Below are 210,105 nucleotides of genomic sequence, written 5' to 3' on the forward strand. Positions count from 1 at the left end.
TTGTTTTCCATAGGTTTACATGGCACTGTAAACTCATGGAAAACAGCTGCGGATCCGCAGCAAAATCCACAACGTGTGCACATACCCTTAGGCTGGTTTCCCACTTGCATTTGGCTGGGCTGCACACATCCTCTATTATGCTCTGCCTACTTCCGCATGCATCCTGCATACCTATCTTTAACAGGGACATGCGTTGTATGTGGATGTGTCTGCATGTAGAGTTTTGACATGCCCACCGGCTGCACGGGAAAGCAACTTCGTGTTCCCATGTGGTCGGCAGGCACATCAAAATGCTGCATGCTGACGCATCTGCATGTAACACATGTCCCTGCATACCAATGTTTAAACATGGGCATGCAGGATGTACACAGGGCAGCCAGCCGTAACTGGGGGAGAGGAGAATTACACAAATGTATGAATACCCTGATATGGAGTAACTAGGGGATGGGCTGTACATGTGGCTTTTAGAAGGATCTGTAAAACTGCTGGGATATTAGTGTTTTGGTTACAGCACGTGCATTGAGAGCTAAGCTGTATAACAACAGATTCTGGAATAACCTTACATACGATTACTCGTGAACCATTGCTTTCTACTGGCTAATCGTAATGTAAGGATAAGACATTCTGGCAGATCAAAGTAAGTAGACCAGTCAGTTCAAGATCTAGATAAAAATGTATATTGTTTGTGTTGAGATCTGATGCAATAATATCCTGCTCATGCCTTCATATATGCTTAAAGTAAATCTGTTATCAGATCTCATAACCCACCTACACACTCTGATCTAGGCTTTAGACTATGTGGCTGGTGTACATACTTTGAAGATCTACCAGAATTTCAAATCCTTAAAGGGAACCTGTCAGCAGATTTTGTCGCTATAAGATGGGGACATCGCCTTTCAGGGCTTATCTACAGCATTCTATTATGCTGTAGATAATCCCCCCCAGTCTAACCTGCAAGTGAAGAAATATAAGTTATATTATATTCACCCGGGGGTGGTCCTGTCTGGTCCAATGGGGGTTGCAGGTCTGGGTCTGGCACTTTCCATCGTCTTGCCATGCCACCCTCGTGCTTTTTCATCGCTCCCTGGCATCAGCACTCCTGCGGAGCAGTACTTCTCTGCCCTATTGAGGGCAGAGGAAAGTACTACAGTGTGTAGGGGCCAGGAAAGGTCAGAGGACCTGCGCATTGCAGTACTCTACTCTGCCCTCAACAGGGCAGATAAGTATGCCTGCGCCGGAGCACGATGCTGGGGAGTGATGAAGCAACAGGACAGCGATCATAAAAAGATGGAATGCCCCGGACCTGTGGCACCCATCGAACTGGACAACCCACCCCAGGTGAGTATATCTTATTTTTTTATCTTGCAGGTTGGACCAGGGGTGTATGTACAGTATTAAACAATGCTGTAGCTAAGCCCTGAAAGGCAGTGGCTGTATCTTATTTTGGCCAAAACTGCTGCCAGGCTCGCTTTAAATATTAGACAAAGATAACACAAGATGCAGGTTTTAAATGAAGGGCTTTATTACAAGTAAAAATAAATCCAAATCTACAGTGCTTGTATGTGGAAGTGAATGCCCCTTCCACCTTAAAACATAAATTAACTGTGGTTTCACATTTTTGGGAAGTGGAGTTCAAATTCCCTAGCCACTCCCAGGCCTGACTACTGCCAAACCTATTCTCAATCAAGAAATCATTTAAATAGGACCTGCCTGACAAAGTGAAGTAGACCAAAAAAATCCTCAAGCTAGAGATCATGCTGTTATCCAAAGAAATTCTGGAACAAATGACAAAACAAAGTAATTGAGATGCAATTCTGGAAAAGGATATAACATTTCTAAAACTTTGGGACTCCAGCGAACCACAGTGAGAGCAATTAGCCACAACTGGTGAAAACATAAACAGGGGAAAACACTTTCACATCACTATAGATGTGTGCGCCAGACTGTTCTGGCTAATATCTGGGCATTTCATTTCCAGCACAATGCAGCTTCCATGACAATGCAAGATCTGTGACTGATGATGGGGAAAAATGGATGCAAAAAATGGGTCTAGTAAGCACCTGTGACCAGAACAATGTATGAAATGGCTTGAAGCTGAGTTGTAGTCTGAAATGTGTAGGAATTCATCAATTATACTTAGGATATCGGATGTCAACTAATAACTGCTGGGATAAAATCCTCGTTCAATGTAAACCAATAGTTGGAGGACTTTCTTGGATGTACTTGTTAACCTGCTGGGCAATAGTGGATCCCTCGTCTGTCCCAAGACCTGGAACGTTCTTGCTTTGGGTGAGCTGGATTCGCTTTCTTGTCCATCTTGGCTTGACCTGAATCAGAGTGTTGGTAGAGCAAAAAGGAGTGGAATGAACATTACCATAGGGAATACTTCAACTGGTTACTTTATTTTCCCTTACAAGGCTGCTTGAACCTGTTGACATACATTGTGTGCAGTAAAGTGAGATCCCATGTTAACTGGTTGTGGTAATTCGCATAACAATAGGTACCGTAAGGTGGAAAATTCACACAAGCTGCAGCAACACTGGTAAAAAAAAAAAAAAAAAAAAATGTCTGTTCTCCAGCTCTGGACATATTTCTATCATGTAAAAACAGCAATTTTTGTTCCTAATGGTCTAGTTAAGAAATCCAATTTAGACACTATATTAGGGAATTCTGAGTTAATAGTTCAGAAATGTAATTCAAAGAACATTCACTGGAGAAGGACATCAGGGTGAGAAAAATAGAAGGAACAAGGCAAAGTGTAAGACCAACAACATAGTATCCAGATAATGGCGAAGACCCTGGTGGACCGATCCAGGGATTGCACAAGATTGATTTCCCTACATTGATCGATCAAGTCGCCTTGGCTCAAGCTGAAGGTCACCAAGTTCAGAAACCTCATCTCTAAGCCTGAGGTACACGACAATGTGATACACAGTGCAACAGTGGATGTAATGAATTTCTAGGTTGTCGCCACCTGTAACACCAAGTCATGTATGTTTCTAAACATGTTTGATTTTTTTTGTTGCTGGGCGAAAGACACGCTTGCCGTAGATTAATATCAAAGTCTTGTGCGACTTGATGGTGAATTGACTGTTTTAGGCTACGTTCAGATTAGCGTTGCGCGACGCTGCGTTTTGCGACGCGTGCGTCGTTTTTTGACGAAAATTGGACGAAAGAAAAATGCAACTTGTTGCATTTTCTTGCGTCCGACGCTAGCGTCAAAAACGACGCACGTGTCGGAAAACGCAACAAGAAAAACGCATGCGTCCCCCATGTTAAACATAGGGGCGCATGACGCGTGCGTTGCCCGACGCAGCGTCGGGAAACGCTAATCTGAACGTAGCCTTATTTAGAACAAAATCGCAGCTCTAAAATAGTCTCAACAGCGAGTTGCAGAAATGGTTTTGGGTAGCGTGACACGTCGCCGTGTAGAGAAGTTACGAAATGCAATACATGCTCCAGAGGACTTGTCCTGTCCCATGCGGATAACTACAGATAAGAGAATAAACTTGCAAGATTCTGGTCCAGCACCTGCCACATTCACAACATCGCACAAGACTGCTCAAACAAGAAGAGCTAGTGATGCCGGAAAGCAAAGTTTTATACAAACTTTTGAACACTTGTATCTCAGCTGTTTCCAAGAACAATATTTGTTTAACCCATTAATCAAAATGTTTGTCCTCAATGTTTTTTTTCTTCAGCTTCAATGAGAAAACAACTTTTGTTTTTCTGTGAACGCATAGGTCGGAGTGTGCGGAGGATTGTTTTCTTTCAGGACAAAGTTCTCTTAGAAATGACACTATTTAAGGAGAACATATACAGATGCTTCTCACAAAATTAGAATGTCATCAAAAAGTTAACTCAGTTCTTCTATACAAAAAGTGAAACTCATATAGAGTCATTACAAACAGCGATCTATTTCAAGTATTTATTTCTGTTAACACCTTAATGACCGCAATACGTAATTTTACTGACCTGAGATATAAAGGAGTAAAGCATCCCCATACAAGTGACAATCCAGCAGCTGTCGGCTGTACTCTATAGCGGATGACTTGTTGCTTCAGCCATGATCAGTGTTGTCACCGTCCATATCTGTAGAACCCCTTAGATGCTATCAATAATGACTACATCATATAAATGGTTACCAGTGTGGGGGGCTCCCTTTTTAACCCTATCGGCACCCTGAGATCATGATTGTGTGGTCCTGATGTTTGCCATGGCCACTCACAGCCAAATAACGGCCTTAGGCTATGTGCACACGTTCAGGATTTCTTGCAGAAAATTCTTAAGAAAAACCTAAAATTTTCTGCAAGAAATCTGCATGCGTTTTTACCGCGTTTTTGGTGCGTTTTTTTCCAGACATTTCCCAATGCATTTTATAGTGGGAAATCCGCAAAAAAACCCGCAAAATTAATGAACATGCTGCATTTTTTACCGTGATGCGTTTTTTTTTTTGCGGAAAAAAACGCATCAAATTGCGGAATTCATTCTAAAATTATGGGATGCATAATGTATGCTGTTTTTTTTGCGGTTTTATAGCATTTTTATTGCGAAAAATTATCAACGTGTGCACACAGCCTAAGGCTATGTTCACACTTTGCAGATTCCACTGCGGATTTTTCCGCAGCAGAATTCCAAAATCCGCAGTGAAAACCCATCGCGGTTTTTACTGCGGATTTATCGCGGTTTTTACTGCGTTTTCTTCTGCGGATTTTCATCTGCAGTTTTCTATTGGAGCAGGTGAAAATCCGCAGAAAAGAAGTGACATGCTGCGGAATGTAATCCGCAGCGTTTCCGCGCGGATTTTTCCACAGCATGTGCACAGCGTTTTTTGTTTCCCATAGGTTTACATTGTAATGTAAACTCATGGGAAACTGCTGCGGATCCGCAGCGGTCAAATCCGCTGCGGATCCGCAGCAAAATCCGCAAAGTGTGAATATTTCTTTAGAGTCTGCCGGCTATAGCGGCCTGTTCAAAAATTAGTGACATTTAGGTGATAAAAATACACTTTTTCCTTCCTGTCATGTCACTTTGCATTAATTCCTGAAAATCACCTAAAGGGTTAATAAGCTAGGAGAAATCAATTTTCAATATGTCGAGGGGTGTTTTTTAAAATGGTATCACTTTTGGGGGGTTTCCAATATGTAGGACCTCAAAAGTCACTTGAAACCTGGATAGGTCGATAAAAAAATAAAATTTTGAAAATTTCCTTGAAAAAATTAGAAATTTCTGCTACTTTTTACAACGCCTAAAATGCTAACAAAATTAAAGAGCAATTTACAAATTGTGCTGAATTTAAGCAGACATGTGGGAAAATGTATTACATTTTGTGGGGTATGACGGATTTAAAGGGATAATCAAAGTTTGACAATAGCTATTTTTTTTTTCAAATTTCTGATTTTTTTATTTTTATAAATAATCAGATAACATATCGACCTAAATTTGCCATTATCATAAATTATAATGTGCAATGAAAAAAGTCTCAAAATCACTGGGACTTGTTGAAGCGTTCCAGAGTTATTACCACATAAAGTGGCACTGGTCAGATTTAAAAAAATTTGGCTGTGTCACTAAGGATTAATTTTGATGATTATCTCTTGGAGTCAATGAAAACCCAAGAGTCATTATCTCAGTAAATTAGAATAATTAACAAAAAAAAAAACACCTGCAAAGGCTTCCTAAGCGTTTATAAAGGTCCCTTAGTCTGTTTCAGTAGCTCCACAATCATGGGGAAGACTGCTGACTTGACAGATGTCCAGAAGGCAGTCATTGTCACACTCCACAAGGAGGGTAAGCTCAAAAGGTCATTGCTAAAGTAGCTGGCTGTTCACAGAGTGCTGTATCCAAGCATATTAATGGAAAGTTGAGTGGAAGGAAAAAGTGTGGTAGAAAAAGGTGCACAAGCAACCGGGATAACCACAGCCTAGAAAGGATTGTTAAGGCCATTTAAGAACTTGGGGAAGATTCACAAGGAGTTGACAGCTGCTGGAGTCATTACTTCAAGAGCCACCACACACAGACGTGTCCAGGACATGGGCTACAAGTGTCGCATTACATGTGTCAAGCCGCTCATGACCAATAGACAGCGCCAGAAGCGTCTTACCTGGGCCAAAGCGATAAAGAACTGGACTGTTGTCAGTGGTACAAGGTGTTGTTTTCAGATGAAAGTAAATTTTTGCATTTCATTTGGAAATCAAGGTCCCAGAGTCTGGAGGAAGAGTGGAGAGGCCACAATCCAAGCTGAATGATGTCTAGTGTGAAGTTTCCACAATCAGTGATGGTTTAGAGAGCCATGTCATCTGTTGGTGTAGGTCCACTGTGTTTTATCAAGACCAAAGTCAGCGCAGCAGTTTACCAGGAAATTTTGGACCTCTTCAAAAAGCTTGTCGGCAGAGGGAAGCATGGAGATGGAAATGTCATTCTCCAGCAGAACTTGGCACCTGTCCACACTACCAAAAGTACCAATACCTGGTTTACAAACAACAGCATCACTGTGCTTCATTGGCCAGCAAACTCACCTGACCTTAACTCTATAGATAATCTATGGGGTATTGTCAAGAGTAAGATGAGAGACACCAGACCCAACAATGTAGACAAGCTGAAGGCTGCTATCAAAGAAACCTGGGCTTCCATAACACCTTAGCAGTGCCACAGGCTGAATGCCTCCATCATTACTGCCCTCACTGGCATATGGGGCACGATGATTTTTACATAATTTTTCAAGCTGGTGTTATAAAGTATTCTAATTTACTGACATAATGACTTTTGGGTTTTCATTGGCCGTAAGCTTACTCTTTGCCACGTTTTTTTTTTTTTTTGCCTTCCTCTGGATCAACACGTTAGGTTTGGCTATGGGTTGAACTAGATAAACTTAAAATCTTCCTTCAAACTTAATAACTATGTTAATAATTATGTATTAACAGAAATAAACACTTGAAATAGATCACTGTTTGTAATGACTCTATATAGGAGTTTCACTTTTTGTATTGAAGAACTGAAATAAATTAACTTTTTGATGATATTCTAATTTTGTGAGAAGCACCTGTATATTATTTTATTGGGTTACTGTACTCTTAATGGCATCCCTTTTTTTACTTGACCTTTGGAGGAGAAGCTTGAGGTTTTGTTGTGGGAAAAAGAAACATCTCCATTGGTAAAATTTTGAGGTACAATAATTTGTTTTTATTCCTTTTCGGGAGGGGCAGGAGGGAAAAATATGTATGGTGTTCATCAAGTTAAATGGATAATTTATAGATCAGGCTGATAAGGATGTGGTTATGCCAATTATGTTTTTTTTTTCACGTAAACAAAAAAAACGTGTCAATTTTTTTTTTAAATATAATTATCCTTTTTTAAAAAAAAAAGTTATTACAATATTCACACTTGTCATTGGAGCTATTTTAGACTCATACTTTTTGATGATGAGGAGAGTTTACTGAAAACACTCCCATAAAAAAACAAACATTAAAGTGACAATATCTCTATCTATACCAAGCTGATAACACAAGATTCAGCATCCACAAGCTGATCCTGCTCACCCTCTTCACAATGAACTTTGCACACACTCATTAGATGCTTCAATACAAAAGATTGAAGTTTGTCAGAGTCTGTTTATTGTGGCTAATGAACATGTGTTGTTTCCTGAATCAGCAGGAGGTTAAAGACATTGCACCACAAATAAAAGTATATTTTAATCAACAGATCTTGGAATAAAAAAAAAACTCCATAATTGGATGGGTTTTAAAAAAAATGTTCCTGTGCAGAGATAATCTTATAAATGTGCCTCTGCTGTGTACTGTGTAATGGCCGTGTCTGACCGTACAGGGATATGGTCTGATCATACCACAGCTCCTGGGCAGGGGGAAGCAAAAAGAATATACAGACATTACAGCACAGGATCACAGCCGATTCTTTCTTTGACGTAACATTTTGTTTAAAAACAGGTAGAGAAATGTTTAACTCACAAAAAGAATAAGCGGTGACCCCCCTGCTGTTCTGTCTGTATAATCTGTTGCTTCCTCCCCTCCATCCAGGAGCTGTGGTATGATCAGACCATGCTCCTGCACGGTCAGACACAGCCATTACACAGTACACAGCAGGAGCACATTTATAAGATTATCTCAGCACAGGAACATTTTTTTTAAACACATCCAATTGTGAAAGTTATTATTATTCCAAGATCTGTTGATTAAAATATAATTTTTGTACGTGCTACAACCCCTTTAAGAGTCTAAAAAGGCTCCTGTGGAGAGTGTGCAATTGCAAGATTTCTATTTTTCTCTATTTTTAACATAGAGGGAAACAAATCAATGAGATTATATTAATACACCCACACACACATGCTTTTTGTATCACAGGCCATAAAGTGTTATCCGCCATGCTCGTGCTTCGACGTGCTTGAATAATATGTTCCCTGCGGCTGCATGTCTCACGGATGCTTGACAGGAGCAACACATGCTGGAATTGGCTGTTTGTTAGACAATCCCTCCATATGTTTCGACTGTCGAACAGCTGCAGGGACTCGAACATAGTTTTCGAGCACGCCAAAGTCACCCGGTTAGCACCTAAGCATGGTGGATAACACCTTATCCCAGCACATTCGCACTTCACTATACAATATCTAACAATTTTGTATTGCAGGTAAAAGCAACTGTTTATTTACCCAAAACAATCTCACAAAATTTGGCATGAAAATAGTTTATTAAAAACAAATCTGCAAAGTTTTCAAGGGCTTAAAGATGCTACCAAAATGTTCTCATTCATCCTCCTTACGGTTCCCAAGTGACCTCCTACCAAACTTCTCTCTTCTGCATCAGGAAGAAATTTCCGGATGAACATTTCTATCTGGATAGAAAAATGGTCTTTCTGGATTAAAGCGTTGTCATTTTCTAATTAAACCCTTCCTATCAGGGTCAAACCAGTGTCTTTGGCTTGAATTCTTTTATTTCAAAACTAAATGTGGGACCCTCAAGTAGCCAAAGAGGAAAAAACAAACAAAAATCTTTGAATTGATAGGTTGAAAGCAAGACCAGACTTCAGTTACAGAGTTGGCAAAGGTGGTCTTTTTGTCCTATAGGATAACGCTAGCTCTTTCTCTCTATCCAAATCTAAGAATCACACAAAATTTGTTACGAAAATATAGTTTATTAAAAACACACCCTAATGTTTTCAAGGGCTAATAGGTGCTTCTCCCAATAAAACAAAAAAAAAATCTGTAAACTTTTTAAAGATAATATTTAAAAAGTTTCAGCAAAACTTAGGAGGCTTGATTTTTTTTTGAATAACATATGTTGGAGTTTTTCGTAACCATTTAAGTAGAAGGAAAGCCAATTAGTTTATAGTTCTTGAGAAACTATTACAGGATAGGATACAGCGGAAGCGAATATTTTACAGCATATTGTACAACTGAAGCTCTACACAACAAAATGTAATCCCCACCCCTAGTTAAGTCCTAGCATGCAGCTTATGTCGATCCAGATTCCTTTTTTGCTGGATCAGAGGATGGCGGAGTAGCAGAGGGCTTCTCCTCAGTAGGTTTCTGCTCTTTAGGCTCATCTTTCTTTTTCTCTGGATTTTCAAGTTTAACCTTTACAGGCTCATGGTTTTCACTTATACTTTGCTTTCGACCGTCAGGGAAATCAAGTAATACTCTTCTGGGTTCACCCCGTTCACGGCCTGCTGACCACCTAGGTCTCTCCTCACTTTCCCTATGTCTATCACGGTCAGGACTACCTCTGCCCCAGTTTCTTCTACCACGTCCTGGTCGCTCATGATCCCGATCATCAAATCGGTTACCAAAATGTTCTCGTTCATCCTCATTACGGTTCCCAAAAGGCCTTCTACCAAACCTCTCTCTCTCTCTGTCAGGATGAAAACCTGGACGGTCATTTCTATCTGGATGGAAACCTTGTCTCTCTGGATTAAAGCCTTGTCGTTCGGGATGAAAACCTGGCCTGTCGGGGTGGAAACCCTGCCTATCGGGGTTAAATCCTGGTCTGTCTGGCTGAAAGTCTGGCTGAAAGTCTGACTGAAAGTCTGGCTGAAAGTCTGGCTCTTCTTCCATTTCAGGATTGAAAGCTTGATCCTCCTCCATCTCTGGATTAAACTCAGGGCCCTCCTCCATCTCAGGATCAAATCCATCCTCAGCCTCCGGCTGATACCTAATTCTTTCATTTCTATCAGGATTAAATCCATGCCTCTCACCTCTTTCAGGATTAAAACCATGTCTGTCAGGATTAAATCCACGCCTATCATTTCTAAATGGCCTGCCTTCATCTGGCCCCCCACGTCCTCCCTGCCTTCCAAAGTGTCCTGGAGGTGGAAAAGGACCTCTCATCCCATGTGGTGGCATTCCAAAACCACCTTGCCCATGAGGAGGACCTCTTTGAGCCATGTGAGGCATCATTGGTCTATGTGGCATTCCAGGAAATCTTTGCATGTGATGCGTTGGTACTCCAGGTGGCCTTTGTAGTGGTATAAGCCCTGGTCTAGCTCCCAGAAGACCTGTAGATGGACTGTGTAATACAGGTCCTGGTGAAGTTCCTGTCGAAGGCCCCTGGGGTGGACCACTTTGAGGAGCCTGAGACTGAATAGGGGGACCTTGGGATGATCCTTGTGATGAACCTGAAGTACTTTGTGGAGGTCCCTGCGGTGAATCTTGGGATGGGTTTGGAGGCCCTTGAGGTGGGCCAGGAGGCCCTTGATGTGATCCAGGAGGCCCTTGAAGTGATCCAGGAGGCCCTTGATGTGATCCAGGAGGCCCTTGATGTGATCCAGGAGGCCCTTGATGTGGTCCAGGAGGCCCTTGATGTGGTCCAGGAGGCCCTTGATGTGGTCCAGGAGGCCCTTGATGTGGTCCTGGTCCAGGAGGCCCTTGATGCGATCCAGGAGGCCCTTGATGTGGTCCAGGAGGCCCTTGGGGTGGGCCAGGAGGACCCTGATTTATGCCTGGTGTAGTACCTGTCTGGGGTCCCTGTGGAGGTCCACCCTGCGAAGCACCTGAAATAAAAAAAAATGACCATTATTAGAAAAGTCTATGCATAAATGACAATGCAAAATGAAGATTCATACAAAAAGGTGTTTTCTAGCAAAGTACATATTTTGACAATAGTATAATGCATTCCTTGGCAGATAGAACTATAGATAAATATTGGCTGATAAGCAAAAGAGTAAGATAAATGAACAATAGAAAGCTGACAAAACCCACTGCAAATCCCAGACAAATGCTCAAAAAATGTTATAAAAAATGTCATCTGAACTTTATCTTAACCCAATAATTCAATCAATAACTCAATTATGAGACTCTGCAAATACCAGAACGTGATGCTGCGCCATATTGTTCAACGTTTACAAGTAAGACCATCTTAACTTAAGTATGGCACATTGTCAAGATATCTTTGTAACATTAGAAGAAGTCTGGTTGGTCAGACTGTCACATTGCCTAGGTTGGTATCACCGCCACCAACCCAACCACAAAATTGTATAATGGAGACTTTCCTGTCTTAGCTACATGACAAATTGGGTTACTTTGCACATACATTATATTATTGGTCTGCTACGGATTCCGATTTACCACTTTTATTTAAGTAGAAAGCACAATTGGACAAGCATCAGAGCTGAAATCCTCCCATTATTCCATACTGGCTCAATATCGGCAGATCTTGGTAGTAAAAGTGTAGGGTTTCCATTAGGAATAGTCAAGTGACTTCATTAAGGGGAGGACGCTTTTACTGCATTATGGGAATAGTTAGGAGTGAATGCAGCTCTGGCGTAAAATTATAAACTTCTGCTGTAATTACAACGTTACATTTCTATAAATTATATAGATGAAGATTGGGTCTCTAACAATTGCACATGATAAGTGAAGGAGCTCGACCGTGACAAAAAAACCCCTTCACATAGTGACCCTCGTATTACTATCAAATTATTGGCCAAGGATCAAAAAATACTTAAATTGGCATTACACAAGAAGACAAAACCGATTAATTGATACAGGAGAAAAAGGAGCATCTGTTTAGTAGATGTTCTCCATAAAGTGACGCATATAATTATAGTAAAAAACAAAACACAAAAACTGATCAAATTACATAAAATCAGAAGGGAACCAAAAGGGCTGTCAATTGTGTGCTCACAAAATAAAAAAAAGTAAGATGTATAAAATCAGGAATATAACTACAATTTACATGATAAATAGCCAAAAACAGTAAGGCTGTCTCATCCATGTTGTAGACCATTCAACCGATCACATAACCCGAAGAACGTTTCGCATTACATGGCTTCCTCAGGGAAGCCTTGTTTAAACTAAAGGCTTAGAATTAAGTTGGCGCATTGGCCAAAAATCTAATATATATACGGAGGCCATCAGAAAGTCCCGCTGATAAGAAAATGCAGAATTGTCTACGTTAGATATGCCCAATCCTTTGTCCATGCACTAAATAAGCGGCTTCGATTTCATGTGTTCTTGGGCTAATGAGAATAGATACTGGACAAGCGAACGAGTAACTTACATCTTTCTGGCTATTATAAGGCTTTGCTATCATATTTATACACCTACAATCCAAATAACCCCTGAAATGATAGTAATAAAGTCCATAAATGTGTAAAGAGAACTAGTAACCCCATTTCAAAGATGATCTCGAAACACATCTCATTGGTTGAGGAGGGCATCTTCCCTTAAAATCTATTTACACTGCTATACTTTTGTGAACGAGTGCCCCTAGGATCATTTGTTTCATAAACGTGCAATCGAAACAGACTCCCGAACACCTGACGAATGAGCGAAACACTAATTCCTTGGGTGAAATGATCTTTTATGAGGTCTTTTTTTGCAGAAACGCATTTTTTTTGCAGAACGTTCAGCCTGTGTAAACAGGATATTAAACACCAGCAATTGTGTAAACGCACATTTGGCTGAACAGATTTGTGTTCCATATAAAAAGGGATTGAGGAGTATCAGAAAGTCTACCAAGAAAGAGTCTTCCTATCGTTTTTTTTAAATGGTTTCCTCCCTTTCCGATTAAATCAAAGGTGTCCGCAATGCAGGGGTCCTGTGCGTTTGAATCTGCTCATGATTTACGCAGTACGATTCATCTGACAGGCTTTCTATGGAAGCAATAAAATCAAACTACGGTAAATAAAAAAAAATGTTCTAAAGTTACGCTATAAAAATGGAAGCTCTTCTTATTAATTTGTGTATGAATAGATTTTCACTTCTGAACAATCCGCTCCACAGTATAACTCCATGAACTTTATCATGAACAGTGAGCACATATTCGTTTTCTGGAGCAACTAACAAGCCTGAAATCTCAAGATTCTGCTGGGTTCAGTCCCAGCATCTTTAAGGGATTTAATCCATTACTAGACTTGAATTAAAAATAAAGTAAGTTGCAGTTTTCCGACGGAGGCCATTACAGTGATATCCTCATAAATTATGAGTAAACAGACCATTGTCATTTATCCCAACTTTTGTTACAAGTTACAGAACTTTATTCTACAGGTTAGCACAATTCAGGCAATTTCAAATGTATGGGGTTTTTCAATGTTACTACTTTTGCACAAAAAAAAAGTACAATATTTGTGTTCGTGTAGTCATTGTGGGAGCGGTAAGGTTTTTTTTTTTTTTTTTTAAAGAATGCATTAGTATTTCATTGGTATCACTATGGGGTACATAGCACTCCCTGACCAATTTTTTATTCCATTTTTGGGTGACGTAAGAGCACAAAAGTATTTTTTTAATAAGGTTGCCGTTACTGTGGATGGTAAATAATGTGATCATTTTATAGCTCGAATTGTTAGTCATGGTGATACCAATAAGTACTTTTTGATTATACTTTCTTTTTTTTCCTAATTTTTTGGCTATATTAATGTAAAAAAAAAAGAAAAAAGTAAGGGCTCTTGGACGAAGAGGGGTAAAAAAATAAATCTTATGCCTCTTGGAAGAAAGGGTGGTGGGGGAATTAAAAGAAAGTTATGCCTCTTGGAAGAAGGTTGGGTAAAAAAAAAAAAAATGTTATGGCTCTTAGAAAAAGGGGGTAAAAAAAAAGTTATGGCTCTTGGAGTAAGAAGAGGGGCAAAAAAAAAAAGTTATGGATGTTGGAAGAAGGGTAGGGGTGTCAAAAAACAAACAAAAACTGATTGAAATGAAAAATTGCCCATTCATAAAGGTGTTAAAAGTCGATGGAATGTTTCCTTCTGTTCCTGTCCCCTTTAGTGTGTACGTTAGATGTAAATCCAAGGTTTCTACAAATAGATGTAGCATAATTAATTCTTGAATCTGTTAAGGGCCAGTATTTGTACTGGGAACAAATAGTTTATTCATCTGCCCAGGGTTGTCTGATCCATGTGACACAGCGTGATTACCCAACAGTTTTCATTTCACACAGTCACAGGAAATTAACGCTGGATCATCTGCTTGGAAGTCCTAATGTTATACAAGGGGAAACAACAAATGTGAATGTTCCGCCGGCTCCACACATCCACAATTTCTGGCCCTGCTGCAAGCGATCAGCCTCACACATAAGTGATCGGAGCCGGCATTAGGTGACCCTATACATGTACCGCGAAGCCATAGGACATGGGCTGGCCGGTGGCTCCCCTGACCCGGACGTGACAGCTTCATGTATTTCTATGTAGCTGCCAAGCTCGGGTCCGGAGACCTACCGGCCTCTCTGTGCACTGCGGTCCGATTTCTATGTCCGTCTGACTGCGCCCTTATACACATACTCGTTATAAATGTGACATTTTTTGTCTACAAATAAGTAATTGAATCTACTGTGGTGCAATTGGCAAAAAAAATTAAATCAATAACTCCCAGCTCTTGTTTGGGTCATCCCATAATCTCCGTTAACCTTGGTGTCTCCACTGATACAAAAGAATAGTGGTTTCAAAGTCCCCTGGGGAAATGTAATAATAATAAATTAATAATAATAGGGCAGCACTGTGGCTCAGTGGGTAGCACTACAGCGCTGGAGTCCTGGGTTCAAATCCCACCAAGGACAACATCTGCCAGGAGTTTGTTTTCCCCGGGTTTGCGGGGGTTTCCTCTGGGTTCTCCCACACTCCAAAGACATACTGATAGGGAATTTAGATTGTGAGCTTCATCGGGGACAGCGATGATAATGTTTGTAAATATGTTAGCGCTATGTAAAATAAAGATGATTATTAATACTGCAGGCAACTTTTATAGAAAAAAAAAGTGTCAGCTTTATAGGGTAACTGGTCAGAATAAAGCATTTCAATATCTATATATATGAGGCATCGTGATTACTCGCTAATCCCACCCCCTGCATAGTATCTCCGCCCCCACCACATACAATCCCGCCCCCCACCACATTACCACACACAATCCCACCCGCCCACCACATCACCACACATAATCTCGCCCCCCACACATTACCACACGAGGCTCCGTCCCCGCACATTACCACACGAGGCTCCGTCCCCACACATTACCACACACAATCCCACCCGCCCACCACATCACCACACATAATCTCGCCCCCCTCACATTACCACACGAGGCTCCGTCCTCACACGTTACCACACGAGGCTCCGTCCCCGCACATTACCACACGAGGCTCCGTCCCCACACATTACCACACAAGGCTCCGTCCTAACACATTACCACATGTTAATTTACCACCTGCGTAAGCGCTATTGAATGTTGTCATTATTTACTTTAGTTTAATCACCAGCAGCGTTAATTAGATAGCAATGAGCGTGCCAAGCGTTAGCTGGCTGTAAACACCTAGTTTTAGAATATTTTTCATTGATTTTATGTCACTTTTTTGCAAAAATATAATTTTTATTTATATAAATAAGTATTTTCTTACAATTTTCTTTTAAAATATATTCAATATTGCGACAACTGGTCTAACTTTAAATTAACTCCTTCACGACCTTGGGGTTTTCGCATTGGTTTTTTTTTTTTTTGCTCCATGTCTTCCCAGAGCCATAACTTTTTTATTTTTTTGGTCAATATGGCCATGTGATGGCTTATTTTTTGTGGGACGAGTTGTACTGGAAAACAGGAAAAAAAAATTCCAAGTGCGGTGTAATTGTAAACAAAGTGCAATCCCACAATTGTTTTGTTTTTTTTGTTACCACGTTCACTAAATGCTAAAACTGACCTGCCATTATGATTCTCCAGGTCAATACAAGTTTGTGGATATCAAATCTGTATAGGTTTTTTTTTAATTTTAGTATTGGAAAAAAAAATCCAAAGTTGGCAAAAAGCAAATGGCGCCATTTTCCAAGATCTCGGGTTCGGTGAGGGCTTATTTTCCGCACGTCGAGCTGACGTTTTTAATGATACCATTTTGGGGTAGATACAATCTTTTGATCTCCTGTTATTGCAATGTCGGAGACCAAAAACAAACCCTTAACTCTGGTGTTATGTAGTTTACAGATTGGATTATTTTTATATTATGATAGATGGGGCGATTCTGAACACAGCAATACCAAATGTGTATTTTTTTATTTTAAATGGGGTACGGGAGGTGATTTGAACTTAATTTAATTTTTTTTACATGCTTCTATAGTCTCCATGGGAGACTAGAATCTGTGATCATCCGATCGTTGCAGCCCTACCATGTGTAGCTAAAATGATTATCTGCTATGAGCACCAACCATAATAATCTTTATTTTTATATAGCGCTAACATATTCCGCAGCGCTTTACAGTTTTGCACACATCATCATCACTGTCCCCAATGGGGCTCACAATCTAGATTCCCTATCAGTATGTCTTTGGAATGTGGGAGGAAACCAGAGTGCCCGGAGGAAACCCACGCAAACACGGAGAGAACATACAAACTCTTTGCAGATGTTGTCCTGGGTGGGATTCGAACCCAGGACCCCAGCGCTGCAAGGCTGCAGTGCTATCCACTGAGCCACCGTGCTGCCCTACCATAGGGCGGCGCTCATAGCAGATCGGCCCGGATAACCACAGGGGTCTTCTGCAGACCCTGGCTGGTCTTGCCAACCCACAGGCGCCTTAAGGTCATGTGACAGGGGCTCTGATGAGCAGGATTAGTGACACGCTTGTGGCCATGTTAAATGCCGCTGTCGGAGATTGCCCACAGCATTTAACAGCTGAGGATGCCTCACTATTCCACCTGCGGCTGTTGGGGGGCACATGTCAGCTGATGTAATCAGCTGACATGTGACTGAAAACATGCAGGCTCAGCGCGAGAGCCTGTATTGAGTGTAGGGACACGACCTATGACATATATATATATATATATATATACATATATATATAGGGTATCAATCAGCAAGTTTTTGCCATGCAGTCTGAGAGCAGCATGATTTAGGGGCAGAGACCCCGATTCCTGCGATGTGTCACTTAGTTTACTGGATGCAGCAGTTTTGATAGAATCCTTTTTTTTTCAGCTGCCGATCTAGCGGTGCTCAAATGCCTAGCTCTGTATAACCCCACCCACACCACTGATTGACAGAAAGCAGCCAATCAGTGGAGGGTTGGACCAGGAGGCATGAGACACCTAGTCCTGTAGTGATAATCTCCTGTTGATAAAACACGGATTTTATTGAAACAGCAAAACACAGACTAGTACGTGACATCAAAGGATTAAGGGTTTCAGCCCATACATCATGCTGCTCTCTAAATATATGGTAAAAAACTCACAGATCCCTGGATCGTGCTGCTGTCAGATTGCATAGCAAACAAACCTGCTGACAGATTCCCTTTAAGAACTGGTTGGGACAATAGAGCTGCCAAGAATAAAAATTTCCAGTAACATGAAAAACAAAAAACAAGAACCATGGAAGTAGATTTATTTTTATTCCTTTTCTGTCTCTAGCTACTGAATTTCTCCAGTCCTGTTTTTAGGCATGGATCTCATAGGCCTACATCAATGACATATTCGTACTAATTCGTGTAATCTTGTTACATGTAAGTTTCTTAACACATTGTATATGAAAAGTAAAAAAACAAAATAAATCCGTAAATATACCAAGATTGTGTCTCCTGTTACTACTGGTCATTAAATTACACTTGAAAGTCACAAAAGAACCAAATTAGAACCCAAGTGGAATTCGCTTAGTTCTCTACAGTCTTTTCTTGCGCGATCACAATCTTTCAAGGAAACCGCTTTCACCTGCAAAAGCACGTGGCCATGTCGATCGGTGTCACGGTCTTGCAGGTGAAACGTCCATTTCTCTACAAAATTGCGCGATTGCACAATAACAGTGAAATGACAGCAATACGGGGCGGTTGCAGTTTTCCTCTACAATGTGTGATCAAAAAAGAAGAAAAGACATTATAGTTGCACTGATCGTGGATACAAGTCCTTTGGACATGTAATAATCGTTTATTTTTTTCGTGCTTTGCTTTCATCGCCTTGAGAATATCACGAGTGGATGTGGATGATCAGACCAGGTTAGCAGAAAAATGGCGATCAGTGACAAACAATCCAATTATCACTTGTTGTTTGCGCAGTGCACAGCGACCATTGATGTCCGCTCCGTCTATTATTTGGGCGACTATTACAATCAACTCACCTGAATACGACCTTCAAGAGATCAACATATGGGACAGAGATTTGAGGCATTGCACAGTAATAAAAGAAAATGTCCAGCTTCACCAAATACGTAAAAAAGAGTTTTCTTTATTCACAAGCTTTAAACATAGAGGATACAGACTGTTAAAGTTTGTGAATAAAGAAAAAATTTTTTACGGATTCGGTGAAGCTGGACATTTTCTTCTTTTTTTGGACTTCTCACTCTTGGACACAGCGGGTCCGTGCTCCCAAAGTTTGGTTTATGCATCACGGGTGAGCTGGTTTATATTCCTTCTTTCTAGGTGTATTGCACAGTAATACAGAAATTGTAGTTGGTTTTAGGCTAGTGTCATCAGCTATGGAAAATCTTGCAAATTGCCAGAACTCACAAACCGACTGACTGTCAAGTCCTCTCCTACACATTGCATAGGGTTAGTTGAATATGTAGATATAAAAGGTCGATCTAGTGTTGTGCAATCTATTTTTCCATTTGTCTTTTTTCTTGTTTAGTTCATAACAGTAAAGTTTTGGTTTTGACTTTTTTTTTTATCCAACATCTTTGGGAATTAAAACCATTCACACGTTACCAATAGCTCAAGAGACTCTGCTAAGACCGGGCCTGCACTTCTTACCACTGTCATGTCCGAATGTAGACCTCCAAAAGGGATGAATATCACTCAGAAAGGTTCTAACAGGTATGGGGGGGTATTTAGGAAGCGGGTGGAAGCTCTCCAGCTCCATGTTAAGGTAATGGCACACAAAAATGGGAGGTTGGTGCAATCCTTAGGCCGGGATCACACACAGCGAGATACGGCCAAGTCTCGCTGGTTAAAAACAAGCTCTGGCATCGGCACTCCAGAGCAGAGCGTTCGGCCGCATAGCAATATATGGAGCCGCACGCTCCGCTCCGGAGTGCCGGTGCCAGAGCTTGCTTTTAACCAGCGAGAATCGGCCGTATATCACTGTAGTGTGACTCCGGCCTCACACGTAGATGGAAACTGACAACACTTCTGAAGATTCTATTCGGAATAGGACATCAATATCATAATGACCGGGAAACATCAGTGCCAGACCATTACAGTCCAGCATTACATTACAGACCAATTTTTGGAAAGCGTACGTAAGCCTTTTTTAACTTGTCATTTGAGTCCTTTAGAAATATGCACGGCAAAACTCAGCATGATGCATCTCTTCCTAGTCGGAGCAGGAACCATGCCTTCCTTCATGGACCATGAATGGAATCAACCAATAGATTCTGATTTGTTACACATGATCTACGAGACCAGCGGTAGATAAAAGAACATTTGTTTTCGTGCCATACAGCGGACTCAAAATTGTACCCTTCCCATAATAGAGGGCATCTCAAATGTGACCACTTGATAGAATGTTGAAAGAAGTTTAAATAACCATCAACTGAACAGATTAGCTTCTAACACAGGGGTGTCAAACTGCATTCCTCGAGGGCCTCAGACCATGCGTGTTTTCAAGATTTCCTTTGCATTACACAAGGTGCTGGAATCATTCTGTGCAGGTGATTAAATTATCACCCGTGCAATGCAAGGAAATCCTGAAAACATGACCTGTTTGCGGCCCTCGAGGAATGCAGTTTTACACCCCTGTTTTAACACCTCTCCTTAGCTGAACGTCTTAGAGGTAACGTTTCTCATGAAAGGGAAGCTGTAAGAAAATGACCTATTGTTTAAACCAGGCACTGGGGCTTCTTTAGACTCTAAATTCCTAATGTTGCAGGAAACAACACCTGAACATTAGCGCCACTAGTCAGACCCTGACCCTACCTTTTGCATTGAAGCGTCTAATCCAGTGTTCCCCAAATTCGGTCCTCAAGAGCCACCAACGGGTCATGTTTTCAGGATTTCTTTAGCATTGCCCAGGTGAGAATTCCATCATCTAGACAGGCAACAATTCCATCACCTGGGCCATACTAAGGAAATCCTGAAAACATGACCTGTTGGTGGCTCTTGAGGACTGGAGTTGGGGAACACTGGTCTAATCGATGATCTGGACTGCCCTAAATGAGCAAGTTTTCAATATCAATTGCCTGATAATTTTATTTTCTACTAAATTAACATTTAAGTCCGTTTTGAAGCTATCGACATTTCCCACTTTCTCCCTACAGACTGAGAGCGCCCCCTTTCTTTTGGGGAGGAGTGGGGCATTTACATGAAAACAGTTTTTACCAAGTTTTTCGTGAAGGTCATTTATGTACTTGTACAAGTTAATCATGTTACAAGTTATTCATCTCTTCTTGAGACTAAATTAATTTTTTTTAACCTTTCCTCCTCATGAAGATACTCCATGCCCCTCAGTGTTGTAGCTCTTTGCACATTTTCTTAACCCCTTCAAGACATGCTCCGAATATATATGGCGCATGTTGTGTGTCCCCCCCTTTGATGTGGGCTCCGCCGCTGAGCCCGGATCTTTTTTGGCACATGTCAGCTGATTTGATGAGATGGCATGTGCCCCTAACAGCTGCGGGTGGAATAGACATCCACTCGAGGTGGTCAACATGTAGACTGTGAGCCCTCGAGGGCGGGGTCCTCTCTCCTTCTGTACTTGTGTGTGCCTTGTTTTTGCTAATGTTTATTGTGCTGGTCTGTATTTGCCCCTTTTCCCATGTAAAGTGCCATAGGAAAAATTACACTATAAAAATGACTAATTATAATAACATTTTAAATGCCGCTGTCAATCTCTGACAGCAGCATTTAACATGCATGAGCTGGAAGCGCGTCAAACCCGCCATTCGGTGCCCATGTCACATGACTGCTGAAGCCCTGCTCTGTGTAGCACAAGTCATCAAGGAGATCGTAGCTTCAAGTCTTCTATGGAAACTACTGAAGCAAGTAAAAAAGTTATTTAAAAAAATATTTTAAAAAAATAGAAAAGTTCAAATCACCCCCTTTTGCCCCATTCAAAATAAAATAAATATAAAAATATATGTATTTGGTATTCTCGCACTCCGAATCGCCCGATCAAAATATTAAAAAAATTAATCCGATCGATAAAGTGCGTAACAAGAAAAAAAAAGTCAGAATTATGTTATTTTGGTTGTCACAACATTGCAATAACAGGCGGTCAAAACATCGTATCTATCCAAAAATGGTACAGCTAAAAACGTCAGCTCAGGGCACGAAAAATAAGCTCTCAAACAGGCCCAAGATTCAGAAAAGTAGAGACGCTATGGGTCTCGGATAATGTCTGTTTTAAAAAAATATATATATATTTATATTTTTTTCAGCCCTTAAAAAAAGAACATATACATAGTTGGTATCGGTGAACTCATAATGGCAGATTAATTTTAGCATTTGGTCAACATGGTTTAAAAAAAAAAAAATCAATTGCACTTTTATTTTTTCAATTTAACCACAACTGGAATTTTTTTTTGCCATTTTCCAGTACATGTTAAAATTAATAGTGGTGTTCAAAAGTACAACTCGTCCCGCAAAGAAAATTCCTTACATGACCATACTGATAGAAAAATAAAAAAGTTATGGCTCTGTGAAAAAGGGTAGCAAAAAAACAAACGCCTTAAATGGAAACTGGCCCAGGGGTGAAGGGGTTAAATTCCACGGTCTCCGCTCTATGAACTGGTACCCAGAACTGAACTACATATTCCAGGTGAGGTGGCACGAAACCTTTGTAAAGTGTCAGTATTACGTTCCTGTCCAATAAGTCCATGCCGAAAATGGTGTTCCCATCTCCAAGATCCTATCCGAGTGTGTAGTAGGTGTAATAATAATTGCAAATCCCGCCAATTAGAAATGGAGTATAGTTCTTCTGATCCGCTTTGTTGCTTACCCCATGTGTAGGGCATTGCAGTAGCTTAGGTATCCAGTGGCACCTACACCTTTCAGACATATACGTTCTATATGCCACAATACCACTATGGCTATATTGATCTTACGTTTGACGCCACACTTGAAACCATCAAAAGCCGCAAAAATCTCCGACTGAGCATTTAATTATAATGAGGCAGAGTCACTTGCTACTCAGTCTTTATATGTGGAGACACTAAACCATGGTTTACTACTCTGTTCATGTGCACCTTATAAAAGTCATGAGTAAGACTGCCTAGTGCAGTCAAAACGCGTCAACTGGGTCATGTCGACCATGAACATTTCTCTTTTGTATGCACTATATTTTCTTTTGAAAAAGAAAAGAAAAATCCAGTCCTGTTGAGCCGGACTCCAATTTTTTCTATTTTTCTTGATGTGAGGCCGGCGTCTGAGCCCCAGGTGGATGAGCATAGAGCAACTGGGTGACCTGGAATTAAGTTTTTATATTTATAAAAAAAAAAAAGCCATATGTATAAATCTAGTGTCATTTACACAACTCAACCTATAAAATATCAATTTGTGAAAACACTAAAACCCTTTAAATAAATTAATTTTGTGTTCTGCTGCATGACGTTGACAGCTTTTTGAATGGAAGAGGCATTGTGCTGTATGAGGTTTCCCCCCCCTTTCAATTTTTTTTTTACTAAAAAATTGTCCTGGGACTAGTAATCACTAGTGATGAGCGAACGGGCTCAGATAAGGTGTTATCCGCCATGCTCGGGTGCCAACAAGAGTGACTTCAGCATGCTGGAAAAATTTGTTTGGGTCCCCGTGGCTGCACGTCTCCCGGCTGTTCGACAGGTACAACAGATTCAGGCCATTTCCGGTTTCTTAGACAATCTCTGCATGTGTTGCCCCTATCTAACAACTGCGAGACATGCAGCCGCGGGGACTCGAACATATTATTCGAGCACGCCGAAGACACTCGATTAGCACCCGAGGATGGCGGATAACACCTTATCCCAGTACGCTCGCTCATCACTGGTAATCACTATAAAATCAGCTGGTACTCATCTCAGGTTCTGCAGCTCCGGTCATTGTGTACAGGCACCAGCGACGAGGTAACTGCGATCAGAAACTCATGCCATCTACTGCTGGGCTAAGTGACATCATACACAATCACCAGAGCAGCCAATCTGGGGGAGGGCGACTACCAGCTGATTTTTAATATGGCCAGGACAAACTAGTAAAAATAAATGAAATTGAAAAGACCTCTTTAGTAAGTAGTTGCACTCGCAATATAACAATTCTCATGCATCGTTGTCATAACTGTGCCCTGTACTATGCCTGGGGTTCTGCCAAGGGACCTAAAGCCAAAACTGGGTGATAGCCTAATTCTTGTCAAAGGCGCGTGTACCTACACAGCCTACATTTTTCAGTACTGACTAGACAGTATCAGACAGTGCATGTAGGCATATTCATCTGGTAACACTTCACACTAATTGGAAGAACACCGGAGCTACCGCCTCACCAACACCGGAGCTACCGCCTCACCAACACCTGAGCTCCTGCAACCCTCAACCTACTGTCTCCTTCTCCATAATCCTGTAGAATGTAAGCCCGCAATGGCAGGGTCCTCGCCCCTCTGTATCAGTCTGTCATTGTTAGTTTGTTTACTGTATGTGATATTTGTAACTTGTATGTAACCCCTTCTCATGTACAGCACCATGGAATCAATGGTGCTATATAAATAAATAATAATAATAAAATGGCATAACATTTAAAAAAAAATCTCCAGAATTCATATATTATAACGAACACTCAGACATTTCAGAAGATCCCCTTAAGTTCAGAGTGATTGGTTATTCATAGAATGAGATCTCCAAGTATGTAATATGGTAGCTGTCACTTAATTAAAACAGTAGCCCGTCCTAGTTATGATTCAGGATGGAATGAAGCCTTAAGAAACACTGCTCCAGAAACACGTCTCAACTGCCAGAGGAACTGTATGGTAGGCTTACATACTGGTGAGCTGACTGAGAAGGGTTGAGACAGGAGACGAAATGAATCTTTTCCTCAACTGACAGAGCACCGAGGACTGAGGCAGGAGTAAAAAAAAAAAAAAAAAAAGCTCTTTGAGCTCAGCCACCTGAGATTTATTTCTTCTACGGTATCGATAAGTGTGCTTAAGATACAGCTCCTGTCAGCTGAGACAAGACTTGGGAGCGATTTTATTTCGGACTGCAGTCAGTCCTCACGTGACTAGGACGGAGGCAATTTTATCAAATTTTTGGAAGTCACCTGTAAGATATACCTCAATAGTTCCTACTACTAGAAGCGCTTACCTGCTTTTCACTTTCTTCTGGCTTTCTTTATAGTTTTGCTCAGTTACAGCTATAATGGGCGTAAGACACGGCTAGAGTTTTCTGTACTGGGAGTCACAAACCTATATGATTTCAGATGCCAGAAAATTGCGTATCATTGTGAATTTCTATGAGTTATTGCCAAATTATGTTTACATTGATTTGATTGCAGTCCTAATGCAACTGACCATGGGAATAATTTCCCTTTCCTTTCTACATTTGTTTATTGTCCACTTTTGAAGGCTTTGTGCGCTTTAGGAATCCAAGGTTTATGTCACAGCAAATAGTTTACGAATAAAGAAAGGGTACGAATAAAAATGTTACCAAATTAAAAAGTTGTCTCATTTCAAACCGGATCTTGACCACATTATATCTTTAGAAAAAAAAATGTGTTGCTAGATTACAGTTTTGTGACATTTCTCCTACAACGATTTGATTGTAGGAAATTTGATTACTCATTTTGGATGCCAACTACATGAAAGTAATTATCTAGTAACAGCATGTCAATTTCATACATTATCAACGTGTGATCTCTAGGGGCTTCACATTTGTTCTCCTCACTGGCTTTTAACAAAACGAACAGAACCAGTTTACCATTAAACTGTTTTTTTCCATTGCCTTTACGCTTTAAAAGTTAAACCAATATCAATTATTTGACCTTATTTCAGGGATATATCCAGCCAAATGTAAAGGCTTCAAGCACCGCTGAATCCAAATGTGATGGTAACTGTATGCCTTTTATTTTAATGTCAGTCGTATGCAATGCAGAATTTTCCTAGCCATTAATTTACAAGTCAGGTGTATTTTTTTTGGGTAAAGCTCTTGATGGCGGTGTTGTTTAGTCCTTAAAGTGACAATCCATTTTAGCGCTACAATATGACTACACATTTATGTACAAATCACTCTACTTGGTGCCCTTTGTTCTTTTCTCTATGGAAGCTGGAGGTCCAGCCCTTTGTCAACCATGATGTCCACTTTAGTGGCATAGGGAGCAGCTGCAAGTCACAACCACATCTCCACAGCATAGGAAGGGCAAGGTTCAGACATGCCACTGCTCTGTCAACGGCACAGTGGGAGGCAAGAAAGCAGCAGAAATGGTAGCTAAGAAATATTTAGTAACTTTTTAGTGCCAGGGACGAGACCTAGGGCTTGGTTTCTACACCTGGTCACCCGTATCTGGTCACAACTGAGTGAATGAGCCTTAGTGAGGCTACACCATTGATAAATAAATGAATCACTGTTCTTATACTGCCTGATAAGAAAATCAGTTATAAGGCAGGTCAAGCATACTCTAAAGGCCCCGTCACACATAGCAGCGATCTCGCTGAGTCACAAGTTTTGTGACGCAACAGCGATCTCAGTAGCGATCTCGCTATGTGTGACACGTACCAGCGATCAGGCCCCTGCTGTGAGATCGCTGGTCGTGTCGGAATGGCCTGGGCCATTTTTTGATCGTTGAGGTCCCGCTGACATCGCTGAATCGGCGTGTGCCGGTCAGCCGGAAAGCAGAGCGGTGACGTCACCGCTCTGCTTTCCGGCCGCTGTGCTCACAGCCAGACCAGAGAAGCAGAGCACCGAGGACAGACAGCGATAGGTAAGTATGTAGCGTTTGTTTTTTTTTTTACTTTAACGATGGTAACCAGGGTAAACATCGGGTTACTAAGCGCGGCCCTGCGCTTAGTTACCCGATGTTTACCCTGGTTACCGGGGACCTCGGGATCGTTGGTCGCTGGAGAGCTGTCTGTGTGACAGCTCTCCAGCGACCAAACAGCGACGCTGCAGCGATCCGGATCGTTGTCGGTATCGCTGCAGCGTCGCTATGTGTGACGGGGCCTTTAGGGTATGTGCACACGTAGAAAGCTCCTCTGCGGATTTTTCCACAACGGATTTGATAAATCCGCGTTTTCTATTGCGGATTCCGCTGTAGTTTTCTATTGAAGCAGGTGTAAAAACGCTGCGGATTCCGCACAAAGAATTGACATGCTGCGGAAAATAAAACGTTGTGTTTCCGCGCCTTTTTTCCACAGCATGTGCACAGCGATTTTGGTTTCCCAAAGGTTTATATTGTACTGTAAACTCATGGGAAACTGCTGCGGACCTGCAGCTGCGGAAACGCTGCAGATCCGCAGCAAAATCCGCAACGTGTGCACATACCCTTAGTCCATGAATGCCTGCACCCAAATATTTTCAGTTAGTGTGTCACAAGACCATGACCTTGTACAAAAACACATTTCCATCTATAGTGAGGACGAATTTGAGGCTTCATTTGAATGTACATGGAATATTTAGGTTTTATAGCGTGATAGATTTCAAAGTCATAGCTCACTTCATATCTTCTTGCTTCTTCAAACTCAGCAAGTTGTTTTATCCACGTTTTCATTCCTTCTGCTCAGTCATCGGCCATTGTTACCATGTGGGCTGGTAACCATCATGTTCAACACAACCTACTGTTGACAGCTGACTATGCTCACAAATTCAGAGTAATGTACAGCCAATTTGCAGTGTGTGTATATAGACACACACACCTTTGATGGATTAACAGATTGCCCCTCTACAATATGTCTTAAATCATAAGTGCCGGAACCAATTATCAGCACATCACTTTTTGGGTTTTTCTATTGATATTTATGGGAGTTCTTATTCGGTCTGACAAAAAAAAAAAAAAAAAACTTCACCACACTGGCACCCAAAATTCAGCAATTTTAAAAGCCCCCACCCTAATTACTATAGCTAAACCCTACTCTTGCATCAAAACATAACCTGTATTTTCTGCTCACAAGAATGCAAAAATTATAAAAAATAATAAATATATATATATATATATATACACACACACACACACACACACACATATACACACACACACATATATATATATATATATATATATATATATATATATATATATAAAAATTTGTAAAAAGAAAAATCCCCCCATCCCCCAAATCTTAATATATGACCACTGCCTTATTGTTTATGAGCTAAGAGTTTGCACACTCCCATCTTTGTAATCCACCTTCCTGGAGCAGAACAATATTGTATCATACAATTATTAGGTTCTGTAGAAGGACGTAGATCTGGGGATTTATTATGATGGAATATAGGCTGAACTGGATGGACAAATGGCTTTTTTGGGCCTTACTATGTTACGCCATCTTCCTTCACTCCTAAACAATAATAAGTTTTCTGAACCATCAAAGTTTCAATTTGGCCACCAATGGGATGTTTTAGGTCGTAAATAGCTACATTTTTAAAAAGCAAATTATTCCTCACAAGCTTCTATCTAGTAAATTAAACTGAGATTCTATATTGGAGAACAAATCTTTCCAACTCTTAGTAATCGTAACACTTTTATTATGCAGTGATCTCCTAAGGCTATTGATCTTTAAAAAAGTGGAAAAAAAAAGGTAATTGCTTTTACTAGATAGCATCGCATCAATAACCTCCATGTTAAAAGGTTATTCTCAGAATCACATTATTTTTGATAAAGTGCAATAAATGCATACTTAGTTATTACATAGACTAAGCCCAACATAGCATTTATTTCCTGTACCTTTGTGTTTTTTTCATCTCTATAGGGTCTTCTGTGAAGTTTCAAATAGATGATTGGCCGTTTCTGCTCTTACACAGCTGACTTCATTTTCCAGCAGCACCTTGCTTCTTTTCAGTGCTGCAGAGCCCCACTCCTTAGTGTTCCTGACTTACCCCACTAAGATAATCTTAATGAATTTTTATTTCTACATCTGCTCCTGTACATTATATCATTTAATGAACTTGGCTGATGCTTTGTTTTAGTCAACAGTTCCACTCTTACGTGTTTTTGTATTTACCCAATCAATTGGGTGTGTTTGGTTTTTAGATGGTTTCTCTAAGTCAGGTCTGTAACTCTATTCAGATGTTTAAGGTCAGTTCTATGCATGTCCAAAAACGTTTTTTTTTCCCTTAATTAAAATTTTTAATGCACCTGGAACCTTTTATGATGTGCTAATTGTTGATGTTTTAGCTCCAAACGCTAGAGGCCTTAGTTTGCTTTAGGCCAGTCTCACACGTCCAGATAATTCCGGTACCGGAGTTATCCGTGTCTGTGTGCTCACGTAGGCCATCCGTATGGGATCGGTGTGATGTCCGTGAGTACGTTTTTAGGGTCTGTGTGCTGTAAGTGTGTGTCCGTGTCCTGCATCAATTTTTACAATTTTAACCCTATGACACGAAAAACGCACACGGACAGCATCCGTGTGCTGTACGTGTTTACACGGACCCATTGACTTTAATGGGTCCGTGTAATCCGTGCGCTCCCACGAACACTGCCATGTCTGCGTGTTTTGCAACGGACACACGGTCTGTGAAAACATGCTGACATGTGCAGAGACACATTTACTTTAATGGGTCTACATGAGTCAGTGTCTCCGGTACGTGAGGAAACTGTCACTACACGTACCGGAGCCACTGACGTGTGAAACCGGCCTTATACTGATGCAGATGGCTGAAGATAAAGGTCAAGAAGAGACCTGTGCAGGAACATAGAGTGTTATTCTACTAGTAGAAGCTCAATGTCTGTGCTGGAGGAAGAGCAACATGGTGTTGGCAGGAAACCAGCCGAGACTGCACATGATTGACCAGGAACAGATTATTGCAGGACGGTTTCAATACCCAACTGGAGGTTATATAGGGCCTAGAGGGTTACCTTTAAAAAAAAGGTGTGATTTGTGCAAAATGGGTCAGATTTAAAAATGAGCTATAATGGCAAAAATTAATACATTGTAATACCACATTTTTATATAGGGTTATTCACAAAATAAAGAAAGTGATACATGAACGGATTCACTATTGCCAACATATCACGTCATTATTTGAAGCCATGCAGAATTTACATATACATTGCAAAAAAATAAATAAAAAATTTCTGACCATATGCAATGTATAAAGTATGAAAACCATAAAAAAATGATCATTTACAGAATATGAATTCACTGCACATACAGTGGTTATAGAAAGTATTCAGACCCCATTACATTTTTCACTCTTTGCTTCACTGCAGCCATTTGGTAAATTCAAAAAAGTTAAAAAAAATTTTCACATTGATGTACACTCTGCACCACATCATGACTGAAAAATTAAAAAAAATAAATGTAGAAATTGTTGCAAATTTATTAAAAAAGAAAAACTGAAATATCACATGGTCATAAGTCTTCAGACTCTTTGCTCACATTCTGTCCATTTCCTTGTGATCCTCCTTGAGATGGTTCTACTCCTTCATTGGAGTCCAGCTGTGTTTAATTAAACTGATAGGACTTGATTTGGAAAGGCGCACACCTGTCTATATAAGACCTCACAGCTCACAGTGCATGTCAGACCAAATGAGAATCATGAGGTCAAAGGAACTGGCCAAGGAGCTCAGAGACAGAATTGTGACAAGGCACAGATCTGGCCATGGTTACAAAATTTCTGCAGTACTCAAGGTTCCTAAGAGCTCAGTGACCTCCATAATCCTTAAATGGAAGACGTTTGGGACCACCAGAAGTCTTCCTAGACCTGGCCGTCCAGCCAAACTGAGTAATCATGGGAGAAGAGACTTGGTGAGAGAGGTAAAGAAGAACCCTAAGATCACTGTGACTGAGCTCCAGAGATGCAGTAGGGCGATGGGAGAAAGTTCCACAAGGTCAACTATCACTGCAGCCCTCCACCAGTCAGGCCTTTACGGCAAAGTGGCCCGACGGAAGCCTCTCCTCAGTGCAAGACATATGAAAGCCCGCATAGAGTTTGCTAAAAAAAAAAAACACATGAAGGACTCCAAGACTGAGAATTAAGATTCTCTGGTTTGATGAGACGAAGATAGACCTTTTTGGTGATCATTCTAAGCGGTTTGTGTGGAGAAAACCAGGCACTGCTCATCACCTGCCCAATACAATCCCAACAGGGAAACATGGTGGTGGCAGCATCATGCTATGGGGTGTTTTTCAGCTGCAGGGACAGGACGACTGATTGTCATTGAAGGAAACATGAATGCGGCCAAATACAGAGATATCCTGGATGAAGACCTCTTCCAGAGTGCTCTGGACCTCAGACTTGGCCAAAGGTTCACGTCCAACAAGACAATGACACTAAGCACACAGCTAAAATAAAGGAGTGACTTCAGAACAACTCTGCGATCATTCTTGACCGGCCCAGCCAGAGCCCTGACCTAAACCCAATTGAGCATCTCTGGAGAGACCTGAAAATGGCGTCCACCAACGTTCACCATCCAACCTGATGGAGCTGGAGAGGATCTGCAAGGAAAAATGGCAGAGGATCCCAAAATCCAGGGGTGAAAAACTTGTTGCATCATTCCCAAGAAGACTCATGGCTGTACTAGCTCAGAAGGTGCTTCTACTCAACACTGAGCACAGGGTCTGAATACTTAGGACCATGTGATATTTCAGGTTTTTTTTTCATAAATTTGTTTAAAAAAAAATTACATTTGTTTTTTTTTTCAGTCAAGATGCGGTGCAGAGTCTACATTAATGTGAAAAATTAACATTGTTTCATTGCAGCCATTTGGTAAATTTAAAAAAAAAAAAGTAAAAAATTTAAAGGGGTATGAATACTTTCCGTACCCACTGTATGCAGACATTTGGCAGTGTAATATACAGTACCATCTACATGCAAATAATTTCTGCATGTAAGTTGACCTACCATGCAGATTTTTACTTTTTTTTGTGCATGACGATTCTAAAAAGTTTGTTTCATACCTGTTAATTTTCTTGCTGTATCTATGACTAGTTATCAGATCCACAATTGCACAGCAACACTATTTAGTTTTTGGTGACACACTTTCTAGCCATGTAAATTGGGATGAATCTGTATCACAAATAGGAGCCAGAACTTCCTTTTGGATGTCCCACAGCAGAAAGTGGAGATAGCTATTGACTCGGCAGACAGCGATTTATCCCACCTCCCTATAACGTGCATATTTGGCAGAGAATGCAATTGTTTGTAATGTGGTGAGTTGGCTAAGCCTTGCCTAACAGACAATCCATGCATGTGTTGCCCCTGTCGAACAGCCGCGAGACATGCACCTATGGGGACTCAAACATTTTTCGAGAACGCCGAAGGCACTCTTCGCTCCCGTGAATGGAGGATAACACCTTTTCCAAGAACGGTCGCTCATAAATAATAAGCTTCTGTGAAACAGCCCTGGCGGTAGATCATCCTCTGTGACCAAGGGATCCAAAATGTAAGAAAGCCAACCTGTTTCATCCCACCTGACATCGGGGCAAATTCTGGACACCTCCAAGCAAAAAAAAAAAAGCTTGTCGACTTGTCTCAAACTCCGGTTGGTCACACATCAACTTAAAAGAAAATTAACAAAAACCTAATCCAACGATATCAGAAGAGTAAAATAAAAATGTAATTTGAACCCCATATTTTACAATTTTTTCACTGGACACGCAGCCTAATACTAGTTTTGTATAGAGGACTTTACACAGTAGATGCCATTGTAATTTTGTGATTGAGACTGGTGCAAAGAAGTGTTATGACAGCGGGTGATGTCACAGCTCACCTCTTCCCCTTACTGTATATAGAGCTGTTCAGTAATTTTACAGGAAGTAACAAAGGATGCACCATTTAGAATAGGTTATGGCAAAGCACACCTCCTCTCCATCATGACCTTTGTCCAGATTAGTGTATGCCTGTAGAAAAGTTCTCCTATAGAAAGTCATTGTCTTTTAATGCCTATGTCCATGTGGATGCTGTACATTTATAAGTGATCACCTAATGTTAGTCCATGTCAAAACTATTTTTTTTGTGTTTTAAGATAATATGGAATATTGAAAAAAAAAACAAATTTATGGACTTTTTTCCCTTGGGCAGCATTTCCTCAGTGTTTGCAGGACAAATCAGGAGTGGAACCTGCAAAGAAAAGTTCTAATTGGAATATTCACATCTGTTCTGCGCTCTGGAGTCATTTCTGATTTTATCAATATTATCAATGCGTGAACAAGAAAATAGGCAGAGGGTCAAATTACAGATACAGTACAATCCCCCACTAACGTGATGTTGTGCTAAGGAATTAGTAGCAGAAGAAATCGGAGAAAGACCAAAAACAAGATGGCGTTGGATCAGAATCTGTTGCATTGCTGGCAAGGTTAAATATTCCTAAAAGAGCAGTTTGGTCGACAGATGGGGCACTGGGATGAGAAGCCGTTTTAGTCCAAGAACCCCTGAAAACAAACTTCAGTGTAACAACCAGTGACCCTTAGAAATCCTAATGTTTATGACCAGTGACAATTTGATCATGCAAAAATTAAAATTACCCATTGATACCGAGCATGTGTCTGTTCCACTTCATCTTCCGCACATTTTCACTTTTCTGTTCTCCCATTTTACTTGACAGATTGTACAATTTGTGATACTTGCTTAGTACATGAATGCAGCTTCAGTACCGTAGAGAGAAGCTGTGCAAAAGGATATGTAGGGTTGTTGGAAGAGATTCCATGTAACTTGTCATTTATTATTATTAACAAGAAAACCATTCTTATTCTCCATACTAGAAGGCATAGATTAAAAATTTACGGTTTCAAGCCTACAAGTCGAGGATAAATTCTGAGGTTTCCTTCTTGTTTGTGTGACGCTGTCACTAAGACATTGTGGGGAATCAGTCAGAGAAATTTTAGTAGTCAGTTTTGATTGTGTTGCAGTTTATCAAAGTGCTGCAATATATTTGACAAATTGTATGCAAGCGTAATATTTCCGTCTGGAGCAATTTTTTCCTCTTTTTAAGCTACCTTCTACGTGGGAATCTGGCTTAGAGATTATTTTCATAGTTAATTTCACCATCTTTTCCCATCTCATACTTTAAAAGCAGCGAAAAATGTGCAAAACCACAAATATTCTTAATATTCTGTGCAATATAATTTCACTTTTTGATGACCGTTCGCATATGAATCTAGAGATGTGGTCCTTTTTATTAAGTGCTTATTTTATGTTCTTTAGGTTTTCTGTGAGGAAAGGCCCCTCAATAAAGACTACAAAAAACAGCTATGGAACAGCATGACAGATTTAAAAGGAGGGGATTCACATTTGAGTTATTAAAACATTTATGTTATTAAAGAAAATGTATTACCAAAGCCTAATTTAGGTTTTGGATAAGTATTATTAGTATCATCAAAAGTATTACGGTATTTATTTAAAAAAAAGGAAAAATACATAGCTCCGCCCTGATGTAATGGCTTTCATAACGGCATGGGCTATGCAAATACAAATTGCTTACAGTGGTTTGCGCAACTATTCACCCCCTTGACATTTTACCCATTTTGCTATATTACAATCTGTGTATAAATATTGTTGTAATCCGATTTGTGTGACGTATCAGCACTAAATAGTGTATGTTGATGAAGTGCCGTGAGAAAAATATAGGCCTAAATTAAATCCATGAGATCAAACAACTAAAAATTGTCATGTGCATATGTATTCACCCCGTTTGCTATGTAGCCCCTAAAGTTTCTGGTGCAAGCAATTACCTTGATAAGTTACATACTTAGTGACCGGACGTCCCCTGTGTGCAATCGAAGTGTCAAGTCTGTCAGTACATACACTTTACCTTTTCTAAAAGGCCACAGAGGTTGCAACACCATTAACAAGAGGCACCACTAACCAAACAACACCATGAAGACCAAGGAGATCTCCAAACAACACCATGAAGACCAAGGAGATCGCCAAACAAGTGAGTGACAAGCTTGTTGTTACAATAAAATATTCCAATCTCTGATGCTCCCCCAGAGCTCCACCAAATACATTATCGAATGGAAAGAACATGGCACAACAAACTTGCTAAGAGAGGGCCGCCCACCAAAACTATCTGCCTAGGCAAGGAGGGAATCAGTCAGAGAGGCAGCACAGAGACCAAAGGTAACCGTGAAGGAGCTGCAGAGCTCCCAAGCATTGACTGTCCATACGACCACAATAAGTCGTACACTTCATAGGCCTTTATGGAAGAGTGGGCAGAAAAAAAAAAAACCTTTACCTACACACAAAAATTGTAAGGCTCATTATGAGTTTGCCAAAGACATGTGGGAGTCTCCCCAAATGTATGAAGGTGGTGTGGTCAGAGGAGACCAAAACTGAACGCTATGCCAAACCAGCACAGCTCATCACCCCAAGAACATCATCCACACAATGAAACTGTGGTGGCAGCATCATGCTGTGGGGATGCTTTTCGGCGGTACTGACAAGGAAAATGGTCGTAGTCGAGAGGAAGTTTGCACAGAGGTTCACCTTCCAATAAGACACTTACCCAAAGCGTACTGCTAAAGCAACACAAGTAGTTTAAGGGAAAATGCGCAGATGTTTTGGAGTGGCCTAGTAAAATCTCAGACCGTTATGCAATTGAGTTGCTGTGGCTTCGTGTGTTGTGGCTGTCGAACAGCCGTGAGACATGCAGCCACAGCGACTCAAACATAGTACACCAAAGATACTCAACACACGAGCGTGCTCTGATAACGCCTTATTCCAGCAGGCTCACTAGAAACCATCCAACGTGAAGGAGCTGGAGCAGTTTTGCCTTGAGGAATGGGCAAAAATCTCAGTGGCAAAATGTGGAAAGCTCAGAGACTTATCCAAAGCAACTTGCAGCTGTAATTGCCACAAAAGTAGGCTCTACACAGTACTGACTTTAGGGAGTGAATAGTTGTGCACACTGAAGTGGTCAGTTATTTTGTCCTATTTGTTGTTTGCTTCACAATAAAAAAAAACCAAAATGTTCCATTGTAGGCATGTTATTTACCAAAAAAAAAAAAAAAACAATGTGAAATTCCAGGTTGTGATCTAGCAAAGCACAAAAAATGCCAAGGGGGTTGAATTCTTCACAAACCACTGTATATTCACACACACAGGTCTCAGAATTCCCTTTAAACTGGTCATTTACTTTGTCAATAGATTCGAGTATCGGTGTAATTGTGTCCTCAATGATAAGCATCTGCAAACCTGTGTAGCATTATTCAGGTATCCGTGCTACCATTGTAAAATCTGTGCGTATGTATGCTCTTCCCATTGGCAGCTATTCCCTGGTGATGGGACACCCTTTTATAATGGTTGTGTACAGACCTCCATGTAAAAATTCTAAGGGTACAAAAAACAAACAAAACAAAACCAACCAAGATTTCCTTTGCCTCCTGCAATTGGAGATTCAGATTCCATTGATCACTGTGGTACATTATTTTTCCTACTTACCAGGGGTGGCAAGCAGAGGACATCCCTTGATAACCTTCTTATTGGTTGAATCCAGCAGTGAATTTCAATGAAGCATTTCTGGAGTCTATCCATGTAAACTTCACAATCCACTGACCATTTTCTCCCCGATTGATTACCTTTTCTTTTGCTACACTTTGTGCCCCCCTTGGTGGGTATATTTAATGTTTAAAATGATGAGACCTGCAGCAAGTCTTTACCAGACACATTTGTAGCCAAAATATACTTTTAGATTTGACTGATAAGAACACCAGTTATTGAAAAGATATTTACAACAAATGTACAACAAATATATGTAATTAACTGGCCCCAGAGGAAGCAATAATATTCTTGGAGGTAGAAGGGAGTCACTATAAAACCAGACAGGTTTAACATTAAAGTGGATTTGTCAGCAGTCTTTTTGCTATGTAATCTGAGGGCTGAATAATATAGGGGCAGAGACCCCAATTACAGGGATGTGCCACTAATAGTGATGAGCGAATATACTCGTTACTCAAGATTTCCTGAGCACGCTCGGGTGTCCTCATTTTTCAGTATGAGCTAAAAAATAGCGTTAAATAGGGCCTGAGCTGTGCTTTACAATAGTGTCTTTATTGGCCCTCGATTCCCCACCTTTGCTGCCAAAATACCTTAGTAAAGTCGCCGTTTTCGCTTGTCAATCACGCTGGTCCGGTCAAATGGGCGTTGTGAAATCGCTGCTTCTCTCCCAGCTCCTCGGCGGGTCTGACGTAACTCGATCTGTGAATAGCACAGATCGCGCTTTTTTTTGCAGTTGCGCAGTGCATTTGGCTCTTGCGCATGCGAAGTATGTATTGGCCAACTGTTGGCAAAGCATACAATACATCATTGCGCATGTGCGGTTTTCCACAGTAACCTCTGTGCCCTGGAAGTCATCATATGCAAATTGTGTTCTGGACTTCCGGGGCACACAGGTTACAGCGCAGTGATGTGCTGTATGCTATGCCCACAGTTGGGCAAAGCATAATGTACAGGCGCAAGATTAGACTTTACTGCGCAGGCGCGAAACCAAACACCAACGCCGGGAAGAAATTTCTTAGGGAAAAGCAAGAGGTGGGGGAGAAATAGTGATTTCACAACGCCCATTTGACCGGGCCAGCATGATTGACAGGCGAAAACGGCGACTTTACAAAAGTATTTTGGCAGCAAAGGTGGAGAATCAGGGGACAATAAAGACACTATTGTAAAGCACAGCTCAGGCCCTATTTAACGCTATTTTTAGCCCATATTGAAAAAACAGGGTGACAGGTTCCCTTTAAGGCTGCTAGTCCAACCACTCCCCCCAGCAATGATTAGCAGCTTTGTCACTATATAAAGTACCCAGAAAGCTGCCAATCAGTTGGGTGGGTGGGGTTATACACAGCAAGCTGCCAATCAGGGGTGTGGGTGGGGTTACACAAAACTCAGCATTCAGAGCTCTGCTAAATCAGCAACAGAGAAATCTGATTCTATCACAACTGGTCCACCCAAACTGGTGGAGAAAAGTTGAACTTGATGAACCTAACCTTTTTTCAACCTATGTAACTATGTAAACTAAGTGACGCATCGCTGGAATCAGGATCGCTGTTTCTACCTCTTACAGCTAAGATTCCCTTTAGCTGTTCCATTTCATGTTTCATTGCAGTATACTCTATAACATTAGCTTTCCAATGACACCATAAATGTATTTAAAAAAAAAAAAAAAAAGTTGTGCCATCAAAGTATGCTTCGAATTGGTAATTTTTGTCCACTATGGTTACCAGTTAGTGTTCATGTGTTTTACTTCTTTAGTAGTGATGAGTGAGTATACTCGTTGCTCAGGTGATCTCCGAGTATTTGTTAGTGCTCAGTGATTTAGTTTTCATCTCCTCAGCTGAATGATTCACAGCTATTAGCCAGGCTGAGTACATGTGGGGGTTGCCTGGTTGCTTGGGAATCCCCACATGTAATCAAGCTGTCTAGTAGCTGTAAATCATTCAGCTGCGGCGATGAAAACTAAATCTCCGAGCAGTCATAAATACTCGGAGATCACCCGAGCGTGCTCTGGAAAACCCAAGCAACGAGTGCACTCGGTCATCACTATTTCTTAGCCAACAACCTAGCTTATGCCTGCCCAAAAAGTGGCCTTAACTGTATTAGTGAAAGGATCCATTCATAAAGTGTTTAACGAACTAAGATATTCTGCTAGATGGAGAGGCCTTCTGTCTGGACACCCAATGCACAAACCAGCACAAGATGCAAAGTCTTCGGTGATTACAGGTATAATAAATATATATATTTTTTTTTAAGCAGCCATGATGTGAATTTACTTCCAGGAGGGATAATATAAAGAATATACCAGGAAGGAACATTGTGTGTTTTCTGGGAGTCTGATATTGATGACGTTATATCCTATATTAAGTACCGCAAGTCAATATTAGACTGTGGTTGTACCACTCCTGGCACCACCACTCCCTTCCAAACTATCAGTTGTCTGAAAAGACCATGGGTGCTGCAGAGCTAATAAAGCAGGATGGGAGAAAGCCAAGTTGTACAGGTCACTTTTAATGCCCCAATAAATCCTGTTAAGTAGTAGTAATAGTAATAATAATAATACATATTCTCAAGCATGTATATTTTTTAAATGCTTGCATTGGTTGTTTTGATCCCTGCGAAACGGCCCAACACAATTTACACATTACAGTAATCATAACTTTAAAAATAAATGGAAAAAGTTGCATTCAGATATGGTAGATTAACAAATGGGGCACAGCTTGACATATTGCAAGTAATTCTTCCGAAATGTAATCTAAATGCATGGCCAAAGTGTCTTCTACCAAACACTGTGTACACCAGTCTAACAAGACGACATGACATTCAATGCTGTAATGTTTAACAGTTTTAGAAAACATCCTAAGGCAAGAACCAATCCCTAACGCTGTAAATTATACAATAGGTCATTGTAAAATTAAAGTAAATGCAGCTCCCAAGACCTTTACTGAGCATGTAATCTAATGTGTACCTGCCGTTCCTAGGACAATCTGACAGATGCAGCATATCCTTATACTGCATGTACTTGTTCTATTTTCCACATTTCTATCCTCCCAGTGGTAATTTGATGTTCTCCCTATCCTCCTGCTGCCAGCTTTATGCAGACCTGACTTGTCTTTGGTACCCATAATGAACTGAGTGAGCACAGCCATGTCTAACCTGATAACCACAACAAACCAGTGGCAAAGCTGGGTTACAGTGGCCGTTTCAAATGGAGCCGTAACCCAGGATTTCCCCAACAATTGGTTTCACTCATTGTAATCCAGGTTTCATTAGAAATGTAGTATAGTTCTTCATACTCACTATGGTCACTTATCTCATGTGTGGGGCATTGCAGTAGTTTAGATATCCATAGTTACGACCACTAGTGACAGCTAGTTAATTCTTCTTAGTGGTCGTAACCATGGATACCTAAACTACTGCAATGCCCTGCACATGAGGAAAACAACATAGCGAATCACAAGGATGATACAACATTTCTAATTGGAGGAATTTGCTATTACACCTAGTACATACTGGCATATGATCTTGGAGATGGGAATACGTCTAAATTACGAAGAAGAAAAAAACCCAGCCAATTGCATTTTTGTGGTCTGTAAATATTTTTTTTTTTTTTTACTATGGGCCTAAGAACTAACAGGCAGGTAGTTGCCGACTACTTGCCTGTCCTACCCAGCAGCAGATCTGAGCAGTCACCTACTGCTCCAGCCGACAATACAGCCCGGAAAAGAAAGATGCTCTATTCATGGGGCATGACTGCCGACATTATTTTGATTGACGGCTCCCTGCAGCATGACCGACAACAGAGGACGTGTCGTCAGCGGGTCTGAACAAGCAGGGAGTTACCAACCACCTGTATGTTAGTTCTTTGACCCATGGTAAAAACAACAGTCCCTGACAAGTCCTTTAAATGAATGACTGATAAAAACAAACAGTAAGAAAGTTGCTGGACAGGTATCATGACACTGTACAGTTAGGACAACCTGTGACAGAGCCGAAGAGGCATTAGGCTCGTGAAGTTAGGACGAAAACTTCATGCAATGGTCGGTGTTCAACTGTAGACAGATGAGTCTTTACAACAGGCAGTCAATTGAATGTAAATAAAAAATAAAACCATCTTTTTTGGCAATGAAAGTATGCTACTACTTTTGATAGTGGCTACAATGGCAATCTAATATGCAAAAGTTGAAAGATGTTGACCATTTTATAAAGGGGTTGCAACTTTGAAGAAAAAAAAAAAAGGGTGCAAAATAAAAGTGTAAATGGGTATTCCCATCTCCATGATCTTATCCCAATATGTAGTTGGTGTAGTAATAACAATATTAGCAAGTACCTCCAATTAGAAATGTAGTATATTTCTTTAGATAAGCCGTGCCGCTTACCCCATGTGCAGGGCATTGCAGTAGCTTAGATATCCATGGTTACAACCAGTGACAGTGGTCATAATCATGGACAGTTAAGCTACTGCAATGCCCTGCACATGGGGTAAGAGAGACATAGCTTATCAGAAGAACTACACTACATTTCTAATTGGAGGTATTTGCTAATAGCATTACAGTTTCTGCATTATTAGGACAGCATGTTGGAGATTGAAGTATATTAAAGGGGTATTTCAATTAACAGAAATGCCCTGATCACCAGATATCTGATCCAGTCAGGACAGGTCCAATTCTGCCTGAGTCATTACAAAAATACAGTCAGCCGACCCCGTTACACATTGCCAACACTATCCTGTGTTTGCACCAAGTCAGGTGTGGATCTGCCAGGACCAGTGTGACTATCAGGACACTTTCCTAATTGTATTATCTAGATTCTTTATATACATTTAAATATTACAAAAAATAAACGAAACACCACCTTTCATATCAGATCAGTTGGGGTCCACCTTCCAGAACGCTGATACTATGGACATGTCATCAATATTAAAGATTGGTAGGGGGTCAGGCACCCATGATATATATTGATGACCTATCCTAAAGACAGGACATAAATATTAAAGAAGTGGACAACCCCTCTAAGGGGTGACTGCAAAACACCTATTCTAATGACAAACCATCAATGTTGCGGTCCTGAAAAACCCCTTTCTGAATGGAACTCTTAACATTCAAAGAACTAATTAAGTTATTGTGTCCGAAATGAAGTCTTCTATGTGGTGCTGAAGGATTTGGGGCAGTGTAATCCACCCACATGATTGTGACACGCTCCCAATAGAATGGTGGGAATATGACGGACTTTCCTTTTAGAGGTTCCATGGTTTTAACATCCAGTGTTCACAGTTTAAACCCAATAATATCATATTTCATGTTTTACTTTTAAGTGACAATTTCTGCGGGTGGTACACTGGTGGACATGAACGATAGTCATTCAGCTTTCCACGTGGCCTGAACGGCATGTAAAGGCCGCAGCTTTGCAGATTAACCTTTTTTAATGTCAAAACATTCCACGAATCAGAAATTTTTAGTTTACAATATACTGACATTGTACTTACCAACCTTAACATGTTCTACCAACAGAAAATAGTGAGAATTATTAGAGGGAGAAGGTGTCCTGTGTTTCCCATCTATAAAGAATGCTGGATGGTGTAAAAACCTGAACTCCTTGAGATTTAAACACTTCTTTTGCATAGCAACTCGTTGCCTAGGTGACCGACCACCGCTGTAGTCTAGCAGTGCCAACCATGCACACAGTGCATATAAGCGCTTCTCTACTGAGCTTGTAAACACTACGTAGTATTTGTCTGGATTGCTGGAGCTTGCTGTTCTCTATCCCGGCCATCTTCAGTGCAGTACTAATATATTAGGTGGCTGCAGTGGTCGGTATCAAAGGCAACGAGCTGTAAACAAGAGATTAATATCGAGAACGCTGCAAATTATCTATAAAAAGAGGACAATAACCCTTTAATCTTTTTATGCCAAGGGCCCTGTGGATATTTATACCATCTTTCGGGGCCGTACAAATTGCGCGATAACTGCGCCCACAAGGTACATCCTGACGCTGGCATTGGTGTCAGGACATAATCCCATTGGGTGCGTCTCAGCGTTCAGTAGTGAACAGTGCGGGCTTGACAGAGCAAGAAGAGCGGTCCGTGGTTCCCTATCCCGGCATTAATATAACGCAGTGTTTCAAAAACTCCAGTCCTCACGGTTAGAGTTGAGCAAATTTTTCAAAATTCGGTTTCGATTACTTTTGGCGGTGAATATTTTTAATTGGAGCCAATGGGAATTGAAATAGACTAATGTTCGGAATCGATCAAACAAATTCTGCACGATTAAGGTACCGATATGGAAAATTCATATTCGGCGACCGATTCCAAACATATTTGCTCTATTCTGATCACAGCCCCTAACAGGTCATGTTTTCAGAATTTACTCTGCACAGATGATAGAACTATCATCAAGACACTAGCAATTCTCACCTGAAAACGCAAATTGTTCGTGGCCGTGAGAACTGGAGTTTAGGAAATACTGATCATTTGGAAATTGGTGCCACACAAATGCAAAAATAAGTGTATACTGACTGACACTGTCCTCACTTCTATGAAAGTGGTCTCATGTGTAAGAAAATTACATTCTGTTCTAAACCGGTCATACCTGAGAATCATTACACAACACACAAACTTAGAACCAACTTTTATTTAAAAAAATTTAATACATTACATGGTATAAAATTACATCCTCAACAGTGATAAAATCCTATTGTCCCAAGGTATGGAAAATATAAAGAAACTGCATAGGTGAAATATTTAAACGTGGAAAGGAAAAAAGCACGGACACCGGAGCCAATGCTGTACGGAGGGAAGAAGTACCTGTATTTGTGTTTTTACTAAAATCACGTTTTATTCTACATTAAATCCTGATTCTCAAGTGTGTAATGCACTAGAAATAGACAGAAAATGCAACAACTTGCTGTACAGCATCCATCATTTTAGTTAACCCTGCTGTTGTCTTCGGTCAAAAACGACCGACCTTGAACTTCAATATTCTTTAAAATATTCAAGATGCGGCTCTGAAACCCGTGGCCGACTGACCCATCCTCATTTAAGTCAATCAACCACAAGTTTCAGAACCGCATCTTGAACACCCCAAAAAAATACCAAAGTTAAAAATCGGTCTCCCCAGACCGAAGACAACAGCAGGGTTAATGAAATACAGCAATTAGCAGTGTTCCTAGAATAAAATACCCTTCTGTTTTGCTTCCATGCTTTCCTCGATACAGCCGAGGGTCTCCTACGCCCTCTGGCAGCTGACAAAATAGTCCTTTCTTGGCTCTAGTGCAGGAGTCTTCTCAGCTTTACTACCATGTTATGCAGAAAGCTCTGCTCCTTTCCTGATAAGCAGGAAGCCATTTCTATTGGCTACTCTTCAGTAAACCGTATCACTGAGCATGTGTGACCACTAGCACTCAGGTCATTAGGCGCATGCATACGCTGAGCGCCAGTGGGCGCCATGTACCGGTAAGTAATGTCGGAACTCTTCACTGACCTTCCCTCCCTCTCTTCAGCTACGTTTAAATGGCAACGTTATCCTGACCTGTATAATCGTGAGACATCCCTGTGCACGCTTCTCTGCGATATAATGACATTTCCAATGGAATATGCAATGTGTACCCTGCTTGTAAAGATTATTCCTTCAGTGTTGTATGATGCCATACACTAAAATGGTTTGCTATTATTGGTAGATAATGGACTGGGGTCTTAAACATGCAATGAGCTCTGCAAGGATAATCTTACCTTTCCTCTCAGGAGCGTACAGCCTATGTTCTCACGAACGTACAATACTGTCTGAACAGTTGACACCCGCGGAGACCAAGGTCTCAAGAGTTCATATATTGACGATTGTGCTGACACTCAAGTAACCCCGGGCCAGCGTGACTCCGTGGGAGCAGAACCACAGCCATGGGGCGCCGTGTGCATCCTCTTCCTTCACATACGGACGCTGGAGGCGCTAGAAGGATGTTGTCCATTGCACATTTTGAGGCATGTCACAAATACTGGTTGTGTGTGTGGTGCCTATCATTGCTCTCCATACAATGAACAATTTGTTTTAAATAACCGGTTTTATAAGTCTGCCCCCTTTTATTGTAAATATCAAAAATAAAATAGGAGGTATGGATGAGAAAAAAAAAAAAAAAAAAAAATAACAAAAAAAATTGAAAAATTTGAATAGACCGATAAATGTTAAATCTACGGTTGTAATCAGTGAGCTCAACAACTATGTCCAGGTATAGGAAATGGTTATGAAATATTCCCCACCCCTACATATATCCCCTCTGCCTGCAGTGTAAAGTGTACAAACAACGTGCAAATTACCATTGTGCCAAGGCATGGTCCTTCAGGACACAGCATCCCCTTGCAGCTTTACAAATGCCCTGGATAGAAAAACTGTCTGTGGAGGAGGTTAGATGTAAACTACGCGGGCAAAGTCAACGCCTACCTCTCGAGTAGAAGCAATATCATAAGGAACATGGTTCATTTATTTTATATGTAGACAAGCCTCCTGTTTATTTCTTTATTAGGTAATGGAAGCAGCACGTTTCTGGTATAAATCAATTAGAGTTTTCCTTTAGGCACAAGCGTTATCTTGCAAGATGGCAGAAGGCAAGTCATCATTGACATAATCCTTTATTTGGATTATTTCAACCCGCTAGAAACGTGTGAACTCCGTTCTGATCCACAATAATTAAAATTATCAGCACTGCCTGAAAACGTGATAAATCGTCAAAATATCAAAATTGTCAGCAGGATTTCACATCCCAATTCATATACGCATGGAGCTCTTATAAAGACAATTCCAGCAATATCTTTACGTGCCAAGTTCGCACCTCTGTTACTGAGAAATCAACATTTGCATTGACATGCAAATGAGGTTGGGGCGCTACTTGTAGATCTGAAGCCTCTGTCACTCCAGCCCTATTCCCTGCCCAGTGCCAACGCCTCCTGCTTGACTGAAGGCTTTCACCTGAAGTCACAGCATAGAGGCAGTGGTGCTGGGTGAGGAATGGAGCTGGAGTGACACAGGCTTCAGATATGCAAATGAGGCTGAAGAACTACTTGTAGATCTGAAGTCTGTCACTCCAGCTCTATTCCTTGCCCAGTGCCACCGCCTCCTTCTTGACAGATACCCTGTATGCTGTGTGACTTCAGGTGAAAGTCATCAGTCAAGCAGGAGTCAGTGGTGGTGGGCAGGGAATAGAGCTGGCGTGACAGAGGCTTCATATCTACACAGTTCCTAAGCCTAATTTGCATATCAATGTAAACAATGATTTCTCAGTAAGGGTACCGTCACACAGTGGCATTTTGATCGCTACGACGGCACAATTTGTGACGTTCCAGCGATATGTCCGTGACGTTCCAGCGATCTCGCTGTGTCTGACACGCTCCTGCAATCAGGGACCCCGCTGAGAATCGTACGTCGTAGCAGATCGTTTGAAACTTTCTTTCGTCGTCTAGTGTCCCGCTGTGGCGGCATGATCGCATGGTGTAACAAAGGTGTGCACGATATTGTATACGATGCGCGCATAGTAACCAACGGCTTCTACATCGCACATACGTCATGAAATTATCGCTCCAGCGTCGTACATTGCAAAGTGTGACAGCAGTCTACGACGCTGGAGCGATATTGTTACGATGCTGGAGCGTCACGGATCGTGCCGTCGTAGCGATCAAAATGCCACTGTGTGATGGTACCCTAACTGAGGATTGGACTAGCCATGTAAGGCTTTTATGGGGCAGCAATAATTCCACGGCACGCCGTGAGGGCCGTATTTATGGCCGTGTAAAAAGACCGAGCCTGCTCAATGTTTTTCACGGCTTACGGACACGGCCCCATTGTAAATCAATTGGGGCCACAAAAACAACGGAAGGTTGTTTTTGCGGTGCGCCGTCACTTCCAGTTTTGCAGACCACCGTATTTTTTTTCACAATACTTTTGCTATAGTATTGGGAACCTGGAAAAACGTCGATCCACAAGTTTTTTGCGGTCCGTTATTGCGGCATACCTTGAAAATTGCGGCAATACTGCCCCCCCAAAAAAGGGCCGCAAAAACACGGTATGAGTAAAAGAAGCCTAAAGGTAGTGCTTGACTTGTCTTTGAAAGAGCTACATGTGCAGGGAAATAGTTTGCGGGTGTGAAATCATGCTGACCGATCCCAATAAAATGCAGTCAATATGTATTCTGAATATGGTGCAGCAGATGACGGCTGCTATAAAAATCAATGCTTTTGGGTTACAATGAATCTTTCCTAAATGGGTTTGTGGCTTACTCTGTGTCAAAGTGAAAGACAGATTAGAAAAAGTTAAATGAGGGAAGTGTCGTATATGCAATACATCTGTGTAAAACCTGAATATTAAACCTTTGATAACACTTGATGATTCAATGGCTTTTAAAGAGCATTTTCCTTTAACAGTCTACATGTGTATGGAAAGACTTTATTTCCACCGTATCAAGTAGGTATAGATTTTCAAAAATGAGTTTAAATACAAAAAAAGCCTACGAAAACAAAAGTTCAGAAATATGTCTTGATTTAACAAACCATATCACCATGTAAATGTGTATTTAAAATTAGAAGTAAAAAAAAAAAAAAAAAAAAAAAAAAAAAAAACCAGGTTAAAAATTAAAAGCTGACAAAGAAATATGCCTACATATGGGTAACAGGACTGGACCCTTAATTAAAATCCTTAATCAACACATACAATTCGCTATAGAGGGTGTAAAGGTACCCTGGTCACTGCTCATAGGTAAAGAAAGTGCGGAGACTAGGTCTTTTGAAGACAACTAAAACTAGATGTAAAGGCAATGTGGCGTGTCCTATAACTATTAGTGAAGTTGGTTGTCAAAGTGATCACAAACTGTAGATGGTGCTTTTCCAAGCACTATGTTGAAGAGTAGGTTTTGCAGATTCCATAAAATGTTTTCCAATAAGTCATCTTCATACAGAGGTCCTGAAGAACAAGAAAAATACCCTCCATGTGCTTCCACTACTACTGCTAATACAGCCTGGAGAGCGTCTCCTTCCCCCTCTGGCAGCTAAAATTACCCATTTCCTAGTACTCCAAGAGTCTCCTCAGCTCTCCTTTCATGCCATTGTACAGACTCCACTCCTTTGACCGCTTATAGACTGCTCTGTAGTAAACAAATGATCACTATGCAGAAACCTGGCAGTGGGGTTAGTGGCCGACCACTGTGACCACTAGTACTCTGCTCATTAGGTGGATGTGCACTTTGCTATGAACTCTGGTCTCCAAGTGGCATTACACTATGTGAATAATAGTCAGAACTCTTGATGAGATCATTTACAGCATGTAAACATGACAGTTCAAGCTCTAAAATCATTATTAAAGCCGCAAAATACAATCCCAAGTAATGGTAAAAATAAATAAATAAGGCTCTTAAGAACTGAATGACAAAGCAGCAGAAAACCCCAATAAACATGTAAATATTAGAGAAAGTGGGTGTCATCGCAATGACTAGAATCTGTGAATGATGCTTTTGTGCCAAGATTTTGGGCGCGAATCATAGTTCATACTAAGCAGACATCTATCCTGCTAACTTTCAGCTTTCAGCAGCTTAACATTTGATTGCTAAACTTTCCGAAAATTTCCCATTGACTGTTACCTTGCAATATCTGTTCTTCACTGAAGTCTATAACCTTTAGAATGGCTCATTCTTTAAAGGATTAGCCCTCTGCTCCCTTCGGCGTGGAGAGGCGAGTGGGACAATGACCGCATTAGTACATGATGGGTGCGCGACACTTTGCATTCAGGCGGGCACCGGCGGACTTGCCGTCACCTGTCCCGCTCACCTCTTGACGCAGGAGTGAGTGGAGCAGGACTAACCCCTGTAACCAATTTATGATGAGCCTTGAAGTACCTGACCGCCTGAGGAAGCGGGAGGAAACAATTCGGGTGTAAGGACAAGGGACCCAACTTCAATCAGTGACCCGGGCAACTTGTTTTCAGCCATGATACTATCCATTATTGCAGTTATCATCGAGTAACTTCTCTATGCTATTTACTATTATCCTACACAATGGTGTTAAATTTAATATACTGTATTTATCATGTTTTGCTTATACAGCGCTATCATATTCCACAGCACTTTACATATATCACATACATGTATGATAACCTCTCTACATCTATGTATTTATGTGCCATCACTACCATATTTTATACACACTCCTTTGATCCAGTCTACTGACATGTCCGTCTGTTGTGAGACACTTATGCTTTTATATTTTGCATGTTATTTTAAACTAACCTTTATTAAGGATTTGTAGTTCACTTTATTTGCCTTTTGGTTCATACTGATATATGCAATAATCAAGGCACTAGATAAATAGTAATTTTGAAGTTTTTTTGCACCACTTTGCGTTAGATTCGCTAAAAGGGGCAAAGCCGGAGGTGCAGTTTAACCCCCCCGTCAAATTAATAAAAAATACTGGCGTTTTGCATTTCAAAAGCGCAAAAAAAAAAAAAAAAAAAATGGAGTAGCATTTCCTCTGCACAGAGGCGCACGACAGAAGGTTGGCAGAATTAAGTGTCATAATACATCTCTTAATGAAATTGTGTGCTGCAGCAAGACTGGCATAGAGTGAGGGTGAACATCGGCAGTTTTGATGAATCGACTCCATAGCGTATTCCTAAACCTTTCACCCAGGAACTAGAGTTGTATTTTTCCAGAAAGAACCTAACAGCTAAACTCTGTCCAAACCACATTTGTACAGCACTGATATTTTATCAAACTATTGTGCACGAGTTAAATCAATTTTTTTTATCAGAGAAATGCTCAAACCGTAAACTATATTTTCCCTTCATAAACTACACGAACAACCAATGTGTCCTTGTAAAGAACAAAGGACGTAGTTATCGCGATATGAAAGGACACTTAAAAGCCTCTAAAACCATTCTCACACCAAGACCCCGAACTGAACAATATAAAACAAACCTCAAATTAAAAGGACAGGAAAATACTTCTAAAAATGTATTAAAGAAAGCCTTACCGTGATGTGGGTTCATTGGCCCAGGAGCATTATTTGGCCCTCCTTGAGGAGCAGGCCCAAATCCATTTCCATTATCATCAGACTCAATATTTTCTCGTCCAGTTCCGAGAGACATAGGATGTCCTTGCGATATGTCTGAATCATTTGATGAAGGACCTGCAGCAGCTAAGAAACCAAGTGTTATTCACAAAGCTCCCAGTACGAGACCCTCGTTCACAGAAAGTTAGGCAAAACCACTAAAAATAATGCAATATACCCCGCGTCTGTTCTAGTTTACGAGATTGCAGTCTACATAGTTATTAAAACAAATGAAACTAAGTGCATGTGTGTAATACAAGATGTAAAATGATAAATTTACACAAATTATTCTACGTGGATTCTGCTAACATTGGGGTCCAGCTTTCTAGCGCTCGTCTTCCCTAATTAATAAAATAACATTGCCCAGCTCCTGTACAGATTCATTAGAATTACCCATCTATGAGCCGCCATTTAACTAATTGTAGAACAAATATAAACCACAAAGTTCCAGAAAGAAAGTCACTTACAGGTTGGCGGCATGCCTAATCCAGATAAAGGTGGAGGAAGAGATACTGGAGCCATGGGAGGAGGCATCCCCATAGGAGGTAGAAAGCCTGGAGGGCAGATACAGTGTTAGAAACATCACAGAAAAAGACACTTTGGTTTTATTTATTTTGTTAAAAATTAAAGTTTATATGAACAAAATCAAAACTAATGGTCATCTGTTTAATGGATTTGCCTTTAACGGGGTTGTCAGGGACTTTTATATTCATGGCCTGTCCTTTGGATAGGTCATCGATATCAAATCGGTGGGGATGCGACATCCAGCACCTCAGCTGGTTAGCTGTTCGTGGCAGCGACTGGATAAGCTCAGCTTTGTCAACTGAACCTTCAGCCGGCGTCGGCACCAGCTGATCGGCGGGGTGCCGCTCCACAGATATTGATGACCTATTCTTAATATAAAAGGATAGGAAACCCCCTTCAATGCGAACGCCAGGTACTCCATGCCCCCCAAAGCCACCAGCAGTTGTCTTCATAGGTAAACACTCTGCCTAAGGCCATGTGCACAAGTTCAGTATTTTTTGCGTTTTTTCGCGATAAAAACGCGAAAAAAACGGTTATATATGCCTCCTATTTACAGTGTATTCCGCATTTCTTGTGCAAATTTCCGCGAAAAAAAAATCGCATTGCGTAAAAAAAAAAGCAACATGTTCATTAAATTTGTGGAATTGCGGGGATTACGCACACCTAGGAATGCATTGATCTGCTTACTTTCCGCATAGGGCTGTGAACACCATGCGGGAAGTAAGTAGATTATGTGCGGTTGGTACCCAGGGTGGAGGAGAGGAGACTCTCCTCCACGGACTGGGCACCATATAATTAGTAAAAAAAAAAAAAAAAAAAAGAATGAAAATAAAAAATAGTGATACACTCACCTTCGATGGCCCCGGAGTCTTCCCGCCTCTTAGCGGTGCACGCTGCCGCTTCCATTCCTATAGATGGTGTGTGTGAAGGACCTGCGATGACGTCGCCGTCTTGTGATTGGTCGCGTGACCGCGACATCATCGAAGGTCCTGCACACACACATCATCTATAGGAACGGACGCCGCTGAGGAGATCGGCTGTTTGCAGGTGAGTCGAACCATTTTTTTTATTATACATTCTATCTTTTACTATTGATGCTGCATAGGCAGCATCTATAGTAAAAAGTTGGTCACACTTGTCAAACACTATGTTTGACAAGTGTGACCAACCTGTCAGTCCGTTTTCCAAGCGATGCTACAGATCGCTTGGAAAACTTTAGCATTCTGCAAGCTAATTTCGCTTGCAAAATGCTAAAAAAAAAAAAAAAAAAAAAAAACCGGGGAAAAAAAAAACGCAAAAAAAATATATGCGGATTTCTTGCAGAAAATTTCCGGTTTTCTTCAGGAAATTTCTGCAAGAAATCCTGACATGTGCACATACCCTAAAAGTCCCTTTATTACATTACACACAGATCTTTAGAGTTAGTGTTTATGATATGTAAATGAAGCCTTTGACCAGTCAATGGGGCATTCGTGTCCCCAGACTAGTTGGCCCACTAAGCATGTTATCACGCGCCCCTGTGAACGTGATAACATGACTTACAAGCGACGGTGTACTCACCAGCGCTATACATCCCTCGCGCATGAGTGTGGCTTCTTTCCCTCACTGAAGTGATCCCCTGAAAACGTTTATACTCGGCTTCAGAGGATCAATACCGTGAGGGACAGAAGTCACGCTCATGCGCCAGGGATGAATTGCGCTGACACCCACAGGGGGGTAATAACATACGAGTGGGTCAACTAGTCTGGGGACACCCACGCCCCATGGACTGGTCAAAGACCTCATTTATAAGTCATAAACAGACTTTAGAAATAATTTTTCTAAACAACTGTTTGTGTGAGATATAATGCAGGGATGGTTAGGCAGGGTACTTCCATATGCAGATACAACTGCTGGTGGTTTTGGGGTCACTAGGGACCTGACAGATTCTCGAATTGCAAGTGCATACCCAGGAAAATTGAAAAACGTCTATGGGGTGGGAGAATAAAAAAAAATAAAAAAAAGTTTGTTTCGAAATGGAATAAAAAAAAAAAAACACCGTAAAAAACAGAATGAAATAAACTATTGTTTATGCTTTTAAACATCTGTATAAAAAGGAGAAACTGGCGTCAGTTTCATGTTTATTTGCAACAATTTTCTCTTTCTACTGGATCCATTAGAAATGGAAATGTGACTATAGTCCTTTCCTGGTATAGAAATTATTATGAATGGTTTTATCTTTGCTCACTAGGAGAGACATCCCTGTTCTGATTACTTAAGTGCACTTTTATTGATTTTTTTTTAAGCTCCACATCTTTCAGTCATATGCAGCAAACAGAGGAAACGCAACACATCTTCACAACCATTTAACCATGCAGTAGACTGGAAATGTCCTACTTTGACACCTACTGAGAAGTTGTCTTTCATCAGCCCTAGTTCATAAAATGTTAAAGAATTTTAATTATATGCTTAAATCAGGGATGTCACCCATTCATTGTCTACGCATACATCTTTGCCTTTAGTTGTCTCTCAATAGTCCTGTAATGGATGTGAGGAATAGGAAAGGGGATAGCTTGCTGGACACTAGACTGTAGGCTTCTTGTGATCAGCGCTTTACAACCTTGAGAAGAAGGCTCTACAACCCCATTCTGAATGGAGCGGAGGAACCCATAAGCAGCCTCCATCCCATTCATCGCTTATGGGTCCGCAGAAAATAACAGCATTATTCTTGCCAATCCCTAAACAATAAATGGAGTGCACACACTGGGGGTGCAAGCGGACGGACTTCAGAAAATCAGCAAGATAAATCTTATCAATAAGTTGTTTTTTTGATAGGGAATAACCATTTAAAAAGGGGTTCTCCGAGAAATGTAATAAAAATAAATTACACATTTAAACATTTTTTTTAAATACCTTTATATTTTGAAAAAGGTATACTTTATCTAGTGCAGTGTGAGGATTTTTAAAAAAAAAAATGGTGACTGCCAGATAGGGTACTCAGGACGCATGCAGTCGTAGGCGGAGCTGAATGAAGAGGCACGGCAGTGGGCGGGGCTTCACGGAGGAAGTCCACAGCCATGCCAAACGCTAGTGTGAAACTAGCCTGACAGATTCACTTAAAGTGCTTTTGGCTCATGAGATAATCTGGGCACAAGTTAATATGAAGGAGAAAGGGGCAAGATGTGACATCACCTATTGTGAATGGTGGATCCTGTGTTATCTACTGTATATAGAGGTGTTATCAGTCATTGTACAGGAGGAGGAGGTGAGCTGTGACATCACCTATTGTGAATGGTGGATCCTGTGTTATCTACTGTATATAGAGGTGTTATCAGTCATTGTACAGGAGGAGGAGGTGAGCTGTGATATCACCTATGGTGAATCCTGTGTTATCTACTGTATATAGAGGTGTTATCAGTCATTGTACAGCAGGAGGTGAGCTGTGACATCATCTATTGTGAATGGAGGATCCTGTGTTATCTACTGTATATAGAGGTGTTATCAGTCATTGTTTGGAGTGCCACCCACCGTTGTTGAACAAAAGATCATTTGGCTGTAGCCCTCTCCACCATACACAAATGATCCTGCGTGATTAATGAGTGATACGCTGCCACCCTCCTGTCAGCAGCTTACTCACAGGGAGGACAAAAACGATCAGCCATTGAAATTCGAAAAGCCAAAGCCTTCTTCTGTCAGGAGTTTACAGCTTTATTAGCAGAATCGTTCAACTTGTCTAATGTGAATAGAAGCCTTCATCCTGTATGTGATTGCTATGAAACTGCTGAAAAGGTTATTTGTACAGAATGGGAAACAAGTCTAATATTAGACGTCACATGCAGTTTGAAAATTTATATTTTGGTTTTCTATTTTTCTAAACCTAGGAGTCAGCTGTGTGACTGGCTGCACTTCACGGGAGACCGCTAGTTTAAAAAACAAACAAAAAAAACACAACTTCAATTCTACAATATTGGATAGCATAAGCAATCAAGTTATTGCAGGTTAAAGTACTCTAACAGGTCTATAAAAAAAATTGGCACAATTTTCTTCATCACGATACCTCCCCCCAAAATGGAACTCTAATATGAACCCCCCTTAAAGTCATACTCAATATAACCTACAGCTTGCCCCACAAAACCAAACTTTGTTACAACTCAGCTGACTGCAAGATAGTTATGGGCTCTTGGAATATAGCGCCTAAAGTTGAATGTGTGTGTAAAATTAAGATATGTTTACATACATAGAGTTGTGTGTGGAAAAAGTGGTTGCCCCTTCCCGATTCCCTATTCTTTTGCAGGTTTGTCACACTTGCAGCAACACAGCCCCAGACCATCACACTACCACCACCATATGTTACTGTTAGTATGATGTTCCCTTTCTGAAATACTGTTAATTTTACGCCAGATGTAATAGGACCATACACCTTCCAAAAAGTCCAACTTTTGTCTCGTCAGTCCAGAGTATTCTCCCAAAAGTCTTCTGGCAAAACTGAGAAACCTTTAAAAGTTCTTATTGCTCACTAGTGGTTTTTGTATTGGAACTCTGCCATGCAGGCCATTTTTGCCCAGTCTCTTTCGTACAGTGGAGTCTTGAATAGAGACCTTAATGGAGGCAAGTGATGCCTGCAGGTTTTTGTTTTGCTGTTGTGGGGTCTTGTGACCTCTTGGACAAATCACTATGCTGTTTTGGCAATTTTGATCGGCCGGCCACTATTGGGAAGGTTTACCACTTTTCTATCTTTTTGCCATTTGTGGCTAATGGCTCTCACTGGTTCACTGGAGTCCCAAAGCTTTAGAAATGGCTTTATAACTTTTCCAGACTGATTGATCTAAAGTTTCTCATTTGTTCCAGAACTTCTTTGGATCATGGCATGCCATCTAGCTTTTCAAGAACTTTTGATCTACATTATTTTGTCAGGCGGGTCCTATTAAAGTGATTTCTTGATTGAGAACATGTGTGGCAGTAATCAGGCCTGGGTATGGCTAGGGAATGTGAACTCAGCTTCCCAAAGATGTGATAAACCACAGTTAACTTATGTTTTAATGGGAACAATCACTTTCTCACAGGGCCCTTTAGGTTTGAATTTCTTTTTCCTTTAAGACCTTCAGGACAGCACTGGTGAAGAGGGAATGATTCCCCTGAAACGCGTTGGTTGTTCTAGCTGATCCATCGGCACTCGTCCTTTCTAGCTCGTGACGTCACACTCCGCTCCTTCCCTTCCTCTTGCGAAGCGCTGCTTCCGGCCGGAGCACGTGAGGTACAACTCAGTTGACTGAAAGATAGTTATGGGCTCTCTGAATATAGCGCCTACTATAATGCCACGCGGCATTCACAGGTGATATGCAGCTGAACTCATCCGTGCGAGCGGCATCTCAGCCTGGCTACCAACTATACCCAGTAGCCTCATGGACTTCATCACACTGTACCACCACTGCTTCTACAAGTAGGATGCCTTCATTTTAGCTTATAGTCTAGCCACATGTATTAAATACAAATCCTAATTAGCCAATTAAACCAAGTGTGGCAACTATCAATATTAACAGTCATAACTACACCAGATCCACTACACCAACCATGGAGACAATTTGATATCTTCCACACCTGATTGAATCCACACACAAGCCAGCATAGTCCCTTGAAGCAAGTAATTTTTAAGGTTAATATAACTAAGCCATTATTTATTTATATACATACACATTACATAATAACAGTTATTAAGGTTGAAGGAAGACCAAGTCCATCTAGTTCAACTCATATCCTAACCTAACGATCCAGAGGAAGGCAAAAAAAAAAACCCATGTGGCAAAGAGTAAGCTCCACATTGGGGAAAAAAATTCCTTCCCGACTCCACATACGGCAATCAGACTAGTTCCCTGGATCAACGCCCTATCAAGGAATCTAGTATATATACCCTGTAACATTATACTTTTCCAGAAAGGCATCCAATCCCCTCTTACATTTTAGTAATGAATCACTCATTACAACATCATACGGCAGAGAGTTCCATAGTCTCACTGCTCTTACAGTAAAGAATCCGCGTCTGTTATTATGCTTAAACCTTCTTTCCTCCAGACGTAGAGGATGCCGCCTTGTCCCCGTCTCAGGTCTATGAGTAAAAAGATCATCAGAAAGGTCTTTGTACGGTCACCTCATATATTTATATATTAAAGTAAGATCACCCCTTAGCCTTCTTTTTTCCAAACTAAATAGCCCCAAGTGTAATAACCTATCTTGGTATTGCAGACCCCCCAGCCCTCTAACTAGAAGCCCAAGCTTCTAGTTTACATAAATCCTTCTGTAATATAAAATAGTCCTCCTCTGTACTGATTACCCTACAGAGTTTAGTGTCATCTGCAAATATTGAAATTCTACTCTGTGTGCCACCTACAAGATCATTAATAAATATGTTAAAAATATAATATAATATAATATATTGCAGTGCATCCAGTACTGGTTGTAAAACATTGGATCATCTACGTTACAGAGGAAGATTGGGGCCTGGAAGAAGCCATTTCTGTCGGTCTCAGGTAGAGTAAATTTGATCAAAATGATACTTATTATGCCTCAGCTCCTATACATATTGCATAATGCTCCAGTGTGGCTGCCTCAGAGTAAATGTTATAGGATCAATACTCTATTTCGGGACTTAATTTGGAAGGGGGTGACAGGCACGCATCAAATTGAAATATCTGCAAAGGGCAAAGGATGAGGGTGGTCTGGCGAGCCCCAATCCATGGATTTACTATATAGCATCCCAATGCCAGCATATGGTAGGTTGGGAAAAATCGGACAGAGTTCTTCAGCGGGGATAATCATTGAACACGCGGTAGGGAAGGGCCCATTGTTAGCCAGTCTGGAAGCAGGCAGATTCAGAATTAACCCCCCAAAATTCCCAACAATAGCTATGACGGGGATAAGGTCTGGCAGAAAATTAAGCATTGGAGGGGAGTAACGGAATTTACGAGATATACGCTGATTTGGTTTGAGCATAGGTTGGCAGAGCTCATGAGATTGCGGGGTTCGGTCAGTGGAGGCGCATTGGCATTTGGTTCTTGTCTCAGTTGCTTGATGGGGATGTTATTAAAACTTTGAAGACACTTAGGACTGAGTTTCCTCTGTCCCAGAAGATGTTCTTTCAATATTTGCAGTTGAGACAAGCCCTATATTGTCAAAAGGAGGGGTTGCGCGTGGTTCTGCAGTCCGATAGCTTGTTGAATCTTATTGGGCCTCGGGAGAGTACGAGGGGGTCCGGCACCATGATGTACAGGGGTCTGATGGATACCTTTTTATTGAAACATCCGTTAAGGCTAAATGAAAAAGGGGTGGCGGATGTGGATCCCTTATCGGAGTCCCAGTGGGAGTCTATACTTCAATACATCCCCAGGGCATCCTTGAGTGAGGCTAAGAGGGTGTCGGAGTTATACCTGGTGTATAGGGTGTACAGGACCACGGCATGGATGAGGAAAGCATGACTGAGGGGTGACTCGGAATGCCCAAGGTGCGGTGAGGAAGGTGCAGGTTTGCTACATATGATGTGGTCCTGCGCTCGCCTCCAACCCTTTTGGGTGAAGGTGCTTAATTTGGTTCAGGAGGTGACAGGAGTAAATGTGGTGCGTAACCCGCTGGCTAGCCTTCTGGGCTGTATGGATGATATGGATGATATGGATGATGAATGTGAAAGGTTGACTATTGCAAGATTGTTGTATGCTGCAAGGAAGCTTATTGTGATGCATTGGTTGGATGAAAAACCGCCAGGGAAAAAGGAATTTATTAACAAAATAAATTTTATTGTCCTTATGGAAAGGAATATCTACATCAAGAAAGGTCAGAATACAAAATTTGAAAATGTGTGGGGTGGATGGATGGATTACTGAGGCGTGGAGTCTGCTGAGATATTGCAGAGTAAAATGGGGGTCGTTTAGTTGCTTGTGGAGAGACTTATACATGTACTGTTGTGCTTTTGTAAAGCTTGGCATCATTTTCCAAGAGGTGATGTTGTCAGATGGTTTTATTGGATAATGGACAGGGGATTGGGGGAAGGGAGGGGATGGTTATGGGGTAAGGGTCCTGTTTTCGTAAAATGAAAACGTATTAATAGGTTTTGTATTCATTGTACCTGCCTAGAAAATGTGTCAGACTGTTACTATGTGTCATATGCTTTAATAAAAACTATTTGATTGAAAAAAACATTGGATCATCTGGACTACCCATGGTGGACCACTAACATTCTACCGTCTGCAGTACCCTTCTACGGTGGACCCACAGTCTGGTCTATTATCCTTACTGGTAAAGTAAGTGCATCAATATGTAGAACACTCAAATACAGATAAAATTTGAACCTAACTGGTTTAATATATTACAGGTACTAGCATTAAGTCGGGGCAGTAAAAATATACTACTCAGAGTCACCACCTACCCACATAGTCGATCATCCCATACGCAGTGGAGACACGCATCACCATATCTGCATAAGTACAGCATCAATCCATTTAAACCCTTACATGTCTATTCTTTCCTTAACTGTATTAGCCCGGTGATTACTTTTTCATTTTTTCAGTTAACTTATGTTTTAAGGGGGACAATCACTTTCACACAGGGCCCTTTAGGTTTGAATTTCTTTTTCCCTTAATAAAGACCTTCATTTAAAAACTGCATTATGTACACACACACACACGTTAAATTGATATTTTTTCTGTATTCAAAATAACTTTTTTTTTAACCCAGGTTTTCGGTACCATCATTGGTGTCATTCAAACTAGAACTTGCATAAGTCTGATATGATTAAGGATCTTGGAGAAATAAGGAAAAAAAAAAAAACTGAAATAGCAAACATTTAAAATCTTCAAGGGGTCACAGCTTCATCAAATGACAGTACAGTATTTGCATGATATCAAAAGTGGGATCAGATTTTGATTATCCGTGATGGGTTATAACCTTCTTTCGCCATAGAGAATACAGCAAGATCCACTAAAAGTCCCCCCGCCCCACAAAAAAAACCCCACATACTGTATATACATATAACATAGCTACAAACAAATCCTTATTCAGAGCAACTAATGTAGTGATGTATACTTAGCCAGGACTTCTTTACACAAGATATGTGAATCAATGCAGAAACAACATTAATCTTAACGACCAAAACAAGAATTACACTTTACAGAATATATCAATGCAAGTAAAAAATGGAAATACATTGACAAAATTCAGACTGTAATTAATAGGACCTGTGCTGCCAAGAACAATTACGATCTGGCGAGACTTGATGATTCCAAACATGAGCACACTCCGGTCCTGTCCGTTTACTCCCTTTGCTTACAGACATTTGATTCTTGAAAATAGAAGAGGTGCGCTGTAATGTCATTCCATAAAATGCTTGGGATCTACCCCAGACATTGGAGGGAATAATGTCTACCCCAGACATTGGAGGGAATAATGTCCTGATACGTGGCATAGATCCAGACCGCTGTATGTGAAGTGCTGCTCACATCTTCATCACTGGCCCTCGCTGAAGCTCCGAGCGCCTGTAGCGACATTACAGTGCATCTCCCCTCCTCGGCTTGTAATGTCCGTAAGAGAAGGGAGTGAGGAGATCACCATGTGATCAAGTTAGCTACACCAGCTCACAACGAAAAAGCCATTCTGACCTTCTCTGGAGGAGTGTGTTCACTTTTTTCCATAATGTTTTGGAGAACAAACAAAAAACCCACACGCTAATCAGCTTTTCTGTCCCCTTTGTACAGAGTTTAAAAACAAAAATCCTGAATGTTCTCATTAAATTTAAATCTGTCACCGTTTTGGGCCAGTATACCAGTTGAATACAGTTGAAATTATTCATACTTTTATGCCTCTTGGATGATGCTTTGTTCAGTAAAAATCTTCTTTTACACATTCGATTTTCCAGGCTATGGGGCGCTCTTCATTATACAAGATTTCTCCTCCCCTTCTCTTCAGTTTCCCTTTGATGCCATGTGCGTGGCCGGAAATTCTGTGCCTGCGCATTCTGGCTGCCGTTTCTCCTCTGTTCCCCCCTTCAATTTTGATGTGTGCATGCGCCGGAGACTCAGTAACTTCCGGTCCCAGTGATCTCCGGCGTACAGTGAAGGTGAATTTCCCACAATGCAGAGGAGTGACGGCAGGCAGAATGCGCAGCATTTACGGCTGCGCACATGACATGAAAGGGACACTGAAGAGAAAGGGAGGAGAAAACCTTGTATAATGAAAGATGATTTTTTACTGAACAAGGCATCATCCAGGAGGCACAAAGGTTTGATCAATTTCAGCTGTATACAACCTGTATGCCCATATCAACTCAAAAAGCTCTTCCATTCAAAGCATGGTCACATCCACCAGAGTAGTAATCTTACCGCTGTTATGGGGCTGCCCTGGAGCAGGGTATGGAGTAATTAATGCAGATTATTGTAGGACTCAGCAGATCTATTCTGTCATGAGCTTGGGATGTGATATCTTTTGCATTTCTATGATCTGAACTTTTCCATACTGCATCACCATTTACTAAGGTTTTCCTGAAGACACAGCTCCCATAGTGCTACAGGTGACAACTAAAAAAAAAATGTCACCAAAAGGTGCCCACAACTAAAGCTCATACAGTAGTGGTGTCTGTCAATGAGATGCGAACTCGGCTTCAGGAAAATGGCCGCCGCGATCTCCATCTGCGCACGTGCGGCATCCAGCAGCCATTTTCCTGAAGCCCCGGGAAGCAGAACACTCCATCTGCGCACGCGCGGCCTCAGGAAGATGGCCGCGCCCACCGATAAACCGCTGAATAGCACAGATCGCGCTGTTTTTCTACAGCTGTGCAGTGCATTCGGCACTTGCGCATGCGAGAAGCACTACGCCACCAACGGGAAGATAAGCAAGATGTGGGGGAGAAACAGTGCTGTGACCACGCCCTTTTGACCAGACCAGCCTGATTGACAGGCGAAACCGTCGACTTTTGTAAGGTATTTCGGCAACATAGGTGGGGAAATCAGGGGACAAAAAATACCCTATTGTAAAGCACAGCTCAGGCCCTATTTAACGGTATTTTTATCTCATACTGAAAAAACGGGGTGACAGGTTCCCTTTAATGAATGAGGTCTGTGGTTTACAGTGATTTTTCACAAGTTACACAATGACTTGGGGGCTGAATCATTATTACATTTTGGCCTCTGTCTTGTCCATTTTCAGAAAACTTTTTCTGATATGCAGTAACCCTCGTTCCACCAAAAAGATGCACGACCAGCTCTCCTCTCACCTACTGGATCCTCGGACCCATCCCTTGTGGAGCGAGCCCTCGCAGGCAGGTTCCCCTCTCCTCCTGTACCAGTCCGTGACACGTTTTGTTCAAGATTGCTCTACTATTGATTTTTTTTTTTTTTTATGTATGCCATGGAATAAATGGCACTATAATAAAATATTCATAAATAAAATACTACAAATAAAATAGAACAGTAAAATAAATAAATACAAACAATCTAATACTACAAATAAAATAATAAGTACAGTTTACTATATTGAGGAAAAAACAAAAAACAAACCATGGACCTATGACACATTATCGGACATGTATGTTCAGGTCTTGATATATTGTCTGCATGATGTCAGGACTCGGTACTATATGTTAGTCAGTACTGATGACATTACATGCACATACTAACTCATTATTTGCTGCTTATATATTGCACTATACTCTGCACTTTCAGTCCAGTTGGACTATACTTGTTCGCTGTTTTATTAGCTTCTTTTGATTAAAAGTTAAGTTTTATTTTACCACAAACTGATACCTGACTATTCACAAAGAATTATCCAAACACACAGAAGTTCTTACCTGGTGGCAACTGCATTGGATTAAATCCTGGCCTCATAAATGGAGGTGGAGGAACACCAGGAGCAAAACCTGGGGGTGGTATGTTTATAGGGAAACCTGGCAAAGGCATTCCTTGAGGTATAGGCATTCCTTGTAATGGTGGCAATGATGGAAGAATAGACAACCCTTGCGGGGGTGGAGGCAACCCTTGAGGAGGTGGTAAACCTTGGATAGAAGGTAAAGTAGTACTAGGCTGCAGAGTCGGAATGGATGGCATTATGGGCATTGTGGAAAGAGGTGGGACAGATGGCACTGGCTGAGGACCGGGCTGTTTATGCAAGAGAAGAAGAAAAATGCATTAAGTACAAAAAAAACAACAACAAAAAAACAACACACAAACACTGGTATATACAAAACCTTACTGTGACACAAGGTCGTACAACTATAATGGTCACGACGTGGAGAGTGAACACTAATTCCTAAGCCATTTTTCTAGAACATGAAGTCAAACTCCTGAGCAGAAGCTACACAACATGGCTGCAAACTCTCTACAAACTAGAAGCTGGCAATAACACTCACCACGACTGGCATTGGATGATGAATCGGGAGAGGCAGCATAGATAAAGGTTGTACCGGTGGAGGTATAGATGAAATATTTTCAGCCTGTCCACTTTCCGTGGCCCCATTGTGAGGCACATCTGTACGCTCTGTTTTTTTAGTAAAAGGTTTCCATTCTTTAAAAAAAAAAGACAAATTAGTTTAAAAGTCAATGAGTTACCAACCAGAAACATTCAGTGATAAGTGTCACGTACCTGCAGAGAGCGTGTCGCTGTCCAACATGCCTCCTTCGCACAGAGACTCCAGGTCGTCAGGTTTCACTTTACTCCATGGTATGTAAGTGACCCCTATTTCAACATCCCAGTATTGCTTAAACTCCGCTTTAATGCCTTTGTTCAAAGCCCATGCAATCTAAAATACAAAGTCGGCAGCGATACTTTCTTCTGTCCATACATTCTTAATCAAATTTGTGGCAAAAAGGCATGAAACACTTCCACATCCCTGAAAATATTTGTATTGTAATTCCTTTGCACGACACACTCAAACACTAAATTTTGCAACATTAATAAATTAAGTGCAATTAATCAGTTATAAGTGATTATTGTGCTTTATTATTTCTGAGCCTATTAAAATTATTATTACCTTCATAAAACTGACATGTAAGAAGTTTTGATTGGTGGGCGAACCATGTGCCCATACGGATCAATAAATAAAAGTTCAAATTTGTCCTCCTGACCTGTCCCTCCCAGGCTTGTGTATGTATTTAAAGTGGTTTTCCCCACAAGCAAAAAGTAAATTTTAGTATAAAAGAATACACAAGCACTAACTCACAAAAAACAACAAATAACCCTCAGCTGCAGGAATCTGGACAGGTAGGTGCCACCCCTGTCAGATAAATAACCAATAATAGTAATACAGCTGAAACCGCGCTCAAGGGGGACCCGCTCAAGCATTCGTACAAATACAGGAAACATAGGAAAAACCTGTTGTGAACACAAACACACCAGACAAATCCCTGTGCTGCACACTGGTCCAGGGAAATAGATAGTGGTGTGCTGACATAATAAAACCGCAATGGGTTAATGATGATGGCTTAATAGTCACCCTGAGTCACTCCCCCCGTGAGCGCAGCCAATCGCTATGACGTACTATCCCGTCGAGGGTCAGATAGGCCCAGGTCACCTCGACGGGATAGTACGTCTAAGGTCAGAGAGGGGTTAAGATTCTCAATAGGAACATTTTTTTTTTTTTTCAAATACATCCAATTGTGGGACTACTGTACTTATTCAAGGGTAGGTCTATTGATTAAAATGTACTTTGCATGGGGCAACTCAGGTAATATGTAACTAGTCTGTACACAAATCCAAGGATGACAAAAGGAATTGGAATTTAAGTGCAAATTTTGCAATTTTTAAACTTTCAGTTTTCAATGCCCTTAACCCAGTTGCATATATGCATCATTTTCAAAACTACTTTCTCCATCACCACATTGGGGGACACAGGAACATGGGTGTATGCTGCTGCCACTAGGAGGCCGACACTAAGTTAATACAAAACGTTAGCTCCTCCTCTACAGAATACACCCTCATGCTGGCTTCCAGAGATCCAGTTCATGCTTAGTGTCCGTAGGAGGCACACTGGTCTGCTTTTCAGACCAAAAACTCTTATTTTAACTTAATTCTTAAGATTTTTCACCTGGACGAAGGGGCAGCCGATCTATTCAAGGCTTCTATCTCCCCGAATCAACAGGTGAGCACGTGGAGTGTCGCCTCCACGTACCCTCTCCTGCGACGTGGGATGTCATGCCTGGGCTGATTTTTAAGGGCGACGGGTCTCTTAAAGGGCACCGATCTCCCAGCACCATCAACAAACGAGCACATGGAGTGTCGCCTCCATGTACTCTCTTCTGCAGCCAGGCCTAATACCAGACAACTAGCCCTGTCCACCAGGATTGAACCCCTTGGATACACCCTCTGTTTTGTCGTCCCTGAAGCCCCCACTGAACTAACACTGTAGCGCAGTGTTCCCCAACTCCGGTCCTCAAGAGCCACCAAAAGGTCATGCTTTCAGTATTTCCTTAGTATTGCATGCAAAACCCTTCAATCCCTGCCAGGCGGATCTTCTATTAAAAATCCCACACACCGCCAGATAGAAAATTTGTCTCAATCTGTCTTCAAGGTCTTAGGTGCGGCTCTATGTCCTTCCTTCGCTGCAGCATGGGTAGATAAAGCAATGGTTTCCTGGTCGGAGACCTTGGCTAATTTATCTTCCTCCGGAGGCAGCGCAGCTGGCTAGCCAAATTTCTCAGGCAGGAGATTACCTGGTACACGCTTCTTTGGATGCGGCCAACTGTAAGGCTCAATCGGCGGCAAACGCCATCTCGATTAGAAGATCTTTATGGTTCAGAGAATGGAAGGCGGATTCTGCGTCAAAAAGTCTCTGACATCTCTTCCTTACCAGAATGGGCTTTGTTTGGAGAGAAGCTGGATCAGCTTATCTCGGATGCTACGGGAGGAAAGAGTAAATTTCTTGCCCAGCAGAGGCTTAGGTGTCCTTTTTGGCGCCAACAACAAATCCGTTTCCGTTCCTTTCGCGCCAGTCCAGGTTGGTCCACTACCTCTTCAGGATCAGGACGCTCTCCTCGCACGAACAGAGGACCCCAGGCATCCTTTAGGTCCAATCAGCAATGGAAGGGCTGGCCCAAAAAGTCTGGATCTAAGGGATCTAGGTCCCACAGATTTTCCGCCCAATGACTCATGGGGTTATCCGGTCGACACCAGCAGGGTAGGCGGTTGTGTCACCACCTCGTAGTCCGGGGCGCCTTCTTTCTCTTCCCCGCCTGCTTTTACCTCTTCTGGTCCTGTCCTTAGCCAGCAGGGTCACGCTCCGGTCGTCCACCGGCGCTCCGGGGTCCGTCCCTGCAGACATGCTGCCCGGGTCCTTGCTCCCATGTCTGCTGCACTTCCTCCTTTCTCTCCCTCTCCTAGGGAGTGCATAGGGGGCGGGCAGGTGAGCTCTCTGGCTTCTTAAAGGGTCAGCCCCTCCCTACTCACTGCCCCTCCTCCCGGCCTATCACCTGGAGGCTGGAGGTATATAAGGATCTCAGTCACTCCTGGACGCCACCTGGGCAACTTCTATTATCCTGAAGTCTCTGCTCCAGGTCTGGTCTAGCTAGGTTTACCAGTCCAATTTGCCTGTCTTCCTCGGTTTACCTTTTTCCCTAGCATCCTGAGTCCTGTATCCAGTGCGGTTCCCTGCAGTCTTCAGCCTGCTTCCAAGTTACACATTCTTCCCCGTTTTTGTCCGTTCATTTCTTCTCAACCTCCTAGGTCGGTTTAACAGGTTTCTGTCTCATCGGACCCTCTTTTGGAGGTCAAGGGGAAATCCCTGTATAGGGGTCACTCCAAGCCTTGGACTCCTAAGAGGCACCCTGGTGTTTTGGTCCTGTGGCCTTCCTTTGGGGTGTCTCTCCTAGTATATTTGTATTTCTTACAATAAAGCTTTTTAACCTGCTTCCCTGGTCTGGCTCTCCCTTCCTGGTATCAGCAATTGCAGTATTTGCGGTCCAGTGGGTCTACCCGATTGATCCTTCGGTAGGGCGTGACAGGTTGCCTACTTTTGTTTCACCAGGTCTGGCTCTTAGTCATTAACGACGAATGGGTCAGAGACTTGGTGTCTTCCAGATACAAAAATCGATTTTTCTTCCTGTCACCTGGCGTGTTTCTTTCCTTCCCGACTTCCAGCATCAAGTGCAAGGGCAAAGGCTCTTTCCCGAGCCATAGACTTGTTGCGCAGCGGTGGCATCTCTCCCAGTTCCAGAAAACCTATTCGTTGTCCCAAAAAAGGACGGAAAAGTGAGACTCATATTAGACCTCAAACTTCTAAAGTTTGTCAAGGTAAGTCCTTTCTGCATGGAGTTTCCGCATTCTGTCATCACCTCAATGGAAAAAGGGGAGTTTCTAGCATCCATCGATATTCGAAATGCTTATCTGCACATCCCAATTCCCCCCCCTAACAGTTCCTGCATTTCGCTATTCGCGATTAGTATTTTCAATTCACGGCCTTACACTTCGGCTTTCCTACCGCTCCCAGGGTTTTCACAAAAGTCATGGTGGAGGTCATGTCCATCCTACACTCTCAGGGCGTGGTCGTCCTACCTTATCTGAACGACGACCTGGTCAAGGGTCAGTCTTTCCACGACTGCGTGGAGTCCGTTCGTATCACTTGCGATTCCCTCTCTCTCGTCTGGGTTGGCTGATAAACTTAGCCAAGTCTTCCTCTGTTCCAGCTCAGCAGATTTCCTTTTTAGGCATGATCCTTGACACCTTGTGAGGGTTGATGATTCTCCCTCAAAGCAAGGTCTTAGACCTTCAGCAAGGAGCCCGCGCACTCTCAGTGATCCCCTCATTCCATCCGCTTTGCGATGAGGGTACTGGGGAAAATGGTGGCAGAAATGGAAGTGGTTCCTTGTACCCTGGCGAATATCGGATCGTCCAGATCTGCTCTCCCAGGGGCCGATTTACCAATGGAACTCAGCGGCCCTGTGTTTAACGGCTTGGCCGTTGAATCCTGGATTCTGACCCAGGCTGGTTTTTCACACCAGGTCGCATCCACAATGACCAGTACTCATAAGCCTGCGTCAGTATGCATTTATCACCGTACCTGGAACACTTTTTGCTTGGTGCAAAGCTCGTGGGCGTCTTCCCCTCATCTTCTCTATTCCCACTATTATATAGAGATCCTGCAGACGGGTCTGTACTCAGCCCTGGCACTCCGCTCGCTCAAAGGCAAGATATCCGCTTTATTGGTCTTATCCCAACGTAGGATTGCGACATAACCTCAGGTGAAGACGTTCATACAGGGGGTTACACATGTGCTTCCCAATAAAGCATGCCTTTAGACCCTTGGGACCTTAACTTGGTCATGTGAGTCTTACAAGAAGCTCCTTTTGAACTGCTTCAGGACATTTCGCTCACCTTGCTGTCCTGGAAAGTTGTTTTTCTTGTTGCAATTGCATCAATCAGGCGGGTTTCGGAGCTGGCTGCTCTGTCCTGTCGGGCGCCTTTCCTTATTTTCCCATCAGGACAAGGTTGTCCTCAGGCCGTCCCCATCTTTTTTACCCAAGGTTGCCTCATCCTTTCTCCTTAATAAGGACATTGTTCTTCCTTCATTTTGTCCCGACTTTAGTCCAGAGTGGAAAGGGCTCTTCATACTCTGGATGTAGTCAGCGCTCTGAGAAGGTATGTCTCGAGGACGGCATCCCTCCAATGGTCGAATTCCTTGTTCATGTTTCCTGAGAGTCACAGGAAGGGTCTAGCCTCTTTGAAGGCCATTATAGCTAGGTGGATTCATTGCGACATCCAGGAGTCCTACCGCATCAGAGGTAAGTCTATCCCAGCGGGGATCAGAGCACACTCCACTCGGTCAGTGGGTGCTTCCTGGGCCATTCGGTATCAGGCATTGGCAGAGCGGGTCTGTAAAGCCGCAACTTGGTCCAGCCTACATACTTAAACTTCGAGTGATGCAGGGATGGGCAGGAAAATTCTGCAGGCTGCGGTGGCGCACATCTAGACAGCTGTTACGTGGAGCCTGAGGTTTTTGGTTGCTTTTTCCCACCCAGGGACTGCTTTGGGAGGTCCCATGGTACTGTGTCCCCCATTGAGGTGAAGGAGAAACAGGGATTTTTGTGTACTCCCCATAAAATCCTTTTCTCCGAGACACTCATTGGGGACACAGCACCAACCCTGTTAGCCCAATGACTTGTGCTTGTTCTTTAGTTTGACATGTTCTACTCTTATGTGTTGTTCATGTTCTCCTACTACTTCTGCACCGAACTGGTTCTCTGGGAGCCAGCACGAGGGTGTATACTGTAGGGGAGGAGCTACCTTTCTTTGTATTAACTTAGTGTCAGCCTCGTAGTGCTAGCAGCATAACACCCTTGGTACTGTGTCCCCCAATGAGTGGCTCGGAGAAAAGTATTTTACTGTGAGTATACAAAATTCCCTGTTTTTTGTTACAAAGTTAAAAGTTGATCAGCAATTAATCTTTTGCAGTAAAATTTACAAAACCAATTTTTTTAACCCCTTAGTGACAGACAATTTTGTACTTAATGACCAAGCCAATTTTTACAATCCTGACTACTGTCACTTTATGAAGTTATAGCTCTAGAACGCTTCAACCTATCCCACTGATTCTGAGACTGTTTCTTCATAAAATATTGTACTTCATGTTAGCGGTAAAATTTCTTCAATATAACTTGTGTTTATTTATTAAAGAAACAGAAATTTGGCAAAAATTGTCAATTTTGTAATTTTCAAACTTTTAATGTTTCTACTCAAATCAGAGAGTCATGTCACACAAAATAGTTAATAAGTTAATAAATAACATTTCCCACATGTCAACTTATGTAAAGTTGACATGTGGGAAATGTTATTTATTAACAGCACAATTCTGGAAACTTTTTTTTTTTGTTGGGACGTTATAAAGGTTAAAAGTTGACCAGCGATCTCATTTTTCCAACAAAATTTACAAAACCATTTTTTTAGGGACCACCTCACATTTGAAGTGACTGAGGGGCCTATATGACAGAAAATATTCAAAAGTGACACCATTCTAAAAACTGCACCCCTCAAGGTGCTTCACAGGAATTAAAAGAATGTAGAAGGAAGACATTAAAAGGTAATTATTCCCCACAAAACATTTAACCCCAATTTTTGTATTTTCACAAGGTTAAAAGGAAAAAATGGGCCCCAAAACTTGTGCAATTTCTTTTGAGTTTCCAAATACCCCATATGTGGTGGAAAACTACTGCCTGGGCGCAAGCAGGGCTTGGAAGAGAAGGAGCACCATTTCACTTTTGGAGAGCAAAATTGCCTGGAATGGAGAACAGATGCCATGTTGCGTTTGGAAAGCACCTCATGTGCCTAAACAGTGCAACCTCCCACTACAAGTGACCCCATTTTGGAAACTAGACCCTCAAGAAACTTATCTAGACTTATGGTGAGCACCTTGACCCCACACAGGTGCTTTACAGAATTTTATAAAGTTGACCCCTGAAAATGGAAAAAAAAAAAAAAAAAAGGTTTGGCTTAAATGTTTCATTTTCACAAGGTTAACAGGAGAAAATAGACTGAAAAATGCCTTTAGCAATTTGTCCTGAGTACACAGACACCCCATATGTGGTGGAAAACTACTGTCTGGGCACATGGGAGGACTCGGAAGGGAAGGAGCGCCATTTGACTTTCGGAATGCAAAATTGGCTGGAATTGAGAACCAATACATCGGCCCCTGATGTGCCTGAACCGTGTAAACCCCACCACAAGTGACCTCATTTTGGAAACTAGACCATCAAGGAACTTATCTAGATGTGTGGTGAGCATTTTGAACCCCCAGGGACTTCACAGAATTTTATAATGTTGAGTCGTGAAAATTAGCACACGTTTCACACACACAAAAAAAATTAATTTAGCCCATATATTTTATTTTCACAATCTGCGCGTGCACCACCTACGGTGGCCATTTTTCAAAAAACCCGGGGCCCGCCGCAGCCTCGCACAGCTGCACACCCCTTCTTCCCAGCCCAGGGCCCACAGCATTGCCCCACTCCTGCCACCGCCAGCTTTCTGCAGCAGTGACCCTGCTCCACTGCAGCTCCAGTAAGCTACATTCGGATGATAAAATGAATTTTTATTTTCCCCTCAATTTGGGGGAAAAAAGTGTGTCTTATAATCCGAAAAATACATTTAAATAGATGTGCATAAAAAATATTAGTCTTCATTGTACTGGAAAGAGCTGCATACCTTTATAGCCTTCTGGTTAACCTTGTAATTTCCTCTGCCCAGTTTTTGTAAAGCACGATATGCATCCAACCTTTGCATCATAACTATGTAAGCACAGCCGCGTGGGGGGATCATCTGCAAAAAACAAAACAAAAAAAAAAAACAAACTCCCTTTAATTGTGGTATATTCTTCAAAAACACAAAACTGAAATCTCACTTTTGGTATTTGGGGTAAAGCAAGTTACCTTTATGGAAAATTAAATAGTATATACACACTTACATTAATCGAATCAATAGGGCCAAACTCTTCAAGGAGGCTGCCAACGTCTTGCTGGGTTGTCCTTTTGTCCAGTTGTCCAACCCATAGTGTAGTACTACAAACTGAAGAAAACAGAACATGAGAGAAGAGAAAGCACTGCAAACGGAAGCCACCATGCTTAAAGCGATACACGCAAGTGGCTGTAAATAATCAGTAATGAGAGTATGGGGAGACCATAGGCCACTCACCACTGACAGCTTGAGATTTAATAGGCGGAAGACCTTTCACTCTACGCTCTCGTTCCTTTTCACGGTCACGCTTTTCTTGAGAGCGAGATTTTGGGGAGTGACGTCGTCTGTCACGAGATCTAGAACGTGATCGTCTGTGTCTAGAACGACGAGAACGGGAACCAGACCGGGATCGCCGCCTCTTAGGTGATCTGGAGGTAAAATATATAAGTCCTGTTCACTTCGAAGATGGTTGGTTTCATATCATACAGCATGGAATAATTTCTTCAAACATTAACGCTTCACTATTGATGCTAGATATACATTATGCTTTTGAAAAAAAAAAACATTTTCAAAGAGCAATTAAACCATAAATTAAATCTATTTTCAGTGTTTAGAGTATCCCTTGCTTTAGTGCTGTTCATGCTCTTTTACAGACAATATCAATTTAAAACACCTTTATGCGATCATTCAGATGTGCTTCACCACTGCTATGTATAACAAAAGTAATGATCGCCGGCCATGAGCCGGCATTCACAGAAGTATCGTAATGACCGACTTCTAGCAGGAGTGGGTTAAACCCCGCTGTCAAGAGATTGACAGCGGGGTTTAACATGCTAAGGGATGGCATGGGAAAACAATCGGAGCATTGTGCGACTGCATCCAAAAATTGGATCACATGCACCCATACAAGTCTGTGGGTACATGTGAAACATCGTACTGCACTCAGATATCACCTCCGAGTGCAGTGTGAGTCCTGCAGATACCGGGAATGGAGGAGATGGAGAAATTTGTCAGTCTTTTCTGCACCCGTCCTTCGATTCTCTGATGTGAGAGGATCGGAGCACAGACACTCTGCTCATAGCAGAGCAAGAGCAGAGTGTCATTAGCGTCCTATCCTCTTGCATCAGATGTGATACACCAATGTGACTCCGGCCTAACAGCCGCAGGTGGAGATGTTCAACACACGTGACAACTGATTAAAATCAGTCATTAATGCTGAGAATTGCAAGCAGATACTTATTCATCATGCAATACCATCAGAGAGGCATCAGATTGGGATCATTGTCCTGATGCTGAATACATTTAAAGCCAAACATACAGCCAATGTTATTAAGAGTAATTAACACTCTTGCACAGCACTGCATGTAAAAGGGAGATAAGAGTTGGAAGGGCCCTCCAGGGTCATCCTATCCAACATCCCCCCTATGCTGGATACGCTAAACCATCTCAGACAGATGTCTGTCCAGCCTCTGCTTGAAGACTTCCATTGAAGGAGAACTCACCACCTCTCGTGGCAGCCTGTTCCACTCATTCATCACCCTCACTGTCAAAAGTGATCGGTCTAATGTTTGTAATTGCAATACAATACTAAGTAGAATATAAAAAATAAGTAAAAGATGTTAAAAGGGTATTCCCATCTTGCAGATATGCCATACTTAGTAGACCCCCATCATTTTACAAGTTGGGAATTGACTAATAAAAAAGGGAGAAAGCTGGATTTGTCCATCCAATAGACAGAAGAGCTTTGCACCACTGCCAAATACAATTGGGACCGATTTGAGGCATTACATTCCAGAACTGAAGCTAACCATGCAGTAATGCAGCCTCAAATTTGCAGCAATCCTTCACTGAGAGACGCAAGCACCAACCTAAATTTACTACATGTGCTTAAAAAAATAAATCAAATAAATAAAAAGGTTATAGCTCCCATTCCAGCACTCAGTGCAGCGGTGTACCTGGATGAAGACTTCTGACGATCTGTCATATGACGTTTGGATTCTTGGGCACTCGGCTCTTCTACTTCCATAGGAATATTCTAAGAGAAAAAAAAAAAACATTTTTAGACTTGCCTTGACAGGATAACAAAAAAAAGGTGGCTTAACATTGCTTGTGACTACAAGTTAACAACACATGCTATGAAGGTCATGTAATGCAGAAGCCTACAGATAAAAACCAAGTGAAATATGTAGTTTTTAGTGACGAACGAATATACTCGTTACTCGAGATTTCCCGAGCACGCTTGGGAGTCCTCAGAGTTTTTAGTACTCGGAGTTTTAGTTTTCATCGCCTCAGCTGAATGATTTACAGCTATTTGCAAGGCCAAGTACATGTGCGGGTTGCCTGGTTGCTAAGGAATCCCCACGTGTAATCAAGCTGTCTAGTAGATGTAAATCATTCAGCTGCGGCGAAAAAAACCTAAATCTCCGAGCACTCAAAAATACTCAGAGGACACCCGAACGTGCTCGGGAAATCTCGAGTAACGAGTATATTTGCTCATCATTGGTAGTTTTGTTAAAAGTGCTCCTGACAGCTGATTTATGCTGCCTGAACTATGGGAGGCATGAACCAAACACGTGTAATTTCAGGCAGGTAAATTTCATTCTAAATTGTTGCAGTGTTTCAAAGTAAAACATGCATTTAAAAAGGGGATCATGTTGTATAGGTAACTAGTCAAAAAAAATAGTCCACAGCGGCATCTCCCCGCCCACTACCCTGGAGTGACAGGTCTCCCCCTATACACACACGTAGGCTTATAGTAAGCCATATCTGCCTGAAATAAGAACCAGTGGTTTTCCTGGCTTTTGGATAAAGTCTGCAGTCATCCAATGTAGCTGCAAACTTGCAGTTCCTCACATCGCGATGTCAGGATTCTCTGGTGCCAGGAGCAGCAGGGCCAGTGACAAGTATAAGATTTGCATACATGTGGCCACGTGTTCACTAGACCTGAGTGAGGCCGGAGACTTTTAGTCTTAATATGAAAGGAAGTATGGAAGTTGCCTACTTACGATCACATGAAATGCCCATTCCGTGGTGAATCCTGACCGTGCACAATGTGCGCTCTGTTGAGTCACAATTCTGCAGTCACTGAGTGACTGCAGGTATGGACCTAAGGATTGGATAACCCCTTTAATCTCTAAAATATGAGCATGTGGCATGAAGATGGCCACCAATACAGTTGTGATAAACCGTGCTAAATTACAGTGCAGCGGAGTGAACAAGTTCAATGCTCTTGATGGTAAACACAAACCATTATGTGTGAACTTCAAATCCACAGGGAAAGACCAACTTAAAAGGGGTTGTCTATTACTGGACAACTCCTTCATGAATGCTTAAAGGGAACCGGTCATGTGAAAAACCTGCAGATGTGGGGTTAGTCTGCAGGTTAACAGTGTTCTAAAGCTGTGCAGCCACCACACTGAAAGCCAGCTGTCAGTCAGCGCTGGGGCGTGGTTATGGCCGCTGCTCATTATGCATGGAGTGAGGACTGAAGCCGCCCCGCCATGACTGAAGGTTTTCTGGTGGGTCACCATATGAGCTAGAACGATCGGCAGTCGCCAATTGCCTACAGTGGTCTCACAGCAAATGTCAAATATCAGGAGTAAAAACATCAGCATCGCAGGAGTGGCACGGCGCGCTGGTCGGCATGTATATATCTGTTTTATTCTAGGCACTTTGGCATTTACGTAGTGAACAACTCCTATTAGTTACAATGACAATACTGGAAAAAAAAGTGATTAGATTTACCGGCAGAGAATCAGTCAAGTTCTGCACATCATTCTGAGCTGAAAAAGTTGGCATAAATTGTTGAGGAGACTGCTGGGAAACTGCAGGTGGAACCATGGCAGGGTAATTCTGAGCTGGCATCATTCCAAAGCCAAGCATTTGCCCAGCTGGTGGAACTGGAGTCTAAATAAAATGAAAAAAAAAAATATAAAATAAGCCAAGGTAAGCTGCAAGAAAATAAAATTCAAACTTAAAAAGGACAGTTAAGTTGAATGCCATATTTTGCACTGCACATATTGATTCGGCTTCACATCAATATCCTTATGTTACAAGCGGATTTGCTGCAGACTTCACCCCACGTATTGAAGGGTGAAATCCACACAATATCTGCAACTTAAAGATGTGTTCTAAAATTGGTATAGTTAGACAGGATGAAAATAAGTTTGCAATCGATTTCCTTTTTCTAACGGAGGTCAATCTCCTGCAATTAGAGATTTTCTCTTTTATAGTGCACAGATGGTTTCCATGGAGACCAGCCTCTAGTGTGCAATAGTTACATTCCAGGGAAGGGGTCAACTCTTAACATCCCAGCCAGCAGCTATCTGTTCACCTCCCTCCTCTCCTTCTGAAAATATGCAGTTATAGTTCACCAGCCTGGTAGCTTCCAGAGCAAGTCTCCTAATCACAACTCTCTGCTCTGGCTGTTGAGATGTGTGCGTGTTCAAATGTTCAGTTATCTGTGTAAATTCAGGGATAAGGCTACGTGCACACGTTGCGGAAAGTATTGCGGATTTTTCCAGACTGATTTTGGTAAACCCACACTGCGGATTTACTGTGGAATTAGCGCGGATTTACACCTGCACATTCCTATTATGGAGCAGGTGTAAACCGCTGCGGAAACGGCACAAAATTGACAAGCTTCGGAATAAACAACGCAGCGTTTCCACGCGTTTTTTTCCGCAGCATGTGCACTGCGGATTTTGGTTTCTATAGGTTTACATGCTACTGTAAACGCATGGAAAACAGCTGCGAATCTGCAGCGGCCAATCCGCTGCAAATCCGCAGCGTGTGCACATACCTTAACAGTTTAGACTCTAAGCACACCATTGATGTCTGAAAGTGTTATGCAGAACTTGTGCTGGGCTTTATAGTTCTCTTAATACATTTTTATTCAAAGCTGTCATTCAGAGGAGAGCCCAGGCTACTAGAAACCAGGAAGCAAGAAAACAAAGGTAATTGCATTGCCCGTTAACTGCTGAGGAGACAACTTGAGAATATCCCTTTCATTTCGGAAACAGGAATTCACGCGTTTTGGTAAAACCATTAACAATTCTGTTACTGTACTATGATGCATATTCTTCAGCCAGAAAACCTAGATAAAAAATCTGCAGTGTAAAGGTCACATGCAAACAACACTGCTGAGTTATGGAGCATACCTGACTAAGTAGAGTTTCCTGTGTCATTCCCAACATCAGTGATTGAAATTGATCGATGTTTGACATTTGCTCTTGAATTTGTGCAAATGACACAGGGGGCTGCATGGCTTCTCCAGGAAACTGACTGAAATGCAATGACAGTATAAAAGATACACCAGCAACTACAAATAACTTATGAATAAAAGCTTTACTATCTGCATTTACAAAAGTTGTATGTATCAGTGCTGCGCGAGAACGGGAACATAGCACAAAAGCTCCTAGATGAAATCCTGTTACCAGAACATTCAGGAGTTTCTGCACAATGGAGACACTGCAGCCTCACATGCAACTCAAGATTAGATTGTGAGCCCCAATAGGAACAGGGCCAATGTCTGTAAAGCGCTGTGGAATTACCGTATTTTTCGGAGTACAAGATGCATTTTTTTCCCCAAAAAAAATTTGGTGGGAAAACAGGGGTGCCACTTATAGACAAAATGTACTTACCATTAGTGTGGCAGCAGCAGGAGTCGGGTGACTCTGCGGTGGTCTGAAGCTGCAGGGCGATGATCTCCCTCCCATCCCAGGCTGGTGCGGCAGGTTCGGTGGTGTGGGGGCTTTGACGACATTTTGTGACAGCCCAAAGACCTTGCACTTCTATTGCTGCGATGCTATGGCGTCCCAGAAAATGGCTGCCGAAAACGGCGCATGCGCAAATTGAGATCTCAATCTGCGCATGCACTGCCTCCGGCGGCCATTTTCCCGAAGGCCACAGCTTTGCAGCAATGGATATGTGGGGGCTCCAGGCTTTCATAAAATGTCGGCGGAGTCCTGTACCACCGCCGCCGCACCAGTCTGGGATGGGAGTCATATCATCGCTGGACCACTAAACACCCTTTGTGACCTCACTCCACCAGCGCTGCCAATCTCCACCCCGGTAAGCGAATTCGGAATGCAAGACCAAAAAATACGGTAATGGCGCTATATAAGTGACTAAAATAGTCACACAGAAAACATCTCACAAATCCTTTGAAAAGCCATTTACACTGGTAAGTAAGAATTTGGGCACCCCTGGTCAATATGACTTATTGTGAACAGTTAAGCAAGTTGATCAAAATCTCTCAAAGTTAAAGAGGACACATTTCCTTTGTATTGTAGGCAAAAAAAATATATTGTAATTTTTACATTTTAAAATTTACAAAAAGGAAAATGGGCCTGTGCAAAAGTTTAGGCACTCTGCATGGTTAGTACCTAGTATCACCTTTTTTGAAAGAATCACAGCTTGTAAAAGCTTTTTGTAGCCAGCAAAGAGTCTTCCAATTCTCGTTTGAGGGATTTTCATCCATTGTTCTAGTTTCAGAGGGCTAGGCAGCTGCTTAGAATACCGTATTTTTCGGACTATAAGACGCACCGGACCATAAGACGCACCCCAAATTTGGGGTGAAAATTGCAGAGAAAAAGATTTTTTATAAGATGGGGGTCCGTCTTATTGTCCGAATTTACAGTATCTTACCTGAAAGCTGGCGCGGTGGCAGAGCAGGGTCACAGGAGGCATGGTGTCGGCAGAGGTGGGGTGATGCGGTACGGCGTGCACCTGAGCAGGGTCCCTTCCTGCTTAGGTGGGCGACGCCACGGCCATTTTCCTGAAGTCCCGGGAAGCAGAGCACTCCATCTGCGCACGCGCGGCCTCAGGAAGATGGCCACCGATAAGCCGGTGAACCCGGCTCTGCTGCTCACATTGGATACCGGGCTGCTGCGTTACCTCACCTGTGGAAGGGACACTGCTCACGCCATACCGCTCATCATCCCCGCACCTCTGCCGCCGCCACCACACCACTGCCGGTAAGCCTGCATTACGTCTAAGACGCAACCCCCATTTTCCTCACATTTTTTGGGGGGAAAAAGTGCGTGTTATAGTCCGAAAAATACGGTAAACCATGGCTGCTGTTTTTTTTGGCACAACGTTAGAGGAGGCTGGGTCTTTATAAAGCTGGGAAAGTTGCATCACCTGGCCTCTCCTAATGATGCTAGTGAACAAACCATAACCCTAACAGGCTAAGTAAGGTCTGAAACCTTGGTCAAAGTTATCTGAGCACACAAACTTCCAAGGGTGAACAAACTTTTGCATCGGCCTATTTACCCTTTTGTAATTTTTAAAATGTAAAAAAGTTACAATATCTTTTTTGCCTAAAATACAAAGGAAAGATGTCATCTTCAACTTTAGCTCTTTCTGGGATAATTTTATTTTCAACCTGATTAACTATTCGCAGTAACAGTAATTTTGACCAGGGGTGCCCAAACATTTACATGATACTGTACAAGCTTGTCTCCTAACGAAGGGTCAGATCTCTACTTACAAAGGTGGCTGAGGTGGTGAAGCAGAGGGGCTGGCTGCCTCTTTCTTGGTCTCATCGACTGCTTCAGGCTCATCATCGTAATCAAATCTTTCGAGTAACTACAAAGAAAAACTTTGTTAACACATTGATTTATAAGTGCGGATGCCGGTTCTGATGTACAGATACTCCCGAGAAATGTTACCTTGTCGAAAGCAGTTTTCCGCTCGGTCTGATGGGACGATGGATGCATTTGAGAAGCCATTGCGTGTACTTGAGCATAAACATTTTCATCAACAACTGGAGACTGTGGTCTTGGAGGCTGCTGGAAAGTCTGCAGAATCTGCTGAAGCTTTAGTAAGACATGCACATAAGTATAAAAAAAAAAAAAAAAAAAATGCAGAAAATGGCAAACATCTCAAAAATGGCAAAACCAACTATCCAAAGTTGATGGGATTGTGCCTGGGAGAAGCCACTGAACAATGTGCGGAGGTGGAACAGCACAGCTCCTTTATAGTTTACATTCAGCAGTAGTTGGCAGATAGATGATTGGTGGGATGTAAAGTGATGGCCCCCAAATCTTAGCTCCGCTGCTCGATTAATCCACATATCCTCTCACTATTCCTAAACTCTGGAAATCTCTTTATTGGCTTTCAATTCCCTAACGAATCCAGTTCAAACTACCAACACAGACCTACTAGTCCATCCATATCCTGTCTGCTCCATGTATTTCTGAACTAATCTCTCGATATCTTCCCACAAGTACTCTCCAGTTCTCAAGATCTGCTTCTCTCATTCGCACTTCTCCCGAGCATCCCCAATCCTCTGGAGTTCTGCGCCGCAACACGACCAATTGTCTCCCACATTTGGAAATTTCAGACAGAACTTGGAAGCCAATCTCTTCAAGGGGATTTGGAGGTTTCGCACCCGGGTACATTTTTTTCACCTGTGGGAAGTTATACCATCCAGCTGCCATACCATCACCCCAGAGGACCCCTTTAAGCAAGCAGCGTCGTTGCCTACTGACCGAATACCACAGGTGGCGTCAAACAAACTTTATTCTTAAACTCCCTTTAAAAACCTTTCCCCTTACTTGGGTGCCCAGGGCCACGGACCGGGTCGCAGCCACCGTGATGTTCCCTTCAAGTACCGCACCCGGTACAGAGTACCCCACTGCCCTGGCGGGTGGCACAACTTGGCGTCAAAACAGGATGTACCCGGGGGCGAAACATCCTATAACCCTCTTCAAGAAAGCTACCAGCCTGCAATGAACCCGTTGCCAACTCAACACCACTGGCGCTAGTGCAACCACACCCAACCCCCCCCCCCTCCCTCCAAACCTACTGTCTCCTTCCCCCATTACCGTGTAGATTACAAGACCATGAGGACAGGATTATCTGCCCCTCTGTCATTGTTAGTCTGCTTATTGTAATTTGCATGAAATCCCTTTTCACATGTACAGCACTGTGAAATCAATGCTCTAAAAATGATCTGATCTTGATGACCTATCCTTGGATATAGTCCTGTACTTCTTTTGTAGACCCTAGTTCATAGTAAAAGGGTATCAATATAATTTAGAACTAAAATTTCCAAGACGTCCCTCCTGACAGCACCATGGAGGTTGTCATTCCATCCTTATAGGGACAGGAAACACACGAGAGGTTAATAGACCCCTCCCCACCCACCAGTGTTTTTCCTGTACCTGTAAAGACAGACGAGAGAAGACCTGGAAGGTCGGGGTTGGAGCTCCGGCACCTCCTGGATTACCTTGCGGGCTTAGGGGGATCGGGGGTCCATCCTTTCCTTTACCCTGTCAAGAGGTCCGGGGCCGACACCCACCTCCCAAAGGGGTGTTCCTGAGTCACATGCCCAGTTGAGTAGGGGTTCCAGGCTTGGTGCTGCTTCCCTACCAGCAAGGGCTCTCGCCATCCATCACCAGCAGCAGCATATGTCACTTCTGGGCGTGGCAAGAACTTCCGGGTGGAGGTCAGAGAAGACAAGGTAGGACAAAGGCTGCATTGATCTAGATGGGGCTGTGACAGAGAACCTCTGGATCAGCATGGAGGACTCAAAGGAATGTCGTTCCCTCTGAATCATCAATGATTGTGAGTAGCCTTAAAGGCAGGGGTACTATAACAGGATAATACCATGGGTTAGTAAGCTGTCCTGTATTTGCATTAGGAAAATACGTTATCAGCCACGATGACACCTGCACCCAAAAGGACCAGCAAATCCTCTGGAAAATCCAGGAGATGTGCCATCTGTAATAAGTTACTAGAGGCATGGGCTAAGCAGCTATGTGAAGCATGCACCCCTTAAGTCATCAAGGACGAGCAGTCTTTCTTTCTGACGAAAATGCGCACCATGGTTAGAGAGGCGGTCCAGGCTTCCATCTCGGGCCTCTTACCAGTCCAATCACCTCAGGGTCAAAGTCCCAAGAGACCAAGATGGGAAATGGAACAGTCCTCAGATGATGAGGCCCAGTCCATAAGCTCAGACCTTGAAGAAGGGGAGATTACCTCAGAACCTTCAGGTTGGGCAAGAGGTACTTCTCTTCAGATGACACAGATGAGCTACTGCAGACAGTTAGGAACACGATGCAGATAGAGGAATCCCAAAGACCTTAGTCAGTACAAGACAATGTTTAGAGGGCCTGAGATCACAGATAAACTGGGTTTTTCTAGTAAATGACCACATACGGACAATGATTATGGAAGAGTGGGACGACACCAAAAAGCTTTTTTTTCCCAATCCCTCGAGATTTCAGGCTCCATCTACCATTTGAGCTGTAAGATATAAAGACCGGGGACGAGATCGCAAAAATTGACGTTCCGGTGGCTAGAATGTCAAAAAAAGACTTCAATCCCCTTTGAAAATTATTCTAGCCAGACGGACTCCTTAAGAGGGCTTGGGAAGCATCAGCGGCAATCTTGAAAACTAATATTGATGACACATCAATTGTCAGATCCATGCACTTCTGGATCGACCAACTGGTGGATCAGTTAAGAGTGAAAACTTCTAGGAATACCATGTTAGAAGGTCTCCCCCTGTTAAAACTCACCACAGGGTGCTTGGCAGTATTTACAAAACTGGATGCCGAGATCGTGGCCTACCTGAAGCAGAGGGATGTGGTCATTGTCCCATACTGGGACAATTTTCTGCTGATATCCGGTCCAGAGGCAGAGCAGCTGTTAGTGATTTCTACTTTAGAAGGCTTACGTTGAATCCTAAACCAAGAAAAGTCAGATCTACTACCTGGAACCAGGAAGAAGATTCTGGGGGTTATTCTGGATTTCAGAGTCTTGCTTTTACCAGTGAAGAGCAAGATCCGGCTACTCCTTCAAAATTAGGTTTCCATAAGGACGGCAATGAGATTCTTTGGAACGCCAACAGCCTGCATATCGTGCTTTCGGTGGGGTGAGTTCCACACAAGGGGACTACAGAGAGACCTTTTCAACCTGGGACAGCAGACAGATGTCCTTGGACAAAGAGAAACATCTATTATCGGCATTGAAATGGGTCACTGAAATGGTGGACCTTTTCAAGGAACATCACGCAGGGAGTTCCTTAGATATTGTCCCCTTGCGTAACCATCGTCACGGATGCAAGCAAGGAAGGATGGGAAGCTCATCTAGAAGGAAAATATTTTCAAGGAATTTAGTCTCCAGACATCAAGATCCAGTCTTCAAAGTTCAGAGAATTACGGGCAGTTTGGGAAATCCTGAAGCGGAATCCGACCCGGTTCCAGGAACAAAATTGCAGATTACCTGAGCAGATGGAAAATCCAGTCCACCGAATGGGAACTAAGCGGAAAAATATTTCGTTATCTGTGTAGTCAGTGGGGAACCCCCCCAACTCGACCTCTTTGCAACCAGGAAGGACGCCAAAGTCCGAAGGTTCTACTCCCTCAATCCGGCAAACAACCCAGAAGGGATCGATGCCTTAAACCAGGTATAATAATTTTATTATTATTAATTTTATTTCTATAGTGCTGACATATTCCGCAGCACTTTACATTTTAGAGATGATTTCTACATACAGTAGGCATAACAATAAACACATAGATCAAAACAGATACCAAGAAGAATGAGGGCCCTGCTCGCAAGCTTACAATCTATGAGGAAAATGGGAAACACGAAAAGTGGATGGTAATTGCTTTAGTTGTTCGGACCAGCCATAAAGTAATAATCGGGTGTTCATGTAAAGCTGCATGAACCGGTTATCAGCCTAAGTATGCAACAATACAGACACAGAGGGCTATAAACTGCATAAACCATGTGAGAACATGATGCGAGGAACCTGGTAATGGTAAAAATTTTGAATGGGCAACACAGGGATAATTAGGTAAATGCATTGAGACGGTAGGCCAGTCTGAACAAATGGGTTTTTAGGGCACGCTTAAAACGGTGTGGATTGGGGATTAATCATATTAACCTGGGTAGTGCATTCCAAAGAATTGCCACGTGAAAAGTCTTGGAGACGGGAGTGGGAGGTTCTGATTGCTGATTGGGGAAAAGAGTTCCTATACGCCTCTACCACCATTGCCATGATCCCAAGAGTCCTCAGGAAGATCCAGGAGGAAGGAGCTTTGGTGATGTTAGTTCCATTTTGGCCAAGGAAAGCTGGTTTCCATTGCTGAGGAAGATGTCCTGGGGGCGGGGAGATCCACTCCTGTTACCAGAGGGAAGAACTGCTTTCCCAGGGACCAAGAAAGGAAGATCTTAATAGCCAAGTGTCTCTCCGACCAGGTGATCACTACGATCCAGGCCAGCCGTAAACCCGTCACTTGCGCAATTTACATTAAGATCTGGAAGAGGTTTTGTCTGGAATGTGGTAGCTCTTTCAGAGACTCTTCCCGGCCAAACATTCCAAAGACCCTGGATTTTCTCCAGGCAGGACTTCGAGCCAGAACGCTGAAGGTGCAGATAGGAGCCCCGAGTATCTTCTTCGATTACCCCCTGGCATCTCACCCATGGGTAGCGTGTTTTTCTAGAGCCATCCAGAGATTAAGGTCCACGATAAGGAAAATTGGTCCCTCCGTGGATTTACATCCAGTCCTCAACGCCATATGTAGGCCCCCTTATGAGCCGGTAAAAAAATTATTAACATAGCGAAGCTCACGGTCAGGACAGTCTTTAGTGGCCATCACTTCAGCTAAAAGACTGGGAGAGATTCAGGATATTTCAGTGCAGAACTCATATTCAGATCTTTGACGATCGTATAGTTCCAAGACTCAACCCAGTTTTTTTTTTTGCCAAACGTGGTTTCTTCTCAGAACTTATCGTATTTTTCGGATTATAAGACGCACTTTTATGATAGCCAAAGTTAGGGGGAAATGGGGGTGCGTTTTATAACCCGAACACTTGTTACCGAGAGGTCAGTGCTGCGGGCCCAGAGTTGGGCGTGTTGCGGTGGTGGTGGGGCGGTCCTGCTGCGAGTGTTGGCCCTGCGGTGGTGGTATGTATAGCAGCCGCCATTCTTCTTCTGGGGTCTGGCTTCTCAATCGGCGCAGATGGAGGAAAGCAGAGATCTCCATCCATCCTTACCTCTACGCGATGTCTGTAGGAAAATGGCGGCGGATGCTCTCAGCCCGGCCTCGATTAGGTCACCGTGGGTCAATGAAGCTGCATTTGCTGCAGCTCATTCACCAGTGGTTCTCAGACTGGACGGTCGCATATTGGTACCATTGAGGTTGAAATCTGATTCTCACCCAGACATGGATTACGGCGTGGGACAGCACGACAGACAGGTATGGTATATTATTGTTTTTTAATTTTAGTTTCATTACAGGAGATCGAACTCTTCGGTTGAATAGGTGTTTGATATATAAATAAAAAAGTAAAAAACTGTTTTATTTTATCTATCTATATAACCATCTAATGGGTACTTCCGTCTTTCTGTCAAACGGAAATACCGCGTCGCTGATTGGTCGCGGACGTCAGGCGACGGGCAATCAGCGACGGGCACAGTCCGGCCGCGAACTCGCCCCTTTCCACTCTCCGTCAGTGCCCCCCCCCCAGTCAGCGCTCACACAGGGTTAATGGCTGCGTTACGCCGCGGTGTAACGCAGTCCATTAACGCTGCCATTAACCCTGTGTGACCAACTATTTACTATTGATGCTGCCTATGCAGCATCAAGAGTAAAAAGATCTAATGTTAAAAATAATAAAACAAAAAAAATCATATTATCACCTCCCGGCGTCATCATCTCGCGAGACCGCAATGCATTCTTGGGACCGGAGCGTCGCAAGGAGCAACACTAAATGCCTGGGCTGGATCCGGGAGCCGCCGGAAGGTGAGTATATAACTTTATTTTCTTTTTTTAAACAGAGATACAGTGCCCACATTGCTATATACTACGTGGCCTGTGCTGTATTTCTCTGCTGTATTTGTGCATCATGAATCGTGGTATGTGTTAAAGAGGGGGGCCCACTGACACTCTTTCGCCTGGGGCCCTCAAAAACCTGGAGCAGGCCCTGTGGCTTCACTGATTGGTCGCGCCCGGCCGGCTCCTGTGTATAAATTGCATTATTCTCAAAACTTCATAAACTACATACATATTCTAGAATACCCTATGCGTTAGAATCGGGCCACCATCTAGTTTCTAATAAAAGACTTCATTCTGGCTGTTTCTTTGGATTAGTAGTGGATAACTGTCTTACAGACGCTTCTCCATTACTAAGCTGTGGACTTGACGTCACCTGACAATACAAAGGCGACATCAACCCCAACCGGGCATCTAATAGATGTGCCTTTTCTGGGCAGCTGCAGGCTGCTATTTTTAGGCTGAGGGGACAACTATATCAATGGCCCCTAACAGCCTGAGAATACCAGACCCCAGCTGTGAGTTTTAGCAAGGCTGGTTGCCAAAATGAGGGGGGACCCCACACAGTCCAGCCACGAATTGGCGCAGGATTTGAAACATGCTTCTCTGATTGGTCCCGGCCGGGTGCGACCAATCAGCGATATTGGAGCGGGATTTAAACCCCACTTTGCAGATTGGTTGCAGGTGGCCGGCCGCGACCAATCAGCAACAGGCACGGTCCGGCTGCGAATTGTCGCGGGATTTGAACCACACTTCGCTGATTGGTCGCTATTTTACTGGAAAATCCTGCGTATTCACTGCATTAATTCTTAAATCTTCATAAATAAACTACATAGATTCTAGAATACCCGATGCGTTAGAATCGGGCCACCATCTAGTTCTTGATAACCAACCTTGCTGAAGCTGAGGGTTGCAGCCCCCAGCTGTGAGTTTTGCCTGGCTGGTTCTAGAAAATACAGGGGAACCCACGGCAGGTTTTTCATTAATTTACTTAGTTATATTGCAGGTGGCAGGTGAGGAAAACCCCCCCATCATCCACTCCTGCTATCACTTCTCAGCGGCAGCAGGTATAGGTTGATTGGAATAGTAGTCCAAAAAGCCCCCACCTGCTGTCATTCTTCTGACTTGAATATAACTTATCGTTCTCCCCTGCTCGCGCCGATAGACGGGAGCCATCTTCAGCACCCAGCATCAGGGAAAAGCACTTACTGTAGCGTTTCTTCCCCGGCGCCGATGCGTGTCACACGGATGACATCCATGAGTGCGCGCCGTGTGCATGCGTGCAAGACGTTTTGCCGCCCATGCTGACGGTAAAAAACGGACATGTCTATGTGTGGGACACACGGTCTGTGAAAACACACTGACATGTGCACAGACCCATTCATTTGACTGGGTATATGTGTGTCAGTGTCTCCGATACGTGAAAACTGTCACCATACATACCAGAGTACCGGATGTGTGTAAGAGGCCTAAAGCTGAGGAGGGAGAGAAGAGCGATTCTCCTCCTCCTCTGCTGCCTCCCCCAATCACATATCTGTCCCGGCACACTATTTAATGTTGCAACTACGGTACTCACAAGTCCGAGATCCTTTTAGGAAAGGTGAGCAAATAACCCCCCATCATCCTTCAGAATATACTGTATCAATGGGTATACTCTGAAGAATGATGGGGTTCTAGACATATATAGTGTAAATATACACTGTAAGGCTATGTGCACACGTTCAGGATTTCTTGCAGAAAATTCCTGAGAAAAACCTGAAATTTTCTGCAAGAAATCTGCATGTGTTTTTTGCGCGTTTTTGCTTCAGACATTTCCCAATGCATTTTATAGTGGGAAGTCCACCAAAAAAACCCACAAAATTAATGAACATGCTGCGTTTACCGCGATGCGTTTTTTTCGCAGAAATAAAACACATCATGTGCATAAAACATGCGGAATTCATTCTAAATTATGGGATGCTTATTGTATGCTTTTTTTGCGGTTCTATAGCGTTTTATCGTGAAAAAAATGCGAAAAATCAGCAATGTGTGCACACAGCCTAATGCAGTTTCCAGTGTTTATTGCAAATGTGACTACCACCTGCCTCATCTTTCAGAATACATCCATGTATACAGTAAGTGGGTGTATTCCTGAGGATGAGGGGGTGGTAGTCACAATATACGGTACTGCAATCCACAGATCCCCATAATATAGCGTCATCCACAGATAATATTTTTGTATTTTATTAAAGGTTTCTGCACTAATATATATATATATATATATATATATATATATATATATATATATGTATATGTATATGTATATGTATATGTATATGTATATGTATATGTATATATATGTATATATATATATATATATATATATATATATATATATATATATATATATATATATATATATATATATATATATATATATTTATATTTATAAAGCGAAAAATACTTCCCCTCCTTCTGCCAGGCCCCTAAAAACCTTAAAGAGAAATTCTTCCACTCTCTGGATGTTAGGCGGGCAGTCATTAACTATCACCTTAAAGAGAAATTCTTCCACTCTCTGGATGTTAGGCGGGCAGTCATTAACTATCTGGAAGCCACTTGTGAGTGGAGACAGAACACTAATCTGTTTGTATAGTATGCGGGGAAAAAGCATCAAAATCTTCTTTAGCTAGATTGATATCAACCATCATCTCACTAGCATACAAGGCCGAGAAACTGCCCGTTTCCGAGGGCCTCAGGGCCCATTTCACCAGAGTGGTAGCAACATCATGGGCCGAAAGGGCAGGGGACCAGGTAGATCAGAATTGTAGAGCAGCTACATGGTCTAGCTTAAAGGGACTCTGTCACCTGAATTTGGAGGGAACAATCTTCAGCCATGGAGGCGGGGTTTTCGGGTGTTTGATTCACCCTTTCCTTACTCGCTGGCTGCATGCTGGCTGCAATATTGGATTGAAGTTCATTCTCTGTCCTCCGTAGTACATGCAATCTTGTCTTGCTCAGGCGTGTACTATGGAGGACAGAGAATGAACTTCAATCCAATATTGCAGCCAGCATGCAGCCGGGGGGTAAGGAAAGGGTGAATCAAACACCCGAAAACCCCGCCCCTATGGCTGAAGATTGTTCCCTCCAAATTCAGGTGACAGAGTCCCTTTAAGCACATTTTGTAGGCATTACAAACTAGATACGTTGGTGGGTAGCCAGATGGCCTTCAGTCAGAAGGTTCTGCAGGCAGTAGTCCCACCCTAGAGATAGAGTACTTTGGTATTTTCCATGGTGCTGTCAGGAGGGACGTCCTGGAAAATGAGGATTAGACCTACAGTTTCCAGGAGTCCATCCTGACAGCACTGGTAATTCCCTCCCTTAAGTTTTGTATTGGTGATGATTAACTTGTACAGAATTTCAATAAATAAGAATTGCATCCATCCTGGTGTGGTACTTGGAAAATCACTGGTGGGTTTGGGTGGGGAGAGGTCTTTTACCCTCTTGTACGTTTTCTGCCCCTATAAGGATGGAAGGACAATCTCCATGGTGCTGTTAGGATGGACTCCTGGAAACATTATTACCGGTAGGGCTAATTCCCAGATTTTTGTTGTTTTTTTTACTAAAATGTCTACAATTTTCCGCAGGTTCTACACTAACTTTTTTTCTGTAAGAGCAACTATAGTCTATGCACCAACATCTTCAGTAAATATAGGACAGCAGAAGCGCATTTACTTGCTGAATTTACTCTATTTCTGCTCAGAAGTCAGATAATACTCACATGTAAATGCAAACTGCCTTCCATTATGGATGCGCTCAAGAGCACACATTTTGCTGCACTAAATTCATAGCGTTTAGGCTACGTTCACACTAGCGTTCTGCTAGTGTGCGTCGCCTTAGCGTCGGGCGACGCAGCGGCGACGCACGCCTCATGCGCCCCTATGTTTAACATGGGGGACGCATGCGTTTTTGTGTGTTGCGTTTTGCAACACTTGCGTCTTTTTTGCCGCTAGCGTCGGACCAAGAAAACGCAACAAGTTGCATTTTTTCTTGCGTCCGATTTTCGGCAAAAAACGACGCACGCGTCGCAAAACGCAGCGTTTTTGCGTGCGTTTTGCCGCGTTTTTGTGTGCGTCGTGCGTTGCGTCGCCGACGCAGCGGCGCGCAACGCTAGTCTGAACGTAGCCTAACATGTACCTGAAATAATTACTTTTGATACGGGGATTGAGGGGCCAAACCATGAAAGTCTCAAACCTACTGAAATGTGTCTGAATAGACATGAGTACATTTACGGACATTGTCAGATCCATTCCCATCTAGAGCAAAGGCACAAATCATATAATGAGAGGAGCATCATAGGTTTTATACTAGCTATTACAAGCTAGATGAGGACAGGGATGAGGAGCCCCTTCATACCAGGGACAGGGACGAAGGGGCCCGTTCATACCAGGATGGGGAAGATTAAGTACAGAATTGACCACTTTTTTTGCTTCAGTTCTTTTTATTATAATTTCCTCCTTTTAATCCTAGGTGCGTCTTATGGTCTGGAACGTCTTATAGTCCGAAAAATATGGTATATCTGTTCTACATTATTAATCCTATACAACCCTTTAGTGGTTTCTTTTGTGTAATTATCCTGATTTTATTTAATGATCTAATTAAGATCAGATCAATCTGCATATATTTGTTATACTAGTAAGAACAGGAAAACGAAGGCAAGGAAAAGTAACATGCAAGTATAATGGATAGGAATGACGTACCTGCTGCCCTTGACTGCTTTGAAACAACTGAGCTACAGCAGCAAAAGCATCCGAGTCAGGTAACTGAGGTACAGCCACAGCAGGGACAGCGCTTAAGGCCTCATCGAGAGCATCTGTATGTAAAGTTGGAGGAGGAGGGGAAGCTCCTAGAGAAAAAAAAAAAAAAGATTAAAACAATCAGATCGCATGATGAACAAGCGTATTCACATGGAAAAATTATTTTTTGAGCAGCGCACAGTCTTGTGTGAACAAGTCTCGTGCTGCTGAGAACTATAACAGCCTATGTGCATGAGTGATTTATTAAATAGTTATTGTGGCCCATCTGTGAAAATGACCATTAACTGGAGGTCATTTAGTGCCACTGGTCAATCCGTTAAAAATGGACCCTCAGACTGCCAATTGTTTGTGCTGCAAGTGAAAAAGAGCAACAGGGCTGCCTGGCTTGGACAAGTGACGCTTACTGTTCCAATGGCTTGGTTACCTGGCACAAAGTACTATTCCTTCAAATCGGGATCAATAAAGTGTATCATATCATTTGTCACTCAATATAATACACAAAGGACCTACCTTCTTCATTAGCAGAACTATCAGCCAACAGATCAGCAGGTGCCGCCTCTGCGGCCATATCCAGCAATGGTTGAATTATCTCTATTTTAAATACTCCATTTTTTTGCCACAAGTTTAACACACGGACAATTTTACTCTAGAAAAGTGGAAGAGAGAGTTAGCTGCACACACTTCAATAAATGCCTACTTTTGACAAGACACTTAAAATAACCCATAGAAAAGGCAAATTACAAAGTTACAAGATAATTTACCAGAGTCAATTATCAAGAGGACACTAGAGGTTTTCACTTAAAAAAAAAAAAGCAACAATGAAAGAAAGGAAATCATCAAGAGGCCATTTATACAGTGACACGAGTCTACAGGAGCAGTAATATTAACCCAGCTCGGCCCATTTCATAGAGGTTACGATGTTCATGCACTACCTTGTCTTCTGTTGGACAGAGATACAAACACTGGAACGTTGCCGTTAGGTTCTTGGTGAATCTTGGACCAAATACATCTTTGTCAATTCCAAACTGATGGCGAGATTGCCGAACAATTGAGTCAATGACATATAACCCTGGTACTTTATATTCTGGTTTACACTAAAAAAAGAAAAAAAAAATCATACTAGGTGGAAGAGCAAAGTCAGAACGAGCAAGGTAATAATATTCAAGTTCATCAAGAGAATGCATTTTGGCACATATAAAAACGGCATTGGTAAGCCTTTTCTGGTTAACTTGCAAATTGGTCAGATTGTAGCGATAAAGACCACTTGTTCATAAGACCTGATCATTAGAAATGGCAATTTTAGTCTGCAAATTGAACAAATCTCTACATCTATTGCTTTTCGGCTAGTTTTTTTTTGGTGTGTGTGATGTGTCCAATACACGTGAATGAAACAAGGCTTACATGGGTATTTTCCATCTGATGTCTTCAGGGTATGTCCATAAAACAGGTTAAGGCTGTGTGCCCACGTTGCTTTTTTTTATGCGTTTCTGCCACATTTTTTTGCCACAGCGGAAACGCATAAACTCCCATGCAATCCTATGGGATTCCGCAGTTGCTGTGCCCATGCTGTGGATTTTCCCGCTGCGGAATAGCATAGCAGTGAAATCCGCAGCATGTTCATTATTTATATGGAATTGCGGTGATTCCGCAGCCATAGGATTGCATTGAAACGCTCACTTTACGCATGTGGCTATTCCCACCATGCGTAAAGTGAGCGCTTCATGTGCGGATGGTACCTGGGTCTGGAGAAGAGGAAACTCTCCTCCAGGCCCTGGATACAATATCCCTGTAAAAAAAAAAAAAATAAATAAAAATATGGATATACTTACCTTCCAATGGCCCCGAGTCCTCCCGGCTCTCAGCGGTGCACGCGGCGGCTTCCGTTCCCAGGGATGCATTGCGTGATTCACCTGAGATGACGTTGCGGTCAGGCGACCGTGACGTCACAAAAGTCCTTCGCGCAAGGCATCCCTGGGAACGTACCGGGAGCATCGCTGAGGAGGTCGGGGGCCGTCGGAATGTGAGAATAACCATATTTTTTTTTATTATTATTTTTAACATTCTATCTTTTACTATTTATGCTGCATAAGCAGCATCAATAGTAAAAAGTTGGTCACACTTGTCAAGCACTATACTTGTGAATCACTTTTCCAAGCGATGCTTCAAATCGCTTGGAAAAGCGCAAGCTAAAAACGCTTGCAAAACGCTTGTGTTTTGTGGGAAAACAAAATGCGAATTCCGCATGCGTTTTACCCGCTGCAGGGAGTTGTGGAAATGCTGCAGACATTTCCGCAGCATTTCTGCAACGTGGGCACACAGCCTAAAAGGACAGAGATGGGGCTTTAATTTTTTTTAACACCTAAGGATTAGAATAACCAGGGGTCTGGGTCTCCTGATCAGCACTCCATGGGGTGCAGCTCATTGTATTTTATGGGAGATAAGGAAATTCCAGATTATTTCACAATTTCAGTAAACTGCAGGTGAAAGCACCAGAGACATGGACTGCGACCTCTCCAGTCCATCTGGAGTGCCACACTGACGTTTTAAGTTCCCCTGTTCTACATTGTGCAAGCAAGGGTGTCTTAAAAAGAACGTTACTTATCAGATATCCTGTGGCTATGCCAAGTGGCACAGGTGGGAATACAGATAGAAGGAGCACTAGAAAATCCTAGTCATGCAGCTCCACCTGAGGTCTTTACTAGACTAAAACTAAAGGGCCTGTGCACATGTTGCAGATTTGTCTTTTTCTGCGCAGACCTGTCACAAAACCCGAATGGCTTCCTGATGCCAGAAAAGTGAATATTCTTGTGCAGCATTTTTCAGCCATTTGACCGACACACTGACAAATCAAAGAACTGCTCACCAATTTTTGACCATGACATTTGGACAATTTTCATCCAATAATGTAACTATACAGTTCGTTAGTGAAGATACCCCTTCTTTTCTGTTTGGTTTTCTTGTTTTTTGAGTTATATAATCTACATATACATTTTTCAGAATAAAGACTTGATGGAAACTGCATACAATCAGTAAAAAGCAATTGAGGATTTTCACCTTTTTGATGAACTTTTCTACAATCTGGACCACGTGTTTATAAAGCTGTTGAGAAAGTATAAAATAAAAACAAGTTCATGAGAATTGCATTTTAGAGCATGCATTGCTATAGTACAGAGCACAACTGAAAGAAATTTTTTATTTCCACTGCACTTTACAATTCAGATGGGAGACATACAAATAGTTCAATGTACAGTGAAGGAAGTAAGTATTTGATCCCTTGCTGATTTTGTAACTTTGCCCACTGACAAAAACATGAACAGTCTAATTTTAAGGGTAGGTTAATTTTAACATTGAGAGATAGAATATCAAAAATAAAATCCAGAAAATCATAATGTATAAATTATATAAATGTATTTGCATTTTGCAGTAAGAAATAAATATTTGATCCCATACTAACCATTAAGAGTTCTGGCTTCTACAGACCAGTTAGATCAGGGGTGGGGAACGTCCGGCCCCACAGGCCGTATATGGCCCGCAATATCATCTGGTGCGGCCCGCAGCTATTTTGCCCGTTTTGGGCCGCGGGCCCTTTAATTCTTCAGGGGTGCGCACGGTATTGTGTCCGACATGTATTGAATAAGGGGTAGTAAAAAAAGGGCGGCCTCCAGCACCTCACCCTGGACTACAAGTCCCTTCATGCCCCGCTTCTCACAGACACCGCGCATGTGCAGAGCCTTCCCGATTCAAAGTTTGGAGCTTTTCAGCTGGCAGCCCTTGGCCCATCATGTAGGTGCAGAAAATGCAAAATCCCCCTCCCCTGATGCATATGAGGGTGCTTGAGTGCAGGCAGCTGGGGGCCAGTGCATTAGTAAGTTTGAGCATTTCCTGTTTGCTGGCTGCCCTTCTGCAGAGTTCCTGCAAGGCAGGGCTTCCATGCAACACTGGAGATCACCACACCTAGTGCAAGCGGACATGGCTGCACTGGCATGTACTCTGCAAAAACTGCACATCCACCTGCAAGCAGGCAGCAAGCAACTGGTTAAACATTGCATGCACACTTAATTTTTAATACTTTTTTCCTTGCTTTTTTTTTTTTTCCATGGTTGCAGCTTATGCATTTACTACTTAGCATTTTCCTTATTTTTTTACATGCTCATTTATTCATTTATAATTTTATTTTGCACAGTTACCAATTATTTCTTGTGCACTTATATTTGCAGGCATTTACTATTTTTTTTATGGTATATATGTTTTATAATTTTGCAGCTGAATTTTTTTCTTTTTGCAAGTTATTTTGTATTTGCATTAACTTTTTTTTTTTTGCGCACACACAATGTGCAATTTTTATTTATTTATTAAAATTTTCCACGGCTGCCAAATATGCCCCGTCGCTTTTCCTGGGTGCACTGTGAGGAGACATGCATTGAAATATGCATAATTTTTATACAGCCCCCGAACACTAATATAAAATTCCAAATGGCCCTTGGCAGAAAAAAAAAAAAGTTTCCCCACCCCTGAGTTAGATGCTCCTAATCAACTTTTTACCTGCATTAACCCCTTTCTGACCTCGGACGGGATAGTACGTCCGAGGTCAGATCCCCTGCTTTGATGCAGGGCTCCGCGGTGAGCCCGCATCAAAGCCGGGACATGTCAGCTGTTTTGAACAGTTGACATGTGCCCGTAATAGGCGCGGGCAGAATCGCGATCTGCCTGCGCCTATTAACTAGTTAAATGCCGCTGTCAAACGCAGACAGCGGCATTTAACTACCGCATCCGGACGGGCGGCCGGAAATGACGTCATCGCCGACTCCCGTCACATGATCGGAGGTCGGCGATTCTTCAGAATGGTAACCATAGAGGTCCTTGAGACCTCTATGGTTACTGATCGCCGGTAGCTGTGAGCGCCACCCTGTGGTCGGCGCTCACAGCACACCTGATTTTCTGCTACATAGCAGCGAACAGCAGATCACTGCTATGTAGCAGAGCCGATCGTGCTGTGCCTGCTTCTAGCCTCCCATGGAGGCTATTGAAGCATGGCAAAAGTAAAAAAAAAAAAAAATATAAAAGTTTAAATCACCCCCCTTTCGCACCAATCAAAATAAATCAATAAAAAAAAAAATCAAATCTACACATTTGGTATCGCCGCGCTCAGAATCGCCCGATCAATTAAAAAAAAAGCATTAGCCTGATCGCTAAACGGCGTAGCGAGAAAAAAATTTGAAACGCCAGAATTACGTTTTTTAGGTCGCCGCGACATTGCATTAAAATGCAATAACGGGCGATCAAAAGAACGTATCTGCACCAAAATGCTATCATTAAAAAATAAGCCCTCAACCGACCCCAGATCACGAAAAATGGAGACGCTACGAGTATCGGAAAATGGCGCAATTTATTTATTTATTTATTTTTTTTTTTAGCAAAGTTTGGAATTTTTTTTTCACCACTTAGATAAAAAATAACCCAGTCATGTTAGGTGTCTATGAACTCGTACTGACCTGGAGAATCATAATGGCAGGTCAGTTATAGCATTTAGTGAGCCTAGCAAAAAAGCCAAACAAAAAACAAGTGTGGGATTGCACTTTTTTTTGCAATTTCACCGCACTTGGAATTTTTTTCCCGTTTTCTAGTACACAGCATGCTAAAACCAATGATGTCGTTCAAAAGTACAAATCGTCCCGCAAAAAAATAAGCCCTCACATGGCCAAATTGACAGAAAAATAAAAAAGTTATGGCTCTGGGAAGGAGGGGAGTGAAAAACGAACACGGAAAAAGGAAAAATCCCAAGGTCATGAAGGGGTTAAAGACAGCTGTCTTAGGCTATGTGCACACGATGCAGATTTTGCTGTGGATCCACAGTGCACATGCTGCGGGGGAAAACAACGCGCGGAAATGCTGCGGTTTACATTCCGCAGCATGTCAATTCTTTGTGCGGATTCCGCTGCGGTTTACACCTGCCACATAATAGGAATCCGCAGGTGGAATTGGAACAAAAACCGCGGTAATTCCACAGGTAATCTGCAGTGTGGTTTACCTGCGGATTTACAAAAACAGGTGCGGAAAAGTCAGCAGACATCCCACCTATGTGTGCACATACCCTTATAAAAGACTCCTGTCCACAGACTCAATTAATCAGTCAGACTAACCTCTACAACATGGGCAAGACCAAGGAGCTTTATAAGGATATCAGGGACAAGATCATAGACCTGCACAAAGCTGGAATGGGCTACAAAACCATAAGTAAGACGCTGGGTGAGGAGACAACTGTTGGTGCAATAGTAAGAAAATGTAAGAAATACAATAATAATAATCTTTATTTTTATATAGCGCTAACATATTCCGCAGCGCTTTACAGTTTTTGCACACATTATCATCACTGTCCCCAATGGGACTCACAATATAGAATCCCTATCAGTATGTCTTTGGAATGTGGGAGGAAACCGGAGTGCCCGGAGGAAACCCACGCAACGTGTACGTCAGGTTGGTGTGTGTGTGTGTGTGTGTGTGTGTACGTCAGGTTGAGGTGTGTGTGTGTACGTCAGGTTGAGGTGTGTGTGTGTGTACGTCAGGTTGAGGTGTGTGCGTGTGTACGTCAGGTTGAGGTGTGTGTGTGTGTACACGTCAGGTTGTGGTGTGTGTACACGTCAAGTTGAGGTGTGTGTGTGTGTGCGTGCACGTCAGGTTGAGGTGTGTGTGTGTCTCAGTTGAGGTGTGTGTACGTCAGGTTGAGGTGTGTGTGTGTGTGTGTGTGTGTGTGTGCACGTCAGGTTGATTGTGTGTGTGTACACGTCAGGTTGAATGTGGTTTTGAGCACCTTGAGGGGTGCAGTTTTTGGAATGGTGTCACTTTTGGGTGTTTTCTGTCAAGTAGGCCCCTCAAAGGGACTTCAAATGTGATGTGGTCACTAAAAATATGGTTTTGTAAATTTTGCTGGAAAAATGAGAAAATTGCTGATAAACTTTGAACCCTTATAACTTCCTAACAAAAAATGGTTTGGCTCAAATTTGTGCTGATGTAAAACTAGACCACTGGGGGGCGTGTCCTAGCTGGCCATGTGAGTGGAAGCAGGGAAGAGTGCTCCCGCTGCCAGAAGGACAAAAATCCTGTTTTAACCCCGATTTTCGGGTAAACTCACCTAAATCCGGCTGGCTGAAGGTCCGGAGAGTGCAGCGGTGCAGAGCAGCGGGTCCGGAGTCGGCAGCGATGACCAGGAGGCGGCAGAAAGACGCTGGCACCAGCGATGCAGGAGCCGGCCAAGATGGCTCCAATGCTAGGGAGGATGCCGAGAAGGAGAACGCCGCATGTCAGCGGCGCATGGAGGTGGCCGCAAAGCTGCAGCAGTATGCTAGAGTGGAGGCTGCTGAGAAGGCAGAACCAGGATCTGGAGCTGGAGCTGACCAGGAGGAGGAGGAAGCAAGCACAGCCGAGCAGCATGAGGTACAGAGGGGGAAGGAGAGAGGCAGCATGGCTGGGGCTAGTGGGGGACCTGAAGCCATATCACAGGGAGAGGAGCCGACTCTTAGAGATGTTATCACACTGATCTCTTCATGCCAGCAATCCCTGAACTCCTTGGCCCAGCAGATGCAGGAAGTTAAAGGGGACACGGCACAGATTAATGCGGCTCTGCAGAAAATGGACAAACGTATAGGAGTGGTGGAGGAGAGGGTGAGCACGGCAGAAGATCACATAGTTAAGCTACAAAAAGCTGAAAAGAAGTTTGCCCAAGCAATAGCCGAGCTCGCTGCCAAAAATGAGGATCTGGAAAATAGGTCCAGAAGGAATAACATACGTACAGTGGGGCTGCCTGAAAAGACTGAGGGGAGAAATCCCACTGAGTTTGTGGAGAACTGGCTGCTGGAGAAGATTGGGAACACAGTGTTGACAAAAGTTTTTGCTGTTGAACGTGCTCATAGGGTCCCGCCGCAGCCCCCTGCCCCAGGAGCAAATCCCCGTACCATGCTTGCTAAAATACTCAATTACAGGGACAGAGACATTATCCTCAGAAAGGCTAGAGAGATGGAGGCTGGAGGTCAGAAAATCGCCATTTATCCGGATTATTCCGCTGCAGTTCAGAAGCAGCGGATGAAGTTTACTGGAGTCAAGCGGCGACTGAGGGAGCTGGGAGTGCAGTATTCAGTGATGTTTCCCGCCAAGCTGAGACTGGTGGCTTTTAATAAGACACATTTCTTCCTGACACCGGAGGACGCTGCCCAGTGGCTTGACACCAATGAGAAAAAGTTGAAAGGAGTGGGAGACTGATATGCCGGCGAGATTTGGCTGGAAATTGGTTTCTCTGTCATTGGCGGAGAGTTTTGCGCTGGTTAGCGTCGGTTTTAAAAAAGTTGAGCAACTGCTGAGGGTTCTGCTAGGCCATGTTGAGGACTGGCCGGAGGGGACAGTACTGTCTACCAAATGTGGGGGAGGAGGGCTATGACGGATATTGTAAATTGGTTTGCTATTTTTCTTACATGTCATAGAAGTGCAATGTTAAGTTATAATAAAGTTAAAGTTAGGGGGAAATTATGTTTAGTGTGGCAGCGGGACGCGAATGGAGAGGGTTAAGTAAGGGAGAGTGTTCGCAGTGGGCAGTGGAGCCCCACTCTTGCTGAGAGGAAAAATGTGTTACACTGGGGGGGTTAGGGTGGTAAGTTGGGAGGAGGTAGGGGGGCGGCAGGGGGTAGGGGGGATGGGAGGGGTGGGGCAGCTCATACTTGGGAAATTGGATAAAATGAGAAATGATGAGCCACAGGGGGGGAGAATGTATTAAAATATTGAGTTGGAATGTGAGAGGTCTGGCGGATAAAACACGGCGAGCGGCAAGTCTACAGTATGCTCAAGAGCAGAAGGTTTCAATGATATGTCTGCTGGAGACATTTAGTGCGGGAGAGGGTGAATGTATTGAATAGGCGCTGGATACAGAAAGCATATCATTCTACTTTCTCGACGTATTCTAGGGGTGTGTGTGTTGATTCCTGCTGGGGTGCAATATGAGGAGGTAGCGGTAAAGGAAGATTTGGATGGTCAGTATGTGGTGGTGAAGTGTAAAATGAATGGAGTATTGATGTGTATAGTGGCAATGTATATTCCGCCCCCATACTCAAGCAAGAAGATAAGAGAGGTGCTGGAGAGGGTAGAGCGCTGGGGACCGTTACCATTACTAATTATCGGCGACCTTAATAATATATGTGATGACTTTTGGGACAAGAACAAAAACCCCCAGAATAGGACGGCGGGACATACCACTACGTTTGGGACTTATGTCGGGGAAGTGGGCATGATTGATTTATGGAGAGTTAGGCATATCGGGGAAAGGGCGTATTCATGCTACTCGCCAGCTCATGGTACGCTGTCTAGGATTGATCTGGCACTAGGTAACCGATTATTAGACACGATGGTGGGGGATGTGAGATATTTACCTAGGGCTCTCTCAGACCATAGTCCAGTTGAAGTGGAATTTAGACCAGTGGGGACACGGAACGGGAGCAGAAGGGAGTGGAAAATTCGCCCTAATTGGTTACACAGTATAGATTTAGAGAAGATTAAGAAGGAACTAGGGGAATTTTTTGAGATAAATGAGGGAAGTGTAGATGTGCTTACTGTGTGGGAAGCCATGAAAGCGTACTTGAGAGGGCTGTTTAGGGATATTAGCAGGTGTAAGCAGAAATCGAGAGAGGCAGAGAGGTTGGCGATTGATGGGCTGAGGGTGGCTGAGGATGAGATGGTAACGGGTACTCTGGAGGCTGGGAGGAGGTTGAAAGCAGCTCAAAACCAGCTAGAGGCGGTCTTGCTGAGTAAGGCTGAAAGGAAGAGGGAATTCATGAATCTGGCCTATTATCAGGAGGGTGAATCAGTGGGTCATTTACTGTCGCTGGTGGCATCTGCCCAGAGAAATACATCCTTTGTTCATTCTCTGGTGACTGGGAGTGGTGTTGCTGTTTCGGAGACTTCAGAGATTTTGGAGACTTTTGCAGATTTTTACGCAGACTTATACTCCTCTCGGGTAGATGGGTCAATGGAGGACACGGTGGCGTTCCTTGAGGAGTTGGAGCTCCCGAGGCTGAGTGACAGGGATAGGGAGGATCTGGAGGCTCCCATTACGGAAGAGGATCTGGGACGGGCATTACAGTCGATGGCTAATGGGAAGGTGCCTGGCGTAGACGGATTTCCTGCTGAAATTTATAAAAACTTGGGGGAAGTGTTGATCCCTAAATTGAAGGTGGTCTTGGAGGAGGCTAGGATTGGCGGAAGGCTGCCGGCATCTATGCGGGAGGCCACAATAGTGGTGATTCCAAAGGAGGGGAAAGACCTGACACAGCCGGATTCATATCGACCAATTTCTTTACTTACTATTGACGTTAAACTCCTGGCTAAGGTGTTGGCGATGAGGTTGACAAGTGTTATTTCTGGCCTGGTACACGCAGATCAATCTGGCTTTATGCCTGATAGGTCAACTGCGATCAACTTGCGAAGATTGTATGTGAACTTGCAACTCAGAGCTGATAACTGTGGCCAGAGAGTTATTGCATCTTTAGACGCCCACAAGGCGTTCGATAGTGTGGAGTGGGGGTATCTCTGGCAAGTGTTGCAAAGAATGGGGTTTGGACCGCAGTTCATATCCTGGATTCAATTAATGTACTCGATGCCGATGGCCAGGGTTAGGGTAAATGGGGAGTTGTCACGGACCATACAATTGGCTAGAGGGACGAGACAAGGGTGTCCGCTTTCCCCCCTTTTGTTTGCTCTAGCAGTGGAGCCGCTGGCTGCTAAGCTTCGACGGTCTGATGAGATGACGGGATTTAAATATGGGGTGATTGAAGAAAGGGTGGCGTTGTATGCGGACGACATTTTGTTGTTTCTGGCAGATCCAGTTGTATCCTTGGAAGGAGCCATTGGGATTATTGAACGATTTGGATCAGTGTCGGGGCTTAGGATAAACTGGAGTAAGTCTATCTTGTTTAAGGTGGACGATGTGGATGGGGAGTCATTGGAGAATGGGCGACTGGAGGTGACGAGTAAATTTAAGTACCTGGGAATATGGGTATCTATGCCGGTCACTGACTATATACATGAGAATCTGACTCCAATCTTGGGTGCACTCAAGGCAAAAGCGGATGCATGGCTCAAGCTACATTTGTCTGTGGTAGGTAGGGTGAATCTTATCAAAATGATTCTGATGCCAAAAATACTGTATATTCTTCACAATGCACCGGTTTGGATACCACGTGGGAAATTTAGACAGATCAACTCTCTGTTTAGGAACTTGATTTGGGGGAGGCAACATCCGCGTATTAAACTAGAGACACTTCAGCGACCCAAGGATGATGGGGGTCTGGCATTGCCTAACCCTGAATTGTACTTCCTCGCAGCCCAGAGTCAGCATCTAAGGGGCTGGGCGCATGAAGGGTCATCTGGAGCGGTACAGCGGTTGATGGAAGTGGTGACAAAAAGAAGGCCAGTGGTGCAATGTTTGGAGGATGGATCCTTGGAGAGTTTGGGGAAGCTATACCCGACTTTGCTGTTGATACGCAAGCTGTGGAGTAGATTGAGGCATGTACGTGGGATCACGGACTTGACTAGATACTCGCCGCTATGGCATAATAACAATCTGAAAGAATTTGAGGCATTAGGGGTATTGATAGAATGGCTGGGCAAAGGGATTCAGTATGTGTATCAAATAATTGAGCAAGGTGAACTGAAATCATTCTCCCAATTGCAGGCGGAATTTGGCCTTGGAAATGCAGGGGAGTATCAGTATCTGCGGATGAGGCATGCTTTTGGAGCTCAGAGTAGGAACGGAGGTATTAGGATTCAAAGGGATATAGTACTGGAGTATGTGTGTAATGACGGGACGACTGGAGGAGTCATATCCACTCTGTACTGGGATCTGTTGCACACTTTCCTATTGGGGTTTCCAATAATGGCGAGAGCTAAATGGGAAAGAGATCTGGGCCCAATGGATAATGAGACTTGGGAGTCTGTGTTGGAATGGATCCCAAGACTGTCGCTGAGTGAACCGTATAGACTGTCACAGCTCTATGTGATACACAGAGTTTATAGGTCTCCGATGGTGCTATATAAGGCAGGATTGCGTAATGACTCTGAATGTCCGAGGTGTAGGTCTACGGATGCAGACATTTTCCATATGATGTGGACATGTCCGAGGTTGGTTGCCTTTTGGGTGGTAGTTTTAAGTCGTATGGAAGGTGCGTATGGATGCACGGTGCCAAGGGATCCAGTTGTATGCTTGTTGGGATGCGTGGATGAGATTGGGGTGGATAAACATCTAAAGATAGCTATAGCTAGATTGTTGTACATGGCTAGGAAGGTGATAGCTAGAAACTGGATTAGGGAAGAGCCGCCGTCAAGAGGAGAATTCCTCCAGTACGTAAAACAGGGCCTGACACTAGAAAAAGGGATTTATAAGAAGAAAGGGAAAACTGAAACGTTCAATAAAATGTGGTCTCCATGGATTGCTATGGGATAGTAATGTGAAGTGTGGCTTATACGATTGGTTGAGGGATTAGACACTCAATTGTTTTAATGATGGTAATAATTAACAAGACGAGCTGCTTTGTGGGGTGGGGGAGGGGGGCTTTGGGATCGAAGGGGGCTGTTTGAAGGGAGAGGGGGTAAAAATACTCTGTATTGAAAATGCAAATGAAACATGTTAATTGTACTGTTATTCTTAATAAAAATTTATTTGAACAAAAAAAAAAGTAGACATGTGGCAAATGTTATTTATTAACTATTTTGTGTAACATAACTCTGGTTTAACAGAATAAAAATTCTAAATTTGAAAATGGCACAATTTTCAAAATTTTCCGATTTTTTCACAAATAAACGCAAAAATTTACCTAAATTTACCACTAACATGAAGCCCAATGTGTCATGAAAAAAACAATCTCAGAAGGATATGTTGAAGCGTTCCTAAGTTATTACCGCATAAAGGGACACTGGTCAGAATAGCAAAAAATGGCCAAGTCATTAAGGTCAAAATAGGTTGGGTCATGAAGGGGTTAAACAAAACCTCGATCTGCACATGCCCCACCCAAAGACGTAAGCAGATGAAAACTTTACATACAATTTGTCTATACTTGGCGGCCAAGATTCATCCAATGTGTATGGCAGGCCACCTGAAGGTACTGGCACAACTAGTCACTTGATTTCCAAGAACTTGGGTCTAACAACCACGTCAGTAAACTGGGGTTGTCAGATACGAGTCCTGTAGATCTATTTGATTGTATCTCCAGACCTTCTGACTAGTGGGCCCAGTGCGATGTCTTTGACGCGTGATACACAAAGCCATCATGCCAGGCCTAAACAAAAACGCTAACTAATCAAGATCCAAATTTAATTTGTACTACTCTGGAAAAGGACATCAGATCGCACATTTTATTAACCTTTCTATGACCTGCACAGCTTATATAGACAGCTAAGGAGGGTTAATCCCTCTGACAGATTACCTAAAATATTACTGTGACTGCCGCTTGCTGCCATCCATCTCATTTCTAGAGCTGCCTTGTCAATCTAATTGTATCTGTATTTACACTTTAATATTATCAAAATAAAAAAATGTATACAAAATATGGGGCGTCAATCACCTAGCCTGGGTTGAGACAGATTTTTTTTGATTAATAAATCAGAAGAGGGCTGGTGATCCAAGCAGTTAATAAAAAGGGTTACAAGGCTCCTGTCTGGTGGCCACAGACTACTAAAGTGCCACTGGAAAAGAGGCCGAGAAAAGGTTTCACTCATATTTATGATATGAGCAAATTAACCATCTTTGAAAATAATTTCTGCCACACCAATGTCATTAAGATTAATGGATGACGAAGTAATACAAAGGCAAAAAAAGCTACATATTCTTTAACCCCTTTACCCCCAAGGGTGGTTTGCTTGTTGATGACCTGCCAATTTTTACAATTCTGACCACTGTCCCTTTATGGAGGAAATAACTCTGGAACGCTTCCATGGAACCCAGTGATTCTGACATCTCGGCAAAATTTATTTGATATGACTTGCGTTTGTGAAAAAAAACGGAAATTTTACAAACATTTTGAAAATGTTCGCAATTTTCCATCTTTGAAATTTCATGCCCTTAACCCTCGTCAGGCTGCATAATTTTACAACCTTAACAGGATGCATAGGTACAATTGTACCTTCACATATACCTCCACTGTGGGAAGACTTTACTTGGTTTCAGAAACTAAAGTTCATTCAGCTACAAATGTTATGCTGATATCTATTGTTCAGTGTTGTTACTGGTCACTTATGTTGCTGTCAATTAAGTTAATTCAAACTGGGAGTGGCTTCTACTTGTCTTCCTGCCTCCCTCCTCTCATTAGCCATTTTGCTGTTCATCTCATTGCTGTGAGCACACATTTCTAGGCTTGTGAAGTCTTCAATTTCTTGGAAACGAAGGTAGGAAAGTCTCACAGCATCTAACAGCCAGTTATACCTTTATTCTCATTATGTGGGGACAGAACAGTCAAATTGTCTTTCAGCCTGGACTTGGCTTACATATATTTTGTATGAAACTTATCACTATAGGTATAATTTTTATACGAAAAATGGATAATAATTAGTATCTACATATTGTTTTACGATGTTTTATTTATATTCAGCACAAAATACGAAGCCAAAATTCATCTAGCAAGTCATCATGAGTGATAGTAATGCTGGATCTAGTTTCCGCCATAATCCAAGAAAACGTGTTTGCAGGTTAGTATAATTTTGTGAAAAGCCAATAATGTAGTATTTCGGAAAATATTTATTTTACATTTTTTCATATTTACAGATTTACGTCTGACGAAATAATGCGAATGCTAGAAGAATCTGATTCTGAGCATGAGGATGAACCATATGTTCCATCTGATGATGAAAACTATGTACCACAAGTGGATGTTACTGAAGAAGATTCAGACATTGAACAAGAAATGGTCATAGAGCATGAAAATGAATACGAATCAGACGAAAGTGTTGAGGATGATTCTGTGCCTCAAAGTGCAGGCGACATTTGGACTGCTAAGGATGAAACTCAATGGTGCAGTAATCCACTGCCAAATGCACAAACAAAATCTCGTAATGTCCTACGACAAAGAGGTGGCCCTGCAGCAATCAGCAACCTATATACAGCAAAAGAGCTATTCAAGTCCATCATGACTCCCGAGATGTGTGACATCATATTACGGGAAACGAATCGAAAGGCCAAGAGAGTTTGTGATGCTTACAACAACAAACTGGTACAACGTTTTCCTGATTCTTCCAAACGGCCACCACAAAAAACATTCAAGCAATTTACTGAAACTGAACTTCATGCATTTTTGGGCATACTGATTGCTGCTGGTGTGCACAGTGCCAACAAAGAGAATCTGGAGGAAATGTGGAATGTTGCTGCTCTGCCTCTTATACGTGCAGCCATGTCTCGTGACCGCTTCAAGATGATACTCAGATTTATCAGGTTTGACAACGAAAATACACGTGCAGAACGTGTGCAAACAGATAAAGCTGCACCAATACGGGACATCTGGACAATGCTGAACAGTAATCTGGAGAGAGCCTACAAGCCATATCATTGTATCACCGTCGACGAGCAATTATTTCCATTTAGAGGTCATACTAAATTTACCCAGTATATACCTTCAAAACCAGCTAAACATGGCATAAAGATTTTCTGGGCTTGTGACTCATCAAATGCCTACCCTTTACAAGGTCAGCTCTACACTGGGAAACCAACTGATGGTCCTCGACAAGTAAACATTGGAGAACGAACAGTATTGGACCTAGTGAGCTCGTATAAAGGCTCTGGAAGAAATGTCACCACCGATAACTTCTTTACAACCATGGAACTAGCTAAGGTATTGAACTCCTGGAACATGACACTAGTTGGTACAGTGAGAAAAAACAAAAGGTTCCTACCTAACAACATGCAGCCTGCCAAAGAAAGGCCTGTATACTCGACAAATTTTGCCTACAATCATGATGCAACAGTCTGTTCATATGTACCAAAGAAGAACAAATCAGTCGTGCTTCTATCATCTATGCACATGACGGGAGAAGTTGAAGAGACACTAGCAGCCAAGCCAGAGATAATAAAATACTACAACATAACAAAAGGTGGCGTTGATGTTATGGATAAAATGTTGGGAGAGTACACTGTGAAACGACGAACATCACGTTGGACTTTGGCATTTTTCTACAATATGATTGATGTCAGTGGGTTAGCATCCTACATCATCTACAGAGAACACAATCCAAGCTTCAGGGCAAAGGATCAACGAAGAAAGTTCCTGAAAGATCTCGCAAATCAGCTGTGTATGATTGCAATTGAAGATCGTAGTACAAACAAAATGATAATGAGAAACCATTTTCTTCGAGGTGCAGTAGAAATGGTGCTTGGACGATGCATTGTGGTAGCATCGCAGCCAGCAGCTGGCCCCAAAATACCTCATGGTAGTCGTGGACCCTCCCCTGTTGTTGGTAGTTGCTATGTCTGCAGAGACCTGAGGCGAAAACAACGCAAGACTAGAAAGTCTTGTGTGGTTTGTGTGAAACCCATTTGCGATGAACACTCTGTAGCAAAGCCAACATGCATTACTTGCAAAGAAAATCAATAAAAAAAAGTTTCTTACATTTTCTTTTATAATGTAAATGAACAGTTTTTTACTTGTTTATAATAGTTAAATAGCATTATCATTAAAAAAAAATTTATGCTTTTTCCCTTGCATTATCTTCATTCAAAATATATGAGGTACATTTGTACCTATGCAGCTTGTTATGGATGCAAAAAGATCTCGACCCCTTATCTCGGAAGCGGGTGGAGATATTTTATTGAAATTTGGCCAATATATTCTGGACCAAAAATGTAGAGATGTCACGAAATTTCAGCCCTCTACGTCTTTTCAAAAAAAAGTTATTGCAATTTTAAAACGGAATAGTTACAATTGTACCTATTCAGCCGGATAAGGGTTAAAATCACACAGATATGTAACATAGTAACACAGTTAGCAAGGCCGAAAAAAGACATTTGTCCATCCAGTTCAGCTTATATTCTGTCAGAATAAATTCCCAGATCTACGTCCTTCTAAAGATCCTAATCACTGCAAGATACAATATTGTTATGCTCCAGGTAGACATCCAGGCCTCTCTTGAACCCCTCGACTGAGTTCGCCATCACCACCTCCTCAGACAAGGAATGCAGTAAAGAATCCTCTTCTATGTTGGTGGAAAAACCTTCTCTCCTCCAGACGCAAAGAATGCCCCCTTGTGACCGTCACCTTCCTTGGTATAAACAGATCCTCAGCGAGATATTTGTATTGTCCCCTTATATACTTATACATGGTTATTAGATCGCCCCTCAGTCGTCTTTTTTCTAGCCTAAACCCTAATTTTGCTAATCTCTCTGGGTATTGTAGTTCCCCCATCCCCTTTATTAATTTTGTTGCCCTCCTTTGTCCTCGCTCTAGTTCCATAATATCCTTCCTGAGCACCGATGCCCAAAACTGTACACAGTACTTCATGTGTGGTCTAACCAGGGATTTGTACAGAGGCAGTATAATGCTCTCGTCATGTGTATCCAGACCTCTTAATGCACTCCATGATCCTGTTTGCCTTGGTAGCTGCTGCCTGGCGCTGGCTGCTCCAGGTAAGTTTATCATTAACTAGGATCCCCAAGTTCTTCTCCATGTCAGATTTACCCAGTGGTTTCCCATTCAGTGTGTAATGGTATATTATATATATATTGATTCCTTCTTCCCATGTGTATAACCTTACATTTATCATTGTTAAACCGCATCTGCCACCTCTCGGCCCAAGTTTCCAACTTAGGCTGGTTTCACACTTTGGTTTTTATCTGCAGTGTTTGTACCGCAAAAAAATGCATGCGTTTTTTTGCCTATGTTTAACATTAAAAACGCATGCGTTTTTTTTATACGCGTTTGGTCGCGTTTTTGAACGCATGCGTTTTTATTTGCTGCATGCGTTCTTTTGCAGAAATGCAACATGTAGCAATTTTCAGAGGCTTTTTTTGACGCAAAAAAACGCATGCGTTCGTATGCCTTTTTTTTGCGGCAAAAAATGCATTGGAGTCAATGGAAACGCATGCGTTTGGTTGCGTTAAAAACGCATGCGTTTTTATAGAAAAAAAAAACAAAACACACTGATATGCCACCCCCCACCATAAAAGGTCATAAAGGGATCCTAACCCTAACGGGATCCTAACCCTACCCCTAGGGATCCTAACCCTACCACTAACTTTAAGGGTTAGGATGCCTTTAGGGTTAGGGGTAGGGTTAGGATCCTTAGGGTTAGGATCCCTTTAGGGTTAGGGTCCCTACCCCTAACCCTAGCTATTTCTGTTTATAGTGGGATTTTTACTTGATTTTGATGATTGGCAGCTGTCACACACTTCTCATCATGCATTTAAAAAACGCAAACGCATGAAAAAAACGCATGTAAACGCGTCAAAACGCCACGTTTTTTTCACCACATCCAAAAACGCATGCGTCTAAAAAACGCGTTTTTCCACCATGCGTTTTTTTTTGTTTTTTTTTTTTAAACGCATGCGTTTTAAAACGCAAGTGTGAAACCAGCCTTATCCAGATCCATCTGTAGCAGAATACTACCTTCTTTTGTATTGACTGTCACACAAAATACTTAAGTACCATTTCCCACATGTCTACATCAGCACAATTTTGGAACCAAATTGTTTTTTGTTAGGGAGTTGTAAGGTTTAAAAATTGACCAGAGATTTCTCATTTTCACAAAATTTTTTTTTTTTTTTAGAGACCACATCACATTTGAAGTCACTTTGAGGGGTCTACATGATAGGAAATACCCAAAGTGACATCATTCTAAAAACTGCCCCCCTCAAGGTGCTCAAAACCAGAAGTTTATTCACCCTTCTGGTGCTTCACAGGAATTTTTGAAATAAAAAAAAACTAAACTTTTTTCACAAAAAAATTACTTCAGATCCAATATTTTTTATTTTCCCAAGGGTAACAGAAGAAATTGGACCCCAAAACTTATTGTGCAATTTGCCCTGAGTACGCTGATACCCCATATGTGGGGGTAAACCACTGTTCGGGCGCACAGCAGAGCTCGGAAGGGAAGGAGCGCCATTTGACTTTTTCAACACACAATTGGCTGGAATTGAGATCGGACGCCATGTCGCGTTTGGAGAGCCCCTGATGTGCCTAAACAGTGGAAACAAGTGACCCCATTTTGGAAAGTAGACCCCCCCAAGGAACTTATCTAGGTATGTGGTGAGCACTTTAAACCCCCAACCCAAGGACTTCACAGAAGTTTGTCGTAGAGCCATAAAAATTTTTTAAAAAAAATAATTTTTTCCACAAATATTTATCTTTTCACCCCCAATTTTAAATTTTCCCATGGGTAGCAGAAGAAATTGGACCCCAAGAGTTATAGTGCAATTTGTCCTGAGTACGAAGATACCCCATATGTGGGGGTAAACCACTGTTTGGGCACATGGCAGAACACGGAAGGGAAGGAGCACTTGATTTTACTGTTCTGGTTTGCAGGTGCCATGACCTACTGGGAGAGCTCATGAGGTGCCAAAACAGTAGAACCCCCCCCATAAGTGACCCCATTTTATGAATCACACCTCTCAATTAATTCATCTAGGGGTGCAGTAATCATATTGACACCATAAGGGTGTCACAGAATTTTATACCATTGGGCAGCCATGCGGAGAGACTCGGGAGGAACGGAGCACTATTTGCTTATTCAATTGAATGGGTCTCTGCACGTCCATGTGTCCATGGGCAAAACACGTTAACATGTCTGTTTTTTAATATTGGCACGGGCCACAAAACATCCAGCACACGTGCATATGCGTAACACATGGATGTCATCCATGTGACACGCATCAGTGCTGGGGAAGAAGCGTCACAGTAAGCGCTGTTCCCCGGCGCCGAGTGCTGAACACGGCTCTGATCATTCTTCCCTGCTCTGCCGGTGATCGGCACAAGCATGGGAAAAAGATTCTCCGCTGCTTGTGCCGATCACTGGCAGAGCAAGGGAAAATTATGAGAGCCATGTTCAACACCAGGCATCGGGGAACAGCCCTTACTGTAACACTTCTTCCCCGGCGCTGATGCGTGTCACATGTTATGTGTATGCATGTGTGCTGGATGTTTTGTGGCCTGTGCTGATCGACAGATATGGATATATACACACACACACTCCTGCATATTCATATACTCACTTTCCTTGACTATGGACATTAGACTACTAAAATATTATACAGGAGCATATTTTACAAACATCTGTACATCTAGTTTGTGTGAGAATGCCCTCATCCCTATATATACACACTTATGGGTTTGGAACTTTCCCGGCACACATACTTATGTTATAATAGGTTAACATTTTTCTAATAAATGTGGTATTAATTGGTGTATGATACATTTTTTGTAGGATCTACATTCTCCAATATGTCAACTACTATTAATAGACAACATAGTATAACCTTACCTTAATGGCTTTAATTGCAGCTTTTGTTATTAGAATCATTTTTGCTCGAGAAATTGGAGGTTTCATATCCATGAGAGCGAAGAGCTAGCAAGAAGAAATATTTATGTTAATCACAAAATGAAAATTGTTTTCACACTATTATAAAATCAGTCCTCTGACATGTTTTTTTTTTTTTTTAATCTTTACCTGCAATTTTGCGAGAAAGCTGTGTTTAAACTACCTTTTTACCCTGAAAACTACAGTTCCCATGATTCCTCTCTTCCAGCTCTCCATCTCCTGTGATAGCCGCCCTCCTGCCCACTACCCTGCCCCCACGTCACATTCCTTCCCTGCATGAAGCTGCACAAATCCTTGCAGCGTATGACGGCAACTGTGGAGCTCTACGGTTTCTACACCAAGCACTTAAAAAGGACTCAACTCCAAAAATCAGCAGTCTCCTGGTACGTGCACTCGAGCATTTAGAAATGGATTCAGCTTTTAATTCCGTATTAAAAAAAACACCATGTTGAATAAGTTTGACTGATTTTAATGGGAAAAGCACCTTTAGTGCACACACAGCTGTTTATTTCAAGTTATTTAATACATTCCACAGTAAAAGTAATAGGAAACTTATTAAAAAAGTATTTGACGCATTTGTTAATGCGGATTCCCAGTAAAATTCATTTTGAAACCCTCATAAAAAACTGAATAGGCTGTAAAGAAGAAGAGGTCATGGACAAAATATCATTATTTTTTTTTGCTTACAACCTATTTCACAACTCCCATAAACTACAGTGGAGCGAGCCACAGACAAGGAAGCCACCAGACTAATTCACATATTCCTGAGTGCCGAGAGTTACGTGACCCCATTCTCCTGTATGAGGCATCCAGAGACGTCTACACAGGGCACCATTAGTATTTGTTAGGCCCTGCTCTACTCTTATGTGTGTAGCTGCTTATAGTCACAGTCAGACTAGCATTTTTCTGTCCGTATGGTTGGAAGCCGCACAGAAGGGCATTGTGGGCCGCAGGTTGTGCACCTCTAAACTAAGCATTAGCCTATGGATTTTCAGACCTAGACAACCCTTGTACAAACGGAATATTAACACCAAGCTGTCATTGTAGTCATACAGTTACAGGAGCAAAAGGAACGACAGCGTGAGATAGATCTAAGAAAACATCCTCTGAATTATTTCATTGAGAATTTAGAAATGAACTAAGGTACTTCAGGAGAGCAGAAAGTCTTAAACCACATTATAAGAACAATGTTTGATTATTAGATATGTCACTGAACATGTGAACAGTGTCCCATTTTAATGAACAAATGGTCACCTATGTGCCCTAGAAAAGCAGTGACAATACCCAAGTAGAGGATCTAAAAGGGGAAAGTTTCTCTTGGTAAAGAGCACCAAGCAGAATGTACAGAAGGGAATAAGCCACTGCCAGACACCTCAAAGAAAGCAAGGAGCTTGGGTAATGTAATTTAATAGTTTCAATCCTAGTCTCCCCTGACCTTTGTTGATGGAGTGATTGTAGGGCTCTATTCCCACTGGACGGTTAGCGGCTTATCAATAACATCTTGTAACAAAGTTATGTTGATGTTCTTAGAAAGTGCTGAATGCAAGTGAGGTAGATATGTAAGGGTACATTCCCACGATCAGTTTTTGTTCAGGCTTTCAAGAAGTTGAACATCCGCATGAATCCCACACCTCAACTCAGGCTTTTGTCCCTATTTGGTGTATTCGATTAAATGTGCAGAGAGAATCTGTGAAATATTACTGCCATGATCATATATTCTCTCTCTATATAGCCAGGATTCCCGAACACCACCAGAACCCTCTGGCTGCCCCCATTTCCTCGTTAGATATAAGCATGGCCCATTAACAAGCTTATATCGGGTCAGAAACAAACCCCATGTAGCATAGAAGTACTAGCCAGACTCACGGATGTGGGAAATCTGGTTTCAAGATAAAAGAGCAGCGCAAAATTACTTGACATTTTAATTGCCAAAAGGCACACTAGATACTGCATATACAGAATAATATACAGATATCGCAGCCAGAAGTAGAGGCGTACAGGTTGGGAATAGCAATTAGCTGTATGTGTCACGTTCCATTTCTTACAACTTGTGGACGATGGGAAGCTCTCGTAGTTTCTGGTCTGTCTCCGCACGTGAAGTGGCTTCCATGGCAGAACACAGAAAGGCTAAAGGTGTGTAGCTAGCTTTTAACCCCTAGCTCACCCCTCGCATATTTCCTATCTCCTCTCTTGACCTCCTAGCTGAAATGATTCCTAATATCTCGGTTGGGTCATAAGTTCCTAGCGGGAGGTTCAAACGGGATGACTGACATCTCAATGGGTTCGTTGTGGCTGGACCGATAGCCGACCCAAGTTTGGACTCTAAGAGGTTCTGGTGGGCCAGTCTCGATAGCTTGGTATCCGGGACAGCTAGAGAAATATATATGGGACGCAGGGGTGCCTGCGGAGGGCTCTGGTGGTATATTGGGCTTACCCCTAAAGGTACCTTCACACTAAGCGACGCTGCAGCGATACCGACAACGATGTTGATCGCTGCAGCGTCGCTGATTGGTCGCTGGAGAGCTGTCACACAGACCGCTCTCCAGCGACCAACGATGCCGGTAACCAGGGTAAACATCGGGTTACTAAGCGCAGGGCCGCGCTTAGTAACCCGATGTTTACCCTGGTTACCATCGTAAAAGTAAAAAAACAAACACTACATACTTACCTTCCGCTGTCTGTCCCCGGCGCTCTGCTTCTCTGTACTGGCTGTGAGCACAGCGGCCGGAAAGCAGAGCGGTGACGTCACCGCTGTGCTTTCCGGCTGGCCGACGCTGACACAGGATGCAGGAGGAGTGCAGAGAAGCACAGCAAGGGACAGACAGCAGAAGGTAAGTATGTAGTGTTTGTTTTTTTTACTTTTACGATGGTAACCAGGGTAAACATTGGGTTACTAAGCGCAGCCTTGCGCTTAGTAACCCGATGTTTACCCTGGTTACCAGTGAAGACATCGCTGAATCGGCATCACACACGCCGATTCAGCAATGTCTGCAGGGAGTCCAGCGACGAAATAAAGTTCTGGACTTTCTGCAGCGACCAACGACATCACAGCAGGATCCTGATCGCTGCTGCGTGTCAAACACAACAATATCGCTAGCCAGGACGCTGCAACGTCACGGATCGCTAGCGATATCGTTGTGAAGTTGTTTAGTGTGAAGGCACCTTAAGATGCACAGTACTCTCATAATTCATCTCTAGGTGTCGGTGCCTTAGGCTGGGTTCCCATTGCGTTATGGGACCACGTTAAACGGACAGCGTTGCACGGCGAAATTAACGCCGTGCAACGCGGCCGTTAACGCGCCCATTCACGCTAATGGGAACGCGCTACACTAGCGCGTTCCATGTTCGGCACGCGCTAGCGACGCGCCGGAGATTCCTGGCGCGCCGCGGACGCTGCTTGCAGCGTCCGAGGCGCGCCCGCGGTCCGTTCCCCGCTCTCGCAGATCGGGGATCTGCGAGAGGGGGGACGTTACCGCGACCCCGAACGCGGCCCCATAAAAAACATTGCGTTAGCGCAATCCGCTAGCGCTAAACGGATTGCACTAACGCAATGTGACCCTAGCCTTAGTGTCTACACTTTCCCTTGATGTGGGTTGCACAAAAGACAGCAGGGGGTCCCAGCGCTGCTCCTCTCTTTGTCTTCATTAACATGTGACCTCTATTCTCTGGCCATTTGGCAAATGTCCTTTTCTTTTGGAAATTTGCGTGTATACCAAGGGTTGGGGGCGACTTCAGGAGTGGAGGAAGATCTCTGGACAATATATTGGGCCTGAATTATTAAATCCAAAATGGAGTCTCCCTCGTCCCTCAATATTTTTTTATTACTTGTTTTTTGCATCAATACATTTCCAGATTTTATCCATTTTTTAATTGGAATTTGTCGATAAGTGAAGTTTTATTGTTTTCACTTACATCATTGTAAGCGGGTTACTTTCTCTTGTTGGATTACACACAGATGAGGCCTTAGGCAATCCGCATAATCTGGTGAGAAATCACACTGCAACCCCGTGACAGAAGACCGAGCCTGCCTCACCCCTCCCCAATTACACACTTTGATGTCATCAACAACCTGCAATATTTTTGGAGAAGGAAAGAAAAGATTGCTGAAAACTACAGGGACATGTACCTAATGGAACATATGTGGGTTAGCTCAAACGACAATGGCTTAAAGGGCCACTGTCACCCCCTCCAGCCGTTATAAACTAAAACCACGTTGTGCAGCAGTAATGCTGCATTCTAATAAGGTGGCTCTTTTAGTTTTGTGTTCATGTATTACTAAAATAAAGCGCTTTGAAACTTTTCAAAAATACCTATCTTTGTCCATGGAGGCAGGTCTGAAGCCTCCTCTGAAGCGCCCAACTGCCATCACTCATCTCTTCTGGGGCGATGGTCGCCGCCCCCTGCGCGCTGTTTTCTTCTGAAATCCGGCGCCTGCGCTGTGCGTGCCTGCCTGGGGCAGGCGCAGTGAGAATTGGCCGTCATAGCTCTCAGATGCCGGGTTCCTGCCTGCGCGGGCAGTGTGGCCACCCTGTTATGCATTATGCACAGTGCGGGGCTGGGATTCCTGGGCAGATTCCTGCACAGACCGACGCTGGAAGGTGGGGAACCTGGGGGAGCGTCTGACAAGCGCAGTGCACATGCCCAGGAATCCCAGCCCCGCACTGTGCATACTGCATAACACAGTGCGGGGCGGGGATTCAGTAACAGGGTGGCCGCACTGCCCGCACAGGCAGGAACCCGGCATCTGAGAGCTATGACGGCCAATTCTCACTGCGCCTGCCCCAGGCAGGCACGCACAGCGCAGGCGCCGGATTTCAGAAGAAAACAGCGCGCAGGGGGCGGCGACCATCGCCCCAGAAGAGATGAGTGATGGCAGTTGGGCGCTTCACAGAGGAGGCTTCAGACCCGCCTCCATGGACAAAGACAGGTATTTTTGAAAAGTTTCAAAACGCTTTATTTTAGTAATACATGAACACAAAACTAAAAGAGCCACCTTGTTAGAATGCAGCATTACTGCTGCACAAGGTGGCTCTTTTAGTTTATAACGGCTGGAGGGGGGTGACAGTGGCCCTTTAAACAGGTTGTCCACTACATTTTATAATGCCCCAACGATATAAACCTTTTTGTAAATACATACTGCTACCATATTTGCCTGAGTGGTGCATTCACTGACCGCTCAGTCCGAATCACGCAGCCCCAGCTGCAGCGAATCCCTTGCATCACCCAGGTGTGACCCAGTCACAGATTTCTATAAACCTTAATATAATTTGCTGTAATTGCAAGACGCTGTGTTTTTTTTTTATTGCAATACAATAATACTCAGCGTTAAAAACTCACGGTGGGCATATAACCTTAAGCATCATTCAGTAATGTCAGTTCTTCACAGCTAGAACTCATACCTATTATACTCTATAAGTATCTCATTTCTTTGGAATTTCCCAGACCAATGAGCACAACATCACAGACTTCTCCAACTTTGGAGTCTCAGATCAAGCTCACCAATGTAAGTCTGATTTCGCAGAAAAATTGGATATAACATGGATGAGAAAAAAAAAAATTCTATAAATCAAAGTTTTTTGGTTTTTGTAGAAGGGACCATGTCATAGTATGGGAAATGGTGTACAGTGATATATAGTTCCGTGACAAAAGATTTAGTATAACCTGCTTTAATCATTCAAACCTCTGCTCTTTCTGGCGCGGTAGGCGGTCCCATCAGAGACAGCCTTTATGTGCATATAGAGAAAGCTGTTGGTCACTGATCGGACCGCCTACTGGAACAAAAATCCCAGAAAGAGCAGAGAATTTATTAAAGCAACCCTCCAGAGGTTTATTTTTATTTTATTTTTTTTAAACAAAACACACAGTGTTGCTTTTAAGTTAAGGTCATACTTGCCAGCAGTAGTCTTCACCTTTAATTTGGACCCATGGCACCATCTTGTGACCGTATCTTCTGACTAATTGGAAGTCAGACGTAATGGTTAAAGACTCTCTGAGTCCATGAGAGTCAGAACGGGGGTCTCAGACCTGCATTGAAAAGTGACCTTAGACTCGCTTCATAAAACACTGGAGCAAATCAGATTGTTGCAGACCAACGGAAGCAGCAGTGAACGCAGTATGTCTGTTTACCTTGCTCTTAAGGTACGTTCACACTGAGCAACTTTACGAGAACGACAACGATCCGTGACGTTGCAGCGTCCTGGACAGCGATCTCGTTGTGTTTGACACGCAGCAGCGATCTGGATCCCACTGTGACATCGCTGGTCGGAGCTAGAAGTCCAGAACTTTATTTGGTCGTCAGGTCGGCGTGTATCGTCATGTTTGACAGCAAAGGCAACGACGCCAGCAATGGTTTTACATGGAGCTAACAACCAGCGAGAACGATAAGCACGTCACTGGATCGCTCCTGCATCGTTCTGGTGTTGCAGTGTTTGACGTCTCTAAGCGACCTAAACTGCGACGCTGCAGCGATCGGCTTGTTGTCTATATCACTGCAGCGTCGCTGAGTGTAACGGTACCTTTAGAATTTCGGCTTCAGTAGCCATGCTGCAAGGTTCAACCTGTGTAGGTTTGGATGAAGCAAGGGACCCTGATGAAGAAGGTTGTTCTTCTGAGGCATTTGAATTGGACCTTCCTGGACCATCTCCAACAGTGCACTGTACCAACTCCTTCCCGGCCACATGGGAGCAATCAAAATTGTAGTGACCCGTTCGGCTCGGATCTTCTGGAGCATTTTTGACAGAATCGGGATAGGAGGAAAAGCATAAGCGAGGTTGAAAGCCCAGGGTTTGTGAGAAAGCGTCCATACCCAGTGCCCTGTCTGACATGTCTAGGGAAAAATATGTTTGTAGTTTGGTATTTTGGCTGCTGGCAAATAAGTCTACATCCGGGATCCCCCATCCGGAAACTAAGGAGAGGAAGACTTCCTGATCCAAACACCATTCTCCCGGATGTATATCCCTTCTGCTGAGAAAGTCTACCTGGGTAATGGCAGACCCCTTTAGATGGGACTGCTGTGATGGATAAGAGGTGTCGCTCTGCCCAGGAAAAAATTCTTGCAGCCAGAAATTTTAATTTCTCGAACCTCGTGCCCCCTTAACTACGGAGGTACGCTACCGTAGTCATGTTGTCGGAATAGATTCCGACATGGTGACCATGGATTAGTCGATGCAGCCTTTCTGGCCTCCTCCACCGCTTTCAGTTCTCTGAAGTTTGAGGAGCAGGCTTTGGTGCTTGGAGACCATATGCCGTGGAAGTGAGATTTCTCTACTACGGCTCCCCATCCCCTCTGACTGGCATCCGATGATGGGTCACAACTGACCCCCCATTGAAGGTTTCGGTGACAGAGCCACCATGTGAGAGACGTCCTGACATGGTTGGGGAGGAGAACTTTCTTTGATAGGGAGCTCTGCCGCCTGTCCCAAGACGACAATACATGTGTCTGGAGAACTCTGTGTGGGCCTGGGCCCATGATACCATCTGGATACAAGATGTTAGGGACCCCAGAATGGACATGGACTGTCTCAGGGTGGGAGCCCTCAGGTTTCTGTATTTTGTTATCTTCTGCCCAAATAACAGCGGGATCTGGTGCAGAAAGGATTCTCTTACCTCCAAATTTAGAAGTACCCCTAGGAATTTCTTTTCTGTGGAAGGAAGCAGATCCGATTTTTCTCGGTTTGGGATCCATCCCAGGGATTCGAGGATTTCTAGGGTCCTTGCCATGTCCGTGTTTAGATGGGAGGCAGATGGAGCGACTGAGTAGGTCGTCTAGATATGGTATAATGCAAAGCCCCTGAAGTCATATGAAGATCACTACCTCCGCCATGATCTTTGTAAACACCCGAGGTGCCGATGAGATACCGAGCGGGAGGGCATTGAACTGATAATGTGTGATCATCTGGTCCTGGGAAATTGCGAACCTTAGGAATTTTCTGAATTTCTGATGGATGGAGACATGATAATATGCATGCCTCAAATCCACTATAGCCATCACCCAGATCTGACCTATCAGGGGAATTGCAGATCATATTGATTCCATTTTGAATCTTCTGTATGTAATTACCCGATTCAAGGGTTTCAGATTGATAATTATCCTGTGCTTCCCTGAAGGTTTTTGGATTAGAAATATGCGAGAATAGTGATCCCTGCCTATCTCTTGTTGAAGGGGTATCGTTTCTCTTTATGGAGAGTGACATATCTCTGGCTTGTCAAGGTAAGGAGGCTTATTCGCCGGGCAATGCTCCTCTGGGAAATACAATATGCAAATTGCCTCTTCTGACGAGGGCCAACAGCCCGAAACACCGTGTCTGCGAATTGAGATACTGATTTGGCTTTTATCCTAAGTCATATTGCACGACTCGTTAAAGGGTTGATTGTGACTTGTAGGATCGCTACTTCCAACAGGTGGCGCTAGAGTTTAAGTCCTCTTTTTCTCAGAAGAGGCAATTTGCATATTATCTCTTGTTGAGGAACTGGAGAAATTACTCCAGTCTGGAGTCATTCCTGAAGGCCCGAGGAAAATGCATCCAGGGGATGGAGACTTTGTAAGGGAGAAACCCTTAGGCGACAAGGGGGAGGGCTCTCGAACTCCAATTTTAGCCAGTCTTGAATGGTATTGAGTACCCACGGGTTGAAGAGATGGAACGCCACTGGCCGATAAAGTTCAAGAGGGACCCCCGGTTTATCCAGGGCTTGCTGGGTTTGGGGAACGAGGATATTTCTTCCCTTTCCCCTTTAGGATAGCTCCAGAGGCCCGATTTGCCCTTGCCTTTGAAATCTCTTTGAAAGGTCTGATCTTTAGAGGGACGAAAAAAATCTCTTTTTTGGATTCCTCTGTTCAGGAAGTGCCTTTTATCAGTGGCTTTGTCTAAAATATCATCAAGGGCTTGACCAAACAGGTATCGACCCTGAAACGGAATGGCACAAAGTTTTGCCTTGGATGTGATGTCGCCACTCCATGACTTCAGCCAAAGGGCTCTCCTGGCAGAATTGGAAAGGACCGCGGATTTGGCTGCCACTAACCGATTCCGCCGAGGCGTCAGCAAGAAACCCCGTTGCTTTCTGGAGAAGGGAATCAAGAATCACTTCTCTTGATGTTCCCTGTGAAAGGTGATCCTTTAGAGTGCAGAGCCAACGAAACCGAGATCTAGCCACACAGGTAGATGCTATGTTTGATTTAAGGAGATTTGTGGATGTGTCCCAAGATCTCCTAAGAAGACTTTCCATTTTCCGATCCATGGGGTCCCTGAGCTGGGACGAGTCTTCAAATGGAAGTGCTGTCTTTTTTGCTACTCTGGACACCTGGACATCTACCTTCGGTGTATCCCACACAGAGATGTCTCCATCTAGAGGGAAGCTGTTTTTTTTTTAACTCAGATGGGACACTAAGCCCTTTCTCAGGAGATCCCATTTGTGTAGAATGAGGCTCTGCACATTTTCATGGACCGGGAATCCCTTTAGTTTCTTAGGTTTTAAGCCCCCAAACATTTCATCTTGCACAGACTGCTTCACCTCCTCTTCCGATATTGTATGTGACGGAAGGTTAAAAAGGGACTGTCTGCAAGGATAACTGTTCAACCAAATACAGGCGATCAGTGCTTCATGGCGGGGCCCATCATTTATATTCAACTTCCAACCTGATTGTTTTCCCATTTATCTCCACCCTTCTCTGGTTCTGTGAAGTCAGTTGTCAAAGAAGAGGAGAGGTTGAGATTGAGGGAAAACAAAGTACATGGAAAGGTGTATTTAAAGGGGATGTCCACTAGTAGGACAACCCCATCTTACACTAAATGGTCGGCCCCCTCAAAAAATAATAAAGCCTATACTAACCTCCAATTCCGGCTCCGTGCCAGTGGTATCAGCACTCGCTCTCCCCTGAGCTATGATGCGATGGAATGACACGCGATACCCAGCGCTGGAGTCACTTTCTCCGCCTTCAGACAAACTGAACTGAAGAGGAAGAATGGGATCAGCTACCGTTGATCCTGGACTTTCTCTTCATGTTGAGTTTGTCTGAAGGTAAAGATAGTGACGCCAGTGCTAATTGGGTGCCGGCTTGGCGTGTCACAGCCCTAGGGACAGCGAGTGCTGACACTATGGGAACGGTGCCAGCAGGGGAGGAGAGTATAGGCTTTATTATTTTAATCAGGGAAAAAAAAATAGTTTAAGAAGGGATTGTCCTAGTAGTGGACAACCCCTTTAAATGAACGGCCCAACCGTGAAGCACCGAGAGGCGGGACTTAATCTGAACAGTCCCTTTAAGGCCATGTTCACACAGTGCGTTTTTTACCGCGGAACCGCGGCGGTTTTGCCGCTGCGGTTCCGCGGCTGTTTTCCATGCAGGGTACAGTACACTGTACCCTATGGAAAACAGGACACACTGTGCACATGGTCCGGAAATTGTAAAAAAAAAGACGCGCTGAATAGCTCCCGGAAAAAAGAAGGAGCATGTCAATTCTTTTTCCGGAGCCGCAGCGGTTCTGCACCCATAGACCTCCATTGTGAGGTCCAAACCGCAGTAAAACCCGCAGATCAAAAATATATCTGCGGGTTTTACTGCGGTTTGATGTGCAGAACCGCTGCAGCAGGAAGTGCGGGGAGCGGGCGGAAGTGCGTGGGCGGAGTGTGGCTGCCCCCCCCGTGCTCCGATCCCGCCCCCCCGTGCTCCGATGCCCCCCCCCCCAGTGCTCCGATGCCCCCCCCCAGTGCTCTGATGCCCCCCCCGTGCCCTAATCTCCCCCCCTTATACTCACCCGGCGTCCCGGTGTCCGTCCGGCCGTCTTCTCCCTGGGCGCCGCCATCTTGCAAAATGGCGGGCGCATGCGCAGTGCGCCCGCCGAATCTGCCGGCCGGCAGATATGGCGGGCGCATGCGCAGTGCGCCCGCCGAATCTGCCGGCCGGCAGATTCGTTCCAAAGTGCATTTTGATCACTGAGATATAACCTATCTCAGTGATCAAAATAAAAAAATAGTAAATGACACCCCCCCCCCTTTGTCACCCCCATAGGTAGGGACAATAAAAAAAATAAAGAATTTTTTTTTTTTTTTCTTTCACTAAGGTTAGAATAGGGGTAGGGGTAGGGTTAGGGATAGGGTTAGGGTTAGGGTTAGGGGTAGGGTTAGGGGTAGGGTTAGGGGTAGGGTTAGGGGTAGGGTTAGGGGTAGGGTTAGGGTTAGGGGTAGGGTTAGGGGTAGGGTTAGGGTTAGGGGTAGGGTTAGGGGTAGGGTTAGGGGTAGGGTTAGGGTTAGGGGTAGGGTTAGGGGTAGGGTTAGGGTTAGGGGTAGGGTTAGGGTTAGGGGTAGGGTTAGGGTATTTTCAGCCATTTTAACCCTAAAAAAATTCCTAGAAAACACACAGACTCTGGCTAGAAAACTGCATCAAAAAAACGCATCAAAAAACGCATCAAAAAACGCATCAAAAACGGACCAAAAAAGGACCAAAAAAAGGACCTGCGTTTTCTGCCAAGAGCTGCAGTTTTTTAAAAAACAGTCAGGAAAAAAAAAGGATGGAAATCCTGAACGTGTGAACATACCCTAAAGGTGTGGATTTTTTTCTTACTTAAATGCATGCAGTTGGGGCTCAGAATCCATTTTGCAATTGGGTTTTATTATAATTTTTGCACCAGTTGCCCCCTATAGCCTTTGTATTAGGGCTCATTCTCACGAGCGTATAACTGACAATTGCTATCTGATGCTTTATCAGATAGCATACGCAAATCAATTTTATACTATATGGCAGTGCAGATCTGCTCTTTTTTTTGCCGATTTGGCATGAGGGAGAAGAAAACCCCAAAATGCAGCAGGCTGCATCCAAAGATCGGATTATGTGCACCCATTTAAGTCTATGGGTGCTTGTAACACATCAGACTGCACTCGATCATCCGAGCGTAGTCAGATGGAGAAAAATGGAGAATTTAGGTTTTGCATTTTTTCCGCTCCAGGAGAGAATTCTCTCGTGTGAGAGAACTGGGTCACAGTAAACTGACACTCTGCCTAAACTCTGATTAAGGTACCGTCACACTAGACGATATCGCTAGCGATCCGTGACGTTGCAGCGTCCTCGCTAGCGATATCGTCCAGTGTGACAGGCAGCAGCGATCAGGCCCCTGCTGTGCTGTCGCTGGTCGGGGAAGAAAGTCCAGAACTTTATTTGGTCGCTGGACTCCCCGCAGACATCGCTGAATCGGCGTGTGTGACACCGATTCAGCGATGTCTTCACTGGTAACCAGGGTAAACATCGGGTAACTAAGCGCAGGGCCGCGCTTAGTAACCCGATGTTTACCCTGGTTACCATCCTAAAAGTAAAAAAAACAAACACTACATACTTACCTACAGCCGTCTGTCCTCCAGCGCTGTGCTCTGATCTCCTCCTGAACTGGCTGTGAGCGTCGGTCAGCCGGAAAGCAGAGCGGTGACGTCACCGCTCTGCTTTCCGGCCGCTGTGCTCACACAGACAGTACAGGAGGAGTGCAGAGCACAGCGCTGGAGGACAGACGGCTGTAGGTAAGTATGTAGTGTTTGTTTTTTTTTACTTTTAGGATGGTAACCAGGGTAAACATCGGGTTACTAAGTGCGGCCCTGTTACCCGATGTTTACCCTGGTTACCGGCATCGTTGGTCGCTGGAGAGCGGTCTGTGTGACAGCTCTCCAGCGACCAAACAGCGACGCTGCAGCGATCCGGATCGTTGTCGGTATCGCTGCAGCATCGCTTAGTGTGACGGTACCTTTAGGCCGAGTCTGAGCTGAGTATTATTACCATAATCGATCAGATTAACTAGGAAGAGCCCTCACACTATTGCTGGATGCAGAATGAGGTGATGGGGTCGGCCACAATCACGTGTTGAGGACATGACTTTGTGGTACTTACTATTATATTATACAGCTGGTGGAGGTACATTTATCTCCTCGAACAGAAAAGCATCATGTGAGCTTTCCAACTGGGGAAAACTGATGGGACAGGTTTGGTCACGGACAGGAGAGCTACTGTATCAATTGCAGGAGGAGAATCCGTCATACCTAATAGGTGCCACAAAATCATGTCAACACATCTGTTAAAATAAAGATTATGTGACCAACACTTAAATTTTGCAACCAGCAACACAGTTTAATAGAGGCTATAGAAAGCAAACTGTGCATAATTTTTAATGAAATCCATTTGCAAAAATGATTTTTAGCCCAAACTGTATACACAAATATCCCCAAGGTGAAAAAACACTATGGTGCGGTGGACTCTATGCTTTATCTAGTGCAGAACAATGTTAGGCCTTATGTGGCCAGTGTGCAGACAGCTCTTGATTGATATTAACAACTGTCCCTCAACTTCCCCAAACTCGAATAAAAGAGAGAACCTCATGAACATTATGTACAAATGCATGAGCCTGTGCAGGGGCCACTGATGCCCTTATCCAGGGCTAAGAGGAGAGTCATATTAATGGAAATTCAGGCCAATAGATTCAATTTTTGTTTCTTTGATAGCCAAAAGTGATTTGGAATCCAATCCTCAAATGACAGGCAATTTTGGATTAATTTTCGATATACCATTTTGTTTTGAACTAATTACACTATTGTTATCAGTAAAGATCTTCAACCTGAATGACAGGGGTATGAGAACAAGTTGTCCAAGTAGTGGACAATTTCTCTAAATATAGCTGTCAGAGGTTGTCAGCAGCACTTACCGTAAATATTCTGATGGCTACAGTTATTGGGCAGGCGGTGGCCTCTTGCTTTTATAGTGCAAGCTCAGCTCTCAGACCAGCTTCATACACCTGCACTTAATGTGTAACGTACACGTTTGGAAGAGGCTAAAAAATTTAAACCATAAAAAAAAGCGAACAAAAAAAAAAAAAAAAAAAAACCTTGATTCGAAGACTAGGTCATCCACAGGATAGATCATGGATGTCTTAATAGATGCTGGTCCAACCTGAGACCAACACACTTCTCTAAAGGCCCCGTCACACATAGCGAGATCGCTGCAGAGTCACAAGTTTTGTGACGCAACAGCGATCTCAGTAGCGATCTCGCTATGTGTGACACGTACCAGCGATCAGGCCCCTGCTGTGAGATCGCTGGTAGTGCCGGAATGGCCTGGGCCATTTTTTGATCGTTGAGGTCCCGCTGACATCGCTGAATCGGCGTGTGTGACGCCGATTCAGCGATGTCTTCGCTGGTAACCAGGGTAAACATCGGGTAACTAAGCGCAGGGCCGCGCTTATTAACCCGATGTTTACCATCGTTAAAGTAAAAAAACAAACGCTACATACTTACCTACCGCTGTCTGTCCTCGGCGCTCTGCTTCTCTGGTCTGGCTGTGAGCGCCGGTCAGCCGGAAAGCAGAGCGGTGACGTCACCGCTCTGCTTTCCGGCCGCTGTGCTCACAGCCAGACCAGAGAAGCAGAGCGCCGAGGACAGACAGCGGTAGGTAAGTATGTAGCGTTTGTTTTTTTTACTTTAACGTTGGTAACCAGGGTAAACATCGGGTTACTAAGCGCGGCCCTGCGCTTAGTTACCCGATGTTTACCCTGGTTACCGGGGACCTCGGGATCGTTGGTCGCTGGAGAGCTGTCTGTGTGTCAGCTCTCCAGCGACCAAACAGCGACGCTGCAGCGATCCGGATCGTTGTCGGTATCGCTGCAGCGTCGCTAAAGTGTGACGGTACCTTAAGGGTTCATTCAGATGAGCATATCAGACGGACTTGCATCATCTAAGTAAATATCGGACAGCACACTGACCAACGTAATTCAATGAGGCTGTTCAGGTGACAATTTTTTCACAAGTACCAACAGTCCGCGTGTGAAGAAAAAACTAAATGGATCTCATATGGATCATAGTGCATTGCACCTGATTTTTATGAATATCGGATATATAGTCGAGTATAAGACGAGATTTTCAGCCCATTTTGGGGGGCTGAAAGTGCTCCTCTCGGCTTATACTCGAGTCATTGTCCCAGGGGGTCGGAGGGGGAGTGGCAGCTGTCAAATCATACTTACCTGCTCCCGACGCGTATCTGCACGTTCCTGCTTCTCCGGCGCCGGCAGCTTCTTCCTGTGTTCAGCGGTCACGTGGTACCGTTCATTAAAGTAATGAATAAGGACGCATATTCATTACTTTAATGAGCGGTACGATGTGACTGCTGAACACAGAAGGAGCTGCCGGCACCGAAGATTACCTGTCAGTGAGAAGCTGCCAGGGACTGCGCCGGGAGCAGGTGAGTATAATGGGGACTGTAGGTTGAGTATTGCGCGATAATCACCTGTCTGCGTTCCACCGCTGGGCACCGCTGTGTCTTCTGCGTCCTCTGCCCGTGACGTTCAGGTCAGAGGGCGCAATGACACGATTAGTGTGTGTGTTGCCCTCTAACTGAACAGTCACAACGGAGGATGCGGAGACAGCTGCGCCCAGCGGTGGAACGCGGACAGGTGAATATTGCAAGTGTCGGGGGCCTGCTCAGGACAAGAGGCGAGTATGTGATTTTATTTTTTTTATCGCAGCAGCTGGCTATGGGGCAAATGTTTCTATGGAGCATCTTATGGGGCCACAATCTATGCAGCATTATATGGGGCCATAATCAACCTATGCAGCATTATAAGGGGCATATTTTCTATGAAGCATCTTATGGGGCCATCAAACTTTATGGAGCATTTTATGGGGCTCCTGATTCAATATTGATATTCAAAAACACTTAACCTACTGATGTCTCTAATTTTACTTTTATTGGTATCCATTTTTATTTTTGAAATTTACCGGTAGCTGCTGCATTTTCCACCCTTGGCCTATACTCGAGTCATTAAGTTTTCCCATTTTTATGTGGCAAAATTAGGGGTCTCGGCTTATACTCGAGTATATACGGTACATTACCATTATTAACCTAAACTGTATTCAATTGAGCACATTTTCAAATGTTAATATATACAAGATGCAAAATACGGACACAACTGACAACATGGAGCCACTGTGCTGCCTAAAGGTACCGTCACACTAAGCAACGCTGCAGCGATACCGACAACGATGTCGATCGCTGCAGCGTCGCTGTTTGGTCGCTGGAGAGCTGTCACACAGACAGCTCTCCAGCGACCAACGATCCCGAAGTCCCCGGGTAACCAGGGTAAACATCGGGTTACTAAGCGCAGGGCCGCGCTTAGTAATCCGATGTTTACCCTGGTTACCGTTGTAAATGTAAAAAAACAAACACTACATACTTACATTCCTGGTGTCTGGTCAGGTCCCTCGCCTTCAGCTTCCCGCACTGACTGAGCGCCGGCCGTAAAGTACAGCGGTGACGTCACCGCTGTGCTTTACGGCTGGCCGGCGCTCACCAGTCAGTGCGGGAAGCTGACGGCGAGGGACCTGACCAGACACCGGGAATGTAAGTATGTAGTGTTTGTTTTTTTACATTTACAACGGTAACCAGGGTAAACATCGGGTTACTAAGCGCGGCCCTGCGCTTAGTAACCCAATATTTACCCTGGTTACCAGTGAAGACATCGCTGAATCGGCGTCACACGCCGATTCAGCGATGTCAGCGGGAGATCCAGCGACAAAATAAAGTGCTGGACTTTCCCTAGCGACCAACGATCTCCCAGCAGGGGCCTGATCGTTGGTCGCTGTCACACATAATGATTTTGTTAACGATATCGTTGCTATGTCACAAAAAGCAACGATATCGTTAACGATATCGTTATGTGTGACGGTACCTTTATACTTCTTCCTAATTACAGTAAATACCAATTTAAATTGCAAAATTGTTGGCTTCAGAGTAAATCACATTTCATATGGTGTTAATTAGAAGTGATTAGAAAAAGGATACCACATACAGCGGCTTATGAAAATATTCACCCTCTTGGCTTTTTACCTATTTTATTACATTATAACCTGTGTATAAATATTTTGTAATCAGATTTGTGTGTGATGCTCAGCAATAAATAGTCTAACTTGGTAAAGTGAGAAAAATATAGGCATAAATTAAATTTATGGGATCAACTAAAATTTGTCATGTGCATATGTATTCACCCCTTTTGCGATGCAGCCTCTAAAAATTTATGGTGCAAGCAATTACCTTCACAAGTCACATGCTTAGTGAAAGAAAGTCCACCTGTGTGCAATGTAAGTGTCACATGTCTGTCCGTACATACACTTTACCTTTTCTGAAAGGACACAGAGGCTGCAACGCCATCAAAACGGCTGTTCACCAGGACAATCCCTTTGTAAACCCAGAAAAAATAATGAAGCCTATACACGCCTCCCATGGCGGCATTCTCTCTCCCCGGGGCTGTGATGCGGTGTTGCGACACACGACGCTGAATCAGCACTAGCGTCACTGTTTCCAGTCAAACTGAACAAGAGGAGATCCAGGCTACAACTGATACCAGGCTTCCTCTTCAAGTTCAGTTGGTCTAAAGACCAACCAGGGTTGAGTTACCGTATTTTTCAGACTAAGACGCACCCCAAATTTTGGGGTGGAAAATAGCAGAAAAGATTTTTATAAGATCGGGGTCTGTCTTACTGTCAGAATTTAAGGCATCTTACCTGAGGGCCAGCGGTGGTGGAGTGGGGTCACAGGAGGCATGGTCCCTTCCTCAGGAAGCCGGCGGCAGCAGAAGTGGGGCAATGCTACAGTCCCGGTGTGAGGCAGAGCATGGAGCAGGGTCCCTTCCTCAGGATGCCGACAACAGAAATGTGACGACGCAGCCCGGTGTCCACCGCGAGCACAGCCGAATGCATCACCGGTTTCTTGGCGTCCATCTTCCAGAGGCCGTGTGCGTGCAGCTTGAGAGCTTGGCAGCCCTCGGTTTCAGGAAAATGGCCACCGAGATCTCAATTTACACACGCGCCACCTCCGGTGGCCCAAGGCTTCGGGGAGATGCACCGCCGATATTGGAGCCTCAGCATCGCCACACCACTGCAGCAACCCCCAGTAAGACTGCGTTCTAACTATAAGACGCACCCCCCATTTTCCTCACAAATTTATTTGGGGAAAAGTGCGTCTTATAGTCCAGAAAAATACGGTATAAATTCTTTTTCCAGATCAATGATGATCCCCGGAGCACCATCAAATCCATCATCAAATGAAAGAGCATGGTACCATAAGCCTGCCAAGAGAGGGCCGCTCAACAAAACTCTCAGCCCAGGCAAGGAGGGCATTAATCAGAGAGGCAGCACAGAGATCAAAAGAAAACCCTGAAGAGATCCTAATTACAGGCTGGAGTATTTGTCCATATGATAACAATAAGCCGTATGCTCCCATAGATGTGGCATGTATGGAAGAGTGGGCAGAAAAAAAAAGACTTTACCTACACACAAAAATTGTAATGCTTGTTTTAAGTTTGCCAACAGACACGTGGGAGACTCCCCAAATATATGGAGGAAGGTGCTCTGGTCAGATGAGACCAAAGTTGAACTTTTTGGCCACCGAGGTAAACACTGTCTGATGTCACAACAACACAGCTCATCACCCCAAGAACATCTTCCACACAGTGAAACGTGGTGGCAGTATCATGCTGTGGGGATGTTTTTGGAAAGAAGGGACATGGAACACGGTCTGGAGGGGAAGATGAATGGTGCGAAATACAGGGATATTCTTGAGCAAAACCTGTTTGTCAGTGATTTGAGACTGACAGATTCACCTTCCAACAAGGCAATGACCCAAAGCATACTGATAAAGCAACATTTAAATTGGTTTAAATGAGCCTGTCAGCAGGATTATGCACGGTAACCTACACTGTCAGGTCAGCGCCGTTGTACTGATTACAATAATACCCTGGTTAATGAAACCAGTCTTGTGGTTGACGTGCAATCTTTATTTTCATTTTTGAGTTTGTGATATGCTTGTGCCCTGGGGCGGGGCGCGCGTGTGTGTGTGTGTGTGTGTGTGTGTGTGTGTGTGGTACTCTGCTTACCTATTCATAATGAAGACTGCTGACAGGTCACTGATCCCTTGGTGACCTGCCTCCTAGTTAACATAATGAATATTATACTGTATATACATATATTGAAAAAAAAAAAAAAAAACTTCTACAGGTAGTCGCTAGCTGTGGCACCTGCGCTGCAGCATAATCGCATATGCACTGTGTATATCATTAGTAAGGTTGGAGTGGCCTAGTCAAAGCCCAGACCTTAAACCAATTGAGAATCTGTGGTCAGACTTAAAGATTGCTGTTCACAAGAGGAAACCATTAGTGATGAACTAGTGCACTAATATGGTGTATCGTCCGTACGTACGTATTAGGACGTTCGTGTCCTAATTGAGCTCGAATTGCTGCCATATGTCTCGCGGCTGTTCGACAGCCGCAACACCTGCATGAATTGCATGTTAGGCAATCTCTGCATCTGTTGCGGCTGTCGAACAGCGGCGAGACATGCAGAGGCAGCTCCTCTTTCGGGCAAGCTGAAATTACTTGATTAGGACACGAGCATGCTCAGATAACATGAGCATGGAGCAGTTTTGCCTTGAGGAATGGGCAAAAATCCCAGGAACAAGATGCGGAAATCTCAGACTTAAGGCCCCTTCACATTAAGCGACACTGCAGCGATACCGACAACGATCCGGATCGCTGCAGCGTCGCTGTTTGGTCGCTGGAGAGCTGTCACACAGACAGCTCTCCAGCGACCAACGATCCCGAAGTCCCTGAGTAACCAGGGTAAACATCGGGTTACTAAGCGCAGGGCCGCGCTTAGTAACCCGATGTTTACCCTGGTTACCAGCGCAACAGTAAAAAAAAAAAAAACACTACATACTTACCTACCGCTGTCTGTCCCCGGCGCTGTGCTCTGCACTCCTCCTGTACTGGCTGTGAGCACAGCGGCCGGAAAGCAGAGCGGTGACGTCACCGCTCTGCTTTCCGGCTGCCCGATGCTCACAGTGAGTGCAGGAGGAGTGCAGAGAAGCAGAGCGCCGGGGACAGACAGCGGTAGGCAAGTATGTAGTGTTTTTTTTTTTTTACTTTTACGCTGGTAACCAGGGTAAACATCGGGTTACTAAGCGCGGCCCTGCGCTTAGTTACCCGATGTTTACCCTGGTTACCAGTGAAGACATCGCTGGATCGGTGTCACACACGCCGATCCAGCGATGTCAGCAGGAGTCCAGCGACGAAATAAAGTTCTGGACTTTGTTCAGCGACCAACGATCTCCCAGCAGGGGCCTGATCGTTGGTCGCTGTCACACATAACGATTTCCTTAACGATATCGTTGCTACGTCACAAAAAGCAACGATATCGTTAACGATATCGTTATGTGTGAAGGTACCTTTATACAAAGTGATTTGCAGCTGTAATTGCCACAAAAGGTAGTTCTGCAAAGTACTGACTTTAGAAAAAAAACAAAAAACAAATGTCCACAGTTGTAGGCATGTTCTTTACATGAACTGGTGCAACTGCAGAGTTCTGACCATATGATATGGGCGTCTGACTTTGCAACTGTTTTTTTTTTTTTTTGCAAGAGACTCAAAGGGCAAAATAGAAACCACTCAGCTCTTTAATTTCAATTTTTTACAAGTTGTTCTGACTGGCTTCCACAATCATGTTATGTTGATATTTGTTTATATTTCCTAAGTACATTAGACTGTTCACATCTGTGCTTAAGGTTGCAATTTAAAACTAAAGCCACAACACTGACAGTTGTCTTGTAGGACAAACACTACCATCGCCTGATGGGACATCAGTTTCTTGTAACAAAGTCCATTTGTTTCTGAGAATGATCTGATAAGGCCCTAGCCCAGCTTGCAGAGCAAATGTGAAGACAGAGTGCATCGCATCACAGATAGTGGAGCTTTAGGCCGGCTTCACACTCAGCGTATGAAAATACGGTCCGTATATTACGGCCGTAATACGCTGAAATGTCCCGAAAATAGTGGTCCGTAGCTCCTCCGTAGGCAGGGTGTGTCAGCGTTTTTTGCGCATGGCATCCTCCGTATGTAATCCGTATGGCATCCGTACTGCGTGGTTTTCTCGCAGGCTTGCAAAACCAACATACCGCTATAGAAATGATCCATGTGTCCCAAAAAGAAAAAAAAAAAAAAAAAATATATATATATATATATATATATATATATATCTATCATTAGACACATATATGTATATATATTACTATTTATTCCAGCGCTATACAGCTTGAAAGCCGGTAATTCAATTACCGGCTTTTTCTTTCTCCTTCCTAAAACCCGACATGATTTGAGACATGGTTTACATACGGTAAACCATGTCTTCTCTCCATTTTTTTTGCAGATTCCACACTACTAATGTCAGTAGAGTGTATCTGCAAAATTTGGCCGTTCTAGCTCTTAAAATAAAGGGTTAAATGGCGGAAAAAATTGGCGTGGGCTCCCGCGCAATTTTCTCCGCCAGAGTAGTAAAGCCAGTGACTGAGGGCAGATATTAACAGCCTGGAGAGGGTCCATGGTTATTGGCCCCCCCCCTGGCTAAAAACATCTGCCCCCAGCCACCCCAGAAAAGGCACATCTGGAAGATGCGCCTATTCTGGCACTTGGCCACTCTCTTCCCATTCCCGTGTAGCGGTGGGATATGGGGTAATGAAGGGTTAATGCCACCTTGCTATTGTAAGGTGACATTAAGCCAGATTAATAATGGAGAGGCGTCAATTATGACACCTATCCATTATTAATCCAATTGTAGTAAAGGGTTAAATAAAACACAAACACATTATTTAAAATTATTTTAATGAAATAAAAACAATGGTTGTTGGAGTATTTTATTCTACGCCCAATCCAGTCACTGAAGACCCTCGTTCTGTGAAAGAAAAAACATAATAAACCAACAATATACTTACCCTCCGCAGATCTGTAACGTCCAACGATGTAAATCCTTCTGAAGGGGTTAAAACATTTTGCAGCAAGGAGTTCCGCTAATGCAATGCTACTCCTCGCTGCAAAACCCCGGGGAATGAGGCTAAAAATAGATCAATGAGCTATATTTAGCTTCATTTGCGGTGAAGCCTGGGAGCTTTCTAGGTAAGTTCCCACGATCTATGAACATCCAGCAGAGGGCGCCTCACCGCAAATAAAGCTAAATATAGCTCATTGATCTATTTTTAGCCTCATTCCCTGGGGTTTTGCAGCGAGGAGCAGCCTGCATTAGCGGAACTCCTTGCTGCAAAATGTTTTAACCCCTTCAGAAGGATTTACATCGTTGGACGTTACAGATCTGCGGAGGGTAAGTATATTGTTGGTTTATTATGTTTTTTCTTTCACAGAACGAGGGTCTTCAGTGACTGGATTGGGCGTAGAATAAAATACTCCAACAACCATTGTTTTTATTTCATTAAAATAATTTTAAATAATGTGTTTGTGTTTTATTTAACCCTTTACTACAATTGGATTAATAATGGATAGGTGTCATAATTGACGCCTCTCCATTATTAATCTGGCTTAATGTCACCTTACAATAGCAAGGTGGCATTAACCCTTCATTACCCCATATCCCACCGCTACACGGGAATGGGAAGAGAGTGGCCAAGTGCCAGAATAGGCGCATCTTCCAGATGTGCCTTTTCTGGGGTGGCTGGGGGCAGATGTTTTTAGCCAGGGGGGGGCCAATAACCATGGACCCTCTCCAGGCTATTAATATCTGCCCTCAGTCACTGGCTTTACTACTCTGGCGGAGAAAATTGCGCGGGAGCCCACGCCAATTTTTTCCGCCATTTAACCCTTTATTTTAAGAGCTAGAACGGCCAAATTTTGCAGATACACTCTACTGACATTAGTAGTGTGGAATCTGCAAAAAAATGGAGAGAAGACATGGTTTACCGTATGTAAACCATGTCTCAAATCATGTCGGGTTTTAGGAAGGAGAAAGAAAAAGCCGGTAATTGAATTACCGGCTTTCAAGCTGTATAGCGCCGGAATAAATATTAATATATATACACATATATGTGTCTCACTGACATATATATATATATATACCTATTCTATGTGTCCACATTTATTCTACCTATTCTACTGTAAGCTGTCAGTGTGATTTTACTGTACACCGCACTGAATTGCCGGCTTTTCTCTCTAACAGCGCTGCGTATTTCTCGCAAGTCACACTGCTTGTCCGTGTGTAATCCGTATTTTTCACGCTTCCATAGACTTTCATTGGCGTATTTCTTGCGCAGTACGGTGACAAACGCAGCATGCTGCGATTTTCTACGGCCGTAGAAAGCCGTATAATACTGATCAGTAAAATACGGCAGATAGGAGCAGAGGCATAGAGAATAATTGTGCCGTATGTTTTGCGAGTTTTACGGACGTAGTTTCTGCGCTCTTACGTCCGTAAAACTCGCAAGTGTGAAGCCGGCCTTAAAAGCAACCTGCTGTTCACTATGTGCCAATGACTAGCCCTCAGTAGCATGTAATAAGCAGCAGAATAAAAGTACCCGTATTTTTCGAACCCAGACACTCCTCCACCCCCAATATTTGGGGGTGAGTGGGGGTATAAGGAAGTGTCTTAATACTTCAAACCTTGCTTACCAGTGAGGTGGGGGTTGTGGCAGTGGTGGAGCAGGATCACGGGAGGACGGGTCCCTTCCTCAGGTGTCAGCGCAGCAGAAGCGGTGTGATGCCATAGGCCTGGTATATGCGGTGACCCCGCTCCACCTCCCAGGTAAAACACTTTAAATTTGGACTATAAGATGGATCCCCATCTTATAACAAAAAATAAATAGTTTTCCCCATTTTTCTCCCCAAAATTAGGGGTGCAACTTATGGTCCAAAAAATATGGTACTTTATGTTAAAAAAGAAAAAAAAAACCCACACACCACAACATTAGTAATGAAAACAAAATACATTAGAGTATCATTATGTTTACTATTATAGCAGCTGGAAAAGTCAGGGCACCATTACAAAAAAAAAACAAAAAAAACACCATCAATGAATTTTCTATAATGGCGTATATACAAGCAAAGTGAAGTAACAGGTGGCCCGGTGTCAGAAGAAAAGTCTGCAGTCATGATGTGCACACTATCACACAGATTACTCTTGTTCATTGATAAAAATATACCATCAACACTTCTATAGCTGTTTTTCCACACCTATTTAAAACTTTGCAAGGTACTGTACAGACAAGAGATCAATGCAAAGAACTGTCATTCATGAATGTATGTAGGGAAAGCTGTTCATAGAAGACCTTCTGAATACATTATGGGATAATACTTTAAGAAGTTGTCCACTATTTGGACAACTCCTTGTCATACCCCACTCTTGGCCCTGATAAAATAAAAAAGTCATATACTCATCTCCCTTTGCAGCGGTGTTGGCACTTCCGTGCGGTTGTTGTGACACATGAGCCTGGTGCCCAAGCAGTGCTGGTGTCACGGGCCCGGACTTCTGTAAAACTGAACATGAAGATGAAGTCAGATCAGCTGCAGCCCTCACTTTCTCTTCATGTTCAATTGGACAGAAGGCGGCGACAGCGCTGATGGTGCCAAGGTCACCTCACAACAACCGCATGGGTGTTCCAGGGAGAGCGAGTGGTGACACCATGGGAACGGCAGCAGCAAGGGAGAAGAGTATAAGCTTTTTTTATTTTAATGGTGACCAAAAAAGTAAATCAAGTAGTGTTTCTCCTAGTAGTGGACAGCCCATTTAAGAAGTAATAGTGGCAAATACAATGTGTTAGGAATAGGCATTAAACTTAGTATGAGGACCTGCCCATTGGCTAGGTCTCCAATATCCGATCAATGGGGTCCAACAACCTGCATCCCACTAATCAGCTGTTATATGCTCTGGCAGCCTCAGAATGTAAACACTACGAACGGCGCTGCTGTTGGGTACTGCACAAAAGCTCAATTTCAGATTGGACACACAGATCTGATGGGAATACCGATCCAGTAGGTAGGTTACTTTGTTGTGCCCAGACAACTCCTGTACTGAGGTTTTCCAGGATCAGAATACATATTTCCTAGTGCTACACAATACCACTATCATTTAGCTGTTTGAGGTGGACCTTGTGCAAGCTGCAGTTTCTTCCATGTTATCACACTGTATACTTCGTAGCAGTGGTGAAGGGCACTGCAGCCATGTCCAGATGAAGAGAAGAGAACGAAACTGCAATTTCCTATAACACCTCTTCCATGTAGATGACTTGCAGGCAGACAAAGCAGTAGTTGAAGCGGTTGCAGCCCATTCTAAAGGCTGATCAGCGGAGTGCTGAATCATAACGCCCACTATCTGGAATTGATGATACATACTAAAGATAGGCTACCAATATTGTGACCCCACGAACAACTGTTTAAAAAGTGGACCTACATAATAGATAAATGTCCGCATGGTCCAGCTAGAACATACGTTAGGGCAAGTTAGGTTAGGCTATGGGTTGAACTAGATGGACTTAAAAGTCTTCCTTCAACCTTAATAACTATGTAACTAACTATGTAACTATGTATGGAGACCTCCCAACTCTCCTCTGTTGGCAGAAAATCGGGGAAAGAAGGGGTTGACATGTTTTCAACAAAGTTGTGTGGCAGCAGCTTACTCCCCTCTCAAATGCAGCTAGGGGTGCATGTGTATGCTACGAAAATGAATCTAGGCAAATTATCTGACATTTAGAGGTGAGCAATTCAATTCGAGATGCTACTGTCCAGTCTTCCTTAGCAGTCAATCTTCACTTCTGCACCCAGAATTCTCAGTGCCATTGTTGGACATGTCATGACATCATAGGGCCCAGAAAGAACCAGAGGAACCTAAAATGCTGGGCCACTAATGCTGCATTCTGACAAGGTGGCTCTGTAGTTCGGGTCCCTGGCACTGCTGCAATAATCGCTTCTGAAATTTGTCCCTCATACCTGTGAAATCGCCAGGGGGGCAGGTCTTTCCCCCCCTAATCCAGACGCCTCCCAGCAGTCACTCATGGCCTCTGCGCGCTGCCTCCTCTTCCTACAGTAGCCTCCCCGAAGCCTGCGCTGTAAGTTCAAAGGGCAGCATAACTGCACATGCCCGAAAAAAAAAAACTGCGCAGGCGCCGGGGACGCTACTGAAGGAAGAGGAGGCGGCTCGCAGAGGCCATTAGTGACGGCTGTGAGGCATCTGGATTAGGGGGGAAAGACCTGCCCCCTGGCGATTTCACAGGTATGAGGGGCAAATTTCAAAAGAGCTTATTGCAGCAGTGCCAGGGACCCGAACCAAAAGAGCCACAAACGCATGGGGGGGTGACAGGTTCCCTTTAAGCAAAGCATTCCTGCAACCCTTTCATAAAATCCCAGCTGCTTACCCTTTAGAATTGTCCTAATCATGGTCCGACTGTGCTCGGTGCCTCTATTGTCCCTACAATACCCAACTCTCCTGCCTTGATTTGAAATCCGGAGATGCCCATCGGACAGGTCCAGATAAATGTATAGCGTCGGACAATTAAAAAGCCATTTTCTCAGCTGTGAGAGGCAGCAGGAATGCCATTAAAGGGGTTGCCCACTACTAGGGTAACCCCTTCTTAAACTAAATATTTCGCTCAGATAAAATAAAGCCTATAGTCACCTCCCGTACCAGCTCTGTTCCTGCTTTGTCGGCACTCGTTCTCTCCCGGGCTGTGATGTGGTGTTGCGACACGTGATGCTGGCGCCCAATCAGCGCTGGTGTCACTGTCTCCGCCTTTGTACAAACTAAATATGAAGAGGAAGCCAGGGCTGCAGCTGATTCTGGACTTCTTCATGTTCAGTTTGTCCAAAGGCAGAGAGTGACAGGCACTGATTGGGCATCGCGTCATTCCAATGCATCACAGCTTCGGGGAGAACAAATACCGACACTGCAGCACCAGAGGCAAGCATGGGCTTTATTATTTTATCGGGGCCAAACATTTAGTTTAAGAAAGTGTTTTCTGAGTAGTGGACAAAACCCTTTAAAGGGCCACTGTCACCCCCTCCAGCCGTTATAAACTAAAAGAGCCACCTTGTGCAGCAGTAATACTACAGTCTAACAAGGTGACTCTTAGTTTTTGTTGCTGATATTCCCACAATAAAGGTATTTATAATTTTGCTCAAATACCTGTCTTTGTACCTGGAGGCGGGTCTGAAGCCTCCTCTTTGAAGCGCCCAACTGCCGTCAGTCATCTCTTCTAGGGCGATTGTCGACGCCCACTCAGCACTGTTATTGTCCGAAATCCGGCGCCTGCGCTCTGCTCTTCTGCCTGGGGCAGGCGCATAGAGCAGCTGCCGTCCTACCTCTGATGCCGGGTTCCGGTCTGCGCCTGTGCGGGCAGTGCGGCCACCCTGTTACTGAATCCCCGCCCCGCACTGTTATGCATTATGCACAGTGCGGGCCGGGGATTCAGTAACAGGGTGGCCGCACAGGCGCAGACCGGAACCCGGCATCAGAGCTAGGACGGCCGCTGTTCTATGCGCCTGCTCCAGGCAGAAGAGCAGAGCGCAGGCGCCGGATTTCGGACAATAACAGTGCTGAGGGGGCGGCAACAATCGCCCCAGAAGAGATGACTGACGGCAGTTGGGCGCTTCAAAGAGGAGGCTTCAGACCCGCCTCCAGGTACAAAGACAGGTATTTGAGCAAAATTATAAATACCTTTATTGTGGGAATATCAGCAACAAAAACTAAAAGAGTCACCTTGTTAGAATGCAGCATTACTGCTGCACAAGGTGGCTCTTTTAGTTTATAACGGCTGAAGGGGGTGACAGTGGCCCTTTAAGGACAGCACAAGGGTGGTAAATACAGGTTTGTTTGTTTTTTTACAGTGATAACCTGGTGACAGGTTCTCTTTAAGTGGCCTAACTCAAAGGGTACATGATCTGGTCTGATAGGCCAACAACTCTGGCCTCCCCTCGAACACTCTCGCACCTCTCCAATCTATTCTAATCTCTGCTGCCCGACTAATCCACATGTCCCCCCGCTATTCTTCTCCCCTCTGTCAATCCCTTCACTGGCTCCCCAATGCTCAGAGACTCCAGAAAAACCCTAACATACAAAGCCATATCCACAACCTGTCTCCTCCTACATCTGTGACCTCGTCTCCCAGTACTTTCCTGTACGCAACCTCCGATCCTCACAAGATCTCCTTCTCTACTCCCCTCTCCTCTTCCCACAATCGCATACAAGATTTCTCTCGCGCATCCCCCCTACTCTGGAACTCTCTACCACAACACATCAGACTCTCGCCTAACATCGAAACCTTCAAAAAGAACCTGAAGACCCACCTCTTACGACAAGCCTACAACCTGTAGTAACCACCGATTGACCAAACCGCTGCACGAACAGCTCTACCCTACCTACTGTATTCTCACCCATCCCTTGTAGATTGTGAGCCCTCGCGGGCAGGGTCCTCTCTCCTCCTGTACAAGTTGTGACTTGTGTAGAATATTATTGTGCTTGTTTTTATAATGTATACCCCTCCTTACATGTAAAGCGCCATGGAATAAATGGCGCTATAATAATTAATAATAATGTCAGTGTTACTAAAAGTTAAGCTACAATAACAGTACGTAACTGGAAAAATCTATGTGAGGGTACGTGCAGACGATCGGTAAACGCTGCGGGTTGGACGCTGCGTACTTGTGCAGCGTCAAACCCGCAGCGTTCAGATGTTACAGCATAGTGGATGGGATCTTGAGAAATCCCATGCCCAAGTGTCCACAGACGGCCGAGCGCTCACCCGCAGAGACGGACATGAGGCGCGTCTCTCCAGGCTGCAGCATGTCAGATTTCACCAATACTACGTATATTGGACACAGTGAATCGGCTCGGTTCAGTGAACACATGCGGATGTATCTGTGTTCAGTAGACGGCGGCTCTTTGGATAACCATGTGCTGCTAGTGCCGGATCGTCTGAACATTCCCTAAAGGGCCTGGGGTCAGCACAGAACGGATCCTGCCACTGGCACAGTAAGAAGAGTGAGGTTTCGGGTAAATGACACCATTGCTTTAGGACAGTGACCTGTGCCCCACCTCCCAGAGATCACCATCTACCCTGCACACCATAGGCCCGATCCTTGCGGGCACGCCCGCCCTTGCTCCCCGCAGGCCTCCTCCCTATCCCCTCCATCGCCGCACAGCCTCACCTCCTGGTTGAACGCGTTCACGGCGTCCATGCTGCCCGTGCGAGGGGAGAGGCCGCTGGGGAGGAGGGGTCAGGCGACGTCTCGCAGAGGCTTTCTTCTTCGCCTCAGAATCCTGCTCCGAGAGAAACCACTACGGCTGCTCCTGCGTCAGGGCCGACATGTCCGGCGGATGGAGGGTGAGGAACGACGGATAACGGTGAAAACGAGGCGGCCACAGGAAACACACACACAAAAAAAGAAAGAGCAAGGGAGATGGAAGGAGACGGATTCGCAGCCTCGCCACCGGAACAAGATGGCCGACCTCCAGCCGCGCAAAGCAAGATGGGAAGAAAAGGAAAAAAAAACTCCACACAGTCAGACCGCACGCCCCGTGACGTCACTGACTCACTTCCCGCCTTCCAGAGTCCGCGAGGAAGAGAGCACGTGACCCGAGAGCTGGGGGTTCTTCCCGCCTCTTTTGAGGAGATGTGACTGACTGACTGTCCCTCAGTGCTGCTGAGGCGGCCGGGGGGAGAGTCAGTTACTCAGTCAGGTCATGTGTGAGGTGAAGACGGTTGTGCCCCTCCGGGCATCCCCTGTGACAGGAGGGCGAAGCTTGTGAGGTGGCATCCAGTGATTGCCAAGGTGGCCATTGCTTGCTAGTAACAGAAGATACCATCCTGATAAATCTTTGTTTTTACGTCACACGACATTTTGTTGTCACAGACCACAACAGAAGTAAATGACGCTTTTTTTTTAGCCCCCCTCATTGTGGCTCTCTTAAGGCTACGTTCACATTTGCGTTCTGCCGGGCGCAGCCGCGGCGACGCATGCGTCATGCGCCCCTATATTTAACATGGGGACGCATGGACATGCATTGCGTTGCGTTTTGTGACGCGTGTGTCACGGCGCAGAGGACGCAGCAAGTTGCATTTTTTTTTTCGTCCAAAATCATGCCAAAAAAGGACGCATGCGTCGCAAAACAATGCGTTTTGCATGTGCTGTGCGTTGTGTCGCCGACGCAGCACCGCACAACGCAAATGTGAACGTAGCCTTAATACTGACCTTTTTTGTAACCATTTATCCATTTTGATGGGTTAAAAAACATTAATTTGCCTTCAGCATACAGGACCGAGGTCTTCATAACTGAGTTGTAGGCTGTGTGCACACACGGTGCAGATTTGGTGCTTTTTTTTGTAGAATTTTTTTTTTTTTAGATAAACCTGAAGCAATCCTGCTGCTAGCAAAGTGAATGAGAAAACTGGTGTCATGCACATGTTGAGTGTGACGTGAAGATTTGGTTGGGGGGGGGGGGGTTTCATTTGCGTTTTTTTCCTGCCAAGAAATGCAGAAATTTTTCCCAGCGTGTGCACAGAACCTTATAATTTAGCTTTAAAACGTCGGCAAGTGGTTCTGGATTTATCAAAACGATTTTTTTTTTCTTAAAGCAAATCTTGTGAAATTTTAGTCAAGTGCACTGTATCATACAGGCAGGTATGAATTTAGGGACGGCCAATTTTGTATTTACTGGGATTCATTTGGAATAGAGTTCCTGTCTCTCGTGAGAGTCTTCCTGCTAAATCCTCAAAAAACAAGATTCAGAGGCGCCCCTGACAAAGCGATGGAATCCAAAGTCTCTGTTTTTGCTGCTGTCTTTTCCAAAGAGCACAAGAATGAAGTCTATGACATTCTTGTGCCCACCTGACTTGAAACTTGTGCAAACAAAGCCCAAAGTGCTATAATTTAGGCTCCCTTTGCCATATTTAGAACACGCAGGGATACAATTAGTATGAGGTAATTTGAACCCCATAAACTCTACAGGTTATTTTGTAATTAGAGGGGCCCATTGTTTAATTAGGGCTTCTCCCTGCATTCGGCAGTACATTCAAGTTAAAACCGAGTCCAAAGTATGAAACTTTGAATCACCATTTCCTCACTTTTCTGACAGCTTCCATATTTTCAGAGGGTCACAAGAACATTGCTACATTTTTATGTGCATCTGAAAAGACTGACAACATTAGAACGGTACACATAGACAGCCCAATGTTCCATGCTTTGGACTGCGTATGTGTTATTACACCTAATAGCTCCATCAGTGGCATGTAGATGTATAGACAATCCGGGGCCTGCAGCAGAGGGATGGCTAATAGCAGAGGTGTATGCAATTAAAGACCTGATGTTGTCAGAAGGGTTTTTCTAAGCTAAGGTACCGTCACACTAAGCGACGCTGCAGCGATACCGACAACGATCCGGATCGCTGCAGCGTCGCTGTTTGGTCGCTGGAGAGCTGTCACACAGACAGCTCTCCAGCGGACCAACGATGCCGGTAACCAGGGTAAACATCGGGTTACTAAGCGCAGTAACCCGATGTTTACCCTGGTTACCATCGTTAAAGTAAAAAAACAAACACTACATACTTACCTGCCGCTGTCTGTCCTCGGCGCTCTGCTTCTCTGGTCTGGCTGTGAGCACAGCGGCCGGAAAGCAGAGCGGTGACGTCACCGCTCTGCTTTCCGGCTGCTGTGCTCACAGCCAGTACAGAGAAGCAGAGCGCCGGGGACAGACAGCGGTAGGTAAGTATGTAGTGTTTGTTTTTTTTACTTTAACGATGGTAACCAGGGTAAACATCGGGTTACTAAGCGCGGCCCTGCGCTTAGTAACCCGATGTTTACCCTGGTTACCAGCGAAGACATCGCTGAATAGGTGTCACACACACCGATTCAGCGATGTCTGCGGGAGATCCAGCGACGAAATAAAGTTCTGGACTTTCTTCCCCGACCAGCGACAGCACAGCAGGGGCCTGATCGCTGCTGCGTGTCACACTGGACGATATCGCTAGCGAGGACGCTGCAACGTCACGGATCGCTAGCGATATCGTCTAGTGTGACGGTACCTTTACCAAAGTAACCCAGCAGAGACTGGCTAAAAGGAGCCAGTCATAGGGAATGGAAACAAGGCCAGGCAACTGACCCTTGACAGTAAAGTAACAGTTTTCTAGTTCCCGCCTCAGAAGAATCTAATAGAAGAAGAAAGAGGATGCTTGGAATGAAATCTTGTTAGAAAGTGGGAAAGATGACACCTGGGGGTCGCAGAGATCCTACCGCTGTCACCAGTTTGTCAGGGGATGCAACTCCACTGCCTCCAATCGTCAGGACGATTAAGCAATTAACTAACGAGTGATGGACACGGCCTCGGCTGCTTCCACTACTAGGTCGGTTATTGGGGAACTTGCAGTGAGCGTATGGTATATACACCTCCGATGCCAGCTGATGGAATATATTTACCCCAGTAGGTCACTGCCAACTCTACAATAACAAAAGAACTACTATTTGCCATCACCAATTATTTATACAGGTCAATTGGAGTATGGCTTCAGATGTGTGGATTACAGAGCAAGAGTAACAGCTATAACATTTTACATATTTAAAGGGACACTGTCACCTGGATTTGGAGGGAACAATCTTCAGCCATGGAGGCGGGGTTTTGGGGTTTTTGATTCACCCTTTCCTTACCCGCTGGCTGCATGCTGGCTTCAATATTGGATTGAAGTTCATTCTCTGTCCTCCATATTACACGCCTGCGCAAGCCAAGATTGCCTTGTGCAGGCATGTACTACGGAGGACAGAGAATTAACTTCAATCCAATATTGCAGCCAGCATGCAGCCAGCGGGTAAGGAAAGGGTGAATCAAAAACCCCAAACCCCGCCTCCATGGCTGAAGATTGTTCCCTCCAAATTCAGGTGACAGTGTCCCTTTAAGCTGGTAAGGTAGGCAGTGTTTATAAAAAAAAATATCAAAAGAAATGGAGAATCTAGGTCAACAAGGTAGTGAAAAACCTTTCCTTTATTCACTAGAAAATGTGTTCAATAGAGGATGAAAACATCTGCGTAAGCCGTGAATAAAATGCAACATCAATGGGTTTCTCGTGACCAAGTACCCTCAATCATGATAAGGGTGCTTGGTCACCAGAAGCGCATGCATTGATCCGCTTACTTTCCTCATGTGGCTATGCCCACCATGCGGGAAGTAAGCAGATCATGTGCGGTTGGTACCAAGGGTGGAGGAAAGGAGAACCATATAATTGTTAAAAAAAAATTAAAATAAAAAATCGTGATAGTCTCACCTTCCGGCGTCCCTTGCTGCCTTCCCGTTCCTAGCGATGCTCCCGTTCCAGTGATGCTTTGCGGCAATGACCTGTGATGATGTAGCGGTCTCGCTAGACCGCTACGTCATCTAGGGTTATTGCCGCGAGGCATTACTGGGAACGGGAGCATCGCGAGGAGCTGCAAGGTGAGAATATCAGAATTTTTGGTAATTATTTTTAACATTAGATCTTTTTACTATTGAAGCTGCATAGGCATAATCAATAGTAAAACGTTATTTGCCTCTATAATGAAATGAATTACCAATGATGAACGTGTTAATACTTGGGTCATGTATCAGTAATAGCCCCTGCAGTAACCATGACAACTGTTATGAAGTCATAAACAAGTGTGATAAAGAAGCTTCTATAATAGGAGGCCGCGCTGCCACGATCAGCACCATTACTGATGCGCCTGAGGACGTTGAGCTTGACCACCCCACGTAATGTGCCAACCTTGGTGAAATTTGGAGGTTCTAGCAGGGAAAGGGTTTGTCTGCTTTAGACACCCCCAGGGCATGGGAAGGTAACCGAGGGGGGTGCCCAGCAGAGGATCCCATTCTGTTACACTCTACAAACAGCTGCTCTCCTTTGGGAGTTCATGGAAGCACCTATGACTTTAATGGGTGATAAATTGGGATGGGGGAAGGGGGTATTTTTCCTATTAGATGTTATCCATTATGAACAATCCCTGTAACCACAAGCCTAAATTTATGAGAGGTGGACCTGGATCTGTAAGGAAGAAATGGTTCATCCATCTGGGCAATCAGATCAACTAAATTGGGTCTAACAACCAATGTGGTGACCGATATCGAAGCCAGATCTTTCCCACATCCGGTTTATCACATTTATAGTCTATATTTGTTATGTTGTTCTCTGTAAATCTGGTAAAATGTACAAATCTTAAAACTTGCTACATCTATTATATATCGGCACTAACTCTCTAAGCCCAAGGGAAGGGCGATCCTCCAGACATGGTTTCCTAGAGGTTTCCACCATGGGGTTTTTCTTCTCCTGAGTACTGGAGGGTGACTCTTCGTGAGTCAGGGGTTATGTCATTTTTGGTGTCATGTGAATGTAAATAAAATTGAGAACATTTGACACCTAATTACAATGCTTCGTGTATTTATTTTGTGTGCATCTGTGTGATTCATTTTGTTTGGGAGTCTGGGTCCATCACATGTCACTGTGTCATAGGGCCGGACATCTGCCGGCCACAGATTTGCCCCTGGTGTTGCTTCTGCTCTGCTGAATATCATGGCGCAGAGAAGACAATCAAGTGTGCACTCATCATTGGAATAAGAACTTGTATTACAGCAGGATTACAAGCAGCTTCCTCGCCTCATTCACACAGTGAGTATTTTGGCCAGTATTTTACATCAGTATTTGTCAGCTAAAAAACAGACAGGAGCAAACACTGAGAAAAATAACTGAATGACTTTCACCTCTTCTGTGTTTTGGATCCACTCCTGGAGCCTGTTAACAAATACTGATGAAAAATATCGCCATGTAAAAGTGCTGTAAATCCCTACTGACTTCATCATTACATGGATGACAGCGCTGCAGTCAGTAACTTAGCTCAGTGACTCAGCTTCAGTTGACATCATAAGCTGCTGAGCTCACTAATTGTCTTCAGCACTGTCGATGTGAAGTCAGCGCTGCAGACAATAACAGATACCATGGGTGGCAGCAGAGATTCAGCCCTGGAGCAGGGGAGAGTGTGTAAAGTACAGGGGAACAGAGATTTCACTTTTTAAATACCCTTTATAAAAACCGACGCATTTCGAACCAGGACTAAGAATGTTGTAAAGTTTGAAACGCGTTGGATTTTATAGAAAGTGTTCACTTCAACCTTTTGCAAAGTTTGTATATTTTTTCACTTTTTTAATGGATTAAATTAAAAAAATATATTCTGGAAGCTGGATCCTTTACCGTTCTTGGATTTGTTTACTTTGTTAATACTACAAAAATTGAGGTGTGTTGAATTTTTGAAATCTTGCGAATTATATGTGTTTTATTTGCGGGATATCCCCATACACATTAATGAGATGCCGAATATTTGCATATAAAAAATTCAGATGGGTTTTTATTACATTTCAGCAGCAAAAAAATGGATGCAATCCACATGCACACATAACATTATCAATAACGCATTATCTAAGCTCACAGCAAACAGGAAGTTTACAAAACAAAGTAATTTTAATAAAAAAAATATTCAAAAAGAAGCAAGAGCAAAGCTGAAAAAAATGAAATAAAAACGTAAAAAACACCCAAGAGACAACGAAGAAACACAAATAACCTAATCTGGCAAGTTGAAGAATGAAATACTGCAGGAAATCTACAACTTCAAAATCTCACCAAATACTCATCGTAGAAACATAGCCTTAGATGGTAATTTCACTGATTGTGAGACGGGAGATGAGAGACAAGTCTGCTGCCAATGGGAGAGAATTTGTGGTCTAAATTATGAGATTGTCCAGCTAAGAAAAAAGTGCACAAAACCCCCCAAAACAAAACATTTTGATATGGTATCTTGAAGGATACTAAGGAATATAGGGGTGTCCTTGTCCGTGATCCTCATGGTCAGTGTGTTTACAGAGAATATGTCTTGCTCTTGCATCTGGACTGCTGTTATACCCTGCAGTAACTGACAATCCACAGAAATGAATAAGCGCTCTATTGTGAGCGGCAGCCAGGGCCGTAGTCATGGCCCGCATAGGTGTCTGCTTTAGTGTGCCCTGCCCACCCCATCACATATATACAGTCCCACTGTCTCACTTGCCTGGTTCTCAGAGGCCTCCCTTAGACGCAGGGACACGTCTTCACATAAAGAGACAAGAGTCCAATTCCAACTTAAAACGTAGAACTTTGCTAGTTTCCAATTGGTGCACGTCCACATCAGTTACAGCATCAACACAGAGTTCTGAACAGTTCACATCCTTCGCTTTCCCTGTGCTCTCCCTATGTCCTTTAGGTTGTACCCGGTTTTCCCATCTCGACCAGTACTGCAGCGTCCTCCCTGTTCAGCTTCACTACGTTCAGGTGTTCCCTTGTCTGTTTCGCACCTGACGTAAGGGCATCTGCCCAAGTAGTAAGCTGCCACATTTTGGAATAGAAAGCGTCTTTTAGTGTGTGACAGCAACCAAACCGAAAAACCTGCCATAAGGACTCTTTCACATGTCCCGATATTTCCGGTACTTGAGATGTCAGTGTCCGTGTCTGTAATACTTGCGGCACACGTGTGGCATGCGTGTGCCACATCAGTACCACAAGGACGGGCGCCAAGGATGAAGCGGCGCCGGGTGCTGAACACGGCTCTCATCATCATTCTCCCCTGCTCTGCCGGCGAGTGGCACAAGCAAGGGATTGTGAAGGAACAAATTATGAAAGATTCTCCATTTTGTGCTTTGACTCCATTTTGTTGTTGGTTAAAGATAAATTCTGTTATTTAATTATACAGAGGTTACAGCTGCTATGAAATAACTCTGTCCTGTTTCTCACGAAGATAACATTTTGTTATTCATCTAGTCTATGGTTCATAATTGGTATAAAGACCTTGAGTTTTCTCACTCGAGCCAGATAAGAGACTCGTGGGTGTATCGCTATACAAGACTGAGGCATCTGTTAATATGTTTTTCTATGCCAAAAAGACATGACCATATCTGTAGTTTCCATTTTTCCTGTATCCTCATGGGTTAAGTTTTTCCTGCATTCTTATAGGTTAAGAACTGTGAGCGTGTTCTTATGCTGATTGGTTGAAGTATAATTTCTATGACTATGAAAACTCATACACAATAAACGGGGGCCCAGAGATCTGCTCGATCCCCCACACAGAGGCACGAGTCTCCGTCTGGTCATTTTCAGTTGCCGGCAACGCCCTTTAGATTAATTTTGAAATCACTGAGTCAACCGTGAAGGATCACTTTAGATCCTCCCTCAACAGCTTGGCGCCCGAAAACGTGGGGCCCCAAACAGGAACGCCTCTGCCCCCCGGAGGACAACAAGACAAAGGACCCTCGGAGCGGACACAGGCACTGGAAAATTGGGACTGATCATCCCCCACAACAACCACGGTAAGTTGGCAGTTATACTGTCCAGACTGACCGTTTGGTGTGGTTTTCCTGTTTTTGTTGCTGCAAAGAGGATCTGAGGTTTGTCCCCGATGGTGGGGTGATTTTTGGGTGGAATCATATAGAGGTGTAGTTCCGTTGGGAGCCCAGTGCTCGAACCGTACCTCATAAGGGACGGACACCCCGGATTGACCAGTGATGTAATTCTCTTTATAGTCAAAATATCCTGAATTCCTGATCATTGTTAGAATCAGGCGCGGTGAGGTGATCGAAGATTGGGTAGGATACGTAACTCAGGAATATATAGAAGTATACAGTATATATCCAGAGGTATTCGGAGGGAAGTCTAAGACGCCCTCCTCCTTTCACCGAGTACCGCGTTTTTGGGTTGTCCCAGCGGGGGACAGAGAGACCCAGTGGAACAAACCGTAAAGGCCTCTCGGTATTGTGCACAACTAGGTAAGGATATTTAGCTCTAAAGGAGAATCATGTTTCATGGAAGTAAGAGAAGACAGTGAATTTGTGTGTTGAATCTGATATTGTTAGCCCAAAGATGGGGAAAATATTCTCAATCATTGGTTTTTCTAAGGTGTTCTGGCATATGAATTGTGTGATGAAGGTTTTGTAGAAATTAATTAAGTCTGAGAACTGCTGTATTCTGTTTCTGTGTATAGATTTCCAAAATATCCGATGGGAGGGGTAGGTCAAACAGCTGCGTTTTTGCTTTCTTTTGTGTTGAGGAATGCTGTGATGTTCTTATCTGTTCTGTGTTTCTGGTATGGAGGGGGCAATGCTGCGTCCTCTCTGAATTTTCTATCCTTGTGTAGCATGTGCTGGGAGATCTGTGCTTTATTTAAAGCAATAGTACAATATTGTATTGAAGTAGAAAGAAATATTGTAAGTTTAAAGTAAAAAATTACGCCTATTTTTAGAAGGAAACTTGAAAGAGATTGTTTGGTTATCAGTGTAATTGAAAGATTGGTAAAAGATTCACCTGCTTCAAGTTGAGTGGTTGATATATAGCAAATTAAGGATCAACAGAGAAAGTGAATTCGGATTTGTTTTTGTTACGTTGAAAAAGGAAAGTTATCTATTACTATGACAAAAACTGGATGTTTGTGGTGCAAGAAGGAACTGAGAAAGTGATTGAGGGTAATGTGTTAGAAAGACAAACAATTAAAAATCATAATCTGAAACAGGGGGGCTCCCTGCTAGATGATAAGGTCCCTCCCCAGGAAATCAAGTCTCTTCTCCCGACTGTAAGCTCTGTGCCCCTTAACCCCAAAGCTCCAATATATCCTGGGTTGACAAAACTCAGTGCGCCCCCACCCTATGATCCTGCCGGGTGGATTTGTGATGTATGCAGAGTTACTAATTCTCAGTGGAGACAGGTCTGTTACAATTGTGAAGCAAGAAGACCCGGAGTTGTAGCCCCCACCTTTCCCTTGCTAAACGCTGACGGCACTTATTATCAGCCACCGCCAGCACCAGTCCCTGCTATGCTTCGTATTGCTAGTGGTTATGAGTATCCACCCCCTCCTACTTTAGTTACCCAATTCAGAAACATCCCCCATGGCCATCTATAGACAAATAGCAGCGAATCGAGAGATTTATTCCACTCCCCGGAGAGATCTGTTACACTTACTCCATGTGAAGGCTGGAGAGGGGTATTTTCCAATTATTGAGGGTGGCATAATCTATAATGTGAACGGGGAACCTATGAGAGTGATGTTGATTTCTGTAATGCTTTAAAGGTTTGGGCACAAGATAGATTAGCGGACCAAGCTACCTCCCTCACAGATGTCACACAGGACAAGGAGGAGACTGCCGAGAAGTTCTATGGGCGTCTTATGGTAGTACTTAAAGATTTGGGGTTTTCACTGTATAATAAAGCCCATTCACACCTTTTTGCAGTAGCTTTGATGTCCGGCCTTAAATCTGAATTGAAAGAGGCAGTAATGTCAATGAGACCCGATACTGAGACTTCCATTCTGGACGATGCATTGAAAGAAAAAAAAAAAGTAGTACAAAGTTTTCAGAAGAACTTAACCCGCTCTGCATCAACAGTGAGATCAAGTGAGATCAAGGGTTAAATCAGTAGCTGCAGCGATTTCTGCTCCAGTCTCAGCCCCCCCTCCCCCACAGCTGCAAGGACGCAGCTCCGTTCCTTATCAGTGGCCCACCAGACTCCAGCTCCTGCCCTCCTCCCACCTTACACAAATCCAGTCCCATACTCCAATATCCATTTTAACCCTATGTCTGGGAATCTCCCTCCCAAGCCCCGCCATGTCAATTCTCAGATCAAGAGCTTGTTTTAATTAGAGTAGATGGCAGACCCAATAAATATACTCTCACAAAACCCATCCCTGTGGGACCTTTCCCTGAAGTTACTGCTCAGTTTGTAATCTCTCCCTCATGTCCGGTAAATTTACTGGGGGCAGATTTATTATCACAGTTCCGCTCCAGAATATAATTCAAAGATGATGGTCAGATGGTATTTACGTTATATAACTCCTATGCAGATGAACATAATGAGATGTATATCTTACATGCCCTTCCCACGGTTATGATGGCCCTGATAGGCCCAGATTCACCCCAATAATGCCTGTAGAACCAGTAAAAGTGTTTCTCAAACCTGGTGCCCCTTTTCCCAAAGTCCATCAGTACCCTTTGAAACATGATCAGGAGCGGGGCCTCAAGGGGCAAATACAAACGTTACTCGATAATGGTGCCCTGATACCCTGTGTTTCTCCATGTAACACGCCCTTGTTTCCCGTTAAGAAAAAGACCCCACCCGGCCAACCCCCTGTGTACCGGCTGGTACAAGATCTACGGGCAGTTAATGCAGCCACTGTTCTAGAAACTCCAGTGGTGCCTAATCCACATACTCTTGTCCCAGATACCTCAGGATGCTGCTTGGTTCACAGTCATCGACCTCGCCAATGCCTTCTTCAACATTCCATTACACCCAGATTGCCAGTTTCTGTTTGCATTCACTTATCAGGGACGACAATTGACGTGGACAGTTATGCCACAAGGGGCCCAAAACAGTCCCAATCAGTTTGCAAAAAATATGGGCGAGTGTCTTTTACCCTGGCAGTTAAATCACCCCTATGTCACGCTGCTTCAGTATGTGAATTATCTTTTCTTGTGTGTATGGACAGAGCAGGAAGCCATTGTTGCCACTGTTAGTTTCCTCAAGTATCTTGCAGATCTGAACTGTCGGGTTTCGGCCTCGAAACTTCAGTTCTGCCTTGGTCAAGTGATATTTTTGGGTCACTGTCTCCTTCAGGGTGCCAGACACCTCACAGAAGAAAGAAAAATAGCCGTCAGCTCCCTTCCTTTCCCAAAAGATGAGACTGCACTCCAGCGTTTTCTTGGACTATGTACTTATTGTTGTCAGTGAATACCGGACACATCCCGTATAATGCAATCTCTCTACAATGCCCTGAAAGACGGTTCAAGATATGATTTTAGCAGATTCCACACCGGATACGCTGTTACTACGGAAGACACTGTATTGCCCGGAGCTGCACTCCCTCCCTCACTGTCAGCACAAGTAGAACTTCAGGCTCTGTCTACTGCATGTGTTCTGGCCAAAGACAGGCGGGCTAATATATACACAGACTCACAGTATGCATTTGGTATTGCTCATGATTTCGGAGCCCTATGGGCCAATCGAGGGTTTGTTACTACTGCCGGGACTCCAGTGAAGAATGCTGAAGCTGTTAAAACCCTTATGGACTCAATCAAATTACCTACCCAGGTGGCCATTATCAAAGTTAAGGAGCATGGTACTATGGAACAGTCCACAGACTGTTGGTAACACCTTTGCGGATATGCAAGCAAAAGCTGCTGCTCTCCTACCCGTTGAACCGCCCATACCAGCTATGGTGACCACACGCTCTCAGCGTAAACAGTTACAAGAAACACTGACTCTACAGGAACCTGATGATCTATGCCAGACTGAGGTTTTCTACCGGAACCCGCAAGACCGCTTAATGACGATGCAGAGAATGTTTCCAAAGGAAGAAGTGAAGCAGTGGAAGCTGATGGAGCATGTATGGACAATGGTCACTGGAAAAAGGACCAACTTGTGTGTCTCCCTAAGCGGATGTACCCTGCTATTGCCACGTGGGCACATGGGCCCACACATCGAAGGAAAAAAAAAACCAGGCCCTTGACCTGGTACAAAAATTCTACTGGGCTCCAGGTATTTCTACAGTCCTGACAGCACTCAACCGTGCATGTAATATCTGTCAGACCTGCAATCCCGGTCAACTTCAACGTGTACCCCCGAAGCATCTTGCTAAGCCCGACTATCCTTTCCAAAAATTTCCAAAAGCTCCAGGTGGACCACCTCACGTTGCCTAAGTCTGGAAGGTATGAATATTGTCTGGTGGTTGTCGACATGTTCTCCAGTTGGCCAGAAGCATTCCCCGTTACCAACATGACTGCAAAAACCACAGCAAAGAAACTGGTGATGGAAGTTATATGCAGATATGGTGTTCCAGAAGTTGATGAAAGTGACCAAGGCCCGGCCTTTTCTTCTCATGTGTATCAGGAGGTTCTGACAATGCTTGGATCCACTGTAGCCCTCCATACTCTGTACCATCCACAATCTAGTGGGAAAGTTGAGAGGCTGAACGGCACACTGAGGGGACAATTGACCAAAATGATGCAGGAGACTATGGCTCCATGGCCAGGGCTCTTACACATTCATACTACCCCTATTGCAAAACATGGCCTGTCCCCATATGAGATATTGTTTGGTGCTAGGTTCTCAGTTGCAAATTTCCAGTCCCAGTAGTTATCAGAAGAAACTGTCCGTGCTGTTCAATATGTTATTCAGCTTAGTAAAAATGTTGCTAACACCCATGTTTTAGTTTCTTCTTCCCTTTCAGATTCAGCAGAAACCGACACTTGTCACAATTTGAAGTCTGGTGGTTTTATGGTCGTGAAAAGCTATGTCAGAAAACACGGACTAGAACCCTTGTATGATGGTCCCTACCAAGTCCTCCTCATTATTCCTATGTCAGTAAAGCTGGAAGGAAGGCCGACATGGATCCACGTATCGCACTGCAAGCTGGTCAAACAGACTAGTGGCAAATAAGGGGACATGATGTTTTGGTTTTTCGTATTTCCATATAATAATATTGATAACCGAATGGGACAGCCTAAATTCTCCAACATCCTTGAATAATAAGTTTGTACAATATCATGAAAGATTAAAGGGAACCTGTCACCCCCGTTTTTTGAGATTGAGATATAAATACTGTTAAATAGGGCCTGTGCTGTGCGTTACTATGGTGTATGTAGTGTACCCTGATTCCCCATGTATGCCGAGAAATACATTACCAAAGTCGGCGTTTTCGCCTGTCAATCAGGCTGGTCTGGTCAGGTGGGCGTGTTCACAGCGTTCTTTTCTTCCCCAGGTTTCCGTTGGTGGCGTAGTGGTGTGCGCATGTCCAAGGTCCGGATTCCCTGTGCCCACGTGAAGACACAGCGCGCGATCTGCGCTGTCATTCCTTTCATCGGTGCGGGCGGCCATCTTCCTGGGGCCGCGCGTGCGCAGATGTAGTGCTCTGCTGCACGGGGCTTCAGGAAAATGGCCGCGGGATGCCGCGCGTGCGCAGAAGAGATCGCGGCGGCCATTTTCCCAAAGCCGAGATGCAAACTCGGCTTTGGGAAAATGGCCGCCGCGATCTCTTCTGCGCACGCGCGGCATCCCGCGGCCATTTTCCTGAAGTCCTGTGCAGCAGAGCACTCCATCTGCGCACGCGCGGCCCCAGGAAGATGGCCGCCCCCACCGATGCAAGGGATTACAGCGCAGATCGCGCGCTGTGTCTTCACGTGGGCACAGGGAATCCGGACCTTGGACATGCGCACACCACTACGCCACCAACGGAAACCTGGGGAAGAAAAGAACGCTGTGAACACGCCCACCTGACCAGACCAGCCTGATTGACAGGCGAAAACGCCGACTTTGGTAATGTATTTCTCGGCATACATGGGGAATCAGGGTACACTACATACACTATAGTAACGCACAGCGCAGGCCCTATTTAACAGTATTTATATCTCAATCTCAAAAAACGGGGTGACAGGTTCCCTTTAATAGTACAGATGGGTATAGCCAATAAAATTCAGTTCTATTTTCATTTACCCTATGATTACACAAATGTGGGATAAATTGCTTAGGGCCACAGATTATCCAGATGATCAAATTTGGGATATATTGGATATACTTTATACTACTGTTGCTGTCCAAAACTAACTTATCATAGTCACTAATCAACACACTGTAGTACTGGACTACTTAACAGCAGCACAGGGTGGTATGTGTCAGATTATTGGACCCGAATGCTGTTATTATACAGATCCCAATAGTACTCTAAAGTTAAAGTTAGAAGATATTCAAAAAGTCAGAGATCAATATGATAAAGACAATGACTGTAATAAGGACAGTTGGTGGGCAGACACCTTCTCCTTTCTTAATCCAGCCAATTGGTTTGAGGGACTTGGGGGCTGGATAGCTGGAATCTTGTAAAGTTTGTTACATATCGCTGCCTTTATCCTTGTCATGTATGTAATACTAAAATTTGTTCTTTGGTGTATTTCTGTATGTATTAGGAAATTCTGCACTAAGACAACTAATGATGAAACCAAAAGCGTTGCCACCCCTGCTCTTCTCTACACCGATTTCACAAAGTTGATGATGATGTTGAAGCCAAGCGCATGGCTATCTTCAAAAGATCCCCACCACCGTCATCAATAATTGTTATTCGTAAATTCTAGCATACAGGGGGGACGGGTACGCCGCAACAGCCATGGCTGGTAACATGGCACCAGTCTTGTGAAGACCAGTACCCCTCGAGCTTATAGCTTGGGATAGTACCTCTGATGCTGGACATTAACAAAATTTATCTAGGGGGGAATGTGAAGGAACAAATTATGAAAGATTCTCCATTTTGTGCTTTGACTCCATTTTGTTGTTGGTTAAAGATAAATTCTGTTATTTAATTATATAGAAGGTTACAGCTGCTATGAAATAACTCTGTCCTGTTTCTCACGAAGATAACATTTTGTTATTCAGCTAGTCTATGGTTCATAATTGGTATAAAGACCTTGAGTTTTCTCACTCGAGCCAGGTAAGAGACTCGTGGGTGTATCGCTATACAAGACTGAGGCATCTGTTAATATGTTTTTCTATGCCAAAAAGACATGACCTTATCTGTAGTTTCCATTTTTCCTGTATCCTCATGGGTTAAGTTTTTCCTGCATTCTTATAGGTTAAGAACTGTGAGCGTGTTCTTATGCTGATTGGTTGAAGTATAATTTCTATGACTATGAAAACTCATACACAATAAACGGGGGCCCAGAGATCTGCTCGATCCCCCACACAGAGGCACGAGTCTCCGTCTGGTCATTTTCAGTTGCCGGCAACGCCCTTTAGATTAATTTGGAAATCACTGAGTCAACCGTGAAGGATCACTTTAGATCCTCCCTCAACAGGATCACGCCTCTCATCATTCTCCCCTGCTCTGCTGGTGATCGGCACAAGCAGGGGATCTATTTTTAACATTTTAGAAGAAACCCAACATAAACTACCTAAACATATTAAGGCTACCCTCACAATCTGGGCATGGGCAACCAGAAAAAGTATATTACAACACTGGTTGAGTCCGGTAGTTCCACCACAGTCTCTTATACAGGCTAAGATTATGTTCCTCTTCAAAATGGAGTGGATGGATGCATTGACCAGCAAAGAAAGGTTGTCCAGTGAACATGGTCTTTATTTATTCCGTCTCTCCCATTGGGGGTTAAGGAAAAACTACGAGCTCACTTTGAAAATACCCAATGGTATCTAATGCAGCAAATAGGCGGTCACACACCAATTCCATAACACAACTCAAATATTCAGTGCACACAGAGAAGGGTTGGGGAGGGTTAGGGTTCTGGGGACTGGTTATTGCTACGTGATAAATCTATATTGTTTATATGCCTTGTTATCTTTAAATTAATAAAAAGAATTATAAAAAAAAAAAATGCTTTCAAGCAAACCGCTATATATACTGTGTGACAGTCGGGCGAGCTCACTCTGAACACCACAGCGATCAAATGCAGGTGTCAGTTCTATACAGCAAGGCACACAACTGGTGCCAGCACCGATCGCGGGCGTTTACCTCTCTGATGTAGCTGTCAGCAGTGACTGCGACTTTGATGGGCATTGCAGATGGAGAGATCTCACTCTCTGCTTCCATCGGCACAACGTGATTGTGATTGCATTGTGCTGATGGTCTCCATGCTGAAAGATGGCCATGGAGTCACCCAGAGACGGAGGCCTGTAAGCTCCTGCCCAGAGCAGGTGCTGACACGCTTCCTCTCTGCCTTTGAGATGCTAAGGTAATGCTCTGCAATGCAAAAGCATTGCAGAGTATTACATCAGTGATCAGGGCAGTAAATGTTGATGTCTCATACTGGGACTGTGTAAAAAAAAAAAAAGTTATTAAAATTATTTTTAAAAAATTCACAAAAAGAAAAAAAAAATATCCAATAAATACATTTCTTTGTGTAAAAACAAAAATGAACAAAAAAGTACACTTATTTGGTATCACTGCATTTAAAATTACTCGACCTATAAAACTGTCCCACTAGTTAACCCCTTCAGTGAATACCATGAAAAAAACAAGGCCAAAAAAATGCTTTCTCATCATACGGCCGAACAAAAAATTGAATAAAATACGATAAAAAAGATAAATGTAAATAAAAATGATCTGCACTAAATCTGCATCGTGTGCACACAGCCTTAGAGTGTCCATCTTTTTAGTGGCAAAAATTGTGCAGCATGTTGTACCTGTTCTCTAGTGAATATAATGAAACTTACGACTGAGCTTCCTAACAAATACTACAACACAAATGTGTACCTACCTGAGCATTGAAATTTAGAGTGGGTCCCTGGAGTCAGTTCTATTGGTGGGCCCTATACACCCCAGTCTGACACTGCATGAACCCCTGCGCTACAGTGCTAACCACTGAACCACCATGCTGTCCTGGGCTTCTGGGTGGACTTCACAGGACAACCAAGGTGGTGCGGTGGCGCCTCCAGGACAACCCATCAGCACCTGTAATCACACCTTGGACTATGGAAAATTACCATGTGAATTGCTCTACACTGGAATCGCGAGTCTTAAATGTCATTGTCATAGATTAATAGCTGCATTTAATGGGTTAAACAGCAGCGATCGGAGCGTGTATGTCACAGTTTGGGAGGGGGTGAAAGTAATCCAATCTGACAATGAGAATTATTATTATTAGAGTTAGTGACTAGGGCCGTGTTCATGCTGGCTCCTATATAGGACTAGTGGGAGTAGGCGATGCTGTACTTTTCACTCTGTGCAGTTACAGGATCCATCACAATATTTTCATTTTTTTACCCATTTCCCAATTTCTGAGCAACAATGTATGTCAGAAATGTGAGCCACCATCTCTAAACTGCAGCTGCTTTACCTGTCTGATGGTGGCGCTACAGAGCCCTGTGATCACTGCTGTACAGTAGTGGGTACTGGGTAGTTAGAGGGCCTGATGCAATTGCAGAAATCTGATGGGTCAGAAAGGCCCCATTTTGCCATGGCTAGGTGCTTATTACTCTGAGTCAAAGTCAGAGCCACTAGATTGCCACTAGTGAGGTTTTTTTTTCTGTCAAGATCTAATCCCTTTTTATACTATGCAAACCCACTTCTACTTTACTGTATAGGACGGCAGCTCCCCTGGACCGATCATCCTCCAGGAGACGGTGGTGGACGATTCAAAGGTCCCTGCATGTACACAAATGGAAGAAGCTGAACAGAGAGCAGTGGCCAAGGCCATATACCTAGTAGCCACCAGAAGTGTCACCTTAGGAACAGACAGCTGTGTTGTATGGAAATCTGGGAACTGAAGGCAGGTTTATACTGAGGTGTTACTCCCTGGCTGAGCTCTTACTACTGTAACACAGTAGACGGGTAAATTTATTAAAACTGGAGGAAGTAAGAGTGTTGCAGTGACCCACAGTGACCAGGAGAACAGCCCTGACGTGTACCTGCACTTTACACCTTTATCTATAAGAATTGGTATTGCTGCATCTGTAACAACCTGAACTAATTTCCAAATTATTTCTACTGTACAATTAATGCTTAAAAAACCTCAAATTCTGCCAGAGACTTTTCTTTCTTCATCCAGCCTTTCAAAAATAGATTTAGCAAACTTAAACAGATTTAAAATTAACCAAAAAGTCTTGTGTGTTCCAAAATGGTACCAATGAAAAGTACATAAATTGTATCAACACATTACACTTTGTTCAAAAGGGGTAAAAGCTAAAATTCTTTTCCACTTGGATATAAAAAAAATCTACTACTAGCACATGATGGTGAATGGTCCAGTTTATTGCTGGTAAATGTCCTCTTAGGTTCCTCTATGCCACTTTTGGTTGGTGTGAGCTCCACCGAGGGCAAAAGACAACAAGTTGCCATTTTCTTGTTGTGCTTATCCGTCGGCACTCAGCAGAGGAAAAAACCCCTGTGGGGAAAACCTCTAGGGAACCACGGCCTAAGGATAAGTGCCCTTCCCTGGGAGCACGAGGCAACATGTCATTTAGAAGCGCTGGTCCACGGTCATTTTATTGACCCCTGGTAGGATTTTTATGGTCTCCAGCTTCTTCTTGTATTCGGACACTGCAGATTGCCATAATCGAGAATATCTTCCAGCCCGGATTACAGCAGGGAAAAGGATTGGATATGGCTGCAGGTCACGGCCCTCCTAGCGGTGAAGGTGGAATAGGAACTAGTGAACAGCAGTTTTCAAAGCTGTTCACTTCCAGCGTTTTATTCTCCTCCAGATTTTGTGGAAGGTGGCCTTCACAATACTGCCAAATGTTCTGCCAGGAGAGATAATAGGATAAAAAGAATTCTTATATCCCAATAAGACATATGACATGGGGTTATCCTAATATGAAAACGCCTCCAGGATCGCCCTGTGGACTCAGCAGTCAGTAAGAGGTTTCCATACTACACTCTGCAGCATTTTAACAGTATAAGAGGGGAGTCTTAAAAAGCGCCATAATTTGTGTCCCGTTTACAGTGACTCACCTGTGATGGGGTATTGCAGGTCCTCGATGAGATATTACAGGTTTTGGTGTCTTCTTTATGACCTTCCATCCGTCACTGGCAAATGTGAATCCACAAAAGAGTTTTTGATCTGTCTCGGCCATTGGTGGTTTAATGGCTTCAGTGAATGATAACACATCTTTCATTATATCTGATGTCATCACAGGTGGCTGCAGAGAGAAGATACAAGATCCTGTGGTCATAAAGAATACACACGATAGAAATGTACAGCTTCCACCATCTTCTCTGGGTGATATACTTACAGGTGGTAGTTGGAATGGTGAAGTAAATAAGGCAGCACACTGCAGCGCTAAAACATGCAAACTTGAAAACACGAAATTTGAACTGCATTACTGCACTAGAAATATGAAAAATGAGAGCTTTTAGCGCATAAAAATGGCCAATTTTATGTGTACCTGGTAGCCTCTTTACGGCATCTCTCTTATACCAGGTCTTACGCTTGCCTTACCTCGCTGAGAATAAACGTCTCCATCTGAATGGGTGCATGTGAAACCTCTTCTTAGACTAAAATTCTCTCTCTATGTGGAGGGGTATTGGACCTGCTGTAATTAAAACACCTGAAGCTAGGAGGCGGAGTGCACGATCAGAAGGCTAGAGAATACATTTCAAAAACCTGACCTGCACATCCAAACATAGACTCAGTGTGAACAGGTGCTGAACCTAGAGTCGCCAACTCGTATATAGTTAAGTAAATAAGGCAGCACACTTTAGTCTAAGAAGAGGTTTATTATATATACTGAGATGTGTATTTATACTCACCCCCTCTATGATGGATTTGGCTTGGAGGTCTAGTCCTTTTGGGAAGGCGGGATCAGCATTGATCAGTGCCTCTATGGTGGTTTCATCCAATTCACCTATATAGAATGGATATCTGCCAGTTGCCATCTCATAAATTACCACACCAGTAGAGAACCAGTAGGGCTTCTCTAGAAGAATCTGTGAAGACATGAAGAAAATAAGAACTTTGTCCAGACTGCAGAAGACATTGAAATGTCCAGGCTTGTGCGCAGCAATATGTAGATGATTCCTCACCTCAGGAGCCATGTGTAAAAGACTCCCAACCCAACCTGAAGTCTTTGCGTCGTCAAACATGTTCCTAATGGCGAGACCGAAATCAGTGATCGTCAAGTGACCGGTGCTGTCCAGTAAGATATTCTCTGGTTTTATATCTCTGGTAAAGGAAATAAATTATAACATACCATAATTATTAGATTTGTTGGGCTGGGAAACAAATGATGGCCAGAGATACTGTCTACAGGGGGCATGAGTATGAGGGTATAGGAGTAATTATACCAAGTCTACACAGAAGAAGACATTCTGCACTTAGCTGTGTATGATTCCTCTGGAGTGGAGAAACTGCAGGCCACAAATTTTCTCAGCCGCAATAAATCTGATGAGAAAAAAATAGAAAATAATCAACCACAAATATTTCATCCACTAAACTAAGAGAGTAATAATGACATAAAACCAGATGTTTCTGACAACCAGCGTCTTCATCTAATACATCTACATTCTGATTTATCTGGTGGCTGGAATGGGAAATGGGGCATTTGTTGCCATGATGCCTCTAAGGTCTCCTCCACTGAGATATTCCATGACATAGAAGACGTCCTGTGATAAAACAGAGGATTTAATAGAGGTTATTGGTATATTCTAGATATGGGGCACTGGATGTATTCTTATAATGCATGTAATACTATGGTAGTGACCTAGAAGAACATTGCAGACAGATTAGCACATAGACCGTCATTCATTGAACACATAGAAAACTCAGAGCTGTTTGATTATGAGCCTCTTACCTGGGACTGGAAGGTGGCCAAAGCCCGAGTAATGAATGGACTCTTCCTTGTCATCTCCAGGACCTGACGTTCTATCAGGACGTTGTCACTTGTGTCCTCAAGTAGGAGCCTCTTCACCATCTTCACTGCCAGTTGTTGTTGGCAGGTCTGATGTGTGGCTAACATGACCTGTAGGATAGAGAAGATTAGAACTAGAGAAAAGTACTGTCCTGCCATGAGACATAATAATAATAATAATAATTTTTATTTATATAGCGCCAACATATTCCGCAGCGCTTTACAAATTATAGAGGGGACTTGTACATACAATAGACATTACAGCATAACAAAAATACAGTTCAAAACAGATACCAAGAGGAGTGAGGGCCCTGCTCGTAAGCTTACAAACTATGAGGAAAAGGGGAGACACGAGAGGTGGATGGTAACAATTGCTATAGTTATTCGGACCAGCCATAGTGTAAGGCTTGGGTGTTCATGTAAAGCTGCATGAACCAGTTAATTATTTTTTTTTTTTTTTTTTTTAATATAGGCCACACAGGGATCGTTAGGTTAATGCATTGAGGCGGTAGGCCAGTCTGAACAAATGAGTTTTTAGGGCACGCTTAAAACTGTGGGGATTGGGGATTAATCGTATTATCCTAGGTAGTGCATTCCAAAGAATCGGCGCAGCACGTGTAAAGTCTTGGAGACGGGAGTGGGAGGTTCTGATTATTGAGGATGCTAACCTGAGGTCATCAGCGGAGCGGAGGGCACGGGTAGGGTGGTAGACCGAGACCAGAGAGGAGATGTAGGGTGGTGCTGAGCCATGGAGTGCTTTGTGGATGAGGGTAGTAGTTTTGTACTGGATTCTGGAGTGGATGGGTAGCCAGTGTAATGACACGATGTAAAGACATGATGAGAAGATATGAAGCAGTGATGTTCCTAGAGTCATATTACTGCTTCACATTACACACATGAGGAAGACGTGACAACAATTCCTAATACTTACTTTACCATATACGCCTTCTCCAATTATTTTGTGGGAGGTGAAGCTCTCCAGTCCAGTCACTATGATAGATGATTCAGCTGGGGTTGTCCCTGGTGGAGAGAGGAGAAAAAGAATGAGATATTCCTATATAATGCTAATGTGGCCTCACATAGGAATTACAACTCGGGGGTAGAACAATATTAGGGGGTATCAAAGAGAAAAGACACCTTAATTCTAACCAACATAGGGTATAATAGTAAGTCCTATGTCGGGTCTCAGTGTATGGATCAGGCTTAGCAGTCGAGTCCTCACCCTACTAGGCAGAGGCCTGGTGCGTTCCATAGCCGGCATCTACTTCTAACTGCAGTAACTGGAGCTAGAACTAACTCTAATTGCTGCATTGCAATGATGAATGCAGGGCTAAAGGGAACCTGTCACCCCGTTTTTTCGATATGAGATAAAAATATAATTCAATAGGGCCTGAGCTCTGCTTTATATTACTACATTTATATCCTCCAATTCCCCACCTTTGCAGACAAAACACCTTAGTAAACTCGCCGTTTTTGTCTGTCAATCACCCCGCTATGATGGGCGGGGCCTAGTCGCTGTCTCTCCCCCCGCCTCTCGGCGTGTCAGACGTAACTCGATCTGTGAATAGCACAGACCGCGCTCATTTTTTTGCGGTTGCGCAGTGCATTAGCTGTTATGACAGGCAATTCAGTATCACAATGGACATGGAGGTCAGAGCACATACAGTGATCTGACAATAACCCAAAATAATAGAACGAGCTCTGAGACGTGGGAACTCTGCAGACCGCAATCCCTAATCCTCTCCAAACAACACTAGAGGCAGCTGTGGATTGCGCCTAACTCTGCCTATGCAACTCGGCACAGCCTGAGAAACTAACTAGCCTGAAGATAGAAAATAAGCCTACCTTGCCTCAGAAAAATACCCCAAAGGAAAAGGCAGCCCCCCACACATAATGACTGTGAGTTAAGATGAAAAGACAAACGTAGGGATGAAATAGATTCAGCAAAGTGAGGCCCGACTTTCTTAACAGAGCGAGGATAGGAAAGATAACTTTGCGGTCTACACAAAACCCTAAAGAAAACCACGCAAAGGGGGCAAAAAGACCCTCCGTACCGAACTAACGGCACGGAGGTACACCCTTTGCGTCACAGAGCTTCCAGCAAAACAATTAGACAAGCTGGACAGAAAAAATAGCAAACAAATAGCAAAGAAGAACTTAGCTATGCAGAGCAGCAGGCCACAGGAATGATCCATGGAAAAACAAGTCCAACACTGGAACATTGACAGGAAGCCAGGATCAAAGCATTAGGTGGAGTTAAGTAGAGAAACACCTAATGACCTCACCAGATCACCTGAGGGAGGAAACTCAGAAGCCGCAGTACCACTTTCCTCCACAAACGGAAGCTCCCAGAGAGAATCAGCCGAAGTACCACTTGTGACCACAGGAGGGAGCTCTGCCACAGAATTCACAACAGTACCCCCCCCTTGAGGAGGGGTCACCGAACCCTCACCAGAGCCCCCAGGCCGACCAGGATGAGCCACATGAAAGGCACGAACAAGATCGGGAGCATGGACATCAGAGGCAAAAACCCAGGAATTATCTTCCTGAGCATAACCCTTCCATTTAACCAGATACTGGAGTTTCCGTCTTGAAACACGAGAATCCAAAATCTTCTCCACAATATACTCCAATTCCCCCTCCACCAAAACCGGGGCAGGAGGGTCAACAGATGGAACCATAGGTGCCACGTATCTCCGCAACAATGACCTATGGAATACGTTATGTATGGAAAAAGAATCTGGGAGGGTCAGACGAAAAGACACAGGATTAAGAACCTCAGAAATCCTATACGGACCAATGAAACGAGGTTTAAACTTAGGAGAGGAAACCTTCATAGGAATATGACGAGAAGATAACCAAACCAGATCCCCAACACGAAGTCGGGGACACACACGGCGTCTGCGATTAGCGAAACGTTGAGCCTTCTCCTGGAACAAGGTCAAATTGTCCACTACATGAGTCCAAATCTGCTGCAACCTGTCCACCACAGTATCCACACCAGGACAGTCCGAAGACTCAACCTGTCCTGAAGAGAAACGAGGATGGAACCCAGAATTGCAGAAAAATGGCGAAACCAAGGTAGCCAAGCTGGCCCGATTATTAAGGGCGAACTCAGCCAAAGGCAAAAAGGACACCCAGTCATCCTGATCGGCAGAAACAAAGCATCTCAGATATGTTTCCAAGGTCTGATTGGTTCGTTCGGTCTGGCCATTAGTCTGAGGATGGAAAGCCGAGGAAAAAGACAAGTCAATGCCCATCCTACCACAAAAGGCTCGCCAAAACCTCGAAACAAACTGGGAACCTCTGTCAGAAACGATATTCTCCGGAATGCCATGTAAACGAACCACATGCTGGAAGAACAATGGCACCAAATCAGAGGAGGAAGGCAATTTAGACAAGGGTACCAGATGGACCATCTTAGAAAAGCGATCACAGACCACCCAAATGACTGACATCTTTTGAGAAACGGGAAGATCTGAAATAAAATCCATAGAGATATGTGTCCAAGGCCTCTTCGGGACCGGCAAGGGCAAAAGCAACCCACTGGCACGAGAACAGCAGGGCTTAGCCCGAGCACAAATCCCACAGGACTGCACAAAAGCACGCACATCCAACGACAGAGACGGCCACCAAAAGGATCTAGCCACTAACTCTCTGGTACCAAAGATTCCAGGATGACCAGCCAACACCGAACAATGAACCTCAGAGATAACTTTATTGGTCCACCTATCAGGGACAAACAGTCTCTCCGCTGGACAACGATCAGGTTTATTAGCCTGAAATTTTTGCAGCACCCGCCGCAAATCAGGGGAGATGGCAGACACAATTACTCCTTCCTTGACGATACCCGCCGGCTCAGACAAACCCGGAGAGTCGGGCACAAAACTCCTAGACAGAGCATCCGCCTTCACATTTTTAGAGCCCGGAAGGTACGAAATCACAAAGTCAAAACGGGCAAAAAACAGCGACCAACGAGCCTGTCTAGGATTCAACCGCTTAGCAGACTCGAGATAAGTCAAGTTCTTATGATCAGTCAATACCACCACGCGATGCTTAGCTCCTTCAAGCCAATGACGCCACTCCTCGAATGCCCACTTCATGGCCAGCAACTCTCGGTTGCCCACATCATAATTTCGCTCAGCAGGCGAAAACTTCCTGGAAAAAAAAGCGCATGGTTTCATCACTGAGCAATCAGAACCTCTCTGCGACAAAACAGCCCCTGCTCCAATCTCAGAAGCATCAACCTCGACCTGGAACGGAAGAGAAACATCTGGTTGACACAACACAGGGGCAGAAGAAAAACGACGCTTCAACTCTTGAAAAGCTTCCACAGCAGCAGAAGACCAATTGACCACATCAGCACCCTTCTTGGTCAAATCGGTCAATGGTTTGGCAATACTAGAAAAATTGCAGATGAAGCGACGATAAAAATTAGCAAAGCCCAGGAACTTTTGCAGACTTTTCAGAGATGTCGGCTGAGTCCAATCATGGATGGCTTGGACCTTAACAGGATCCATTTCGATAGTAGAAGGGGAAAAGATGAACCCCAAAAATGAAACCTTCTGCACACCAAAGAGACACTTTGATCCCTTCACAAACAAAGAATTAGCACGCAGGACCTGAAAAACCGTTCTGACCTGCTTCACATGAGACTCCCAATCATCCGAGAAGATCAAAATGTCATCCAAGTACACAATCAGGAATTTATCCAGGTACTCTCGGAAGATGTCATGCATAAAGGACTGAAACACTGATGGAGCATTGGCAAGTCCGAATGGCATCACTAGATACTCAAAATGACCCTCGGGCGTATTAAATGCAGTTTTCCATTCATCGCCTCGCCTGATTCGCACCAGATTACACGCACCACGAAGATCTATCTTGGTGAACCAACTAGCCCCCTTAATCCGAGCAAACAAATCAGATAACAATGGCAAGGGGTACTGAAATTTAACCGTGATCTTATTTAGAAGGCGGTAATCTATACAAGGTCTCAGTGAACCATCCTTCTTGGCTACAAAAAAGAACCCTGCTCCTAATGGTGACGATGACGGGCGAATATGCCCCTTCTCCAGGGATTCCTTCACATAACTGCGCATAGCGGCGTGCTCAGGTACGGATAAATTAAACAGTCGACCTTTTGGGAATTTACTACCAGGAATCAAATTGATAGCACAATCACAATCCCTATGCGGAGGTAGGGTATCGGACTTGGGCTCATCAAATACATCCCGGTAATCAGACAAGAACTCTGGAACCTCAGAAGGGGTGGATGACGAAATTGACAGAAATGGAACATCACCATGTACCCCCTGACAACCCCAGCTGGACACCGACATGGATTTCCAATCTAATACTGGATTATGGGCTTGTAGCCATGGCAACCCCAACACGACCACATCATGCAGATTATGCAACACCAGAAAGCGAATAACCTCCTGATGTGCAGGAGCCATGCACATGGTCAGCTGGGTCCAGTATTGATGCTTATTCTTGGCCAAAGGCGTGGCATCAATTCCTCTCAATGGAATAGGACACTGCAAGGGCTCCAAGAGAAACCCACAACGCTTAGCATACTCCAAGTCCATCAAATTCAGGGCAGCGCCTGAATCCACAAATGCCATGACAGAATACGATGACAAAGAGCAGATCAAGGTAACGGACAGAAGAAATTTTGACTGTACCGTACCAATGGTGGCAGACCTAGCGAACCGCTTAGTGCGCTTAGGACAATCAGAGATAGCATGAGTGGAATCACCACAGTAGAAACACAGCCCATTCAGACGTCTGTGTTCTTGCCGTTTAACTCTGGTCAAAGTCCTATCGCACTACATAGGCTCAGGTTTAAGCTCAGGTAATACCGCCAAATGGTGCACAGATTTACGCTCACGTAAGCGTCGACCGATCTGAATGGCCAAAGACATAGACTCATTCAAACCAGCAGGCATAGGAAATCCCACCATGACATCCTTAAGGGCTTCAGAGAGACCCTTTCTGAACATAGCTGCCAGCGCAGATTCATTCCATTGAGTGAGCACTGACCACTTTCTAAATTTCTGACAATATACCTCTATCTCATCCTGACCCTGAGAAAGAGCTAGCAAATTCTTTTCTGCCTGATCCACTGAATTAGGCTTATCGTACAGCAATCCGAGCGCCAGGAAAAACGCATCGACATTACTTAATGCAGGATCTCCTAGCGCAAGAGAAAATGCCCAGTCCTGAGAGTCGCCGCGCAAAAAAGAAATAATAATCAAAACCTGTTGAACTGGATCACCAGAGGAACGAGGTTTCAAGGCCGGAAATAGCTTACAATTATTTTTGAAACTCAGAAACTTAGTTCTATCTCCAAAAAACAAATCAGGAATAGGAATTCTTGGTTCTAACATAGATTTCTGATCAATAGTGTCTTGAATCTTTTGTACTCTTGCCGAGAGCTGATCCACAAATGAAGACAGACTTCTAATGTCCATCGCTACACCTGTGTACTGAACCACCCAAATGTCTAGGGGAAAAAAAAGGCACAACACAGTGCAAAGAAAAAAAAAATGGTCTCAGAACTTCTTTTTTCTCTCTATTGAGAATCATTAGTACTTTTGGCTTCCTGTACTGTTATGAAAGGCAATTCAGTATCACAATGGACATGGAGGTCAGAGCACATACAGTGATCTGACAATAACCCAAAATAATAGAACGAGCTCTGAGACGTGGGAACTCTGCAGATCGCAATCCCTAATCCTCTCCAAACAACACTAGAGGCAGCCGTGGATTGCGCCTAACTCTGCCTATGCAACTCGGCACAGCCTGAGAAACTAACTAGCCTGAAGATAGAAAATAAGCCTACCTTGCCTCAGAAAAATACCCCAAAGGAAAAGGCAGCTCCCCACACATAATGACTGTGAGTTAAGATGAAAAGACAAACGTAGGGATGAAATAGATTCAGCAAAGTGAGGCCCGACTTTCTTAACAGAGCGAGGATAGGAAAGATAACTTTGCGGTCTACACAAAACCCTAAAGAAAACCACGCAAAGGGGGCAAAAAGACCCTCCGTACCGAACTAACGGCACGGAGGTACACCCTTTGCGTCCCAGAGCTTCCAGCAAAACAATTAGACAAGCTGGACAGAAAAAATAGCAAACAAATAGCAAAGAAGAACTTAGCTATGCAGAGCAGCAGGCCACAGGAATGATCCAGGGAAAAACAAGTCCAACACTGGAACATTGACAGGAAGCCAGGATCAAAGCATTAGGTGGAGTTAAGTAGAGAAGCACCTAACGACCTCACCAGATCACCTGAGGGAGGAAACTCAGAAGCCGCAGTACCACTTTCCTCCACAAACGGAAGCTCCCAGAGAGAATCAGCCGAAGTACCACTTGTGACCACAGGAGGGAGCTCTGCCACAGAATTCACAACAATTAGCCTCTAGCGCATGCGCAGTATGTATTGCCCAACAGTGGGCAAAGCATACAATAGATCATTGCGCATGCGCCAGCTTCTGACGCTAACCTCTGTGCCCCGGAAGTGTGTTTATGCACATTGTGTAGTTCTGGACGCCGGAAAGCTTTTCCCATCCAGGACATAACGTGACAAAATCACTTATCTATCTATCTATCTATCTACATCTATCTCTCTATTTCTTTACATCTATATATCTCATTCTATCTATGTTATTCCTTCTAACTTTCTGATTCCTTCTTTCTATCTATTTATCTATCTCATCTATCTAACAACCGAGTACATACAAGATACACCATGGAACATACACCATGCGACATACACCATGGAACATACACCATCCAACATGAACATACACCATGCAACATACAACATGGAACATACACCATGCAACATACAACATGGAACATACACCATGCAACATACACTATGGAACATACACCATGCAACATACACTATGGAACATATCCCATGCGACATACACCATGCGACATACACCATGGAACATACACCATGCGACATACACCATGGAACATACACCATACAACATACAACATGGAACATACACCATGCAACATACAACATGGAACATACACCATGCAACATACAACATGGAACATACACCATGCAACATACAACATGGAACATACACCATGCAACATGAACATACAACATGGAACATACACCAAGCAACATACACTATGGAACATACACCATGCGACATACACCATGCAACATACACCATGGAACATACACCATGCGACATACACCATGGAACATACACCATGCGACATACACCATGGAACATACACCATGCGACATACACCATGGAACATACACCATGCAACATACAACATGGAACATACACCATGCAACATACAACATGGAACATACACCATGCAACATACAACATGGAACATACACCATGCAACATACACTATGGAACATACACCATGCAACATACACCATGCACCCTGCACCATGCAACATACACCATGGAACATACACCATGCAACATACAACACGGAACATACACCATGCAACATACACCATGCAACATACATGATGGAACATACACCATGCGACATGCAACATACCGCATGCGGCATGCAACATTCAACATGCAACATAACACATGCAACATACTACATGTGACATGCAACACGTGCCATGCAACATACCACATGTGCCATGCAACATACCACATGCAACATACCACATGTGACATGCAACATACCACATGTGACATGCAACATACCACATGCGACATATGACATGCAACATACCACATGTGCCATGTAACACACTACATGCGACATGCAACATACCACATGCGACATACCACATGCAACATACCACATGCGACATGCAACATACCACGTGCAACATACCACATGCGACATGCAACATACCACATGCAACATACCATATGCAGCATACCTAATGCGACATGCTACATATGACATGCAACATACCACATGCGACATCCCACATGTGACATGCAAAATACCACATGCAACATACTACATGCGACATGCAAGATACCACATGCGCCATACGACATGCAACATATCACATACGATATACGACATGCAACATGCAGTATACCACATACGACATGCAACATACGACATACGATATGCAACATACCACATGTGACATGCACCATACGACATGTGACATGCAACATACCACATGCAACATACGACATACCACATGCGATATACCACATGGGACATGCAACATACCACCCTGCGCCATGCAACATGCCACATGTGACATGCAACATACCACATGCGATATGCGGCATGCAACATGCAACATACCACATGCGACATACTACATGCGACATACGACAGCAACATACCTCATGCGACACACAACATGCGACATGCAACATACCACATGTGACACACAACATACCACATGCGACATCTTACATGTGACATGCAACATACATGTGCCATGCAACATACCACATGCAAAATGCAACACACCACATACGACATGCAACATACCACATGTGACATATAGTAACATAGTAACATAGTTAGTAAGGCCGAAAAAAGACATTTGTCCATCCAGTTCAGCCTATATTCCATCATAATAAATACCCAGATCTACGTCCTTCTACAGAACCTAATAATTGTATGATACAATATTGTTCTGCTCCAGGAAGACATCCAGGCCTCTCTTGAACCCCTCGACTGAGTTCGCCATCACCACCTCCTCAGGCAAGCAATTCCAGATTCTCACTGCCCTAACAGTAAAGAATCCTCTTCTATGTTGGTGGAAAAACCTTCTCTCCTCCAGACGCAAAGAATGCCCCCTTGTGCCCGTCACCTTCCTTGGTATAAACAGATCCTCAGCGAGATATTTGTATTGTCCCCTTATATACTTATACATGGTTATTAGATCGCCCCTCAGTCGTCTTTTTTCTAGACTAAATAATCCTAATTTCGCTAATCTATCTGGGTATTGTAGTTCTCCCATCCCCTTTATTAATTTTGTTGCCCTCCTTTGTACTCTCTCTAGTTCCATTATATCCTTCCTGAGCACCGGTGCCCAAAACTGGACACAGTACTCCATGTGCGGTCTAACTAGGGATTTGTACAGAGGCAGTATAATGCTCTCATCATGTGTATCCAGACCTCTTTTAATGCACCCCATGATCCTGTTTGCCTTGGCAGCTGCTGCCTGGCACTGGCTGCTCCAGGTAAGTTTATCATTAACTAGGATCCCCAAGTCCTTCTCCCTGTCAGATTTACCCAGTGGTTTCCCGTTCAGTGTGTAATGGTGATATTGATTCCTTCTTCCCATGTGTATAACCTTACATTTATCATTGTTAAACCTCATCTGCCACCTTTCAGCCCAAGTTTCCAACTTATCCAGATCCATCTGTAGCAGAATACTATCTTCTCTTGTATTAACTGCTTTACATAGTTTTGTATCATCTGCAAATATCGATATTTTACTGTGTAAACCTTCTACCAGATCATTAATGAATATGTTGAAGAGAACAGGTCCCAATACTGACCCCTGCGGTACCCCACTGGTCACAGCGACCCAGTTAGAGACCATACCATTTATAACCACCCTCTGCTTTCTATCACTAAGCCAGTTACTAACCCATTTACACACATTTTCCCCCAGACCAAGCATTCTCATTTTGTGTACCAACCTCTTGTGCGGCACGGTATCAAACGCTTTGGAAAAATCGAGATATACCACGTCCAATGACTCACCGTGGTCCAGTCTATAGCTTACCTCTTCATAAAAACTGATTAGATTCGTTTGACAGGAGCGATTTCTCATAAACCCATGCTGATATGGAGTTAAACAGTTATTCTCATTGAGATAATCCAGAATAACATCCCTCAGAAACCCTTCAAATATTTTACCAACAATAGAGGTTAGACTTACTGGCCTATATTGCAATATACCACATGCGACATACCTTATGTGACACACAACATACCACATGTGACATCCTACATGCGACATGCAACATTCCACATGTGCCATGCAACATACTACATGCGACATACCACATGCGACATGCAAAATACCACATGCAACATACGACATGCAACATACCAGATGCGACATGCAACATACCATATTCAGCATATCACATGCGACATACCACATGCGACATGCTACATACAACATGCGACATACCACATGCAACATACCACATGCTACATAAGACATGCGACATACCACATGCGACATACCACATGTGACATCCTACATGTGACATGCAACATACCACATGCGCTATGCAACATACTACATGCAACATACCACATGCAACATACCACAAGTGACATACGACATACAATATACCACATGCGACATCCGCCATGTGACATGCGACATACCACATGCAACATACCACATGTGCCATGCAACATACTACATGCAACATACCACATGCAACATACCACAAGTGACATACGACATACAATATACCACATGCGACATCCGCCATGTGACATGCGACATACCACATGCGACATACCACATGCGACATGCTACTTGTGACATGCAACATACCACATGCGACATACCACATGCGACATACCACATGCGCCATGCACTATACCACATGCGACATACAACATGCAACATGTCATCTTGTCCCGCAAAAAACAACCCACCAAACAGCTCAGTCAGTGGAAGAAAAAAGGTTATAGCTCTGAGAATAATTAGATGAAAAATAATTCTTTCTTCTATAAAATAGTTTTTATTCTGAAAAAGGGCCAAAAATCGGAATAGAAAGCGATCTAAAAAGGTCATGTGCCCGAAAATTGTACCATAAAAAAGTCAAGTCGTCCCGCAAACAACAAGCCTCTACATGGCCCTGTCTGCAGAATTATGGAAAAGAAATTCAGCAAATTTTGCGCTCTCAAATCTAATTGCCCCCTTCTTTCTGAGCCCCTAAGTGTCCCTAAACCAAATTTAGCATTGAAATGTTTGGCATTTCTGTGGTGATGACAGCCCGCCTAATTTACAGGTCCGTGTCTCCAGAAGCATGAGCTGGGTAGTACAATGCACTGTGCACTACAGCGTATTGGTGACTACAACTTACTGGGCACTACAATGGCAGTTTGCAATTCACTCAGCAAAATCCACTACTGCTTGTTTCTGGAAAACACCCATGGAGTCAAAATCGTCACTATGCCTGTAGATAAATTCCAAAAGGTGTATAATTTCCAAAATGGGGTCATTTGAGGGGGATTCTGCATTTCTAGCACTTAGACTCTCTGTATATGGAGTTCGCAAACTATTGAAAGAAAATTTATGCTCCAGGAGGCAAATAGTTCTCCATCCCTCCCAAGTCTTGCCGTGTGGCTAAGGCTGCTTTCACACATCAGGTTTTTGGTTTCAGGCACAATCCGGCAAATTTGCTAAAAAACGGATCCGGTGTAAATTGTGAAAAAACGGATGGAAACTGATGCACCGGATCCTTTTTAGCTGGATCCGGCTCTATGTACTGCGCATGTTTTTTGAGTTCCTGGTGGGAGGAGAGAGAGAGAGAGATTTTTCCATGCCAGAATAAAAAACAAAGCTTCTGGGCATGCTCAGTGTGTAAAAAACGGATTCGGTCGCCAGAAATGTTCTTTCACACATCAGTTCCATGCGTTTATTGCTGGAAACGTCCCTTCAGGCTTTTTCGCCGGACACAAAAAACGTTGCAGGACGGATCCGGCACAAAACGGATGAAACACATGTCCTTCAGGCACAATCCGGCAGTAATACAACTCTATGGGGAAAAAACGGATCAGGCATAAGAAAAAAACTGATCCAGATTGTGCCTGAAACTGCCGGATTGTGCCTGAAACCAAAAACCTGATGTGTGAAAGCAGCCTTAGCAGTACTGTAGAGCTACATATAGGGTATTTTCTACATTCAACAGAAATTGTGGGACAAATTTTGGTGCCATTTTTACCCATTTCCTCATGTGAAAATGTAAAATCTGGTGCCACAACAACATTTTGGTGGTAAAAATGTAATTGTTTTTTCTTCACTGCCCAATGGTGTAAAATTCTATGACACATCTGTGGTGTCAATATTATTACTGCACCCCTAGATTAATTCATTGAGAGGTGTAGTAGTTTGTAAAATGAGGTCACTTATAAGGGATTTTTCTATTCTGGCACCTCAGCGGCTCTACCAATGTGACATGGCAATCTCAAACCAGTCCAGCAAAATTTGATCTCTAATATGGCACTTCTGAGCTTTGCACTGTGTCTTAAAAGTAGTTTTTACCCACATGTGGGGTATCGGTGTACTCAGGAGAAATTGCACAACAACTTTTGCGGTCCATTTTCTCCTGCAATCCTTGTGAAAATGAAACATTTGGGGCTAAAACAAAACTGTTGTGGGAAAAATATACCGTATATTCTCGAGTCTAAGGCTGCTTTCACACTAGCGTCGGTATGGGCCCGTCGCAGTGCGTCAGGCCGACGTACCGACGCATGCTGTGAAGTAAAATCACAATGGGGGCAACGGATGTAGTTTTACAACGCATTTGCTGCCCCATTGTAAGGTCCAGGGAGGAGGGGGCGGAGTTCCGGCCGCGCATGCGCGGTCGGAAAAAGCGGACCCGACGGACAAAAAAACGTTGCAAGCAACTTTTTTTGTCCCGACGGACTGCAAAAACACGTTGCATCCGTCGCACGACGGATGCAACGTGTGACAATCCGTCGCAATGCGTCGCTAATGAAAGTCTATGGAGAAAAAACGCATCCTGCAGGCAACTTTGCAGGATGCGTTTTTTCTTCAAAACTACGCATTGTGACGTGCGTCGAATGACGCTAGTGTGAAAGTAGCCTAAGCCGACCCGAGTAGAAGCCGAGGCACCTACTTTTGTCAGGGAAAACTGGGTAAGCTTATTGACTCGAGTATAAGCCGGATATGCATTGCCCCTCATCCCTGTCCTGCTATGTGTGGCTCCCCTGGTCTCCTAGTTGTATGCATGGCTCGGCGTCCTCCCCCTTGAATGCATGGCTCGGCGTCCTCCCCCTTGTATTCAAGGCTCGATGTGCTCCCCCTTTTATGCATGGCTCGTCATACTCACCCTCCTCGCACGGTCGCTGCACGTCCTTGCATCTCGGTTGTCCTGGTGCGGCAGCCCTTCCTGTGCTCAGCGGTCATGTGATATCACTCATTAAGGTAATGAATATGCGCTCCATGCCTATGGGAGTGCAAAGCACCATCTGTCATCCTCTGCATGTGCCATCTCCAACAGGGCGTAGACCGGACGTGGCCTGCGTTCTGCTGGAGTTCCCGACGGAGCAGGGAGTTGATTACTGCTCCTCTACTCCTGTGCCAGCGGCACTGCTCGCAGCAGTTATATTCACGTCTGACAGACACAAATCCAATTGAGTGCAGGGAGAGAGTGATGGCCAGAACGCAGTCATAGAGAGGGGTGAGCAGCATCAGTAACTGACATTGCTGCCCTATTTGCATGTGCCCCGGCCGTCACTGTGCTGAATTACTGCGAAAGGAGAAAGCTGCTGAGTGACAACAGGCATTCAGTAATGTCATTTTTCACCCATAGTGTGCCCCCCTTGGGAAGGCAGGAGGTAGCGCCCTGGCCGGGTGCCTACCTTACCTACCCCTCATTTGAACCCTGAGTGACAAGCTATCTATACATGCGAGATCAGTCATTTTTCTGCAAGAAAACTTGTCCTCGCGCCTCTAGCAGGGCTAGAACATTGTCATGTGATTAAACATTTTATGATTAAAGTAAAATTATACAGGAAAAAAATGTTCTTTCCTCTGTGGAAGTTTTATGTTTAAGTGACTGACAGTTCCCTGAATAAAGAAGCAAGGACAGACAGCCTAGAGTTTCTATATTTAACTTGTTAGATGGTGAATCATCTATCTCTTGTTGTCAAAGAAACCTGCATTATATTGTTCCTGTATCACTATGGTTTCTGGTTTAATCTACTGCTTCACAGATTTATATACTGCAATATTTTATAAATACATTGGACCCTAGTTATGTGGATTCACTGCATTTTGAGTCTGAGGAGTCATCACTTACATCCTTTCACCAAAGAGCATAACAGTACAACAGACTTAAATTGAACCTGTCAATAGGAGTTTGCTAAGGAAACTACAGGCATTGTCAGGTTGGCGCCGTTATACTGATTAAAATGGTACATTGCTTGATGAAATGCATCTTGTCATTTTTTTAACCTGTAATTTGTATTTTTCAGTTAATGAGATTCTTGTGGATTGGGGCGACCTGTGGGTCGGAGTTTATGTGGTGCTCTGCTTACATGTGCATCCTTATGGGTTTATGACAGGTCACTGGTCCTTCAGTGACCTGCCTCCTGTTTAACATACTGCATATACCATAATATTGTTGGCTTAGAAAAAAAAAATGAACTTCAGGAAAATGGCATCGGAGGTAGCGCATTCACAGTAGCATCTATCTCTTGCCATCAAAATTCATGCTACTCTAGTAGTGTAAATTATGGCAAAAATGTAATACCATTTCTGACAAAGGTGCATGGCATTTGTTAGATGCTCCCAACTCATTAAGAAGTCTATGCCTTTTAATGAATTAGGGCTCATACTCATTTGCGAGAAAAACGGACAAGTGCAATCCGATAAAAAATCGGATTGCACTCTGACCAATGTTATTCAATGTGTTACATCTCATCTGCGATTTATTTTTTTCTCAGCTGAAATCGGACTGAGAAAAAAATCGTAGCATGCTGCGATTTGCTGCAAGACTCGCCAATGCAAGTGCTGTCCGTTTATTACGCACTGGTGTCCTTTGAAAAGCCAGTAATTCATGTGCTGCATACAGTAAAATCACAATGACAGGTTAGAATAGAATAGATAGAATAAAAATATATACATATATACAGTATATATATATATATACACACATGTCAGTAACACACACAGTGTGTGTGTATTTATATTGCACAGAAAGATAGATAGATAGATAGATAGATAGATAGATAGATAGATAGATAGATAAATAGATAGAAGAAAAGCTGGTAATTCATCTGACGGCTTCTGTAAAATCACTGCAGGAGCCAATAGGATAGAAGAGATGGATTACCTACAGTATATACAAAAAGAATAGATATAGATGTCAGTGACAAATACAATTAGTACAGTGTGTGCAAATTACTGGACATGTTTTAATTAATAAAATATTATGGAAAAAAAGGGTGGGGGCTCCCACGCAATTTTTGCAACCAGCGGCGGGAAAGCAAACGACTGGGGGCAGATGTTTATAGCCTAGGAATGGGGTAATACCCATGGAGCTTCCCAGGCTATTAATATAAGCTCACAGCTGTATACTTAGCCTTTACTGACTATTAAAATAGGGGATCCCCCCAAAAAATGACGTGGGATCCCCCCATAATTAATAACCAGCAAAGGCTATGAAGACAGCTGCGGGCTGATATTAATAGCCTAGGAAGGGGCCATGGATATTGGCCCCACTGGCAAAAAACATCAGCACTCACCTGCCCCAGAAATGGTGCCTCTCTAATTCCGGCACTTAGCCTTGCTCTTTCCACTTGCCCTGTAGCGGTGGCAAGTGGGGCAATAGTTGTGGGGGCTGATGTCATCGTCAGGCGACATCAAGCCCCGAGGTTAGTAATGGAGAGGCGTCAATAGGACGCCCCTATTACTAACCACATAGATAAATAGTTAAGAAAACACAGACACCCAGTAAAAAATCCTTTAATTGAAATAAAGACACAGACTCCTTTATTATTCTTAATTAAACCATACTTACAACCACACCTAATTCCTGTGAAGCCCTTGATCTCCTGTAATAAATGTAAAATAACAAACCAACAATATACCCATACCTTTCCGTCAATGTGTTCCATGCAGTAATCCATATCTGGGGAATATGCAGTTTTCAAACTGGATGGTGCTTTTCAACCTGGGCGGTGCCAAGATGCGACCGTCCTGGCTGAAAACCACTGGTGAATAAACTGCTGAGAGCAGAGCTTCAGTGACTAGTGGTGATGTCACTGAAGCTGCGCTCCCTCACAGCCTGAACTGTGGTGAACTCTGGACCGTGGGAAAATTTTCTAACGGCCCATGGTTCAAACTGTGATTAACAAATGGAAAATCAGGGGCTCTGTAAAAATAAAACTACGGTCAAGTAGACCAGCAAAAATTTCTTCCACAACTGCCAGGAAAATTGTTCGGGATGCATAGAAAAACCCACAAATAACATCAGCTGAAATACTGGACTCTCTGAAAGCTATGTGGCTGTTTCAAGATGCACAATATGGAGGCACTTGAAGAAAATGGTCTGCATGGTCAAGTCGCTAGAAGAAAGCCATTACTGTGCAACTGCCACAAAGTATCTCACCTACAATGCGCAAAACAGCACAGAGACAAGCCTCAAAACTTCTGGAACAAGGTTATTTGGAGTGATGAGACCAAAATTTAACTTTTTAGCCACAACCATAAGGGTATGTTCACACTGGGCATTTTTGCTGCTTTTTTTCTGCAGCAAAACCTGATTTCTTGGCAGTAAAGAAGCTGCGGCAAAGACGCAGGTTTAGGTGCGTTTTTGATGCGTTTTTTGGTGTGTTCTTTTTTTTGGATAACTTGCATCTCTTTGTTCATACTAATGTCCATGACTTTTCTGCAGAAAAAAACTGCAAATAATGATACCTACGTTTTTGCAGCATTTTTTCAACACCCATTCAAGCCAATGGGTGAAAAACGCTGAAAGAAGTGACATGCTCTCTGTCCAAAAAAAGCAGCAAAGCACAAAATCCTAATAAAAAGAAGAGAATATCCAGCTTCACTGAATCCGTAAAAAAGAGTTTTCTTTATTCACAAACTTTAAGCATAGAGGATACAGACTTCAGCACGAACCAAATGGGTAAGAATCTCAACGCGTTTCTGGAGACTAAGCTCCCTTAACCATGATTAAGGGAGCTTAGTCTCCAGAAACGCGTTGAGATTCTTACTCATTTGGTTCGTGCTGAAGTCTGTATCCTCTATGCTTAAAGTTTGTGATTAAAGAAAACTCTTTTTTACGGATTCAGTGAAGCTGGACATTCTCTTCTTTTTTTTTTGGACTTTATACGCCTGGACACAGTGGGTCCGTGTTCCTGAAGTTTGGTTTATGCATCACGGGTGAGCTGGCTTATATTTCTTCTTTACAAAATCCTGATGACAAAAAAAACCAATGTGTGTGCATGAGAATTCTGAAATCTCATAGGCTTTGCTGGTACTATGAAAAACAGCTGAAAATGAGTATTTCAAAAACACAGAAAAAACGCCGAGTGAGAACATACCCTAAACGTTACATTTGGAAAGAGGTCAACAAGGCCTATGATGAAAAGCACGGAGGTGGATCACTGATGTTTTGGGGATGTGTGAGCTACAAAGGCACAAGAAACTTGGACAAAGTTGACGGAAAGATGAATGCAACACGTTATCAGCAAATACTGGAGGCAAATTTGCACTCATCAGCCCGAAAGCTGCGCATGGGACGTACTTGGACATTCCAACATGACAACAATCCAAAACACAAGGCCAAGTTGACCTGTCATTGGCTACAGCAGAACAAAGTGAAGGTTCTGGATTGGACATCTCAATCTTCTGACCTCAATATCATTGAGCCACTCTGTGGAGATCTCAAGCACGCAGTTCATGCTAGACAGCCCATGAATTTACAAGAGCTGGAGGCTTTTTGTCAAGAAGAGTTGCAGCTTTACCATCTGAGAAAATAAAGAACCTCATCCACAACTTTCACAAAAGATGTCATTGATGTTAGCTTTTACTGGCAAGGAAGAGAAAGTCTGACCATATTTTCTAGGGAGAGAAAATTACCAGCACCAAATGAAACTAAATCTATTTAACTTAAAACACAAACACATCGGCTAAATGGAAGATGAGTGATTCACAATACATACTGACTTTCTCACCCCAGATCTCCTGGGAGGACATGACCCGCTCGTGACATTTATAAACGTAGTAATGTAGCATGTTATCTGACAAGTTATGAATTTCTACATCTGAACACAATCAGAAGCAATAACAGTACAGAAATACATAACCAGAACCATCATTAGTACAGAAATACAGCACCAGAACCACCACTAGAGTCTTAGTACATCACCATAACCATCATCAGTGCATGAATACATCACCACAACATCAAAAAGCAAGAGTACAGAACCAGAGCCCTAATCAGTACATGAATACAGCAAATAAATCACCATCGATACATGAATGTATCACCAGAGCCAGCAAAAGTACATGCATTCAGCACCAAAACAAGCATAAGTACATTAATAAAGCACAGAACCATCATTAGTATATGAAGGCAGAACAATCATATCCTGTGATTTGGGAATCATACAGACAGTATTGCATTATCATTGCGTTGTTATATAGTTCAGTTTCCTTGCTTTGCAATAAGCTTTACCCTCTTTAGAAGTTTGTCGTTCCTCTCTCCCTGTCTGTCTCTGATGTCAGTAACCCTCCCTTCTTCATCATTCACAATCTATCAGCCATCTTAGAAGGTCATGTGTATGCAGTCCTGTTTCTGAAAAGTATTTTTTACCTGCTGTATATGTGCATATCTTCAAGAATTCAGCTGGAAAATAAACCTTCTGGAATTTTCATGCGTTCCTCCTACAGTTGAGTTAAAACTATCAGAGGACATCACGATGTGTAAGGTTTCAAAGAGACAGCCTAGAAATGGTGTCTCACAGCGCCCTACACTTTCTGTTTAGTCATGGAGTCAGAATAATCACCATCAGTGCATGAATAGAACACTAGAGCCACCATTAGCACAAGAATACATCACCAAAACCATCAACGGTACATGAATACAGTACCAGAACCTTTACCAATCCATAGATTACATAACTTGTATGTAACCCCTTCTCATGTACAGCACCATGGAATCAATGGTGCTATATAAATAAATAATAATAATAATAACATAGATACACCACGACAACCACCATCACACATGAATACATAACCAAAACCATCATCAGTACAGTTACCATATGTACATGGATACATGAAAGTTTCATCAAAACAAAAATATAGCACTAGAACCACCATCAGAACATGAATAAAGCTCTAGAACCACCACTAGAACATGAAAATAGCACCAGAACCACTATCAGTAGATGACTACAGTACCAGATCCATCAGTACATTAATACAGGACCACCATCAGTACAGGAATTCATCACCAGAACTTCCATCAATGCATGAATATATTAAAACCTTCCAAATATGAATACAGTACCAGAACCACCATCAAAACATGAATACAGCAGTAGAACCACCATCAGTAGATGAAAATAGCTCCGGAACCACCATCCGTACATGAATACAGCACCAGATCCACATTCAGTATATTAACCCCTTAATGACCGCCAATATGTCTTTTTACTGACCTAAGATATAAGGGAATAGCATCACCATACAGGTGACAATCCAGCAGCTGTCGGCTGTGCGCTTGTAACGTCCCTGCCTGCATCACTGCATGGCTTTCCATCTCTCATCAAGCAGATACACCATCTTACTTAGGCTACTTTCACACTAGCGTCGGAATCTCCCCGTCGCAATGCGTCGGGCCGAGATTCCGACGCTAGCGTTTGTTGTGCTGCACAACGGGTGCAGCTGATGCATTTCTCCGGCGCATCTGCTGCCCCATTGTGAGGTGCGGGGAGGTGGGGGCGGAGTTCCGGCCGCGCATGCGCGGTCGGAAAAAGCGGTCCGTCGGCTGCAAAAAAATGTTACATTTAACGTTTTTTGCTCCCGTCGGTCCGCCACAACACAGCGCAACCGTCGCAAGACGATTGCTACGTGTGTCAATACGTCGCAATGCGTCGGTAATGTAACTCTATGGGGCAAAAACGCATCCTGCAAACAACTTTGCAGGATGCGTTTTTTCCCCTAAACGACGCATTGCGACGTATTAAAAAAAACGCCAGTGTGAAAGTAGCCTTACCCCTCCAGGCCATGCTGTGAGTTCTGTCCTCTGTCTGCTCCATGCTGTGAACCTCATGTCTCCTGCCTGCTGTCTGCTTACTTCCTGGCTGTATGCTTAGGGCCGCGGCCCCAGCACTTCCTGATACTTGTAGAGACTGTGTGCACCATCCTAAGGTGTCCCCAGTCAATTGCCAAGAAGCATCAGGTACTTAAGGCATTTCCATCCCTGGGGATGCCGGTGTAACGTACTTTCTCAGTTAGTGTCTTGCTGCTGAGTTGCCAGGTCCTGTCTATGTGTATCTCTCGTTTCCGCCTCCCAGGGGGCTACATACCATGGTCCATTCCTCTATCCTGTCTTTCATTTCTACCTCCCAGGAGGCTGCATACCCTGGTCTGAATACTTGCTCCTGTACCTTATCCCCTACCTAACCCTGTCTGAACTAAGTCCTATACCTGTGTCCATTTGAATCCCTGCATGTAGCCTTTCCTATCCCACTGTGTGTTTCCTTGTGTTCACTCCTTTTGCTCCGAAACCTGCATCTCTGCTCTTTGCTCCGCAACCTGTGGCTCTGCTCTTTGCTTCGCAACCTGCGGCTCTTTGCTCCGCATCCTGCGGCTCTGCTCTTTGCTCCGGATCCTGCGGCTATTTGCTCCGCATCCTGCGGCTCTTTGCTCTGCATCCTGCGGCTCTGCTCTTTGCTCCGCATCCTGCAGCTCTTTGCTCCGCATCCTGCGGCTCTGCTCTTTGCTCCGCAACCAGCAGTGCTACTCTTTGCTCTGCAACCTGTGGCTCTGCTCTGCTGCGCATCCTGCTATTCTGCTCTGCATCCTGCTGTTCTGCTCCTTTAGTCTACCGGTTCATGTTCCTCTAGTATGAACTGGTTCCCTTCTGTTCCCTACTTTTACCTCCCTTTGTTCCCGTGTTCCTGAAGCAGTTCCTGTCCCTCCAGTTCAGAACTGGTTCCTAATAGTTCCTGTCCCGCTAGCTGTGCCCGCCTGCCTGCCAAGAGTGCCATCTATGCCCGCCTACCTGCCAAGAGTGCCAGCCATGCCCGTTTGCCTGCCAGCCGTGCTTGCCTGCCTGCCAGAGTGCCAGCCGTGCCCGCCTGCCTGCCAGAGTGCCAGCCGTGCCCGCCTTCCTGCCAGCTGTGCCTGCCTGCGTGCCAGCCATGCCCACCTGCCTACTTGCGAGCCGTGCCCGCCAGAATTCCAGTCGTGCTTGTCTGTACTTGCGAGCACCTGTCACTAGTGTTTCATCCCTCAGTGGGTTCAGCTGCTACATTTAGACACTGCCCTGGAGTGGTACCTGGCAGCTACCTACTGCACAAGCCTGACCTCACCACTAGAGGCTCCAGTGAACACTAAGGTAGCTGCTTAGTGACGCCCCTTCCAGGGTAGTCTGGTTTGTGACACAGTGGGGCCACAATCCCACGCACGTGCCATCCAGTCTGGGCGCAAGCATTACAGCGTTATAGCAGACAACTTGCTGCATTAGCTACAATCAGTGTTTGCACAGTCCATATCTGTTTAACCTCCTTAGATGCTGCTGTCAATAGTGACTACATAATATAAATGGTTAACAGAGTGTGAGGTATCCCTCTTTAACTCAATCGGCACCCTGAGATCATGATTGTGTGGTCCTGATGTTTGCCATGGCAGTTCATGGCCAAATAATGAGCTTAGAGTCTGCTGGCTACAGTGACCTGTTCCAAAGTTAGTGGCATTTAGATGGTAAAAATACTTTTTTTTTTCATTCCTATAATGCCACTTTGCATTACTTCCTGAAATGCAACTGAAGGGTTAATAAATTACCTGAAAGCAAATTTTGAATATGTTGAGGGGTGCGGTTTTTAAAATGGTACCACTTTTTGAGGTTTCCAACATATAGGACCCCCAAAGTCACTTCAAACCTAGATAGGTCTCTAAAAAAATAAATTTTGTAAATTTGCTTGAAAAAATGAAAAATGACTACAACATTTTTAAACCTTCTAAAATCCTAATAAAATAAAACAACATTTTACAAATGGTGCTGATGTAAAGCAGACATGAGGGAAACGTTATTTATTAGCGTTTTCCTGTGGTATAACTATCTGAATTAAAGGGATAATCATTCAGAGTTTGAAAATTGGACATTTTTTCACATTTCTGATATTTTCTATAAATAAACACAAAAAACATCTACCAAAATTTTCCATTATTATAAATTATAATGTGCCACAAAAAAAACAGTCTCAGAATTACTGGGATATGTTGAAGCATTCCAGAGTTATTACCACATAAATTAACACTGGTCAGAATTTTTTAAAAATTGGCCCTGTCACTAAGGGGTAAATACAGCATCATAACCACTATCAGTTTAGTAATACATAACCAGAACCATCATCAGTACAGGAATACAGCACCACAATCAGTACATTGTTACAGCACCAGAACATGAATATATCATCAAAACATTCACCAGTACATGAATACTAAACCACCAACAGTACAAAACTACAGCACCAGAAACCGTATCCGTACATGATAAATCACCAGAGCATCATCAGTAGATAAATACAGCACTAGAGCTAGCATCAGTACAAGAATACAGAACCACCATCAGTACATGAATATATTCAAGCCTTCATCAATACATGAATACAGCACCAGAACCATCATCAGTACATGCATTAATTACCAGAATCATTATAAGTATATTACCCCCTTAAGCTCTGAGGGTGGTTAATGACCGGGCCAATTTTTACAATTCTGACCACTGTCCCTTTATGAGGTTATAACTCTGGAACGCTTCAACGGATCCTGGTGATTCTCACATATTGTACTTCATGATAGTGGTAAAATTTCTTTGATATTACCTGCGTTTATTTGTGAAAAAAACAGAAATTTGGCGAAAATTTTGAAAATTTCGCAATTTTCCAACTTTGAATTTTTATGCCCTTAAATCACAGAGATATGTCACACAAAATACTTAATAAGTAACATTTCCCACATGTCTACTTTACATCAGCACAATTTTGGAAACAAATTTTTTTTTGTTAGGGAGTTATAAGGGTTAAAATGACCAGCAATTTCTCATTTTTACAACACCATTTTTTTTAGGGACCACATCACATTTGAAGACATTTTGAGGGGTCTATATGATAGAAAATAACCAAGTGTGACACCATTTTCACCCCCAATTTTTTATTTTCCCAAGGTTACCAGAAGAAATTGTACCCCAAAAGTTGTTGTGCAATTTGTCCTGAGTACGCTGATACCCCATATGTGGGGGTAAACCACTGTTTGGGTGCATGGCAGAGCTCGGAAGGGAAGAAGCGCCGTTTGACTTTTCAATGCAAAATTGGCTGGAATTAAGATGGGACACCATGTTGCATTTAGAGACCCTGATGTGCCTAAACATTGAAACCCCCCACAAGTGACACCATTTTGGAAACTAGACCCCCTAAGGATCTTATCTAGATGTGTTGTGAGAGCTTTGAACCCCCAAGTGTTTCACTACAGTTTATGACGCAGAGCCGTGAAAATAAAAATTCTTTTTTTTTTTCCACAAAAATTATTTTTTAGCCTCCAGTTTTGTATTTTCCCAAGGAGACATTGGTCCCCAACAGTTGTTGTCCAATTTGTCCTGAGTACGCTGATACCCATATGTGGGGGGGAACCACTGTTTGGGCGCATGGCAGAGCTCGGAAGCGAAGGAGCACCATTTGGAATGCAGACTTAGATGGATTGGTCTGCAGGCGTCACGTTGCATTTGCAGAGCCCCTGATGTACCTAAACAGTAGAAATGCCCACAAGTGACCCCATATTGGGACCTAGACCCCCAAGAAACTTATCTAGAGGTGTTGTGAGAACTTTGAACCCCCAAGTATTTCACTACAGTTTATAAGGCAGAGCAATGAAAATAAAAAATCATTTTTTCCTACAAAAATGGTTTTTTAACCCCCCCAAATATTTATTTTCCCAAGGGTAAGAAGAGAAATTGGACCCCAAAAGTTGTTGTCCAATTTGTCATGAGTACGCTGATACCCCATATGTGGGGGGAACCACCGTTTGGGCGCATGGCAGAGCTCGGAAGGGAAGGAGCGCCATTTGGATTGCAGATGGATTGGTCTGCAGGAGTCACGTTGCATTTGCAGAGCCCCTCATGTAACTAAACAGTAGAAACCCCCAACAAGTGACCCCATATTGGAAACTAGACTGTTGTGAATTCTGTTGTCGGGCTCCCTCCTGTGGTCATGAATGGTACTTCGGCTGGTTCTCTCCATGGACTTCCTCTGGTGGCTGTGGGTGTTTCTGAGTTTCCTTCCACAGGTGACGAGGTTAATTCGTTAGCTGGCTGCTCTATTTAACTCCACTTAGATCTTTGCTCCATGCCACCTGTCAATGTTCCAGTATTGGTCTAGTTCACTCCTGGATCGTTCTTGTGACCTGTCTTCCCAGCAGAAGCTAAGTTCCTGCTTGTTTTTCTTTGGTTTGCTATTTTTCTGTCCAGCTTGCTATTTTTATTGTTGTCTTGCTTGCTGGAAGCTATGGGACGCAGAGGGAGCGCCTCCGCACCGTGAGTCGGTGCGGAGGGTCTTTTTGCGCCCTCTGCGTGGTCTTTTTGTAGGTTTTTGTGCTGACCGCAAAGCAACCTTTCCTATCCTCAGTCTGTTCAGTAAGTCGGGCCTCGCTTTGCTAAATCTATTTCATCTCTGTGTTTGTATTTTCATCTTTACTCACAGTCATTATATGTGGGGGGCTGCCTTTTCCTTTGGGGAATTTCTCTGAAGCAAGGTAGGCTTTATTTTTCTATCTTCAGGGCTAGCTAGTTCCTTAGGCTGTGCCGAGTTGCATAGGAAGCGTTAGGAGCAATCCACGGCTATTTCTAGTGTGTGTGATAGGATTAGGGATCGCGGTCAGCAGAGTTCCCACGTCCCAGAGCTCGTCCTTATCATCAGTAACTATCAGGTCATTCCGTGTGCTCTTAACCACCAGGTCCATTATTGTCCTGACCACCAGGTCATAACAGTACAGGTGGCCCTAAGTACTAATGCATTTCAATAGAGGGATAAGAGAAGTTCTGAGACCATTTTTTTTTTCTTTGCAGTGTGTTTTGTCTCTCTTTTCCCCTTTACCTCTGGGTGGTTCAGGACACAGGTGTAAACATGGACTTTCAAGGTCTGTCCTCTTGGATGGATAATCTCACTACAAGGGTACAAAACATTCAAGATTTTGTGGTTCAGAATCCGATGTCAGAGCCTAGGATTCCAATTCCTGATTTGTTTTTTGGTGATAGATCTAAGTTCTTGAATTTCAAAAATAATTGTAAATTGTTTCTTGCCTTGAAACCTCGCTCCTCAGGTGACCCTGTTCAACAAGTAAAGATCATTATTTCTTTGTTACGTGGTGACCCTCAAGACTGGGCATTTTCCATTGCGCCAGGAGATCCGGCATTGCGTGATGTTGATGCGTTTTTCCTGGCGCTTGGATTACTTTATGACGAACCTAATTCAGTGGATCAGGCAGAGAAAATCTTGCTGGCTCTGTGTCAGGGTCAGGATGAAGCGGAGATTGTGAAGGATTACCACTTCCTCCCACATCACCAATCCGTGACGTCACTACACAGGCCCAGCTCTCCGGCGCCCCCTTTGTCTCTCAGGTCAGTAAAGGAACGGCACCTAGAGCAAATGGCCGCCGGGGAGACTGCCCTGTTACCCACACTGGGTATTCTAAGATTCGCAATCAGAGTAAAAGGATCAGCCCAAAATTAATTTATGATTTAATTGCCTTAAGGGCGCACTAGATAATTACAAGTAATCTACAATCACAATATATCAAGAGTTACAGTCAGAGTACAATATAACAACAATAATACAAGGCTTAAAGGTATAAAGCTGTAGGTCAATTGACCAGGTTGAAGGTCGCTTGTGGAAGCTGGGGGCGCGCAGCATTCCGAAGGTCCAAAACTTAGTTACCGGGCAGCCCCCAGAAAGCGTGTGCTTGCTCCCCTCTGGCTGGCATACCCTGTTCCTTAAGATGTCATCATCATCATCTTCTGTGGAGTGAGACCTCCCAGTGACCTCAGCTTCTTCTTAAACCTGGCTGAGCCCCCCTGCCTGCAGCTGGGTGGGCTTAGCAATCTCCACCCCCTCTGCCTCCCTGCAAGATTTATTCCCATATCTAATAAATGGGATAACTTCCCTCAGGATGAGCGGATCAGCACACGGGCAGTACCAGCGCCTCTGGTTTGTTCTGCCGGTCGTACTGGGATCAAACCTGGACCCATTCGGTGTTTTAATTAAGCCCCCAAGCATTTCCAAGCCCCCTGCTGGCGTGGTTTCCTCATTGAGCTTTGAAATACCGTCTACAGTTTACACTGAGCTCAGCCCGTTAGCATACTAATAGGAACTTCATTCATCAGAAAGGTTGGGGCCAAAAGCACTCGCTGCAGACCTGTGACCAGGAGACAAAATGGAGTCATGCCAATCTGTTAGTACGCCTGTTCCAAGATGGCGGCTGTTCCCTCATCACACCTCCCTGCTTTAGAGGGCGCTAGGGGGCATCACATTCCTGTGTTCCCCCATGCACCCTTCCACACCTTCTCCTTGCCGGGACAACCCATCAGCATTATTATGGTCTCGGCCTCTCTCTCCCTGAACCTGTCTCTGCCTCCTCCTCTCTGAGGCTGACTCTGTCCCTCCTCTCTCTCTCTCTGAGGCTGTCTCTGCCTCTCCCCTCTTTCTGAGGCTGTCTCTGCCTCCTCCCCTGTCTCTCTCTGAGGCTGTCTCGGCCTCCTCCTCTCTCTCTCTGAGGCTGTCTCTGCCTCCTCCCCTGTCTCTCTCTGAGGCTGTCTCGGCCTCCTCTTCTCTCTCTCTGAGGCTGTCCCTGCCTCCTCCCCCGTCTCTCTCTGAGGCTGTCTCGGCCTCCTCCTCTCTCTCTCTGAGGCTGTCCCTGCCTCCTCCTCTGTCTCTCTCTGAGGCTGTCTCCGACCCCTCCTCTCTCTTCCTGAGGCGGTCTCTGCCTCCTCCTCTGTCTCTCTCTAAGGCTGTCTCTGCCCCCTCCTCTCTCTCTCTGAGGCTGTCTCTGCCCCCTTCTCCTCTTTCTCTCTGAATCTGTCTCTGCCTCCTCCCCTCTCTTTCTGAGGCGGTCGCCGCCTCCTCCTCCGTCTCCTTCTGAGGCTGTCTCTGCCCCCTCTTTTCTCTCTCTGAGGCTGTCTCTGCCCCTCCTCCTTCTCTCTCTGAGGCTGTCTCTGCCCCCTCCTCCGTCTCTCTCTGAGGCTGTCTCTGCCCCCTCCTCCGTCTCTCTCTGAGGCTGTCTCTGCCCCCTCCTTTCTCTCTCTGAGGCTGTTTCTGCCTCCTCCTCTATCTCTCTCTGAGGCTGTCTCTGCCCCCTCCTCTCTCTCTCTGAGGCTGTCTCTGCCCCCTCCTCCTTCTCTTTCTGAGGCTGTCTCTGCCTCCTCCCCTCTCTTTCTGAGGCGGTCGCCGCCTCCTCCTCCGTCTCCCTCTGAGGCTGTCTCTGCCCCCTCCTCTCTCTCTGAGGCTGTCTCTGCCCCCTCCATCTTTCTCTGAGGCTGTCTCTGCCCCCTCCTCCGTCTCTCTCTGAGGCTGTCTCTGCCCCCTCCTCTCTCTCTCTGGGGCTGTCTCTAACTGTCGGTCCCTGGGCCACGCCTCCGGTGAGCCCTGCTGGACCGATACCCGGTACAGCCGTCCCTGGTCCCAGACCACCCGCTCGCGGTCTGACACCCCGGAAGGCAGTGCCGCCTGCTCCTTTAGAGCTTTCAGGCTAGCATCAGCTTCCAACGCTGCCTGAAATCCCTGACTCGATGTGGCGAGAATGGACGACACTGCCACATCCGCTGTCAGCCCCCCGGGATCTGTCTCCTGGCCGCTGTTTGACTCGACAGCCACTTGGTCAGAGAGGGGGAAGCCGTCGGACCTCTGCAAGGCTCCTTGGGCTCCGGCGCTCCCACTCCGGGTGACAGCGGCCACGACCGCTGTGCCCACGGGTAGCGCCTGCTTCCCCCCGGCTCCTGACCAAGTCGCCGGGTCAGGCAGACTTCCCTGCCCTCCTGACATCCCGGGTGTGGGGAACTCCTGCCCTGGGGTCTTACCTGGGGGCTCCCCTCCCGGGACGCCTCCTCCCCCCATGGCCTGTTCCTCTTCCTGCAGGGGCCCTAGACTCAGCAGTCTGGATTCACTCAGGGGCCCTACACTGCCCGTAGCAGCCCCTCCCTCCACCTCTGAGCTCTCCCCTACAGTCTCCTCACATGTCCTCCCTGTGTGTGTGGTGTCAGTGCATGGAGTACCCTCAGGTTCCACTCCCTCCCCCACTGTTGGAGGCACATTCAACACATCAACATTCACAGTAGAGTCATGACATTCTTGGGGAGCCGAACTTGGGGGTTCAGTGGCCACATACTGAGACACTAGCCGCCCCAAATCGGTTCCCAGTAACACATTAGCAGGAATATTTGGCGTTTCTCCCACCTCCCGCACTCCCCTCCCGGCGCCCCAGTCCAAAAACACCTTTGCGACATGCAGCGCCGGTTCCACGCCTCCAACTCCGGAGACGGAAAGGGTTCTCCCCGGCACCAAGTCTTGAGGGGACACCACCTCAGGACGTACCAGGGTTCGTTCAGCGCCTGTGTCCCGCAGTCCCATGACCACTGAGCAGCCGATAGTGACGGGTTGGTAATTGTCCAGGGACCTCCCACCACCCCCTCCCACACATAAAACAGTGGACGATTCCGGGGACAGGGATGGGGGCTTAAGACGCTGGGGACATGCAGCCTTGAAGTGTCCCAGCTGGTTGCAGTGATGACAACGTCTGGGTTCTGCGCCTGGCCTGGAGAGGGCAGCAGGGGGGTACACCCCTTGCACTCTGGGGGCTGGGGAAACAGGGGCAGGATTGGGCTTACCCCCTCTCCAGGTGCTGCTGGCAGGCTTCTTCGGCTCAGGCGCCCTGTTATTGGCATACTCGTCTGCCAGGGTGGCTGTAGCAGAAGCCCCCTTCGGTTTCCGGTCACGGAGGAACTGCTGGAGGTCCTCTGGGCAGTTCCACAAGAACTGCTCCGTGATGAACAGTTCCTGGACCTCCTGGCGGGTGGTGAGCGCTAGACCCGAGGTCCAGTGCTCTGCAGCTCTCAGCAACGCCCGCATGTGGTCGGTCCAGGTGTCCTTTGGGCCCCGCTGCAGGCTCCAAAACTTCTTGCGGTAAGATTCTGGGGTGAGGTTGTAGTGCTGGATCAGGGCCCGCTTGATGCTGCTGTAGTCCTGCTCCGCCCCGGCAGGTAAGTCCCCCAAAACTTCCAGGGACTTACCCCTCAAACGGGGGGTCAGGTATCTTGCCCACTGATCCGAGGCCAGATGGTGTTGAAGGCAGGTCCTTTCAAAGGCCAGCAAGAAGGAATCCAGGTCTCCATCCTTCTCAAGCAGAGGGAAGTCCTCGGCCCGGACTTTGGAAGCTCTGGACTCTGGTGGTGCTGGGGCGTCCAGCGGGAGCCCGCGTTGAGCCATCTCCAGTCGGTGCTGGCGCTCCGCTGCCCGCTCAGCAGCTCTCTCTGCCCGCTCCGCTGCCTCACGGTGTTCTGCCCGCTCTCGCTCCTCTGCTTTCTCTGCAGCTGCCATGAGTCTCATATAGGCGTCTTCATTACCTGCCTCGAGACATGCCACTGCCGCTGCAACAAGGGCCTCTGATGTGGACAGGCTGGTGCGGGTAGGTGGTGGGTAGTCCCTTGCCGGACTAAGCACGGGTGGCTGGCTCCTTGGGGAGTCCTGGCTGAACTCCCCCTCGCCTGGAACAGTACCGTCCACCACCACCTCCTCATAGGCCATAGCACTGGCCTGCGCCCTCACTGCACTCCTGGTGCCTTCCGCCATCTTTGGAACCTCTGGTTACTGACACAGCTGTAACCCTGACCTTGCACACAACTTATTATATCTACACTCTGACCGTCTAGTGCTGGGCTGACCTTAAGACCCCAGCAGTGAAAGTTACCGCTGGTAGTCTTTAGTGTCTGGGAGTAGGGGTCCCACGCACACTATTACTCTGATCCCACATACGCTGCCACCACTGTAAAGGATTACCCCTTCCTCTCACGTCACCGATCCGTGACGTCACTACACAGGCCCAGTCTCCGGCGCCCCCTTTGTCTCTCAGGTCAGTAAAGTAACTGCACCTAGAGCAAATGGCCGCCGGGGAGACTGCCCTGTTGCCCACACTGGGTAATCTAAGATTCGCAATCAGAGTAAAAGGATCAGCCCAAAATTAATTTATGATTTAATTGCCTTAAGGGCGCACTAGATAATTACAAGTAATCTACAATCACAATATATCAAGAGTTACAGTCAGAGTACAATTTAACAAAAATAATACAAGGCTTAAAGGTATAATGCTGGAGGTCAATTTACCAGGTTGAAGGTCGCTTGTGGAAGCTGGGGGCGCGCAGCATTCCGCAGGTCCAAAACTTAGTTACCGGGCAGCCCCCAGAAAGCGTGTGCTTGCTCCCCTCTGGCTGGCATACCCTGTTCCTTAAGATGTCATCATCATCATCTTCTTCTGTGGAGTGAGACCTCCCAGTGACCTCAGCTTCTTCTTAAACCTGGCTGAGCCCCCCTGCCTGCAGCTGGGTGGGCTTAGCATTCTCCACCCCCTCTGCCTCCCTGCAAGATTTATTCCCATATCTAATAAATGGGATAACTTCCCTCAGGATGAGCGGATCAGCACACGGCCAGTACCAGTGCCTGTGGTTTGTTCTGCCGGTCGTACTGGGATCAAACCTGGACCCATTCGGTCCCTGTGGGAGGCTGATCCCTATATCTCGGGTTTCAGACCTCCCACCGCCACAGGAGTCGCACTGTTAGATGCACAATTTCTTTAGGGCGAGCCAAATATTTTTTATGAGCCTGTACCTCGGACGATGCATCCATAATTCACTATTCCATATTGGCGACGGTTCGACTGGGCTGCCATAATAGATGTGTATCCAGTGGCCACTTGGCATGCGTGTTTTAATTAAGCCCCCAAGCATTTCCAAGCCCCCTGCTGGCGTGGTTTCCTCATTGAGCTTTGAAATACCGTCTACAGTTTACACTGAGCTCAGCCCGTTAGCATACTAATAGGAACTTCATTCATCAGAAAGGTTGGGGCCAAAAGCACTCGCTGCAGACCTGTGACCAGGAGACAAAATGGAGTCACGCCAATCTGTTAGTACGCCTGTTCCAAGATGGCGGCTGTTCCCTCATCACAGAGATATATTGTCAGAAGTTTAGAAAGTGGTCTGTGCCCACTCAGTGGAATGAATGTGCCCTGGCAGCAATCTTTAGAAAGGGTCTCTCTGAAGCCCTTAAGGATGTCATGGTGGGATTTCCCATGCCTGCTGGTCTGAATGAGACTATGTCTTTGGCCATTCAGATCGATCGACGCTTGCGTGAGCGTAAAGCTGTGCACCATTTGGCGGTACTATCTGAGCATGGGACTGAGCCTATGCAATGTGATAGGACTTTGACCAAAGCTGAACGGCAAGAACACAGACGTCGGAATGGGCTATGTTTTTACTGTGGTTATTCCACTCATGCTATCTCCGATTGTCCTAAGCGCACTAAGCGGTTCGCTAGGTCTGCCACCATTGGTACGGTACAGTCTAAATTTCTATTGTCCGTTACTCTGATTTGCTCTTTGTCATCCTATTCTGTTATGGCATTTGTGGATTCAGCCGCTGCCCTGAATTTGATGGACTTGGAGTATGCTAGGTGCTGTGTTTTTTTCTTGGAGCCCTTGCAGTATCCTATTCCATTGAGAGGAATTGATGCTACGCCTTTGGCCAAGAATAAGCCTCAGTACTGGACCCAATTGACCATGTGCATGGCTCCTGCACATCAGGAGGATATCCGCTTTCTGGAGTTGCATAATCTGCATGATGTGGTCGTTTTGGGGTTGCCATGGCTACAGGTTCATAATCCAGTATTGGACTGGAAATCTATGTCTGTGTCCAGCTGGGGTTGCCAGGGGGTACATGGTGTTGTTCCATTTTTGTCTATTTCGTCTTCCACTCCTTCTGAAGTTCCAGAGTTTTTGTCGGATTATCGGGATGTATTTGATGAGCCCAAAGCCAGTGCCCTACCTCCTCATAGGGATTGCGATTGTGCAATTAATTTGATTCCTGGTAGTAAGTTTTCTAAGGGCCGATTGTTCAATTTATCTGTGCCAGAACACGCCGCTATGTGGAGTTATATAAAGGAATCCTTGGAGAAAGGCCATATTCACCCGTCGTCATCACCGTTAGGAGCAGGGATCTTTTTTGTTGCCAAGAAGGATGGTTCTTTGAGACCTTGTATTGATTACCGCCTTCTTAATAAAATTACAGTCAAATTTCAGTATCCTTTGCCGTTGCTGTCTGATTTGTTTGTTCGTATTAAAGGGGCTAGTTGGTTCACCAAGATAGATCTTCGAGGGGCGTATAATCTTGTGCGTATTAAACAAGGCGATGAATGGAAAACAGCATTTAATATGCCCGAGGGCCATTTTGAGTACCTGGTTATGCCATTCGGGCTTTCCAATGCTCCATCAGTATTTCAGTCCTTTATGCATGACATCTTCCGAGAGTACCTGGATAAATTCCTGATTGTGTATTTGGATGATATTTTGGTCTTTTCGGATGATTGGGAGTCTCATGTGAAGCAGGTCAGAATGGTGTTCCAGGTCCTTCGTGTGAATTCCTTGTTTGTGAAGGGGTCAAAGTGTCTCTTTGGAGTTCAGAAGGTTTCATTTTTGGGGTTCATTTTTTCCCCTTCTACTATTGAGATGGACCCTGTTAAAGTCCAGGCCATTTACGATTTGACTCAGCCGACATCTGTGAAGAGCCTGCAAAAGTTCCTGGGCTGTGCTAATTTTTATCGGCGCTTCATCGCTAATTTTTCTAGTGTTGCTAAACCGTTGACTGATTTGACCAAGAAGGGTGCTGATGTGGTCAATTGGTCTTCTGCAGCTGTAGAGGCTTTTCAGGAGTTGAAGCGTCGTTTTTCTTCTGCCCCTGTGTTGCGCCAGCCAGATGTTTCGCTCCCTTTTCAGGTTGAGGTTGATGCTTCTGAGATTGGAGCAGGGGCTGTTTTGTCGCAAAGAAGTTCTGATGGCTCGGTGATAAAGCCATGTGCTTTCTTTTCTAGAAAGTTTTCGCCTGCTGAGCGCAATTATGATGTTGGTAATCGAGAGTTGTTGGCCATGAAGTGGGCATTCGAGGAGTGGCGTCATTGGCTTGAAGGAGCCAAGCATCGCGTGGTGGTCTTGACAGATCACAAGAATTTGACTTATCTTGAGTCTGCCAAACGGTTGAGTCCGAGACAGGCTCGATGGTCGTTATTTTTCTCCCGTTTTGATTTTGTGGTTTCGTACCTTCCGGGCTCTAAGAATGTGAAGGCTGATGCCCTGTCAAGGAGTTTTGTGCCTGACTCTCCGGGTGTTCCTGAGCCGGCGGGTATTCTCAAAGAGGGGGTAATTTTGTCTGCCATCTCCCCTGATTTGCGGCGGGTGCTGCAAAAATTTCAGGCTGATAGACCTGACCGTTGCCCAGCGGAGAAACTGTTTGTCCCTGATAGATGGACTAGTAGAGTTATCTCTGAGATTCATTGTTCAGTGTTGGCTGGGCATCCTGGAATCTTTGGTACCAGAGATTTGGTGGCTAGATCCTTTTGGTGGTGATGGCGAACTCAGTCGAGGGGTTCAAGAGAGGCCTGGATGTCTTCCTGGAGCAGAACAATATTGTATCATACAATTATTAGGTTCTGTAGAAGGACGTAGATCTGGGTATTTATTATGATGGAATATAGGCTGAACTGGATGGACAAATGTCTTTTTTCGGCCTTACTAACTATGTTACTATGTTACTATGTTTGTCACGGGATGTGCGTTCTTTTGTGCAGTCCTGTGGGACTTGTGCTCGGGCTAAGCCCTGCTGTTCTCGTGCCAGTGGGTTGCTTTTGCCCTTGCCGGTCCCGAAGAGGCCCTGGACGCATATTTCTATGGATTTTATTTCGGATCTCCCCGTCTCTCAAAAGATGTCGGTCATTTGGGTGGTTTGTGATCGCTTTTCTAAGATGGTCCATTTGGTACCTTTGTCTAAATTGCCTTCCTCCTCTGATTTGGTGCCATTATTTTTCCAGCTTGTGGTTCGTTTACATGGTATCCCGGAGAACATCGTTTCTGACAGAGGTTCCCAGTTTGTTTCGAGGTTTTGGCGATCCTTTTGTGCTAGGATGGGCATTGATTTGTCTTTTTCCTCGGCTTTCCATCCTCAGACAAATGGCCAAACCGAACGAACTAATCAGACTTTGGAAACATATCTGAGATGCTTTGTTTCTGCTGATCAGGATGATCGGGTGTCCTTTTTGCTGTCCTTAATAATCGGGCCAGCTCGGCTACTTTGGTTTCGCCGTTTTTCTGCAATTCTGGTTTCCATCCTCGTTTCTCTTCAGGGCAGGTTGAGTCTTCGGACTGTCCTGGTGTAGATACTGTGGTGGATAGGTTGCAGCAGATTTGGACTCGTGGTGGACAATTTGACATTGTCCCAGGAGAAGGCTCAACGTTTCGCTAACCGCCGGCGCTGTGTGGGTCCCCGACTTCGTGTTGGGGATTTGGTTTGGTTGTCGTCTCGTTATGTTCCTATGAAGGTTTCCTCTCCTAAGTTTAAGCCTCGTTTCATTGGTCCGTATAAGATTTCTGAGGTTACCAATCCTGTGTCATTTCATTTGGCCCTTCCTGCTTCTTTTGCCATCCATAATGTGTTCCATAGGTCATTATTGCGGAGATACGTGGCGCCTGTGGTTCCATCCGTTGATCCTCCTGCCCCGGTGTTGGTTGAGGGGGAGTTGGAGTATGTGGTGGAGAAGATTTTGGATTCTCGTATTTCGAGACGGAAACTCCAGTACCTGGTGAAGTGGAAGGGTTATGGTCAGGAAGATAATTCCTGGGTTTTTGCCTCTGATGTTCATGCTGCCGATCTGGTTCGTGCCTTTCATTTGGCTCATCCTGGTCGGCCTGGGGGCTCTGATGAGGGTTCGGTGACCCCTCCTCAAGGGGGGGGTACTGTTGTGAATTCTGTTGTCGGGCTCCCTCCTGTGGTCATGAATGGTACTTCGGCTGGTTCTCTCCATGGACTTCCTCTGGTGGCTGTGGGTGTTTCTGAGTTTCCTTCCACAGGTGACGAGGTTAATTCGTTAGCTGGCTGCTCTATTTAACTCCACTTAGATCTTTGCTCCATGCCACCTGTCAATGTTCCAGTATTGGTCTAGTTCACTCCTGGATCGTTCTTGTGACCTGTCTTCCCAACAGAAGCTAAGTTCCTGCTTGTTTTTCTTTGGTTTGCTATTTTTCTGTCCAGCTTGCTATTTTTATTGTTGTCTTGCTTGCTGGAAGCTCTGGGACGCAGAGGGAGCGCCTCCGCACCGTGAGTCGGTGCGGAGGGTCTTTTTGCACCCTCTGCGTGGTCTTTTTGTAGGTTTTTGTGCTGACTGCAAAGCAACCTTTCCTATCCTCAGTCTGTTCAGTAAGTCGGGCCTCGCTTTGCTAAATCTATTTCATCTCTGTGTTTGTATTTTCATCTTTACTCACAGTCATTATATGTGGGGGGCTGCCTTTTCCTTTGGGGAATTTCTCTGAGGCAAGGTAGGCTTTATTTTTCTATCTTCAGGGCTAGCTAGTTCCTTAGGCTGTGCCGAGTTGCATAGGAAGCGTTAGGAGCAATCCACGGCTATTTCTAGTGTGTGTGATAGGATTAGGGATTGCGGTCAGCAGAGTTCCCACGTCCCAGAGCTCGTCCTTATTATTAGTAACTATCAGGTCATTCCGTGTGCTCTTAACCACCAGGTCCATTATTGTCCTGACCACCAGGTCATAACACTAGACCCCCCAAGGAACTTATCTAGATGTGTTGTGAGAACTTTGAACTCCCAAGTGTTTCACTACAGTTTATAATGCAGAGCCGTGAAAATAAAAAATCTTTTTTTTTCCCACAAAAATTATTTTTTAGCCCCAGTTTTGTATTTTCCCAAGGGTAACAGGAGAAATTGGATTGCAAAAGTTGTTGTCCAATGTGTCCTGAGTACGCTGATACCCCATATGTTGGGGTAAACCCCTGTTTGGGCGCACGGGAGAACTCAGAAGGGAAGGAGCACTGTTTTACTTTTTCAATGCAGAATTGGCTGGAATTGAGATTGGACGCCATGTCGCGTTTGGAGAGCCCCTGATGTGTCTAAACAATGGAAACCCCCAATTCTAACTGAAACCCTAACCCAAACACACCCCTAATCCCAACCACACCCCAACCCGAACCACACCCCTAACCCTAATCCCAACCGTAAATGTAATCCTAACCCTAGCTCAACCCTAACCCTGTCTTGCCATGGCTTGATGAGGTTCACATGGTAGACTTGATATGGTTTCCGTCTACCTGGTTGATGAATCCTGTAGTTTACATCACCAAGCTTCTCCACAACCTCATATGGCCCTTGCCATTTGGCCAAGAACTTTCTGTCCGCCATAGGAATTAGCACAAGGACTCGGTCTCCTGAATTGAACTGCCTCACTCTTGCTGACCGGTTTAAACCCTGTCCTGAGCTTCGTGTGCCTGGAGGAGGTGTCCTTTTACAATGGGCATCACCTTCGCAATCCTCTGCTGCATCAGTGCCACGTGTTCGATGAAGCCGTGACTTCGGCTTCCCAGGTTTCCTTGGCTATGTTCAGGAGACCTCGCGGAAGTCAGCCATACAGAAATTTGAATGGCGATAACTTAGTAGAGGCCTGTGGAACCTCACGGATGGAGAACAACAGATACCGTAAGAGACAGTCTCTACTGTCCTTTTCTATGGCTTTCCTCAGCATGCTCTTCAGCATTTTATTTAACTGTCATGGTTAGGACATGGTTAATGTCCTGTTCTCTCAGGGTTAATTTTGTTGGCTTCCCTTTGGATCTGGGAGGGGTATTTATACTCACTCCAGACTAGGATTCCCTGTCAGCTATACTTTCGTCTAGTCTGTGTGCCTGACCCTTGGAGTGTGTGCCTGGTTTGCAATTGTTTTCCTTGCTCTCCGAGCGTTTCTCTGCTTGTTTGTTCTTTTGGATTTCTGACCTCTAGCTTCCTTTCTGACAATCCCGTCTCACCCCTTTGGTACCTCGTGATCTCCTGGTTCTGATCTTAGCTTGTTTGACTACTCTCCTGTGTTCATCCTCTCCTCTGCACCCCTACTTCTGGCTCTGCCCACGACCACCTCCTTCCCTGTTACATGGCTCAGGTCCTGGTTGTTACCTGGTAAGTTAACCGGCACTTTGCTCAGCTCCCTTGCTGCTGTGTGCAGCTCTCCCTGCAGCAGTAATACCCGAGAGTTGTGACATAAACCTTTTCGAGAAGGCCATCTGTCTGAGGATGGTACACTGAAGTCCTCAGCTGGGAGATTTGCATGACCTTGCATAACTCCCTCATCACCTTACTCATAATAGGTGTTCCCTGGTCGGTCAGGATCTCCTTTGGCAAACCTGTCCAGGAAAAAACATGGATCAACTCACGGACTATACTCTTTGTGGAGGAGTTTCTCAGGGGAATTGTCTTAGGATAGTGTGTGGTATAGTCCAGGATGACCAATATGTATTGATGCCCACGAGCAGATTTCACTAGGGGACCAACCAAGTCCATAGCAATTCTCTCAAACGGTACTTCAATAATGGGCAATGGCACGAGGGGACTTTGAAAGTGAGAGGTGGGGGCGGTTAACTGACACGTAGGGCAGGACCTGCAATAATTTACAATTTCCCGGTGACTCCTGGGCCAATAGAACCTCTGCACGATCGGTTCTCTCATTGTTTCCACTCCCAGATGTCCCCCCAAGATGTGTGAATGGGCCATATCCAACACCTTCCGTCTATAGTACCCCAGCATTATTAGCTGTTCCACCAGCTCCTCACTCACTTTCGTGACCCAATACAACTTTCCATTCATCATAAAATAGGGAATCCTTGTGTCAGCCCCTGGCTCCTGTGCAATCCCATTAATGACAGTGACATTATTAAAGACTTCTTTCAAAGTTGGGTCCCTATGTTGGGCAGTCCCAAAATTCTCACTGGTCACCCCTAACTCCAGAATGTCAGACTCATGGGACACTTCCTTCTCATCCCCCACAAGGATACAAAAGTGAAAACTGTCTGCCTCTGGGTGTGGTGATACCTTATAAGGGTTCACTGGTTTCCTATTCATGCCATCGAAATCCGAACCCTTCCCCCACAGATCCCAAAATAAACAAAAGTCCCGGCCTATAATTATAGGGTGTAACAAGTCCCGAATGACGTTGACCTCATGGAATTTAGTACCGTTGACCATTTCAGTGTCCACTCTGGCCATAGGGTAGTCCTTAGCATCACCATAAATGCACCGCATGCTGACTTCTTTTCTGGGATCAGTTGAAGCGGAAGAGTGGCCCTCACAAGAGTCACTAGACTCCAGGAGTCTAGCAGTATCGTTACCTTCCTCCTGTTCACCTTCACTGCAGGCCGGATACGTACTGTATAATATGAACATCGGTGTCCTATGCTGCAGTCCATCTGCTCAGGGGACAATGGGCGGCTGTATGGCCTGGGCCACGGCACCTCCAGCAAATATTATCACCCGTAGGGACCTTGGGCACCAACTCCCTTGCCCCTTTGGACCTTGGACATACCACCCCCTTTTGGGTCTCCGATCCCTGTTGGGACCCACAGTATGGAGTGGGCTGCCATCCCACGGGACCTTCAACCCCCTGGTGTCTCTCAACCAGTCGGATTAGTTCATCGGCATTCTGGGGATCACCCTGGGCAACCCAATTTTTTATAGGTCTTTGGCAGGGAGTGCACAAACTGTTCCATCACCACCCGTTTTACCATCTGCGCAGGCGTAGAGGACTCTGGCTGCAGCCACTTCTGGATCAGGTGCAACAGTTCAAATGTTTAGTAGCACAGTGGTTTGTCCCGGTGATACTCCCAACTGTGAACCCACTGCGCCCTGAGAGTCATTGTCACCCCCAAGCATGCAAGAGTCTCAGTTTTTACCTTGGCATACTCTTTGGTGTCGCGCAAAACTAAATCATAGTATGCTTTCTGGGGTTCTCTCGTCAAGTATGGTGCCAGTACCTCTGCCACTGCTTTGGCAGGAGTTTCTCCCTCTCGGTGACCCTTTCAAACACCACTAGGAAGGCCTCAACATCATCCCAGGGAGTCATTCTCTGCAAATCCCATCTTACCGCCTTCCTGACGTGGGCCTCATCAGCATGACTTGGGAATGGGGTGCTCATCCTGCCCTGGATGGTGGTTGCCAGAAGCTGCATCTGCTGCCGTTGCTCCTGCTGGATCTGCTGTAACAACAGCCTGCTGCGACTGGACCAGGTGTTTCAGCAGGTCCTCCATTTTGTCTGGCAAAGCTTGCTGGCTTGCAACAGACTTAACCCAGGACATGCAGTCCTTCCAGTAGCAGTCGCACGTCTCTGCTGGGAACGCTGCCCGCACGTCTAACACCATTTGTAGGGGTTTTACTCACTCGGGTGCGACGGGAGGAAAACAGGAGGCTTGTTCCTTTAAAAGTTCGTGAGGGTTTATTGCTTCATAAACCCCAGATGCAAAACAACATAATCAGTCTTTGGATCAGGCAAATACAACACAAAATGTCCATAGCAGGGCTTTACTCCGCCAGGCCTATGGGCACGCCGGCTGGGTTAGTCTCCAGTACTCAGGCTCGGTCTGGAGCCAAACACACAGGAGGCCTCCCTCCCCAACACACTGACCATGTGTCAAATAGCAGCCTCCATTATATAGGCTGTAACCACACCCAGAGGTGAGGTATGTGGGTAGCTAGGCCCGCCCATCTCATAGCTACCCGTAACCCGGTCCCAGGTGCACCAAGCGAACCTCTTAGTGCTTACATGCACTAGAGGAGATACTCAGGGTTACATCTCAGAGAGCAGCCATCTCTGTGACACATATTTCCCATTGACTACGCAGCCATTAGCTTCCTTACAGTGTAAAAATACTCCTTGCCTGAGCCCGTCTAGTGGGCATGGCCTCGCTTAATACACTATAGAAGCGAGGCAGTACCCAGTGGCCAAGAGTATGTATAACTCATACACACCCTCCGATCCCCGCTCAGAAATTGTCGAATTCTCGCAGCGCACCATGATATGGACCGGACAACCCTTTTAAAGTCTCAAGTGGCTACAAAGCCTGAAAGAGGTTGTCTAGGAATTTTATATTCATAACCTATCTTCAGGATAAGTCATCAATATCTGATCGATGGACCAAAAAAGTTGATTTTTGTACATCACTGCACCAACGAAACAAGTAGTTTGTTACCAAAGTCAATCTTGAATAGATGTCTCTGGCCAGGAGGTGGCAGGATTGTCACGTCTTTATTGTAAAATGGCTGTGCAGTAGCTGAAATCTCCCTTTTGTATAGCTGTGATGGGTGTTTACTTGCCTGTTTTATTTTGGTGTTTGTTACTGTATGACTTTGATTACTACCAATTGGTATAATACAACTAATACAACGTCATTAAAGAATTTCTATTTGCTAGACAAAGGCAACCCCCTCTATATTAACACTTGAAATAGGTATTCAGTGCCATTCTTACCTGCGCAACAAAAGAGGGCACAAATGTTTTACATGAGAGCTACATGAATGTAGCAAAATGTTTTGTCTGTATTTTAAAGTCACCAAAGCATTTATCTGAAATATTATGTTTCATAGGACAGAAGGACCACAATCTAACATAAGTCTAGTCAAAAGTGGCAAAACTGGGATACAGAGTTTAAAGGGTTCTGATCTGTTCTTCAGGCATAGTGACATGTTCTATTAGTCCATCGTGTATAAAAAAAAATATACAAAATAAGAACAGGGAAACTGGGGCACAGTTATGCTGGAAAAGAGCAGCGTCTTCCCCAAAATGTTCATACAGTGGCATGTAAAAGTTTGAGCACCCCTGGTCAAAATTACTGTTATTGTGAACTGTTAGGCAAGTTGAAGAAGATGAAATTAACTATAAAAGGTCTAAAGTTAAAGATGACACACTTCCTTTGTATTTTTGGAAAAAAATTATAGTCAGTTTACATTTTAAAAATTACGAAAAGGAAAATAGGCTAATGTAAAAGTTTGAGCACCATGCATGGTTAGTGCCCAGTAGCACCTCATTTTGAAATAGAGTGCTACACAGCTTGTAAATGCTTTTTATTAGCCAGCCAAGAGGCTTTTAATTCTTGTTTGAGGGATATTCATCCATTCTGCCTTGGAAAATTCTTCCAGTTTTGTGAGATTCCTGGGTCCTCTTGTATGCACTGCTATTTTGAGGTACCGTATATTCTTTTTTTGACTTTGCGGATGGTACAGCCGATATAACACATTTGGCGCCGCAAACATCTAATACAATATACCACGATTGGTGTCACAATTAATATTAATTGCAAACTCAAAAAAAAAAGAATTGCGAACATTTATCAAACATTAATGGCAATAATAGCTCCTACTCCGGAGCAACCAAGCTCTTTGTTCCCACAAAGGTGACTTTTCACACTTTGCATTTTTTGGACTTGAAAAAGTAGATCCCCCGGCTAGAGGTGGAGATTCGAAAACAAAAAGGGGAGTATTGGATCTTGCGTCTGGAGACCAAGTTCCCTAATGGGATGAACTTTAAACACGATCTGTTTCACATTCATTGATGGTATGCTTTTTGTGTAGCTTTGTCCGTTATGTTATCATAACCTGTTGTGTTCTATATGTATCAGTGCTAATTTTGTGATTGGATTACCTTCCCTATATATGTTTTCACGCAATCACTTTCTGACATTCTTTTACTACGGGTGCAAACTGCACCAGAAACATGTCAGGTTGTTTTAGATGTTTTTTTTTTTTTTTTTTTTAAATAATGGACTAAATAAACTTGTTTGACTTTTGCTTGGATGGAGTGTTATTTACGAAACCTTCTCCCTGTTATCCAGTGCTGTGTTCACCAGGAGGATCGACACCCTCCAGCGCAATCTATGCTAATCTATGGACACTATTTGGCTCTCACTAGTCCAGTAATGTCATACAGGTCCTTCTCAAAAAATTAGCATATAGTGTTAAATTTCATTATTTACCATAATGTAATGATTACAATTAAACTTTCATATATTATAGATTCATTATCCACCAACTGAAATTTGTCAGGTCTTTTATTGTTTTAATACTGATGATTTTGGCATACAACTCCTGATAACCCAAAAAACCTGTCTCAATAAATTAGCATATTTCACCCATCCAATCAAATAAAAGTGTTTTTTAATAACAAACAAAAAAACCAACAAATAATAATGTTCAGTTATGCACTCAATACTTGGTCGGGAATCCTTTGGCAGAAATGACGGCTTCAATGCGGTATGGCATGGAGGCAATCAGCCTGTGACACTGCTGAGATGTTATGGAGGCCCAGGATGCTTCAATAGCGGCCTTAAGCTCATCCAGAGTGTTGGGTCTTGCGTCTCTCAACTTTCTCTTCACAATATCCCACAGATTCTCTATGGGGTTCAGGTCAGGAGAGTTGGCAGGCCAATTGAGCACAGTAATACCATGGTCAGTAAACCATTTACCAGTGGTTTTGGCACTGTGAGCAGGTGCCAGGTCGTGCTGAAAAATGAAATCTTCATCTCCATAAAGCATTTCAGCCGATGGAAGCATGAAGTGCTCCAAAATCTCCTGATAGCTAGCTGCATTGACCCTGCCCTTGATGAAACACAGTGGACCAACACCAGCAGCTGACATGGCACCCCACACCATCACTGACTGTGGGTACTTGACACTGGACTTCAGGCATTTTGGCATTTCCTTCTCCCCAGTCTTCCTCCAGACTCTGGCACCTTGATTTCCGAATGACATGCAAAATTTGCTTTCATCAGAAAAAAGTACTTGGGACCACTTAGCAACAGTCCAGTGCTGCTTCTCTGTAGCTCAAAAGTGGCTTTACCTGGGGAATGCGGCACCTGTAGCCCATTTCCTGCACACGCCTGTGCACGGTGGCTCTGGATGTTTCCACACCAGACTCAGTCCACTGCTTCCTCAGGTTCCCCAAGGTCTGGAATCGGTCCTTCTCCACAATCTTCCTCAGGGTCCGGTCTCCTCTTCTCGTTGTACAGCGTTTTCTGCCACATTGTTTCCTTCCAACAGACTTACCATTGAGGTGCCTTGATACAGCACTGTGGGAACAGCCTATTTGTTGAGAAATTTCTTTCTGGGTCTTACCCTCTTGCTTGAGGGTGTCAATGATGGCCTTCTTGACATCTGTCAGGTCGCTAGTCTTACCCATGATGGGGGTTTTGAGTAATGAACCAGGCAGGGAGTTTATAAAAGCCTCAGGTATCTTTTGCATGTGTTTAGAGTTAATTAGTTGATTCAGAAGATTAGGGTAATAGGTCGTTTAGAGAACCTTTTCTTGATATGCTAATTTATTGAGACAGGTTTTTTGGGTTATCAGGAGTTGTATGCCAAAATCATCAGTATTAAAACAATAAAAGACCTGACAAATTTCAGTTGGTGGATAATGAATCTATAATATATGAAAGTTTAATTGTAATCATTACATTATGGTAAATAATGAAATTTAACACTATATGCTAATTTTTTGAGAAGGACCTGTATGTGGGAATATGAGCAGCTTCCCTCACATATGGATTTTATAGATTAAGTTATGGACTATATACAGGAAGTCTTTTAGAGGGGGGTAGGGAAATAGGTGTAATATGAAGTATGCAATAAGGTATTTATTTAATACTAAAGATTGTCACTATACATAGGATTAGTCACTATATAAATATTTATTTTTAAATGTGACTCCAATCACTATTTGCACTTTATCATGGCACAGTTCAGTAAATTATTATTACAAGCACCGTCACTTTGATACTTTTAATATAGTATTTATCTTAAATGTTAATATGCACAATATCACTTTTTGCTTTCATCTAATATAATTCATTATTAAATATAAGAACGATAAGAAAACATTTATTTACTCCAGCACTCAGCACCTTTTGTATTCACTGCCCGTTCTCTGCAGTTACTTTAGATCTGTCCCGTGGTGTTGGTGATCTCCTCATACATGCGGTCATTACTTTGGCAGAGCGCATGCGCTCGCTCCCCGCCCTGTTCACTTCTGGATGCGCTTTTATTTGGACCGCTTGCGTTCCAGCATGCGTTCCATTGAGCACAGGTCCAGAAGTGACCTTATATCAGTAAGTGGGGAGGAGCGCTTCATGCACCGAGATTGCCAGGTATTGATTCCGCAATCCTTCCGGTCACATGACTTTGTCTCTTCTGTTTCATTGGCGCAAGTTTATGATAAAAACTCCATCCTTGCCCACCCCAGACACGCCCCCGTAAGAAGCTGGTTGCGAAACGCGCGTTGGGGTGAGGTGGGACGCTGGGTCTGCTGCAGGTAAATATCATTGTTGTTTCTGGTTATACATATATATGCAATGTTGATGTACTTTATGCATGCTGAGGCAGCTAGCAGTTTACCAGGCAATATGTAGGAATATATTTACTACTCTGCAGTGCTTTTTACCAATATTGTTATCATTATTATACATTTTTATAGCGCCATGTATTCCATGGCGCTTTACATGTGAATACGGGGCAAATATAGACAAATACATTAAACATGAGCAAATAAGGCACACGGGTACATAAGGAGGGAGGACCCTGCCCGCGAGAGCTCACAGTCTGCAGGGGATGGGTGATGAAACACAAGGAGAGGGTAGGGCAGGTTGTGCGGCGGTTCAGTAACTTCAGGATCACTGCAGGCTGTAGGCTTGTTGGAAGAGGTGAGTCTTCAGGTTCTTTTTGAAGGTTTCTATGGTAGGCGAGAGTCTGATGTGTTGGGGTAGAGAGTTCCAGAGTATGGGGGAAGCACGGGAGAAGTCTTGGATGCGGTTGTGGGAAGAAGAGATGAGAGGGGAGTAGAGAAGGAGGTCTTGAGATCTAAATAAATATTGTATTTATACCATACATTACCATTCAACCTCCCACCTTATGTTAGGGTGCTTGTGCACTAATTTGCACCATTATTTATTGTCGTATAGTAAAGCTTTTTAATTTTATTCTGTTCTGGATCTCTTCGTTTCGGCTCTCTGTCTAGGTTAGACCGAATAGGGTAATCACTCAGCACTCAGTGCATAAAGAGGGCAACACATCATCATGTAGCAATTTCAGATATCCAGTGGCATTGAGGTTTCCATTGATGAAGAATGGCCCTACTATCTTTGTACCCCATATACCACACCATGTGGAGATGGGAGATGTGCAGCATCTGTAACAATGGATACTGGAAGCCTGTGCTAGCATTTCTTCTGCGCTGTTGCTATCAGTCTGTCAGGAGTGGGAGAAGAATGTTGCATTGACAATCCAACACAATGGGCAGCACTTTGAACACACTTTATAAGTGGTCATAAACTTGTAAATAACTCATGAAATAATAAAGTTACGTTAAAACAAAGCACACCATTGTTTTTCTTGTGAAATTCTCAATACGTTTGATGTGTCACATGTCCCTCTTCTTATTGAAAAAAATAAAGTTGGATCCAAAATGGCTGACTTCAAAATGGCCACCATGGTCACCACCCATCTTGAAAAGTTTTCCCCCTCCCATATACTAAAGTGCCACAAACAGGACGTTGATATCACTAACAATTCCCATTTTATGTAGGTGTGTCCATATAAATGGCCCACGTATATATATTTACCTAAAATACACAGGAAATGTGTCATCTTTAACTTTAGGCCTTTTAGAGATCATTTCATCTTCAACTTGCTTAGCTGTTCACAGTAACAGAAATTTTGACTAGAGGTGCCCATTAGTGATGAGCGAATATACTCGGTACTCGAGATTTCCCGAGCACACTCGGGTGTCCTCCGAGTATTTTTTAGTACTCAGAGATTTAGTTTTCAGTGCCGCAGCTGAATGATTTACATCTGTTAGCCAGCATAAGTACATGTGGGGGTTGTCTGGTTGCTAGGGAATCCACACATGTACTTATGCTGGCTAACAGATGTACATAATTCAGCTGTGGCAAGAAAAACTAAAACTCCGAACACTAAAAAATACTCGGAGGACCCCCGAGCGTGCTAGAGAAATCTCGAGTAACGAGTATATTCGCTCATCACTAGTGCCCATACTTATACATGTCACTCAAGTTGGAGGCTACAGTGTTGAAAACGTCCAGTACTCTGAAGCATTAAGATTTCTCTTCACTGGCACTAATGGGCTGAGGTCCTTCTCCACCAAACTTTACATCTGGCACAATGCAGTCAGGCAGGTAACGTTCTCTTGGCATTTCCCAAACTCAGACTAATGGTGGCGACTTTACACCACTCCATCCGACTTGGCCTTGTGCTTGGTGATATAAGGCTGCATCCAGCTGCTCTGCCTTGAAAATACATACCATGACGCTTCAGATGCAGTTTTTGTGCTGATGTTACGGGCATGGGAGGTTTGGAGTTATGGAGTCTGCAGAGCATTTGTGACCATGTTATGTACAGCAGGCTCACATGGTGAGGTGGATCCTTTAGGCCCAAGGTCCGGGTGGGCTCATGGGCCATGGGCTTCAGTTCAGCAGCCAGATAGTGCATGAATATGTTGAATACAAACTAAAAGTTTTAATAAAGTCCACTGCAAGTGGATATGAGACATCCTGAAAGCCGCAGGCAGACATAAAGAAGGCAAATGAAAAGTCTTACTAATGTCCTGAAAACCACACGCAAGCAGGCGGGATGCTGGAAACTGCTGGCAGAGGGAAGACATCCAGGAGAGATCCAAGGCAAATAGCAGAGTTACTGAAGACCTCGGACAGATTGGAGAGTTACAGAAGAACATTGGCAAATAGAAGGTAATAAGAAAGTCTAATACCATCGAAGACGCACATAGCCAGGAAGACGTTCTTAAAACCGCAGGCGGGCATGTAGAAGAGGTCATAGCAAATTGTAACGGGTAGCAGGCAAAACTCTGAAATGACAATACCTTGGAAGCCACAGAGAAGTAGGTGAGGCCCTCCACTGACAGGTGGAAAGATTACTGGAAACCACAGAGAAGTAGGTAAGGTCCTCCACTGACCGGTAGCAAAGTTACTGGAAACCGCAGACAACTCAGGTGTCACGATTCCACCCCTCAGAGTATCTGGGATGCAGTTACTGATGGCTCAGCTGTCCAATCTGGTACAGGAGCGGGTTGAAGCTCTCAGTACTTTGATTGACCACTCAGTCATCCAGTCTGGTGCAGGGGAGTGCTGTGACTGGGAAGTGCTTGCTTTCTCCAGGTGCTCATTATCCCATGTGATTGCCAGGCTACTTAACTGGGATGTGAGTCCCAGACCTCTGTCAGATGTACATTCATCTTTTGTGTGGTTTGTCTCTCTGTGCCTTGTGTTCTGTTTGTTGATCTTTCGTTTGCTGACCTTGGACCTCATTTTAATCATCCGTCTGTTTAGCCCCTTTGCTCTAACTGCTATCTTCCTGGTATTTTGATCTCAGACCTTTACATGACTGCACCTTTGTCTCTTCCTTCTGTTTATGGCGTACCCTCCTGGCTTTTGACCTTGGACTCCTTGATTATCCCGACTCATGGCTTGTCCGTGAAAAGTGACTCAGTGTCACATCAGGGACTGGAAACCACAGACAAATAGGAGACATTCTGATGATTGTGGACTGGAACTCAGCACAGAAAACTAAATGAGTTACTAGCAAGTCCTAGAGCAATACCAAGACACAGGGGTGAGTCTTGATAGCCATAAAAAAGCCTAGGAAGTTCTTTACATGGGAGCGCGCTAGGTTACTTGCATAGCCTGACATGGAGCACATGAAAATCAAATGGACCAGGACATGTGCATAACAGATCACCTTTACTTTAGTTCTTAACTTTGATGCTACATCTGTTCCAGACGTTCCTAGAAGCACACTGGAGATACAATCTGAGGTCTGAACTGATAAAAATCGAGACCTTGAGAAATCATGTGTTCACGCGAAATGGCGTTGGCCAACTTGGTTTTCGTCTGCCTGGCTCAGCATTTTTATGCTTTAATAATAGGTTAGCACTTCTTTTTGCATTGATTGTTGCTATTTTTTCTGACCCAGGTGAACCTATAAAATATCTATATCTCCTTCCATAAGTTGAAAGGGTTGTCTTGTCTTCCTTGAATGGGTAAAATTGCAAAGTGCTTGTAAAAACAAGCAACTTTGCAACCTACCACTTATTAAAAATCCTCTTCATTCTCAAGGACGAAGGAATTTTTACTGTTATAGTTTAGTGTTCATTGCCTAGGTTACTGGCCACCTCTGCAATCTATTAGTGGTAGCTTTTTTCATAGGCGAAAAGTCTAGAACTTTTGAGCTGTTTGCTATAGAGCTTGTCATCGTTGCCTTGAAACTACCTGGATCCAACCAACTTCAGCACCTCTATGCTTTTCCGATGTTGCAAAGGCAAAACTGCCTCTGCTTACAGCATGAGACACCACGCAGTTCAGACCAGTGGCATAACCATTCCACTGTTTCGAACTGACAATCATCAGGAGCACACCGCTTTCTGGCAAGCGGGAAGTCTAGAGGCTTTCCTTCTCAAGTACATTTTCAATAAGCTTTTATGGTCTTTCTATTGGTGCTGAAGGCATGCATAATATTTAACTCAATGTCCAAGAGATTGAAATCAAATTAAATTAGCAGCATTGTTTGTTAGATTTTACAAAAATGATCCACATGCTTTATAAAAAATCCACAGAACATCAATTTATTCTGTACATGTTAATAATGAATTAAGTCTAGGGGCAGACATACTGCCGGTGCAGCTGCATCGGAGCGCAGTGGTAGAAGGGGCCCGTTGACACCAGCGACTATTGCAGCTGGATGTATGTCCGAGGATACACATTCAGCTGAATTGTATTGTTGTTCAGGGATTCGCCAGCTCCCTGTGCTACAGTACACAATGCCGGGCAAGCAGAGGCTGACAGCTGACGTCGGCCGGCGTGCCTCTGATGGTCAACGCATCGCAGTGACGTCATGCGCTATGGCAGGCAAGCTGAAGTCAGCTGATGTCTCCTGCAGCAGCTATATCAGTGGATGCTGAGCAGGTGAGTGTAGGAAAGTAAGAAAAAACTTTTTTTCTTTTAAATGTGTTGGAGAAGAGAAGGAAACATACCAGAAGGGGCACAAGTTGGGTGACGTTATTACTGGAAAGAGCCCAGAATGGGGGACATAATACCAAGAAGGGGCTTAGGATAGGGGAAATTATTAATGTACAGGGCCCAAGATGAATGGCATTATGCCAGGAAGGAGCCAAGGATGAAAGGATGTTATACCAGGATTGTTGACATTATAACAGGACGGGGGACATTATACCATGAAGGGGCCCAGGGTGTCAGGCATTACTACTTGAAAGGATGGAGGACATTATACTTGGAAAGGGCCCAGAATAGGGGACATAATACCAGGAAGAGGCTCAGGATGGTCGTACATTATTGATGGAAAGGGCTCAGGATGAGAGACAAACCAGGAAGGAGCCCAGGATAGAGGACATTATTACTGGAAGGGCCCAGTATGAGGGGCATTATACCAGGAAAAAGCCAAAGATGGGAGACATTATATCCGGATGGGAGCCAGGGTTGGGGATATTATACCAGAAAGGGGGATATTATACTATGAAAGGGCCCAGGATGAGGGACATTTTAACAGGAAGGGGGCTAAGATTGAGGGCATTAACCGGGAAGGGGACTAGGATGGTAGACAGAATTACAGGAGGGGGCCAGGATAAGGAAGTTAATTGTATAGGGGTTGAACACATGTGTCATTATAGGATCTAGAACGCTACCACAGCCCGTACATCTGACCAACATAAAGGTGAAGACCAAGGTCCAAATTTTGCTAAGTACCTGATAG

General features: G+C 44.0%; 2 protein-coding genes across 4 annotated transcripts; both read right to left on the reverse strand.

The window, feature by feature from the left end:
- Positions 1-8,681: 8,681 nt before the first annotated feature.
- SCAF4 (SR-related CTD associated factor 4) lies at positions 8,682-138,340 on the reverse strand. Of its 2 annotated transcripts, none has more exons than XM_069760837.1 (20): positions 138,028-138,340; positions 108,992-109,075; positions 91,559-91,603; positions 89,437-89,598; positions 89,015-89,150; positions 88,448-88,593; positions 77,592-77,738; positions 77,411-77,508; positions 75,078-75,201; positions 73,663-73,824; positions 71,874-71,953; positions 70,156-70,346; positions 69,929-70,029; positions 69,670-69,783; positions 62,125-62,281; positions 61,892-62,046; positions 61,334-61,640; positions 49,473-49,559; positions 48,928-49,092; positions 8,682-10,998 (listed from the first exon to the last, which is right to left on the reverse strand). In XM_069760837.1, the coding sequence occupies exons 1-20, from the start codon at positions 138,055-138,057 to the stop codon at positions 9,464-9,466; spliced, it is 4,026 nt and encodes a 1,341-aa protein (XP_069616938.1). In that variant the 5' UTR covers positions 138,058-138,340; the 3' UTR covers positions 8,682-9,463. The 2 variants fall into 2 exon arrangements, with proteins under 2 accessions (XP_069616938.1, XP_069616940.1); XM_069760839.1 differs by having other exon boundaries at positions 77,592-77,729; positions 138,028-138,336.
- An 18,067-nt stretch (positions 138,341-156,407) lies between these two features.
- On the reverse strand, positions 156,408-173,553 carry LOC138672657 (RAC serine/threonine-protein kinase-like). 2 transcript variants are annotated; one of them, XM_069760841.1, is made up of 8 exons: positions 173,283-173,553; positions 160,170-160,258; positions 159,182-159,349; positions 158,706-158,993; positions 158,415-158,553; positions 158,142-158,318; positions 157,344-157,531; positions 156,408-157,132 (listed from the first exon to the last, which is right to left on the reverse strand). In XM_069760841.1, exons 5-8 carry the CDS (start codon positions 158,472-158,474, stop codon positions 157,066-157,068), a joined length of 492 nt encoding a protein of 163 aa, XP_069616942.1. In that variant the 5' UTR covers positions 158,475-158,553; positions 158,706-158,993; positions 159,182-159,349; positions 160,170-160,258; positions 173,283-173,553; the 3' UTR covers positions 156,408-157,065. The 2 variants fall into 2 exon arrangements, with proteins under 2 accessions (XP_069616942.1, XP_069616941.1); XM_069760840.1 differs by having other exon boundaries at positions 158,676-158,993; positions 173,283-173,548.
- Positions 173,554-210,105: the final 36,552 nt, after the last annotated feature.

This window comes from Ranitomeya imitator, chromosome 3 (genome assembly GCF_032444005.1).
Source record: "Ranitomeya imitator isolate aRanImi1 chromosome 3, aRanImi1.pri, whole genome shotgun sequence".
In the NCBI taxonomy this organism is placed as follows: Eukaryota; Metazoa; Chordata; class Amphibia; order Anura; family Dendrobatidae; genus Ranitomeya; species Ranitomeya imitator.

What these genes read in the sequence shown, in the direction of transcription:
- SCAF4 (XM_069760837.1), bottom strand. Translation starts at nt 138,057, where the DNA reads ATGGACGCCGTGAACGCGTTCAACCAGGAG. An exon ending in TCACCACCTCAGCCACCTTT is followed by an intron (nt 75,202 to 77,410) that starts GTAAGTAGAGAT and finishes ATTGCATTTCAG; the next exon opens with TCAGTTTCCTGGAGAAGCCA. An exon ending in TAAATCTCAAGCTGTCAGTG is followed by an intron (nt 70,030 to 70,155) that starts GTGAGTGGCCTA and finishes TGTTTTCTTCAG; the next exon opens with TTTGTAGTACTACACTATGG.
- LOC138672657 (XM_069760841.1), bottom strand. Translation starts at nt 158,474, where the DNA reads ATGTTTGACGACGCAAAGACTTCAGGTTGGGTTGGGAGTCTTTTACAC. An exon ending in TTTTACACATGGCTCCTGAG is followed by an intron (nt 158,319 to 158,414) that starts GTGAGGAATCAT and finishes ATGTCTTCACAG; the next exon opens with ATTCTTCTAGAGAAGCCCTA. An exon ending in CCAAATCCATCATAGAGGGG is followed by an intron (nt 157,532 to 158,141) that starts GTGAGTATAAAT and finishes TTCTCTCTGCAG; the next exon opens with CCACCTGTGATGACATCAGA.